Source organism: Camarhynchus parvulus, chromosome 3 (assembly GCF_901933205.1).
Source record: "Camarhynchus parvulus chromosome 3, STF_HiC, whole genome shotgun sequence".
NCBI classification, from domain to species: domain Eukaryota; kingdom Metazoa; phylum Chordata; class Aves; order Passeriformes; family Thraupidae; genus Camarhynchus; species Camarhynchus parvulus.
Genome location: NC_044573.1, coordinates 16,715,081 through 16,992,779, shown reverse-complemented (window position 1 = coordinate 16,992,779; position 277,699 = coordinate 16,715,081). Strand labels below are relative to the sequence as shown.

General features: G+C 45.3%; 4 protein-coding genes across 10 annotated transcripts; 2 read left to right on the top strand and 2 right to left on the bottom strand.

Moving 5' to 3' along the window:
• Positions 1 to 23,615: 23,615 nt before the first annotated feature.
• On the bottom strand, positions 23,616 to 45,191 carry LOC115901560. The gene is made up of 7 exons (XM_030944265.1): positions 45,086 to 45,191; positions 44,333 to 44,477; positions 43,544 to 43,657; positions 42,805 to 42,949; positions 42,251 to 42,399; positions 41,628 to 41,767; positions 23,616 to 23,764 (listed from the first exon to the last, which is right to left on the bottom strand). The coding sequence occupies exons 1-7, from the start codon at positions 45,189 to 45,191 to the stop codon at positions 23,616 to 23,618; spliced, it is 948 nt and encodes a 315-aa protein (XP_030800125.1).
• Positions 45,192 to 73,256: 28,065 nt separating this feature from the next.
• LGALSL (galectin like) lies at positions 73,257 to 80,041 on the top strand. The gene is made up of 5 exons (XM_030946192.1): positions 73,257 to 73,830; positions 73,960 to 74,031; positions 74,194 to 74,282; positions 74,752 to 74,929; positions 77,665 to 80,041. Exons 1-5 carry the CDS (start codon positions 73,798 to 73,800, stop codon positions 77,806 to 77,808), a joined length of 516 nt encoding a protein of 171 aa, XP_030802052.1. The 5' UTR covers positions 73,257 to 73,797; the 3' UTR covers positions 77,809 to 80,041.
• A 23,148-nt stretch (positions 80,042 to 103,189) lies between these two features.
• On the top strand, positions 103,190 to 145,642 carry AFTPH (aftiphilin). 3 transcript variants are annotated; one of them, XM_030944999.1, is made up of 10 exons: positions 103,190 to 103,383; positions 112,256 to 114,038; positions 123,666 to 123,817; positions 124,324 to 124,450; positions 124,766 to 124,822; positions 126,380 to 126,502; positions 132,935 to 132,995; positions 134,636 to 134,719; positions 138,612 to 138,735; positions 144,427 to 145,642. In XM_030944999.1, exons 2-10 carry the CDS (start codon positions 112,266 to 112,268, stop codon positions 144,569 to 144,571), a joined length of 2,646 nt encoding a protein of 881 aa, XP_030800859.1. In that variant the 5' UTR covers positions 103,190 to 103,383; positions 112,256 to 112,265; the 3' UTR covers positions 144,572 to 145,642. The 3 variants fall into 3 exon arrangements, 2 of the variants coding, with proteins under 2 accessions (XP_030800859.1, XP_030800860.1); XM_030945000.1 differs by lacking the exon at positions 134,636 to 134,719; XR_004060587.1 differs by lacking the exons at positions 132,935 to 132,995; positions 134,636 to 134,719 and having other exon boundaries at positions 144,427 to 144,564.
• A 22,134-nt stretch (positions 145,643 to 167,776) lies between these two features.
• Positions 167,777 to 242,422, bottom strand: SERTAD2 (SERTA domain containing 2). 5 transcript variants are annotated; one of them, XM_030944917.1, is made up of 3 exons: positions 242,048 to 242,422; positions 185,884 to 186,041; positions 167,777 to 169,062 (listed from the first exon to the last, which is right to left on the bottom strand). In XM_030944917.1, exon 3 carries the CDS (start codon positions 169,056 to 169,058, stop codon positions 168,114 to 168,116), a length of 945 nt encoding a protein of 314 aa, XP_030800777.1. In that variant the 5' UTR covers positions 169,059 to 169,062; positions 185,884 to 186,041; positions 242,048 to 242,422; the 3' UTR covers positions 167,777 to 168,113. The 5 variants fall into 5 exon arrangements, with proteins under 5 accessions (XP_030800777.1, XP_030800778.1, XP_030800780.1 ...); XM_030944918.1 differs by lacking the exons at positions 185,884 to 186,041; positions 242,048 to 242,422 and adding exons at positions 173,912 to 174,086; positions 185,082 to 185,415; XM_030944920.1 differs by lacking the exon at positions 185,884 to 186,041.
• Between the last annotated feature and the right edge of the window lie 35,277 nt (positions 242,423 to 277,699).

The following is a 277,699-nucleotide window of genomic DNA, read 5'->3' as shown; positions in this document are numbered from 1 at the left end:
GTGTGTCTCTGTACAGGTGTGTGTGCCTGTGTGCAGGTGTGTGTGTGTACAGGTGTGTGTGTTTGTGTGCAGGTGTGTGTGTGTGTGTGGGTGTGGGTGTGGGTGTGGGTGTGGGGGTGTGTGTGTGTGTGTGTGCAGGTTTGTGTGTGTGTGTGTGTGTCTGTGTGCAGGTGTGTGTGTGTGTCTGTGCAGGTGTGTCCCCGTGTGCAGGTGTGTGTGTGTGTGTGTGTGTGTGTGTGTGTGTGTACAGGTGTGTGTGTCTCTGTACAGGTGTGTGTGTGTGTCCAGGTGTGTGTGTGTGTGTGTCCAGGTGTATGTGTGTGTGTACAGGTGTGTGTGTCTCTGTACAGGTGTGTGTGTGTGTCCAGGTGTATGTGTGTGTGTGCAGGTGTGTGTGTCCCTGTGCAGGTGTGTGTGTCCCTGTGCATCAGTGTGCATGTCCGCTTACCTGTGCTGCGCAGCACTGAAGTCCCACAGAGTCATTGGCAGAGTCCCCAGAGTGTGGCCAGCAGGTTCCCCCCATTCTGCTCCTGTGAGACCCCACCTGGAATACTGCCTATGGCTCTGGTGTCCCCAGTATAAGAAGGATGTGGAACTCTCAGAGCAAGTCCAGGGAAGGGCTATGAAGCTGATAAGAGGACTGGAGCGCCTCTCACATGAAGACAAGCTGAGAAAGTTGGGGCTGCTCAGCCCGGAGAAGATCGTGTGGAGGGCTCATAGCAACCTTCCAGTACCTGCACGGGAACCTTCAGAGGAGCCAGGGAAGCTGTAGCAGCAAGACAAGGAGTAATGGGTGCAAACTGAAAGAGAGGAAGTTTAGGTTGGATATTGATATCAGGAATAACTTTTTTAGTGTGAGAGTGGTGAGACACTGGATCAGGCTGCCCAGGGAGGCTGTGGATGCCCCAGCCCTGGCAGCGTTCAAAGCCAGGCTGGACAAGACCTTGAGCCGCCTGGTCTAATGGAAGGTGTCCCCGCCCAGGGCAGGATGTTGGAACTCGACGATCCTTTAGGTCCTTTCCAAATCCTTAACATTCTTTAATTCTACAATTCCACGTGTGCACGTGTGTGTATGTATACGTACATATGGATGTATAGAAAAATGTATGTATGCATATATGACCATATATGTATGTATATATATATTTCAACTGAAAGACCCTTCTAGCCACATAAAGAATGACTATACTAATTGATTTTGCTCAACATCTTCCATAGCTTACAAGAAATCACAGCCTTGATGTAGTCTTCAATTTTTTTCTTATACATGGTGAGAAACATATTTTTAAGGACATGGGAGTTTTTACCACCACATCATTCAGAAAACAACGTCGTCCTGCCCCAGCACAACACACAAAATCAATGGAGATGCTTTCATAGTCATCACATCATGAGCTGCTGAAGAATTATCCAGAGTCAGAAATATTTGTGGTGCCAGGGTGTGTAAACTCTACCAGTCATTAACCTGAGTTTCACTGGCCCTGGGGTTTCTAAGAAGAGATTAAGAGATGTAACTTGAAGCTCCTAGATTATAAGAACAAAAGGGGCCTGGATGATCATCCCTCATGATCTCTGGTGTAACCCTGCACATCCCAGAAATAGCTTTTTCCTCAAAGGCAGTATTCTTTTAAAACACCTGAGATAAAAATAGCTCTGATGGTAAATTCACCACACCCCAGCTTTTGGTGGCTGCTGTAAATAAAGCCTGGTGTTGAAACTGAGCTCCCCTCAGAGCATTTATTGGTTTGCCTTTGGATTTGCTGTAACTTTGTGCTCCGTGCTCAGCAGTTGGTTATACCCTGCCATATTTCCAAGCCAGGTATTTCCAGCCCTCTGATCAAGGTGCACTTTAGTCCCTCTTTGCTGAGCTCCTGGATCCCAGCATCCCCTCATCCTTCGCTACGGAGTTGTGGGATACACTCCCCTAACAAGGAGTGTATCCCACATGTCCCCACAGCTGCTGGAGGTTCCCACGGGTCTCAGGCATGAGGAAGGACGGAACACACGCGCAGGCACGTGGCAGATGGGTGGCAGGTGACAGCAGTGCAGAGGCACGGGTGGAGAAGCTCCAGGCTCCAGCTCTGACATGGAAATCCTGCCGAGTCCCGCCTGCCAGGAAGTCACGTCTCAAGGGCCAGGGACCAGGAGCTTCCTTTCCAGAGATGGTGGGCAAAGGCTGAAGGAAATGGGATGGGGAAGAAGGCAAGGGATAGGTGGAGAAGGGCTGCAGTCATGGCCAGGCATGGTGCTGGAATAAGGGGCCGCTGCCAGAGCCCTGAGTGCTGCCCGACGCGCTCGGAGCTCTGTGTGCAATGAATCACTCGCCACACGTGTGATGTAACACAGCAGTGGCAACAGATCTCATCATCATCCAATTTACATGGGGAAACTGGGCTGTGGAGAGGTGAATATTATGCCTGGGGCGTACTGAGACCAGATTACAGAGGGCCTCATGCTGCCATCCCATGCTCACTTTACTAAGCCGTATAGGAATTAGGCGCAGCTGGCAGAATGCTGAGGAAAGCCTGGGGGTAGAGGATGAGCTTGGTATTCACAGTGTAGAGCCTTGCCCCTAGCATTTGTGTCCTGCCACAACAAATAGTCCCTCTTGCTGTGTTGAATGGGGTCCCCTCCAACTCCCAAGAGCGGCTCCAGGTTGCTGTCACACACTGTGCTCTTCTGTAGCACCTGTTTATCATTTTGCCCCTTGGGAGGCTCTTTCCTGATTTTGCCTGGCCATACCACCCTTCTGCAGAAGATGAAATAACAGTGAGAGATTTCCAGCATCCCTGCATCCCTGCTGCAGCCTTGTCCCAGCTGCCTCCAGGATGAGTCCCGGGTGCCAGCAATGCCAGTGCTGAACCTGGCCCTGTCTTGGGAGAGCGCCTGCAGCCAGAGCAGGGCTTGTGTCCCATTGCTGAGGGACCATCCTTTATTTCACTCTAAATTAGCACCTCCACGATGGATTTCTGTTTCTTGAATTGGCCCAATCCCTTCTTATATCCATGCAAGCACTTGTCCTTTGCACAACCCCCCGGCTCAGCACTGCTCCCGGTTCCCTTTTCATGTCGATCCTGCCTCAGGGTTCATTTCTTTCTCAAAGACATTTCAGAGGAAGCTTAAGAGACAAATCAGCATTACAAAGCATTCCTCTTGTAGGAGAAAAAACTTCAAAAAGCTTTTCTCTCCTTACTATAAAAAAACCCAAAAAGGAAACAGCTGAGTTTGGTGACTCTTTTTGGTATTTCCTTATATTTAACACATGTTCCTTGCTATGGAAAAAGGGCAATCACCACTGATGACTTAAAGTCCTCCAGAGGTCTGGAGAAGCTGGTGCTAAAAACTGGGCTTCAGAACTCAGCTCCTTGCTGGCAGGAAGCCTGGGGGCTGCTTTTTCCTCTGATCTTGCCATGTACCCTTGTACCATAAGCTTGTACCACTACATGGAGAGACAGCAGGGAGCTAAAACATAAAATACTCAATATTTTGGGGAAGTCAAGCTGGACTGAGGTGACCCAGTACCATGGATAATTCGTTGGAGAAGGAATGGTAGGCAGGTAGAGCATCACCTTTGCTGTCCCATCTCATTTCACGCCGGTTTTCCCCTCCCAGCACTGAAACTCGGAGCTGCGACTCAGACAATTGGAGTTCTGAAATAATCTTTGATATTTAAGCAGCTATTTTCTGTTTTCTGACAGCCACACACTGTTCCACTGTTCGTGTGAACAGGCTCTCTGAGTCAGATGCAAAATAAAGTGACACATGGTCCCCTCTAATGTTCCCATCAGAGCACATCTCGTCCTCTGATCTCACTGCAGCAAGGAGGAAACAGTGAAGGCTCTTGCCCAGGTTTCTGTGCTGCTCTCAACTGCATATGGCCCCAACAGCAGCAGTTCATTCACACCTCACTGCCCCTATCTATATTATTAAATGAAATGATCCCCAGCCAGAGTGGCTGGGCTGGGCTCAGGGCCATGCTGCTAAACGCTCTATCCATGAGCTAAAGCACCATGACCAGGCCAGGACTCTTCAGGCATCTCCTGGCCATGCCCAGATCATTTTCCAGACATGGGCTGCCAGGTTCAACCAGCCAGGATACTTCACCAAGCACTCTCCAAAACCTTGGAGAGGCCCCTCATTCCTGGGGGTGTACCTGTGTCTCCAAGGGGTGCCCTTGCATTTCTAAACCAGCTGCCTCCCTGGGTAACAAAACTGAAGCTCACCTCACCTCACCTTTCTCATCCAGCCTGTAGGATTCCAAGGGATTCCAAGGGATTCAAACCCAAGCAAATTTCACTGGGGACAGATGCTGCTGGGACTGAGCATGATGACAGGGTGCTGGGCAGCTGCTGGTGCCACGACATGCTGCAATTCCTGCCTGCGTGGGTAATCAGCGTGGCTCAGTGCCACGAGCTGTGATTAAGTCATTAGTCAGTTGCGTGAAAATATTTGAGATTACAAGTCGATGCTGAATTCCTTCTTGGAAGGGTTGAGGAAATTAATATTTAGCTCTGGTGGACACGAGGTCAGAGCTTGTCAAACACAAGACATGATGCTGTCACCCTGAGCACAGACCTGATGATCAGGTGTTGGGCTTTTCCAAAGGAGCGTGCTAATTCCTTGTCACAAACTCAGCCTTGGATTCATCAAGGGCTAATCATCAAGTCATTGTAGAAAAATTGAAGCACCCTGAGCCTCCAGGTGATTCTTTCTTTTCCATGCCCAGTGGTGGGCACTGGCACCTGCACTGCACCCAGGCAGAGTAAGGGGGGGCCTGTGCAATCATCCACAATCAATCAGCCCGATCGTGTGCACCAATTAAATTATGTTCTTCCACCAGTTCTTAGAAATGTAATTTGCCTTAAGTTAATAAGCAAACATCTAACCTCTCAAAGTGTATTTACAGAGCTGTAAAATCAAGGGGCACTTCACAACGGCAGCGAGGAGGGAGGGAGGGAGGGAGGGAGGGATGGATGGAGCTGTGGTACCAGCACAGCATTTAGTCAGGATGCTGCTGGAGTGTCACAGGAGTCGGCCACCTGGATGGACATGTCTCAATCCCCCTGACATAAATGAACGAATTAATTATGTGGAATAAAAATTGTAGTCCTTTCAGAGGACCTCCCTTTGAATACAACTGCAAAAGAGGAGGTTTAAGCAGAACATGAAGCCTCCTGCTGTCCCTTCACTGAGGACAGGATTGTACCCCATGGGCTCTGGGATATATTTCATTGCTTGTCCTTGAATGTGGATCTAGAGGGAAAGTTTGTTCAGCATTAGCAGTGATTTCTCCACCAACCATGCCCTACTTGGTGCAGTAAGCATGACCTCCACCAGCAGCTCCCAGGTGCATCTCTTGGGTTGCTCAGGTGGGAGAAGGTGCTTGGCTGCTGCTCAGCATCACAGCTGTCCTCCCATGGACCATGTGAACACACATCCCAGCTTTCCCAGACATCCAGTCTCAAAATTTAAGTCTTTCCCCCCCACCTTCTTTTTCTTTTGTTGTTCTCTAAAACACGATCTCCGAAGCTGTCGTGTGGAAGGACACATGCATTTTCCCAGGGATGGGGACAAGGCAGCATCTCCCCCTCACCCAACCCACAGCACAGCCTGAAAAATGGAGGAGGCAGGTGTTACTTGAGCAAGGCACATTGAAATGCCTTTAATGAGGCACAATGAAAACACCACGCATCGCTCGCTACGGCTGCTGTATCAGTCTGGGGGGGGAAGTAGTAAGAAAATCAGTACATTATCAGCATGTGAGTGCTCCCAGCACCCACAGGATGTGTCCAGTTTATAGGTTGGTTGAAGAAACAAAGCAGATTTCAAGTCCTTGAAAGCACACAAAACCACAGATGTATTTAAGTTTTTACTTGCATTCAGTATATGCAGCCAATGCTTTTTTTTTTTTTTTTTTTTTTTTTTTTTTTTTTTTCTCCCCCTCTACATGTCATGGGAAAAATCCTCTGCTTTCTGCCTGAGAACTCATCTGCCAGAAGGCCTGCTTGTTGTAGCTATGATTTAAGCCACATGAGCTGGCTGCGTGGTAACAGAGTAATACTCTTCCTTCGGCTTTCTCACTCAAACAATATGATTAACACAGTGCTTTCTGGATGGCTTAAGTCTGTCAATCCAAGGAAGAAGTCAAAGGGAAGGAGGCCACCATGGGCTCTGTCAAAACAAGGCTTGTTTAATGATTGCTCCAGGGAGATTTGCAGCCAGGACCTGATTGGAAGTCCCCCCGAGGCGAGGCTGGCACAGCCACCCTCAACCCTTCATTCTGAGGGTTGTGAGATGCCTACACCAAGTCCCACAGTGGCCTGGCTGTGGCTGAGCTCACCTAGTCTTTCCTGGGCAGCTCCAGCAGCATCCAAAGGGAGGCTTGGACACCACTGGTGATATGGGTAACATTCCTGGGGGAGGAACTGAAAGGCTCCTACCAGCTGCAGAGGTGCTGGGCAATGAGCTTCCAGCGTTGTATTCTGAGCATTTCAAATCTCTCATTTTCCCCATTTAACTGGGAGTCCTATGGGACAGGGTTACAAGCAGCTCTTGATATTTCTTCTCTAGACCTGCCAGTGCTCACTGTGTTTGCTCCTCCTCTGGGGCCTGCATCTGGGTCCTACCAAATGGTTTGGGGTTTCTCTTTGCTTTTAAGGGTACTGCTGGATTTTGGAGTCAGTATTTGGCCATTCATAGCCATGTTTCCTGGACTAATATGACTGATATCAAATCCCCTTGCTCTCAGCTGAAGGATCAAAACGTTTCCTGGCGATGCTCTTTAATTTGTATTTACAGTCACTGAACTGCATTTGGCATGATCTTGTCCTTTCAGCTGGGAAAGCTTCCCCCCTTCAGCCCCTTGGTTTTACTTGGGCTCTCCTGAAGGAGATCTCTGGGGCGTTGTAGAGGAAAAAGCCCTGTTCTGAAGATGCCTGCAGGCTTGGAGTATGGCAGCCTGCTGCAACCCAGAATGAATCAGAGCTGTGAAAGCACAGGCTCGCTAGCAGGAGCCAGCATCCCACCTTCCTAGCAAGTGCTCAGCTCTGCCTGCCCACCAGCCACGACTCTGGGGGCTCCACTGTGTCCAGCATCATCCTGAGGAAGATGCAACAGCATTCAACCCACTCCTGGTGGTCTTTGCCAGAACCCCACCACCACCAAATGGCCTCCAATGTCTTGGGGAGGAATGGCCCCTAAATCATATTGGCCGTGTCTGTGACAATGAAATAACCCATTCCAGAGCCTCAGCACCACTTTGAGCAGGCTGGTGAACTCAAGCACTGACCAGACATGGGTAGGAAGTGGTATGAGCTGGAGACCACTCAGAGGCAGCACTTTGGATGGGGTCACCTCGTCTGGGGCTGCAGCAGGCTTTGACAGCAGTAGGACATTGCCAGCTGGACTCAGGACGGAGAAGCTGCCCACAACACACTTGATTTATTATTATTATGATTTTTTATTATTTATTATATGCGCTGTATTTGGGGCTTGATGATGGACCAAAAGCCACTGGTGTAACCCAAGCTCATTCTCTTCCCAAGTGCTGGCAACACTGATGCTCCTCGGGAGGAGTAACCAATGTGATGCCCACGAAGCCAAGGTTCACAGCCATCAGAAACAAGGCTTTACTAGAAAGAAAACTAGAAAGTGGAGGGGCAAACGGGTTTTTTTTTAAAACCTCATCCCCCAGATGAGCAAAAGGGGAAGAGAAATGGAGCAGTCATGGAATGCCTCGTGAGTCACTCAGACACTAAGGTGTGGTATCACAGAGCTTGACAGATCCACCCTTGCCTTGCTGCCTCCCCAGCTGGAACCAAGCAGTTTCTCAGGGCTGGGTGTTGACAATGTTCCTGGCTACAGCAGCCCAGCCATGCCAGGACCAGCTGCTGCCCACCCCTGGCCTTGGCACATCCCACCCCTTGTGCTGCTCTGGGATGGGGTACCCAGAGGCACCTGCTGATGTTGGCCTGTACTTTCCAACAAACCAAAGGGAATGACAAAAACTGCAGAAGCAACACAAGCAAAGCATCAGAGAGGCGAAAAGAAGGACTTTTTTTTGGATGCAGACTCATAGCAAAGCTGGGCTTTGACCCCTGCGAGGCCAGGAAATGTAGGTGCGGCATCCACGCCTGGTTCTGGTGGCAGCAATTTTCACTACTTAGCAACAGTTGTTATGTAGCAATAATACTTGGCAAATTTCAGGGCACTTGAGAAATATTAATTAATCTGCACATCAGCCTTGTCAGGTAGGCAGCTAAATATTTTCACCTGTGCTTTATAGCTTGGGAAGTGAGACCACAAGAAAAAAAAAGCAGCATTTTGTCTGTAGTCACAGCACAAGCAGCTGCCAACATGAGGGTAGTGCTCAGCAACAGCCTCAGAACGGGAGAGCTGATGCAAAGGAAAACCAAAGGAAAACCAGATAGTGCATCAGGGGATTCAAAGGAAGCACCAAGTTTTCAATCCAGTGAAGCAAACCTCAGAGGGACTCCTCTGCTGCTGGCACTGCCATTTCACAGCTCAGTTTAATTATACTAATCACTTTGATGATGGCTCCTGACATTCACCTTCATTAGCCACTGGCGGCCACGCTCAGCTGCTGCGACTTCAGAGCTATCAATGTCTGCTTTAAATAACCCATGAGTAAAATCAGCTGGGAGACAGTGTGTCTGGGCTCTCTTCTGGCATAGCCTGCATGGAGGTGGCTGGGAATGCAAGACTGAAGCCAAAACTGCAGTTTAACTCTGGCTGAGCATAGGCATGATCTTTCTCTTGATGTCTTGGGGTGTGGAGAGCTTTCCTCTTTGCCACTGAGAGTAATGGCAGAGTGGAAATGGAGAGTGGGGGTGATGTGCAAGGAAGGACTGAGTGAAGTCAAGAGGTCCAGACCCTGGCACCATCTTCCCAGTTGCCTTGGGAATGGTGTCAGTGCTACACCTTCTGTTGCATAAACAAATAGCTCATGCCATAGCCAGGCTTCAGCCCAAGGGGTTTTTTTGCCCCAGTGTCCATTGTCCCCAAACAAACAGCAATTCAGGTCACACTGAGGGTAGTCATATCCTAAAGGCAGGGAACAGGACAGTTGGAAGGACAAAGCAAAAGGCAGGAGGACATGTGGTGCCACAGCCATCCTTCAAAGCACGGGGCTGCACAGCCAGAGGGCAGCTGGACCCTGTCCCACAGCTCTGAGGCCCTTGTTGTGGCCACGCTGCCCTTGCTGGCAGTGTGTTTTGCTTGCCTTAAACCAGGATGAAATGTAGGAAAATCACAAAGTCCCAGGCAGATCACAAAGACAATTAGGTGTTGTGATGCAGCTGCTTCGGTTTTCCTTCCTTATGGTTCGTTGTGCTGTTTCCAGCTCGTGATTATCATTTTACCAGGAATACTGCTCAGGGAACACAGACAGACCTTTCAGTGACGCCATTTGTCAAAACAGAGGAATTTGAGCTCTGCAGAACAAAAACAGAGAGAGAGGTGAGATGCTATTGCTTTGTAGTTAAAGATGCTGCAGCAATGCTAAACGCCATTTGTCACTTTTATCTGAGAGATCTCAATTATCAGCCCCAAAAAGCTGAACAGGATGATGATTTCAACCTGCTAGCAAGCAATTTCCCCAATACTGACCCTGCAATATTTCTTTATGAAGGTATTATTTTGCAAACTAATGCCCACAATAAATCCACTTGTGCAGATTTTATTAGCAGGGACCCATTACACATTAACTGCTGCAGCATGCAATGTGTTCAAAACACAGGAAGGCACCTGTTTGTAATTCAGAGAAAATAAAATGCATAAAACTTTTATGTTGTAAAAGCAGCATCATTTTAGCATGAATAGAGCTGTTTGAGATATGAGACAGGAGTAATGCTCTCTGTGCCTGCATCCCTCCTGAAACCATTGCTGGGGTGCTGGATTTATGAACAATGCACTGGGTATGGCACTCTTGTCGTGGGGTAGTTGAACACTTAAATGCCATTAGGGCTTTGATGCTTTGTCATGAGAGGACTAATGCTTTTTAAAAAAGAGAATAAGGAAGATGTGAGACACTTCAAGGGATTTTAAGTGTTCCTTCATTCAGCATGTATAACTGGCATTTTCCTGAGTGTGAAAGTGCATCGAAGAAAAGGTAATATTAAGACCCTGTTCTTTGGAAGGAGATTGCCCATGGCATGTCCTAAGTGCTTCTCCTTTTCCCTGAAAGTCCTTGTTTTGCATCAAGCTAGGTTTCTCAGTGCTGGCTCTGTTTTGCTGTATATCTTGGCTGGTTTCTCTGCTGCACATCTTGGCTTTTGCTGTGACACACATCTCTGAGGAACACAATGGACTTTTGCACTCTCGGTCTGAAGGATGTTGTCACTGCAGGCCCTTCCCAGGCAGCCATGGCAGTGTTTCTGAATGCTCCTCTTGAGGAGCACACACCCTCCTTTCCAGAAAGGCCTTTTTCCCACTGCCAAACCGCATGAGCAAAGCTCCCTCTGCTTCAAAGGCAGCCTTGGGTTGCCAGAGCAGATGCTGGTGGGCAAAAGCCACCCTAGGAACGGACACGGGTGCCTGGGCCAGGCTGGCTGGGGAAGGAGGCACTTCTGCCCCAGCAGGGTCCTGCCCTGCAGAGCATCCAGCTTCCCGAGCTGCTTTTAATGCAGCTTCAAAGGCGGCAATAAACTTCCCCGAGTCCTAGATCCGATCGAGCTCACACCCAGCAGCAGGGATGGCAGGATCGCACCCTCTCTGCAGGCAGGGAGGGGGACGCGCTGTTTGCGTGTCCCTGGAGCTCTCTGGAGCTCTCGGCGCTGCCAGGGGGAAGCAGCAGCTCCGCTGGCTCCGGCTGCGGCAGAGGCGGCGGCAGAGCGGGGAACACGCAGGCATTGCCTGCAACCAGGCAACCGTGAGGACAGAGCAGAGGCGGGAGGAGGAGGAGGAGGAATCTCCTCAAGCCCCGGTTGATGGGTCTGTTGTGTCAGGGTGGGGAGAGGACACGGCATCCTGGCGGCTTGGCACTGCCTGGGAAGGGCTGGCACAGGATTGCCGGCATCGGGCACACCCCTCCCTCCCCGCGTTCTGCTCTCAACCCGGCAGCCTCCTTCCAGCGCCTTCAGAAACGGGGGAGGAAATAAGGGGAAAATGAAAAAAACAATGGAGGCTCACATACTCCTAGTTTCTGTATGTCTTTCCGAATATGTATACAGATTTTGATCCAACAGACACACTATTTTTAGTGTCCTTTGGGGTATGTTTGGGAGCAAGCCCTTAAATGTTGCTGCGCTGCTATAGAAACCGTATCCATGTACACTGACATGTTTACAATTGTTTCAAACGCCATAAACTTTCAAGGGCAAAATCAAGCGGCTTATTTCCATTAAAGTAACTGCCCTGGTGTGGGTTTCTTCTACTTTTACATTTATTAATTTAGGACCCTTCTCATCTTCACCCAGCCCCACGGAGCTTTTGTTTTGAGAAAGGTTTGCCAGCTCTTGCTGCCATGGTGCTTGGCAAACCTGGAGCAGAGCAGTTGCAAATCTGGATTGAGGAACAGAAAATTTTTTTTTGCTGGCTCTGCTCGACCTCAGCCATAGGAGGGGTGCTTGGCAGATACCAGGGTGTCCATGCAAAGCAGAGCCTCCTGCCTGCCCAGGCTCCATCCTGGTGCTGGGGAGTTGCTGGGGGAGGTTGTTCAGCCCTTGCGGCCAGCTCATGTCTATCTGGGACCGAGCAGCTGCCTAACTTAAAAAAATAAAAAACCAAACAAACACAAAAATGACCCCACTCACCTCCCCCCCGACCCCTGCCAAAAAAAAACCCCAAAAATCCCCAAAAACAAAAACAACAAAAAAGTCAGCAAAGCATTTTAGTTCAGGCTTTGGGAAGAGAAAACACTTTAACACTTTTTTCTTTAAATTTATTTTTAAATATTTTCTAAAGGTTAGACTTCCCCATCCCTTTTTTTTTCTTTTGGAAGTCACAATTTTTCTCCTATGACAAAGATTAGATTCTCCTATGACAAAGATTAGAAAACAGCAGAGAGAAAGAGTGGAGTTTTTCCCAGCATCCCAGGTGGGCAGCAGATGTGTGGGAGAAGAATTCCCCCCTGAATGTGACATGGATGTATCATTTGAGCTGGATGAGGAGCACAGAGTCCATCCCATCCTCCCAGCGCCAACCTCCATCTGCAAGGTGGGTTTAAGTGCACCTTCCCTTGAAGTAACCAGTCCCAAGACAGCCATGCCAGGGCAAGGCAGCTCCACCCATGGCCAGGCAGGGATGGATGGCTGGGGACACCTCAGAGTGGCCATCACCCACATGCCCCCTGCCCCCTGTCTGAACCCCATCACTTCGCCGTGTTCAGCTGGGCGCTCTGGCAGGGACACTCACAGACCCAACCACACCAAACTGGTTTTCCCTGTCCAGGAGCAAAGTCCAAAGAAGGATTTGGCCTCCAGGGTCCATGTGTGCAATGAGCACTCGTGGTTCTGGAGGTGTGAGCTTTGAAATTTGTCCTGCAAAGATCTGTGAGTGCTTTGCTAAGGTTAAGCTGGGTTTCCCTGAATTACCTGAGACCAGTGGAAATCAGGTCCACGTGGAAGTAAAGGAAATAAGTGGGGATTTCTGCTGAGTTTGTTCCTAAACTGATTTAATGCCTCCAACCTTGGCACCACCTACTTTGTCTCTTTCTTGTGCAAATATGCCTGTGCTTACCTGATTATTATTTGTCATTCAAGGCTGCAACAGTCAATTATTTGTGTTTGCTGGGTCATGCAATGCACAACAAAAAGACAACCAAATAAGTAGCATCTGCAGTAACACCCAAACAGCTGAATAGAGGCAATGGTTGGCTGTGGGTGGCCATTTGCCTGAGCCAGCAGTTTCACCCTCTCTCTGTGTGCCTGCAGAGAATGAGAAAGTGGCCATCTGACCCAGCCCCTGCCTTGGTGGAGGATCCTGTGCTGTGTTGGGCTGTGCAGAAAGTCCCAGGTGGAATCCCCAACCCCCATAAGATGCTTGGGCAGCAGAGGCAGTCACAGTCATGATGCTCTGGCCCCTGTGAGGTAGAAACCACAGTATCTGAAACTCAGATCTTAGCCCAGTGGCCAGTTTCTGAGTGGCTGGGTGGTGACAGGTTACCCCCTATTGATGTGCTCACTGCAAAGCAATTAAAAGTCAGCAGTCAAAAAAACCCCACAGTTTTTGTCTAAAGAACATATTATTTGCAGCTGGAGTTTCTACTTCCCCAGAAGTCCAGGCAGAGGAGGCTGGCAAAGCCTTTCAGACCACATAATGTGCCACAAAACTCATCCTGGGAGCTGCTTAGAGGGGTAAAAAAAAGTGCATAGAAGGGGATGCTCTCAAAGATCCTGTCCCCAGCTGTGGGGCTGTAGGAGTCCCTTTACACAGCCCATCAGGCAATGATCTCAGCATCACCAGCAGGACAAAACCTGCCCTTGCCTCCCTCCTTCCTGCTCCCTCCCATGGCCCAGAGACAGGTCCTGTGTGACCCTGCTGCCGTGTGATCCAGAACTCAGCAGCACTGCAGGTGAAACAGTCCCAGCCTGGGGAGTTCTGCCTCCATTTCTGTCAGTACCAGGGAACACAACCTTCTCCTCACCCTTTCCTGAGCTGTTTGGGTGCTCAGGCATGAACCGGTTGGATGACAATGCATAAATGAACTTGGTGCTGCTCCAAGGATTACCTGGGTGCCCATGTGTGAGCAAGCCAGGCGCTGCTGCGTGACTCATATGGGTGCTCATGCATGGACAGAAGGGCTTCCCATGTGTGAGCTGGTCAGGCAGTCATGGGGCATGGAGGTGCTGCCCAGGGATGATCTGGGCAGGCATTGTTTGGGGACTCATGCATGAATTAATAGGGTGCTCGTGCAGGCACTCAGCAGCTGCTCAGGCAGGAACCTGTTGGGTGCTCCTGTGTGAGCTCACTAGAACCCACGGGTGTTCCAGTGAGCAAGTTACCAGTGCAGTAACCCCTGCAGTTCATGCCCAGCTCACTCCTCTCCTTGAAGGTCATCCTTAAAAGCCATTTGAACACAAATCCATTATCAAATTTCCTTTCAACATCATCACAATCCTAATACATAATGACTCCGAGCTCCTCTCTTGCTTCCTGCACACCAGACAGAGGTGTTAATACTGAAACAATGTGTGCATATGCACTAAAATATCACTCCTTGCCCCTAGGGACCAGAGAGCCTGGGAGTTATCAACATTACAACCCCAATTTTCTGTATGTTAGGAACTCCACCCCTTTCACCACAGTCTAGAATACCAGGGTCAACATTATCAAAGCCCAAATATACGTGCTTGTGACTTCACCCATTGTCCCTGAGGACAAGGATGGAGGAATTAATGTTGTAAAAACCTGGATGCAATACTTATTGCAAGCACTCATACCTACAAAACACTTAGCCAGGAAGGTCACAGCAGTCTGAAAAACAACAAACCCCAGCCCTTGCACCTATTACAAATGTCAGGCCTTGTAACTGCAAGAAAAGAACATCAGGGCAGTTTAAATGCAACACTTCTCCCATCTGTGTCCTCAGAGCTCTGCTCTCCCAAGTTACCAACTTTGTTTTTCCTGTTCCAGCTCTCCAGCTCAGTGCTAGGAAGGGATGGTTGCCCACCTTCTGTGGAGAACACTTGTTAATGACTCCTCATGCTCACGTGTGGGTTGTTCAGCTGCTCATGTGTAAGTGAATCGAGCAATCAGGTGTAAATTGCTTTGGATGTGAAAGCAGGGGCTCACTAGATGCTCATGCACGAGAGAATAGGATGCTCTTGCATGGGGGCAGGAGAGCTCTCTGTTTGCACACAGCTGAGCAGGGGCTGCACAGCACAGCCTGGCACAGCCCATCAGTGGTGGGTGAGCTCTGACTTTGGGCTGTTTGGCTTCTCCTTCCCCCTCCCCACAGCACTGTGCCCGCAAACACAGCCCCAGCATCCCACAGCCTGTGCTTTAGGTCATTCTCCTGGGGTTTCATCAGCCACTTGAGTCCCACAGCTCCTGAAATCCTCACAGGCTGGTGAGGGAGGGGCAAGAAGGGATTGAAGTATCTGATTGTGGGTGATATTTTCCATGGGCACATGACACTGGTGAAAAACATTACATGTTTCTAGTCAAAGGCAGAGATTTGGCAATCCCAGGGCCAGCTGTGAATTCCTTTAGTCATGTTAGTTAGCACCTTGCTTGGCAGCTGTCATTGCAAATGCTTGCAGAGTCACAACATGGAAATCCAGGGGTGCTAATGCAGCTCCAAGAAGCTGGAAGGGGGCAGGAGCTGGAATGATCCAAGTCACACCACTCACGTACAGCTTCTTTCTGGAGCCTGTCCTCCAGCCTGGAGCACAGCCACCACACCCTCTGAGGGGTTTGACACATGAGCCTCTGTCAGTGTGACATGGGGACACGGATCTTTGGTGGCTCTCCCCCTGCCAGCTCTCCAAGGGTAGAAGTGTTGGGGTTGAGGCACCTGGTGCTCATGGACTTCAAAGGTGAGGAATTGTCTTTCTTACCCAGAGATATCTCTGGTGCAGATCTGCCTGGCTGGGGAGGTTTGAGGGTCCTGGAGGCTTAATCTGTTAGCAAAAGGCCGGTGTCCTCTCAGCAGGACAAGTGAGCCAAATTGTAGCAGGTAGCTGCTGATGCCAAGCAAAGTTGGGGCTGCAGAGTGGAGCCCCAGCTCCTCAAGGCTTGGTCTGCATCTTCTCATGAGCTGTGCAAGGTGCCCAACACACTGTTCTGTGTGAGCAATGCACCACAACACTGATACCCTTAATCCCACTGAGCTGAGTGTGAGCTAGGACCTTACTCAAGGGGCAGCACTCAGGTGGCATCACAGCTGGGCACAGAGCACAGCTTCCAAATTCATCCCTCAGGTGACAGCACCACCAGGAGACACTCAACCCACCCCATCACAGACAGAAACACAGGGAGCCTCTGTCTGGAAACTGGGATAATTTCAAAGGCAGGATCACTGAGCACAGCAGGAATGTGAAATTATCACCATGGAGAAGCAGACTTCAGCTTGAAGCATCCCAAAATGATTTCTTCTATGGCTCTAAAAATGGTTGGCAGAAGCCATAAATACACCACGTTCCTAAGGACACCTCGTGGCAGGGTAACTGTGTGAATGCCCAGGGATGAATTCCTGCACTTGGGAATTGCTCAACAGGCTGCCTGTGCTTATCCACACCTACAAAAACACCTGCAGCCAGAGCATCCAGGTGTGCTCCTGCCTGATACCACCAGCACCTTGTCCCCAAACCCCACAGATTTCTTTGGGCAGTTTCTCAAAGCCCTGTGACAGCACTGAGGGAAGTCACTGAGCAGCCTCAGACAAGCCTTGAGGAGCACCTGGTGCACCATGGCAGGACACAGCATGTCCCTTGTCCCCAGCCACCATGCCCCGCATGGAGCAGTCTCTGACTCCCTGGGAATGAGCATTTGGGGAAAACTGACCATGGGGGATGGGTGAGCCAAACACAAAGGCTTTTTTCACTGTGTTTAAAGAAAACAGCTTTAATGGGATGAGAGGAGTTATGGTAATAGAGGGAAGTCTGAGGGCAGGCAGGGATCTGCCTCCCATTGCTAAAGGCAGCTGGAGGGAGTTGCTTTGCCTGAAGACAGGATTAGCTGGCATTTCAAGAGGAGGTGGCTGAAGAAAGTATTTGGTAGGAAAAATCACATGCTTCAAGCGTGCACTGATGTTTCAGGAACAATTTTCATATGCTTCTGAAATATTTCCTGCTTGACAAAGCCACAGAGGATCCTGACAAGGACCAGAAGAAGAGTCTGGTGCTGCCTCGTGTGGCATCTCCTCAAACAGCTCCTCAGGAAGGGCTCAGAGGCTGCCAGAACAGGTATTTCTTGCTGCACTTTCTTCTCTGAGTAAGGAGACATCTTCATACACATTAATATACACAAGCATCTGGAGGCCAGGCAGGCCCAGTAATGCTGCATGCACAAGAAAGCCTGATGTGTGGAAAGAGCATGAAAGAACTTGCAAAGCAGCAGTGGTGGCTTCTTACTCAGAGGCCACCAAACTCTAGAAGGTAATAGGGCTGTGGGTGCCAAAATAATTCATCAGTGGGAGGAGGAAAACTTGAGTACTCTGAGGCAAACATGTCCTCTGAGGAAGGATTGAAGAGTTGTGTAATAACAGATGAGACTTAAAAAATTGTCTGTGGCCCCAGGAAGATGGTCCCTGCACAGGTTGGTGGGTCCTGAGAGGGCCTTGCTGCTGCTCCAGAGCTGTATTTAAAGCTCAAGCCGTTGCTCAAGCCATTATCTTAGCTGTAATAAAAGGAGAGATGCCTCAAATGACTTTCACAAGAAAAGCTATGACAAACACTATCCATCATTTCACCATGGATGGGGTGTGATTGATTTTCATCCTTCCCTTTAGGGAGAGACAGGATCAAGATGAGCTTTGTTCTTGCTCTTAGATCTTAATAAATAGATCTTTAAATAGATCTGTCCAGCCATGAGATGTCCACATGTGCAACTCTCCCATTCCTCCTGCCTTTGCTGAAGACTGAAACCATTCCAAAAGAGCATTTCCAGAGAAAGGCTGCCATTCCTTATGGATTTAAGAGGGCTCATGAGCATGTGTTTCCCCTTGCCACAACTGCTGAACCACTCAGCTGGGGATCTGCTCAGCAGGATAGCCTTCAAAACATTTTTACAAGAGCTCTGGCAACAAAAGATGCATGTCAGGACAGCAGATAAAACATTTAAAAGGTGATTGGAGTTGAGTTGAGTTTGCAGCCGCTGGAGTTTATTGCACTGGAAAGCAACCCCCTGTGGCTGGGTGAAAACTCCCTGTCTGCAGAGAAACTCAGGGTGCTCAGAGCCTCTTCTCCCTCATCTTCCTCTGGTACTGCAGGAAGAGAACCTACAATTCCCATCTTAAGCTTAGTTTAGTTTTTAGGATGCAATCCTTTTCCCCTCTTTTTTTTTTTTGTTTCAGCTCAGGCAGTTGTGTGCCTGACAACTTGAAGCAAAGTTGTTTCACTCTGCTTCCAAGTCATTTAACTCCTGAAAATAAACTTATTCATCATTTTCAATTAGGCCTGAAGTAATTTTTAAAAGCAAAGATAATTTCAAAAGCAAAGTTATTTAGAAATATTTTTAATGCTTCAACTGTTTAAAAATGTTTTTATTTTGATAATTTGGAGTGGCTTTTTTACAAAATTGTTTTATTATGGAAATTATCAGTATTAGTTGTGCAGCACTGGAAAGAAGGCTGCTGTGCCTGTGTAGCACAAATGACAGGAGGAGGAGTATGGAGGTTTGGGGAGTCCTGTGCAAGAAGGGCCTGCTCAGTGTGGGGTTTGTGGGGTTTCCTCTTCTCCTCCAGCGGGGTTTCCTCTTCTCCTCCAGCCCTCCGAGCCCAGATGGCTTTTTTCTCTCCCACAGCGGGTATGTGCCCATGTGGATGTGGTACATCACTTCGCTGCTTTCTCATGGTGAGAAAGATTTATTTGTAGACAGCGTTTCTGAAATTTAGGACTGAGTCCTATGACCTGACCCTGGTGTCCTTTTAGCTGGGAGCGGGGGGGTCTCAGCATTCAGTGGGAATTCACAGGTAAAGATGCCTGTTAAAGGAGCCCCACCTGTATGAAAATACACCTTTGCCATAGGGGCAGCTTTGCATCTCCTCAAACACAGCCCAAAAAGATGAATTTTGTTGCTCTGGTGCAGGTGCGAGTCCTGCACAGAGGGAGCATTGGGAAATAAGGCAAGATTTTGACTCATGCAATACAGTTCTGGCTATGAAAAGATCCCCAGTGCAGGCTTCCTTGTGCTTTCTTTGTCCTTAGAGACCAACCCAACCCAGCTAATACAGAAGGGAATTCAAATGGGCCGTGTGCCCAGTGCCCCAGGAAATCTCCACGGTTGCCTGGCTGCTCCCACCAGCCCATGGCAATCCCATAAAGGCTGGGTAATACAATAACACCATTTCCTCAGGCCCCAGCTCAGGAACACACTCAGGCACTTGTAAAACCTTAGGCCTATACTTAAATCCCTGAGCTTTTATTCCCTTAAGCCACGTACGCTTTCTCCACATGCTGAGCCAGGATGCTCGTGCACAGAGTAGGAAAATGTTGCTTCAGCCTCCTGATAGCTCTGATACAGGATCAATACCTGAACAGAGCACCTCTCCCAGAGGACCCTGGAATAGATCTCCCACAGGGAAGAGAGCAGAGCAAGTTTGGCTCAGCCCTTCCATTGACACCATCCATCAGATCAGATCACAAACTGCCCCTACAGATGTTACATTATTTATTAGGGCAGGCTGCTGGTCTGAGGCCTGAGGCCAAGAAGGAGAGGGAGAAGACAACAGAGAAGATGAAAACACAATATTTCTTAACCTCCAGAATAAAGAGGCTTGAGAAAGAGGGAGCACAAAGCATCTGTACAATTTATGCTTACATCAGACATATGTTTTTTAATGAGTGTTTTCCTATTCCTTAGTGAAGGAAGGAGACAGACCCCTTAGTACATGGGATTATGCAGATTTCCCCACTCACAGGTTCTGGGACTCCTCAAGAGACAAGCAGCAACCAGTGCTCAAATTTGCCAAGCACTGAGTCACAAGCACTGGGGGGCAACTACAGCTATTTTAGCTGAGTTTTCGGACTCAGCGGCAGGATGGGAGGTGGAAGGCACCCAGAGGCAAATCCAAAGCCAGTGGAGAAGCTTTCTTCTGGATGCCTTGCTGATGCTGTGGTCACTGGAGCATCTTCAAGCCCAGCCCAAGCATGCACACATCACCCCGTGGGGACCCTGGAGGCAGCAGCTTGTCCTCCACAGCAGCAAGCCCTGCTCATGGCGCTGCCAGCTCTCAGCTTAGACACCCCAAAACCAGCTCCCAGGATCTGGTTTTGATCCCAGAGCACTGCTAGCTCTCAGCTTAGACACCCCAAACCAGCTCCCAGGATCTGGTTTTGATCCCAGAGCACTGCTAGCTCTCAGCTTAGACACCCCAAACCAGCTCCCAGGATCTGGTTATGATCCCAGAGCACTGCCAGCTCTCAGCTTACACACCCCAAACCAGCTCCCAGGATCCACCAGCTGCGGCAAAGGTGGTTCACATGGGAGGGTGCCTGCAACACCAAGGGATGCTGTGAAGGGAGAGGTAGTGAGGCAAGAGTGAAGTGACATCATTCTTGGACTTAATAGTAATAATAAATATTGATAATATGTTGTTATTATTATAGCTGACACAAGCATTCAAACAGGAAGAACTAATTCTCCATTTCAGCAGAGAATTTGCTGATTTTTCTTGAAGGTACAGCAGCAGCTGCTGCTGCCTCCCTGCTGCCACTGCTGCTACAGGGCCTGACTTGCAGTGCTGCAGCCGGGCTGAGAAGGTGCTGAGTGGGAATTCGGGGCTGCAGTGCTTGCTGCCCCCTCCCAGCAGCTCTGGGTGTGTGGCTGGGTGCTGGAGAAACCTCAGCCACCGAGGTGGAGGCAAGGACAAAAGAATAGGAGCACTTAGGGAGAAAGCAGCACTGGGAGGTCTTGGTGTAGGGTTTCAAACAGTTCTGGAGCAGCTGGAAATAACCGGAGGGGCCCGTTTCTGAGCAACTTTGTGCAACTTTTTTCTTGCATCAGTGCAAACCAGACTGGGTTGGAGCAGGAAAAGCTGGAGGAGGTGATGTGGAGCTGAGCTCTGCTTGCTGCCACTGATGCGGGCGCAGGCAGGGGAGGAGCTTGGAAGGCTGATGAATGAATTACCCACCTGGGGCTCATGAATTGACCTCTGGGGGCTGGAAACTGGGGCAATGCTGCAGGCACAAGGAGCAGCAGGAAAGAGAGGTGTCCATGGAACTTGCTTGTTCTGTTGACCCAGGCAGCTCTCTGCACACCAGGAGCCTCAGCACAGCCAGTCAGGGCAAGTCCTGGTGCAATGCGATTTTGTAGAGGGCTAAGCCAAATTCTTGCTCCCCCCATGCTGTCTTTAGCTGTGATGGGCTCTCTGCCTCGTCCCTCCGCCCTCGAAGTTCCTTCAGACAATGTGTCTGGTGACTTCTTCAGGTCATATTTCATTTATCCCCATTCATTTCTTTTCATGCAACAATTATTTTTACTCTCCTCCTTCCTCTACATGCTCCTCTTTTCCCCAGTAAAGCCTCCTGTCCAAAACACCCTGGTGTCATGGTCTAACCGTGCTGAAGGCTGTCTGAAGGATGGTGTTTATGACATCAACGCAAACACAGGCCTGTGTTCACCTGCAGCATCAATCACCCAGGTCCCTAAAACCTGTCACTGCCACCGTCCCTCTTCCTTGCTCCAATTACATCCACATCTCCTCCTCCTGCATATGGTTATGAGCTGTGCCTGAGGTTCCACAGATCCCGTATCCCCTTGGGCATGCACAACTCACATTCTTTGTGGCCAAAGGAATTATCCCTTCAGCTGAGACAGATCTGCTTCAGTCTCCTACCCTGCTGGGTAGAAACCTGAGTGCTCTCAGCATACAGGTACAGATGGCACTGCTACACACGCTGAACCCTTTTCTCAAGGGTGTCACCCCCAAAAATCACATGTAGAGAGACAGGAGGAATGTTTGAGAGGAGAAATTGCAGGAATCATGCACAGAATGGCGTGGTAGGAAGTGAAGGGGAATACGGATGGTGCAGCCTTGGACTGGTGGCATTCCAGCTGGGATCACCTGTTCCTCCATCCACCAAAGCAGAACCTTCCCCCGGCTCCCTTTTGTCCACCTAGGGCTGGTCACCACCAACCAGCCATGCAGGAATTGCACCCACCACACCCTTTAACCAAGGTGGGATCCCTTTCATGTGCCAGAGGTTCTCTCCCTCCCTGGGTGCCTGGAGTGGCTCCAGGGCAGCAGGAGCAGGTGCAGTCATGTCCAGGCATGATCAAAGTGCTACAGCAGAGTTATCTCTGGGCTCACTGAGGACCAGACAGCCCCACTGCACAAAGGCAGATTCTGGGGCTGTAATTAGCCAAGCAGGGAAACACTGCTCTGTCTTTAAAGCAATCTATGTCTGTTTAAAGGGAAAAACAAAGGCTTTGAAATCAGAGATTTAGAAGGAGGGAGAAAAAACTGAGCTCAAAATTATTCCATTGCTTAGTGGCATCACTTTGAACCAGAAGCTTTTTTTTGGAAAAAAAATTTCCATCCCTCTTGTCCCTCTTCTGAAAATCAGTCCTTAGGGGTGTCAGGGCTCCCTTTCGTTGGAGGGTCCAGCTTCCCAAGGCATTGGGAACTGCAGAGAGCATAGGAAGGAGTGAAGCAACATGCCTCAAAGGAAAAATTCTTGGGTGCTGCTGGACCACTGCCTCCATCACCTCTCAAGCTCTCTGGCACCCAGATGTCTTGCACCAAAGCCATGACCAGCAAGCTTTTTCTTTTTTTCATCAAGCTTATAAGATAATAACTACATTAAGAAATGCACCCAACAAGACACACATCTAAAACTGAAAGCTGCACAGCAGAGGGGCTCAGGAGATCAAACGTTTTTCTTCCTTCCTTGAAGTTGTGCTTGAAACAAACAACTATTGTTTTCAAATCCTGCATTTTATTCAAAGCTCAGTTGGAGCTGATGCCTTGCCTGTTTATTTTCAGTTGCTAGTGGTTTGTCTGCAACCAAAATAAGTCTTTTCTTAATCCTTTCTTTGCAACATCACTCAAGGAATGAGAGCCATACGTGTCCCCATGCCAGACCCTCAGGGTGCCACAGGCTCATCCTGCCCAGGACAGCCCTGAAGTCTTTCATGCACAGTCCCACACGGCATTTTGGAGATGTGCTTTGAGGTTTTACTGCTGCAGTGTCTCAGTGCTGTCGCCAAGTGCTCACCACAGAATTTCCTCTGTTCAGAGGGCTCTGCCAGCAGTAGCCTGACACTGGCTGTGACCTTGTACAGTTTGGATTTTAGCACCAAGTCCCATTTTAGGCAGAACTACTTAAAATCATTAGGTGTTACCATAGAAATCTCCATCTGCCACGTCACAAGGTGAGTGACATTTCCTGACACCATGTTTCATCATCACAGGACCTATTTTCAAAGCACTGATTTAAAGTTGTAATGAATATCAGGGATTAGCATGCTGCTGAAACCACTTCTGCCCAAAAGCCCTAAAGTTTTGGACTCTTTTATTCTACTTTTCCTAGGAGGGACTGTGACACTTTTAAGATTTGTTTATTGGCGTGTACTGGCTGGCACAGTCCTGCAGTCTCCATTGAGTAGGGACACTTCTTGCCTAATTTCAGCAAGACATTTCAGAGGGTAGAACCCTCCAAGATTGTTATTAAGACTCCATAGTTTTTTCACAAAGAACGGTGAGTGGTTATAAAATTAAAAAATAACCCTGCTGATGGCTCTGGTTGTGGGTTACCCCTTCCCATATCAGACATCAGAGAAGCCACATGAGAGAGCCACATCAGAGAAGCACATGAAAACCAGGCTTTTGGGCAGGTCACTCCTGTAAAGCATCTCAAATTCAGATTCACAGTTATCCTCTGTTTTCTTTCCAAGATCAATAATAGAAATGACGGAGGATAAATTGAGAGGGGCTAAAACACAGCTTCACCCAAGTGCGCTGCATTCCTTCACTGTTTCACTCCAGGTCCTTCTCATGTGTTCTTCTCCTTCTCATTGTTGTTGCTGTTCTTCTCCTCCTCCTTTTTCTTCTTCTTCATTGTTACTCCTACAACTGATTTCTCTTTCAGATGCAGACCAAACTCCAGCCACTCTGGTACCACAGCGTGGCCTTCAGGTGCCCCTATGGAGCAGAGATGTGGTGGAGATGCAACAGGGGGAAAAAACCAGAAAAAGGGAGCTTGCAGGATGCCCCACACAGCATATCCCCTGAAACAGGGATTTGCTGCATTCCTGGAGGACTCCTTTTACATGAAGATATCACAGAGGGAAGCAATAAGGAAAGTTCCCTCCTCGTGCAAGGGAGCAAGGTGAGTCATGGACACTCACAACTTTCATCCAGACAGTTAAAAATGAGGGAGAGCTCTCTGTGTGGGTCCCAGCCCTGTTTAGATTCCATAGATGTTCACAAAAGGAGGATAACAGGCAAAAAGAAGTGAATGGGCTGGCTTCTCTCCCTGAAGCATCCCAGTAACTGAGCAGAGACTTTGCTAAGCCGGGGTGCTCTGGCACCTCCAGGCTGCACCAGCGCCTTGCACTGACCTGCCCGTGTGGGAAGCAGCACTCCTCTGGCATAACCCAGCCTGCCTTTGCCTCCAATCTCCACAGGACACAGCCAGAGGAGTCTCTTGGTGGTGTGTCAAAATGAGATGACACAAAACAGCACCACTGGTGCGGCCCAAGGTGCTGTGCAGGAGGCAGCCACCCAGGGACGCATCGAGGTCCCCCAGTTTGAGGGCAAGTGCTCGCATGGCCAGCTCTCTGCAGCAAGCTCAGCCCACAGCAGCTTCAGGCACCACAGCAAAAAGAACTAAAACTGATTCACGAGGGGTGGGTAAAATAAATGAGTCAGGCTAAAGAGTCCTAAACTCTTCTTTGACCATCACACTCAAGCATGAAAGGCTTGCACAGGAGTCCTGTCTGCCACAGGAGGTTCTGGGGGATGAGACCTAGGAATGGGGTGAAACCTGATGCCTTTCCAATTCTGCCTAAAATCAAGGAAAATGTTGAGAGCAGCCTATTTAATGTGGTGGAAAGACTGACCAAGACAGAGGCTGGGGCAAGGGTGCCGTAGTAGCACCTCACAAACCTGTCCCAGGCAGGGGGGGGACAGCTTGGGTTAAGGAGGAGAGGTAAGGTCATACATCCAGTACATATCAAAGTTTTGTCAACTAGGAAAATTAGAAAATTATACTTCCTAATTTCCTCAAAATGCACTTATTGCTGTCTCAGCAGATTCCTGTCACCCTCTGGGATGCAGAATTAGTCCAGTCTGAAAGAAAAATCAAGTGCATCTTTTGCTGTTTTGTAACATGACAGACATTTCTGCAGTTACTTGGCTTCAAATAGGCATCTCCATGAGCAGAAAATGCCCAGCCTAAAGGGATGAGCAGCCTTTGCCTTCAGTCATCTCTGACTGGTGAGATTCATCCTGCCCTTAACAACTTCAGGGCAGGCTCAACTGCTAACGCAAGACTCCTGATGTAATTTAAGTATCAATCATTTTTCCTAGAAAAAACCAGTTGAGTCTGCATGGCAAGGCTGTATATCTATGCTGCCACAAGACTTCCTCTGCGTAAAACAGGGAGACCTTTTGACCCAAGGGACTTTGCTTCCTGCAGAGGAAATGAAGAGGGACCAAAGTTCACTGTGATCAAAATTAGTCTTGACATAAGAGCAGATTTCCACAGACTTGCCTGTATGCCAGAAGTGGGTGCATAGCCCCAGCAGCCCAGAAAACATCTGATCCAGAATGATATTTTCACCATGACTTCAGATTCACTCTGCCTCAAGGTTGTCTCCAAGCAGAAGAAAAGCCACCATGGCACTCCATTTCAGTGTGGATCACTAACAAATCCCCAATCCCAACGTAGCTGTGGTGCCTTTGAGTGCCAGCAGCTAATGGGATTGCTGAGGGTTCTTGTGGTTGGTTGGTTTTGGGATATTTTGGGAAAACTGCCTTGGTCCCTGCTGTCCTCAGCCAGCTCCAAGGCTTTGCTGTCAGCAGGAGTTTCTACCATGCTGGAGTTTGGTGCCTGGGTCAGCATCTCTGTGTCATCCCTGTATCCATAACTGGCCAGTTGGGTGTCAAAGGGAAAAAGTCCTGGGAAGAAAGAGGTTTGGGGAGGGTACAACCAGGATGTGCTCCTGTCTCTTTCCCACCCTGCCACCAACAGAGCAGAAAGAGAAAAGGCCAAAGGGCGGTGGGAAAGGAAGTAAATTTGAGGGTACTTGTTGCATTCCCTCTGCATTCCCGTGATGGCTGGAAGTGGGTGAGCAGCAGAACATCATCACCTCTGGGGAGAGGAACATGCACTCAGCCCCCCAAAATGAGGGCAGTTACCCAGAATTTTGGGAAGTAACATGCAGGGTATCTGGCATTGGCAAGTGACTGCAATTTGTGCCCGAGTGAGAACAGAGCCCTGAGCAAAATGGGGGGGAGAGCAGCCCCTTTTATCAGCACTAGGTGCTACATTTCTCACTTTTGGAGTAGAAAGTTGAGCAGCTGCTCCTGCTGGGACTGCAGAAAAGCATCCCTGGGCCACTTGGCATGGAGGGAGGGGAGCAGGTCCGTCCCTGGAGAGTCCTGGAAGGAGTCTGGCTCTTCTTGTCGACCGTTTTTATTTCGCTTCCTTTAAAGGCTGGGAGGAAAGAGGGAGGGAGGACCTGAGCAATGTGGTCTGAAAGAAAAAAAAAAAAGAAATAAAAAAAGGCAAGTTAAAGATGTGAAGTGCCTGGCAGAGACCCAAAGCACAAGAGCACAGAGACCGTGAGAAAAATGTAAGTTTGCTGTCCAACTGGATGGAAATCAGATGTCGCTTGGGACTTCACAGGACTTCTAAATGAATAAAGGAATGGGCAGGAAAGGGAGGAAGATCTTGCCAGGCTGGAGAAGGCAAACCAGCAGGGCCTTGATCCCAAAATGGTTAATATCTGTGAGACTTATTCCTACAGGCAGCAGTGACTGTCCTGTCACAGCATAAATCCTTCACTAACTGCTAAGCCAGATCTCCCGAGAATGGAGGGGTGGAGACTTCAGGGCTCTCATGCTGCACGTAGCTGAGGAGGAGGAGGGGGGGGAGTCATGAGGATGGGGAAGAGAGCTATTGCAACCCTTGCTGGAACACAAGGGAACACAGCTGCTCCAGTGGCACCAGGCAGCTTCCATTGCTGTTCCCAACTCACCTCGGACACCTGGCCTAGGAGTGCCAGGGTATCTGCTGGGCATGGATGACCCAGAGGAGCAGAGTGGCAGAAGGAGGGCAGAGGGATGGCAGAAGAGGTGGGATACTCCCTTGGGAAGATCTGCAGCAGGATGGACACAGCTAGCTTTGGAGATCAAGTGACTTTTGCTGCTCCATGTGCAACTAGACCACGGGATACACTTGGAGACTAATGGAAGGAGCTGCCCATGCCCATTCCTGTGCCTTTATTATACACATGCACACACAAATCCTTGAGATACCACCTGATCTAGTATCTCTTGCAGGACCTCCTGTTTGTACCCACCTGCTAAAAGGGGAAACCCATGCAAGAACCAGCAGGGACAGCTAAAGAAGCCTTTGTGAGTTCTGTATCACCCATGCCAAGTAGGGGAAGGCTTAGAGACTACTCAGAGCTGCTCTTGGCTGAACACCTGGGTGGGACCTGCCTCTCCTGCACAGAGGCTGAAGGGGCCCACGATGAGCCATTGTGGGACTGAGTGAGCAGGTCCAGGGCAGGCTCTGGTTGGCAGCACAGTGTTCCTGGTGTCCCTTTCCCTGCACCAGGCTCAGCCTGCCAGGCAGGCACAAAAAACCTGTCCTTGCCATTTCCCAGCAACTCGCTGTGGGAAGCTCATTCCTGCTCGCCCTGGGCTGGGAATGGACACACCACGGAGACCCACAGGGCCCTTTCTGTAAGGAAACAAAGTCGTGCTCCTTGCACAGGAGCCTGGGGACTCCCCAGCAGCAGCCATGGCCCAGGGCACTGCTCTGTGAAGGGCTGTAAATGCCAATAGAGATGGCTGCTGCCCCAAAATGCTCCCACCAGAGCTGGCCTTGGGGCCAGGGCAGTGCAGTGCCCACTCTGTTAGTGCAGTGTCCTTGGAGGCATCATGAGAGGAGATTTCAACCCTCTTCAGGGAGCTTTAGGAGGGACAGATGCTGGAGGTGTGTGGGGAGGCACCTGGGGAGATGGGAACACACAGAAATATTCGCAGAGGCCAAGCGAGCCCACAGCTGCAACCTATGACGCCATTAAAGCAAGTGAGGAGCCTTAAAGAAAAAAACCCAAGGAACCACAACCCCCCCCAAACCTCCATCTGAACACGCTCGGGCGCCTTTGTGACCTGGTGGGACCTCGCCTGGGCATGCCTGGGCTCGGGGCTCCCTCTAGAGGGTTTTGCACAGCCGGCAAATGGCAGCAGCACGGCCTTGGGAAGGCGGCTCCAGGGCTCCGGGGTTCAGCCCTTCCTTCCCTTGGGATCCTGCTGTGCCCGGGGGGGCCTTGAGAGCAGCCCCGACCTGCCCTGAGCCCGCCGGAGCGCCTCCAGCCTGCCGAGGGCCCTGGCAGGGACAGACACTCCGTGCGCTTGCAAGGGAGGGTTTACACGGCTTGTTTCAGCCGAGCAGGATTTGGAGAGAGGGACACTGGAAGTGACTTTGTGCTGTAGGGGCAGGCAGAGCAGAATCCAGCCTTGGAGATCCTGTAGAGGGGTTGGAATGGTTCGGGGCCAAATGCCATATCCTGAGGTGAGAGCAGGCCTGTAAGCAGGAGCTGCATAAAGGCAACTGGCCCTCAGCTCTGGGCAACAGAGCTTGGAGCAGGGGCTGCCTCAGGAGACACATCCCACCAGGAAGATCCCAGACACCATGTTATAAATAAGAAGTTTGACTAGGCCAATATTCAAGCAGCAATCAATTTATTAATTAATATGGTAAAGTATGAGCAATACAGCGCTGGGTACAGTGGGGGAAGTTTTCCCTCCAACTGCACACCGATAGTTGAGGGTTACAGGTATTTATAGGGGTACTCATAAGCTTTCTCAGCAGTTTCTATTCCAATTTTTACTCATCAGCAGTTTCTATTCCCAATTTTTACATCACAATTCTATACACTATTGTGATTTAGTTTTTCTCAGGATGTATCCCAAAAGGAGTATCCCCAGATGGTGGTGGTCCAGTTTCTGAAAGAAGGAAGACGAATCCCATCTGGTGGAGTCCAGCTCCCCAGATGTGGGTCCTCCTTTTAATTACAAGGACTATAAATCTCATAACAGTGATGCCCAGCTTCCCTTGGTCGAAGCTATAAATCCTTGAGTTGATGTTCATCTTCCTTTCTCAAGCTGTTTTTCTCTGTTTTGTTAAGGCATGAGATAAGCATATTTCCTTTATATATATTCCAAAGCTATCGTTTCAAGGATACAAGCAATATTCTAAAATTATACTTCAAAAGGTTATTATTGCAAAACTCTTTAAGCAAAGAGCAACATTTTTAATGCTTTAATTCAAATTATCCTAAATCAACTAAGGTTAATTGCAAACAAAAGATAGGTTCAAAGGCTTTCTTCCATGCTTTACTTTCCTCAGTTATTATTAGAATTCGCAACTGTCCCATTGTCGGTCTCCACACATATCGCAATCACAAATGCACACATTGTCTGTATGTACCTGACACAAAACACAGCTTTGTATTTCACAACCAGGATGAGCTCCTCATCAGAGCAGTGCTGCTGTGAAGGAGCAGCCTTGGGAGAAGACCCAGCCAGTAACCCATGGGGCAGGTCATCACAGGACAGGCTGCTCCTGGCTGGGGGTGCTGGCAGGGATTTGCTGTCACAGACTTGTCCTCGGACATCTGAGACTGCTCTGGCACCAAAAGCCATTGTCACTTTCTAAAACACCTGCTTGACAGCCCTCTGAGGTATTTTGTCATAAAGGGTGATTGTAAAGCTTAAAGTTTTCTTGCTAATAACTTAATTACAGCCCAGACTCCCCAAAGCAATGAGGCACTTCAAACACACCCAAAAAAGGAGATGTTAGCCATGTTAGCTCATCCCTGAGGTTTTAACTGGGGCAGCTGCAGGGGCAGGTTGGCAGGTGGGCAGCATCTCACAGCCTTTGGGAGGGGCTCTTGGCTCTCCGCCTCTCAGGCCAAAGTCACAGACAGAAAGAGGTCACACAACAAAAAAGAACAACAGGAAGGAGGGTTTGGGTGCTTTTAAGGTTTCCTAGGGCAAAACAATTTGAGGTCTAAACACATGGAGCTGCAGGGGACCTGAAATTCTCCCCAGACCCTTTGACAAAGGGCTCTGCTCAGCTATGGCAGCAATGCCCAGCTCAGCTCTGCTCAGCTGTGAGCAGCACGACTTCTGATTTTTGTCTGTATAGAAATTCCAGCTGCCCTGTCCCCTCCAGAAGGAACAGGACAAAGCTGGAAAAAGAAGCACCATGAGAAGTTGCACTCCCTTCTAATCAGCACTTTTTCTGCTGGTGAGACAAATATACTTTGTGCAAACCCTGGGAGAAGACAAGCCAGATCCTGCTCAGTGCCTACCTAAGGGTGCAAGCTTAAAGCCAGAAAGGGCTCTTGAAGGGGAAGTCATGTCTTGCTAACTTAATATTCCCCATTGAAAGGGTGGTCAGACACTGGAACAGGCTGCTCAGGGATCTGGTAGAATCACTATCCTTGGAAGATGTGGCGCTTAGGGACACGGGTTAGTGGTGGCTTGGCAGTGCTGGGTTAATGCTTGGACTCGATGATCTCATGGGTCTTTTCGCGCTCAAACAATTCTTTGATTCTGCGATTCCAGGACACAGCTGGTGTCAGCTGGTCCCCAGGCTGGCTGATGGGCCCCTCGCTAGACTTCACTAGATGGTGCTCTACGCCCTCCCAAAAAATCCCTTTTGCCGCCAGAGCCCGTTTGTCTTGTGCTGCATTTCCAGCTGCAGCCTCAGGTGGGAGGAGAAGCGATATTTTCCTGTCCGGGGGATGTTTTCCGCATCGGCAAAGCGGGATGGGCAATGGGGGTTGAAGAGCCCCAGGCTGTGCTGAAATGAGTGGGAAATGCATCGAGGAAGAGGAGGCTGAGCAGATGGAGCAAAAGGCACGATCCTTTCCCCCCTGCCTGGAAGGTCCTTGTTTGCACTGATTTGCCCCCACAGAGGAATCGCATCCTGGCAGAGGATGTCCACACTTTCCCTGGCCAGGCCTTAGCTGAAGGAGGACACTTTTCCCCTCTCCAGCTGTGTGGGCACACGGTTGGTGGGCTTCCAAAAGCGTCCGGGGAGCTTCAGCACCCGCGGGCACAGCAAGAGAGACCTCAGCGCTTGTGGCTCCTCCTTGAGCCCTTGGCGAGCCAAGTGCCACTCCAGGCAGCCCTGCCCTGCCTGCCATGGGCTCAGGCAGCTTGTGCTGCCAAACCAAATGCACCCAGGGCGTGTGGGGCTGCCGAGAGCTCTGGGTGGCCTGAGGGACAGGTCTGCCCTGGGGAGAGAGCAGCAGACACACTCCAGCACCCTGCTGGCAGCGGGAGGGAGGATGCCTCTTTAGGACTCAGCAAACGAAGCTCTTAAGCGGCGCTTGTCAGCCAACAGATAAACACACTTCGAGTTAAAAGTGTGTTTATCACCCTCTGATGGGGAATACGGCATGTGCATACGTACAGCTTGCAAGTGGAGAGGCTTGCTAACCCTGCAAGAGAGCTACCCAGGGACAGAGATGGGTTGCTTTGGCTGGAAAAGGGATTTTCAAGGTTTTCTTGCCTGAATATCCTGTATTTTCTTTGCAAAGTGTGTGGGGGGGTCTCATCTTGAAGCCTCTGACCCATCAGCCAGCCAATGGGTTTTTGCATTTGTTGCTCTCTTTGAAGCCTGTTCAACCCCCCGTGGTGAGTACAGAAACCACTGCCCAACAGCAAACCTTTCCTGTAATCCAGTTTTGCAGGACAAACACCCCAGAGAGGTTTGTACTCTGTGTCATGGGTGCCTTCAGTGCACACAGCCTCCCCTTTGACAAGCTGTCAAGAGGCTTCAAGAGGATCTTCTTTGCTTTACACACCTGGTTGGGAAAGCTTGAGCAGAGGGATTGGCTTTGCAGGAGTCAGAAGCCAGGCCTCTTCTCAGACGTGGCATTTTGGGCACTGCCACCCTCCCAAGCTTCATTAGAATAATTTCAGTGTGACAAAATAATCAGGAAAAAAAATAATAACAAAAACAATAACAAAATAATCAGAAAAAAACCTTCATGTCCAGCCTTAAAAACATCTCAAGCCAGACCACTGCTGCCCATGGGGGAATTGCTTTCACAGGATTTCAGGGAGATGTTTCTTCCAGAGCAACAGGCCCCCAATATTTCCTGGGTTTGCCACGTTCTGCACTCCCTTAAAGCTGTGGCACCGTCCAGACCTTTTAAAAACTAATTTCCTGGACATGCAGAGGAGAAACAAACAAAGGTTGGGAACCACAATCAGGATTTCAGGCTCTGATGTCACTTAGCCTTGCCCAGCCACCAGGTTCAGCCCAGATCAGATCCTGGATCTGGTGCAGAGATGGATAATGTCTGCTGGAGATGCTGCTCACAACAAGCTCTGTTCCAGAAGGTGAAGACCCTGCACTGCTTTGATTGCTGATCCACCAGTGTTGAAAGACAGGAGATCCCATCATGGCTGAGGAAAAGAGCTGCCTGTCTATCAGAAGAGGGAAAGGGAAAAAAGATTCTTGTTTCAGCAGCTGAGTTGTAGTCATTTCCCTGACCATCTCCATCCCAGTGCTGTGAAAGGCAGCGTGCTGACAGCTGCTCCAGTCCTGCCTCACACCAAGTGTTTTTGCCTTTTGGGAGGCGTTTGAAGATCAAGAGGCTTCCAGAGGGGTGTGAGGAGATGAGTAATGAGGAAACAGCCTTTAGGAGGCTTCCAGTGAGGAAGCCCAACCCTTTATGCCAAGCCTTGCATCTTTTGAGAGGCTCAACCACTTCTGCATCTGGACAGCATCAGTGGAAGAGGGCGAGAAATGGAAGCTCCTTTGACACATCAAAGGCAACACCATGGGAAACCCCACAAGTGGGTCTCATCCTAGAGATGCCCTAGGGCCTTCCTAGTGTGGACTCTCTTTATGGCAGCCCCAAGTCCCAGTCCTGCTGTGAGCTGTTTTCCTGCCCTCAGGCACTGGATAGCCCCATGGGCTGGCTGAGCTGCTGAAGCTCTTGTCTGCCCATTCAGCCACACATCTGCAATCCCTGAGAGGGTGGGAGCAAAGCATTTTTAAACTTACCACTAGAGCTTTTTGGTAGGGCTAAAGTTCATCTCTCAAGAGCTTGAGTTTCATGTGGCATGAGGCTGGTGTGAGCCAGCCCCAGGACACCTCATGCTGCTCACTTCCTCCATTTAACAGAATGAAACATATAAGGGTTCATTAATATTGAAAAAACCCATCTCACTGCACCCTCATGCCAGTGGAAATCATCTCAGCTGACTGCAGCAAGCTCTCTGCATCCACCACTGGATGCCTACGTGCAGGTTGCCCTCAGTATCCAGAGAGCAGATTAAAACTTGGCCAGGTTTTAGCTCAGGCTTTGTGGAGTGGTGCTTTGGGCACACACCCCAGGGCCTGGGCTGCAATTCCTGACTGCTTAAGGAGAACATTTGTAACTCATCAACATCTCTGCCAGGTTTATACCCTCGGGGGAAGCCCAGGGACAGGTTTTCAGGCAGAGAATGGGGTGGTGAGCAGGGCTGGCATCCCACACAGGGGCATGGGCACAACATCTGAGTGAGGTCACCAGGGCAGCTCAGCAGCACAAGGGCAGGATCATGGGCATTTTGGGGATGGCTTTTTGCTTTGTTTCAGCTTCTCCCTGCCCAAGCGGATAACGTGCAGCTGATACTGCACTCAAAAACCTGCTGCAGAGAGCAAAGAAATCCACAAGCAGCCATTGCTGGCTCTACTGGGTCTGGATTTGCTACAGGATCAGGCAGGACACTGCCTGACATCAGTGTCCCCACTGCCACTGTAGGCTGGAGCAGCTCCAGCACTGGGGACACCTCAGTCTGGTAGCAGCTGTGGGACCAAATTTCCCAAAGGGCAGCAGGAATCCTCCCTGCCCTCAGCCTGGAATATGGGCAGGAGCACCAGGCTCCCCTCCCCCACACGGTGCCAGTGCTGGAAGAAAAGGAAAAAGGATCAGATGCTGCAGAAGTCCTGACCTCATTCCTGCCCTGCCTGCATATGTTTTGTGGTAATGCTGTGATAATTCTCAAATGCTTCCTTTACATTTTCCCAGCCAGGCACCAACATCACTGCCATCACCCCGTCTCCTTGTCTCTGCAGGAGTGTCCTCAAGGAACACCTTTGCATTTGGCTGAACAAGATGTTCTTGTCTGAGGAGCCACAACAGTGTTTTTCCTGGTTTTCCATCCGCCCCACTAAACCACCAGCTTTTCTTCCTACTATTTTGAGTAGAATTCATTCCTCTGGCTAGTGTTATGTGGACAGTATGTCTGTCGTTTCCTGTCATCTTTTGGTCAGGTGAGCTCCAGGTAGGAGAGATAGTGTTCCTGATGGAGTGATAATGCAGAGAGACACATAAATACAGAGTCCCAAAGCTTCTCCTTGGGCGGTGTCTTCCCAAGAAGATGTCAGAAGCATCCAAACAGTGGTTTGCTGCATCAGGGTGGGAATGTGCCTGGCATGCCTGGTGTGTAGGGTCTGTCCTGGGTATCAAGGAGCCACCAGACAAAAACGCCTCATGGAACACTTCCCCCTGCTCCAGCAGTGAAGGAGGACATGTGCAGCCCCAAGCCATGACTTTGCCCTTGCTGCTGGTATCAGGCACACAGTGGGTGTCTCTTCATGATTTCTGGTCCTCTCAAAGTGCATCTGTGATGAGCTTCTGTCTGATGGGACTTTTCTTACCAAACACTTTGCCACTCCTGGAGGGAACTTTCTTATGCCAAGGGTAGTAGGATTGGGCAGAAACATATTTGCAGGGTGAAAGGCACCCCATAAACAAGGGGAAACACAGTGGGTCTCCCAGGAGGCTGCATTTTTGACCCAGACCACAGCCCAAAACAACAACAGCATGCAGGTGTTTTGTCCATGCCATTTTTAACAGGGTTAAGGAGAAGCATTAGGACAAGGAAACCCAGACTCTGGCTCCCAGGCTGGTCTGCCACAGCTCTCAGATGTCTTTGCTCAGTTCCTGTGCTACTCTCTCAGCCCTGAGACCATTTCACAGCAAAATATTCCTCTATTCTGTTCCTGCAAAATAGGTGACAAAATACGCATTGCCACGAGGGTAAGCAGGGGCAACCACAGGCCCAAACACAATTTGTTTTTTTCTCTCTTGGATAAAAATATGTTATGGACCACTTACTCAAGGTAAATACTTTTCAGTAATGCCCATTTTTTTAAGCTCATGTTTTAACTAGATCAATGTTGAGGCCCCCCAAGTTTACCAGCTAATGTCACTGTCACTTCCAGCACTCCCTAATCGGTCCCACCCTGAGCAGGGGTGGGACAATCATTCTCTTCTTCATTGATTAAACATCACATTTTACCAGCTTCTTGCACAAAGACCTTCAAGACCCTTGCTTCCCAAAGAGGAGGGAGAAAACACAGCATCCTTGTGTGTGGCTATTCAAGTTCTTTGAGTCAAATTTTCCAGCAGGGAAGGCCCATGGTGCAGTCACACAGCCAATGCATGTTCTGAGCAGTGCCCCAGCTCTGCTGGGAGCAGGGTCAGGCTCTGGGGCTGCTCCAGCGTTTTTTCCCACAAGTCCAGCCTGTGCAGGAGTCCTGCCCCAGCCCAAAAACCTTTGCTGAGATGCCTTTGACAGAGGGAGTGAGCTGATCTGCTGACACGGGGCTGTCCCAGCAGATAAAATAAATATTTAGCTGGAGAACATCTAACAGTTTTCAAAGAGCCCAGGATGGCCCAGCATGTTTAGACTGTGTGCATAGCAAAGGGTGCTGCTGTCTTTAATCATCCTCATATTATTCCACACTTTTATCTGGAGTTCTTCACAGTCCTCCACAGGGAGGTTTGTCCTGTTCATCTCTGCATCAGAGATAAGGAAATGGGGGTGCAGCCAGCGAGGGCTGGGCTTGGGGTGCTGGGGGTGCCACGTTTGGAGCTGCCCTTCTTTGTGTTCCCTCTCCGAGGCTGGAGCTCCTCCAACAAGATGACATGGGAAGTGTTTTCCATGTTTTCCTGCTCGTGGTGGCCCTTGTGGCTGGTGCCACTTGTGCCCCTGTCTCAGCAGCAGTCCCTGTATCCCACTGTGCCCGGTGCCCCTGCATGCAGTCAGGAGATGGGTTTGCAAAGTGGCTCTGAATTGCAGATGAAAAGCAATGTTGCTTTCTGTTCTGGTGCTTTGCATCGTGGAGTAACATCTCTTCTCTCTCAGCTTTATTTATTTATTACTTCATTTCACAGATGTTTTAATATAGAGTAATTAGTCCTGAGGGTAGCATTAAGCCAAGAACAAATTAGGCTGTAACACAATGTCTCCCCTGCCTGGGTGCTCTGTTTTTTGGGAGCCCAGCAGGCAAGGCTCCAGCCTGGACTCTGCCTGAGCTCTGTAACCAGGAGCATCATGAGGGGGTGCAGTGTTCTGGGGTTGTGGGCAGGATGGGGCCCGGGGAGTTCTGCTTGGAGCAAGCTGCTGCTGGTGGGAGGTGTCAAAGGAAACCTGCCCTCATCCCAGCCTCCCATCAGCTCTCACCATGGCTGAAGAGGAGCCAGCTGAGTCCTAAGGCAAGAAATGAAGCATGGTTTTCTCTGGAAGATGTGTGGGCTTTAATGACAGCCTGACCCAGGGTCTTATAAACTCTTTTTTTGAAAATAATTCCTTTTGAATTAACACATTTGCTTTCTCAGCTCAAATGCATATTTCCCTTGCCTCACAATTTCTCCCATACGACATTCTTTTGAATCAGATTTTCACAGAAACTTTTACTGAAAACAACAGCCTAGCAACCTCAGAAATGTCCAGCCCAGCCAATACATCCCTATAGAAAAACTGTGATAAACTGATGGGTCATTCTCAGATGGGGCTGCCTGCGCAGGAGCTGCCCCCAGACTGGGGAAGGAACATCCCCAGACATAGCGCTGAATTTACATCCCTATGTAACTGTATAAAACACCCAGTGGTGTTTTATAGATCCCCCTGCTTTTCCCTATTTCCCTGTGTAGCCACAGAGGGAATCTCTGCAGAGGATGGGAAGTGTAAACCCAGATTTTAGATCAGAAAGCAAAGTAAACCTTTGTGTCCTGGGAATCTCATCATGCCTGGCTTTGCCAGCCCCCTCCATCTTCCAGCCCCATGGATCTAGGGAACTTGGGTCACATCCCAGGCTGGGCTAAAAGGCACTTGAACATTTTCAGAACCACCTTTGCACAAACTAAACTAATTTTTCAGGCCTTGCCTTCTTACAGCCACCAGCTTTCCAAGAAATTTTAAATCCTATAAAATTCACCCAAATCCCATAATCCCTCATGGAAACAAAGGCTGGACTGATTATTTTTTGCTAAAAGGTTGGCAAGCTTCCAGCTTTCTGAAATGCAGCTCTGCCGAAAGAAATATCTTTTGTGGGCAAAATCATGTACTGGTGGTTTTGGAAAGACAAGTTAAAATAAAGCATTTCAGGAAAAACAAAAAGCCTTTAAAAATAGTCTTGAAGCTGTCTTTATCCCCAGGTCTGGAAGAGGAAGGGTCACACTTATTTTTTATCTGCTTTCCCCCCTGCCCACTGAAAGAGAAAGGGGCAAGTGGTTTATTTTTAGGCTCCTGTTCCTGCTGCAGATGCAAGAAAAGCCATTTTTCCCAGAGCTGGCTGGAGCTTTGTGTGCTGGGACAGCTGTGGGAACCTCTGTCTGCCCCAGCTATGAGAAAATAGGGCTTTGAGGGGGTTTTAGAGAACAGGAAATTATTTGTGGGTGGCCAAATGAGGGTTGGGGTAGCTCAGCATTATCATTGCAGGGCAGTCATCAGGGGCTTTCTCTCAGGGAGGTCTGCAAAGATTAAATGGGTGCTGCTGCAGCACCTCATCAGAAAAGGGCCTTTGAGTCTCTCCTCACAGCTGATTTTGGAGTGGTGAGAGCAGGGGGAAGAGCAGCACCACCCTGTGCCACCACATCAAGGTGCCCGTGGGGAAGGGGCTCACATTCCTGAGCTGCTCCTCAGCTGTGGGGAGCATGGATGGGCAGGGGGGCATCTCACTCCCTGATGTTGTTGCTCTTCCCAAACCCATAATAATCTCCTGGGAGTGCAAGGACCAGTGCTGCACAAAGCCCTCAGGATGTGGGTGCACAGTAGCTTTAGAGAGGCAGAGGGGTGTTGTAAGTTTGACTCCTTTCCTGCCATTCCTGATACATTATTTACCTCTGCTGCTGCCAGATGTGGAAATGTCTGGGTGAGAATGGCTGCCAACACCCCAAACCCAAGTGGCAGGGGCCAGGTAAGAGGGTGTCACTGGCAAGGTGAAGCACAGCATCATTTGGGACACCCCTGCAAGGACTTCTGTCCTCTCTCAGTTCATAACAGCTTTTTGCAATTCCCCAATCTAGCTTCTCTTTTACCATCCTAAATAACTGTCCATCCTGAAGCAATCTCTTAATTTTTTAGTGACCACCTCATCCAGCCCATGACACATGGCTCCAGCAAACTCCCTTCCTAGAGAAACACTCCCTCTGCTTCCCCACTCTCATCTCTAGTGGGAGGACTTGGATTTTCTTGGCAGCTTTTGTGCCTCTGTTGAGTCCAGTGGCAATACGGGACAGTTCAACCTTGCCTGTGCTTTTTGAGCCCTTCAGGTTTGTGAGACAGGACTTCGCTTTGCAAAAGCCCTGTCAACTCTCCCCAGACAATTAATTGCATTCCTTGATACAGCTTCTGATCATGTGGCCAGCACAGAAATGAGGTACAGACACCAGGAAACCTCCTGAAGGCATTTTTCAATGTCCTGTGGAAAAACAGTGCAGCTGCCCCAGTCCAGGAGCTGTTTGCAGTGCTCTTGCTGGGAGGGTGCAAAACCCTCCCATGCATTAACTGCTGCACAGCCTCACAGCAGCTTCTCACCTTGCCTGGACCCCTTAATCCCCATGCCAGTGGATTTAATACCCCTGTATTAAAGAAGGCAGCTTATGGAGAGGCTGCTGGGAATTTATTAGCTGGGCTCTTGGGAGACAGAGCCAATAAAATAGAAACTTAATGAACAGCATGCTGGTCAAAGGAGTTTAAATCATACCTAGCAATCTACATCCTCCAATTCTTCACCTCCAAGGCTGATCATCAGTGGAAGCAGCTACATCCATGAGATCTCAGCAAGGGACCAGAGTCACTCTGGAACCCTGGGCATGAGTGAGGTGGGAGCCAGGACAGTTGCTTTAGATGATTTACAGAGTTATAGGCAGAGTGGTAGAATTAACTGATTTATTTGAAAATTAAAAAAAAAAACACACCAGAATGATGAGAGGAATTGCATTACACTGCTTTTGGTTTTTGCTAAATGTAAACAACAACTCATGTTATTTTAGAATTTAGCTTTGTTAATAATACTGCAAGATGCACTGAAAGCACCTCCTGGTGCAAAGACTTTCCAGACACCTGTGAGGTACCACCAGCTCTCGATTAGGCACAGGAAGGAAAGGCAGTAGTCCAAAAATTCAGTCAATCCAGTTTTAGGCTTCCTAATCCCAACTCCGAAGTGGTGAAGCCACATGAGAAGGCACTGATACAGGATAAACTCGCTCTACCGGTTCAATTTTTCTTTTTTTTAAAAAACAGGCTTCCTTTGAAGCATCAGGCTTCACCCCAGATCAGGTACCAGCTCATCTGTGCATCTAACCTCCTTCCAGAGTGCCCACAAACAGTCCCCCTGTGAGAGACATCCAGCCAGCCCAAGCTGTGCACAGCTCAGGGAAAGCCAACACATTTGTGTCAGAAATCTTCAGTCACTCCTCCTGTCCCCTTGAATATCAAACAGCAGAGCTGGCATTGCAAAGGCAGATATCAAATTGTAGTATCTGTTCCTGTCATGCTGAAGAGAAGCAGGAAAAGGAGCAGTGGCTGCCTGCAGGAGATCTGCTGACAGCACCAGGGCTTGAGGATGCTCATCACCAATGGCCAAGGGAATGACAGACATCCCACTGCTCCCCTGGAACCCCAGGGACAGTTCACTTGGATCTGCACTTCAAAGAAAGCGAGCTACCAAGGAAAAAACAAGAACAACTGTGTGTGCAAGTCTGCTGGATGCCTCTTGGCAGCCCTCCTTGCACTGGCAGGAGAAGAGAGCCACAGCCCAGGCATCACAAAGGTGCAGAGGGCTGCTCAGGACCTTTTCCTGAACTTTTCCAGGGTAAAATCAAAGGAATTCAAGACAGGGTTGTGAGTAGCTGATCCGAGGGAATGTGGGAGCAAGACACATTTGCAGACACAAGACATCTGCATTTGGATTGGAGAATAGGAGAGAAATGCACAAGGAAATGGATACAGAAAGGAAGGACCAGCACATGCCCAATTCTTTTTCCTCCCTTTTAAGTATCAGCCACAAAGTGCCAGAGGTCTCAGGCCACTGTGCCTGATGGACCTTGGGATTCTGATGCTTCCAGTGGTCTCTTCCAGTGTCTCCATGCGACTAATCCCAGCCGAACAGCAAAGATCAAACACGTCAGTGCCAGCAGAACAACTGGGGAAAAAACACAGGGGCATGTTAGAGCATAAAAAAGACAGTGCCTCTTGTCATACTTTAGCTCTCAGAACAGGGGTATTCAGGGAAAGACAAAAAACCCACAATCGCCTGTACAGGATCCATACCCCCAGAGTTGTATCTCTCAGAGTTTCACTGCTATACAGTGAAACTTGCCCAGTGCTTCCAGGTCAAGGAATGTCTAAAAAGGGGGAGACTTCCTGGACACAGGAGTTAAAATACATTACATTAACAAAATACTCCAAGAATAGTTGAACTATATAAAGAAACATGTACTAGTTTGGGAAAAGCACATTCTTGTCCTACCAGCCAAACCAGCTGAACCACTAAGAATGAAGTTTTGCTGGTAAGAAATACCTACTGCAGGAGCAGAGCTGCCTGCTAGAGACCATGCACACCTCCACATTCCTGGTGGCCACAACCATCAGGAGACCTCCAACCTCCAGTGCTCCCATGGCTGGGGCAGACAAGCTCTGCCAAGTCCTGCTGGGTGCTTTCAGACATGGCCGGGCTCCAGCTGCACTTAGAGCAAAGGGAACTATTCTGGAGCAGCTCCAATGGTGATTCCAGTCCAGAATTTAGCTTTGGCCACTGGTATGTGGCAGTGGGAAGGCTGAAGGGTGGGAACATGCTCCCTTCTGCTGACCCCGTGGTGGGAATAGGCATCTCAAACCATTTCAGCAGGATGCAGAGTTCACACAGCTGAGTGCCTTTCATGCCAGCACAAAACTGCTCATAATGGTACAGCTTCTGCCAGACTGTGATTGTACAGAATTTGGACAGCTTAAGCCCATTTACTACGGATGACTACACTCAACTCTGCTACAGTGGCTGGCAGCAACCAGATAATCCCAGGAAAACTTGTTAAGGCTAGCCTGGGCTCTGCACAGGAGAGGAGCATGTGAAGCCCTCTGTGGGTCAGAAGCTCATGCGCTGCTCCAATATGCCCAACAATACAGGGCAAATGGAAGTCCACAGCCTTCATCCCAGCCCTGCTTTTCCTTTCCTGCCCTATGTCAGATGGAGCTGCTGGAGGAGCCAAGGGGATGATGGAGGATTGCAGGACAAACATATTGCACTGGGAAGTGAATATGAGACAACACAATCTTTGGGTTCAGCCCCGAGGCTCATGGGCAACGATTTCTGCTCTGCTCTTTCCTTAGCAAAACAAATACCTTCAAATAGGTCCCTAGTTCTGCTTTGAACAAATAATGCTTTTCAAGTGGCAAGTCTCTCTGCTCTCAATACAGAGGAAGATGTGTTTACAGGCCTTCTTTTACAGGGGTTGGGAAGATTCACCTATAAAAACGTCGTTGGTCAGTGTGGATGAAAACGAGCCGCTCCTGCACGCACTGCCAGTCAGAGCTGCTATCACCACTGGGTAGACTGTGAGGTTATAGCGGACATACTTGTCAAGAAAGTAGTTTTCTACATAAAACCTGCGAAGAAAAAGAGTGATCAGAATAAGAATTTTCTCTGTATTTTGTTTTCCATTCCCTAGGAAAAGAATTAGACAGAGAATGAGGGGTTTTGTGGGCCAGCTGGGACAAGAGTCCAAAATTTTTCATTTACTAATATTCAAAAAGTTCATAAATAATTTATTTAAGGTAACTTTAGGGGGAAATAAAGCCATGTTTCATATGGTTTCTGTATCACACCTTCAGCTGTAAACCTAAGGCAGGCTGGGCTCATGCAAGTCACAAAAACACGTTCCTGGCCCACAACACTTATTGGCATTGCTGAGGTCAGGGGATAAAAGCTCTGCCCAGACTCCCAGTTCATCGGCCATGAATTATAACAGAGGCCTTTGTACTCGGTGTTGGGAGAGGGACAAGTGAGGAGGGAATTGGAACAGCTGGTCACCCCTGGTGAGAGGTGGAAGGGATTTCTGAGGCTCTGTGGGGACCCTTGGGGTTGCTTACCATATCACCAGGCTGAGAGTCAGGATGCTCAGGGAAGCAGTGGTTGCTTTCTCATTGGGCACGTTCCACTTGTAGATCAGCACAATGGCAAAGTTCAGCAGCGTGGCAATGCTGGTCCATGTCAGGTACAGGGCCAGCCCGTTCTGCACCTGCCGCGCAGCACAGCAAGAGGACAAGAGTGACACACTCTGTCTTTGGTGACCTCTAGGCCCCAGTGCAGTTAAGCCAGACCCCTGGACCTAGCTGCAGGAAAAGTCCCTCAACACAGAGAAAAGGTGAAGCCTTGGAGTCCTGAGGGGCTCCAGAGATCCAGCCCAGTTATGTGTCACACTGGTGTTTCAGGAAGTGCCAAGAATAGAGCCCACTCCCAGTTTGTGCCAAGAGATGTAGATGCCTTTCCAGAAGGTTTGCTAGGAACTTTTCTGTGCAGGGCAGAAATCTTTCCTTAGCTATGTTCTCCCACTGGATCTTTTACTCTTGATACCTCCAGCACTGCACACAGGCTGTTTTTATTTACCATTTACCCACAGCACAGCTTCTCAAAAGCCACCTACCAGAATGCGGATGAGCCAGAGCTCAGCTTTGTGAGCCTTCACAAACCATGAGGAATGGATGCTCAAGGCTCGGTGGGAAACAAAAAGGGAGGCACATGTGGTAAGAGAGAGGACTGCCAGGAACACCAGGGCTGGAAGTAGGTATCTAGGACAAAGAACATGTACACACACAGTAGACATCACATTTTTCTCAGTGGTGTCACAATGCCCTAATTTGTAGCTTTAATGTTTGGCCCTTACTGGCTCTAAGTCGATCAGCCTTTAATAAAGGTAATCACTACACATAGCCCTCATTTTGACATATTGCTGTTGCTCTTTTACTCTCTTAATCATGAAGTTGTTTTCCTGACTCCAAGTGATTTCTTCACCTCTTGACAGTGGTGCTCTCATAAGCCCTTAATGTGACCATCATTATGGAAACCATCCAAGGCAAGGAGCTTAACTGTGCTCATAAAGAGAGGCATGGCTCCTGTCTTACCTGTGGATGTAAAAATGTAGAACAACAGCTTTGAGGAGATCTTAGGCTTCAATGACCAATCTGTTTCATGGGCAAGATGACAACATAATGCAACCCCCCCAAGCTTTTATGAAGGCTACATTTTGGCAAAGCTTGGCATAGAGTTTTGCTGGCGTGATTAAGTGCTCACACACAAAGTTAAAAAAAACATAGAGGAAGAAACAGTACTGGGGTGATCCCATCAAGAGTGTTAAAAAGTATTTGTAACAAAAGACAACTTACTCTCGGTCCCACAGAAAGAGCCATCCAACATTGAGGCAATTATTCAGACACCATGCCACATAAAAAGGTGTTGGCAGCAAGTCTGGCTTTATGAAGACATATCCAAGTTCATTCCTGCCAGGAAAAAGTGGGTATGGAGAGAGGAAAACAATGCCTACATTGACCAAACAAACCTTTCTGGCCTCATTTTCCTTATATTAAGAGGGACTTTAAATTGGAATTAAACATTTTGGCTTAAATCAGACTATTTCTCCTCTATGTCCTTCTCTGATACAATACAGAAATACCTGTGGCTTTCCCTGTCAGGCAGTTATTGATCTCATAGCCCCAGGAAAAGTTTCTAATCCAGTTCAACAAACCAAGAGACTCCCCAGTGCTGGTTGTTTGATCTTTAACAGAAAGTAAACTCAAAGCATTAGCTCTGTAATCTATTAATTTTGCCCCTGTGGATTCTCAGCCTCTAGCAATGGGTAAGTGCAGGTACTGGGTAAATCTGTCAGATTCCCTGAACCACTGGAAATGAAGCCTCATAGAGGAGTTTGCACACTTTGATGCCTGTCCACTCTTTAGAGGAGTTCATGTACACCTGCAAACTGCTTCCCAGCTTTGGATGCTGGACATAAGAGATGCTCCAGCCACAAAGCTCCAACATGCCAAGTCAAGATAGATGGCAATGGGTTTGCTCTTCCTAGAAACTCCTGAAAGGAAGGTAAGAGACTGAGCTACTCCAAAAGGGAAGAGTCACTGTCCCTTCTCATTTATGCTGTAAAGAATAAATAGGGAAAATACCTTCGACAGATCCCTGACAAGGCGTAGAGGAGCCAGGCGAGCTGCCAGGCGTAGATGATGTTCCAGATGAGGAAAGTCCAGCCAGCTGGTGTGAAATCAGTGCTGTACTTGGCAGAGATGTTGCCAGGGGTTGTCCTGAACAGACCTGTGGAATGTTATTGCGGGCAAAAGTGTTATTGCATCCAGGGGAAAGACTGCTGATTTTCCTTATCCTTCAATATTCTTCCCTGCCTCAGTGGGTTCAAGGATGACGAGAGCACACCCTTGGTGCAAACCAGCCACGTGCTGCAGTTGCTTTAGACATCCATTATGGGATCACTGTCCCTTATTGTAAACACCATGCACCTGCCCTCTTAGAACCAGAAAAAACAGCTGTCTGTGTAATCCAGAGGATGGCATGATGGCATTTCCTGGCAGATTCAGCCAGGTAGTGTTCAAATGCAGTACCACTGTTGCCTACAAATCCACAGCAGCATCCTGAACATCTTCCACCAAGGATATAAGGGTATGCGAAGACTGCTTTTCAATCACCATTAGATCCAGGTTCAGCAGGGACATTATTTGGATTTCAAGGGACTGGTTTGGCTGTAAACCTGGAGGATGCACCAGCTACTTCCACCTTTCACAGAACAAGGTGTATTTGGAGAGTTGATGAGGCAGCAAACACAGCTATCCTATCTAAGCCACCTTGTATCATTGCATGATATAAAGCATGAAACCCACCTCTGAATGAAGAAAATTTGCTTTTATTACCTTTGAAAGTCCCAGTGGCATTTCCAGCATTCATTACCACCATGACTGTGAAAGTAGCCAGAGACAGAAACATCACCAAAATCTTCAACTTATGTAGAGCATCCATCTTACTCTGAAACACATTAGAGATACTGTTGGCTTATCCTAAAGGAAGCCTGGATTTGTTCCACATCCCAGAGACTGTTTTAGAAATAATGATGTAAATTCACAAATTTTAACTGCCAACTTTTATGTGTGGAGTTTTCATTAGAACTAAAAAGGCCTTTGTATGGGCTAGGAGCATTTCCCTTTGACGAGATCTTGTGAGGTTGCAGAACAAAAATGGGAAGGTCTGAGAGAGCCACCTGCTCTGCCACCCTCCATTGCAAGAGCCATAACTTAGGTTTGCCTAAGGTTTTCACAAAGGCCTAAATAATTAGCTCACAAAATTAGCTTATCTGGCATCACTGTTTTACTGAAGCAAACAGGCTTATCAATTTTGCCCACCCTAGGAAGCAAATATGAAAATGTTGAAGTCTTCACTTAGCAGCCAGGTGCCTTTTAGTTCAACATAACTTCTCACATTTACCTCTCTAATCCTATAACTCTGACAAATTAACTTCCTTTCATGGTGGTATTACCTCCTCATCTACTGGCTGCAAATAAGCTTTAACTGCTTTAGCACGTCTCAAGCACTTTATAGACTATAAAATCCACATTCTACAATTTTTCAAAGTTAGTAAGTAGTGACTTGAGCTTTCCCAAGAGATTTCCATTAGTCCAGCATTTATTCTATGCCAGAAAAGTTTAGTGCCACCTCTAAGAGTAAGCACATACACACCCAACTATAGGCAACAGCTTTATTTCTCCTCACAGCTCAGCACTTGAGCTGCTTTCTCTCTACAATGGCACTTCAATGCTTTCCAGGGTTGGCAGGAGTAACAACTGAGTTGTTTCACATTACTCAGTCTTGAACAATAAATTCCAGTTCCCACTTCAGTGAATTGTTTTATAGTTCCAGGCTTTGTTCACAGAATGGGCTGCATCCAGACACATCACAAGGAAGTGGGAAGGGAGGTTCTGTTTTCTGTGAATCTACACAAGTTTTTTTCCTTTTCAGTCCTATCTTAAGAGAAAAAACACCCATTTAAAATATAAAAATTAAAATCCTATGTGGAAGAATACAAGATATGACATAATCCCAACTAGATTTATGTCAATCAAATTGCAGAACAACGTGCTGTCTTCAACAGATACACTGGATTAGCAAATTTTGAAAAGAAAAATCCACCATTGTACTATTGTGTTGTACTGTTGTATTGTACTATTAGAGATATTGTTTCTGGCTCAGGAAATAACTGACATGCAGATTTCTGAAAGCCATGAAAATGTAGAAGAAAAATATCACTGTACACTTGTCAATGATGAAGGAAAGAATATAAGAACGGGACATTTTCCTGCTCCAGTACACGGGACTAGCTCGTCCTGTGACTTCCCTGTCAGGCCAAAACTCTGACCTCCCACAGTCCTGTAGTTGACTTCAGCATCACATTACTTTTTCATTAGCATATTTGGAAGAACCTTGTTTGCACATCTTCAGAGAAACCTGTGTTTGCTTACAGAAGTCTAGGAGGAAAGCCTTATTAAACAGGGCAATAGTTTCACTAGTGTCTCTCACCTCCTGCCTCCCTCTAACTTACTGCTTGCAATAAATGTCTGCAACATTTCCTGCCTGCAGTCTCCAGTCACAAACACCCATTAAAAGAATCAGAAATATTACTCACAGGAATCCACGCAGGCTTTATGGCAGCGTTTTACAGCTGTGGTTCAGCTACAGGCAGCGCTGGGGAGTCTCCGCCTCCTAACCCTATCTAAAGATATTTCATACAACTCTCAGCAGATTAATAATCACTTATTATTATTAAAAGAAAAATAAAAACTCACACAAGTTAGACATACTTTCTGTCTGTGTGCTGCTGCAGCCTCCAATTGGCTAAAGCCTCCCAAAAACAAGCACTTATGCAAGAGAAATGTGATTACTTAACCAAAGCCTTTTATAACAGCCAGACATTTCATATAACATTGCACTTTCCCAACTTGTTGGCAGACAGTAGCTAATGAGTGCATGCTCTGGGCTCTTGCCTGCTTTGTCCTTCCTCATCCCTGCCAGGGGGAGGGAAACTGAGCACTTAATGTAAAATACTGCACCTCAAAATCTTAATGCTCCTGAGTGGGAAATGCTGGCAGAGGGTGCTAGAGAAACAGACTGGATGTGGGGTTTGGGCAAGATGGAGATAAAAATGGTTTGAATTGGAAGGGAGCTGAAAGATCATGTGGCTCCAACAACCCCCCTGCCACGGGCAGGGACACACCCCACTAGACCAGGTTACTCAAAACCCTGTCCAGCCTGGCTTAAACATTTCCAGAGATGAACACACAGATATAACACACAGAACCACAGGAAAGTTTAGGTTGGAAAGGAGCTCTAAGATCCAGTCTGACCATAAACAACACAGATCCATAGCCTGGATCGTGTGAGCATCTTCAGATCTTCCTACAGCCCCAGATGGAGATTGGGTCATGAGTAAATTTTTGTTCTTTGATATAGAAAAGGCTCCTGCCCTGCAGTGCAAGCCCACTCCACAGAAGCAGTGCAAGCCATGCAAGCTGATCAGTCTCCACCTGCACCTTTGTCTGCTACAGAACCACAATCTCACCATACCCACTCCTTTCATTTTATATTTCTGCTTGTTTCCTCTCAAATTTAAACTTTTATAGCCAATTTTAAATATTGTTCAGCATCAAAATGTTATTTACCTTGTGCAGCCACAGTGCTTACCAAGCAGACAGTCTGGCTGGCAACTGGCACATGTCAAATATAAAGGCAGCGAATTAACTAGCAACTATCTTCACCCTTTGGAAACAACATCATGGGACTGGGAATTAACCCAGCTGGAGTTCCTTGGCCATTGAGATGGGGTGGAAAGCCCATGTGAACATGGATTTGCCAGCTGTGGGAAGCGGTGGGCAGCCAGCCAGCACTGTTGCTGTCTGTTTGTCTGTGTAGGTGTGAGGTCCACCCTTTGGAGGCATTCTGAGGTCCACCCTTTGGAGGTATTCTGATGTGGAAACCAGTGGTTTAAGTATGATTATTTCTTATTAGCCAGACAACATGTTGTGCTCTATGCATGGATCAAAATCAAGAGCTGCTTGTGCATAGCATATTCCTTGAAAAAGACAGAGGCCTGAGCTCACAGCATGGTGGCATTGGCATTTTTCTCTGCTTTTTTCACTTTGTGAACCCCCCAGATATGTACACAGTGTCTCTGCCCATGTCCTAGAAACTGCCTTCAAGTCACAAGTTTATAAGCACTTGTTGCAGCAAGCATGGGCTGAAGTACAAGCGGAACCATTACAAACACTGTACGGTCTTTCCCTCCAGCAGATTAGAATCTTTTTCCACACTGGAGCATGTCTTATTTATGGCCCTCTATACATATCTAGTGTGTACAGGCATATATATGTCTTTACTCATCAGATGGTCCAAATGACTTCAGCACGATGTCAGACAGTACATTTTCATCCAACAAATGGGTGGCCTAAAATTCCTCACTGAACACAGGCCACTCTATCAAACATGTGCCTGTTAGGCACAGCTGCTCAGCCAGGTCCATGCTGACCTAAATCTAGGGAAAGTTCTCCATGCAGGACACACTGGACAAGTGGAAGAACCAAAATTCACCCACCTCCTCCCCCCCACACACCTTGCTGTCCCATGTTCTTGCTGGTTATTCCAGAATGCATCTCTTGTTGCAGTGAGACAAGTGGAAGCAATGCCACCACAGTGGTGGCCTTGTCCTCTGGCCACACTCTGTAATCCAGGCAGAAACTTAAAGCCCACATTCTGGGTTTCAGAAGATTTTGTGGGGTTTTTTTCAGAATAAATCACAACACAGGCCTTCAATAAAATAGTCAAAATTATTTTATCATGCAGCTCTACAAAAATCCCCTCAGGTACATTCGTAAAATACAGAGCAATGTACTTAGTGCTTATAAAGTTATTAAAATTGAATGTCTCTTGCTTCACTAGGCTGTGCAGCATTCCCAAAAGTGGGAATGCTCAGGACATCTATAGCTTTAAGATACCAGAGTTAAACTCAAAGGAAGCTTTTATGGAAAGGCCCTACCTTTCTATAGTGTATCTTCTCTGAGAGAACTTTCAAGCTTATTTCTTCCACATGGGTTTGAATATCTTTGCTGGCCTGTTGAGGAAACAAAATTATATTGTCACAGGAGTGGCAAATGCAGTTATATTAATTTCAGACAAGAAATGGCTGCTAATGTTTGGATGCACAAAAAGAAGCATGATAAAATCCACATTTACAAGAGGATGTGTCGTGAAATCCAGCTAATGCTGCTGAATGGAATCACTGGAACCAGTTCCATGACACAGACAGTGGTTGGTACTTCTCAAGATAAATTGTTTTGACTCAAATATAAGTTTGTATTCATCTGGCTCGTGCTAGAGAAAAACAGTTTCCAACTAACAGGTATTTTACCATCAGGGCAGTTTTCCGCTGATAAACAGAGGAAAATTCAGGCTCTTCCTGTATTACAAAAAATCTTTAAAGGGTCTATCTTTAGACTCTTTAGAACCCTCATATATTTTAAGAGAAGAAGAAAATAAATCAGAAAAAAAGCTGCTTTTCAAGAAGGAGAGATCTACCACGCCCACCCCTCCCATGCACACTCTCTGCAGCACCAAGAGGAGCTCCACCAGCACTCAGACTCCAGCACACACACCAGAGCAGGACTGCTTGCAATGGGACCAGAGCTCCACTGCCACTCCCCCATGCACTGGAAAGCCATGTAAGCATTTACAAGGTGATGAGCTAGCATGAGCAGACTTTGTGGTGGTATTAATGCCCTGCTGACAAGAGGAAGATCCTATATTTTAAAAATCCCTCAACATGAATCCTCCTGCTAGTAGCTGAAATAAAACATTATGAGCACAGACAGTTTGAGTCCCTGAACAGAAAGTGGAAGCCAATTGCTTTCTACCTAGAAATGCCCCTGTGGAGGCCCTGTCCTCAAAATAAACTCATTTTGCACAGTGCAGGAGCTGAGAAAAGTTCATCTGTGGGCAGCTCACCCACCTTATGGCACACACTGCCATCAGCAGCAAACTCCAGAAAGCAAAACCCCAGAAACACCTCCCCAGCAAGGCAGGAGCTCAGATATTATGATCAGTCTGCCAGAGCCTTCTGTCCCCAACACCAGCAATGACAAGTTAAAATCCTAAAGATATTCTGCACATTCAGTACTCCAGTTTAATCCTTACAGCCACTGCTTTAACTGCAGGGCCTTCCCAATGTGCTGGGCAAACTGGCACCCATGAGTCAGTGACCTCTTTGGAAATCATTTTCAGGCCAAGTTCAGCAAGTGTTGACAACCAAATATACTAATCTTCTAACAACAGCTCAAGCATCCTAATCCTGCAGTGGGTTAATCTGGGTGCCCTCAATGCCAGGGATTTGCTTTTCCTTGCTGCTAGAAGGGATGGGATTTGGCTCTGCACATGAGGATGGGCACAGACAGAAGAGGATCTGTGTTAGCAATCCCCTTTGGGTATTTTAAGAAGGAAAATCATCTGCTTTTTATTGTTGGAGAGCAGAACAGATCCACCCTTTGGCAGCAGGGAAATATCCCTACGTTTGAGGGAGCAAGAAGCGTAAGGAACTCACTACTCTCATTTTTTCAACTTCACTTCAAGCTGCCATGTTAAAAATCATTGACTCATCTCCAAATCTTTTCACTGAACTCTAGATTAAGGACATTATTGCAAACATTGATGTAATTCAAACTAAGCCCTGCTAACTCTTGTGAGAGAAAGAGGGTAAAAGACAATGCACTTTTTTCTCTAAACTGAACTTCTAAGAAGTAATGAAAAATATTATCCCCAGATGTTCTCACTTACTGGTTAAGGACTGGTGAGTTTGTCTTCTTCAAAGACACAGCCTGCAGCAGTGTCCAGTGTCTGCCAGACAGCATCCACAGCATCAGCCCAGGAGCATGGCAGCAGGAAGGCACAGGGAACCAGAAACTCAGCTGCACAACCCACCCTTCAAACAGGATGGCTGTGAAGAGATGAGGAAAACAGCAGAACTGAGCAGCAATGAAAAAAGACACATTTATATGGCTGGAAATCTTCAATTTATAAACTTCTTAACTGCATAAAGGTTATTCTATCAGTCCCATGGCATTGCTGTTGCTCACAGGACACTCCCATGTCCTCCTGCACCACTGAAGGAATGACAAAACCAAGAGCATTCATTCAGCAACCTGTTTGCTCAGTGTCACTTCTCTATCCTAATTGATTTTAAGAACACAGACTTATTATTCTCCTGGATACCTCATCCCTATCACCTGGGAATACTTCACAAGCATTTAATTGCTTCTCTCCCCACAATTCCATGAGGAAAGCAAAAGCCAGCCCCTTCCACTGTCTCTAAGCCCTCACTGGGTATAGGTGGCTGTTTTGCAGAACTCACATGGCCACCAGCATGGCCAGGAACAGAGACAGATAGGAAGGGAGGAAAGGCACCTGGACCGCAGTCAGAGCACAAGTTTTTCTCACTTCTGTGGGAGCAGAGAGAGAGACCTGCCTTCATTTATAGCTGCAGCATCCAGGTCAGCCAGAACCTCTCATGCAGAAAGCCTGCTTGAGAGGTAACTCGGGTGGCCTGATTTTCTTTATGGTGCTTTTTTGTGGCACTTTATATGCCTCAGAGCAGTAGTGTCACCTATAATTGGCAGCATTCCATGCACCTCTCAAGCTGAGCATTTAGAAAATGAGAAATATTTGGATGGCAGCAGCTTTCCTACAAGAGGGCAGCATGAAGATTAAACAGATGACTTCAATTCACAGCAGCTGAGTGCCTCACTTAGGAATACACCTTTAACGTAGCAACTTTGCAATCTAATTATCTAGGTAATTTTTAAAGGCAACTAGAGTTTATATTAAATGTATATGGATACATATCACCTCCTACATGAACTATTAGCAGAACTAGAACATTTAGTCTCATTGCTGTGGGAAATTTGTGGAACAAAACTCATTGCAAGACCTTAGAGGTAGGGGAAGTGATTTTTTATTAAAAAGATTCCAGTAAGTTGGTCTGACCCACTCCCATTCTCCCACCAACATACTCACATGCACAGGACTGTATGCATCAATCTCTCAGGATCAGCCAAGTACAGCAGGAAGCACGTAGAGCAACACCACCAGTCCAGTGCATCTCTGGGATAGGCTCTTCTTCATTTTTGTATGCACCTTTTATACCTTTCAGCCGTGGATATGATGATCTTGCGTCTCACCCTTCAAGAGTTTCAGGCAAAACTGAGTCTTTTGTTACTCTTATCTAGGCATTTCACTGTTTTTCTGCTGTGGGTCATCCTCTTGTCACCTTATCTCAAAGGCTCCAGTTTGGGTTTTGTCCTCTGGTTATTTATTTGCATGAAACACATGGTGTGGTTCTGCAGCAATTAATACATGACACTCCTTTAACCCTCATCTGCTGTTTTTCTGGTGTCTTCAGGCAGGCATTTCCATTCACATCAGTATTGGTATTTCTGCTACAAAACCTCCACATCAAGCATGTCTTACCCACATGAGATCCTGGCACAATTTGGAAGCTGTTAACTTCCTGTGAACCAGGGCAGGGAACAACTTTGGCAACAATTACACAGCTTCTGGCTGGCCATACAGAAATGCAGAGGTTGAAAATGTCTGTGTGTTGTGGCAAATTTTAGGCAGAAGTCCCTTTAAGTGATTCACTTGTTTGTATGTTACCACACAAACTTCATTCACCCCCCTTCCCACATCCTTATCCTTGCTTCTCCATCTGCTCATCTGTCTCATTCTCAGTATTCCATACAATTGCTCCCATCCCCTTTCCCTTAGAGGAAATACCACTTCCAAAGGCTGGTTTCTGCCAATGTCTACTCTCTCCTCTCCCACAAGGATGTGCAAAAGTATTTTCAGACCTATAACTCAGCAGAATAATTTGGCTACTTCTTGAAGGCAAAAAAGCACACCCTTTACTCCATGTTCATCTTCCAGACAAATTTCCAGGCTGCCTTTCAGAACATGGAAGTGTTCAAAAAATGAAAATAATTATTTCAGACAGAAATTTAAGACAAAACATCAGTTCCCTTCTAAACTTAGTCAAAACCATGGAGACCTCTTGTACTGTAACTTCGAAGAAACAAACCAAGCCTAAGGCAAGAAAAAAACAATGGAAAATTGCAGCAACAAGGGAAAACTGCAGCCAAAGTGGGAATTATGGAGAAATTGAAAAGAAAAAAGGGAGGTCTAGCAGGAAGAATAAGGAAGCCATAACTGCAAAAAGTGGTGTAATTTTTGCCTACAGTAAATGCACATGTTACTGAAGACGTGCATGCACATCCATATATCCAGATCCTTGCTTTGCAGCCTCCCCAATCAGGCAGTAGGTGTTTTTATTCCTTCAAGCTGGAGACCAGGTATGTCCATGGAAAGCCAGCTGAACACAAGGGCTTTACATCTCAAGAAGGTGAAATGCAGTTTCTCACAGAAGCCTTTTTCAACACCCTAAAGCTCCCAAGCCCCACCACCCACCACTGGAGGCCTGCCTGCTCCTACAGATACAGATGAGGACTCAGTGCACCCCCAGTGCAGCTGGTAATTTGGGCTACCTGTGTTTTGGACCTGAGATGCCCTATCTTGTCCTTTGGCTTGTTCTTTGGAGGGACTAGAATCCTTTCCTTGGGCAATGTAGAATATTAGAATTGTTTAGGCTGGAAAAGACTTCTAAGATCATTGAGTCCAAATGTTAAGCCAGCACTAAACATGTTCCTAAGTGCCACATCTACACATCTTTTAAATACATCCAGGGATGGTGACTCCACCACTTCTCTGGGCAGGCTATGCCAGGGCTGGGCAATACTTTCAGTGAAGAAATGTTTCCTAATATCCAATCTAAACCTCAGAATACCAGAAGCATCCAGAAAGGTCAGAAGCATGATCAGCCCCCTCTTTCAAAAATGATTAGCAGCAGATTGATGAGGACTGAGCTCCCACGGGTGTCAGAAAAAGCCAGTAAGAGTCCAGACCCTGTGCACATTGGAGAGGTGCCTCTTAACATATTTTCCACGTATTTCCACACCTTATGTTGTCCTAGCCCAAACACCCTTCAGAGTTATCATGGTGCTACTTTTTGCAATTCAATCATCAAAGCAGTGTCCGCCCTTCCCCCTTTTCCTCCTTCCTACTAATTAATTTTTAAGCAAAACTTATGGTGTTAGCAGTTTTGATCTGGTTATTCTGTCGAGGCTTGCCTGCAGTCAGAATCCACAAAGCCTCAGTAGTGCCATCACTGTGAGCTTGTTGTCATGCCCAGGAAGCCAGCTGAACTATCAGCTCTCTGGATAACAGGACAACAGCCTTTTCTCCTGCATTACAGCTTTCAAATGTGTGGAAGTGCCATCAGCACAGGGCTTTGGCAGACTCACAGACTAAGGCACTTCACTGGCACGTAAAGTGGGCCATGCAAGACACAGAAGACTGGCCAGTCAGTCCCCACCCCCTTCTCATCAGCTTTAGAAGCTCAGACACAAGTTGAGGCATATCATGACTCATTTTGTTTAAAAATTTGTAGAAGTGACAGAGTCAGGTCCTACAGATGAACACAGGATCATTTTCACCAAGTGTATTTTTTTAAAAAGACCTGGTTGTTACTGCAAAAGAGGTTATGTATAGGCTACATAATCTGCCTGTGTGCCACACGGCCCTGCAAAGCTCCTGTGCTAAAACACCAGCAGACCTAAAACCCACTTTGAAAAACTCACCTGCTGCAAGTCAAGGAGAATCAGGGCTGGTGCCAATTGCTTAGACTTGCTCTGACCACAGATACTTCCACACAGAACTCACTAACAATGTGAGAAGCAGAACTCAGGAATTTCTCTTTCAAAAACCAGGAGACACACACTGAAAAGAGCAAACTCAAACAGCAAAAGGTTTGGGGTTTTTCTTCTGTCTTTCTTCCACCATCAAAAAACCATCCACACCTTACATGCAGGGCAGTTTTTCTTGAGTGGGTTTGAACCACAACAACTCCAGTGTTATCCTTCCTAACTTATTCATTCTTTGTGGCAAGTGTAGATCAAATCCACCTGTTACAGTGTTAAATCAGATTAATAACAACAAGATCCATCACTCATTATGATGAAAGGACTGTCATGGCTGGATCACATTATATCAGTGAAGGCCATAAATCTCCTCGTGTTTTACTCCCCACAAAAAGAGCACTTTCCCAATCAGAGAAAGCTGCCGAGCCAGAGATGTGCTCTCAAGGCATGTGAGTGTTCTGCAGGAACACATCTGTCACTTGGCAGTGCTCACCCAAAAGGAGAGCCCCGGGTGACATGGTGCACAAGTGAAAGCTTTTTTCTGCAACATGCCATACTACACAAAGTGAAAGTGTCTGAAAGAAGAGAATTTCAGCTTTACTGGGGGAAGAGGCACAGTGATCACTTCATAAAACTCCAAATATTAAAGACCAATTATGCTGTACTCACACCCTAAGTACATCATACTGAAGAAGCTCCACTTCAAAAGGCTGCTCCACATGCCAAATAAATCTTTTATGCATCAACTTCTGCATGCAACATATGAGGAAATAAGTATGTAAAGCCAAACAAAACCCCTCAAAGTCCCAGTAGCCTCCCCTACCTGACCATGAGCAGGAGGCTTTTCAGAGATGCCAGCAGGATCTCTGCAGGTATGGATGGATTACTCAGACCACCGGACACACACCAGCAGAACAAACAGTCCTGTTCAGTTACATTTCTGCCCTTCCAGCCACCAGTGAGAATCAGATTTATGCCCAGAAGGTCTCTTAAAAGAAAAGCTTGGAAAAGAGCTCAGACCATTCCAGAAGGATGAGTGCAAAGCCAAGGTCTCCCAACTAGACTATCTAGGGATCTTTGTGTCTTGGATAAGGCTAGAGGTTGATTGCTCAAAACTGCTCATTCATAGCTGTCACAGACAGCAGGACTTCACCATCATTCAACACAGTGATTTTCAGAGAAACCATTTCGTTCACAGCACTTACTAAAAGAAAACTTGTGAGACCATCCTGAGAACAAAAGAGGACTATAGAAATAGGGAAAAAAAATATATATCAGGGACCAGCATTGTCCCATGAAGGGGGACAAGGAGAGCCAGCACAGGCTGTGCTCTCACCCACAGCACAGTCTCTGAGGAGAGCTGGGTGCTGGTAGCAGCTTCCAGACACAGCAAAGGGGTGGCCCAAGCCCAGGGGTCACCTGGGGGTGCAGTCATTGAAGGGGGCTGCAGAGAAGCTACAAGACATCCCCTCAAGGGCCCATCCTGACAGCAAAACCAGAGACCAACCCACCTAGGAGGCAGCCCAGGGCTGGCCTCAAATAAAGCTGCTGGATAGAGGGTTGGGTGGAGGTCCCAACTGAGGCTGCTCAGAGCACTTGGGACCTTCTGGGTGCTTTGGGAGTTTGTTTGGGGTTTTTCACTGGAACCTCAAAGCTGCAGCAGGTCCCAGCCAGGAAGCTGGAGGAGCAGCAGGATGGTGTCTCCATGAGGAGAATGGCAGCTGGGAGGTTTATTCCCATTGCATACAGCAGCAGCATGTAGAGCTCTGCTGCTGTGTGAACGAGGGTGACTGACCACTACGGGCCTTTGTTCTTTGCTTTGGTCTGGCTGTCGGGACTGTCAGGGTTTATAAACATCAGCACTGCAGATTTTGGTGTTGGTGCCAAAAAGCAGAGGAGCCAGAAGCTGTGCCTCCTCTTCCTTTCCAATTTAAAGTGTTTCAGCTAAAAACTAAAAAGATGTTGGGGTTTTTTTAATCGCTGCCATATAAACTTTGATGGAAAAAGCAAAATCACAGACTTAAAAGCTCCTTTTCGAGGGCCATCTAAACTGGTGCTTGATGGAAGACCTCATTTATCCCTCACTAGTCGTGAAGAATTTTTTCTCTCATTTTACTTTTTTCCTTGTTTCTTTCACCCAGATCCATTCGCATCGCTTCTTTTGGCACCGGCATCCCCTTTCCCGGTCCCACATAACAAGTCCCCCCCTTACATAATTGGACTTTTCACAGGGCCTCAGGGCAACCTCTCTCCAAGAAAATAAGAAGGACATTCACTGAAAAGGACTGAAAAGGTCAACTTTGTCTCTTTGCTTCCAGGCTTGGGATGTGACCACACAACAGTTCATCTCTAGGGTAGTTAACAGGAAAAATGCCAGCAGGTGGCATTCCAGAATAGCTTCTGGAATCAGCGATGACAGCAAAATCTAAGCTACATCCTGGGCTCCTCTTACAGCTGTTGACATCTGCACAGTGGAAGGGGATGCAGGAGAGCTGCAGCAGCATCTGTACCCACAGCACCTTCAGTGATGGCTGCTGCTGCTCCTCTCTCCCTCCCTCCTCCTTGCCTTCAGTCTTCAGGTTGTTTCTCACAAATAAGCACTTCAATGACATCTGTTTTGAAATTTCTCCTTGGAAGAAAGTATCTGGGTGTGATGGTGATCACAAGGGTTTTCAGGGTGAGGGAAGAGGCGAGAATGTTGACTCCATGATCAGAAGGCTTGATTTATTACTTTAAGATATATGCATACACTGTAACTATACTAAAAAGAAAAAAGAGGAAGAGCTTTCCAGAAACTGCTAAACTAAGAAAGGAAAGTAAAGAATGATAACAAAGCAGCTCTCTTGGACTCTGTCCAAGAGATCTCAGTTCTGGATTGGTCGTTACTTACAAACATCTAAGATGGGTTAATCTAGACGAACTTGTTGCATTCCACAGCAGCAGATAACCTATTGTTTACGTCTGTCTCTGAGGCCACAGCTTCTCAGAAGGAAAAATCCTGAAGAAAGGATTTTTCACAAAGAGATGTCTGCGACATCTGGGTGATGGATCAGGCTGCCACCCAAACACTGAGTCAGAGTCTCCACTTCTCTCTTCAAGCACTTGAGTGTCTTTAAGTGCCATCTGACCTGAAAGCCCTGAATATAAAGTCACACTGGAGAACCTTCAATAGACGATACATATATGTACATGCATGCATTTGAAGGTAGCATCCAGTGGTCACTTTGACTCAACATAGTGAAGACAGCAAGTTTTCAGAGGTTTCTTTGCTTGCCCTTAAGCTTTAGTGGGATAAAAATAACATTGTCCTGCAGGAAGCTGAGCAAATGCTAAATAGGTCTTCTGATTGTGGCTGGAAGTAAAAGCTATGATTCCCATTTACAGGTTTCCCTCTGCCATCAAAGTCACCCCTTGCCACAGTTGTAGCTACTTCAATTCTCAGCAAAAGCTGATATTGCCCAGGCTGTGAGAAGCAAGACACCTGCTGGCTGTGCTAATGCCTGTTATTTAAGCCTGGAGTAGAAATACCTTCTTTCTTAAAAGCCTCACTGCTGCAACGTAGTAAGTCATGAGTAAAAGCCAGAAAAAAACTTGTTCTGAGCATTTTAACTTGATTTGCCTCCTGGAGTTGGGTAAATGGCTGTAGACACACACTAGTGTGCTCAGGAAGCCACAGTGAGTGGAATCTGAAAGCTTCAGGTTACATTTGACCCAAACAGGAAAGAGATCTCAGTTGGGTAGCAATGAATTCTCCTCATTTGCTGAGACAACTTCTATCACAACCATAGGAAAAGAAAACCCTGAGACAAACAGGTGGATAAACCTTCAGAGAGCCTGTGGAGATGCCGTGAGCACCTTGACTTCCAGAGCTGTTATGACAGCTGGCAGTGCCTAAGGAAGACACAGCATCCAGGCTGTGCAGCCACTGAGGAAAAAGAGTTTGAATATTCCTGCCCCAAAGCCAGCAAGAGGGGTGAAAAGAGATCCCTTGCTCTTCTTTGGCACTGTTTATTCAGAACAGAACACTTTAAAGCTATCCTTCTCCTTCATCGGCCTTTTGGGAAAACAAAGGCTAAATGCTGGCTTTGAGGAATCAGTGCCTGGCTTATCTCTGCACCTCCTAGTACAGCCTCTTCTTCCAGGCATGTGGCTCAGTTCTGTGGAACAAGGAGTCTCCCAGTGCATGGCTCAGTGGCCACAGGTCCTGTCTGAGCCTGCATGAACATTCCTGCCATTGGAACGAAAGCAACAGAGGTTGGATACCAAGAACCCTCAGTGGATGGTGTAGGGTGTGTACCACTGTGGCTGCATCCCAAACCACTGACATGGATAAAGCCAGGAGTCCCTGGGTAGCACAGCTGGAGTGGTGGAGCAGCAGAGAGCAGCCAGGTGGGTCGTGCCTCAGTAGGTAACTCTTTCCCACAAGTAAACTTCAGGATTGTTGGGAGGACAACACTATGACAATCAAACTGTTCTCTCACACACACAAGATGCAGGTCCCTCATGCCAGGCTGTGCTCACCAAATGCCAGATCACAGGCAATAGGTGCATCCAGAGACACTTCAGCTGGGCTTGGGACTGTCTGTGGTCTCAGCTTTTTCCCAGTGGTATCTTGCCTGGCCTATCTCACGGTGGTGTGTACCTGACAGAGGTGGCACTCGGATTCAAGTGCCAGAGGAAGTCAGGAAAACTGGTTTCTGTTCCCATCTCTGCTACTCATTTGCTGTATATCCACAAGTAGTTAATTAAGCCTCATCTTTCCTCACTTTAGAACTGTGATAATTACATTTATCTCTCTTTGAAAAGAGCAAGGGCTTAGAGGCATTTGAATAAATGCCCTCAAAGAGCCGAGAGTTGTTGTAGTTATTTATAATAATCTTGGTCCTCCCTGATTTTAAAAGCTCTCCTATTCCAATGACTCTGCTTCATAGACAAGGCAGAAAAAACTGGAGTATAATTACAGAGTGACTTTGTATTCTACTGTGGGCTCCTTTTTTATTTGGCTGAATCCAGCTCACCTCGAGCCTTCTTGTTACCTTGCACAGGTCCCAAGGGAGCTGTCAGTATTGCAATGATATAACCATCACTGCAAAGTAAGTAGGATTTTTGTCTTGCTGTGATGGTGATTAAAAAGCAGCATCATAGCTTTTTACTTCTGAAATAATATTGGAAAGTAGTAAGCTACAGAAATTCTGGCATTGCATAAATGACCTTTTTTCAGAACAAGGGAAAAAATGAGATTTTACTCTTCAAAGGAGTTTAGCAACTTGGGTTTTTTTCTTTAGGTGCCTAAATTTCAAATGAAATTATGAGCTCTAATAAGCAAATAGTTCAAGTATGGCTGATGTTTACAGTGAGGAGCCACTCCAGGTTTCATGAGAGACTTCATTTATGGTGCCAATGGGAAAATCCTACCCCTTATGCTCTGTATGAGCTTGTTTTCCAGACTTGCAAGGTCCAGTCTTAATTTATTGCCTAAGAATACTCCTGAGGGCTTACAAAGTCTGAGGTAGAACTCACTCCTTTTGCTGCTAATAGATAGTAAAATGAGAGTAAGCTATAACCTTTATATCAACAGCAATATTTGATAAACTAAACAACACTGAGGAACAATTCTGGGCACTGAGAGATGATCAGTGCTGTTTAATTCCTTAGAAAAATGCCTGGTTTGACCCAGGCCAAGCAGCAGCCTCCCAGATGGAGCCTGAAATTACCACTCCTGCAGGAGTTAACATGGGGCACAGACCTTCCTTGCTGTTTGCATGTGCCTGCTCAATGCAGGAAGCTCAGGAAGTTTAAGGCGTGGACAAAAAACTACAGGATGAGCCCCACCAACCTCAAAAGCTCTGTCTTGCTTTTAGACATAAATAAAGGAGATACATAGCAGAAAGTGTTAATTGTACAGGTCAGATGTGCTGCTCCAGAACTTGAAAGCTCCAGAAGAAGAGGGAAGTGTCTGCATTTGCAAATGTGTGTGAGTCTGTGTGGGTGTGAGTGTAAACATGCACATTTAGAGGGAAAATCTTTCAAGAAAATCACAGAATATCCACCACCTTTTTTTACAAGGAAAAGAGATGCCAAGATCTTTGAATTAATTATTCTCTGTGAATCACTCTTGCAGTTAAAAGTCATACCAGCATTTCCAGAAAAACTTTCAGTTCAGTATATGTAAACAAATTTAAAGAAAACAAACAAACAGACAAGAAAATGTGAAGATAAAAGGTTTGAGATAATAAGATTAAAGATGTTAATTGGACACTGTGGCTTCTACAGACTCTGACAGTGGAAGCTGAGTTCCTACAAAAGACTCCAGCTCTGCCCTGCTGGTCCCAGTCATTGTGAGCCTGTATCCCAGCCATGCTCTCACCAAACCCACCTCACTGTGCAGGCTTTGACTCAGAAAAACACACAGGCACATGTTGAGGTGACAGGTTTAGAGTTTTAGCTTTGTGCATGTATTTAAGATCTTCAGGTCTATGTTTAAATACATCATTACAGGCAAGTGTCTGCATAAGTGCTTTGAACTTGGGCAGGGATCCCCAAAGCACACATGCCCCCCAGCCTACCACTCTCTGGCTCACTTCATTCCTCACCAAGGATGCCAACATTTCCCACCCCTGCCTCAAATCAAGACCTCAGTGTCCTCTGCCTGCATATCATCCTTGCTCCCCATGTAGAGCCCATGATTTTAAAGTCTTGAACTAATAAGCTTTCCAAAAGAGATGAATCGTCCAAAGAACAGGTGGGGAAAAAAACAGGGCAGAAATTTTATTATGTGTTTGTTTTACTTTACACCCTGGATTTACAGCTGATGAACTCATGGGGAGTCATCTATTGTTCTTACTCTGGCTGAATGGTTTTACTTGAAAAGGAAACAGATTAATTAAAGCATTTCACTTTAATTATCCCACAGTTTTAAATGTTGTTAGAAAATGCCTATCAGTTTTAAGCCTCTGTTTTCCAGCAAACTACTGGGTGAGTGTGTCTACAAGGAGAGCACATTCATGGCATAGGCAATGACCACATCAGGAGTTGAAGGCATGTCAGTATGATTCTTCCCCCTTCAAACAATTGTGTTTACATGCACCAAGCCATCCTAAGTGTATTGCTGCACTACTGCTGTTGTAATACTGTGTCTGCAAGAGATGGTGTCAGCCAGAACGACAAGCCAAGAAACACACTGAGGCTTTCCAATTAAGCTTTTTTTACCTAACAAGTGTTTATTCATGTTCACTCCAAATGCTGAAAAATATTAAAGATTCCCTGAGAAAGGTTCATACCTCCTGATACAGCCAGAGCAGATGAGGGAGAAAAGAAAAGCTTGTGCAATAATAGAGATGGGCTAAATGCATTGCAACAAAAACATTTCAGCCCGAGAAGCTGCTACTGCGATTGTGGGCTGCCAGCAGGGCAACGTGCCAAAAAGCTTCTGAAATGCGACTGCGGTTGTAGAGAGCAATAAGAAGATGTCTCACATGCCAGTGCAAACCTCTGCTATCCCAACAGAAAGCACAGAGGAAATGGGAATAGAAACAGAAGCCTGGTAGTGAGCTGCAGGACCAGCTCTCACTCCCTGACATTCTTGTCACCCAGAGAGGTGCGAGACAGGAGGCGAGAGAACTGCTCTCACCCCCCTGCTCATAAGTAGCAACAAATCCTGTCTGTAGTTTCTGTAGTTCTTCTGAAACTGTTGCTCCAAAAGTGAAAATCTGGCCTGGTTACGTAAAGGCTTCTGCTGTGTCAGGCCAACTCTGCTTCAGATGAAGCAGGACATGACCATGCCTCCAGCCAGAATGCCAGGGGTTTAATTACTGCCTCTGCCACCAACGTCCCCACCAACCTCACACCAGTCATGACGTCAGCTGCTGAAATCTGCTCCCAGCCTGTAAAATTAAGCTGGGTACGTGCTGTCTCCCACTCCTTCTCCTGCCTGCGTGGATGCTGCATCTCCCTGGGCAGAGCTGCTCTCCCACGAGGTGTATATCTACAGTGCTAAGCAGAGAGGGAGAGCGACGGGCTGAAATAAAACCCTCACTGGAGAATACTAATTGCTTGGGTCTTCTTCCCTTGTTTGGTTTCATGTTTTTTCCCTTGCAGGTTTTCCATGCTGCCTTAGCCTTGAAGAACTCCTCTGTAACTGGCGCCCACACCAGCCAGCAATGCCTGAAAGGGAACCTTCTGGGGCAGAGCATTTCTGGCATATTTTCTGCTTGCCATCTGTCTGCAGGGAACCATCCTCATGGCAGGAGCCTTCTGTGTCACAGGTTATATTCTGTGGGTCCCTATCAGATAATAAAGCTGTTATTAATTAAGACAGGCTGAGCAGGGACTGGTGCTCTATATATACAGTGTGCACTGCACCCAGGTGAGTGGGAGGTAAGACTGGGAGTCTGGAGACCTACTGAGAACCTCAGGGGTAAAACACAGGATTTATCTAGGCTGATACTGGGTATTTACACTATAAGTGGCAGTTCTGGGCTCCCTTAAAACCCTCTGGATAGAAACAGACAATTGTAGACCTCATGTTTCCACAGGAACCATGATGGTTCATTCCATCCCGAATTCCTTCATACAGACAGTCGCAATGTCAAGTTGATGATGCTGAAGTTGGACACCTGAAGATGGTGAGATGAGTCTGACTCCAATGCACTTGACTTCTCACAGTTGTCCTCATTGATATAGTGAAAACATTTCTCAACTGGGTGGCCCATGAGTTAAAAACAATACCCAGCTTATTTTGTTTAGAGTTAAATTCAATGGCAGCACTGGCTTTCCCAACATATGAACAAAACCCATGTTCTAGCTAACATAATTTCCACTGATTCCCAGAACCCTGCACACACATGCATTTTTGTGCTAGAAAAAACATATGTACCTTTGCTAAGAAAAGACTCCAATATTTGAACATCATAAAACTGTAATTAATTTTTTTTCCAAGTAAAACCCTTCTAGAAAAAAAAACCCACAACATTTCTAAAGGACATGTACTCTCAGCGAAGACGACCAGATACATATCCCTGTCAGAACACATGGAAGAAACTAGAACTAATATCACACAGACACTTCCATGCTGTAAATTCTGCCAGGTTAGGAAGTGGATTTACAGAGAGAAAAGCTTCCTAGTTATTCTCTGGCACAAATCAATGTCACAGAGCTGCTCTGATGGAATGGAAGCTTCATACAGCACCACTGTTATTACATATTGATTCAGAGTGTCCTCAGGGTCTGTTCATTTCACTGGTGCACTACTTTCAGAATGGGTTTTGGTGTGTCCCATCATGCTGCATTCCTGCTTTTGGAAAGACTGGATGGAATGATGGAATTGTTTTCCATAAGGATGCTGAAAACATGGCAGGTTCTGTAACAGGTGGCAGCAAACGTGCGCACCTTAGGGCCAGCCACCCTAAGAGGACACCAACTTGCTGTATAGGTCACGGGTTCTGGGAAAATATGGCAACTTTGGCTTTGAAGGACAAATGGAAAGGTCAATTCTTCTGCAGATGGTTTGATCATTGAATGTCCTTGCCCTCCAGCTCTGCTTGTTTAAAAGGCATAGCACTTCTTTAGGGATAGGAGTGGCTGCTGACCTCAATATTTAACTAATAATTAAATGTGATCATTGCATAAAGGCAAAACCATCACTTTTTCACACAGATGATTTTGGGAAGGGGGTGTATGGGGACATTTGGGACATTCAGGTTGCCCTTGGAAAGCCCTCTGTCACCCTGGGAATTGCCCGCCAGAGCTGAAACAGCAGAAGAAAGTCACAGAAAAGATGGGAAGATTAGGAAAAGGGAATGATGTGGGGAAGTTGGAAGGAGCTGGGAGAGACTTGGAGGAGGAAACAGCTGGAAAATATGCTTTATTTATTCAGTGGACAAACAATGCAGCTCCTCCATCATTAACAATTAATCACTCTGGGCGCTCTGGCCCAAGACTGACAAAGGGTTTAGGTGTGGTGACAGAAACTCCCACACCTCCCTTCTGTGTGCTTGGATACAGCAGGGAAATACCTAAACCCCAGCTACTCACTTCCAGTATGAGGTGCCATAATTGCTGGGTAATTGTAATTAACACCTGAAGTGGCCAACACAAAATACTACAAAAATGCACCTCCTTCCTCCTCCAGCTGGATTTTGAATCCCACTGGTACATGGGAACAAAGGAGGATTGTTCCTTGCTTTGCCTATCATGTTGTCATGCCCAGATTCGGTGCATCAACCAAGGACACTGTGACACGAACCAAAGGCAAGGCAGACACAGAAATGTCACCTTCAGTCTGAGATCAGTCCAGCACATCCTGTCAAAGCACCCACATTGGCTGGAGGGAAGGAAAGATGTCTTGGCTCATCTTGACATCAGACCACGGGGCCACCAGTGAGGAATGTCAGGTTGATGACACAGAAGAGATGGAGAACCAAGACCACCTAGCCCAGTAAAAAGAATATTCTTCTGGTAAGGTGTGAAGGAGAGGAATCTTCAGGTATCCCTCCTTGATCACCATTTATGTATGCTGTCCAAATAATTGTTTTTGAATAACAGCCAGTAAAGCCTTATTAGTCCAAGGAACATATTGATGAATATGGGAAACAACAATCAGGGGAGCTCATTAGAGCAAGTGCCTTCAGTTTTTGGCCAGCAGACCTGTGGCATCCATGGCTTACCTTTAACAGGTCTTTTAAAGTTAAAACCAACCTCTCATCAGCAGGTTTCAATTTACCATAAAGGAGGCTGAACAGCCCCCCCAGAGTATTTCCAGAGTTTACAAATGAAGACAGCTTCCAACTTGCTATGTTAGATCTTCCCATCAAAATTCCCACTGAACCTCTCCCTCTCTGGGTAACAAGATGTGAGAGGACCATGACCCAAGGGGGCATAGCTGCAGGCATGAAGAAGCCTTCTCACTCAAGTTATTCATCAAATGAATAACATGAATGTGTCTTACTTTGCTGTGAGCCCCCCAGGTCTCAAAGAAGTTGAAGCTACAGAGCTGAAAGTCCAATTTTGCCTCTCCCCTTGGGAAACATTTTCCCATAAGTGGTTACTGAACTAACATTGTGAACATCCTTGCTGTGCCACTCTTTACCCACTTCCAGAACTCTGTTACAGAATAGAAAATGTTCAAAGCCTCAGACCTGCAGCATTTAAGTGCTGACTGATTGAGTAGTTCCATAGGATAAGGCAACCCCCAACTGCAATGCTGAGACAAACATGCCTGTGTGTACATGCAAGGATTTGTGACTCCACTGCCTCAGTGATCACAGACAACAGGAAGGCTCAAAAATTCTCAAGTACTCCAAAATTTTGGGAAAACGGACAACAAAGCTGAGAAGCCAGACTCCCCCAGTACCCTTGGTGGGAGAAAGACAAGTGGAACCCCATTATCATGACATCAAAGGCCAACAGCAGACAACCCTGAACTACTGGACTAGACACAAAACTGGAAGAAACCAGGCTTTGCTGGCTCTATGGCTTGTGTCATGATTTGGTGCTCTCCCTGCAGTGTGACTTTGCCTTCACTGCATTTGGGACTCAGCTGTCCTGATTAGGTGAGGACAGGTTTGTTCTCCTCTGCTCCCTCACCTCTGCCTGCAGTACAGGCTCAGGGGACTCTTGTTCTGCTTTGTCACTGACCTGCTAAGCCACTTTCTCTCTCAGCACCTCTGTTTCCTCATCTTTGAAATGAGGATTACGACCTCTATGAGATACTTTGATGCCCACAGATGAAGTGTGCTGCAGCACATATGAGCATTCTTTCTATTTTAAATACTAGGTAATATATTGCTGTGGGGCTTTTTTCCTTTGTTTATTCACTTTTATTATTAAAAATGGAAATCAATGAACCACCCTAAAATATATATATATATATAAAAGGGAAACATTTTGGATCAGCTTTCTCCTTTGAAGATAATTATGGGAGAGAAAGCAATTTTGAAACAAAAGTGGCAAAGTGCAATGCTCAGAAACTGAGAGGCAGAATGTATTTGTCCACCCCGCAGTTTGCTGTTGCAATATTCCTCTTCTCTTCCATCTTCTAAGTCATGTAGAAAACATTCTTCCTAGATAAATTATTTAGCTCTGAACTGCTGCAATGCTCAGCAGGATGCCTGTAAGAGCAAAGTGCTGCTCACGGAGGGTACCTCACATGACCCAGACGGGAAGAGGAGCTCAGACTGCAACAAGTGCTGGGTGGGAATGCAGCACCTGAAACCCATGTGCACAGGCTGGGAAACCTGGCTGGATCAGCCACTCAGTGCAGTTCCCAGCTCTCCTTTTCCTCACAGGAATGGCCTGGTTCCCAGCCTGGGCAGATGCGCTGACTGAATGGGGTCTTCTGAAGGCACTGCTGGATGATAAAGAGGGGTTGTGCATCTCACACTGTACCTGTAGATGTTCGGGACTCAGTCAGATGCTGGCTCTGCTCCTAATGCACCAAAACCAGCAAACCACTTTGGACAAACCAGTGGTATCCAGGAAATCCAGCAGGGACTGCAATGCCCACACATGACTAAGTGTAGAATTTGCTCTGCATATAACTATGACTGCTGGGGCCACCATGAGATTCCCATGTTCCACATTTCATTTGCAGAAAGTACTTTAAAAGCAAGAATATTAAGGCAGGTTTTTTAAATTACAGGTGAAGAATATTCCCTGCAGAGGTTTTCAAAATAGTGAACAGCCCCCACCCTGTCCTGCAGACAGTGAAAAGCTACAGGAAGCTTCTTCTGGACTGAGCAATGCCATGGTATGTTTGGATACCTCATCTCCACAGTACAAGGTACTTCGTAAATTCAACTGTATTTCGTGAGCTCATTAGGAAAGCAAACAGAAAACCCTGGCAAATAAGGGCTCAATCCCCTTTGTGCTTAGGAATCTAACATGTCATTTCACTCATTCACCACTTAATTTATTAGGTTTCCAACACCCAGGTTCTCTAATCCATAACAGCCTTTCCTGGCACCATGCCCTGTCTATGCCCCCCTCTCAATCTGACCACATGTTCTCTAAGGAGATCCCCTAAACTCACCAGGACATGGTCCTGACCATCCTGCTCTAGGGAATCCTGTTGGGGCAGATGTTGGACCAGAAGACTTCCACAGATCCCTCACCCTCCACACTTGGATGGGATACTCTGTTTTGGTTTGTCTCCTAAAGCACCTCAACTCAGACCAGCTGCCTGTTAGGAAGGGTGCTGGGACAAGGAATGATCCCAAACTCATTCCTCCCTCAGGATTCAGCCCCAAACATCAGCTCCCCGCTCCAGATCATCCTGTGGCAACACAGTCAGAAGAGAGAAAAGACCATTTTATTGTGGGCATCAGCTGGGGGGGCCAGGAGTCACAGTCCTTCAGCTGATGAACACAAATCAGCACCTGCAGCGACAGTCACAGAACTCTGAGAAAACCAGAAGGCAGAAGGAGGCAGGATTTTGCTTCCTTTGGGAGAGCAGCCCCTCAGCAGGAATGGCACTGGTGAGTTGTCACCTGGCACCAGCAGACTGAGCACGGCAGAGCCAGGACTCTCTGTGCTCCCAGGCTCCCTGTCCTTCCTGCATGACAGGTTTTCTCCCAGTATTGCCAGCGAGCACATACCAGTGCTGCTGGTGGCTCCCCACACCTCTCCATCTCCCTGACTGGCACCATGGGACTCCCCTTCCCTCCCTCTCTCCCACACAAGCTCGCTCTATTGGCTGCACATCCCTGCACCACAGCACAGCCAGAGGCAGCTCAAAGTCTCTCACTGTCATCTCTGCTGGCCTCCACCAGTTCCTCCAGACTCCCAGCACTGGCTGGACCCCACTGGGAAAGAGAGGAGCAGGAGAAGGTGTGCAGTGATGCCTCTACTGCTTGGAGCACCAACACTCAGTGACTGAGCCCAGAGCAGAGAGACTCTCAATGATGTGGAGGCAGCTCAGCTCCAGGTGGGTCACCCAAGCTCTCTTGGCTCCTTGTGGTGTCCTGTGCAGCAGGAATGGACATGGAGTGAGCTGAGCTCCAAGCCATCTCTTCTCTCTTGTCAGGCAGCTCCTGCTGAAGCCATGGGGACACCTCTCCCCAGCTGGGGAGCTGTGTTCCTCTACCCAGCTGTGTCTGGAGCATCCCCCAGCTTACCCCAGCAGTGTGTCCACCCACAGCTCTTTCTGCTGTAGAAACAGAGCAGAAACAGCCTCAGGCCCTGCTGACCCCAGAAGGAGATAGGGATGGGTCTTTGCACTCATGGGGAAGGGCACAGTGGCAGAACAGAGGTGCTGTCCAAGCTCTGCCCCCTGCCTCTGCCCTCTGTGGCATGGCCACAGTTGGGAACCTCTCCTGCCTGCCTCCTGGATGTGGGAACCAGGACCCACCTGAAACTGGCAATGCAGGAGCCAGTGGGAAAGAGGCAGGTAACAAATGTTGTGTCTTCAGGGTGACCTCCTTGCTCTTCTTCCCCAGCCAGCTCGCTCCTCCCACCCGGCACCCACAGCTGGTCCCGGGGACAGAGGGTGCAGTTCGGCGCTCTGATTGCTAAAAGGAGAGGCAAGCAGTGAGCTGGAGGTGGCTTCCACTGTATCTGACATGCATTAATGTACATGCCCTCAGATCCTGGGGCAAACTTCAGTAAACAGTCTTCAAGGCAGATATTTCTGATACACACATGTTCTGCACCTGATGTGCAGCAGTTCTGTGTGTGACCAACCAACTCAGCCACCAGGACCACCCCCTTAAACACCAGTTTACACAATCTGTTACTGGGAGCCCCAGAAAACCAGCTTCTTCAGGGGGTTCACACACAGCCAGAGCTCAAACCCTAAGGGCAAAACCCTTGCAAAAATTCAGCGGGCAACAAGAAGCAGTGAAGCCACATGAAATAAATGTCAAGAGGGGGTTGCTGCTCCTGGCCCTGGGTTTCCTCCTCCGTCCACGGGGATGTGACAGCACAAGCCTGTGAAAGCACACGGGCTGCTGAACACTCTCTCCATGCTGTCCGTACTGATAACTGTCACTTGTCTTTCCCACGGGTGAGTGTGGGAGGGCAGGCTCAGGGACATCCCCACCAGAACACAGCACCCCGTGGCTTGGCCTTGGTGCACAGTGCTGGAGGAACCTGTCCTCGGAACACTTTGAAGCCACACAGCAAGAGGGCATGTACATCTCCTGCTCTGCTCTCCAGCCCCCTGCCCCTTTCAAACCCCTGTAATTGTCAGTACCATCCTCTCCCAAGTCCTGCCTTGGACACCCTGTCCAGGGTAAATTTATGCCAGAAAAAAACCCTCTAACTGAAGATTTGCAGTGGCAAAGCTACAAAGGTAAAAAAAACCCCACTATACAACCCAAATGATTGTTTATCAGCACTGTCATTCAGGTGCAATCCTGAAAAGGAGAATTTCCTCTGAACTAATAAACACTTGGCTCCAAACACTGAATCACATTTATTCCCAGACATTCTCCTTTATTGTATTACTCAGCTTTTTCCGAGTCTTACAAAAACCAGGAATGGGGTGCCTTGCCACCCAGAAACCAAAGGAAGCTTCCATGAAACCAGCAAACACCTCCCATCCTCTCAACATTGTCATTAAAAAAGCAAAACAAACCAGAGAGGTTCTACAAGTCAGCCTATAAACCCAGGCATGAGGAGAGTAATGTCAGTGGTAATGGGGCCAGAAAGGCAGGGTAATTATACCACACCAAATTTGCAATCGTGCTGCATTCCTTGCTGGTGAAGGCCAGCTAAGAATTAGATACACCTTTTTAAATCATCAAAGGGAGTGGCTGCAAGATACAAGGTGCTGGGATTAAGATGAAGTTCTGGGTTTGCCAGTTCTCAGCAATGGCTTTGGTGGCTGGGCTGGGCATGTCATTAACTGCTCCCAAATGGTGTTCACGCCATGCCACTTCTTTTTAATCTTTATATGATTCTCGGCATTTCAAGAGTCCCAGGCTCCCACTGAGCTAAAGGGTGTACAAACCCAGAAATGGAAGACAACACCTATCCACAAGGTTTTGTGCACTTGGTCAACCAGACAAGTTTGGTACCTTGTACTTCAGCACCATTTCAGTAGTGCACAAATATTTATCATGTTGCTCCAGCTACTATGACAAGGCTGCAAGCTCAGGCCCTCAAGTATGATAACTCAAGAGCTTCCCTGCCAAGAAGGCTGTTAAAAATACTGAATGGGGGCTACTTTGTACACATGATTTAACAAGCACTACATAGGTGAAGGTACAGATTTGTCTCAGACTTCCTTTTTCAGAAGAACAAGTAGAGGAGCTTAGGTACAGCACTCACCCTGCAGCCCTTTGCAGAGGGGAACCTTCTGGGAAGGTGGGTCCCAAGGAAGCCTTGCCATGGCTGAGAGGCATAGTGCTGCTCAGACATGGAATCCTGCTCCATGGACTGCTGGGCAATGCAGGTAATCTGCTGGAGAACACCTCCCTCAGAGAAACTACAGGAGTGACCATCACTCAGGCAGGACAGGGGCACACCAAGGCAGAGCTCCTCTCTGGCTGCCTCACATTGTTCATGGTATACAGAGGATTTCAGTGTCCTCCTGGACTGTTACAGGCTAAGAGGATAACATGGCACAGAAACAGACAGGGACAGGCCACCAGAGCTTTAAAAACTCATGAACGTCTTTTTCCATCAAAATTTCATAGTGCAGGTTGTTCCAGCCAATCCATGGCCAACAAAACAAATGCTGCATTTGTTCTAGTTTTGGGAAAACAAGCCCAAAAGACAAGCACAAAGCAAAGCAGCTAGCCAAATGGACAAGTCTTGTTATTTAATTATTTTGAAATGAAAAAGTTCATTTAAAACCAGCTACAAAACAGATACATAACGATGGCCTCTCCCTTCATAAAACATCATGCTTTGGCACAAACAACTGGCTGGCCTGATTTTATGTCCAATGAATTTAATTTTATCCAACAAAGTGTCTCTGTACAGCAGAGAAGACAAAGGGTTCTGAAAAGAGCTCTTTGCACATACAACTAAATTAAAAAAAAAAAAGCTTAGGATGATTTCTGTTCTCTCTTAGGCCAACAGAAAAAGCAAACATAATGCAGTTGGCATCATCATCATGGTGAGGTGAGCAGCATACAGGAGGTGAAACACATCAAGCTAATTCCAGTTCCACTTTGTGGTAAACTTGTGAATGCACTCACCTGACCACTGTAAAGCCAGCTGTTTCTGATGTGTGATGGGTTCATGTTACTGCACTATTTACAAATTCAGTCTCCAGCAAGATGCTTTCCCATGTGGTGATGAGACTTTCAGTGTTTTGGCAAGAAGAAAACAGTCCAGTGGTTTTCCCATTCCAAGACTTGGGCCACAGGGATGCTCACCGCCTCTGTGTCTAGCTGTGCTGGTACACCCTGAAGAAGCCATGACTTCAGTACGTGACTTCCAAACATGAGCTTCTATGAGCCATCTCCAACTGGGCATCCAGAGAGGAAAACATGCCCAAATTAGTGGGCACTACTGAAAAAATAGCCAAGCGTCTAAACACTTGCACAATCTGTTCTTACACTCAGTACCTCTTGATTTCTCAAACGGCATCACCTACTGATTGCAGGTGTTTCCCAATGGACACCATCATACTGAAACCCTAAATATTGCAGTGACTTTGCTTCTCCCACTCCACTTTACTCAATGTAATTAATCCTCACAGTGCCTCGGAGGAGGAAGGACAGGGACATTCACCAACCCAGCCCAGTGTGTAAGCAAGAGGCATGAAAAGCCAAGGTCCCTGTGTGAGGTCCTGCAGAGCACAGGCCAAATCCAGTTGCTGTGTCACGTTCCTAAAGGGATGCTCATGCCATCAAATCCCAGTGGTGAAGAAGCGACAAGCAAGCCTTCCTCAATTCCCCACACCCAAGACCCTGAACTCATCAAAAGGGCCATGACAGCACGTTTGGCGGTTTGGGTCACTCCTGCTGTGGTACAGGCGAGGGTTTCTGGCGCGGCACGGGCAGGGCCGGTGGCCGGGGGTCGCCGTGCTCCCGCAGAGCGGGACACCGCAGACACCGCCGCGTTGCGTAACTGCGGCCAGTGCACGTCAATGGGAGCTCACGGGCACGGCCGGATTATGCAATTACCGCGCCTCGCCGGAGGCTGCAGGGACGGCGGGCCCGGGGCAGCTGAGCCGCCCTCGGCCGGGAGACCGCCCTCACCCTCGGAGCTCTGCCCACCGGCCGCGCTCGGGGTCTCAGGCCCCTGAGGGTGCTCTCTCCACGGGGCACGGAGGGGAGAGAGGTGGAGGTTCATTTCGGAAGGGCCGAGCAGTGTGCCCACCTCTGGAGGGAGGGAATCACCCAGGACGCCCGGCTCGGCACATTCCCTTCGCCGAGGTGTCCAAGCTCGGACATAAAGGTGATCCCTGACATGATGGGCGCGGGGCTGCTGCGGCCCCTCCCCAGGCACCCATCACCTGAAGGCGCCAGGTGAGGGGCCCGGGCCCACCGCCGTCCCTCCGCCCAGCGGAGCCGCGCTCTCCCCGCTCGCCGAAGGACGGCCCCGCCGCGGGGCTGCGGAGCGGAGCAAGCGGCAGCAGCCCGCGCCCCGCCCTGCCCGGCTCCCCCCAGGCCAAGGGCTGGGCTCCCCGCCGGGCGAGGCAGTGCCAGCCGGCCACCTCCCCTCCTCCTCTTCCTCCTCCGCCTCCTCCTCCTCGCCTTCCTACTTCTGCACCGGCTCCGCTCCGGCTCCGCCGCTACCCCTCCGCCGCCGGGCTGCCACAGACCCCCCTCCCTCCCTCCCTCCCTCCCTCTCCCCCGCCCTGTCCCCAGCGCCGCCGCCACCGCTTCCACAAGATGGCGGGGACCGTGGCCGAGCGGGACGCGCTGGTGAGTGCGGCTGTGGGCACCGGGACGGGCACCGGGACGGGCTTGGGGTCCGAGCAGGGCACCTGCGGAGCGGGGCGGGCTGGGGGGCTCCGCCTGGCCCTGCCTCAGCGCTCTCCCTTTTACCTGCAGAAAATAGAGGACGGGCATTTAAACAACTCCCTGGGATCTCCGGTGCAAGCTGATGTGTACTTCCCTCGCCTGGTAAATCACCTTTGTTTGGTTGATTTTTCTGGTGGGGGTGGTGGTGTATTTTATTTTGTTAACCCCTTTACCGTCCCCCGCCCCCGCTCAGCTCGTGCTGCACAAGGGCGGCCGCTGCTGATGCCGAGCTGACCCTCGCCACCTTCCCCCTGTCCTTTCCAGATCGTCCCCTTCTGTGGGCACATCAAAGGAGGAATGAGGCCGGGAAAGAAGATCTTAGTTATGGGCATAGTGGACCTCAACCCCGAGAGGTAACACCTGGACAGGGCTGCCCGTGCCGGGGGCGCCGGGCCCGGGGAGGGGGCGAAGGGGGGCGGCCACCCACACGTACACACACACACACATCCGCACGGATCCCTCCTTTCTGGAAAGGATTATTTTTATCATTTTAAATATAGCATGCTGATTTCTCCTTTGACCCATAGAGGGGGCATTTCTTCAAGGGATTCCGTTTTCACTTGGGAGTCAAGGAGCATATCAAGCATATATATCTGTGTATATGTACAGATATATGCCCAACGCCATGCACACACACACATATGTATTCCATAACCATGTTGTTGTCCCTGTTGAGCTGTCAGAGGGCTCTGAACGAGCTGAGCTGTCTTCCAGCCTGTGCCGCTATATGGCTTTAATAAGCTGAGAAATAAGACTGGTGGCATTTGGGGCTTATTTGCTTTTTTTTTTGGCTGAATGAGAGCTGTTCTGTTTGTGTTGCAGCTTTGGCATCAGTCTGACTTGTGGGGAGTCAGAAGATCCTCCTGCGGATGTAGCCATAGAACTGAAAGCTGTGTTTACAGAGAGACAGTTTGTCAGAAACTCTTGTGTAGCTGGAGAATGGGGGGAAGAGCAGTCATCTATTCCTTACTTTCCATTTATACCGGACCAGCCTTTTAGGGTGAGTACCAGGATGGCAGTGGCTTACACCATGTCTGATAAAGTGTCATTTGATACGAGTTGCAGCAGAACCTGACGTGCCTTTCATGAAATCACAGTGCAGCCCGCACTGCTTGAGTTGAGCCACCAGTTGCTGGTTTGTTTGTATCCATTGAGTTGCATGGAGATCCCGCTGCTACGTGCAGCTGCAGGCAGTTCGGATGGGGCTGTGAACACCTCACCTGGGCGCTATGACAAGTCAGAGGTTGTAATACTGTGTGATGAAGCACAACTTCCTGAGCTTAGTTTTATAACCATAAATTAAGAGTTACCTCTATGTTATTAGTGCATTATAAGTTATTACTGGAGAATGTTAATATTCAGTGGGGCTGCTGTATATATTGATGGTTTTTTTAATGGACACACTGTTTGCAATTTAGTGCAGCTAATAAGGATCACGTTCATCCTTTGTCCCCAGGGATGTTACGTTAAGGTTGACCGTAGCTCTTCGTGTTAGCAGATTAAACAGCTAAGCAATAGTGGTATTCTTTTCTGAACCCTGGGATTAAACCTTCCATCAAATTTAAATCTGTAGTCACTTGGCAACAGTGCACATGGAAGTGCTGTGGTGCTGTGGATGGACTGGGTTGACCTAGAAGCAGAGTCCCATCTGTAGTGTTTATGGTTATGTGAAGATGTCTTTGCAAATCAAGACTAACAAAGTATGCGGCTGCAGAGGGCTGCTTCCCTCTCACTACATTGAGGAAAAAAGGCTGCATGCCTTTTCCATGCAGCTGACCCAGAAAACCCCTCGGCCTCCCTGTCCCTCTTACAAAACCTCACTGGCCCCTCTGCTAAATGCCAGTGCTATGACCAGCTGCCAAACTCTCTTAATCCTTCTTGCCCCCAAGATAATCTCCCCCAACCCCAAAAGCTCACCATCTCCCCAGATGCTTGGTGTTAAGAGGGTGTTTATGTGACTGGTTTTGCTGCAAATTGGTTGCGCTCTACTTGTTTCTACAAACTCACCCTCCCATCAGAACTGGCAACACCCTTTGGTGGTGTGGGAAATGTACTTGAAAAGGCTTGGAGGCTGGGTCCTGCTCCATCTGAAAGGGTTCCACTGCCTTCTGCACTGGGTGGTGACTGGGCCCTCAGATGAGCCAGACAAATTACACAGAGCAAGTTTTGTGCTTGTCCCACTAATGAGAGATGATGTTACAGGACAGCAAAATTGCACATCTAGCATGGCAAACTGTACAAGGGGAGTTATTTTGCCTTTTTTTCCTCCTTTTTTCCCAAATGCCCAAACAGAATTGAGGTTCCCAATTGACTTTGTACCTTTGATGGTCTCCATCTCAGTGAATAAATTAAGACTATTAAGTGTTCTTGCCAATTACTAGTGATCCAGTCCAATTAGCGCTGTGGCGTGGCCGCAGGTGATGTGGAAAACGGACTGTGAGCAGTGTTAACCATATCTTTTACATAACAAGGCCTCAGGCAGGCACTGCTGCAGTGACACAGGAGCTCCATGGCAGCACAGCCGCCTCCTTGGTACCTGGTGCACTACCAGGGATCCAGGAGTTCCAGCTCTCCTGGACTGCCTGCTGCAACTTCTCCTGGTGCAACGTGCTCTAAGTCACTTGGGCTTTGGCACAGTCAGTCTGTCATGGGCCCTGTTCCCATTTTTATACACTGTAATAGCAGCAGAGTCAAGTGTTTGGTAGCAGCACTTCACTCCGGACTTCCAGCTTCTGGAAATTACCCAGGGTTTACATGTGGCTTCCCTGAAGATTTTCTCCTTAGTGTGTCCAGACTTGGAGGTCTCCAAGAGCCTGTAAAAGTGCATGTTTTGTGCCCTCATGTCCCAGCTTCGTGCTGGGGCAGTTCCAAGCAAAGCTTATCAACAGGGCACCCTCTCAAGCCACCCCAAACATCAGGAATCTCCCAACGTGTCCAAGCTTGTTCAGCTCCAGGTTTGTTGCTTTTCCAGAGCATTTCTGCAGGTCTTTCAGGAAGAGGGATGAGCTGTGTCCCTCCCTGATCCTGTTTGTGCCTCCTGAGAACTGTCTAGCTGAATTGCCAGCAATCCTGCACTGCATTTCCTTCACTGCAGCCCCAGGATGGAGTCTAGTCTGACAGGGACTGTCTGCAGCCACAGGAGTGAAATGGTTTTAGTTCTGCAGCAGCTGTGTATGTGTGGGAGGGGAGAAGAAAGTTATATCCCCTTTCCTTGTTTACTCTCTTCCAGTAAATTAAAAGTAGTGTGGAAAGCATTGCAGAGGGAGCTGCCTCCTTATGCAGGAAAAAAAAAACCCAACAAACCACCACCAAAACCAACAACTCTGTAGTCTTTTCTGCCCAGTTTGAACTGAAACCATCACACAAGGAATGCAAGGTTTGGGTTGGAGGTTAAATTTCCTCCTGTGTGATTAGCAGTTTGAGTCTGTTTCTGGCATTATTCCAAGACACAAAACCTCCCAGTAGCCAATGGACTGGGTTGCAGCATGCTTACTGCTAGAACAACGTGAGACTTGAAATTGGATTAATGTCCTTGTGCAGTAAGAGCAAATCCATCATAGCGTAACTGGTGTCTAGGGGGCACACTGGTCTCACCTTTGTCTCTTGCGTGGCACATAAGTAGCACAATGTCAATGTACAGCTGCACCAAGGCTCTTTGAAGTGCTCTTTGTATGTTGTGAAACAACTTCCCAGTTACACTGTGAACAACATGCTTCAACATTTTATCTTTTGCAGGTTGAGATACTTTGCGAGCATCCCCGTTTTAGAATATTTGTGGATGGACATCAGCTCTTTGATTTTTACCACCGTATTGAAACACTGTCAGCAATTGACACAATAAAGATAAATGGAGATCTTCAGCTTACAAAACTGGGCTGAGCTTGTTAGGACTGCAGATTCCAAACCAGCTCAGGTGCCATCGTCCGTTGGGAGCAGTGACAGCCAGCTCTGGACACAGCTATGGTAGGAAGGCTGCCCTCTTCCTTTTCCGCATGCGGTTCTTCACTCCTGTGCCGATGAACCGGGCTGTGTTTTATCCTAACGAAGAGCACTGTTGGTTTATAGACATTGAGCTGTTTTTCTTGGATCAAAATAGCCCACCTGTGCTGGATAATCAAATTGGAATGGATTCAGAAAGACTTGCAGTCTCGTTTCAAATCTCACAGAAAAGGCAATCTCTGAAATGCAGCGCTAAAACCGGTTATTGAACAGTAGTGACGACAAAACCAAGTTTTTCTTTTGCAAATATTGTTTCTGCACTGAAGTGGAGTAGTGTAGCACAACATAGGGCCATGTGCTGACGTCCTTACCCAGGGCCTGAGCCTGGTTCCATGGAAATCAATAGCAAAACTCCCACTCACTTTAATGGGGTACAATCAAACTGTCTAGTCCTTAGTCAAGCACAATTCCCACTGATTTCTATGGCATTTTTGCACAAACCTTGGGGCCTGCCCTTCTGCTGGTGTAAATCAACATTACTTCCATAGCTTGTAATGGAATTTTGCTGATTGCCCTCAGCCACTGGTTTGGCCCATGGACTGTGCAAAAACTGACTGAGGGTGTGTGGACACAGGCTGTGTATTTTAGTCAGGGTATTTGCATAGAATGTAGATTGTAATGAGTTTTTGCACAATGTGTTGTTAATACAATTTTTAAAACTTATCTGTAGTTTATTTATTTATACTCATTGTATGTATTATTAGTAAAAAAGAACAATCTTAAGATTAAGAACAGCAAAGTGTAAACATTTTGAATGTACAAAATGTCTTAGGTTCTTCGGGTAAACTTTACATATCGTTCTTGAAAAACCATGTTTCCTATCACACATTTAGTTACATTTTAATGGAGCCCTTTAGGCCCTGGGAAAATGTGGGCATGGTAGTTGGTGGGGGGGAACTCTGCATATTCACTAGGATCTGTTTTTCAGGGCTTACTAACTTTGCTGCACGGGATAGGTTTGAGTTAAAGTCGATCCATTTTAAAAACTTAAACAGTAAATTTATGGGTTTTACTGTGCTTTCATAACCTGAGAAAAAGTTAAATTTGGCAATCTCTTCATTCAGAAAGAGAACCAGCCTCTTTCCAAGGGAGATGGGAGATTCTTTACACTTGTTTGAGAACATATTTGGCCTTTGATATGACAATTAAAGCTTGTCTAGACAGCCAAGTTATTAATGCTTGAAAATCAGCTACGGCACATGAATAATAACTTTTCAAGTAGCTTTTTAAATAGTAGGTATAGCTGTATAAACACAGTCATTGTGCTACACTATAAATGAACACAGCCACTTTTCTTGACTTCTTTAGAACTAAATACACTTTTTTCCTTGGCTGCTCACAGTGGACTTTAGTGGGTCTTTCTGAGTAGTTGTAATCATTATATAAACATACATTTAGGCAATTTTGAAAACACGTAATATAGGGACTAAAAAACAGACTATAAAAACATCCTCTGTAGCACAGTATTTAAGAAAAAACAAAAAAAGTATCTCGCAAACAGAACTATGTTAAACCTGCAATAAAAGAGTGGTTTAAAGCAACCAGAACTGGAATATTTAAAGTTAAGGGTAGAATGCCAATGCAAAACCTCATTTTGTGCTAATTTGGCCTGCAGTTAAGAAGCCTTAGACTTGCAAGCTGAAATTCCAACTGTGGCTCTAGTCCAAAGCCTGTTGAGGTCAATCAGAGTCCTCCAAGCAAAGAAGCCTGATTCTTATTTCTTGCAAGTGCAAATCTCTTTGTAAAGTAGGGGGGGTTGTTGCTGCTACTGCAGATGAATTACGAATCAGGCTACCACCTGTAAAATGCATGTTAAAATTTTAATTTTTAGCCTTAACATTTGACGTTCCCTGGCTTTTCTTCCTACTTCCAAGATAAAAGAACCTGTTGTTTTCCAGATGAACTTTTTATCTGGTGTGTGGCTTTTAAGCTGTACATCAGATTCTATTTGTACTCCAGAATGAACTGAAATGTTCTTGTCTTGCTCTGTTTTTACTCTTTTACATGATACATAATGACTGTGTCATTTTCCATTGTATAAAGAATGCTGACAGTGTTTCGGTACAAAATATATTCTTAAAAATTATTATAATAAAAATCCAAGGGAAAGGTGCTTCTACATGAGGTATTTCGGATTTTTCTCCAGCTTGGAAATTCCCTATGGTTCCAAAGCTGGTGCAGGCAGGAGATGAATTCTGTTTGGAGAGAAATTTAGCACCCTTTGTGCCTAGTGCTTTCTCCAGCAGGCCATCCAAAGCCAGGTTTGCTGATGCAGGGCTGGTGCCTGGGCCTGGCCCGCTGGGCCAGTGGGAAGTGTGAGTAGCACCATGACCCTACAGTAGCACAAACCCAAAGGGAATCTCCCTGACAGCCCACCAGTAGAGATTCCACCTCCATGCCTTTACTGTATCCTGTAAAAAGCATTTTGGCTGCCTTGGATGCCCCCACGCATTCGCTCTCCCACGGGGGCCTGGTGCAGCACAGTGCCTACACCAGGGATGCCAAGGTGAGCTCAGTGCACTGTCAGGGGCATCTCTGGTGGGAGCCAGGGCCTGGTGTTCCTGCCTTGCTCCAGTTCCCACCTGCCGTGCTAGGCACTCCCATTTGTTCCTGCTCCAGAAGTTTGCTCTCTGGGGAAAATGCTCTTTTGACCCTGATTCTGGTTTTGCCTTTGCATAACTCCACCACCTGATCCTGCCCTGTTGTGGTTTCTGAGCCAGGCTTCGAGGCAAGAATGACTGTGAATCCTCTTCTGATGGGTTATGGCTTGGCTGAGAGCTCAAGAAAGGGCAGAAAGTCACAGTTAAAGAAAGCTTACACATCCGTCTGTCTATCACCTGATTGGAAGCCTCTTTATTATTCTTTTGCTCTTGGCACTACCAGGCGATGGCAGGCGAAAAAAGGATATCTGTGTAACCAAGGGCTGTTCCACTCGTGCTTGACTTACACTGGCTGATCATGTTAAAATGCAACTGCAGAACACTTGCACATGCAGTGTAAGTCTGAGAAAACTGAGGCCTTAATTGTTTCTACTTAGTTGGACTTTGGGTCAAATCCAAATGTTTCAAATGGGAGACTGCGCTGCAAAATTTATGCCTGAATTTTTCACTCTGTACAATTTAGGGATTATTCATATCTTGGTTTTGGATGTAAGCCCTAGACATGAAATAACTACTGTTTCCAAATTAGGCCAGGTTTATAAAATGCTTTTCAGTAGGCAGAAGTAGTCTGTGAGCCTCTGAGAAGCTGCAATTCTTCAGGACTTCAGGAGTGAATGAACCAGCCTTTGAAATCTTTTGCTAAAATTTATTAGCTGAATATTTCTGTGGTTTCCTCTGCATGAGGAAGTTGATTCTGCAATGAAGGAAGTCTTGAATGGGTAAAACCCATGTGGAGTGGAAACACTCAGCATAGCTTTATTTTTCCAAAGAGGGAAAAAAAATACAACTAACCAAAAAAATCACAACCAAATTATTTAATTATGTTTGGGATTGGCTGTGATAAAGCTGATTTGATTAAAAAAAAACAAAACTAGGTTATTGCCTGCTCAGAAAGAGCCTTGAAATATTTCAGTGTCATGTGAGGTAGTCTGTCTAAACATATTTCACACAAACGCTTTTTCACAGGCAACTTGTTAAAACTGTTACAAAATACCTTCTTTTTGTGTCACAATTAGAAATGTTTGCCCCACCTTGAAAGAACATTTTGTACTAAATATTAATATGTTGTCTATGAGAACTTGCACTAGCATATTATACTGTCCCTCCCCTCCCTGGCTAGTTTGAGCAGAAATAGGCGTAATATTGCTAAACCAGTTGAATGTGACATGTGCTTGAGGCCTAGCATCTTTCTCAAGGGCTGTTTTGAGTAAACAGCCTGAAAACCAAAGGGAGAGCCTTAATCACCATTCTGCTGTGACAGCTTTCCACCCTTGTCACTCTCCTGCTGTGAGGCTGAGACTGAAGCCCGGAGATTTTCCACACAGGGAACAGCACTGAGATTTTTATCTTCGGCTTTGAAACTGTTCACTGTGGAGGAAACAAGGCCAGAGTGGCCACAGCGCCCATCAGCTTGGTAGTGAGGCTGGGGGAGCATGATGTGCTGTAGTCCTAAGGGAGCAGGAGTTTAGAGGGCACTTCAGGGCCAGACAAGGGCACAGGCGGTGGAGATGCAGGGCAGCTTCCCTTGGGAAGCTTCCCTTGTGGATTTTTCCTACATTTTTAGCTGCCACCTTCTGTAGCTCCCTACCAGGACTTGTGGCAAAAACCCCAGCATTGCTTACAAGCTTGGACAGCATGGATTGGTTCATGTTCCTACTCGCCTGATGTAAAAGAAGCTCCCAAATAAACAACAGGAGAATGTAGGAGTAGCCACACCACTAAGGTATTCTTTTCCCCACAGACACGCAAGCAGGATATCTGATGTGGGGCTTATTTGGCCTCCTATCCACAGGAAATGCTCCCCCCGGAGAACTCCAGCACTGTTTTCTACACTAAGGCTGCACAGAGACCTTTCCATGCAGAAAACTGCAGAACAATTCTGCTGAGCCAGTTAGCAACCTCCCAGCAGCCCTGGAGTTGACCTGACAATGTAAGGAACAAGAGTCAGGGGCTGAAGGTAGCCTCAAATGTCTGCTATGATAAGCACAGAAGCAAGGAAGAAAAGCTTACACCAGTGTAGGAACAGTAAGTGACCTGGTGAGGGGTTTTGTAATCGTAGTAATGTTCTGATTTTCTCTCATGGATCAGAAAGCACACAGGTGAAAGTCACTTTGCAATGAATGGTGTGCAGGGTTAGAACCACGGCCAACCCAAACAGGGAGGAAAAAAATGAGCTGCAGACGCCCTATCTGGCTTTGATACACCCTCCCAGCTCCTCCCAGCAATCACTGCTGCAATGAACATGGACAATTACTACAACAAGGAGATTCAGCAGCATGTGCAAGATCAAAATAATAAACTCCTATTTGCCACAGGTCCTCCCTAGCTCCTGTTGCTAGGCCTCTCAATCTGTCTGTCAACAAATAGCTATGTCCTTCTGCTTTTAAAATCCATGTCAAAAATCCCTTTGACTTTCATGGAAATAGGTCCCTAAGCAAAGAGTTATTTCTAGCTCTCACTCTCCAGTTATTTTCAGCTGGGGCATACTCTAAAACTGAGTTTATTTTTAAGTGTGAATAGAGGACTATTTCTGACTGCATTATACATTGGATAGAGTCAACAGGAAGCACAGCCTCTCTCTGCTGCAGGAACACTGGTGTCACAGTTTGCTGGTGAGATGTCTTGTATTCATTACCTTCTGATTTTAAAAAGTGAGAGTGTGCACAAAATGACCGGGCAATAACAGTAATATGTATCATTCACCACAGATCTATTTTTATGTGTTGTGCTGATTTCATAATGAACTTTTAATAACAATAAAACATGAAATCTTCACTAGTTTGTTCTGTCTTTTATCTGAACGATCAATGTTCATTACATACCCTCTTGACTTCTTTAACTTCTGGCTTTTTTATCTCCTGACTGTTTTTCAGACTCTTCTCCTCGTTAGACTGTAGTGTGGAACTTTAGAATGAGATGTGCAGCTTTGGTAGCAGCTTGTGCAAAACTGCTTTACAGTTTAAATGCACCATGCAGAACAATCAAATAACTTCATTAGAGGGAAAAACAACTTGCTGACTCTTGCAAGACTCCTGGTGACATCACTGGGCAGTGTAAGCCTCAGGAGTTCACAGCCACAACTCAGAGCCAGAGGCACAGGGAACTGATCACTTCTGCACAGGGTGAAACAGCAGTGTAATTCACACACGTGTTTCATCTCACCCTGGTGGGGCTGGATTCATGGGTGAGTGTTACAGGGTGATTAAAACACCAGATCAGCTCCAGAGCCACATTATTATGAGATCCAGTGTTTCACTTTTTGGCGTCACCTTAAGTAATGTTCACATTGGCCTGACTGAGTGCAAGAGGAAACTTTTAGGTTTCAGTTTCTCTCAGTTAAAGTTATTGGAAAAATTCTGCATGACCCAAGTGGGTAAAGGGTTATGCCCTACAACCTCTTGTGGCTGTAAAACACAGGGGAGTTTTTCTGAGGGAAACCTCACAATTAAAACAGTACTAAAGCAGCAGATGAACAGGATTTGAATACAGCCAGTTCTGTGGGTTTTCTGCCAATAAAACAACTGATTCAGATGCTGCACAGGAAGTTCATCCTAGCTCTAAGCCATAAGTATTAATCTGTGGCCATCCCTGCTCAAAGCCAGACAGAGACTGGCCCTTTGCTTACTGCACACAACCCTAAGAAGGAATTTGTTGACATCTGGAGATTCTGAGATAAAGCACAGTATTTGGTAACCTCAATGCAAACCAGAAATGGCTGTGAATGGTACAAAAGCATCATCTAGTCCCCACCAGAGAGCAGAAGCACAGCACCTGCAGAGGTGCCTAGGGGGATATACATTAAATTTCACCACTTGCATGGGCTAACTCCTACAGAGACCCTTGGAAAGCTCTGGTTTGACCTCTAATACCAAGTGAACTACAGGCATGTTTTGGGGGGAAGAGAAGGGGCAAGGAGGACACCTGATGTGGCAAGAGCCATGTGTACTTCTCTCCTGTTCAGATCAGTACTACAGACACCTCACAGCTGGGCCTTATTTTGATGGAGTATTGCTGAGCTTCAAGTGAAGCCAATTCATGTTGAGGGATTTACACACAGGAATACCACCAATATGACTCTTTGCTAGCACTGCACTTGATTTTATTTTTAAATTATGACTTTCACCATTTTTCTAAGAATAGAGGCTGGCTCTGAAACATCATGTTGGCTCCAGCATGTTTGAGAAGTTACACATTTCCCATCCTGTTGAAGTTTTGAGGCTTCAGTTTCCTCAATGGTACCTTGCTAGACCAGGGCTGTGGTGCCAGGAGGGGTCATTCTGTGAAAAACCCCAAGAAGGAGGTGTCCTTGAGCAGCTCTCTTCCCAGCAGGCAGAAGGCTGCTCTCTCTCTCTCAGGGGTAAGAAATGACAGCAAACCAGAGCTATGCTGACTCCTGGTTGGCAGAGCAGGGCTTCCTTGTGGCTCTGAAAGGCAGGAACAAAAGCTTGGTTAATCAGAAAAACTCCACTGAAGCTGAACAGTAGATCTAAGCAGCTGAGAAAAGCAGGATTTCAGGACTAAGCAATCTGATACTAACAGCAGGGCCATGGGCAGGAGTTGTTTCAATGGAGCAGAGAAGTAAAGCTCCATTCTTGTAGAGCAGCCTCTTGCCAAGCATGGATGGAGATGCTGGAGGTTTCTGACAGTGCTCAGTGGCTCTGCCTTCGCCTGGCTCCAAAAACCCCTTTGATGGGCAGAAAGCCAGTGCTGACAGTGTTGTAATGTATGACCAGCTCCAGTAGCAGCTCCAGCACTGCATGCTCCAAGAGGCAGAGAGGATTCTTTCCTGGCTGCTCTCTAAGAAGTTTTCTGTTCAGTGGGAAAGATAATGGCTGTCTAAGAGAGATCTAAGAGAGACCAGAACTAAGGACAGAATATGGCTCTAGGTAGAAAAAAACACCCTTGGGAACGTAACAGATTACAACCGGACTACAACCTCCAGGGAAAAACAAAGTATTTTAATTTAAAGTAAAAAACCTGTAGCAGGGATAGAGGGGTTCCTTTTACACACAGTTTTTGGAAGAAAGATACAATGAGCTACAGTGATTATTAAACAGACTCTGAGGGGCAAAACTGGGAGCAGCTTTGGAATATTGTGTGAATTCAGAACACAGGTTCCACATGCATTCCCCTCTATTTCCATTGCCTTTTCTCAAGGATGGCCACTCCTCTCCCTGCAGGAGAACCATGGCTGGAAACCCCACTGCCAGAAGAATTCTTCTGTGGCTTCAGACCTTTATGTGTCTTCTAGCAGACACTGACCAAGGTGTACTTTATGTAGCACAGTTGTTCACTGAGCTACACTTTACGTAGGTCACTGAAAAACTTCAAAGCACTGACAAAATCTAAAATTAGCATTAATGCAAGAATGCCCCTTGCCATTTCTAACATTATTACTCTTATTCTATGGGCAGGGAGAGGGAAAAACAGAGATGCAGCAGCCCTACTCAGCAGTCAGTGCTGTAATTTGGAATACATTGATTTCCATACAGTGTCTCATCACCATGACTTTTGGCTACAACATTGAAGTTCAGGCTCCCAAGCCCCCTCCTTTGCTCACCAGGCAGACATTATTTGGACAAAATACACAATGGTAAGGTTGAGTAAGGCTATACACTGAGTAGCTCCTCTGGAATCAGAGGCACTATTTGTAATGCAAAATCCTTCCAAAATACAGCTTTTTATAATAGTAAAATGAATGGCATTCCGACAATTTTTTTTTGCAGGCTCCACTGACTCACAGTGCTTTCAACTGCCATTTAAATAATGCAGAAAAGGAGATAGAACAAGATCAGGGAGTTTTCTGCACCTTAAATTTAAAAGATGGTGTGCACACGTTTCCCTAGACAAAATACGGCCATCACAACCTGAGTGATGCAAAATCTCTCTCAATTTTGGTGGAAGTACACTAATAGCAACAGACTACCTGCTGGAGTAGGAGCTGGTTTAAGGTTCCCATAATAAACTTTACCACTTTGAGCTACTCCAAAGATGCTCTCAAGCAGAATAACAGGATTTTATCTAGCAAAAGGGAGCCCATTATTGTTTTAATGCATTGTAAAGCTGAAGCTGTGATAATGCAGGCTAAAATATTATGTTTTTAAGTGAAAGGGAAATTAGTTCTAATTACAATTTTTGTAGTCTTTCTGTATTGCCAGCTGTATTGATTTCCTTCTTCCTGTGTGTGACTGGCAACTGGGGAACATGATCCATTACCTCATGCTTGTGTTGGAGAGCAGCAGAGATTGGTGTATTTTTAGAAACAAGATTCCCACAGTGTAATTGTAGCAACTAGGTGATCATACACATGCATATTAAAATACCAACAGATGAATTCCTGGACAGTACCAACAAACATTTCACTGCTTGGGGTAGGAGGAAAGGGCGAGAATGCACAGCTCAGAAATTCAACAACTGCAAGCATAGGGGTCTTACTTCTGAGAGTGTCCTCTGAGGGAAGCTGTGAAAAGGCTGAGTCTTTTCCCTTTCCTTTCTAGGATGAAAGGATTTGAGGTCAGAGGGCCTATATGTCTCCTGTCTTACCTGATCCCATCATACATTAAATTATCTCCGTACCAGAGGAGAGAACTGATGGCCATTCCTAGGCATCCTTCAAGGGCTCAATCCTGGGTCTCAGCTACCAATGGGCAGTGTTCAGGGTGCCCATGCTGCACAGCCAAGCATGGTGCAGAGCTCCCTGGCTCTCTAAACCTCACCAGGACTGCAAAAGGCTTATTCCTAGGAAGAAAACTGTACAGATGTGGGCAGACAGCTGGGAGGGCCAAGTTGACTGCAAGAAAAGCTGGTTGTGAGGCAAGCAGGAGCTGCCTGTGCAGGGCCAAAGTGTAGCAGCATCTGCCAGCAACTTCCAGGTCTCATAAACCATTTATATATCTCATGTCAGAGAAGCTGTTCCAGACTCTCTGGGAATTATATCAGCCAGGTTAACAGTCCTGCCATTGTGCTGGTTTAGACAGGATTTGTAGAGGACCAGAAGAGGTCTGAAACTTTCCACTAAGAGCCAACAAAAGCATCTAAGTAGAGCAGAATATGAGTTCACTTGTGGAGGAAATAACTGAAGTACACTTAAAGCATTCAGCAGTCACTCAGGTAGTGTCAGAATGCCAGAATCCCAGCAGACTGTTATTGTATCCAGTATAAATAAAGTGATGGTCACAGACCATCCCAGGAACATGGTGAATATTACACTTGATAAAATGGGCAGAGCAAATAGCTCCCAGGCTTTGAGTGTGTTAACTGGAATGGGTTTTGGAGGACAGTACATGCAATGCTGTGACAGACAGCTACAGCATAGCTGACCTGAGAAGCCCATTCAATAATCTTGAAATTTATATTTTTATTACTGCTATTGCAATTGGTGTTGGAGGCTATTTAATGCCTGACCTTTTGCAGGATCCTGTTACATTTATGCATATGGATATTGTTCAGGAGTGGCAACATACCACATGCAAAGAAAATCCCCGTCTGCCTTCAATGTATCACTCTTCTGTCTCATTATATGCCCTTTCATCCTCTAATAGGTAGATGAATAAAGAGAAGACCATAACCTAACTTCTTAGTATCACTGAGCTTTCTTTACACTTTCATCATGTTTATTATCACCTTTTTAAAGACACGCAGACCTTTTCAACTTAATGACCAAATAACAAACTGGAAACTTTTCTAAAAGAAGTCTTCAATCCACACTGTAAGAATTAACAGTCACCAGAGTCAAAGTAAATTGCAAGTGGTGGTGAATTGCCTAACATCCTGATGTAAAGGTAAGATAAAGGCCAAATCTGGGGGTGTAGCGCAACACGAAATCCAAATGTACAGACTTTGCATATCAAGTTTTATCTTCATGTCAGAAAAGCCTCTAATTATGCTGAAATGTGTGCTTTAAAGCTTTCCTACGCCTGGCTTTGGGAAAACTCCCTCCACCCCAAACTGACTGCAGCCAATGACTCCTTCCATGTCTTTCTCTCCCCACAAGGGATTTTAGACACTGAATCTACATAGCCATGTCACCAGACCAAACAGACCTCCACCTTCTCAGCCTGTTCCCACCTGCCTCTGGCCAGCCTCCAGATAATTTTTGTGTCTTCCTTTGTGTAAAAGCCATCTTCTTCTACCTGCAGTGCTGGAAGGGAGCAGCCAGACCTGGCCTTTCAGAGCATACTGCCCCACAGAGAACATCTTGTTCTGGAGAGGGCATGGCAGGAAGAACCATCCTTCACAACATTTGGGGTGATGTGAGCCAGGTTTCAAACAGGAGGTCACAGCTTTCACTGCCACCCATCTCGGGCATGGAGCAGCTCCATTTGCCATCTTCTAAGCTGCTTAGTTTAGACCTCAAAGAGATTCAGAGGGAGATCCTGGTTACCTTCACAGGTGAAATGCCATATAGGGCCATGAAGCCACCTGCTGTGCTGGTTGGCTTGCAGGTCTAGATCAGCATGCCAACACCTCCACAGCAACGTGTAACCAAACAAATACAATTACAGACGCATTTCTTGGGAGAAGGTGGTAGAGTGACTCCAACATGTGTCAACAGCTTCCTGGGGAGAGGATTTAAAAGTGCTGGTTGGTGCAATAAAGACTGGTGCTTAATACACAATTTTCTGCAAAGATGCACTTTTATAAATTTTTTTGCTTAGGTGAGCAGAGTGACTACATTAATGGGAAAACTGGGAGCTTTTCAAGCCTTTCAGTGGGTGAATAGTAGCTCAAACTGCAGGGGTATTTATGCCACCTTCTGCAGCATCTTATTTCAGCTGTGGTAATTCAGTCTGGTCTCTGTGGATTCCCTACACAGGCAGTGAAAAGAGAAATGCTTCTCCAGAGGATGATTTAGCAGGGATGATTTTGATGTCCTGAATGTTTTCTAGAGGCCTTAGCTCCAGTGTTTATAAAAGAACCTGGAAGACACTCACTTCCTACCAAACACAGATGCCTGATCTCCTTTTCACACACATACACATCCTGTGTTTGAAGTTAAAAAAATAAATAAACCAGATATAGAAACAGTAGACCAGAGATAGGTGACTCCAGGTGTTTCCTTAAGTACCTATTAAGAAAGAAACCACAACCCTAAGAAAGTGAAAACAGCAAAAGCTTTCAGTGCTGAAGGCAGAGGGAAGGTTATGCATAACTAACAAAATAAAGAAGATGCAATTTTGCTTCCACAGAGTTTCACCTATCCTGCCAGTCTTGGAAAAAGGTCTGAATAAAAGGTTCTTGAAGAAGCCAAGGCACTTAGGGAGTGCCTGCACAACATTCCACAGGCAGTGCAAGCATCGTCTGCACGCAGGAGTAAGAAAAAATACACTCTATCAACTAGAAATGCTAATGACATGGGAAGTGCTCTGTAAATATGTGACCTTTATTTACTTTCAATTCTTTTCCATATTGCTGAGAGCAGAGTTTCTTATTAGGGAGATCCAAAGGAATTATTGGTTAAGGGAACTTTGGGTGGCTTACAAGCAGGGCCTGCATTGCCAGAAACAGGTGGCAACAGGAAAGCACTGTGTGTCTCCCCTCCCACTGAAAGTAAAGCCAGATAAAGCAGAACTGTGTTTCAAGAGAATAGATTTATCACTTTTCTTAGATGAACAGGGTAATTTTTTTTCACTGTCCTTTCTGAACTGTTCAGCACTGGCACGTGTAGGAAGACACAGAACATTGCCTTCTTGGAATTCAAAATATGCAATAGCTCTTGGCTGAGGAGTTTATTTACAAACAGCACCAGAAATTAAAAATGTCTCAGTATTGAGCCTTCATTCCTTGGTGGTCTCCTACACTTGAATGTAGAGGCAACAATGCTGGGACTCCACAAATACTGAGCAGGTTACAGCAGCAAACAAATCTGATCTGAGCTGCTTTGGGTTGCCAGTTTTGTGTGCCGCTTACCATTTTTTCATAGAACCATAGAATCATAGAATATGCTGAGTTGGAGGGGACACATCTGGATCATCAAGTCCAACTCCTGGCCCTGGACAGGTCATCCCAAGAGTCACATCCTGTGCTTGAGAGCATTGTACAAATACTTACTGAACTCTGTCAGGCTTGGTGCTGTGACCACTGCCCTGGGGAACCTGTTCAGTGCCCAGCCACTCCCTGGAAGAAGAACCTTTTCCTGATATCCAACCTATACCTCTCCAAACCCAGCTGCATGCCATTTCCTCAAGTCCTATCACTGGTCATGAGAGTGAAGAGATTAGTGCTTGCCCTTCCACTTCCCCTTGTGAGGACGTGGAAGACCCCAGTAGGGTGTCCTCTCAGTCTCCTCTTCTCTAGGCTGAACAGACCAAATGACCTCAGCCATTCCTCACATGGAGGCCCTCCAGGCCCTTCATCACCTTCACAGCCCTCCTTTGGACACACTGTAATAGATTAATGTCTTTTTTATATTGCGGTGCCCCAAATTGCGCACAGGGCTTGAGGTGAGGCCCCACCAGTGCAGAGCAGAGCTGGGCAATCCCCTCCCTTGATTCCAAAAGAGCTGAATGCCAGGGATGGGTGAATGATCACTACCCACACAAAGCCTGATTCAGCCTGATGGGTGCTTTGCCAGAATATACATGTGTCAGAGATTAAGTGACCAGCTCTGGGGGAGTGGGACAGAGAGCACTTGTTGGGCTCAGTTTCACGTCACACCAATGTTGTGTGTGAGCGTGCTCACCCCTCTGTAAGGCTGGAGTCTTTACAAAGGACAGGGAATGGGCAGAGTGCCCGCAAACAGAAAGGGACAGGCCAGTGGCTCTGCAGAGACAACACCCCTCCAGCTGTTTGCTTAGCCATAGTCAGAATGCATCCTATTTTGTGAACCTGCCAGCACACAGAAAAAAAACATGGGATTGAAACCCCTTGCTCAGCAGATGCAGGACACAGACTTTTTACTTTCTAAGACAATATTATTTTTACATGCAGTCTTAGCTAGACTCAGGAGTCCTGATGTGTTCTAACCCACTCTAAGTTCCTTGTCCACTTCATCCAGCTAAAGACTGAGCAAAGATTTGGGACTATGGACTCTCAACAAAGGGACAATGACATTTTGTTAAACCTGAAGACTTCAGACATACAACATTTTACCTCTTCAAACATTTTTAATTGCTAGTGGAACTCTGGATGGTGAGGTCTTTGGCACACAAAGAATGAGTGCTTGAATTTATTTTATTTATTTTTTTAACCTATTTTATAGTCTCCATATCAGGATAATTTGTTTCAATGCTCCCTAGTGAAATGAGGAGAAAACCCTCAGATTTCTAATCAGGTTAGGGCTGTAGTAAACCATGGGCAAGAGTGATCCTACTCTGAGAGAGTGGCAGCACTAAAGATGCAATTTAAAGATAATGGAAGTCAAAGAATTGGAAGTCAAAGGACTTGGACACTGTCTTCTCAGTTTTAATTGCAGCTGGCTGCTCTGCAGTATCCTCTGGAAGAATCTTACAGGGGAGCAGCCCAGTAGCTGCAAAAGACCATGTATCAAAGCCTCAGAGTAAACAATCTTCATGTAAACAAACAATATTACTCATTTAAAAAAAATTAGGCATCTCTTTCCTTTTTGTCCTTTGCAAGAAAAGTGTAAATACATACAGGCAATCACACACAGTGTTATTCCTGATCTTCAGAATTGTTTTAACACCAGAGTCCAAAGCCTATATGTGTGTTAGGTAGATATCAACACAGATTGTTGCTTTCTACCAATAGAGCAACTTGCCACCTACAATCCCTTGGGAGACCCCTCTCATCTAGCAACCATTTTCTTGTTAAAAACAGTGATTCTGGTTTTTCATAGCTGAGCAATACCAGTGCAATGGGAAGCACTATGAGCATCTTTGTGCACCAGTGAAAGTCCTGTGGTGGTCATGCTTGCTTCCTGGGAGGTGAGATGGTTGAATTCAACCTAGATCAGCCTAAAAGAATTCACAGGAATACAAGTGGTACTCAATAGTTCACACAAATGCTTCATGTTTCCCACAGGCTACCTGCCACAACTGCAGAGATTATTTCCTGTTCTACATGAAACTCACTCATTCAATATTATAATTTTTGACTTCCAAGAGAAACTTGGAGACTGCTGCAGAGGCTCACCCAGGCCCAGCATTAGACTGGGGTCCAACACAGCTCTGACCTACTCCTATCTGCTCCCTCTTCCCAGTTGTAGTGCAGAAAAAGAAACGGCAAGATGCAGCTCAGGATGCAACAGTCCACCCCATCCCACAAGGAACCTGACACTTTTCACACATGAAGCTTTCCCATAGGCCAGAATCAGCTTTGAAAACTATAGAGATGAGTTTATAATGCAGTGATGACTCCTTCCATACAACCAAGAGAGCAAAACACACACAGACACTTAACTGCACCAGGCCCTGGGGCATGCTTGCAGCTGTGAGATGCAACCAGAACACTTTAGAAAGCAAAGAAATAACAAAGTAATAATTGTGAAAGGGGAAGAAACCTATCTTTTCCATTCTTAAAATGAATTAAAGGCACTACAATAGTGTGCATATAACAGGATCTGACTCAGAAGAATCTGGTCTGGCTCTGTAAAAGCAAACCAACTCCAAGGCAAACCCGAGCATGCAGTCACTCTGTCATATTTTGTAGGGGTTATCACCCTGGTTTTCTTCTATATAGCGCAGAGTTGTAGCTCTGTCTGCCTGCATCTCTGTCAGATCAAGAAACGGGGACTCTCCAGAGAAGTGGCCTAGCTAGGGAGGGTGTATGAATTGTCAGTCAAAACCAGAGATGTGTAACCAACCCAGGCCTCTCTGAAGGCATGGCCTCTAGGATAATTTAAGCATGTCTTGATAGTGTAGAACTACAGAGTGGAAAAAATCTTCTGAGTGCAACCTGCTGTCAAATTGCATCTGAAGACATTTATACAGAAAAAAGATCAAAGACTCATGGCTCAGCAGCCACGAAGTGGATACACCAACCATCCCTGACTGGCTGGCCACAACATGAGAAGAATAGGCCAGTTTGTGACAGCTACCCCAGCATGTTCAGTCCACATCTCCCTCACCCCTGAAGCAACCCTGCAAAGGACCATCTGATTGCAATTGGGTTCCATCAGCACAATTCAGACAAAATAATCCCAGAAGGTCCCAAGAGGACATGTTGGGGGCAGTCACGTGCTAAAATGTTGACGTTGTTTTTGAACAAAAGCTGGCTCATATTCAGAGAGGTGGTGACCTCTTTGAGTAAGAGGAACAAGCATTTGACTGGTGGGAAATCTCTGCAGTGCTCCTGAAACTCCTTCCTGCTCCACATGAGGATGTGCACAGGAGCCTTTGCTGCTCAAAAAACCCTAGTACAGATTTTGTACCAAGATTAAATTGCTGCTCAAAGATCTGTGAGTGATCCCATAAAGAGCAGCATTAGAGACAGGCTGCCAAGGAGCCAGAGGCCTGATTCTGGGACACAGCTGCATGCCTGGCAAGGGTCATGAGTCTTGGCCTCTCCATAGAGGAGAGCTTGTTGGAAACTCCACCCAGCATGGAACATGGTATATACCCAGTATAAGAACAGTGAGTTACTAAGGATATGTTCTATGCCCACGGGATATCTTGCCAAAGAAGACAAGGCCATTTGCAGCAAAATATGGATAAATATGGATATAATATGGATTGTAGCCAAATTTGGAAATAATTATATCTCCTTTGCTCCTACAACATTCCACAACTGGGCAACTGGCCCAATGCCATTTCCATGGAAACCGACTGGAGGTTGCAATCAGTCATTCATTTGAACCCACTGAACTGCTGACCTACATCAGACCAAACAGACAGAAAAGACCCTGTGGCCTACATTATAAACAATTCGATAAATGCAGGGAAACTGAGACAAAAGAGTCTCCTTCAGAACATCAGCTTGGTGATCAGCCTGTGCTGGGAATCAAGGCTCCTTGCAAGAAGCACCAAACCCTACAAATGAAAAGATTTATTATGTGTATTACACTTTTTTTCAGGTCAGTAGTTAAAAACTGAAAACTGTGAGCCAAATTCACTGCTGATGAACATCCCTTGAGTTCAGTAACTTTAGAGATGGGGTGACTGCAGCTCACTGCTCCCTTGAAGTGCCACAAGCTGCCCTTGGATTGCATGTTTGGTGCAGAGATGCAGAGAATGGTGAGCAGCCACATCCTGGCAAGGGCTCCTGCAGACCACATCAGTGACTCCATGTAAGCTTGATGAGATTACATTTGCTTCCCAGAACCAAGAAGCTGACTCAGAGACAGCATCCTTTTCCCACTGCTGAAACCCAGTTAGCCATGATTTAGAAAGAGGAGCCTAATGACCTTAAACAGATTGCTCAGGTACTTGGATTTACCTAATCTCATCTTTCCTAGCTCTTTTCATGGAAACAGAGCTGGTTCAGCTGCTCTCCAGAGATCTCTGACTGATCCTAGATATAGAAGGGGTGAAGGTTGGACTTTTCATCTCATTTGCCCCACTGTCTGTGCTTGTCTTTGCCACTCTGCTGTTTCCCTCCCTGTTCTCCACACCCCTCTGCCTGCTTCTTCCACTCAGCCTGTTCTTGATACAAATGTCAGGTGTTCACTTTCTCTTCTTTCTGCTTGTGAGACAACAATGGGATGACACAGAGACCAACAGATTCCTCTATCTGAAGGTCTCACCCTGACTGCAGCCAAAGGTTGTTGCATGCAGGACTCTGGCAGATGGGGCTGACATTCTGTTAGCATTCAAACACATTTTATCTACTTGGAGCATGGCATTTCCTCTCCTGATTCTGTCTTCATGTTTATGACAACAGCCTTGTCAGGTAACTTAGGGTCAGGTACAGCCAATCTCACACATTCCTTGTGTAAGAGCTTTCAAGGAAGAAATGCTCTTTTTTTCTGAAATCTAGCCTTCTCCTGTGCCTACATCCCAAATGCTTTGCATCTCAATGAATGTAGATCAAGAAAGCAAACCTATTACAGAAAAATATGAGAGAGGATAAAATTGGAACATATGGCTCTGAAACAAGGCATCAGATATGAGCCTGAAAGACAATGAGAAGGATTTTGACAAATAAACAAGGCAACAGATATGACTCTGAAAGACAATGAGAAGGATTTTGACAAATAACTATGAAAGAAAGCACTTTCCTTGCACAGCAGTTGCATTTGAGACATAAGTTGTCATTAACCCAGAAAAACCTCTGCCATTTCCATTTTTAAACCTGGAACTGAATGCTACTATGTGTTTAATGGACATTTTGTCATTCACTGTAGAAAAGAAAGGACATGACCTTTCCAAAAAAAAAAAAAAAAACCTCAAATTATTTTTATTGATAAGAATCACTGCCAGTCATACAAAGTCATACATAGGAAAACTTAATCAAAACATCTGAACCTGACACCTGAATTTCAGTGATTGTGTTGACATACAGAAGTGAAATGAACTTGTGTGGTTAAAACAGGATATTGCAGGTCTTCTTAAATATATGGGGGAAAAAAAATTGGTAGAGGTAAGTTTCAGTGATCCTAAACATCTAAAAGACCCAACCAAACAAAATATCCCCAAACTCCAAAATGTCTTAGAAATGAAAATGTCTGCAAATGGACATTAATGGAGAATACAGGAATGTATACTACTACACTGCACAGGTTGGTATGCAAGGGACTGCTGTCATAGTGCCTATTACACACATATTTATTACACACAGAGTGAATAGTTTGTACCTTGGAATTTCCTATCAGCTGATCTTCAGGGGTGTTGGAGGCTCTTGACTCCTCCCTCACAGAAAGGAACTGATGCAGCAGGGAGGAGTGTGACTTTGGAAATCAGCTCAATAAATGAATGAGACCATTAAAACAGAATAATGGTCTTAACCTCTTGGAAGCACTTTTCATCTTACGTGTAAAAAGCTCACAAGCCATACCTCTTAAAGGTAAGGGACTGTCATTAAATGAATAATTTTGATTTCTTTTTTATGGGCTTTCTGCATTTAGAGCCTGCACTAAAAAAAACCCCAAAACAAAAACCAACAAGAACCAAACCAAAACAATTAGTTGCACTGGAAAGTTTTGCTGCTGTGGACATGACAAATCTTGCTTTCCTGCTGACAGCTGAGGTACTCAGTACCATCTTCTAGGAGAAGGAAGTATTGTCAGACCTGGGTTTGGTTACAGACTCTGCTGACAAGCCTCATCACCATTAATATGTACATACACTAAAATACACTTTGCACACCTTGCTGATGAGTTATGTATGCAAATATGTTGAGGCCAGGTGCACACATAGCATTGCCACACTGAAGTCATTAACTTGTGCCACTTGGAGGATGTGGTCCAGGCCACAGCAGGTAAAATGGGGCTGTTTAGACATTCATGATCTGGTTAATCCACTGGGTAAGCCCTCATATGGCAAGAATGTGAGCCTTCATCTTCATTAGATGCTCCAAATCAGCTGCAAACGTGGTCAAGACTCAGAAAGAACCTCTTTAAAAGAAACATACCACCAAACCAAGCCAAACCAAAGAGCCAATTGAAAACAAAACACACACACACACACCCCCCACACACACACAGAAAAAAGCACCACCTCACAAACCCCCCCACCACAAAAACCTCAACCCTCCCAACAAACACTGTTGAATATCAAAAATTGTATTCTTGCCCAAATAAGCCTGAGCCAAACCCCAAAGAACCTACATTCAGATGTAAGAGACTTCTAAAATAACTGTTATTTCTGTTCTCTGTAACTACACTGGGTTCTTTGTAGTTAATACATTCAGGCCTGTTTAGGGACAATTCTGAAAATTTTAATGGCTTGTTAATCACAAGAGAATGAGATGCTGACATAGCAATGCCTTCTCACTTCTGTATTAGGACTCCAGCAAAGATATCCAGGGAGCCTTGTGAAAGGTTATAACAAACTTGCACTGCATCAAAGAGAATACTTACATGTTGCATCTGAAACATATGTTACAATGTTTTATATTTTATGCCATTGCAACTGGAACAGAATGGGAACAATCCCTTGCTTGGGGAACTGGGAAAAGCTAAAGCATCTTTGCTGGGTCCCCAAAACCAGAGAAACCAGTGCCTGGTCATTCTGCATGCCCAGAGGTCAGTGCTAAAGGGAGTAGCAGTGATGCAGAAGATGTGGGGAAGTTTGCAGACCCGGATGGGCTCTTCACAAGGGGTCTCTGATGTGGCTGGGTGATGCCCCAGGACCAAGAGAGGCACTCTTGGCTCCCTCAGCTCTAACACAGATGAGAGCCCAGGGCTGCCCTGGGGAGGAGCCAGGCAGTGTGCACGGATTCGGGGTGGAGCTCAAAGCCCCAGCCACTCCCCAAAGAAACAGGTATCCACTGCTCATAAATCTGTCTTATCACCTTTCCATGCCAAAGGACAGTGGGGTTCAGCAACAGGCTGCTTTAGCAACAGTTCATTCTCTGCTCAGCTGCAGCTTTGTTTAACTCAGCTAGCAGTGACTGCAGAGTTTTTCTTTTATTGACTGATGCCCATTTAGAAGCCAACAGAAAGCACATATTACTCATTCAGCTAGCTTTCATAATGCCCACCTCATGAAACCACAGCCACAAAAAAGCTTTTGAGGCTGATTGGTGAATTCAGTCAGAAAAGACCTTTCTGCTTGATAATGCAGTTGTAGGGTTATTTCAGCTATAAGGGTCTAAAATAAATGCAGTTTTACTGAATTTAAAACATTTCAGAGAAATGTGCCAATTCAGTTTCATGTCAGAATGAGAAAAAGTCAAAACACTCTGGAAAGATAAATTCCAATGATTTTATGGAATATTAGAATCATAGAATATGCTGACTTGGAAGGGACATGTCAGGATTGTTGAGTTCCAGCTCCTGGCCCTGCACATGACATCCCAACAATCACATAATGTGCCTGAGAGTCTTGTTCAAATCTTTCTTGAACTCTGCCAGGCTTGGTGCTGTGACCACTTTCCTGGGGAGCTGTTCCATTGCCCAACCATCCTCTGGGTGAAGAACCTTTTCCTAATATCCAACCTAAACCTCCCCCAGTTCAGCTTCAGGCTGTTTCCTCACCTCCTATCACTGGTCACCAGCACAGATTCGTGCTGTCCCTTTGCTGCCCCCAGTGATGATGCTGAAAACCCCGCTGAGGTTTCCCCTCAGTCTCCTCCAGGCTGGACAGACCAAGTGATCCCAGCCACTCCTCATATGGCTTCCCCTCCAGACCCTTCACCATCCTTATGGCCTCCCTTGGACACTCTCTAACACCTTAATGTCTTTTGATATCATGGCACCCAAAGCTGCCCCCAGCACTCGAGGTGAGGTTGCCCCAGTGCAGAGCAGAGTGGGACAATCCCCTCCCTTGCCCGGCTGGGGATGCTGTCCCTGATGTCCCCAGGACACGGGTGGCCCTCCTGGCTGCCAGGGCACTGCTGGCTCATGCTCAACTTGCCATGGACAGGATCCCCAGGTCCCTTTCCACGACACTGCTCTCCAGCCTCTCATTCCGCAGTCTGCACATCCAGGGCTGCACCATCCCAGGTGCAGAATCCAGCATTTGCCCTTGTTAAACTTCATATGGTTGGTGACTGTCCAGCTTTCTAATTCCTCAAGGTCTCTCTGCAGGGCCTCTCTGGCCTTAAGGGAGTCAACACTTCATCCCAATTTAGTGACAGCAGCAAACTTAGTATTCCTTTGAGTCCTGCACCCAAGGTGTAAAAAGAGATGTTGGAGACTACTTGGCCAAGGATGGAGCCAATAGCAGAAATGAAAGCTAAGGCATTAATGAAATGAAACTATTTGGTATCTTAAAATACCATTTAAAATTCATTCTATGGATAATATAAAATCTTTAAATGTCTGATTGGATTATGAATTTAAAAAAATAATAAGGAAAACCAAGGATGATCATTTCTCAGGACACTGACTATCTAGTTTCTGATCAGCAGCATTGCCAGACACAGCAGAGAGGGAAGCACACTGCCTGAATTTTGGAGACTTATCTAGCCTTGGATTATAGCAAATTTCTTCCTCACTCAGTGGGGAAGCCAAAAAAATTTGCACTGGCATGAGCCATGTTGCACTGCATGTAATTTTGAAATGAAAGAGAAAAAAAGAAAAGAACTGCACTATCCACTACCAGCAGTACAACATCTTTCACACTACACAATATATGGTACAGCTTATATGAAACTAAAATTTACTAAAATAAAATTCAGGAGCCATGTTGTAGTCTTCAAAATGAGAAATAAACCCTACACTTCTTCTCTGTAAACACTACATACTCAATTTTTTTGAGAATTATGAATGACTAAGTTTTATGAAGGACATGGATGCAGACCATAGCAGGTTCTTTCTGCTGTCCTCAATTCCCAAACCAGGAGGAGTGTCTGTGTCTCCCAGACCACACAGGGTTTTGGGAGAACCTTTCTGAATCATTCTGACACAACAGAGTACCTTTTTCCATCTGAGACTTCTGGGAAGGCTGCGCCCTCTCCTGACAGTTCAGGACTCGGTAGCAGTGACTGATAAAGCCACTTTGCTGCAGTCAACAAGTCAAGGCTCAGCCTCAGACCTACCAAGATCAGACCAGCTCGACTTAAAACCTCTATTGCAGAAGGGCTTCACGTTGAGATGGATATCAAAATTATACATTTTATCACCATGCTTTAGGAAAACAAATGGCTTCAAAATATTTGCTTTAAAAACACCTCGCCATTTATTTGAAAATGGATAGAGCACCGTGCAAGAATCATCTCCAAATAAGATACAGTGTTTACAATCCATGCAATTGTGTAAAGGAAACTTTCATATGTTAAAAATATAACCTTGAAATTACTGTTGTAACCCATGAATTCCATTTCACAGAGCTAATACATGATATGGCTAATGCTATTATAAAGAGTCAGTCTGCCTTCACAAGCAAATGTAATCTCCTTCAACAGCAAAGCTTATGCAGAAACGACTGAAGAAATCCCACACATCTTGTCAATCATTCACACTATGCCTAAGTGAATATCAACTTCATTTTTTTGTGTGACATGCTTACCTCCCATCTGATCTTGCATTCAAGTTAAGTGAATTTTATGGACTCACAACTGCACACTGATTAACACTTCTGGTCCTGGAAACTTCTGAACGCCACCAAGAAAGAAAAGGAAATTTTCACCACATCAGACTGGCAGGGACTATTTGGAGGAATTTTTTGCCTTTCTTTATAGCTTAGGAGATGAGTCACTTCTTCAAAGCATCTGAAGTTTTACTTAACAAATTTCCTTCTAATCTAGAACCTGATTCCGGACACCATTTATCTTCCTGGATTTTCTTCTGAGATACATGATTGTTCTGCAGCTGTGGGCTTTTGCACAAGAAGGGCTTTACTATTGTGTTTTTCTTTAGGGTACCAGTATTGCAAAATGTGTAACATGTAAAATTTTCTAAAGAAAGGATGTTCTTTAATGTTTGGTCTTTATATACTTTCAAGCCAAATCAACAAGAAGGGAGATTTAAACAGAGAGCAGCTAACAAGCTCTGACATACAGGTGTTAGAAAAACAAATTACTTGCGAGTAGAATTGCCTTCTTAAGGTTTAGGGCTGGACTTGCTTCAATGATCTCAGACCCAGGGGGAGGTTAACCAGGCTTGGGAAGAAGGATGTACCACTGATAGTGGACACAAAGAATGCAGAACTTATGGGCCCCAAGGACATTTAGCAGAACTCCCAAGATAAGGAAGAAACCAATAAAGACAACTCAGTGACCATGCTGAATCAGCTCTGCCTTGGTAAAAGGGAATTCCAGCAGGGACAGATCACAATCACCAGCTGAGAGACCATCTCAGAGCAAGAGAAAGCCTGAGCATGCAGACTAATCAGCATAAGAAATGAGTCATTAAACAATAGAGGAGAGAATACCAATTAGTAAGAGAACTCTGTAACTTGTAGCCAATGAACACTAATTCCTTTGCTTGCTAAAATGTATAAATAGTAAAAAGTTTTTATAGTTGGTGTGCTTGATTTGTGGAATACCACAGAGAATCCAAGCTTGTGCAACTCTAAAATAAATAACCAATGTCTCTCTTGAGTGTGTAATTATTGGCTTGTTGCACTGGGTAAAATATCTGATTCTTTTGGACAACATTGGGGCTTATGTTGCTGTCTGGGGAGTTTACAGGCAGCATGTCTATTTCATGTATCATTGCAATGATTGGTAAGGCAGATGTAAAAGAGAAGGTAATTCTTATTTTGCCTTCTCCAATTCTATTATTCACAACAGGAAGATTAACACAGCCAATGGCCACCAATTAAACACAGCTGGAATGGAAAATGAATCTTCACGAAGTAGCACCCCACAGTAAGGGATGCTTCGGGCCCCTGGAACTTCATGGCTACTGCCAGATATTAGGGGAAGTGGGGGCGGGGAAGATCTCGTTTCTCTGTTGCTTCACAGCAAAGTATTTCACTGTTTTTACACGATACTCTTACGATTTGTAAATCACATTGTTGTACACTGGGTGAAGGTCGCTGAGCGCTAAATTACCCTATTTCCTGTTCCCTCAGGCTTCTCCTTCTGTCCTGCCGGGTCAGCACTGCACTTCTGACACTAAGCTGTAAAAAGAGAGCAGCCACCAGGAGGCGAAGTAATAGAGCCTCATTAATAGTCACACAGACTCGTTAATAGTCATCCATTATTATCTTCAGCTATTTTAACAGGATTCAGAACGTCACAGAAACGTTGCATTAACAATATCATTCCCCCCTGCTTCACAGAAGCCTTCTATTGCTGATTAATTAGCAGATTAATTATAATTACCCTTAAATGCATTTGAGGTATTTTTATTCCACTAACCTATCTGAAACATGAAATGTTCCATGTTTTAAGCCTTTCTCATCCAAACCACTGCGTGTTTCAACATGGTGTGTATGTATCTAGAGCCTCTGGGGGAGCACAGGCTCTGGGGTGCCCTCATTGCTCCTACAGGTGGGGTCGGCCTCTCCTCCCAGGCCACCGGTGAGAGGGCAAGAGGCCATAGTTGTAGGCGAGAGAAGGTTTAGATTCGACACTGGGAGGAATTTCTACACAGAAAAGATGATTAAGCCTCGCAATGGGCTGCCCGGGAGGCGGTGGAGTCACGGCCCCTGGAGGAGGCTCTCGGTGCCGTGTCTGGCTGACACCGCGGCGCTGGGTCACAGGCTGGGCCCGGTGACCTCAGAGGTCTTTCCCAACCGAATTCATTCCGTGATTCCGTAACAAAGCTCCAATGTTACACTTCGCTCTCTATTTTATTAATTCGCGCCGCGTTGTGACCGCTACACGGAGCTCAGTTAACCGCGGCCCCAGGACGAATGGCAGGCTTTGCCCGCTACTTAAACGCTACTCTTTTAAACGTTATTCTTTACAATTTTAACACACGCTCCCTAGGGCTTGGAACCAGCTGACGTTTAGGGTCCCTTCCAGCCCCAAGCGGCTCTGGGGCCCTGAGCCCCGCCGGCACGGCACAGCAGAACACCCAGCAGCGCTGAGCCCGCTCCCTCAGCCCTTTCTCCGCAGCGCTGCTTGCGGCGGGGCGCGGGCCGGGCCGGACGTGACGCGGGCGGGGGCGGCGGCGCGGTGCGTGCCGGGAGCGCGGTGGGCGGTGGCGGGCGGGAGGCGGCGGCCGGAGGGGCCGGGCCGCAGCGACGCGGTTCCTGTCGCCCACAGGGGCTCCCCTCCATGGCGGTTGCCGCGGGAGGCCGCAGATAACCGGCCGCGGCCCCTCCCCTTCCTCCCTCCTTCCCTCCCCTCCCCGCCCGCCGCCATGCCCGCCCGGGCCCCGCCGCCCCCGCGCAGCCCGCAGGTAAGAGATGGCGGGGGGCGGCTCGTTCCCGCCGGGCCCGGCCGCGGAAGGGCGCCGGGGACCCCTGGGCGCTGCCCCCCGGGGCGCGGCGGCGGCGGCCGGGGCCTGTCGGGGGCAGCGCCGTCCTTGCCGTGGGCCCGCGGGGGAGGGCGGCGGGGCCCGGGCGGGGCAGGGCAGGGCAGGGCGAGCCCCGCGGCTCCCCGGGCTCGTCCCGCCGCAGCCGGAGCGGGGGGCTCGGCTTTGTCCTGCGGCGGGGCCCGCGGTTTCCTGGGGATCAGCGGCGCCGCGGCTGGGAGAGGGCGCAGGGATGTGGTGCAAGAAGTTCAGCTGTCCTGTGTGTTTGGCTTTTCCGGACAAGCTGTCTCTTTCGAGGGGCGTAGAGCGTGTCTGTTGCTAAATGCGTCTGGACATGACAGGCTGAACAGAGTTACGATAACTTAAGTGTGGCATTTTTCTTTGGTAGAGGAGGTAATGTCATTCTGAAATGAGGCGAAACTGCTCAAGTGCTATTAGGTCCTGACACTTCCGTTTGCTATGAGAAGTGTCTATTTGGTCAACGAAAATATAATTTTTTCTTTAGGGAAGACAGTGCCTTAAAAACAACGATTAAACATTGGGATTCCTTCAAAGTGTCAGTAAATTGGCCTCTTAATAGTGACAGCCCTTCCTTCCATCTTCAGCACCGAAATGGAAACCGGCAGTTTAATGCTCCTTAAGCAAACATCTGTTCATAAATGACTGGAGTGAGTAGAGAAACATTGCTGACAGGAGCTGTGCTGGGTTGGTTTTATAAGTTTTGTTTCCATGCATGGTTTAGAGCCCAACATGCTTCGTTAGAACTCATTTTTCAGCTGTTGAGCCCATGGTAAAGTGAGTTTGATGGATGCTGCTTTTTAGCTGGATTGGTCCTTGGAGATTGAACAAAATTAAAAGTATTTCCTCCTTGTTTTATTCTCTGGACATATGAACTAGACTTGGAAAGGCAATTAGCCTACTTTAAAAATAAAAATGGTCTGTTGTATTGTCAGCACAAGCAGAGGTTTGCTCATGCAATGCACAGGTAGCAGTTTCTCCTCCTGAAGTTGGAGCTGTACCAGGAGGAATGTGACATTAATTGTGGGAGCCTAGGGAAGAGTTGGAGTACCTGTGGCTACTGAGGGCTTGTTTTGTTTATTTTAAACCGTCATGTCAGTAAGAATAAATAGCATGGATGTGAGAATGAGACTTAAAAATATGTAGAAAAGCTAATGGAGCTCTGGTGTTTTCATTCTGCACTGATAGTTGCATAAAGTACACATTGTATGACCTTTTAAGGTCATGTGAAAGTATGACCTCTTGTTTTTATTTCCTTAATTTGTTTATAAGTAAGCAGTTGAAGGATCTCGGCCTCATTTGTTTTTTAATGTACTTTGTTTTTGCTCAGATCGTGTTTTTGTTTAGGAAAGGATTTAATAGACTATAAAATCTGGAGTTCACACAGTGAATCATACTTGTATTACATATTGCTGGTGATGAGGGCTCTGTGTGATTTCTACATTTCTACTTAAAAACTCCACCAGTAGCTTACTAAGCTAACACAACCCTTTTAACACCTTAATTACCCAAAGTAATATTCTGAAGCTTTCCGTACTTTCAAAAGACTTGTCTTTCACAGTGGAAATAATAGAGCACCTTAGATGGATCTCAGTCAACTCTGCCTTTGCCTCTTGAAATATTCATTGAGGTGTCCTTGCAGGGCTCTCAAGGTGGTATCAGTTGGAAAAGAAACTGATAAAGAAACTGATGCTCGATCAAGTTGTTTTCACTACACTCAGCAGCATAATTTTCTTGCAGATACCATTATCTATCTCGACAGAATGTTCATTCCTCTCCGAGCTATTGTGCTGTTTGACAACTTAAACTGCTTCTTTGTGAACATTTCAGCGCAATGACATGCTCACCCTTTCATGGGGATTCAAAATACTTATAATTTTTCTGGATAGTCAGAGAAGTGCCTTAGATCCTACTCATTCCTAGGTGTTAGAAATTTTGTCTGTTAGATTTTCTCCTTTGTGCAAAAAAACCACACTGAGTAAGCTGCTGCTATTGCACACACACATAGAGAGAAAAAAAGCCTTGAAATATGCCTTGTTTGAAAACTGACATTCTCATTTTCTGTAGACTTTCTTTCATGCTAATGTCTTTGGCAATTAAAGTTTTCAGTTGCAAGGAATATTTCCGTATTGGTGCCACTTGCAAGGTGATCTAAGAAATCTGCTGTAAAGCTAGTAATTTGGGTTTTTCAAATCAAAGAGTCCCGTGTTGGGAGAACCACAGGAAGGGCAAATCCTCTCTTCACTTTAGTGTGCTTGGAAGTAGGGTGAAGGAAACGTGACACCTCAAGTTCATATGTCTGTTGATAAGCGATGGAAAATAGATTTTATTCTTTGGAGTATTAGGTGTCCCTCCTGTATTGTGTTTTTAATATGAGGTAATGTCTGTAGGTGGGATAAATGGTGAATAAGTAAGCCTGCTCACTGGAAAACAAGCAGTAAGTACATTTGCAGTAATGGGAAGAAGACCCATGGCTGTTTTCCTTGTGCAGCTGCATTTCCTCTGCCGGGCTGTGGGAGAAGCTGTCACAGCAGAGTGCAGCCCTGGGCAGTTCTGATCCACTCTGTGCTGCAGTCTGTGTGAAGTTTGAAGGGTTTATATGTGATGGAGATCATACTGCTCTGTGAGGAAGTCTCTGAGAACACTTGACCCTAGATAATCTAGTTCTAATACTTTCTAATCTAGCATCTTTTTATCCTAATTTAGAACACATTCCCAGCTAGTATGTTTGAGGGTAACATCCAGAAATAGATTTCTCGCTGAGTTAAGCACTGTTTTTAACGAAAGTTAAGAAATCATAAGAATGAAAACATCTGAGTTCTGTGTTACTTGTAACATCCATCTTTACACATTATGTGGCTGTGTGCTTGTATGTTGGACACAAATACTGCATTCCACAGAGCCAGACTGTAACTTGATTGACTGTCCCAGCCACTTGTGTTTGCCCATATGAATTTAAGGTGTGCTGGTTCTTACAACATTTTCCCCACTTTCTGTTTACAGATTTATGTACAGGCAGCATCTTCATCTGCAACTGTTAAAGCACATCAGTAGACTTTGAGTTGAAACATTTTTTTGCTTATAGTAACTTTGAGGACAACCTGGTCTTTTAGGTTTGGGGAGTAATGCTGTCCTTGGTTAAAAAAGGAGTTTAATGAACCAACAGAACATTTAGATTCATATTTTCCAACAGCTCCTTTGATTCTGCAGCTAAGCCAAAATGAAACAGGGAGAAGTGAAGCAGCACAACTACTGAAAATACATGTTTGCTTCTTTATATAGTTTAACAACATTTAAAATGAAAGTGCTTATATCCAAGATCTGTTTAAATTTCACTTTTGTGCCACCTAACTTGGTCTTCCTGCATTGTCAGTGATGAGAGGAAGAGCAGCACTGTCAAAGAGGTTTGAATATGGAATAGGCTGGATTGTCTAGGGGTGCCTAGTGTTAATGCCAGCATGGGGAGCACAGAACAGGAAGAATGAGCTGCCTGAGATTAGTGCCAGATTCTTGGTGAAGCTGTCCTGAGTTCTGTTACTTTAATGTTCATTATACATACAACACTTTGTAATAGAAAGCGTCCAGCAAGTTTAGTGTTTGAAACCACAGTAATGCATGGTGGAATTGATTAATTCCAAATGTTTGGTAGTGAGAAATAAGGCTTAGATATGTTTGCCTTACTGGAACTGGAGAATATTGTTTTCCTCAATTCATACATGTCCAAGAAAAGGTGCTCTGAAACTCCTGCTTTGGGTAATGGACCTTCTGGCTGTAACAGCATTAAGTTCAAAATCGAAAATATTGATTTCTTGGAGGCTTTATGAAGTAAACATTTTCTTGCTGTATTTTGTTTGCTGGTAACTATTTCCAAAAATAAAAGTAAGCTTATTAAACCAATTTAAGAACATATTGGCTTCAGCCTGGACAGACTCTCTCTAGAGTGGATTTGGGTTGCAGAAATGCTGTACTAAGACAGGCTCTCCTCATTTACAACTACCATTCTAGAAATAGGTTCTCAGGTGCAGAAAGACTGGAAATCTGGTTTCCATTGTCCATAAACCAAAGAAGAAGCATAGAGATAATGGAAGAGGACAGCTTTTCCTACTGGAAGCCAACACTGTGCTGTAACAAGAAGTCTAAATCTGGTTCTTACTGTGATATTTTTGGCATTTGCTAGAGGATTTCCCTTGCAGTAAGAGTTAAATGTTCTTGGAAAGATCAGATGCTAGCAGCTAATGACATGAATCCATCTCCTTGCCATTGCAAGGCTTTTACTGTAAGGTATTTCAGTAATGTTGTAATTTCTGTCATGGAGATCTTGATTGTGCCATTTCTGATTATTGTGTTTCCTGTATGCTTTAAGGAGGTGGTTTGCTTAACTCAGCTTTTCTTCAGAATAAGCCACAGCTGAGAGGTTATTCATTGCTTTACTTCCTCTCAACTTAAAGGAAACATTCTGGTTTATAAGGGGGTTCTTTTGAATTTCCATGCCTCGGGTATTTCGTTAGAGATACTCTGAGACCTCCTGATTTTTTAGGTGTTATGTAAGAGCCAAACACGCTGTTTCAAGTCTTGCCTTAGAAGATACACAGAGAAGGAACTATTTATACCTGCTTTTGTGTAGTGTAATTGCATTGTTCTCTATGCTGCCTAGTCTTTGTTAAGCTGTTGCTATTACTCTACAAAAAGGTAGTGAACAAGGATGTGATCTGTGTGTGAGGAAAGCACATATTGTTCCCTGTTTACTGCAAACAAATAAGCAAATAGCCTGGTTTTGTTGTAAATGTTTTGAAAACCTAGTTAGCGATCAGAAAAGGAGGATTTGCATTTTCTCTTTCCAGTTCCTTGCCTATCAGAATTTTTCTAGCATTATTGATTTCTCTTTTCTCTCTTCTTTTGATGTTTCAAATTAACTTGAATTGCATTCTTAAATGCATGTGACTTGAGAAAAAAGGTTTGAACCTTGAATCTTAATTAATTAATCAGCTTTTTTTTTTCTTTAGGGTACAATGTCAATATGTTTTGTGAGTGTATTGGTGAATTGCATTTATAGTATGACTTACACAGCGGTCTCCTGTTTGTGGTACTGAAATTTTTTGAGAAATTCCTTGATGGTGAACATTAGAATGTGAAAATAAAGAAGCCTATGGAAGCAAGAACTAGCATTTCCAGTTAATAAAGACCCAACAAGCAAACAGGTAAAAGAAAGAAATACAGAAAATGGCATCTGAGAGAGAATACAATTCTTTGTTTCCTAGAAAACCTTGGTACAACCACATGCCATGAGCAATTGATAGAAATCTGTCTTCAGTCTAATCTTAAACTGTTCAGATCTGCAGAGGTTACTGGCATTTGTCAGCATAAATCTGTGTTTGTGACTAAAGCAATCCACTAAACATGAACACTTTAACTGTGTCAGATTCCTCACCTCGGGGTGTAAGGTCTGATGCCAGAAACCTGGGTTGTTACTTATTACAAATCACGGAAGTTAGGCACGTTATGCTCTGTTACACAAGTAAAGACTGTTATAATTGCCTTCAAATCAAAATCCTTGTTATATAGTGTACTGAAAAATTGGTGGTTTCTTTTAAGAAATGCATGTTTAAAGAATCTATAAGTGAACAGAGAGTGTTAACTTTATACTTGACTTTTAGATTTGGTCACCAATTGGCTCAAAAACAAGATGATGAATAATCCATATTATTGGTCATAGAACTTGTTCAAATTCTACTTCGGGTTAAATCACATTGTAAACATCACTTAAATACCAGGTTTACAAAATAATGTAGCAGAATGTCTTGATAAAGAATATGTCTGAGCTGGGTAAAAGGACTACAAAAGATGAAGTCACAGTTCCAGCTGTATTTGAAATGCCAGACAAAGCAGGGATTAACTAAATGAAATAAGGAACAAAGTAGTTGTTCTGTCAGACCTGTGGGTTTTCACCAAAGGTTTCAATGGACAATAACTAATTTAGTTTCTAGCTGGCAGATAGAATACTTTTGGAAGTCATGAAAGAGGACCATAATGAAATTCTTTCTGAAGAAAACTACATTAAGACTATAAAATACCCATGCTGTTTTATATTGTGAGGAGAATTGAGATTATGCCCAGTTTAAAAATTTATCACTGATTAGTCAAGAGGAGGGGGAATACTATTATGACTTTTTTCCTTTTCTTACAGTTTGAGTTCTGTCAACAACAATTAAATTGTGTCAGTTGTAACCTTACACTCATTTATAATGCAGATTCATACATTTTGGAGCTCTCAGTGTTTGGCTTTTAAAATGCAGCAGTAGCATAACTGGAAATACCTGACATTTAGAAAATAATTATACAGAAGTCCATACAGTTGGTTATGCAGTGGGTTCTTGTGGATTAAACACAGAGTAGACTATCAAACCTGTGATCACATTTTTAAATATACAGTTAATGTTCCTTGCAGATCCTGTTTTGGCAACTGTTATTGAAATGTAGCTGAAGTATTGTGCTGCTGGACTGCTGCTTTGTAAATGGTCCCTGTGCTGTTTTAAAAGTTCTTTGAAATGAAAAATTGAAGGAAGTTTCTTCTGCTCTATGTCAGAAGTTGCAGGAGAGAAAATTTTTAAATGGTCAGCCATCTTCCTACATGTTCAATTGGGTTTTGGCTGTTTGCTTTAGCTCCCATGCAGTTATCTTTGTCCTGTGCTTATCCTTATTATTCTTGTTCCTTGTCTCCCCTTTTTAATGTTAACTGGAAAGAAAAGGAGTCTTGTGGGTAAATTCCCTGTGATTGTGATGCTTGCTCCTCTCACATTATCCAGTTTGTTTTCTGAAACTGTGTATTTGGGCTATTTTAGATCATCCTTGCCTCCAAGGATGTTCTCAACTCTACTGGGATTTATTTTTGGCTGAGCTTAAAATAGTCATTCAGTAAATGGTCAACCAAAAAATGGGTAGAGTTGTTCTGATGGATAGTATAGGAATTTTTCTTGGCGTGTCTTGCCAAAATGAAATTCACTAATGTAAGGTGATGTAGTTAGTAATACAGACCTGAATGTTATATTTCAAATTTCTCAGGTGAAAACCAACCTATAAATCTGAAAAGAATTAAGACACATGGGTTTTGATGAACTATACAGACAAATTTTTCTTTTAATGGGAAAGTTCAGAAGCTTAGAGCAAGTGAAGCTCTTCTCTCAAATACCTTGTTAAGCAGCTGGTGCTGAGTAAGCCTATGTGGGAGCTTGTTGACAACTTAGGCTTTATTCTAAACAAAATTCCTTTGCAGTTCTCTTCAGTTTGCATGTTATGTTACAAATTACTTCATGTTTTCATCTGATAAGCATGATGTACTTTTGTAACTGCAAACTACCCTTTCAAAAAGAAATTTTATGTTAGTCACCTCAAGGATGCCAGATGCCTGGCAAATATCAAGTGCTTGGTATGTTGTGCTTGAGAAGAACTGCAGAGCTCCATTTGTTGGTTTTTTACCCTTTGTGTGCTGCTCTTAAGGTGCTTTTACAAAGTTGTTTGCTAAAGGCACTGGATATAAGGATCGTGTTTTATCTGTGTTGCATAACTAGTTTTGTAAAGTCTGCACTTATTCTGGTGGTTAGAAGTTCAAATATTTGCCAGCATGTATAGGTTGTTTCCACTCTTTTTCTGTAGATGAGGCTTAGTTTATTGCGGTTCTTTCATGTCAAGTGTCATTTGAAATGGAGAGAGATTGGGGTGAGCTCTTCTTTGAAGGGTTTTAACGTATGGACTAGTTCAGTGCTGTGTACAACTGTGAATTTATACATACTAGTAGTTATTGTTTCATTAATTGCACACAGCATTGAAAAAGTCAAGATCATTCTTTAGGAAAGAAAAATTTCCATCCGTACCTGGCTTGTTCCTGCAATGGTTTGCAATGTTAAGACAGAGAAAGTCCTTAATCTGTTTCTATCTAGGCCATGGGAATACTTTCTTCTTTTTTCTTTTCCTCCTGTGGTTTAGTGATTTGTGGTTAAATATTTTATGAATAATTGTGCTCAGCTCTCTTTTTGAGAATAAGTTTTGATAACGTGTGTTTGGCTCTAGGCTTTACTGGTGGCATCATGATGGCATTTCTCAGCTGGTTCTTAAGACAGAAGCAGGCTGGTGACAGAAGAGGTGGAGACAGTGTGTTGGTTTGTGGGTAGGAAATCCAGAGAACAGGGCAACCAAACTGAAACCCATGGACTGGTAGAAAGAGACTTAAACAGTAGGGTAGCAGATCATAGCTAGTGGTTCCAACAGCAGTTCCTTCCTCCACTCCTTCACAATTTCAGAGCTTATGGAAGCACTTTTTGAAGTCTTTGACTGTGATGAAGGTCCCTTATGTGTATGGCTGTTGTGGCATTGCCCATGGAGTGGCTTAATGCCTGTCACACACCTGAGCACGCAAGGAGTGTGGCAAAACATGGACCAGGGTCACTGGCACTTTTGTGAACTGCTGGTGATGAGAGGTAGAGAACTGATGGGTTGAAACTGAATTTAGTTGTGCCAGTGTGTTGCACAACAGCTCAAGATAACTTCAGCGCTGTCTGCTGTCAATTTGATCATGTAGTAGTTTAGAAGAGACTTGAACTGTTCCAATAGATTCTTTGTGGCTTGTGAAACACATGGGTTTGGGGAGTGTTTCTTTCTGGTATCTAATACAGATATTGACCTATATACACACTCTAAAAATGAGGCATGAAACTGTAAAAATGAAATATGTAAGAACATGAAAGCTAGCCAAGTTCTAACATAGCTCTGTTTTCCCCTCATACAGAAATACATTAATGTTGAAGCAGAACCAAACAATGGAACCAGACATTATTCGAATGTATTCCTCATCCCCTCCACCACTTGACAATGGAGCTGATGATGACGATGAAGATGAGTTTGGAGGATTTTCTGGTGTGAGCACTGCTGGTGTAGCTTTTGCTGATTTTGATACAGCGGACTACAGTCATCCAAAGGAAGAGTTTATACCCACAAATCATTTCATCCCACTCCATGATTATTCTGACAATGTAGCTAGCATTGCAACTTTCACATCTGTTAAAAATGGTAAAGATAAAGACTGCATTGCAGAGCTTCCTACTCATCCTAAGGAGCTTTCTGATATGTCAGCTACTAGTACTATCAAAGAAAAATCTAAGTTTAGAACTTCAGGTACTGCTTTAGAAGATGTAAACAGAAGGGGGGAACAAAGAGATAACACTGGAAAATCAGAGGGTTTTTCTTCTCGTGTGGTTAGAACTGGTGTAACAGTTGAGAGGCAGGATGAGCAAATAGATGCTTGTAATGGTGAGAAACTTCCGTGTCTAGAGATTCTAACAAATGGATTTGCAGCATCAGACCCTGTAAATCCTCAGGGAACAGAAGATCTAGACAGTATTGGTGACTCAAAGGGACTGAAAACTGTTAGCACCCATAGTACTGAGCAAAATTTGAACTCAATGCCTAGCTCAGGTGAAGATGTTGCAGATTTTGCTACCTTCTCAAACAAAACCCCAATCCATTTAGAGGGAACAGAGCCTACAATATGCAATGTTCTTAATGAAAGAGACTCAGTGAGCATTCAGGAGAACAACAGAATAAACAGAGTAACTCATAGTGAAGAAGAGGTTTGCATTTCAGAAATTAGTTGTGAACAGGGTCCCTCAGCACTGGAATTTGCAATTTCTAGTACGTCTCAAGCAACTGGAAGTTCAATATGCACTACAGAGAACGGAGAGCACAGTGGGAGGAGAAGACAACATCACATAGAGAATGGTGGCAAAGATTTTAGTAGGTCTGAGGATTCTTCAAAAGCAGCAGACATCGAGGCTGATAAGATCCAAAGCCTCAGCCGTGATCCTGCAGGGGACAAACTGGGTGGTGATGAAGATCTCAAGAATGGTGGAAGTAGCACTGAAGTTTTAGTTTGCAGTGACAAACATGATGATGTGTTTGGTGACTTTGGTTCAGTCAGCAGTGCACCTCCCACCTTCAGGAATGCTGAAGACTCAGTAAACGCTCTTGATTCAGAAAGAACTTCTGAGCAGCCCGCACACGTTAGCGAACCTAATGAGGAATTTGGTGAATTCAGGGACACGAGTACTGTTTGCCAGCAGCCAGCAAGTTTGGACCAAGCTGAACTAAATCAGGCTGCTGACACTTTAGAATGTGCTACTACCAGTAAAACTTCTGGGGTAGATTTCCAGCATACTACTGAGGTAGAAAATGGTGATGATACTGAATTTGGAGACTTCGATTCAGTGCCAAAACCTCAAGATGAGAGTGTTGCTTTCCAGGACTCGGATGACTTTGCGGACTTCAGTTCAGCAGGTTGTAACCAGGCTACAGACTGGAATGCTTTTGAAGATGAACAAAAAGACAGCTGTTCTTGGGCTGCCTTTGGAGACGAGCAGGCTGGTGAATCTCATCACAGAAAAGAGACGTGGCAGTCACATAGGACAGATGTGTCTGCCAGGAGCGATGGGCCAGTGTTACACAAGACTGACAGTGTTGCTCTAGCACCTTTCCAAGGGACTATCAGTAAGCAAGAGCTATCACCTTCAGTTCAGGTAAGAGTTTGCTTTGTTTTCCTCAGTCTTGTTCTGCTCTTACACATACAGTTCTTCCTGGTTCCTGCTTCTGCATACAACAAATATTTGCATAGTCCTTGTTTGCCTTTCAGGAGAGATTTAATGTTCTCTGTGAGACGGGATGGTATGAAACATTATGCTGTGTTTGAATCTTGCAGATGTTTGCAGCAGTGTTACTTCCCACAGACAAATGAGCAGGGTGTGCTGGAACTTGTAGGAATGTGTTTTGATGATTACATGTGATCATTTACATAAATTGATCAAAGGAATAAGCCAACAAGAACATTTCAGATCCTGTGATAGTTTTTCCTTTTGCTTCATTGTTTACTGCCTTTTGGGGGGCATTCTGTTGCCTTTTTGTAAAATAGTGGTGTGACCAGAAGCTGGGGTTACTGGTTCCCAAAATTTTCCATCATCATTCTCTACCAATGTTTTCAAAACCTGATTAAAAATGATTATTTGATTTGTAAATAGCTGCACTAATTCACTTAGAGCAGACAGCATGATAAAACACAAGTTGTGGAATTCTGTCTTGGGTATTCAAACTCCTGGGAAGTTAACTCTTTAAAAATAAGTCTCTGTTAGGTATTAATTGTGGGAAACTGCACATTCTAGCAACATCACAGAGGACTGGTGATTTGTTAAAGCTGCTGCTATTTATAATTAGAAGTTTCCAGGAGAGGGAAGTAAATAGGTTTATTTCTTACCGTCTCTCCCATGTTTTCTGCTTTTGTCGCTAAATATTCATTAATTCCTAATTAGTTACTTCCTAAGCCTTTTTAACAGTCAATTTGAGATCTGTGGCTATTCATACAAAGACTTTTTTTGTTAAGCATTTAATAATACTTTTACAAAATTCAGAACAAGAATTTCAGTTTAGAATTTTCTTCAAAGCTTCTTTTTATTCATGTCATTCCATGTGAGTAGTTTAGAGTATGCCCTGTCTTTTTGAAGCATGCAGCAGCACCAGCAGTAAAGGATGTTAGTGGTAATATGTGTCTGAAAGGTTTGGATCTTCTCTGGCAATAAAAGGAAATGAGGTAAGTCCTTTCTTTCAGGACCTTGCTTGGTGACAGCCCTGCCTCTTCCCATTTCCTGCCAGTGACAGGTGAAATGGCTTTTCAGAAGGTTGTGCCAGCTGGAGCTCTGCCAGCATCAGCAAATGGAATGGAGCTTTTGGGACTTAGCACTGATTTCTTGTCACGTTAAAAGCTGTGAGCCTCAGGTCCTTACTCTTCCTGCTTGCTGTTCCGTGCAGTGACTAACATTCCAAACCTCTAAGAGATTTCACAAGCCAAAAAAAAAGGCTCCTGAGTAAACCTGCAGGCAGATTTTTGTGTCTGTGTAAGACCTTGCTTTATCACCTGAATGTGTTGGCCCATTTCTTAAGCTGAAAGCACAAATCTATTCACCCATAAAATTGGAGAATACTAAGATTATTGTAATTAATCTCAATTGTTTCTCTTGCCACTTGAAAGACTGACCAGAATCTGAGAAAGAAATGGGGTGGGGAGATGATTCTAGTAAATCATCCCTTTTTTCTTTTAATTAATTAATATTTAGGGATAGCGTGAAGGTTTCAAATATTTATTTTCACTTAAAGTTTTCTGTAATTTTATGATAGGTTTTCAATAGAAAACACTTCTGAATGTAGATATTTATAAAAACAGAACCTTCAGAGGCTCTGTAATTAAGTTTTCCCTCCCCAAGCCTGCCTTAACAAAAGTCAAGTAAATTGGAAGTTCCTTACTTAAAGTCTGCCATGAAGTCTAATAGTAAAGCAAATTTTAAGACTTCCAAGTTTTTTTATTCCTTCTCTTTATGCTACAGTCAGTTGTGACTGTTTGAATCTAAAGTGATGTTCTCCCTCCTCTGCCAGTGAGGAAGTACAGCTAAGAGAATGTTTTACACAAATAAACTGGAGAGGAAGTTGAGCTGGACATGTTTTCTCTGTTGCAATAGTTTCCTTAGCCTTGCAGTGTCAATTGCTACATTTTTTTTTTCAGTTAACTCTTAAAAGCAGTAGTTATTTTATAAGTGCTTGAAGTTTCGGAGGGATCTACCAAAACTTTTTTTATATTAAAAAATCCTTGTTTTAAGATTAAATAGTAATTCTGTTTATAATCCATTGAGCCACAGTTTGCTAAATTGCTGTTAGAAACAGAGGTTAACTAATGAGTCAGCAGGAGCCAGCAGACAGCCCTGGTACTCTTAGTGTAGAATCTTAGTAAAATTAAACTCAGATTTTGATCAGCTTCCTTGCTGTCATTTAAGAGGTTGTCACTAAGGTCAAAACACAAAATATGACATTTTAAAGTAGTTGCCAATCTTCTGTTTGGCAGGTATTAAACTTGGTTCTGCAGCTGTTTGATGCAAGAGCAGAAATACTGGCAGGCAAGATAAATCTGGTGAGAGGGAAGAGAACAAAGTTTTTTATTACCCAGCCTAAAGAAGGATAGGGAGGAGGGGATAACTTGCATCAATGTATTGCTGGCAGATCTAAAAAGCATTTGCTGTAGCAACCCAAAGGGAGCAGGCTGTGTACAAATAGTGCATGTATTAGACACTTGAGATAGATGGGGAAATTGAGATCTCAGCTTAGGCTAAAGGTGAGCTGGGATCGTTTACAAGATACTGAATACACCTGGTCAGTGATGGTGAGGCTGGGAGCGTCACTGTAATGTGGTGATGAAAGAATCCTGAATGGTTTATAAACAGAATGATCCTAATGGAATTCTTTGCAAAAGCAGAAAATTGAAAAGGATACTTAGCCAGCAGCACTGCTGTTTGAATGTGGAAATAATGTATACAGCAATTTTCATCCATCCAGAATGCAGCATGAAAGCAAAGTTATTTATCAGTAGCTCAAGTTTCCATTGAAAAGGTCTCTGTATTTTCCTTTGTTTCTTAGTTTGTAGATTCTGAATGTGGAGATGGCAGTAAAATATTGCGCTTTCTGAGTGCAGTCTTGATTGCACGATGTATGTATGATGGGCAAACTGTTTAAAGACTCTGGATTTGGTATAATCTTTAATTAAAAATGGGCTTTGCTTCAATTCAACTACTTAATCCAGTTTTTATTAGAAAATATACAATATAAAGGATGAAACTAAGAGGCAGGAAGTTCACAAAAATTACCTTATATAGTCATATGTAGAGGCAAAAAGATCATGGTCTTTTCTTCCTTGCCTCTGGTCTCAGGCTCTCTGAATTCTGCTCACAATTTGCAGTGCAGGATTTGTAACATGCTGACCTCTTCTGTTCAGTAGTTCTGTGTGGAGGGGAGAGGAGGAAGGGCATGGTGTGCACACAGACTACCATCTGAACCCGTATTAATGCTACATATACCTTAATCCATTTAGTTTCTGTCTGCAGCTGAAAAGACCTAATGCCTGGTTTCAGTGTGGCTGCACTTTGCATTGGAGATGTGCCTTTGTGTTCAGTAACAGATTTAGGATGTAGTTGTGGGTGAAATGGTTGATCCAACAAGTCTTGAGCAAATCTGCACAAGCATTAGTCCCTTCTATGAAATCTAATTGCACACTACCAAGTTTTGTTTATGATGAATATAAGGCTTGTAGTGCAGCTTTTTCCATGAGATAATGCTGAACATTAGTCAGCTGAGGGGGTTATCTGCTGCATTAAGAATATATATATATATATATATACATATATATATATAGGATTCAGCAGTGAGGCACAAGAGCAGTAATAATCCATGGTAATCGTGTGGGTGGGGAATATGGCTGTGCCTGCCTGTGTGCAAGGAGCATGGGCATCTCCAGAGCAATAGGAGCTAAAGAAGGGCTTGGTTGGAAGGCCAGATCTTACCTGAAACTTAACAAATCCTGGCAAGGGATGAAGGAAAAGGTGAAGAGTCCTCCAAGTGGGTTTTAAGGTTCTCCACTTATTAGAGAGCCTGTGCAGGCTCTGCCTCTTCAGATTAATCAGTGTGGGCGAGGCACAGTTACTGAGCCATGAATAGGCACCCAGACAAAGAAAACCCTGGATCACTGTCATTTGGAGTGTGCTTTGTCTTGGGCAATGAGCATCCTTTTGGAGAAAAGTAATTGTGACCATAAAGACTTCAGCCCCTCAATTCAGCAAGGTAAATTAAAATAGTACTGGCTACTTATGTAAATATACCCTTTTGGAAAGGTTTGGGTGTTTTAAGTCCATAGCACAGTTCTGAAGTATTTGCAACTGTATAACAGTAAAAATCATACTATTAAAAGTAGCCAGTAATTGCTGGTTTTCAGAACAGAGTGGCTGAGGGGAATCTTGCAAAAGAAAATAGTTTGAGAGGGGGTTGTTTTAGCATTACTATTTATGGACAAAATTATTTTCCATTTTGTACACGTAAGTGTCATCTGCTGTACTTCCTCTTGGAGTCTGACTTAAAAGTTAGTATAACACCAGTAGATAACAACAACGTGACAAACTGAAATGGTCAGTGAGTTTTATGTAGTCACAATAAATAACTGTTAAACTATACTTTGCTTGCATGGAAGATGCAATATTTGATGCATTCTTCAGCTGAAGGAGAATAAATGGTGAAACTCCCAGCACGAAGGAGAGAGGCAGCTTCGTATTTCTAGCCTGAGCTTCCCTGCAGTTTCTAACTCTCTCAGATCAAGCAGTAAAAAGAGAAGTCTTAACCTTTTTTTTCCCCTTAAGCCACTACATTTTCAGGTTTGCTTTGCAGCTGAGCTCAAAACTTTTATAGTTACTCTTTTAAAATGGGTTTGGGATATTTAGGACTAACATTGCCTTCTTTAATTCCTTAAGTTATTGGTAAAAAAAAATCTGATACCTCATTTTATGTTGACGAAGGTTTTTTTAGCTCTTGTGGCATCCTCTTTCTGATTTGCAAATCTCAGTTTAGGATGAGTGTTTCCATTATAAATTTCCCGTGTAAATAAAAACAGCTATTTCAATTCAGTTTTTTACATTTAAGAAATATATGGTACTACCTTGTATTAACCCGCTTTTAAAGTGGGGATGGAGGCAAGCCATCACATTTGAAACAAGAGAAGTTAAACTAGTTTTCTTTGTAAGCTTTGCTTGTCTTCTTTACTCAGGAGTTTTTCTTGCAGCTGTTCTCCCATTGCTTCTGAGGTGTTGCCTGTGCATCAGACAAAGAAACAAATTGTTGCTATGTGAAAAGGAAATGGATTCATATTTTAAACAATCCATAAGCTGTTTCAAAGAAAAAAACTGTCCCCATTCAATTGAGAACTTAGGGATTTGTTCGTTTGCTTATGGGGTTTTAGTTGACCATTTAGCTTTGTTTAATGCTTGAGTCCAGAAAATTTTGAGGGTGTTGGTTGGTGTGTTCCCCATGGTGAGTTGCATCTATTGAAATTGGTTCTTCAGCTCCCTTGTGTTAGCTATATGGTCATGAAGTTTAGCGCTTAAAAAATCCCCAAACCCACCCCCCCCAAAATACTCCAAGAACATCAATAAAACCAACCAAACAAAAACCCCAAATACACCCATCCCATGCACACACATGGTGAAGGTCGAAGAGTAAATGGCTACTTGGCTTCTCACAGGCAAATGTGTTGCTGGAAAATGTGATTTGGTTGTTAAAAAACCCAGCAAAGGGAGCTTCTCATTTAACCTTTATTTTATTAAAATAGTCATAAAAAGCTGTGCTAGGCACTCTGCAGAACAGTGAGTTCATGATTTAAGTTAAATAAAATCTCAGTGGTTAATAATTTTCTTTTCTTGGCCCCTGAGCTTTGTTCTGTCATTTTTTGAGAGCTTTTATTCAGCTTTTGAGTTCCAACCAGAAACCAGTCATGTCCATATGGACTTCATTCCTTTCCTACTTTATATGTTTAGCATTTTAGATCTTTCATAGGCTCATTTCCATCTCCTTTAATATGTTTTTTCTTCTATTACTTTTCACATAAGCTTGAATATCTAAACATGCTCAACAATTTAACTATTACACTGGTTTTATTTATTCTTAGATCTTCCAGTTTTGTGTTTGGTAGAGGCAAAGAGCCCAGAGTTTGTGTTGCTTCCTCTGTGGCCTCTTTTCTTGGCAGCAGGATGAGGAGGGTTGAAGGCATGCTCTGTTTTTGACTCTCCCATTCTTAAAGCACCTCTGGAGGCTGCCAGAGATGCTGTGGGATATGAGAGATTTCCTAAGAGACAATAAGGGCTTGTGTTAAAAAATGGGGCTGTGCCCTCCAGTGGAAAGGGGAGAGGGTGGAAGGACAAAGTGCCACTCCACTCTTTGAAGGGGAATTCACCTGGATGAGTTTTTGTGTCTGCTCCACAACTTATATGGGACCAGAACTGTGGTGAGAATCAAGACTGGGTTTTTTCCTCTCTTGCACACAGAGTTCCCCAAAACTTTACCCACAGAAGCATTACAGCAGTTACATGGTGAAAAGTGCCATTTGTGTCCACTGTTTCTGTAGTGGGGCTCAAGTGTGTTGTTTTTATGGCAAATTTTATTATCTCCTCTTTTCTTAGCTCTGAAGAAAGGCAGTGACCTGTCACTGTTGGGTTCATGTGGGGGCAGCTGGGGAGGATTTGGTGTGCTGGGTGGTCAGTGAAGAATTGCTGTGTTGAAGGAGTTCTTGGATTCTATGACCTTGTGGTGAAGAAGAAGAAAAAACAAATTGTGTAAACCAAGTACTTAGGGCTTTCAGCTCTGAGGGATGGATCTTAACTCCTGTTTAATTGCCACAGAGATAAATTCTAATCCTGTGGTTATGCTTATTTAAAAAAAAAGCATCTCTGATACTTTGTTTGGTTCTGGTGGTGATTACCACATGTCTTAAGCACCTACTAAAATGCATTTACAGAAACTATGAGTCTTTAAATTTATTCATAAATAAATTTGCTTATCTATTTATCAACTGTTTGGAGAATCACAGCTAATGTTAATGGCAGCTGTAGCCTTTTCACATCTTCTGTAAGTGCCTTCAAGAATTATTCTTCTTGAATGGCCATGGAGAACAATTATGTATCAAATACTTTTAGTGACATGAGAAGTGGATAAAAATTATTGGTTTCTGCCTTTTTCTTTTTTTTCCAGAAAGACAGACATGACATTACTTCTGGTCATGCACAGTATTTTCCTGCAGTCTGATTTATGCAACAATAGATTAGAGTTTGTAGGAGGTGGACATTTACACCAGCTTTAAAATCTTGGTGATGCCCCTAGCACCTGGAAGCTGTGACCACAGGATTTCATCACCAAAACAAGTTCAGTTGCTTTGTAATTTCATTACAAAAACAAGTTCAGCTGCTTCCATTGCCACTGTGTGGAGATGTGTGTTTGTGCACTCATCCCTTTGTCCATTTGCACATACAGAATTAATTATTCTGGTTTGCTATGGAAACCATTCTTTGTCATATAGAAATAAGGGCTAAGCATCGCTGGGAATTTAGAAAAGATGACAGGAAGTGTAAAGAATGCTATAGTTAAACTGTTCCTGAAATTTTGGCAAAATTCTTAAACTCAAATTTGAAATGTGACACTGACTGAGATTCTGCTTGGTTCTTGGAGATGTTCTGTTAGTTCTTTCATTACCCAAGCAAGCATATTTTTAGTCACTAGCATGTTCTCAAATGTTGATCCTTTTCAAGAAATGTGATGCCTTGCTGTTTCTGTGATCCAATGCCATTCATCTGCCTCTTGCTTTTCCCTGGGGATTTTTACTCTTGCTGTATTACGGAAATGAAGTAAGCATCACCTGCTAATATAAGATAAGGGGAAGTGATATATTGTAGGCAGAGTTAAGGTTTAAAATGGAAGCAGAGTATGCTTTAGTGTGTTAAAGCATTAGACTAGAATCTGGAATACTGTTTAGTTTTACTTCCTAAAAATGTAAGGTAGTGTCTTAGTTCTGGTCAACAAACAGGAAACAGCCTACATGTATTGCAACTTAGTGTGTGGCCAGAATGACTGAGCATTGAGAGATGATTAGAAGGAAAATTATTTACTGTAGAACATGGCTCATTATCGTCAGAATTTACCAGAGAGGTAATGAAGAAGAAAAGGAAAAAAAAAAAGGGGGGGGGTGAGTCAGGTATGCTCTATGCTCTGAATTCAGATCTTTGCACATTTTTACATTATGGTTTGCAAGTGATTGTACCTGGTGGCTCTCCCTCTCAGGCATTTCTTTCACAGGCAGTAAAACTAAAGAGCTGATGCTTTAAGCCAATTCATTTTCCTGTTTTTTGCAGTTAGTGGCTGAACAGAAAGAATAGTCTGGACAGACTCCATCCCAGTTCCTGACTCATCATCCCAACTCCAATACAGAATCCAGATATTCTGATAACATGTTTACCTCTGTTACATTTGCTGATGTACATGGTCAATGAGTTGCTTAGCTGAGATGAGAGACAAGGCAAATTTTCAGCTAAAAGTTCAAATAAGAAATGTTGCAGATAATTCTTGGAATTGTGAAGCAGATATTTTGCTGCATGAAGGTTTGTCCCAGTTGTATCAATTGGCCTAACTAAAAGAGGTAACTTCCTCCTACAGCCTTCCTTTTTTGAACTTTAAATCATCTCAATTGTAACAAAAACCCTCTGTTTTGAGGCTTATGTGTGTAAACTCAGCATTGTTGCTGGAATATGCAGCATCTCCACAGGAGGGCTCTGCTGGCACAGCTAAAACAGCACATGCTGTGGGATGCTCCTGGGATTTCTGCCTACTCTGTTTCTTTTCCATTTCCCCAGTAGAAGAGCAGGTGCTGGAGCTGCTGGATGCTGCCCTGTGTGTGTTGCAGCAGAGCACTGGGAAAGTGGTTGTTGAGGAACACTAAACTAGAAAGATGGAAACACTCCACTGAATGCCAGGCTTGTGCCTCCTTTCCTTAGCAAGAAAAGAGATTCAGGTGTTTCTGGCAAAAATGAGTACATTTAAAAAGGCTTTAATGTAATTTTTACAAGCATGCCTTTCAAAAAATACCATTGAAATTGGTCTTGTAATAAATAATAAAAGCTTGATGTTTACCTGTTTTTAATGGGTTGAAAAAAAATTCCATATCATTAGTACATCTGATGTCCAAGACCAGTTAACAGAGGTACAAGAAGTTGAAATCCTGCCTATATGGAAATACTAAAGAGAAAAGAGAAATGTAAGGGAAGAACTTGAAAAGAGGAAAGCATACTATGCTTGTCAGAAAAAATGGGGGGCATTTTTTTATTCTTGTGAGGGCAGGAGGTTGTTTGACTTTTGTTTTGTTTTTCATGTTACATCCATCTGTCAAGGCCTAGTGCATGCTTTGGAATTAAAATGTCTGGAAACCATTAGTTCCAATATATGCTGTTTATATTGCTGAGACATTATCCTTATATAGCATAAATCTTCTTGTGTGCATTTTCTGCTAATTTCTAACAGAGTGACTTTGGACACTTCTGTTAGAACTCACTTTGCAGAGGGCAAACAGTAAGTGTACAGGATCCTAGCCTATATTTGATGTTTAAAGAGTCTTGTGGTCCTCTGGCAGTTAATATTTTGTGGTAAGTGAAATCTTGTGTTAGCTATAAGTTGTTTTCCATCTTGCTGTAGTATTGGACTTATCTTTGTAGCAGTTTGCAAAACTTGACATAAATATTTTCTCTTTGGTATAGACAACATTGCTAAGTCGTCTGGAACGAATATTTGAAGTCTGTTTTCCTTCCATTCCTGTTGCTGAAATTGAAGAAGAAATAAGTTCCTTGAATCATTTGCTGGAAGCAGGTGAAAAGCAGATAACAACTGAGGAGACCTTAGGAAGTACTGGGTAAGAAACCAAAATGGAACAAATGTAAGATGAACTTGAAACACGTATGGCAGCAATTTAAAATGAGATGTTTGCTTCAAGTATTTTGAGAAGCCATCGAGTGAAAATCAGCTATCTATCAGAATTCTTGTTTTCAGTGATGACATACTCCAGGAGTACTTCACTTAGCAACTCAGCAGCCTATCATCTTCTTTTCAATTATGTCTCTGAATTAACCAAATATGTCTTATTAGTTACACTTGCTATAAATTACTGTATTTATTCATGTGATGATGAAGGCTAAGCAGGCTTTGTCCTGTCTGCCGTGGACATCATTTTCCAGTAAGAAGTCTGAACTATAATTGTTCTGAGAACACTGTGCAGTTTTAGTTCCCCTGGGTATTGTGCTTGGGCATAAATTTAATTGGAATGTATAGTAAGTCACTTGCATTAAAAAACAGAATAAATATTCAAGGCTGCTAAGCTGTATTTCTGAATAATAACTTGATTTATGATGGGTTGTGCAGGGAACTAATGGACGTGTGGACAGAGCTGCAGGACATCCACGATGCGTATGGACTGAGATACCAGTGGGGTGGCTCCCACAGCAACAAAAAGCTTCTGTGCTCCCTGGGAATTGACACAAGAAATATTGTGAGTCTGCTAGTAAAACTGCCTTTCTAAATAAGGAAGCTGCTTTATATGTAGAATCAGGTGGAGGTGTTCTGTGTGAATGCCTTCTCCTAATTGCATAGCTGCACACAACATGGTTGTTCATGACAGACCACCTGGCAACCTTTTCCAAGCCCTATTAATGTAAAAAGTTGCATTAGTTTTTAACCATTGTGTTGTAATTAACATAGCATTTATTCTGTGATACTAACCTTACTCAAGTTATGTAGCATTGAAAAACATTTCCATCACTGACATAGAAGAAACTCTTAAGTAAATTCTTTGTTGTTTTATCAGCTCTTTACAGGCAACAAGAAGCAGCCTGTTATAGTACCCATGTATGCAGCAGGACTGGTAAGCTTTTTTTAGTGTTCTTTTTTTTGTTATAGTTCCAGCAACATCATATAATGAAATATATTAAGTGACATTAAACACCAAGTGTGCTGAAAGATATTTTTGTGAGTATAGTTATGGTTTAGGTATCAGTAGAAATGCTAGAAAAGAATTATCAATAAATAATTTTCATTACGTGTGCAAGCAGATACTTGATTTTAAGTGAAAGAAGTATTTGTTAAAAACAGGGAGAAGATAAGGTTTGTGATTTTTGCTGGTCTAAGCAGAATAAATGTTCTTTTTTTCTCAAAAAAACAGTGCATGTATATGTATACACACAGACAAACACACCTGTGTTTTCATATGATCATCTACAAATGGAAGAGTAAAAAAATAGTTTTCTTTGGTTTATATTAGACTGATTTAATTACATAGGTTAATTTTATAGAGTGACTTCTACAGTTTTCTGGTGCATCAAGGTCAGCTTGTGTACTTCTTTGGATGTTAACATGGTATTCTGATACAGATAGTTAAAACAACTCTGAGATACTGCTTTTTTCTTCCTGTTTGTGAGCAGGACTATGTTTGCAACACATGCAGTTATTTTTTGCAGCAGATTGTTGTTGCTGATTAATTGTCTCCTAAATTTTTTATATACTTTTGCATGCAATAAGCTGGATAGCAGTAGGAGTAAAGTGGCTCGTTGCTTTCTGTTTCCACATTGCTTTCTGTGTTTCCCTGCTGTCCAAAAGAAATTATTTAACTGGTGGGTAAACTCAAAGCTCCCATAATAAGGTGTAGAAACATTTGTGAGACAGTTGGTCTTGGCAAGTGACTTCCTGAGAATGGTTTAAAATGCTGTAGTTGCAAATCCCATGCTTTTATTTGGGGGTTTCTCATTTTTCTCAGGTTGTTGGCATGTCTCAGTGCAAACTTTAGGCTTTCTGTAGTTCTTCTCACCCTCAATTTTTTTCAAGATCAGATTTCAGACATCTTTCATAATTCTATGTATATTTGAAATGTTTGCTTAAAATTAAAACTGTGAGTTTATTTTCTTAATGCTTCTTAATGCATTTATTGCCATCTCAGTAATTATTGGTTTTGGTATCATTCTGAAAACTGATAATTTGGTTTGTTTCTTTTGGATTACTTAATTGTTGAAATTGAATGAATGCAGTTGTACTTTTGTGATGGGTCATTTGATATTTCTGGAATAGTCTACACACAATTGGGAGGAGAAGACATCACCTTATCAAGTAACTGTTTTCTTCAGCTTAAATTACCTTACTGAAAGTCGAAAGCAAGCTCCAGCTCAACGTTTGGGTTTTTGTTACTAGCTCTAAAATGTTTCTTAGTCCTAAGGACCCACAATGATTTTCCCCTGCTCCATCTCAATACAGTGAAAGTGTCCCAGAGATACATGGTTACCCCCAAGCCCATAGTTGAGGGTAGTACTACCTAGTAGTGTGTTCTAGTTTTTGGCATCTGCAGTTCTTGAAATGTCTGTAAATGTGTGTGTCTGTGTGTGCAAGTTATTTTTAAAAATCAGATTGTTTATTTATTTGCTTGTTTATTCAGGGTATGTTAGAACCTACCAAGGAACCTTTGAAACCAATATCTGCAGCAGAAAAAATAGCTTCAATAGGACAGACACCTCCTGTATCACCAGAGATGAACACATGTGCGTCTGATCAGTTCCAGGTAAAAAAACAGGGAGAGAAGGGTGAGGAGAGGCAAAGAAAGAATGAGGGAAATAACGGGATGCATTGTCTCTTTCTTTATGTTTAAAATATCTGGATGGTGAATTCAAAGACACCTATATGTAAAAGGCAGGTGTTGGTTGTGTCAGATTGAGGTCCTGCTCTTGGATCTGCTTTTCATATGTGACTGGGAGTCCCTGTGATGAGGCTGTAGCAGTTGGTGGCCACCATTTCAGAGTCCTGATGATCCTTACTGTTACACAGCAGTTTGCTCTCAAAGGCAGTGGGCAGGTAGACAGATTTTATATGTAATGTTAGACTCATCTGACCTTTGGCTAAGGTTCTTCATCTTTGCTTATCCTGGAGCTTATTGTTGGAGGTTGTTCTACATGTTGGTTAGCACTCAGTTTTCTGAATGATCCTATTTACATTTATACTGTTCATGTTTATTTCCTTTTTGCCCTTTCTTACTTCTTCAGAGTGTCATGCAAAGCAGCCCAGCTGCCTCAAGAGAGATTTTTGGTGTGGTCATTACAAGCATACATGTCTGACTTTTTGATTGTATGAAGCCTCTTGGTCCTTTGTGCCAGATTTTATTGAATTATCTGTTACACACAGTTGCTTTGCTGGCTTCTCTATCTTTAAAGTCTGATACAAAATTAATTCAGAGGAGTTTCGGAGTGAGCTTTTGAATTTCATGAGTTCTTTGTTGCTGTTGTTTTGATATAAGGATATTAGAAGAGCACTTGAATGCCATGCACATTGCAATGTGTGTGGTTGTCAACAAGCTAATGGGATATGCAGAGATACTTCATTTTCAGTGTCATTACAGTGATGCTCAGTACATATTCAGAGACTCAGCTGTGTCCCTCCTTAGTGCAGGTCTTGTTTATTCCACCCAACATCTTCAGTTAGCTGCTATGCTCGTGACTTGTGATTGAAGGCATTCCAGAAAGGATTATTCTTGGGCTACACTTAACCTTAACACTAGGTACTTGTGACTATAGTGATGTTCTTGCAGTCCTTGCTCTGCCACACTGCAGAGTCCAAGTATGATGTGCTTGTAGCAGAGGAGAATTCTTTTTCATTGTTGAGCAGCAGTTTGTCAGTGGGCTCAGAGCTCACATTGTTTTGTACAGCAATACACATTTGGTGCTTCCTGTGCTGCTCCTCATATGTAGTGGAACTGAGCAGCTGAAATGGATATAAGAAAAGGTAGCAACAGTGATTACTGCAAGCATTCTGACCTGAAGAAGTCTACTGTGTGGTAAGAAAGTAGGAACATTTCACAGTCTTTTTGCAGCATTCAAAATACTCTTTTTTACAGAAGAGGAAACATAAATTAAGCCATACGCTAAACAGTAGAGAGCTGCGAGAACCTGAAGTAACAACATCTCTGACAAGTGCCATTTTCTCAGTTGCTTGACAGTCATAGTGCTGAAAATAAGAACCTCTCCTTACCTGAGTCTCTCTTTTGCTGTAATTATGAATTCCAGAATTCCCCATTACTTGTCACAGTGTGATAATCTTGACCTACAGTTTGTTCTGATAAGGCCATCTGTGTTCAATAGTTGTGATCCATGAACGCATCTGAGAAGCTTCTGTGCTGTCTGTCTGGACTGTTGCCATTAGGTTAGCTTTTCCAAAAAGACAAACACTAAAATAAGCTTTTGGGGAAGAGATGGGTTAGAGATAGAAACCATTCAGAATTCTAGGAGACTACAGTTAGATGACATTCTGAAAGTTTCAGGGCATGAACAATCAATTCTCCACCTCAGAGACCTCCTTTCTTTCTTGGTCTCATCTTCTGTCAATGATTGATGGCTTCTGTTTGCTTTGGGGAAAATCCAGTTTCACATCACATTGTACAAATAGCTCTTTCAGAATATTCCAGATTGTTGTGGTAATAAGATGATGTGCCCAAACATTTCGTTAGGAGCTATGCTACAAACATTGTTAAAATAATCAGTAGAAATACAGGCAGATTTAGTGGACTCTGAAACTTCTTATTCTAAAATTATTCTGAAACTTCTTATTCTAAGTGCAAGTTATTTAGGTGCAGCCATTCAAGTATCTCTTTAGTGTACCTGGCTAATGTGTAATTAGCCAGGTACACTAAATTCCTCCATTTTCAGAATGAAGATTTATCCATATTTTCAGAAACTTCAGAATATTGCCGTTCTCTTTGGAAGGAGAGGCTCTGGTTGACAGATTCATGTTCTTTGCTCAGGGAAAAGTTCTTCTCTGAGGGCTGGCATTTATGGCACTTGTATACAGATCAGTGTCTGTGCATCTATGTGTATGACTTCCTGCTAAGGGAATAAGACTTTGGAAGATGGATGAGGCGAAAGTAATACTGGAAAGAACATTTGTAGAAACACAGGAATGCCTCCTAAATGGTTTTGTTGTAGGCAAACAGACAAAAGCATGCAGAGATTTAAAACGGAGAACTTTGGAACTAATAGAATGAGGTAAAAACCAGCAAATCAGCTGCAATGTTTCTTCCTAGTTATGACATAAACTCTGAATGAATGTTTTGCCTTCGTTCCCTCCAGTGGGTCTCACTGAGTTAGGCTGGGGAAATAGAGTGAACAAATTTCCATCTGAGCCATTTAAGCTGTAAGGACAAGGGTTTTGAAATTGAGTTCTCAAGCAAGTCACTGACTGGATTGTTGCATTAGTTTATTGTATAAAGATAGTTTTTGTAGAGTCATTCTCTTTTATATTTGAAGGTAGAATCTAAATTCTTCTTTGATGTGTTGTTTATCTTGACCATTGAGGGGTTTATTTCTCGGTTCCTCTGTGCTCATAACTGTAAGGCAGTAAACAGAATATGAAATAATCCCCTGATTACTGTTGCCTTGATCTAAGCATGGTGTCTCAAAGACTTCACAGGGCTGAAGTAAAAGGCTTTGTCAAGGCACATCAGGTGTAAGGAGTGGCTGGTGAAATAGGCACGCTTTGATTGTGACACCCAAGACAGGTGCCTTTCTCTTCTTCTTTGTACAGCTCTAGTGGGCTTCTAAATCACAGCCAAGTCTTCAGGCAGTGCATGCAAATTACATTCCAGTGTTTGTCTAAAGGGTGGCTGTCTGGACTTAATGATGGCTGCTTTCTCTTGGTTTGATACTGTTTTCTGGTTAATGTTGTTTTAAAGTTTATTTATCTGCTTCTCTTTGGATTTTTTGAGGAAAGTTGTTTAGATATTTCTACTCTTCTGCTATTGCTTCAAAGCATTCTCTTCTCTCCGTTTCTTTTGTAGGGTTATCTGCCAAGTTTTACTTAGTAAGTTTTATATTGGAATAAAAATCTGCAGTGACCCAGACCTTTGTAGAAGAAAATTACCAGTGCTTCTTTTCTGCAGGTGCCCATTGCAGCACATCTCCTTGCATGAAAGCCACTGAATTAGGGATCAGGTTATAATAGAAATATACATCTTACACTTGGTGGCTATTAGGGACTGAACCTTAATTAAACCCTGTGGGGTGACAGTCTCTAAAAACACTTTTAATTACATAAGAGACCATCAGGACTTCTAACAATGACAGATGCAAACTACCATATTATTGGCCACCAGCCAAAGGCTCCATCAGGAACTGCTCTCCAGTTATATGTGTGAGAAAGATCCAAGAGTGTGAGAGTGTGTGTGGCTTTGTTGACAGAGTAAGGAAGAAAGATTTGCAGGTAAGAGATGCTACAGAACTTGCTGTTCTCTCAGATGTGACAGCTGTGTAAAGGGATTGTCTGAAAAGAGCAGTTTTCAGAACTGATAAAATTTTGCCAATGAATACACACAATGAAATGTATGAATTACTTGCATGTAAAGCTTTTTCTGGAATGTGTATGATGCTCATTTTTGGGATCCATCTGAATATTGACATTATATTTGTATTACAAGTCCTTTATTCTTTTTGCCCAGCTTTAAGACAGCAAAATGCTTCCTTTTTTTTTATTTTGTTTAATTTTCCTTGAGTAATTATTGGCATAGACACAAACATTTACATTTTACTCTTTTGGATTATGAGAGCTCTTACATAATACATTCTAAAATTACTGTGTGAAAACATCTCTCACTTGTATCAAAGTGAAATATGATGCAGTAAAACAGGCAGGCATTTTAATTTCCTCTTTCTTACTTCTTTAACATTCAGAGTAGTATTCTGACAACTGAGTATACTTTTTCATTTCTGCACTGTGTCCTGTAATCGAAGATGAAGGCCTTGAGGAGTGAAAGCAATGTGCTCCATTCTCAGTATTCTCCTAGACTGGGCACTTTTCCTTAAAGCATGTTACTAAAATAATAATTGCAGTAACCTAACAACCTCACAGTTTCAGAAAGGCTGAACATTATATTCCCATTTGCTGGGTATGTTCCCACTGGCTGAGGTTTCAGTGCCTGTGTTCAGGTGTTTCTTAGGGCTGAGGTAGCAAGAAACAGAAAACTTTCTGTTTAATTTTGCTTTTTCCTCTGCCTTTTCCTTTCACTCAGTTTGTTACTGTATAGACTGGGACTTGCCAGCATCTGTATAGGTGAGGGCTGCTTTGCTTACCCTCTCTTTTCCAAAGTACTTGAAGTCAGCAGGGTGGCCTCATCCCACAGAGCAGACTAATATATTTGGTGTATTCTTATTGATTTGGAGTCAGACTTGTTTTTTCCCGTTTTAGGAAGTATTCATCACATCCTTTGTCCTTTCCTTGTCAAATCTGAGAGTCAGACCATCATTAAAGGCAAACACTTGGCAAACCATTCCTGCCACTTTTCCCCTGCAGCTCTGTCAGTCATCAGTCCTGACTCAGGCCTTTGACAGAAAATCTACTGGGTATTTTCCTCAGTAAAAGTTGGTAGGAAGCCACTTTACTTCAATTTGAGTTCATTTTGCTCAGGGAAGAAAGCTACTAAATTGTTATACTCACTACCCTTTTCTTTTCCTACAAACTCCTTTTAATGTTAATATATTTTACATGTAACAAAGTTTAAACAAGCTACTGATAATGGTGATCATTACTTCATCAGGTGGAACTTCCACACTGCTGACATTATATCTACATGCAAATCATTTCAATGCCAGTAATACCATTCCCAAAGCAAAGCAAAAAGTGAAGAATCAGTTTATTAACCTCCATGGAGAGAATACTGTTCAAGCTGTGCTAAGTACTGAAAGTATTTTTGAGACATTAGATAGTAAATGTCTTGCTTAGAAAAATCTTTCCTATAAATAAATACAGAAGTCTCCAGCTCCCTTTGTTTTGCTTCCTGCAAACATCTAGCACTGAGGAAATTTACAGTGAGCTTAATTGTGCTACAGAGCTACCTCAGGTTGCTGCAGTCTCAATTAGTGAATCTGCATTTTTCTTCAGTGTCAGATGGTTGGAAGTTTTAAAATTAAAAATGAAGGCTGATTTTCTACAAAAGCAAAGTGAAGGTATGGCTCAGCCACTGGAAGCTTAACAAGTACTGATGTGTTTTAAAGAATGTTGCTGAGAGCATCCATTGTTTTTCTTTGATTGTTTCTTTAGAAGTTGAGGGCACATCCTTTCCCAGTGCCTCACGACAGTTGACTTCATTGGGGAGAGAGCAGAGTGTAATGTACAGAAGTAAAAAGGTTCAGCTTCTTTCAGACATTTCTGCTACTGTCCCATCAGTTTGTGTCCTGAGAGTACAGTGCTTGCAGGAAGTCACACTGCCCCTGAGCATACCTTCCCTGTAGAGCATGGTCCCTGCTGCTTGCTTGTGTCCAAAAGGCTTAACAAGAGGAAATCAAAAGGCAAGGATGGGCTCCCAGGAGGAGTCAGTGTTTTCATACTCCTCTTGTTCAAGCATTGCTGCCAATGGTTTGTATATAGATCAGGATGAATTAACTGTGGAAGGATAATAACTCGCAGGATTTTTATTTTTAAAGGGGGTGGAGTGGAGAGGGTCGTGATAGTTTGTTGCTCATATGTGAGGATTGTGTTTCTTAAGAGCAAAACAAACCAGAAGAATGATTGGTTGTTTGATGATAAATAATATATATGATCAAGACAAAGAAGGGATGCACAGACAGCTTTCACTGTTCTGAATTTGCCCTGTAATTGTGTATACATAACTATTTATGCTAAGTGCCTCATCTTCCATGAAAGTAATAGTTTAATTTTCAATGATGCCTTAAGGTTTGTTATTAATTTCATGTTTTAATTAATTTGCAAATCCTGTTTGAGTTAGAAGTTACCTAATCTGTGCTGATCAGTATTTAATGGACTTCCTGTAGTAGAAGAAATCTACTTTTCATCTCTAGTGCATATTATGAAAAGACACACCTCCCAAAAGTTGGGGCTTGATCATTTAGTTGTCGTTTTTAGTGTTTAGACGCTAAAGAATCTGTTGTTTGAACTGCTTTGCATTGTTGTAACCTGAACTGACTATAAAATCTGATTTCTGACTTTTCAACTCTAGGAATCTCTACCACCTGTCCAGTTTGACTGGAGTAGCAGTGGCCTTACTAACCCTTTAGATGGTACGTCTCTCCGTAGAGCCTCTAGCACCAGAGCTAGAGATAAGAACGCTACAAAGTTCAGACAAACATCTATCTGCTGATTATTTTTTTAAGATATATACACACACACATATAAAAAATATATATAATACTTATTTCTTACTCCTAACTTTGGAAATTCAGGCTTTCTTTCTGATTAACAGTTCCCCTATGTGAAGTATTACATAGTTTGAAAAATACAAGTTAAGTATTCTTCCTGCCATATGCTAGTGACACAGTGGCAATATTAACACTTCATTACGTATAACTGCAGATTATAATGAAACTCTGAACAAATGAGCATTTTAGGTTGATGAGTTTTACTTCCTAAAAGTATTTTTCACCAGTCAGCTATCTCTTTAGACATCCTCTGAATGACACACTTCTGTAAAGAGGCTACTTCAAAGCACAATATTTTAACCACAAACTGTTTGCAAAATATACAGTTCCTGAGCTGAAAGTTTTCAGATTTAAAGGTAATTTTATATTTCAAAAATGTGACTTCATTCATTATCACTTTTGCTTACTCTAAAGAGCTAATTATAGCTATTATATTAAAGAGGTAGCTATGAACTTATTTATATCTGTAAATGTATATAGTTATCACCTCAAAGACCCTTCACCTAATGTCTATTTTAATAGCAAAGTGAGTTGTGCCACTGCCTCTAGTGTCAGAAATGTAAGTGCATGCAAAGGAAATAAAACAAGTTCTGGAAACTTGTTTGACTGACAGACTAGAAACCTATTACGAAACTCCTTTACAAGGAGCCTTCTGAGAGCAACTGATTGATAACACACAAGTTCAAAGGCAGGCTCAGATAAAGTGTATCTCTTACTGCACTGATGCTGCCACACTGTGTTGTTGCAGAATGTGTGGGGTGTAAGAGTTTGGATAGCAATATCATGGTGCTGAAGGAAAGCCTGGATGGACCCTTTTGCTGTTGTCTGGTGTCTTACTACTTCAGTCAATCATCATGCTTTCTTTTAACAAACAACTTTAAAATGTATCTTGGTTTGATTTCTGTTTTAGTGATAAAGGGGAACAGTATAATTTGCCAGTGAGGAACTGGACATAAGAGTGGCCTTTGTTACCCAGTGGTCACACTGCTTTAAGATAATGATAATTAATAGCTTAAAGCCGCTAAATAAAATTTTGAATTTTGTTTTTTTCTTTTTGTTCTTTGCTATTTGAGGATCTGCTAAGTTTTCCTGATGAAAGAATGGCTTTCAATTTCAGTGAGGGGAGAAAAAGCCCATTATATTTTAACTGTCAATTGACCTATATATTGTTTCCCTTTAACTGGTCACATCTCTCTCTCTGGGTCGTGCTGGTTCTCTTTCATTTTTAGATTGAAATAAATATTTCTATTTTGAAGTTACTAGTGTTGATTTCCTTGCTGCATTGTACATGAGGAAATGTGCATTGAATTAAGTTGTTAACATTTTAGAAGGTACAAACTAATACTGTAAGCATTGTTTTCATGTCGATTTTTAAATTGCGTACTGAGTACTAATTATAACTTGCATGTTCAAGTGTGTGTCTTACCCCTTTTTACACATAAACCCCTCCCTTGGCTTACCTTCTATATGGCTGCCTACCAACACGGTCACTGAATTTCAAGCTAGTGGAGGTTCCACTCTTCTGAACCTTGATTTCTTTGGGCCCGTGGATGACAGTAGCTCTAGCAGCACCACCACAATCCCAGGTCAGCAGAGTGTTCAAACCACAACTGTAAGAATATAACCACTTACTAAAAGCATGAGCACATCACTTGACTTTCCTACAAACAAGGAGAAGTTTTACATTGCATTTCTCTAAAATGTCTCTCTACTGCGTTTTTCCTTTAATCTGTGTTCTGTTTTCTGATGTTTTGTATCGAGTACGAAGTATTTAAAAGGTACTGTCAGCTCTGTATTTGTCACCTGCTGAAGGAATGAATGGCTTTTATGCTCTTGCAAATAAGATGTTAAAACACTTGTTTCAATGAGAAATTCCAGAAGTTAACTCTTCTAAGCACTTAAGGAGATTTGAAAAATGGTGTAGATGTGGCTATTCCTAAAATATGAGGCTTGCTCTCTTCTCTGAGTGCCTCCAAATTACAGGATTATGTTTGGAAGCCATGTGTGAATATAAATATATCAACCTTGATACATGACAGCTCAGGAGGTCATGGACTACTACTACCAATAATACAGTGAAAAAGGTGTTTTAACAGCCTTTATAATAGAAAAGAAGGATAGTTGCATGTTTGTGGGGTATTAGAACTTCATGAATGTTAATTTTGAACCCAGAGCATTTTGTCTGCAGCTTACTCCCTTAAAAAGGAGATGAAAACACCAGTCTCTCCCTAAATAATGTGTGAAAGTAATTTAATTCCTTTTTCACGTGGTTTTTGCGTGCTCTGAGTATTTTGCACGAGCTTGTGAAAACCTACATTTTGAATAAATTCCTGCAGGAATTTCAGGGAACACTTTGGGGATTTGTTCCAGTGCATAGGTTAAATTGATAATGCAAGTACTCCTTCAATACAATGCCTGAAGCCATGATAATCAATTTCTTCACAGGAAAGATATTTTTCCTCTTAGTGATTTTAATTTTTAAAACCCATACATAAGATGTTTGGGGTCCTCCCACATTTCAAAGAAATTATAATTATTATGGTATTTTTTCTTTTTAGAAACACGCTTTTTTAGTTTTAAAATCTAATCACTGAAAGCAATTTTATGGCATGGCAATCTAAATGACTTTTTATTCCACCCTTGAGAAATACCATTATCAGATGAAAGAGGGCAGATTTGTCATGGAAGTGACAGCTAGCAAAGTCAGGGCACTTGAGTCCTACAGATTCTTTTGTAAGTGTGTGCCAAGTCCACTGACACAAGTCACCAGTGCCCATTACACCTGTTACTGCTTGTGTAGTTGGGTACATGCGTTATTGCTTGTGCAGAAGGAGTGCACACTGGAAGGTGTTACTGGAGGAATACTCTGTTAGTCTTTTATTGCATTTTATTTTTTATGTTGTTGTTTCATCAAGTTACAGGTATCACCTCCTATGGTATGCCCTATAGTGCTTTCTTTTTTTTTCCTTCATTTCTTTTGGTTTGGCTTTGGGTTTTTTTTCTTACTGACTTGTTTCTGGGAAAGTCATTTGTTTCATGGCTTGCAGCTCGTGTGTTTGTGTGTGTGTTTAGGAGCTTTGTGTGGGGTTTGGTTGGCTAACTTTCCTTCAATATCTCATTAAGGTTTTGCAGTGGTTTCCTTAAATACTCTCTCATCATCTGAATAAAATGGAGAATATGCAACTCTTAAAAAAATACATAAAATAATTGAAAGACAAATTGCTAGATTTTTTTTTTTTGCTTAAAGAAGGTACTTTTATCAGTAGAAGTTTATTCTTTCTTTGGAGATTTAGTTTTACTTGCTATAGATTGACATGGAATTCTTCTCAGTCTGATTTCATCAGTACTCAAAATAACTTCTTAATAAAAATTTTCATTCCACATTATGAATAGGGAGTTACTAATTTCTAGTATTTTCCCACAGATTTAGTGTATTGTTTTATTTTTCATGTTAATAGTTTAACATAAATGCAGCTGATTAAGAGGTGCCTAAAGAACAGTAAATTGAGCAGTGACATCCCAAGACAGGACTGTAAATGGGAGTATCTAAATGATGTAACTTACATGGTTGCATTTAATGTTTGTTGCAGAGTTGCATGTCAAAGGGTTCCTTCCTTCAATTAGCTTTCCAATTTGTACCTTAATGGGATCTCGCAGGCTTCTGCAAGTCAAAGTGTATTTCTTCAAGGCTTCCTCTCCCTGATTGAAAGTGGATATTTTATGGAATATTCAGGCTTTTTCCTATTTCTAAGTTCTGTAAACATCTGACATTTCTAGAAGTCTTGGTATACTGGTCTCAGGACAGTACATATTTTGATATTTTGCATGGAACTGGATCAAATCAACTGTGAAAATCCAGATGTAAAAAAACATGTATGTTAAAAGGACAGCTGATTAATTTGTAATCAACTCATACTATGTGGAACAAATCTTCCACGTCCTGCTACTTAACCAGATGATTTTCTTTATTTCACATTTTGGTCAGCTAAGTTTCCTCACAATAAAAGAAGAATTAACTTGTCCCAAAAGGATAAATGGTCAAGACACTGCTTGTAGAGAGCTCATGCAAAGCAGGTTTGAGGATGATTAGCATCATCTGTTAGCACACACAGTGCTGCAGTTATGGTGGTAAAGGCAGGACACTAGGCACTGGCATTTATTTTTAGTAATCTTTTGGTGTTTCAGGAATACTTCTAAAAGCATCTTGATCCTGAGAAGTAAACTGGATACAGTCATCAGCAAACATTAATAAATGCTGGTTTTGTATCGGGGAGCTGCACAGGACCACCAGGTCCCAGTATTTGCAGTGTTTGTTCTGCACTGGGATGAAAGGCTTTTGTGTTGTCCACACCAGCAGGCAGAAGTGTGACACCTGTTTAGCACAGAGGTGTCTCTGAATAAACACAGTGCTTATGAACAAAAATTCTGTGCTGTCTTTGAAAAACACCTTGTGAATGGCACATATGCATGCTTCATGAAACCTGTGAAGTATAAAATATCTGAAACTGTAACTACGGAAGTATCAGCAATTTCAAATGCAACAAAACTTGCTGTAACAGTCTTTCATCTTGATTTATTTTGGTATTCTAATTCCTAGAAGTTTTTTTAAAAAATACTATGTAATATTTAAAAATCCTAGAGCTGCTTCCTACTGAGATGTGATGCTTGATACTAAACAGATAGAATTTAGCGCATACATATATAATTTTTTGCATACAGATTTCCATTGTTTGCAGTGTTTTCAGAATGACCTCTGCTGCTAAAATTTGAAATCCATTTGCAACAAAAGTGATATCAAAATTCAGCATCTGACCTCAGATAACTGAAGCTAGAAATTCAAGGCTGAAACATTCAGATTCTTAATGTGTTAGAAATACTTGAAAGTTGAAAAGGGAGCACAGACTAAAAGTTTTGGTGGTCCTGTGCATATTAGTATGTAACTTTTTTTAATGCCATTCCACTTCTGTGTTTCATAAAAGCTTCTTTTCCTCACTTAAAATTTTAACACAACCCCTAGGGAAAAGCCAGATACTAAATGCACTCTGTTGCATGCCAGTGTTGTTTGTAATCTCTAGGTGAAGAGTTGGTCCCTGTTAACATGCAGTGTTCTTTTAATACAGGCAGTTGAGTTGAAATAATTGAAACAGTCCATTTTTGACACAGCTGACATTTTTATAGAGGTTTCACTCTGAAAAGTCAATCAGACTGGTTTGTTTTACTCTCAGTCTGAGACCTTGTATGCCAGACTTGATCCAAGGCATGTATTTTCTACTACAGCTGAAAAAGCTGCTGAAAAAGGATGGGGAGAGAGGATGATGCTTCAGAAACACAAACATGTTCTGTCATGTTCTTTTCATGTATCTTGAAATTATAAATGATTCAGATGTTTACAGAAAGCAGTCTCTAGCAAGTTGGTCTGTGACTAATTATGACTTTACTTGCCTCCAACCATCACTGATTATTGTTTTATACTATAAGGTGTGGATCCTGAGTTGTATGAATTGACAACCTCAAAACTGGAAACTTCCAATGCAAGCAGCAGAGTGACTGATGCTTTTGCAAGGCTGATGTCCACAGTGGAGAAGGCAAGCACGTCCACAAGGTAAATGCCTTTCATTGCACATTATTTTCCTCTTTCTAAGGGTGGTGTGAAATGTGAGGTGTGAATGTGTGTGCACTTTTAGGGCAGAAGTTCCTGAATGATCAAAAGGCTTTAGATTTTAAATCTGAAGTTCATTGTACTGTAGTTCTTATTTCTAATTATCTCAGAAGTCTAAAATGAGATGGGTGAGAGTTTATGAGCTGAAGGAAAAAGATCACCAGGACCTATGCTGAAAAGGTAGAGCCAAAGACTGAACTGGAGGAAGCAACTTTCTGAACATCAGAGCTGAGGGTTGCTCCTGAGAGTGGCAGGGTAAACTGAATCAGCTCAGTGACCTAGGGCTGAGACAGGAGACTCTCCTTGGTCTCTGTGTAATTTATAAATACAGAATGTTGCACAAGTAAAATGATAACAGACTAATAATTATGACTATATTTGTCCCTTCACAAATATTTCTAATACCTGTCAGAACTTCAGTGAGCAAACATCAGTTTAATTTTGCTTTTGCAGGTTAAGAATTGAATGTGTAGTTGGTTTAGGATGTCACTTCTGCCTCAGTGGAGCACACATAAAGTAGTTTTGTGCTTTTTTTATAGGTAGTATCTGTAAAAAGGCTTTAGACATCAAATGGCTTGCTTGAAGTCTGGGCTTTGATTGGGTCCAGAATCATCTCTCCCTTTATAACATGTATTCTTTGGGTTTATTTTTTATGTGTGTCTTAGCAGTAGGATCCTAGACTGTCTTAACATATCATTAATGTCTGTGCCCTTTAAAAGAAATGCTGAGGAACCTTTACCAAGTAAAACATTGGTTTTCTGGAAGTGTGTGCCTCAACATGCAACAAGTACATGATAACATATCTTCACTCCCAAGTGAACCTTAGGGTTTATTCAGCACTCTTAAACTAGATGTGTTTTCATGCAACAGCCCTTAAGAGGAGGCACAGTAATGGTGGGGTGGAGCTGGCTTTCTTAAAATGACTAATTTGTAATTTTCAAGAGTTCTTTCCAAACATGCTCTATCTTCCCAGTTTTCCTGCAGTGATAATTTTGAAAGTGAGCATGGTATCTACAAGCCATGAAATTTCAAGGGAGAACCAGTAGAGGGAACTCCCCACTTCGATGCTGATTTTTGGGTCTTTTGGATTGCCTCTTTTTCTATCCATGCAGTGCACATACTTTTCCTAGAGATACTGTAGTGGAAGTTTGGCTTTCAGGAGTTAGAAAACATAGTTACAGTTGAAATACTTTTGTATTATATTCTAAGCTTAATTTAAAAGTAACCACAGCAGGACATGCAAACTCTAAATGTGTCTTTGTTGTATCTGCACTCTTAGATTTGTACCTTGCTTTAAGATGTCTTAGCTTTTTGTTTACAAAGGAACTTTGCTTAAATGAGTGTTGACCCTCATTTTTCTGTACTGTTTTTTTGATATGAGGGGTTTGGTTTTTTCCCCAGTGCTTCCACAATGCACTTGAAAGTTCTTAGTTGTACTCTTAAAGCTCTTTATCCAGATGTCAGAGCTCTTCCCTTGTTCTGGGGAGCATTCCATACCAGCAGGAACTGGTTCTAGATCTGTGATGTAGCATTATACCAGGCTGGGACCTCAGACTTGGAGGCTAAGTTCAGACACATACAAGGATTAGCTGGTTTCACAGTTTAATACATTTTGTATATTCTTATCAACTCTGAATTAAAAAAAAAAATCATGTGCTTTTTCTTCTTGATTTCATGCTCCCCAAAAGAAAAGCAATCTGTTTTTTCAGGCTAGAAGCCTTCTGAAAAATAAGAAGGTATAGCCTCAACAGTATGCCAACTAGTGTGGTACAATGTTAGCTTTTTGTAATAAATTTGTTTTTCTTTTCAGTTTCATAAATTCTTTTGTAATGAACTGGAGACTTTAAAATAGAAGTGACCGTGTACAGCCAGGTCAATGAGAATGAGGTTCATGCACCAGCCTGGAAATGTTAACTGTTAGACATCAATGATAACTGGCTGAGGAAGACAAAACCAGTGGATTAGGATCACTTTGATGGCAACTTCAGTTGTGTTGAGGCTATCCCCTGTGTGTTGGCTGAACTCAGGATCTTTAGGGTAAAGTTTAGAGTGAAAATACCACTGCTCAGCTGTGGGATGCCAAGTGAAGGGTTGTCTTTGTCTAAAGTAGCCCTGTCTTTAGTTGCAAAGCCAGCTCTTGAACCAGAAAGTCAGTTTCTCAGCAGGAAAGTATTGGGAGAGGAGGGAAACTTCCCCCTCAGCTTGAGCCCAAAACTTTGACAGCAGCAGTAAGTGTTGAAGGTCAGGGATCCAGAGCAGCATTCCACAGGATCTCCAACCTTGCCTAGTTCTGTAGAATTGGCAGAGATAAAAAGTTTATCTACTGTCTTTTTGAAGGAAAGCAGAGCGACTGATACCTTTCCAAGAAATGGCCAAAACCCTCATTTAAACTGGAAATACTCCTTGGGGATGATGTTGGATGGAGCAGGCTAACGCTTAATTACAGAGTGTTTTTAAAGTGCATTTCCCTAATCAGCTCATTGTTGCTGATAAAGCCTGGCCTTGCTGGTGCTGTCCTAAAAACCCTTTGCGAACATGAGAGGTGACTGCAGCCCTGAGAGACTTGAATGCTGCAGGAAGGGGTTGGAATGCAGAACAGAACAGTGACATGCAAGTGATGGATGGACAAAGCATTCCCTCTTTCTTGCCTAATTTTCTTCCAAGAACCTTCCTGCCCGTAAGTCTGGTTCATTTCTTGTGGTTTAGTGTTAACATGCCTTTGAAAAGGAAATTTCGTGCCTACAGACAGAGGGGCTGGTACAAATGCTTGGGTAGGAGTATCCCTCCTGTCCTTCTTGGGAGGGAATGTAACCTAGTGTAAGAAAAGAGATGGATAGGGGCAAAGTGTGCTGTAGAGGATTATTTTGAAACCTCAGTGAGGCAGAGACTTTGGTTTGATCCAGGGATGGGTCCTTTCGTGGTTTTGTAATCAAAAGTTCTGATCCCAAAGCAGACAGAAATAGGACAGCTGCCACTGGCAGTCCACTCCCTCAGCTGTCTGTTCGTTAAGCCATGGCACCTAGAAATGAGGAGTGCTTGAGCAGGAGAAGCTCTGTAAGACTCCTCTCCACTGATCAGGGCTCAGCAAAGCTCTTGGCAATGGGAAATCTTCAGCAAAAGTGGTGCCTGAAGTTAATGCACAGTTACTTCTTTTGCCTCTATTAATGGACATAACAGTTAGTGGGCAGTTTGCTACCTTTAAAAGGTAAAACCTGTCTGCAGTGATGATGCTACTTTGTCTTTTAAATTAGAGTTAATGAGTAACTCTTTAGGGTTGTCCTGGTGATATTTGCTGCCAGAAGTGTTGATTGTTACCCAGAAAGGGTACTTGCAGTGTCCAGTTTTGTTGTATTGCAGAGGAACCTGCCTCTCTCCATTGAGGAATGGAGAATTTTGGCCATCTCATCCCTTTCTGCACTGAGATGGTTTCAGAAAAGGGTTTGAGTCTCATTACCAAGTGATTGTATCTATAGTTCTGTCTTGGTCACAGTTAAGCAGTGGTTGCTGTGTTAGTATTTTAGCTTCTCCTGCTTTAGAGATGCTTTTTACATTGCATTGGAGGAGATAAATTATTTCAAAGGGGAATATTCCAGCCAGAAGGGGAGCAGTGGGTGACTGGGTGAGATTGACCCCTCAGTGGTGTGCCTGTTCTGCAGAGAGCAGCTGGCACAGCAGGAGTGGTGGCACTGTCCTATGACAAAGGTGCTGCATGTGACCATGGAGTGAAAGGCAGTGCTGCCTCTGGGACCCAGCAGTGCCATTTCTTAGCGTGCTGCAGTTGAGCAGAGGAGGAAGAGGAATATAAATAGCAAGGAGTGTGTGAGCTCCATCTAGCCTGATGAACAATTACAGGAACATCTCCAAGGCAGCCCTCTTTCCTTGGCTTCCTCTGCCAAACACTCCTTTGTTAGCTCTAAGTCCTTGATCATCAGGAGTTGGTACCTTTAAGGGGCTTGTGGTAAGTGATTATTAATAGTGGCACCAGATACTGATAACACAGTGGTGGGTGAGAACCACTTTTCAACAGCTCAGAGATAGTCCTTTGAGTGCAAACAGAGCTGACTGTGAAGTTGTTAGAGGAGGCACATATTGGCTCTCTGCTTCTTCCTTCAGTGAAACCAGCACACAGCTTTGTTTATCCTCCAGAATTTGGTAATCTGCCTAGTCAGTAGCTCGTGAAATTCCACTGCAGCAGAAAAAAAAAATATTGCTGTTCTCTGAAGGTAAGTCAGATTTAGTGTTTAGGCTGCCTCATCTAGAGAACTTTGATCGAGTGAGGATTTCAGTGGCAAACAGAAGTGATAGTTCAGTGTCAGCACAATGATCAGTGGTGATGGTCACCACAATCATCAGATGTCAAGGATGCATTTGACTCCAGCTTTTTTTTTCCTCTAGCTAAGGAATTCTGAACTTCTGTGGAAGCAAACATGTGGCCCCTTGCTTTCCACTGGTCTCTGCTCAGCTGAGGAAACAATCCTCATGGGGGTTGACAAAAAGTACATGCTGCTTCATGATTGGAGTGGACATTGCCCTCTCATGGGCTTGGTTTAAAGCTTATAAATAAGACCAGATACAGAAAGGAGATCCCTGAAGTGCTCTGGGGAAAGCAGTTTCTTTGGTTCAAGCATTTTGTTTCAGCTTTTTTCCCCACAAAGGTGGGGGAGCTTATTCAGTTGCAATTTGTTACATCATTACAGGATTTAGCAGGTGCCTTTTTGAAACTGGAATAATGTTTGATGGAAAACTGAGTATTTCTAGTAGTAGTCAGTGTTCTTCAAAGATAAGCCAGGTGTGCATAAAGTATGGATGTTTGGGCAAAGGAGAGGGGTCTGTAGCAGTCTGAGCCAGGCTTCATTTTACTTGGGAAGTGTGAATTTTTTGCATAATAGTGAGAACCAAGTGACGTGGGATTCAGACTTCTTTATTCATTTGTGCTCAGTAATTCTTGTGAATAATGCAAAAGGCAAAGTAAACCCTAGTGATTCCCAAACTGCTGTATGCATCATGGCTGCTCATACCCCTGCACTTCAAAGCAAGTAGATAGACTTATTTGTGAGGCACCTTCTGCTGCTGCTGAATCCTGAGGGGAAAAAAGGTTTGGGGATCACAGTGTAGAGTGGCATGATGGGCAGTGTGAGAACAGTCATTTTGAAAACACAGCATAAGTGCTTTTTTATTTTAAAATTACTGAGAAGTAATTTAGGTGTTTCTTAATGTCCTTTTAAGATCGTTTCCATTTTATTTTTGAAGAATTGTACCAGATTTAGGTAGTTTAGAACTAATGCTCCAACTGTTTTATCTCTAGAATATGGGCATGATTATCTCTTCAAGTGAGTCTCTTGACTCTTGAAGCTGCTAAAAAAAAAAAAAAAATCTGTAAAAATTATCATTTGAATAGGACATTTTTTCCTTATTGCAACAGTATACACAGGAACATTTTGCTGACTCTCCCTGTTAACACATTATTGGTAGGCAGGTAGGTATTATAACATTAGACTACCTTCAAGTAGCTTGCAGAAGTGCCTGTCAGTGGGAGACAAGCTGACAGAACATTGCTTCAATCAGTGATTGTTTCAGTGATCCCAGGGTTATTAGGTACTGGATTAATGCACTTTGTTCTCTTCTTCCCAACAGGAAGCCTAAAAAGGAAGAACATCTTAGTGAAGAGGCTGCCAAGGTGATTTCTAGCCTTCCTGACTTAACTTTCATGCATGCCAAGGTGTTGATGTTCCCAGCCACATTAACACCTTCAACAAGCTGCCAAGAAAAGGTAGACTAAAGTGATGTGAATTGGACGTTTTCTATTGATTTTTTTCTTCCCTCTGCGGGTCGTAAAAAGCAATCTTGCTTTAATTAAAAAAATATCAAGTTCAGATGATTTGTTGGTAAGCAGCACTAGAAAGGTATACATAGTAATGTATATTTATTTACATACTGGAGTCCTAAATTTATATTAGAGAAAAATGTAAATAATTGGGGGTAAATCTTTTTGAAGATCTATTCTTTTTGTTGTGCTGGGCTGTATACATTTATGTCTTTGTGAAATACACTGGTGGTGTCCTTCTTAAAAAACTTTTAAAAGTTTAAAAAAAATCCTATAAACACATAATGAAAACTTCAGTCTTCACAATCGGTGAAGTTGCCCCTTAAGACTTTCAGATTGCATTGAGCAACTTTTTCTTTCCTGCATATATTAAAATACTTCTTGCTGGAAAAAAAATCAAAAGGTAATGTTGTCCCTTTTGTGGGTTTTTCAGTTATTGTTTCTTTAAAACCCAGTAATTTCTTTTGTGTTTTAACAAGCTTAAAATGTGTTCTTCCTTTTCTTTTCCCCCATCCCCTCCCCCTGTTTGATTGGTTGGCTGATCAGTTTTTATGTTCTTGAATTTCAGTAGTATGGCTCTGTCACTATATAGCCTTTTGAAAGGTATGCTGTCAGTAATTTCTTGTTCCAGTTATGGATTACTGTCTAAACACTTGATTTTTTTTTTTTTTTTGGTCATTAGAAGGTTGTCTGCTCTTAATCAGTTTGATTTGGAAAAGAAGGACCAAAACAATATGAATGTCTTACAATGAAATTTACCTGTTAAAAATTTTTATGTTCTATTGTACCACTATTCCTGTTTGATTTTGCACAGTGTAAAATGACATAATCATAGATTGCTATGGTTTTAGGCTGTATATACAGTAAAAAACTATGGGTTGTAAATGTCTGGGGAAATTCCTATGGAAAAAAGAGAGCTATGTCAAAGAACCTCTAAAAAGGTCAATATGCATGCCCAAGGTCTTTTGAGATTTAAGTGTGTACATTTCCTTTTAGCTTACACAAAATAAAATAATTTAAAAGATACATATGTATACAGCTTGCTGTCTTTTTTTTTACAGAATGTGTGCATTGCTCACTCTTCTGTTAGTGGTAAAATTGGTGTGCTGTAGGAGCTTCTGATTTGTGCTGCTCAGTCCCACAAACCACCCTGGCAGGGTCCTGCAGATTTTCCTTCAGTTCTTCTGTCTCTTTATCGTGTTTGGAGTCAGTCTTTTACTTCTGTCTCTAATTTCCCTTCTGGCTTGTAGGGCAATGTGGCTCATGATATTTAGGGTTAGAGACTTCTTAAGCAATTGGCAAGATTCAGCTGTAAGAAACACCAGCTATGGTGAGGTGAGGAAGGACAACTGGATTTGCTGATTTCTTAGCTACAGAAAACACAGCAGTCACAGAATTCTCCTCTCATGTTAGCTTGCACTGTGGCTCTGTGAGCAACATCTCATCAGAGTGTCTCAGTGGAGGTAAGGCATGGAGCTCTCAGGGTCTGTACTGCTGCAGGTAAGGCATGTTCTGGGTGCTGCTGTTTCTTGATGGTGCATGGACCTAGACTCTGCCATGTCTTTATTATGTGCACAGCTCTTTAAGTGCTCAGTAGTCACCACCAGTTCATCACCTAACATCTTGTTCTGAGAAATCTCTAGTGTATTTTTTTATCTGTTATTTGAATTCTTTATTGTCTGACAGCACTTGGGTCAGAAAAGCCTGAGTTTGATGGCATCAGCTGGGTAAGCTGGAAGGTTGTCCTTGCAAAAGGAAGCTGTTTTACTCTCCTTGAGAGACCAGTGCTGGGGTTCCATCTTTGTGAGTGCAGGAGATGCAGTGAGTGGTGGCTGCTCAGAACTGAGAGAGCAGCTCCTATGGTTATAGTAAAGTTAATTTGTAAAGGCTAAATTGTCTCCTTTGCCCTCTAATTAGTGCTGCAGTGTACAATGATGTGGTATCAAACTGCACCCTGTTGTAGCAGAAAAGGTTTAAGCAAAAGCCATCTGCTTTACCATGTAGCCCCAAACCCACTTCTGCTTGCTGTTTCTGCAGATTTTCATTACAGCACTGACTTCATGCCCGTTACATGTCAAAATGAGCTTTGCTAATCTCGCAGGTTTAGCACAGTATTCTTTAGTGCATGCTTTTTATATCCTTCAGTTCTGGTCTTGGGCTGCCCTAGGTTAAAATTGGTGCCTTTGTTTCCGTGACTGTGGCGTGTCCCTGGGAGCTGGAGCAGTGGGATAGCTGCAGCACAGAGCTATAGCTATTGTTTCAAGGAGAATATGTTTAGGAGCTGACTCATGATCCTTGTCTGGCAGCGAGCGGACTGAAGTATTAAGGAGAGGTGGGGGTGGAAGTGCCAGCTGCAAGTTGATCTTTAGTCTCCTCACAATTGCCTCCAGAGGCAGCTGCCCATTTGTCTTCCAGTCTCTGAGTGCATTTCTGGTGGCCTGCCGTGGATGGGGGAGGGGAAAAAGGAGATTTCTATTGTGACTGATGTACCAGTCTGAAACTTTGTGAAACCTGGTACTATCCAGAATGTGTTTATGGGGTTTTTATGTTCTTTCTGCATCCCACAGACCTTCATGCTGCTGAAAGATGTAAAGCTTATATCCAAATTCAGCCTTTTGCGGTAGATGCTACCTGCCTTAAAATGTAGGACTGCTTTTTGTTCTCCTAGCTTAAGCCTCCTATTTTGTTGTTGATTGTGAGATGGACAGAGAGGATCCTCTCGCTTCTCTCCTCTGTCTTGTACAGGCAGCTTTGTTTGTATGCAGAAAGTTTTGGCTAACAGATTCAGCTGCATCGGGGTTGTCCTTCCGTGCTGTTCCCATTGACATAACATGCAGTGTCTGGTTTAATCTGGCCAGCAGCCTCATGGGCAGGATGGCAGGGGATGCTTTGTGCACATTTGTGCTGCTGTGCATTGTCACCAGACATGTCAGGGTGCATCACTTTCAGCCCAGAACTGGTGTCACTGAGGAGCAGGTGCCTGTGTGCCCGTCCAAGCAGCGGAGGACACCTGGTTCAGATGCAATTCCCTGAGTTGGCACATGGCCAGGAAGCAAAGTCCAAAGATCCCACTGTGAAGTGAGCTGCAGGCTCCTGAACGACTGCTAAGAAGGGCTGGGCTCTGCTCAGTGTTATCTGAAAGACTGTGCTGTGACACCTGGGGGTTCAGCTCTGCCTCACCCAGAGCACCACCACCTGCTGCAGGTGCTGGCACTGCTGGACTGCCCACAGCACCTGGAACGTTGACACCTTCTCAGAATATCATGAGTTCAGCAAATTCATTTTGAGATGCCAAAAGTAAAGCTGAAAATAAATTTGTATACATGTCCTCAAATGCAGTGAGTGTGTACTGAAGTTAACTCTTCATCACATTGAGTTGTTGTACAGAATTTTACCTGGTAATGAAATCGTCACGTAGAAAGTTTGGTTGTTGGGCTGCTGCACTTGAGCTGAATATCTGGTGGCCTTTTATGATGTGAGAGAGATGTATCTCAGTGCATGTAAGATGAATCACCCTTGGTCCAACCATTTACGTTTTGTGCCAGTTCTGTAACTCTGCATATTTATCTTGTAAATTTCAGAGCGTTTTGAAAATACAGGATGGTTGCAAAATACGCTTGAATATAATTTATAAAAAGCATAGGTCATCTAATAATTGCATAGTACCTTCTAGGAGTGTCTGCTACAAAATCAGAGAAGTTTTTTGTCTTCTAACCTCTACCAAAGAGCATAGCCATTAGAGGCAGCAAGCAGCCTGGTCTGGTCCCTCCAGACAGCCTGGAATGTGAAAGGAGATGGGAAGAAACACATTTAAATTCAGAGGCCTAAAAACAAATGGAGGAGGAGCTGGAAGAAAAGACAAAGCAAGAGCTCAGTAGAAGAAGAAATAGGAAGGTGAAGCAGTACTAGAGTATAGGCAGCTGGGATAGCTGTAGGAAGAGCAGATGGTGGAGAAAGTGGGATACAAGCATGAGGAGCAGGAGCATTTGGAGAGAAGGGAAAGCCTGGGCTGGATTACAGGTGCACACACTGTGCCCACTGGCTGCTTTCCTCCAAAATCTGGAAGTGAGCCTTGGAGCTGCAAGGGTCTGAGTTCCTGTTCTGCAGAAGAAATGTGCCACAGCCATGGGGTGCGTGGGAGCTGCATTGCTACAGCCCCCCCACTGCTGTCAGTTATTGTTGGTAGAGAGCTGGACTGCAGACTGAGGGTGTAAATGCAGCTGCTGGTGCCTGTTGTAGCATTGATACAAGCCCAGATGTTAGAAGACCTTTTTCAAAAATTATTTTTAGATAAGGAGGTACATTATAGTTCCTCACTGTAGGTATAAAATTAAATCCTCCAAAGCAAAGCTCTGCTGTGGATTTGGAGCTGCAGCTTCAGTCCTGTCATGTGTCTGCAGTGTTGTTGCTTACATATCCTCCTGTCCTCACCTGATCCTTGCCTCGTGCCCTGTGCAGATTGGTTCTCTGAATCAGCAGAGTGCAGTGAAACTTTTCTGAAGGACCCCTGCCTCCTGTGGCTGCAGGGAAGGGGTGGCCTGGGTAGAAATTGCAGAGAAGGCACAGTGGAGTGTGATGCTCTCCTGGCTGGCAGCAGCTGCCCATGCCAGCTTTTTTTGCAGGAGGTCACTTGTGCACTTCTGTCACTTGGTACCCAGCATGGGTTACCTGGTTGGAATGTGCAGAAATGCTGATTTCTCTGGGATGTACTTAAGCAGTTGGGAGCTTTGCTTGTTTGATACCCAGTCGTGGCTCTGGGAATCGGGTTCACATGTGATGCATCCAAAACTGATGGAGCTCTTGTTTTCACCTTGTCAACCTGTACTTTAAAATGTAATATATGTTGTTAACCCTGTGTTATAGACAGGTTGCAAAGATCAACTCTGTCAGCAATATCTGAGAAGGACTCAGCTGGCACAGGTCTCACTCACATCTCAGAGGCAGAGGGGGATTCTGACTGTCTCATGTCTGGATTCACTATATGCTCACCAAAGAAAAGCATTTTTCCTAGTTTAGGGTCTCTGAGTCTTCCTCTGCAGGTCCATCGATTCTGTCAGGAGCCTGCTGACCTGGCACATATCTGCAGAGGTTCCTTGTGCTGTGCCCCATACAGTGATTGGATTGTGGGCCTCAGGTAAGGCTTGGGACTACTTCTAGAATATGAAGGGGCAAAAAAATATTTCTCCTTGAACTAAAACACTGGGGTCCTGTGGGAAACAAAATAATTCAAAGGAAAGTCAAACTAGGGTATTGTACATATTTTTAATGTTTGCCTAAACATCCCTAATGATTCTTCTGGCTTGGTTTTCCATATGCTTAATGATCCTTTTGGCATAGTTTTGTATGTTTAGAATGTGTACCCTGTGTGTGCAATATACTGTTCTGAGGTATCAGACTGGGCTGTGTTCCCTGAGGGATTCTGCTGGGCTGTCACCTGTGCCCTCACTGGTTGTGTGCCCAGGTGGCATTTGCTCCACCTACTGTCATGGAGCTGCTGTGAGTGATCTTTGCTCACTTTGCTCATCAGGATTTGTTAGTGCTGGAGCACAGGCAGGTCCTGGTGTTTGCATGGTTCACACCAGGTCCAGCAAGCAAACCCCCAAAACAGGAGAAAGTTACCTGGTGGGATTGCTGCCATGGTGTGAGCCTCACCTTCCATGTTTAAAGCAATGAAGTTATGTGGAGAGGGAGGAGAAGCCAAGGGGCAGGTTCAGCTCAGCAGCCACGTGCGTGCTTTTGGTTTTGCTTTTCCAGTGAAATGTGTCTCAGTTGGTTTTAGACTCTTTAAGTGATTAAACACTCAGTGTTCATTCCCCTCAGCACAGAATTGCAGTGCGGGCAGTTTACTGAGGCCAGGTGTAGTTTTCAAGACTCTTTATCTTACAAACAGCAGAAAGTGTTGCCTTGCCTGAGCTGGCCTTCAGGAGGCATTGCACAAGGGGAGAAAAGCAAGTTCTTTGCATCAGACCTCACAGTGTTGCCTGGCCTCCAGCTGCTCAGCAGGACACCTTGCAGGAAAAGCAGCTGTCAGGGGCACCTCAGGGAGCTGGGGTCCCGTGCCATGGTCTGTGGGCACCCCAAACCTTGCTGCAGTACCAACCCCAAAGACCTCAGTGGTGTTCAGCTCCATCCTCGGGAGCCACGCTGGGCTGGCCTGGCTCTGCACAGGGCTGAACCCTCTGGACTTGTCCCTTGGGGGAAGAGCCCATCCCACCCCAAACACTTTTGGTGGCATGGATGCAGCACCTTGTGCCACACCGGGGAGTTTGTCTGTTACAGACTCCAGCTCCAGTGATAAAAGGAGCAGACAAATTGGCCTCTCCCATGCTAGATCCACATTGCTAAATGTCAGCTGCTGCCTGTTGGGGTAAGTAGCCCAAAGAACCCCTAGCAAGGGTCTCCCCTATTGCTTGAGGGAGCAGGCAGTCTTGGCCACAGCAACACAGGGGAAAGGAGGGCAGTCCTGCTGCTCATGCCACACAACTTTATCACAACATGTCTTTCCAAAGCCAGTGGACAGCTCTGTGATCAGAGGAGCAGATTGAGGTACAGTGGGATGTGCAGAAGACACGTGTGTGGTCATGGCAGAACTGTCTCCTTCTAATGCTCTAGTTCTGTGTTCTATGTCTGTATTCTCTATCTAATGTTTAATGTTCTGGTGTTCTCTGGGCTGTCACTCAGGTCTGCAGAGGTGTGAAACTGTCTGAATTGTAATTTTTGCTGTGGTTGGAGCTGGTTTTTCAGGTCTTCTTCAGTTGAGGAAAAGAAGTGTGTGAGGAGACTGACTGGAAAGAACAAGTGAACACTGGCAGCTGTGTGCAGACACTCTGTGAGTAGCTGGACCACTGGTTTGGGGTTTTTTTTACTCCAGTCCAAGGAGTTTACAGAAGACAAGGCAATAAGATTTGCTGTATCTCTCCCTAAAGCACTTCAGTTACTCACAGCAGTCTTGGAGAAGGATGTGGGAGCACCTTCCACAGGAATTCAGAGCAGAAATTACCTAACAGGCACTTTCAAAAATGCAAAGGCTTGCTCAGGACCCATAAGGCATTTTTGGATCACATTTTGCCTTTTAAACTACAGGGAGCATTAGCACAAGTAGAAAACATGGATATTTTGGAAACAAATCAAAAGCAGTCATGAAGTGTCCCCCTAACACTTTCAAATCCTCCCTTTCCTCTCTGTCTCCAGCCCCAAATATCATCAAACATTTTGTCCCAATCTCAGCAACTTGGACCTGAAACCTGTTTGCACGAGAATTCTACTACCAAAAAGGGCTTTTTTTTCAAGGCTGTGTGATTTTACTGGTGCAGGGACTGTGTTTTCATTAGGAGCACTAAAGCCTTTTGTCACTGAGTTGATGGTGAGGCGAGTGAAGAATCAAAGTGCAGCTGGTGGGGTGTTCTGCAGCTGTTCAGACTCCTGCAGGTTACTCCACTCTCCCTTGGACTGAGCTGCCTCTCTCTGACAATGGCAAAAGGAGCAGTTGTGTGGCTGCTTTGTGCTCCTACAGGAACATTTTCTCCCCTTTTCCATTTTGAAGGGGTGTCCTATCCCTTTCTCTCTATCCATGGCCACCTAGATGAAGTCTCTCCTGGCAACTTTCCCCTCCTTTGGCTGGGGAGGAGGAAGCAGGGTGGAAAGGGAGGAACAAACAGCTGTCCTTCCTTTAGGTTTCCAGTCAGTGCAGCTCCTTAGCAGGCTGGCAGTGTAAGCTCAGTCCTTAGGAAAGCTGTTCTTTCATTCAGGAGGCAGCCTGAGCCCATTCTCCCCAGGGCAGGGCTGAGGAAGTGGGGAGTTTGGTCCTTCCCAGCTTGTGGGACCATTGCAGCTGGCACAGGCTCCTGTTCATTCCCTGTGTTGGGTTTGTGCAGTGCACTGGAGGACCATGCTGGCACTGTGGAGGTGAAGCTGTCTCAGGACACTGCTGGAATGTTGCAGTGTGTGTGTTTCAATTTCCATCTCTTCCTGAAAGCCACTTTCCCCTGAGGCTGGGAGTGGGTGTAGGGAGATCCCTGGTGAGGTGCAGCACTGCCCAGGCCAGCCTGGCACCACAGCATGAGGGGAGAGGGTCCAGGACTTGCTGACAACAAATTCCTGAGTGTACTGATCCCTGGAGTTTGCTTTGAGCTGGGAGGATCACAGCTGAAATCCTGTTCGCAAATAACAGGCCTGGTGTGCAGAAATCTGCCTCCATGACATCTTGGCCTTACTCTGCCACTTCTGGCCAGCAGGGCTGAAAATTCCCCCTCGTGTTGGCAAGTGTGAGCACAATGTGGCTGCCCTGGTTTGCACGTGGTGGTGAGAATAGCCATGGTGTGTGGTGGCAAGGGGGACTTCAGTGTGTTTGCAGGAGGAATTTTACAGTTCTGCTGCTGTTGCTGGAGAAATTCCCTTTCTGATGGACACAAAGATTGCTGTCTGCAACTGGGAGTCCAAGGGTAGATGTGCCTGTAATAAGGCATCAGGCCTCATTTAGCTGCAGAAAGGTTGATCAGTGAAAAACGTACTTTTCTCTGGTGCTCTCTGGTTTTCCCCATGAATTTGGGTGTCTGAATACCATCTGTCACCTGGCACACTGCTGAGTGGTCCCTAAATCAGAAATGGTCCTCAAATCTGAGAGCTTGCAGGGGCAGAACATCACCAATAGCAACAGATAAAAATGAAAAAAAAATATTTAATGCAATGGTGTGCTATACTGCCCCAAATTAAATGTTTCCACCTTCAAAAGCAGAGTCCTACTCTCCAAATGTTAAAGAAACCTTGCAAAATGCAGCTGAGCTGCAGGCAGGGACAGATCTGCAGGAAGGGAAGCTGCGTTGCTTCACCTTAGATGTGGGCATGGGACTTTCTGGCCTTGCAGGCCTCCTGTCCTCTACCCTGGCAAAAGGTCACCAGCTCTCCACAAATTTTTGAAAAAGAAAAAAGGATAGAAGAAAGGGGTGGGTGGGGGAAGCCTGGTTTTTCCCCCCTGTAAGGGCTGAGTTGGTTCTGCAGTGATGCCTGTGACAGGCAGAATGCAGCAAAGGTGCACTCAGGGTTTCTGTCAGCAGCTGGCCTGCAGCACTGGAGCAGGAGCATTTGGGCAAAGCTGAAGTATCAGAAGGTGGAGGAAGGCTGTGATTTATGCATTAGCAGGGTCTAGTCAATCCTTGGTCTAACTCGTTTTCCTGTTTTCTCTCTGCATTACTTATTTTTGCCTCCCTGGGGGCTTCTCCCAAGACTTCTCAGCTCGTTCACGTTTAATCTCCGTGATTTGTCCTCAGCCCCGCTGGCTCTAATCTCTGCAGGGCACCGTGCAGGGCAGTTCGGTTCTCTGTGGCTGTTTGCTGCCATCAGCACATCTGATCGTGGCTGAATTTACATCAAAGCAGCACCTGACAAAGCAGCCGGCCTGATAACAGGCTCTGGTTTCTTCTCAGCAACCCAAACAGGTGGAGGCAGGTAGGGAACACTGGCAGGACCACAAGGGAGATCCTGCTCCACTTCCAACAGGGCTTGCCTCTCCCTCCTGCTGGCTGAGCACCGCAGACCCCACTGCTGCTCTGAGCTCCCCAAAAACAGAGCTGCCCCTGGAAAAGAGGAAAGCAAGACAGAGGGAGGCCTCGCTCTTCTCCTGCAAAACAAACTGGCATGTGGGAAAGGAAGTAACTCACAAAAGTTTATTTTCAGGCTGCAGTTGCTGTTGTAGCTGCAGAAGTGCAGCCCCGGAGTTCGAGGTGACTTTTCCCTGCAGAGGGAGATGCCAGGGTCAGGAAAGAAGCTGCAGTCTCAGTGAGATGTTTGCTGCTTGTTTGGAGCTGCTCACAGGAGGGGCTGATGAACCCAAGGCTGCACTCTCTAGCCAAACACTTCAACTCAAATGTCAAATGGTAGGGATTTACATTTATATTTGCTTTTTTGTGTCATTTATGCAGCCCAGACTATTTTCCCTGTCTAGAGTTTGCTGTGATGAGCTGATTTTGGATAATTATCATACACAGTTATATATGATTATACACAGACACACACGATTGGTACAGGGAGATCTTTCCTGCAGTTGGGATTATCCTGAGAGGCACTGGATGCTGTTTGGGCTGATCCAGCTGTGTCTCATGAGCACAGTGCACATGGGAGCCCCTCATCTTCAGTGCTGCAGCAGGGATCAGGGTGCTTACAGAACCCCAGCTACTGTTCTCTGCTGGAAGTGGCACCACATCCCATCTCCTGTAGGCTTCACCTGGTAGTACTGCATCCCTGCTGCTCTGAGGGCCTGCAGTGTTCCAAGGAATGAGTGAGTCTCTGGGCTCTGCTCCATCCTGGCAGGCTGCATGTGCTCTCCTTGGGCTGGAGACCTCTGACAAGGGAAAAGCTCTGCTCCCAAAAGGCTCTGAGGGGAGGTTTGGAGCGAATCTGGTTCATCCCTCTGTTCACCTGGCACACCACGGGAGATGTGGAACCAGGAGTAAGTGCAAGGGACAGGAATGGGTGTGCTGGGAGTTCCCTGCAGCTTGTCTCTTCCAGAGGTGTGGCCAAGGACTGCAGACGTCCTGGCTGCAGGAACTCCAGATTTCCATGCTCTGCTGCACAGAACCAACCTTGTTTATTCTTTAAGCCAGGCTGGGAAGCCCCTGTGCAAAGCCTGCATGTTTTGTGGGGTGCTGTGCCCTGGAGGGGGAAGGGATGAGGAGCTGCTGTCCTTGGCTGAAGGACAGAAATGGGGACTGGAGCTGTGCAGTCGGTGCTGGAACTCCCTGGGCTCCCGCTCCCAGTGTGCAGGGCTAAAACCCACCCCCACCCAGGAGGGTTTTCAGCTCCCTTTTGCTCTGAGCAGGGTTGGAGGTGTCTGGTTCCTCTCAGGTGTGAGTACTGTGTCCTGGGAGAGCTGAGGCTGGGAAGGCAGGACAGCCCTTCCCACCTCACCTGAGGGACCAGAGGTGCTGTGCTGCCCAGCTGCTCACCCCTAGCCCTGCTGTGCTCATAGCCAGCTGTTTGGGGATTAAAGGGGCTGTTTAAACAAAACAATAATAATAACACTGCAGGCAGGTTTGATTTATTATGTAGGGACTCTGGTATTCAAATGAGCTCATGATAAATGGAAGTATTGGCTCATTAAATATTGCTTTGGAGTTTGCCCTCAGGAAGGCTATGGTTTCATGGTGTAGTGGTGATTTGAGATGGTCCAAATTCTTCTTTGGGTGTTTTTTATTTTACCTTCCAAGGATTTCTGTGGGTTTAAAGCCACTTTCAGTTGTGATCTGTTAAAACAACATCCAGCAAACTGTCACTGCCTGTCTTTGTCTCTTTATGATGTATGAAAACCAGTTTTATTTTTTTCCTACTGTTTAAAACCCAGGCTTGAGTGAGGCACTTGGAATATCTGCTCTTTGCTTTCTTTCCACTGAGGAGTGTGGTGGGATGTCTGGAAGCTGTGAATTACGAAGGCGAGCTGTGCTATGGCCTGGCTTAATTTAAAAGTACAGCACTTAGAAAAACAAAGTGCCTCACTCCCACTTCTTCCCTGGCACATGAAGCAATTGAATCCTGAATGAAAGCATGAATAAATCTGGATAAATCCCATCTCTGGTCCCACAGTGTTCCTGTCCCAGCTGGCCAACCTCTGTCCCCCAAGGCATCAGAGCCATCCAGCAAACTCCAATATTAAACTCCCAATGAAAAAGACCAAACGGGAGAGGGGTGAGGTCATCCCACTTGTACTCTCTGGAAGTCCATATGGATGGGTGCCTTTCCTCCTCTATCCCAAGGGTTTAACTCCTGCTTTCCCTGGATCTTAAATGTTTGCAGCTGTGGGGTAAGATGCACCTACAGAGCACAGACAAGCAGAGGCTCCAAATGAAACAAGGCAGGAAGTGAAATGGGAATCTCACTGTGGCGTGGCATTAAATCCTGGATTTGCATTAGGCTGAGGGGAGAGTCAGGAACCTGCAGCCCGAGATTAAAACCACCATGGAGCTAATTGTGGGTTTGCAGGAGAAAGGCAGGGACACGCTGAAAAGTTGGCTCACAATGCCACTTGCTGCATCCTAATCTCCTGGTTCCTTTCTTGCCATGCTAATAATAAGTAAGACTAATTTAATTTTCACAACATCCCAAATCTGTGGCTCTATGATTCAGAGACTTAATAAGATTCTCTAGCCGAGCCAAGAAAAGCTTAGTGGTTTTGAGCTTACTTTCTGTTGGGTTTCAGTTTCAGGACATTTGTACAGTGTTGTTTTTTGTTTTGTTTCTTTAAAAACAAACCAAAACAAACTTGTATTCCATCAGGATTAGTAGTGTCACTCTTTAAATTATTGCATGTGTAAATTGGTTGTGCTGGAGCTGGGTAAAATCTTGAGCAAAAAAGACAAATTTTGGCAAAATGAAAATTAGTTGTTTTGATTTGCCACATATTTTTTTCCTGCCTAGAAGAGAAACAAACCTATTTTGTTTCAGCCTTTTCTGAATAAAAGGCGTTGAGATTTTCCTATTTGAAGCAACTTTTCATTTGGAATGATCTTTGGAGCTAACTTTTGTTAAAGAGGCTGAAAAGTCAAAGCGAAACATTTGTTTCAGTCGACCCCAAATGAATTTTTTTTTTCTTTTGAAACTTTTTTCAGGGCTGCCAGTGAACCGAAAAATCAGTTATTCATCCAGCTTTGTATCCCATATCCTGACAGAAACTTCAGAGCCCCACCGTGACTGTTTATGTGGTGCAGCTGCCCCAAAGCCCTCTGTTTATATGTTGGTAAATTATTCTGCTGCTCGGGGTGCTGTGGGACACTAAATCAGGAGTGGGTGCCTGGGTTTGCTCCCTTGGGCTAACAAGGAGGCAGAGTTTTACAAAGTGTTTCTAACTCTTCTTCTCCATGGCAGGTGTTGCCTTTGCTGGCCCAAAGGTACAGCTGCAGGACCTGTTTCATGCTAAAGGCTGTGTGAGGCGCTGGGTTTGAAGCAGCAGAGTTGAGCTTGGCTTTGGGAGGTAGCTGAGCTTCAAAAAGAGGAGTGCAGTAATCAAGAAAAGAAAGTCCCTAATTTCAGGGTTAACCACAGTCAAACCCCACATTTAAAATGTGCTTTTCTTATGGTTACTCTGGGTGATAAATTACATATTGCACGAAGCTATTGGGTTGTTTAACTCTGTTTGTCAGGGCACATTCTCTCTGTGTAAAGAATCATCTGCAGATGGCACAGGGTGTTCTGGAACAGCAGAGCCAAATTTGCCTGTTTCACTGAGGTTTAGATCAGTTGCTTTGGAACAGACACCATAACCAGAAATGGTTGGGTCCTGCTCACCTGGTACAGACTGCAAGTCTGCTGGAGAGGAAGGAGCTGGGCCAAATGGGTTTGTTCCTGCTGTTTATCTTAAATCTTGATTTAGGCTTAAATCTTGATGCCTCTCCCTTGAAGCAGTGAAGCATTTAGAGCAGCACCAGAGAGCAGGCTCGGGGTGTGTGTGTGTGTGTTCCTGAGGCTGCAGTTTTCCCTCGGTGCCGCTGTCCCAGGGAGCCCTTCCCAGCCAGCTGGGCACGTTCTGGCACCCAGAGCTGGTGCCAAAGCCGGATTTCCCTGGGCAGGGGTGCTGGGCAGGCTGGAGCCACCGTGCCTGCTCTGAGCCTGGCGAGCACCAGCCAGGCTAGGATGTCTTGGAGAGGATTACTCTTTATTTTTGAATTACATCTTTTTCCTCCATAACTTTGGAGAGCGCTTCCCCTGCCCCAGGTCCAGGTGTGAAATGAAGTCAGAGCCATGTGGATTTGCTGTCCCCCAGGAGCAGCCCATCAGCTGTGGGAAGGCTGGTTTTCCTCCCATCCCTTCTAAAGGATGCTTCTGTTTGGCAGGTCCCAGGGAGCCCTTGGAGCCCTTCTCCTTCCCCAGCCTCGCTCGCCTCATCCCCTGCCCCTCTGCTCCCCACGGGGAGCTGCCTGGGAGCGGCTGCGTGGTGCTGAGCTGGGAGGAAGGTCACATCAGGAGCACAGGGCGTGGGAGGGCAGGCAGGAATAGGAGTTTCTGGCACGAGGGAGCAAGCTGGGACTTGCCACCTTTCCAAGCTCATCCCCAGGGCCACATGGAAGAGTCGTCCCTCCTGCCCAGCATGTTCCTCTCCCTTTTTCCCCCACTGCTTTGCCTGGCATGACACAGTCCTGGGTTGTCCTTGCTTTCGTGTGTGGGACTCCAGACTGGTTGAACCAATTCCTAGTGGATGGGTCACCAGGCACTTTGGGCCCTTGCTTTGCTGCTGCAGTGTCTGATTTTGGGGCTGTGCTGTGGCTGCTGTTCTGCATCCCTCCCATCCCCAGAGTCCCTGTGACACACCATGGGTGTACAAATCATGGTTGTGCTCCTCTCTGCAAGGGATTCTGGGTGTGCTGGTGATCCCTAACCCACTAAGTCGAGGCTTTTTAATAACCCAAATTGAGTGGCAGAGGTGAGGAGGTGATTTAATGTTGTTGTTGTTGTTGTTGTTGTTGTTGCATTGGAGTTCTTCACTTGGGCTGGATAAAGGAAACCATCCAGAATTCAGCTTGTAGTAAGTAATAAGCCATGAGACCGGTGAGGCCACACCGTGTTTGGGGTCATCTGTAGCAGGAGAGGGATGGAGGGGATGTTTTGAACTCTGCTTAGAAATTCTGCTCTGTTTGTTGCTGTTGCTCTGTGTCTTTGGGGTGTCATCCAAATGGGGGTGGCTTTGCTGATCTGGCAGAGCTGCACCCGAGAGGGCAAAACCAGCAAACTGCAAGCTCAGCTCTTCCCCAGCCCCCCTGCCCTGTTGTTTCCCTGAATCCTTTTCCTTTCCAAGGTGGGAGCAGCCTGGCTCCCAGAGCAGCACAGTGCAGTTCTCCCTCCCTGTCTGAGTGCCCCGAGGTTCCTCGGTGGGAGGGGCTGCTCCAAGGAATGTGAGGTGACACTGTTGGAGCACAGCCAGCTCGGGGCCGTGCCCATGGTGTCCCTTTGTCACAGCATCCAAGGGTTGGAGACAGAGCAGCTGCTGTGTGCAGAGGCCACGTGGATCCACAGGTAACCCTGAAAGGCTTTTCCTGCTCTGGAGCTGAGCTGCTCCTCTCCTGACCTCCAGCCTTTCCTTGGATGGAAGCTCCACAGCTGGGACCAAGTCCTGCTGCTGGAGCTGGATTCCCTCTGGGCTGCACTGGCCAGCCCCTGTGTGGTTTTTGAGCATCACTGCTGCTTCCAATTGTACACATTTCCTCCTGGGGAATATGATCTGGGCCCAGACCCTGCTCTTGCTTTCATCCAGTGAAAGCCAAAGCCTGTCAGCTCAGCTCACCAGACCCTCCTCAAACCCTGGTGTAGCCTGAAGCTGTGTCCCCACAGCCACCAAAGGGATGCAGGATGCTCTGGTGCTTTGAAAATGGAGTTACATTCAAGAGAGATGTTCTCCAAACTGAGAATAGGTGTTCCTCATCCCTGGAACTGGAGTGTTAGCTTGAGGCTAGAGAAGACAGTGGCTGAGGTGACCCTCAGTCCCATTCAGGGTGGCAGAAGCAGCTTCTTTGCACTTCTGGCTGGAGAAAGAGGTGCAGGAGCAGAGGGCTGGGCTTTAAACTGGCTGGAAATGGAGCCCCCCTTCCGTTCGTGTCCTGATCCAGCTGCCAGGCCTGCCATGGAAATGCTGCTGCTAAACCAGCCAGCACCCAAAGCCCCCCTCATCCACAGCCCCTGGGTGTGTGGTGCCTCTGGATTTTCCCAGTGGGGTCTCCTCCTTTCTCCCTCACATCCCTTAATTAAGGTTATACTAGGCACATCTGCTTCACCAAGTTTTCCCACCAAATAGCAGGGAGGGCAAGAAATGCAGAGCACTTCGCGTGACCCTTTTGAAGGATTTGGATGGAAACCTTTGGTTGAACCAAGGTGCCACTTTGGCTGCCAAGATATTAACCCCTGGCAGGCAGGGAAAGGGTGGTGGCAGCTGCTTTTTTCTGCCATCAGGGCAGGGGCAAGGGGGGTTTATCCCTCTGTGCCTCCCCCCCCACCCCAGGAAGGAGCAGGCTGGCCAGATTAGCTCTGCCAAAGGGTTAGGGCTAGGGTTTACTGCCAGCTAGGCAGCAAAGTCCCTTTGGAGCAGCCCAAACAATCCTTTCTCCATGCAAACGGTAAGGCAGAGTGCAAGGAAAGCAAGAGCACGGTTACCCTACCTGAGTATTGTCTTCTAGCAAGCTTCCAGGGGTTTGAGGCATTTTCTTTTCTCTTTTCCCTCCCCGTCTCTAATAAATGCAGAGCTTGGCACAAGCACACAATCCATGACATCCCTGCTCACACCAGGAAAGGGGCAAGTGCTGAAGGCCAAACTGTGAAGGAGAGAAAGCAATGGGAGGAACAGGGCGAGGGGAAGGAAGCCCAGTGAACAGGGGGAAAAGGAGAGGGAACAGGAGAGGAAGCAGTCCAGGGAGAGTAGCATGAGGTGGGGAAGGCAGGGCCAAAAGAATGGAAGGAAATCCTGGCAGAAATGGGCTACTTGGAAGCTGCTCCTTCTGTGCCTTCCCCTGGCAGATCTCTAGATCTGGAGATGGTTGGGGAGGAATCAGCTGTTTTCTGGGGACATGTTGGTTGAAAAAGGAAGAGAGACAGAGGACTAAAAGGAACCCTCCCTGCTCCTGACCCCAGAGCACCTGGCACGCCTGGAGTGCCGGAGGACGAGATGTGAGTGTGCCCAGCCCCCTGCCACACACAGAACCCCTGTGGCTGCTGCACATGAGGCCTTATGGCTCCTTCCCCCTCCCTGGCCACCTTGTTCTTTGGAGGAGAAGGAAGGGTGGGAGGGAAAACCCATGATCCTGCTGGCCTGCTGCCAGTTGCTAAGGCAGTTTCTTCAAAAGGGAGGGGAGCTGTGGAAGGAGGGAGCTGCCTGGAGAGGAGGCAGATGATGTATGCAAGGGCCAGGCAGAGAGAGGAGCCTGCAGCCACCGGTGATGGAGACAAATGGGAGCTGGGGGCAAGGAGCCCAGAGGAGAGGGGTGAGGTGGAAAGGGGCAGGGGGAGCCAGGAGAAGCAGCTCCTTGCACAGCTCAGCCGTGGAGCCAGCATCCCAGCAGACCTGTCTCAGCTGATGGGTTTGCTGTGGTTCACAGCAGCTCTGTGGAGCACTGCCTGTGGCAGGAGGGGATTTCATTCTCCAGCGATTTTTCCTGCTGTGTTTCCTCTGGTGAGTACGAGATGCGTGTGGTCCAGGGAAGCTGGCTGTGCTGTGTGAGCAGGGCTGGCTGCTAATGCCAGTGCTGGAGGAACACGTGTCCCACATGGATGTGCAGGTTGGAGGCAGGGAGCGTTGTCTCTCCTGGGTGAGGCCACCAGCCGCGTGGTGCACAAGGGCGCTTTTGTGTCCCCTCCTTGCCTCAGTGTTTGGGTGTCTTTCTGCCCACACACCATATACTTGAGCAAGGTCCCTGAAAGCTGGTGGCCTCAGCTCCCTGATCTTCCACTTACTCAGGCCCAGAGAGGAGCTTGGTGTGGCTCTTGATAGCCACGGAGCCACTGCCCTGACTCGTGGTACCGAGCATCTGCAGAGTTGAATGCAGACCTGGGCCAATGCTGCTGAAACGAGCCACTGCCCAGTGCTGTGGAAATGCCACTCCTGGGGCACAGTGGCACCTCCCGAGGGAGGGAGGGAGTGTCCTTCGGTCCCCAGGGTACCCCAGAGCCCTGTCACCTCGAGAAACAAGGCAAGTGCCTCACTGCTCCGCTGTGGTGTTGGTGTGAGATACCTCCGACCTGAGCCCCATCCAGCCTGTGCCGAACTCCAGCCTGATTCCCCCTTCCTCCTGCCGCCCGCACGGCGGCTCGGAGCACGGGCTGCCTGTGGGCAAATGCCCGGAGCTGCCCTCGGGTCGGGGCAGACGCTGCGGGGAGATGCAGATTAGAAGCCCAGAGCAATGGTCTGCCCTCGCTGAGGTGGGAAGTTGGAGGGCTGGAGTGGGTGGGAAGCTGCTCACCTCAGGAGCGGGAAGAAGGGCTCTGTGCGCAGCCCGGGCGTTCTGCGCTGGAGGCAGCTCTCACTGACAAGTCACAAATGAGGGAAAAAACTCTTAAAACGTAGGTGGCAACAGAACCGGGCCAGCTTCGGGAGTGCAGCAGCGGCATCTCCGCCGGCCCTGCCCCGGATCAGCGCACCAGGCCCCGGCCGTGTCCGTACGGGAGCCGAGCCCCCGGGGAAGGGTTCCCGCCGTAGCCCCGGCTGCGCTTCACCCCTGCGAGCGCAGCGCTTGCTGAGCAGACAGAAATCCAATCCCGGGGCCGGCTGTAATTCTCCCACTTCTCCTTTCTTTGCGCCCGTGTCCCCGCAGCCATTTGTCCCCGGGCGGCAGCTGCGCCGGGCCCGGGGCGCTGCGCCGTAACCCGAGCCAGCTCCCGCAGCCGGGATGCTGCGGGCGGGACGGGCACAACCCGCTGCTCCTCCCGCTGGCTCTCGGTTCTCTGGAAATCCAAAATGGAGCAGGCGTGCTCCCGCGGGTGTGGGAGGCCGGCGAGGCGTGCGCAGGGGGTGACTCATGAGCTGAGCCCGCAGCCGGGGCCAGCCCAGGGCGCTCCGCGCCCGCAAGAGGCTGGAGGGAGCCAAAGGCAGGGGCGAGATCTCCCTCCCGGCTGGCCCCGAAAGCAAACACCAGGCACCTGGAGGAGCGGGGAGGGGAGGAGGGCACTGATAAACGAAGCGGTGGATGAAGGTATCAGATGTTTCCTGCTGGGATTTGATGGCCTGAAGGACGGTGCATTCCGTGTATTGGCAGCGGGCAGGTCCCGCTCCCGGGGAAGCCGCTCCAGCCCCGAGCATCCCTCGGCACACGCAGTCCAGGAACGGCCACCACGAGCACCTCTCTGTGCCGGGGAGGACAAAAGCCTCGCAGCAGGAGCAGGCCCCGCACAGGGCGATGTTTCCCTTGTTCTGTCAGGTGGAGCGGGGTCAGACCGGGCTGTCCCGCCCCTGTCCCTTGCCGCCTCCCGCGGGCGAACACCTCCCACCCCTCCTCCTGCAGCCCTCATGGGGTCTTGTCTTCCCCTGACTGCCCTCCCCCGTGGAGGGAAAGAACAAAGCCAGAATTTATTTTAATTGTTTATTGTATAATATAAAACTACAAAAGTAAGACTGCTCATTTCCATGTACATTTGTCCAATTGTTTTTTTGATTACAGCCCATACCTACATGTGAATACAGTAATCTGGTTTCAGATGTCTGTAATATTGCATAGAAAAGGCACAGCTCTAAGGTCTGTGGGAGGGGAAGGGGAAATACAGCCTTTTTTCTTTTTTTTTTTTTTTTTTTTTTTTTTTTTTTTTTTTTTTGACAATAACAAGCCCTGTTCAAACAACCATGCACTGAACATGTCACACTATTTACACCTTTTCCAGAATCTTGGCCTTTGCAGGCACTAGTATGGAATATGCTCAGAACTAGACAGGAGTTGAGGTTGGGATTTTATCTGCAATTTGTGTTTTTAAAGAGGTTCCAGAACTTGCATTAGGCTTATTTTCAGAAAAAGAAAAAAAGTGCTTAAAAATAACTAATTTATTTTAAAATGTTCAGTCTCGTTAATTAATAGAATATTGAAAGCAACTGGCACAGAAGCAGGATACTGAAGCCTGATTGGGGGGTTGGGGGAGGAAAAAAAAGAACAAAACCAAACCAAAAGAAACCCTGTAACAAGAACAAAAAGTTCAAAACATGCCAGAATGAATTAAACCATTTGTCAGACAGGACCCATTGCTATATACTCAATTGAATAGTAATAAAGTGTAAACTTTGGATTCAAAATTATCAGTTTTAAATAACCCAGGCTCTTACCACACGGCGTTGAGGAAAATCCGAATTTCTCCTGACAGTGAGTGATTGCCCGGGGTGCCCCGCGGCGCTGCTCCCCGCGGGGCCGGAGCGGCGCCCGCACAGACGGCGCTGCCAGGCCGCTCTCTCCAGCAGGGACGCTCCCTTCCCTCGCTCCCGGGGCGCTGGGGACGCGCCGGGCCCGGCTGGCCGGACACAGAGCCGGGCTGTGGGCTGGACGGGACGGGACCGCCCGCCCGGCCCCAGCTCTGGCACAACTCCTGGGGCCGGAGGGAACATCCCTCCCCTTCTAGGGCGTCCGGCCCCAGGGAATTCTGCTGGGCCTCCCATGCGTGTTTGAAAAATAAGGGAAAAAACATCTTTTCTAAACCTTTCCCAGGCCAGCACGATGGAGATGACTGCATTTGCTCCTGCCTTCAGTGGCAGATTCCAGTAGCGTGCCAAGGGAGGCCCCTCTCGAGCAGCCAGTGGGGGGTAGGAGCCTGATTGGAACTAATTTTGAACACAACCCTGTCCCTCCTCCATACCTTTTTTTGCATATTTCAAACAACCAGACCCATATTAGAAAAAGAGTGTAGGGAATAAAAAAAATCCTGTGATCCATGCATATCCTGACTGGAACTCAATTAATTCTTTCTGAATCTGGCTCTCATACCCTTTTTCATACAGATTTACATTCCTACAAGAGGATACATTCCTACCATACATTCTGTACATGTTACAATCCAGATGTTGTTAGCTTCACAATAAAATAAATATATTTACAGAAGAAAAAAAAAGAATAAATAATTTAAGAAAAAAAAATCACTTCAAATCCAAAGCCCTCTTATTCTGCTCCCATCTTGTCACTTCATTGCACGTTAATGTCAATCTCCATCCCTGGTGTAGGTCTCAGAGAAATTCCATGCTTGGCTGCTGTTGGGACCACAGCACAGGCCCAGCTGGAGACAAGTCAGTGACTGGGCAGGGGGAAAGCCACAGCTCAGCCCTTCTGACCCAGGCCTGCACCAGCCTTCCCCTCTGCTGAGTCCCACAAATCAAGTAGGTTTCTGTCCTGTGGGATTCCTGCAGGGATTCTGCCCCAGGACACAGGCTTCAGCACCAAGGAGCCACAGACACTGCCCAAGTGGCAGGCTGGATTTAGAGCTCGGCTCCTGCTCTCTGGGTACAAAAACTTCGCTTCAGCTGACTCCCCTGAACAGCACAGGTCTCTGAGAAGGGCACTGATGGGAGCTTTTGCCTAGCAGGTGATATTTATGCAGGTGTAAATACTTAAGTAATCCCAAAAAACAGGTGGCTCCAGCATCCTGCAAATCAGTTTTTAACCACGGTAAGGCAAGTGCCTACCAAGCCACCGAGTGAGCCTGGTGCTGTTCCAGGCTTGTGCAGGATTGTGTTCCCAGGTACTCGAGGGGCAGGGACAGAAAGGCCGTGGGTTCTCCTGCAAGAGCCGAGGACTGCTGTGGAACAAGGGCTGGGGGGAGCTGGAGCTGTCCCCCCTCCCTTCCCCTGGTCCCTAAAGCTACACTTGCTCAATGGTTCTCCGTTTGAAGCATAACCTCCTTTCTCGTTAGTCTGTGTAGTGACTGCAAATCCATCAGCACCCCAGTGCTTCACGGAGTTCAGCTTGGGAAAAAGAAGAAAGCAAACCCACCCCCCTGGGCCAGTGCCCCCCTCCTCCCCCAGCCCTGTCTCTCGCTGACAGATGAGCTGGGAGCCAGAAGCGCCTTTTGCAGCTGTACATGATGCATTTCATTTCCATTAGGAGTTCCTTCATTGCAAAAATGTATCTGCTCTCATCCTGTGTCTGTGTGCATATCTATGTTACATCTATCTATAGACTAATAAATATATATGGCCTGCTTTAAAGTGCCAATTTACAAAAAGCCGCCTCCTCAAAAGGCAGGCAAGACCCAATTTCATCCATGACAAGAAGGGAGCAGAATCAACTGAATATTGCCAAATGACATAAAACATAATTTAAAATTTCTTAAATAAATATAAAAGTTATTCCTAAAGAAGCCATAGGCATGTCAACAATACAGGTTGTAACCGGCACTCAACAACTAAAGTACCATTGGAAAACTAAAATGCCATAGCAACTTCAGCAATAGGCATGATACATTGCAAACATTTTTTTCTTTTTAAATTAAATGTACACCACAACAAACTCAGGAAAAAAAAAATAGCAATTGGTGCAGTAAGAAGACTTCTCAGGTGTTACAGGGAGGGGACCATGCATAGAAAGCTGTGTCTGTATATTCCTTGTAAAACGGGTCTATAAAGTGTAAAGCAGGTAACGCAGTTGATACAAGAACCCAACTCTATACGAGATGCCAAGTGATGTCACACAACTGGCTCCAGTTTCGACAGCAATGGATATTGAAGTAAGTCCATCCAGTGCAGGTACGAGATGAGCTTCACTGCAGTAATACTGAAGCTGCCTTTTTCAGCACTTAGCACAGTGAGGTGGGAGAGGGGAGGAGAAATGCTCCAAGAAAGGGCGAGCGGACGCTCCCAGCCCCGCTCTCTGCCCGCGCCCGTCAGTCAGGAGGTGCCACGGGAGGCTGGCTGGCTCTCGGGGGCTCCGGGCACGGTGCTCCCCTCACACCATTCCCAGTAGCTCCGGGTCAGGAGGTGCCGATCTCCGCCGGGTTAAGGCTCCACGTGGGGCGGGATGGGGGCCCGGTCGCGGGGCGGGAGCGCGGCCACGGCAGTGCTCAGGACCTCCAGGGTGAAGTTCCACAACTGTTTCCTGCCAACTGCTTCACATACGTGTTGGAAAGGACATGGCTCTAAGTTTCAGGAATCACAGTAGTGCGCAGTGGGTACAGCAGGGAGCAAACACTTGTGAAACTCCGGCAGAAGCAGCTCCCAGCCCTTTCTTAAAGCACTTTTTTTTTTTTTTGTTTGCATTCAGGGAAACCGACTGCAGGCTTATTTGATCCAATTTTCTCTTTGCACCATACACATATAAAACATTACAACTCTGTATAAAAGTACAAGTGGTTCTTGTACATCTGAATTATGCAGGAACTATGTGAGCAAATCCTATCAAAATAGCTATTTTTTTGTGTGTATAAACAGCATTTGTTTTTAGAAAAAACAATACCATAAACTGCAGAATCTGTACAAAAATATAAAATAAATTTGGGCAGCAGTTTCTAAACAGCCATGTAAATGCAACACTTAAAGAGGAGCAGGTTAATGCCTCCAAAAGGCTGAATTGCTAAAGTCAACCTATACAGGGCTAAAATGGTATTGAGATTATCTAAATAATAAAATTTTTTACCTCTTGCAATAAAACTTATAGAAAAAATAGACAAGTATGCACATGCAATTTACAGCTTTCCCCAACATAATCCTTGTGCTTAGCTTTTACCTTTTTTTTTTTTTTTTTTTTTTTTTTTTTGTAATAACATAGCATTGTCTACAATACGTATTCTTTCCTATACCAGGATATTCGGTCTTCCTTGAGGAACCACTTTAAAAAAAATACATTAGAAGTGGTCATACATGGATGAAGGCACTCCAACTCTGCTCGAAGCAAAAACTAGTGTGATCCTTTTCTTTTCAAAAAAGGCAAGCAAGGATGCATGCACAGTGCTGTGAATCGGGGCTGGGAGGGACTATGGAAATACTACCAAGTGTATATACTGGTACTTAAAATTAAAAAAAAAAAAAAAAAGAAAGAAAAAAGACAAAAAAAAAGTTGCTATATTTCTAATATTTTTAAGACCCAACAAGCACCTCCATGATGTGATCCAGTTCTGTGAGATCCATTTTGAAAGGCTGATTTGGAGTTACTGGTTGACTGCTGTACGGAGCGAGAGTTTTTAGGAGCTCATCTGCTGAGACGGGAGCCATTTTTGAGGCAGCCCCCGTGGCAGACGTACAGGGGTCAAAATCATACATGGACGTATCAATGTCAGCGAACAGAATGTCGTCCAGGGTCAAGTCTGTGAGGAAACCTGTGGAAGCTGTTATCTCAAAGTTGCCAGGCAGGGGGTCCATGAGTTTGGATTCAGCCGTTCTGCTCTCCGGGAGGCCCTCAGGCTTGTGGATGTTGGACTCGCTGGGCTGGGCTTTTGAGTCGTCGGCTGCCGGCTCAGCTGCTACTGCCTCTGCGGAGGTAGGTGCTGGACAAAGCTCCTCGATTTCGTCCAAGGCTGAGGAGAAGCTGTCCTTTACTGGCTGGAGAGCAGGAGGTGGTGGCTTGGTCGGACCATCGTGCTGGACAGCCGGGGAAGTGCAAAAAGTGTCGTCCTCGAGCAAAGAGGCCGGGGTGAGGCAGGACTCCAGGGGCATAGTGCTTACCAGGTCGGTGGGGAGCAGGGGCGGCGAGGCCAGGTGGCTGAACGCCGGCTGCGCCTCGCGGAAGTTGTCGCTGAGAGGGTCGGCAGGCTGCGAAGCGGCCACAAACATGGGCCTCAAGCTGCCTTCTTGTTTGAGTTCTTCCTGGATTCGCCTCAACATGTTGTTAATTAAAACTGTCTTTTGCAAGCTTGGCTCAGTTAATGGCCTGTGGTTATAAAGTTTCATAAGGGAAATGTTGAAGATAGTCTGACGCTGTAAGGTGTAAGACACCTTAGAGGGACCGTCAGTGGGAGACACCACTTTGCCTTCCAACCCATCTTCATGCTCGTCAAACTTCCGCTTTCCTCCTTTCCCCAACATATATCTGCAAGGGAAGAGAGGAGACTGATGAAGGCAGCAAAGCAGGTGCACGTCTGTCCCCATCTCTAAGTTGGCCTTGGCCCACAGCAGTGTGACAGGCAAGCAGCAGCCACCCTAACACAGGGCTCTGGTCCATCCATGTTTAGGTATGGCTGTGCCGGCAAATTCCAAGCAGGAATTCAGACAGCATCTATAATAGTCAAGATCTGCCATGCCTGGTAGCAAATTTCCTCTTCCTTACATTAAGCAAATACCTGTCCATAGGAACACAAGCCACAGGCACTGTATTGAACATTTCCTTACATTCCCTGACTGAGGCAGTGCTATTCCTAGGAATACAAATGTAAAGCAATGAAGTTCTCACAATGAATTTCCTCTTTTTATTGAAAAGTGTGTTCACAGGGGAAGGGAAGTGAGGCTCAAGCAATTGTGTGTTGGGAGAAACTTCCCCAGTGAGGTTGGGAGATCAGCCCTTTGGTGCACCAGGATATACACATATGGGTTTATTTAGCTGATCGCCTTAGGACTAAAGTACCAGAGCAGGAAATGCAGTTATTATACTCAGAATTAGATAAATTACAGATGAAGAAGAAGATCTGTCAAGTCTTTTAGTCTAATCCCCAAGACTACTCTCTGCACTACACTCTGCTGCTGGTCAGATGGCAGATTTTGAAGGAAACAAAGGGGATTTTACCAAACTTGCCCCACATTATAAATAATTTCTGAGCTAAGATGAAGTAGGGCAGTTCAGTCCCCAGTGCCATCTCCTCCAGGATGTTTCAGAGCCTGGAAATGCTCCTCTACACAGCACAGTCTCAACCTCATTTTGTCACCATTATTTTTGTGACACCAAGATCCCCCCAAACGCAGAGGAATGAAGGAGTTGCTGTGCTGTGACAGTAGCACGACCTAGCATTATGCTCCCTCATTTTCTCAGGTAGAGTGGTGAGGTGCTGGAGCTCTAATCCGCTCACTCTTTTAATATGATCACAAGGAGCTCCCTGTTCATTCCTGTATCCTCCCCTCTGTTTAACGAATTCTTCTGGCATGAAGAAGTCTGCCTTTTTTAAAGAGAAAAAAAACCAAAACCCAAAAAAACCTAAAAAAAAGTGGAAGAGGCTTTCTAGCCACAGGTATCCAGAAAGAAGTTGCAATGGCCATACAGATTTTTACCCCAGACCTGACCCTTCTCACATTATGCAGCTACCATCTGGGAGACAAAATTTGCCTTCCTTATTTGAGTACAATTCCCAATCCACCCAGTGCAATTAGTGCCTGCAAAACAACTGCACCAGGCAGGTCTAACACTGTTTGATAGTCACACACCAGTGCAGCAGACAGACAACATAGTTTAACATCACCAAAAATGACTGAGCAAAGAGACCCTTGGAAAGCAGAAGAGGAGGCTAAAGAAGTCAGGGTTTCAGTGCTACAAGAGCTTCAGAGAGCATTCGCTGGGTGGTAAATCGAGAACCAGATCGGGTGAAGCGAGCCTCTTCTGGTTAAAAATAAGTCCCAAATCCAGATAATTTTCTAGCATATTATGCAATTAAAAAAAGAAAGGCAGGGGGAGGGAGCAGGCTGAGCAGAGCTGAGGAACAGGTAGGCTGCCATCCAAGCTGCTTGGCCAGCTACCAGCAATTCCTGCGCCTGGAATCTCGGGTGAACAAAACCTCTGAAATTTAGCACTACTGCCGAAGTCTGGCTTTTCTCTGCTCCCTAGTGTCACTTCCATGGACTACTCTGGAGCTGTTCACATGGGTCTGGGGGGCGAGCGGGGGGCTTTGCTATTCCAGTGTTCACAGCAGACATGCTTCCTTTCACTTCAGACAGATAAGAGCAAGAAAGGGAGGATGGGGTTAGCAAGAATTAAAAACCCTGGCCAGTTCCAGCACGTTTTTAAAGCAGAAAGGGGTTAGGAGGAGATGAGCAGCTTTCCATCCCTTCCTGCTATCTCCTCCCCCTGAAAAAAGACAGACTCTGACCTAAAGACATAGCAGTGCTCCTTCCACAATGCTCTATTTAAAGAAGACATTTTTTAATGGCTTGGGGACTAGAAGAGTTTGAAGTTCGTCAGCCTCTGCCAGGAATGTATAAAAACATTCCCTGTACAAAGCAAACCTTTTCCCTCATGATAAAGAAAACAGCCCAGGCTCCATTCCCTGTGCTCGGTTATTCATCATTGCCAGGTGACGCTGCCAAGCATTTCCAACAAACCCAACCGAGCCCATTTCCACCCAAGACTGAGGTGCTGGTAGTGAACACTTTTTTAAAGCTGATCAGGAAGAACTGTGGGATCATCACTGAGTAAATACTACGATAACCGCACTACATCATTTTCCAGGAAGCTCAGAGATAATTCAAGATTTCCTGTATGTGTGACTGTCAAACTTTCACATCTCACTCCATCTTCATGTAGCTTGATTCAGAGTTTGCCCTTTTAAAAGATAAAATAGATCAGGCAACTCCCAGGCTCACCTACTAGGTTTTCAGCACAGCTTTCAGTTTCCTTTTCCACCACTAATACTCTCTGAAGAGGGTTTAACCCCTAAAGCACCAAACAGGATGTCAGCCTAAGCATGGAGGCTTTATTCCACCAAGGAGAGGGTTCAAATAAGCACTGCTAGACTCTTGGCTTTATGAAGTTTTATTTTATCCCCTTCTCCTCTGGCACGCCAATGGGAATTGTAAAGAATGTCTTCCTCCAGTTTCCATAAATCAGTTCATTCATGCCATGCGAAGCAAGGAGGCGCTATCTTTTTAGACCAACTGATAGAGTTGGTAAAATCATACATGCTTGGGGGCTTGCAAGTCTTTCTCTGGCTCTTTAGAAAGGAATTTCATAGTGTCTGACCATCAAAGCTTAAGACAATGTTGTCTGCTTGTTCTTTACAGTTCAAACCACCTCTTCCCTCCTTCAACCAATCACTTTCATGCCTGCATTAAAGGGATCAGTGTTGTATGTCTTAAGATAACGAATAACATTTAAAGAAAAAAAAAAGGATGCTGTGCAATACCAGCATTTGATCTCAATCAATTCTGTTCATCTCAAAAACTTTGCTTCTAGCCTTTCCAGCCAAACCTCCTGCTGGGAAAATGAAAATGCCAAACTTAAAAGATCAGTTTGACCAAAGATCAGTACAAAAAGAGACAAACCTGCACCATCCCCAGTGTCAAAAGAGAGCTGCCCAACCAAGCCATACAGCTGTGACAAGGGCAGCCAGACAACACCAGCCCATCCAAATGTGGCACTGCACAGGCAGAAATAAGGGGTAATGCCCACGGAAGGTTTTTCATGCATCTATTTTGGCTGAGCAGCAACCTCAGCCAGATGTATTTCTGCTGCACTTTCACCCATTTGCTAAACATAATTTTGAGTCTGGGTGTTAAGAGTTGAGACTGGACATCACTTTGTTGTTGTTGTTGCTGTTGTAATAAAGGGGGTTGCAGGGTTTTGGTCTGCAAGTGAGTTTTCAATGTTTCTTAGGTATGTGGAAGCAGAAAGCTGAAGAAAGACAATGGAAAAGCTGCATCTTTCTGGGGATTGGGGCGGGGGGACTTACTTGGAGATCTTCTCCAATATTATCTACCAGTTACTCCAGCTCTGGAAGACCCAGAACCAAAAGCTAGACCACTGTTACTGACAAAGATACTACTTGCTTTTTTGCCCATTTAGGGCGATTGCACGCACCTCAGCGCCAGAGAAACCCTAGCATTGTTTGGGAGCTGTCTTTTCTTAATTGAAAAACAAAAGTAGTATATTTTTTTTTAACTCATTTGTGTGTCATTTAGCTTCCTTTTATTGGCTCTGCATGCTCTTCAGACAGAGCTGAAAAAAAAGCAGTTGTGGCTCAGAAGAGATAATCAGCCTGGAGTAGATGGTTCTCTGGAGTCACCGATGAAAGACAGAAGAGCTCGTGCAATGCCTGTGTCTCTGAGCCCACCCAGTGATGAATCCTTCACTCTCCGGAGGACAGAGGTATGTGTAGACTGTGAGAGGAGCACTGTGTTTATTGATTGTGCTTCAGACATTTCAACACTGCCAGATTATTTCTCAAGTCTTTAATAATCAGCACTTTGGCATAGAAAAGCATCAGATACATAAAAATTGAGAGGAAAAGTGATTTTGCTCAACAAAAAATAACCTGTAATTTTAATTCTCAAAGACTTTTAACAATTAAGTTTAAAATACCTCCCAAGACCGAAAGCTCATCTTGGAAATCAATTCTACAATCCACTAAGCCCTCCCTGCTCATCGAGACAGACAGGAAGGAGAAAAAAGAAAAAAAGGAGGAGGAACTGAACGTCAAGAGGAACAGTGGAAAAGGGTTTTTAAGAAGTCACATTTCCACTCACAGATTTAATGCCACCCCCTCTGTCAGTGTAGAGGATGAACAGCTTATTATAAATTATAAATAATTAGCTTATTAATGTTGAGGTTGCTTTAGGAACAAACATCATGTTGCTCAAAAAGGTAAAAGCATCAAAATCCCCGAGTCCACAGGCAACCATTCCCCTCCAGGCAGCCACACACCGAAACACAGGTGTGAACCACAGGGGTTGTGTGAGAAGAGGAGTTTAAAGCAGGACCAGTTACTTTCTGAAGTCTTAGGCAATTCAAACCACAGGGGGTTAAAAAAAGAGAGAGAAAGAAAAAGGCGACTCAGGGGAATTAAAATAAAATGCTACTTCACACATGTGCATGGAAAAACCCAACAAAACCCCACAACACAAAAGCTCCCCATAAGAACCCCCAAAGTGCAATGAGAGCACTGGATTTGCACACTTCATTCCCCTAAGTTCACAAACCTCAGATGTAAGCGATCCTCACCAGGTTTTCTCAAAGAACCTACCCAGTGAATTATGGAAGTGCTTTCTCTGTCACTTCTGGCACATGAAATACAATTTTCCTCTCCTCCATCCTTCACTCCTCATCCTTGAGGGGTCCATTGGTTGTATCCTGGCTCAACGGTAGTCAATGGGTGTTTTGCTATGGACTTCAGCAGAATGAGGATTTGGCACAGATAGCTGCAGGACCAAAATAAAAAGGCCTTTTATGCCAACTGGGTTCAACCGGCAAGACAAGGGCAAGATCCTCTGAGTTAACAGAGGCAGGTTGAGCTCCTGTGAGGTATTTCAGTGCTGCTGGACCCAGCCTGAGGGACCACCTGAACTTGTAACCAGTCTCCACAACTTCAAAGTATCTGTCCCCCAGAGCCAGGGAGGCAAACCAGCAAACCTCTCTCTCCCTGTCCCTGTTTCCACATCCCCAAGGCCACAGCAGAGAGGGAGAATGGGCACATCTGTAGAAGACCCCTTGGGGCAGGACCATGGGCTCACCCACTACAGAAGGATGCTCCTTGGCCAGTGGGATCCTGGCAAGCACAGCAAAGCTGCCCCAGCAGGTGGAAGCGCAGACATCTGAGAGCGCTGGCACCCTCCTCCCATTCAGAGTTACAAAGGAAAAGCAGAGGGCAAGGCCAGTATAAACCTGGCAGGTTCTCCCAGCCTCGCTCAAAACAAGGGGGAAAGCTGAGCAGCCCAGGTGTCGAGGTTTAACTCCAGGGCTGGAGCGAATGAGCAACATGGACTTTCACAGGCAGCAGCCAGAGCTGGGTGGAAATGGCCCCTCCTTGGGGATTTCATCTGCTGACACCGGAGTGTTTAAAGCCTGGCACGGCAGCATCCCCGAGCTGGGACAGCCTGTTCCATGCAGAGCTGCACGGCCACGCTGCCTGTGCTGTGCTGCAGCTGGTCTGCAGGGTGTGAACCGACCAGCCTGGATGGGGGCTGGGGAGAGGGGGGGGAGTGTTCTTTAATTTTTTTTTCCCCCCCACAAGGCTGCTTTCTCAGGATCTGATGCACTTTTTACATGTTGGAGTCTACTGCATCCATGTTGCCTGGCTAAAGAGGACTCCTGACAACACTGCCTTATAAGAATTGCGTCTCGTGTCACATGTGAGTTAGGAAACAAATCCCACAACCCCCAAAAAGAGGTAGAGGGAATGGAGCTGTGCAGGGGTTTCTGTCCTCTCCAGAGCCAGTGCTCAGACATTCTGTATTTACAAGGTTTGTTTTCCCTGACACATTTTACATTAATTCTGGCTGCCCATTTTATTTTTTTTTAACTGAGTGAGGTTTAATAAGCACTTACAAAACTCTCCTTTAGAGTATATAAAAAAATTGGCCTCCTGGGCAGCTCTCTGCTTCCAGAGAGTACAGGGGATTGTTTTTATGTTTGCAAGCCTTCACTGCAAGGCTGTCAGTGCCAGCAGTAATTCTAAGTGGCAGGTATTTCTCACACATATTTTACAGGGACCTAACTCTTCCCCATCTCCTGCGGTGGATGGGTAAACCTCAGCTCTTCCAGAAGAAACAGAGAAGCAAGTAAAGCTCCTCAGCACCCCATTCCTGCATTTAGCAAGAAAGGCAGCTTCTCTCTCCCTACAGGGACACAGCCTTAGCCCCCTGCTTTAGGCACTTCTCACAGAGTGAAGACTGAGCAAGGAGCAGCTACCAAGCTGAGTGACAGGGGTCTTTTCTCCTCTCCAGTTAAAATTGAAATAAGAAGGAAAACCATACTGGGTGACTGCTAGAGACTATTCTAAGTAGAACTTCAATAGGGGCTGTGTAAGGAAACCTCTGGCAAACAGGAGACAACAGAGGAAGCTCAGAGTCTCATTTGAGAAGCATCTAAAGCCGTGCAGGTCTCACGGGGCTTGCCTTTGATACTCAGAGCCTGGAGTCCCCAGGTCCCTGAAGGAGTGTCCATGTTAATCAGAAAGTAAGGTGAAGCCTTCCCTAGCAAATAAGCAATGCAATTATAAAGCCAGTCAATAGTGTAACGCCAGCCAACGTGTTCCAGCGATATTTTGAAACTGTAATCTGATCCTACTGTTTCCATCCTCGTGCCTTGCCTGCTCTCCCTTGTTGCATACTGTACTATTTGAGGCCCAGAGGGCAAAGCAAGCTCTTGCTGTTTGTTCATGATCAGAAACTGCATTTGGAGCGAGAGCTCTGTGTGCACCGCCCACACCACTTTCTTGAGAGTTTCTTAAACTTGCAGCCTGCCGAAGCCCTGCTAGAAGGATCTCTGCAAAACAACCAAAAACACAAACTCCACTTCTGCCTTCAGTTTGCAGCTCCTTTTCACCACGCTAAAAAAAGGCAAAGCCGCAGTCGAAGGCAATCTCTGACTCTGCAGCGTGTTAAGCCTTGCAGGAAACATATGCCTCTATTAAATTGGAAACAGTTTCTAATGCTGTCAGTTTGCTAAATGTAACATGTTCTCCTGGAAGAAGTGGAGCAGTTTTAATGTTTTTGACTAACTGCACACATCCAACCAGAGTATGTCTGATAAAGTTGGAATGGGCTCCAATAAATATAGCTTAGAATAAATTACTGCCTCATTAAGTAATTGTTTGGAAAAAGGACAGCAGGTTTTCTAGATTATAGCCATGTTATTAAGGGTGTTTATAATATTAGGAATTCTATCAGGGTAGCAGAAGTTAATGCAAGTTTAAATCAGAGGAGCACCTGTTAGCTTGTTAAAGCATTAAAGGCTGCCCTGGGAGAACCAGAAGGTGGACAAGACTGCACAGGTTCTGAGCATGGAAAGCCAGCAAGGCACAGTGCAAACCACTGTGAGGCTGAAGGCAAGAGCAAAAGCCCTGTGCAACTCTGACAACTCCTTTTCAGTGCAAAGCAACAGGGAGAATATACCAGGGTAACACACCAGGGTTAGAAAACATTTATTTAATATTCACATACAGGCAGGCAGTGGTCTTTACTGGAAAAAAGCAGAACAGGTTTGGATTGCCCAGCAGAAACTAATTTCTGACTCAAATATCTCAAAGCCAAAATGTCAGTCCTCACATGTTCTGCTTCAGACAGGACTTCCCGTGTGCTTCCTTATAAAACAGTGCCCAGAAGATGCAAACAAGCCCCCAGTCTGCCCTTTTTTGGTCTCGTCCTTAACCGAAAGCTTTAGGAATCACACTGTCCATGACTACAAACCCTGCCACAGCCCCTCACAGGCCTGGCCCTGCTGACCACCACCCACCAGCTCTGAGCCAGATCAGGGTGGTGCTGGCCCCCCTTCCCACTACCAGGAGATGCTTTGTTAGGGCTGCCTACTGAGGGGAGAGAGATTTTCCAGGAGATGGCAATGCTGCCCTTATCTCAGGTCCATGCCAAATCTCCTCTACATCCTTTCCCAGGATGGCTGCACACACGGTCTACTCACAACAGTGTCCGAGCCACCACCAGGAGCTTCCTCCCTGGGGTCAGCTTACCTGGGCTCTGTGCTTCAGAGAGACACCAAAAAGAGCCAGGCTGAGGCTGTTTTGAAATTTGGGTCTCCATGTGGCAGTGCTAAAGAAGCAGCCAGGCCTGCCAAGTGTGAATTGAGTTCTCTTGTGCTGTGAACACATGGGCTCAGCAATCTGCTGAAGGACCAGGAGCTGCTTTACACACCTGGGCATCAGCAGCAGGAAATCAGAGCTGCAGTAAAGCAAACCAGGCACAGCACTGGGCCAGATGCCCTGACTTTACCACATGATTAGCTGATTATTCAGCAGACTCTGCTTGTTGGCATCCAAAAAATATAGGTGCATTGGCAATGGCAACCCAATGCAAGGGCTTCTACACACAAGCCTCCCTGGGATCAGCCCAGAAGCTCTTCCTGCTCCACACCACTGTTTCTTCCCCCAAGTGCAGCACTCTGGGCCTCCTTGCATGGAAGCAGGAGGTGCTGGTCCCACAGGCAGGACCACGACACCATGAATTCCCATGTCAGTGGGCAAGGAGCCACGCTGGAGCCAGTGCACACAATTCCAAGCTGGGAGAACCAGAGCCGTCTCCTCAAGAGGTGGAACAGCAGCAATTAAGATAGCTGTGTACTGCTCCAGGGCCCAGTTCAGCCAAGACTGCCTTCCACTCCTTCCCACTGCAGAGCCAGCAGGCACCGGCACAGCTCAAGTGCTGTCTAAAAAGAGACACCTCGCTTGTAAATGAAATTCAAAACAATCATCTGAAAGACCTAGAACAGCTACCAGAAAGTGACACAGGCTGGGAAACACAAACACACACTCCTTTTTCACTGCTAAAATTACATGCCTGTAATGACAAGATGCTACTGGTCAGGCTGTAAGGGAGAATGATGAAATAGCCAGCCTGGCTGTGCACCCCTCCTCCCCTGCATGGCGCACAGAACAATGGATGACAGCGACGTTGTGTTGTGTTGTACATGACATCTCTATTGGCATGCACGTGGCACGGGCTGCCTTTTATTTTTAGTGTGCGCAGGGACTGAGCTCTGCACACCCATCTCCACTGGACCTGTGCAATTCCTGAAAAGGTTAATGAGAACTGTGTGTGCACCCATGAGAGACGAGACCCCTGCGTGGATAATAAGGGAGTTTTTCTCACCTATGTATAATTACTTTGTTTGAATCCTACCGTAGCATCTTCTCCCCAAAGATACCTTGTTTTTCCCCCGTGTCATAGACCCCTTAATAAACACATGGGGGGGGGGACCCCTACACTACTGAAAGAACTGAATGGTTTGCCAAAAAGTAGGTTATTGCTCTGAAAACAGTGTTGAATAAATTATCACAGTCAAACTGAAAAGCAGCAAATGGCAGAAGAGAAGAAGAGGAGAAAGGAAAAAAAAAATCCTCTGAAGAAATATATACTGCAAATGCACCATACAAATCCCAGCAATGACAAGTCATATTAGTTTCTGGCCTGCAAATTTTATTTGCTAACCAGTTTTGCACTACTGAGAGTTAGGAGAAAAGAAAGGTGTTTCCCTGGCATTTTTTGAAGTAGCTTAAACAGCACATGAGTTGTCTTCAACATTTTTGCTCAAATGAAAGGAACACAACCCTGCAAACAAATACATTCTATGAAAAAGAACCCACTCACCCTGCAAGCTTCTCTTAAAGAAGTGAAAAAGCTGTTGGACATTTCTTCCCCACCAGTGAAAACAAAACAAATTTTTAAAACATAGTTAAGATTTGACAGGAAAGTTTGCTCAGATGGTGTTAAATGATGCTGGATAAGATGCTAACTGCTGCCCTTTCAGTCCAGTGCACTAAAGCTCATGCATTTGTTGAAATACAACATGTGTTTCAGAGGAGCCTTCTGAAAACTGACTAAAGGGAACTTTGCCAACCTTGAGCTATTCTCAATCTGTAATAGCTATGAGTTAGAGACAAAAGAGATTCCATTTTTCGTTGTACCTGCTTGATTTCACAATAAAAAGTACTACACCAAAGAGATGTTCTTCAAAACAGCCACCATGGGACCCACGTCTCTTCTATGTGGAGTAATTTAGAAATTTTCAAGTAAATAATTTAAACTTATATGGAAGCACCCTTGTAACAGCATATTTTGACAACATGTGTCTGTATTAAGTTTGTACTTTGAAGCATGTTTAGGACAGCTTAATTAACACATAAGAAACAAACTTAACCACAAACTAAAATTTTAGTTTAGAAAATTTGGAAATCAGGAGCAGAAAATACAAAAGGAGAACAGCTCAGGAAACTACATGTCTGAAACTTTATTTCATATTCAGTCAGGCACAACCCACTCACCTCACCCATGATAGTATTATACTGATTTTCCCCACAATTAAAGTCCTCATCCAAACACACACACACACATCACGTGTGTGCCCCTGCCAGCAAGGGGAAGCAGAGCAGCGACAGGAAGCTTGACACTGTGTGTCACTCACAGAGAAAATATTCTCTCTCTTCTATTCATTCACAAGCTATTTGTGGAACACTTTAGTTAGGGAAGGAAAGTGGAAGGGTTGTTCAGAAGAGCCAATTTCGCCAAGTAGATGGAACAGGAGGGGGAAAGGGAGACCCAGGTCCCAGCAGGGTAACCCAAGCAGGTTACTGGACCCCTGGAACAGCCAACATAGAAGTACCCTGGCCAAAATCCCTGTGACCACAGCACAGGCTCCTGAAGCCCAAAGCACTGCTCCGACACAGGGCCAGGAGCAGGCATGAGACCCGACCCACAGCAAATGAGGCTGTGCCAAAGGTGCTGAAATAGAGTGGCTTGTCTCACACAAGGCTCACAGAGCAGTGAGAAAGCAAAATGTAACCACCACTGTTCAAAAAAACCACTGTGGTTTGCACACAAACGTTAGTCTCCTATCTTGATGAAACGTATATTTGAAAAATATGCAAATGATATGCATGCACGTGGATGTGTACCTACTAAAGGCTTTTCTCCAAGGGAGAAAGAGTGCCTGTAAAAACACATGAAAAGTAAAGTTTGTGGAGGCACCGGAAGATGATGATGATGTATTTCTGAATTAGGACTTAAAATTTCATTTTGCAGCTACCTGAAGTTAAGACAAAGCTGCCTTTAGGCATCTCAAACTAGTCAGACCTGCTATAGCAGTTGCACAGTCTGCTTCAAATATGCCCTCCACGCTCCTTTCAACCTCCACCCCAACATATATCCGCATAGTTTACCTCCAATCATGGGTGGTTCTTGCTATAGCACAGTTCACTCAACCTTATTGCCTGCCTGGCACGACAGGAGGGTTTTTCAAGACTAATGTTGCAGGCTACTATAAGAAACTGTATGAAAACAGCTGATACTTGTCACATTTCCATTAAAGGTGAGTGTGGTTCAAACAGTACAAGGGTTTCCAGGGTGGAAAATCTGGGATCAACAAAAACAGTTTTAATTGTTACATCTGAGGAAGTATTAGGGCAAGTTTAGATCTTTCCACCAATTCAGGACTCCTTGAAAAAGGGAACTTCTTTTTTCTGCTACTTCCATATACTACCCAGTTTTCAAAATGACATTAAAAGAAAACAACCCATGTTTGAACTCTTCTCTGTATTCTATATCAAGAATTCAGTTTTCATTCTAACTTCACTGAAAACAAACTGTTTACTTTCCTTTCACACCATACTGGTGTGAAAGCAAAGTAAACAGGTTTTGGCTCCTAATAATTACACAGACTGAGAGCCACGTCACTCAATGCCACTTAAAATTCAATTCCAGGGTGATATTAAGGTGAAATTTGTGATATTAAGGAGAAATTTAAAACCAATGGTACTCAAAACACTGATCATGTTGGGAACTTCACACATTCTACGGCAACACCTCTGATTTGATGTACCAAGCTGAGGAGGGTACCAAACGTGGCCCCTCACTTGAAGAGCAGTGGTCTGACCTCGCCTAGTGCAGGGCTCTGAGCATGGTGTTAATTTCACTACAGCAGCCTGAATCCAGTGTCACTCTGATGTGGTGGCGGTTGCTGTCTCACCTGAGCTAGATGAGCCTCCACCCTCAAAGAAGGGACACATGAAAACCAAAAACTTGCTCTCTGGTGACTTGATAGTTTCTTTGGTCCTTTCAAGCCTTCCCACCCCTAGTCACAGCTTAAAGCCCTATCTGAAGGCTGTGAGGCTGCACCCATCACCCCTGGAGACTGCCCCAACTCTCCCTTGGAAATGCCCGTCAAATCAGGCCTTCCCCACCCCGAAAATCCCCTTTGTGCTGGAGGAATGTCCCAGCCAGCACATCTTCACAGCTCCTCCTGGCTGCTCAGCAATGACAACCAGCATCTGACAGCTCACCAGGAGCCATCGGGGAGGCAGATGTGGTGGCAGTGCAGTTTCTACTCTGCACAGTGACACAGAGCTTAATACCCACACAGCCAAGAGACAGGGCAGGGACCCTGCTGTGACACACACGAGCCTGTTTCTCCCACTAAACCTCTGCTGTCTCCCAGCCACACGTTTGCCTTGGACCTCAGTTTGGGCTACACTTCAGCACACCCAGGAGCAACGTTAGCACAGCATTTACAGGCCTTGCCCTCCCCACTTGTGTTGAACAGCCGAGCATTGTTATCTTATTTTTGTTATTGTGTTTGCATTGGTAATGCTGAACAAACCTGAAGCCTCCACTACAGCAAACACAAAAATTGACTCTGTTTATAAAAGAATTAAAGAACTAACGCATGTTGAGAGTCTCCCTCCATTTACAGAAAACAGGCACCTCTTCATGACAGCAGTTTCTCTGACTGATGAAAGTTTAGAAATCAAAAGAAGTGGCAGAAAACATGCAATTATACACCCCTGAAGAAAATGAGTGCTGTGCTCAGATTGGCAAATTTCATCTTCCACAAACCACTAATTAGCAAAAGATTCATCAAGACTAAAGATCTCTGCTTAGCGCCAACCTGCTTACATTGAAGCTGGACCTTGCTCTCTCCTTTGAAACAATCTTGATCTTTGGACTTGGTAACTGAAAGCTGCTATTTCTGGCACTGATTCGTGCGCATGTTTAGGAACCACTGCAACTGGAGCTGTCTCCTTGTGAGCCAGTTACACTACAGAGCTGAGTTAAAAGGAGGTGTCTGTCTTGCTACCTGGCCCTTATAAGAAGTAGATCACCAGAAGACTACTCACACTTTCAAAGTACTGCCTTCTCCTTGTTTGACAGATTACACTTTTAAGACGTTACATAAAAGCAAAAATAGTCACAAATACTTTGGATCATCTGTCTAGTGTTAGCACTGCCAGAGATGAACTGTGCCAGGAGTGCTTTACATCAGTGTGAAAAAAGTCAGAGTTCCTAAAAAAATGTTTTCCCAATGAAATATTTATTGAAAAACAAAAAGCAGCTTGTGTGAATGATGGCAAAATCCTTCAAACTAGATACTGCATAAAATCTGCTGTACTTCATGGAAACTAAAAAAAAAAAATTTTGAATATGAAGTTTGAGTGTTTCCTTGCTATTAGGACATTATCTCAAAGTCCTTGATGCCTCTCAGGCAGACAATTTGAGCACTTGGTATATTTATGTTATTATTTCCCCTGTGAAACTCTTTATTTCATCTTTCCCATTAAAAAAGAGCAGGTGTATAAAGGAACACAATTACAACTCTTAATAAATCAGCACCTACAGATGTATTTAATGCTCTTTAAGACAAAACCTGAGGGACCTATGGCTATCAAGTTTCTTATTGTTTGTTTCCAATCAGCTTCAGAGAAAAAGAAATCAGCTTGACACAAAAATCAAAGCAGCATTTTAATATGCACAAAGTCTAGCTTCGTTTGTTCAGCAGTCCAATCCAGTTCCTGCAGAAAAGGAGTGGGTGGTTGCTGCTACCAACTTAAATGGAAGCAGGATCAGTCACGAGAGGAGGAATATCTAGAGCTGTTACATTGGATGCTGCAATACTTGCCTGAACAATGGAGGTATTCCGAAGGACACGCTCTTGGATACCTGTCCAGCAGCACAAACTCCTAATCCTCCTCCTCTCTCTACCACCACCCGGCTCATTATGTTAAATCAGAGCCCAAAGATGCCATCCTATTATGCCAAAGGCATGCATTTTAACTTCAGCCAGAAAGGGCTACTTTCAATTTCCCCTTCTAAATCAGTTGGCTAATTTCTATAGCAATCATTTGAAAACACAATTCATTTTTATAGTTTGTTTTACCATGTGAAAGCTTCCTATGCCCTTAGATGCAAACTGAAGTGCCTCTGTCAATTTTGTACCCTGTGAGAAGTCCGTAAGACACAGGAACCTTCACTTGTGCAGATGCACGCCTAAAACGATCAGATTTTAAAAAGCTAGAAAGCGTTGTTTGAACTCACACACATTGCAAGTGCTCACTCATTTGAGAGACACAAATATAAAACTGGTGTTTGGGGCAATCAAGCCCTCTCCCACCGTTGTTTGAGCAATTGTGCATTCTAGAGTGGCAAAATCCAGCACTCACTGACGGCAGCGAGAGTCACCCTGATGACTGCACCAGGCACCAGATGAAAAAGCCTGGATTTCCCTGCTCCCGAGAGCCTTGGATGTGTCTGAGCATACGCTGCCACACGCAACAGCTCTGGCGTGCTGCACTGAAGTTCGGCTGAAGAAGCTGACAGCCCCCCCGGGATGGAGATAAAATGGGCAGAATCGCTTTATTTTACACCAGCAACTGACCCACAGCTGTAAATCAGCCACCGAGGGGCCCACTGGACAGCACACAAGCCTCTCCATAGATTTCCAACTAAAGTGGCCCTGGCTTTTCCAGCTGTGTTTCACAAAATGCGAGAAATGACAGCAGGTAACTGTACTTCTATTTTCATGCTTAGGAATAACTTATTTTTCCAGATCCTGATGTGAGTAAAGCAGCCAACGCTCTAAATCAAAGTGGCACCGCAAAAGGATTTTTCTTCAAGTGCTCATCCACCCCGAAGAAAATCCTAATAAATATACATTTCTGCCGTCGCTTCCAAAAGATGAACCACCTTACTCACAAAATCCCCCCCAGACGCCTCTGTCTCTCTGCGCTGGCGGTGCTCCCAAGGAAGACCCATGCGCACTATTGCTCAGGGAAAAGACAGGCTAATCCCCAGCCCTAACACCAACCCCTGAAAAGGGCCGGGCAGCGGGGCCAGCCGGGTCCTGCCCAGCCATATGTCAGCTTTGCTACAGCGGAGTGAAAGTCTCCCCCAGGCCCTTTTAGCTCCCCCGGCACTACAGCACGCACTTTTCGGGGTTCCCTGAACCCCCCGCTCTCGCTGGGAGAACGGAGCCAGGCTGCAGCCCCCGGCTCCAGGGGCTCCCCGGCGCACACGCGAACTTACCGGGGTGGCGCGGCTGTCCTGGCGTCGGAGGGAGCCCGGCTCCGGAGAGCACAACCGGCCGCGCTACCGGGGCCGGCACAGCCAGCTCGATAGAAAAGTACATTCCAGCTACCCGCACCTGCTTCGGCTCGGGATCCCCCCGCACCGGCGGGGGAGGGGGCGTATTTTAAGGTCAACTTCGCCGCTCTCCCTCCTCTGCTCATCTCAGCACGAACCCCCCCACCCCGGAGGAGAGGGGGAGGATCCCCGCCCCGGGCGCCTCTGCCCGGGCACCAATTTAAAGGTAGAGATAAAACAAGCCCCGATGACTCGCAAAGCCAGAGGGGGTGCAGGAGTGTCGCCGCCCCTGCCCCCCCCCACCCCGACGCCCCGCAGCCCCCCAGCCCCACTCACCACATGCAGCTCCACCTGAGAACTAAAGCATGGAGAGGGGGAGGTCGGAAACTCTCGCCCTAGAGCAGCTCCATATGTCGCTCCTCGCCGCGCCGCTCCGGGGAGGGGCCGGGTGGGATGCGGAGGAGGAGGAAAGGAGAAGGAGGAGGAAAAGAGGAGGAGGAGGCAGGAGCAGGCGGCGTGAGGATTTAAGCCTCCGCTCTGCCCCGGCGGCTGCGATCACGCAGCATTATACAATGGAGGAGGAGGAGAGGAAGGAGGAGAAGGAGGAGGCACCACCAACCCCGGCTCCCAGCACTTGCCGCCAGCACTGACGACAGGGGCGGCTCCGGCGAGCTCCTCACCCTCCGGCCCGCGTCAAAGCTCCGCCTCGGCCCCGGCCTTCCTCCCCCCCCCCCCCAACCCCCGCGGCTGCTGCCGCTGCTCCTGCTCCTCCTCCCCCTTCTCCTCCTCCTCCTCCCCCGCTCCGGCTCCCCGCGCTGCCCACGCGTGCCCCGGCCCCCGCCGCCGCCGCGGCTTCCCCGGGGAGCGCCGGGCCGGCACAAAGGCGGGTGCCAGAGCGCCCCGACCGCAAATATGACAAGTATCCCTGCTATCCGGTGGCAGGGACCCGGCCGGGGCACGGGGCTCTGCCAGCTCTGCTCCCCGCGCGGGGCTGGCCCCGGATTGTCCCGGTACAACCCAAAATTCTCCCCCCGGCACCTCCGGTCAGCCCCCGGCCCGGCCAAGCGTAGCAGGGGCGAGGGGGGGATGCGGAGAAAGCCCGGAGCGCTGCCGGCCGCCCCCCGCCCCGGGACCTCACCTGGGAGCCGAGGGAGGCGGCGGCCCCCGTCCGTGGAATCCTCGCTGCTAATTTGGGCTGTGCAGATACCACCGAAGCACAAAAATGAGGCCAAACGGAGATGTTCAAGCGCGCGAAGACTTGGGGGAAGGAGGGAAGCGCTCGGCACCAGGCGCTATCTGGAAAGAAGATGATTATTTTAAGTCACCTCAATGACTGAGTTTTGAAAGGGGCGGTAATCCCAGCCGACGCTGTTAAAGGCGATTCAAACACCTTACAGTTTTGGCTGTAGCCCCAGCAGGCATCTCGGATCGTTCCGGCCTTTCATGTTCCACTAAACCGGTTGTACTTCGGGACAATAAAGCTTTAAGACCTAATATAAAGGCGATTATTAGTCATTAATACCACGACTCATTTAGGTATTATGCTCAAAACGGTCTGTAATGATTTGTGATCAATCAAGATGATAGTCTTACTAGAAATTAAGTTCCATTTGCAGTTAGAAAACCGAAAAGGAAAAGGATACCTTTAGAAGAAAGGTTTCTTTACCCTGGAAACTGTATCTGACAAAAATCCACAAAGGAAAAACAACACCAAACCATTAAAACAGCGAATCTGCCAAAATAAAAGGAGACTAAGTGCTGATTTTATGGATTCTTAAAATTAGAATTGAAAAGGCCCCATCACGTTGATGTTAAAACACCAGGACTGGCACTTGAGCACTCTGCTGAACTCACTAAAAATAAAAGAAAGGACATCAGATCTAAACACTGACGTTTTATTTTGCAGGTTTGGAGGCCTCAGTATACCTTTCCCTTTCCACCCGTGCTATTCCTTTGAGGAGATCCAAGCTCTCTCATCCCTTATCTGTGGCACAGAGTTAGCCCTAAACCAATCTGCAAAGCAATTCACGAGCCATTTACTAGATTTTGACGAGTGATTTGCGAATTGCCCAGGAGCTGGCAAACATTAAAACCAGAATCTCCCTGGCTGGATACTTTCCAGCAGCAAGGCACTGAAATTTGGTCCTTCTCCCTGGGGAAACAAATCTCTCCCTGAAATTACCAGCTTTACAACAAAATCACTAAATAAAAGGAAAAGGTTCATCTTCTTTAGGGCCTGAGTGATACCTGTTCAGTGGGCTTCTACCTACTCGAAAGCCACACAGAATATTTGTAATACTTGCACATTGTTGGCTGGGTTGTTTGGATTTTTGGGGGTTGTTTTGCATGCCAGATTCACTGATGAATTTCGGGGCCCCATTCCACCCTCCTTTACACCAGATTTGTAACTCAGCGGGATCTGGCCTTGCGCAATTGCGCCGTGGATGCGCCCAGCCGAGCAGCGCCTGCCTTCCGGAGCTCAAAGTCCGCAGCAGCTTTACAGTGCCCGTGCCTGGGTGTGTGCACGCTATCACCGGCACCAGAGGCAGAACCACAAACATTTGCTAAATAAGCAGCTGGGCTCCAGCCCGATGTGCACAGCCCTTGCCATGTTACAGTCGGCAGTAAAACGCCTGAGCCTGTGTCATTCGAGTTTTAAACGCTTCTGACTTCGCTCGGTTGCTCCAATTTTACACCAGCATAAGAAAAAGCTCACCGCCCCTTCTGTTTCCTACTGTAACTCTCCCGAGTCTTTCTTGGCAGGAGTTTACAGTCACGCTGTAACTCAGATTGTGCCTCTGAACACAACTAGTACAACCTGCATGCACACTCAGAAGCACTCCCAGCTGAGCATAGGTCACGATACGAATCGATATGAATAGAGCTCCTTCCTGTGCTTCGTGCACAGCCCAGGCTCCAGCGCGGCGGGACGAGGTTGGGCTACGCAAGGAGAATCATCCCGCGGCTGCCTGCTCCTCACATGGCCTCGCACCTGATGGAGGGAGACCTTTCTGGCCAAGAAACTCTGCTCTGCAGCTCTGGAGAAGCCTGACCAGAGGGTGTCTGCAAGACCCAAATGCAGTTTGCCTGAGCACTTCAGTAAGCAGGAGAAGCAGGCTGCAATGGAGCCACAAAATGCTGTGCTAGGAAGTGTGTCGGGAGAGGTTTCCAGAGCCTGCGGGAGGGGGGAACAGTTTGAGTGTCTGCAAGGAGGAGCCACCCAAAATGCATCCCATTTCAGAACCATGCATGTATGGGCTTCCCAGGGAGTAGTAGCACAGGTTTAGCTGTGCAGTCGTAGCCTTGACAGAGGCCCTTGAGCTGCTCACATGTGAAGATGACACAGTAAAAGAGAAGGAGCTGAGCTGTGTCTCTCTGCAGCAGCACCGACCTGATGTGGGCTACAGGCATAGCCTGAGTGCAGCCCTGTCTTTGAGCAAGGATGGTCAAAGCCTGTCTGACTGAGACCAGGTCTCATGAGAATCATTCAAAAACCACCCCTGCACTGAAGATAAATAAATGAACAAGGTAATAAATGAACAAACAGAAATCAAAGATTGGGAAGGGGGAAACAGACACTGGACTTCAAAAATCAACTCATCACAAATACTACAGACTGCCAGGTAATCCGCCCATCAACACCGATGCTAATTAGGAAAGAGTGGCAAAGTTTGTGCTGGAATGTTGGCATCCCTTGCATTCTTCAAAAATAGAGGGAGTGAACTGCTTCCTATGCTTCTAATTGCATCCTTGGCCTTTTCCTTTCTGATTGCAATACGTATGAATACTATGAGATTTCATCAGGTAATTGTTCAACACAACTTCATTTTCTCTCTGGATGTCTTTGCTTTGGTGCATGCAGAAGCTGGCACGCAAACAGCTAATACTGCCCCCCCAGAGCAGACACCTTTTTGCAAATGAAGACCCCCTCAGCAGTGGTACCTTGGGAGAAGCTAGACAAAGGGCCTGCCTACAGCACAGCTGCTCCTTCCACCCGAGCAGCGAGGCTCTCCTGGGTAAGGAGAAAGCATGCCGCAAGCAAAGGCACGGTGGAACACTGCTCACACTTCGTGCAGGCTCTCTTCAGGCTCAGCACTGACCTCCAGGAGTAGGGCCCTTCTCATGTGAGGCTCAGCCACAAATAAAAACAAGATCCTCAGTAAAAAACTGGGGTGCTGCATTACTGCAGTCTGCACCTGTACACAAGCAGGGAGGGAGCTGCACCTTGGGATTTCAATGGCTTTTTCTCCTTTGTCTGCTGGTGCAACTCTAACATGGCTGTCCCATGTGTCCTAAAGCACAGGAGTCAGTAAAACCCAAACAAAGCAACGTTCCACCCCTTCTCACTCCAATTTTAGCTCTTTCCCCCCCTTCATTTGCTCCTTTATTTCATATTTTTCTCCTTTAATGTGTTTGTGGCAGTAGAAGAAACACCGTTCCCTAGAATGCATAATATGCTTAATTATAATTCTTGGTTAGTTCTCTAGGAAAAAAAAAAACCCTACAGGAGAAATCAGTTTAATTAATGAGTATGACCAAATGCAGCCTTAGTTCTAATGCAGTATCATATATTATATGTCCAGTTGGGCAGTTGATCTTCTTTGGGTAAAATGAACAGCGATGCAAAAAACGAGGGAGCTCATGAATCAATATTCTGAGTGCAACTAACCCCTTTTGTATAGTTGTTCTAAGCTTCCTACAGATTTTGATGAAAATGTCGGCTCCCAAATACTGCTTTTGGCTTTGGTAATGCAGGATCAGGCCTGTGCAGTCTAGTAATAGGAAGCTACTGCTTGGCAGTACCAAGGGTTGTGCCACATGGTAAATTCGTTAAGTAATTAAGGGAAAAAAACCCAACTCTTAACTCAAGGATAGCTCTCAAACAGCCATACCAAATAAAAACCCTGAGTGTGTGCGAACGACAGGGACAGTAAGGTTTCATTTGAATGTAAGATTTGGTGATTTAGATGTTTTTCAGGAGGGCTACTCTTCACATACTAAATTATTAAGGAAATGTTATGGAACAGGATTATCAGGAAAGAAAAAAAAAAGCAGTGTGCATTAGCTGGCTTAGTCAGAGGAGGTTTTGCTGCATTCCTCATGCAGGGAGATGACTCCCTCCCTCTGTAATTCCCTGTGCACTCCCAGTCCTCTGGAGACTGTTGGTGTGCATCATCCTTGCTCCAGCTGAAAGACTGTCCTCTGACAGAGGTTCTGGCTGCCTACCATCGCTGTGTATCTCCTCACATCTTTCTGCCTTGTAATAAAACTCTGTGTTCCTTTCCAAATCCCATTCAGGCTGCATCCCTTGCAAGATGTGCTTCATTCCTGGCCCAGGCCAGACTGTTCACACTGGCACTGCCTGTAAGGCACACAGGCTCCTAAAACAGTCTCCCCTTTCCAATCCTGCTTCTTGTAACTCAGTGAATTGTACTCTGCACTGAGCTGAGTTTTAAACAATTTCAGGCTGCTTTTCTTTCCCTTTCAGTGCTCACTCTGCAGTCTCTATCAAAAGCACAAGTCATTCTTTTCTGGAACACTTGGTTACTTTTTTGAAGAGAGGCTACACTGATGTCCTGATATTCATCTCATACTAGGGCCAGTGGATCAAGGGGAAAAAAATCTGCAGATAAAACCAAAGCTTCTGTTTTAGAGCTGAGGAGGGAATAGTTCTAATCAAGAAAATACACAGAAACGGTGGGGAAAAATAGAGAGATGGCCAGTCTTCAGGCCTAATTAACCACTGGTGTAAACAGATGTCTCTGCAATCAAGCCAGAAGACTTTGGGCCACCCACCAGCCTTGAGCACAAACCCAACACGAGCCTGAAAATCTTAACAACGTGCGGCTGTCAAACATGCAAGCCACACACACTTCAGCACAAAGGTCCCACCACAGCGCCAGTGCTGAGGGACCACCTGCTCCTTGTTCACCAGGGAGCAGCTGTACTGCTCTGCCTTACCCTGAGTGCTGCACACACTACAGCCCTCTCCTGAAGCAAACCTACTCCTACAAAGCTCTCCATGGAGCCATACATTTCTGGAGCACAGATGCCCTCCACACTTTTCCTAAACACTCTTGAAACCTGAAAGAGGCCTGAGTGCATAGGCAGGTTGGAAAGAGACCTGGGGGCATAGGCAGCTGCTCAACCCTGCTCAGACACCAAAGGCTTGATAGACCATCAGTGGGGTGACCAGAAGCTTCTAGAAGTGGATGTTCCTGCTCAGATTTGCTGCATTAAAGTATTATACAACAGTTACGAGGAGTTTGAGGCGGGAGGACACAATGGAAATGGTGTTGTGGCTACAGTGCTGATGTAGGATGTTGCACAGCATTTCAATGTTAAGCAGGACTTAAACCATGTCACTGGAGTTAAACGTGTTTATGCTCAGATGCATTACCAGAAAAAAAACCAGACCAAAACAAAAACCAAACCAACAACAAGCTATCTCAATCCTTATTTATATGAAAACATGAGTTAATACATGGACATCCAAATGAATGCATTCACCTATAGCTGCTTTTGCTGGCTGGAATACAACCTGTAAAGCACATTAATGCTCCTATGCAGATTTGGGGGCTTGGGCCTATTGTCTAAAACTAGTTTCTGCAGCTCCTTAGAGCCTCTAGATTCAAAGAATGCTTACCAAGATAGAGGCATTTTCAAAGTAATTCAAATTTGGAATGATAAATTCTTTCTCTGACTGTCCCAGGTGCAAAACTCTTTACAGACGATGTTTATCTGCGCTCCTTTCAGACAGAGGTTTCTGAGGGTCTAATTTTAAATAAACGGTGAGTGACCTACACCACTACGTAAAAAAAAAAGCAAAAAGCCAAAACCAACAAACCCCAATAAAACAGAAGTTGAATCTGTAGGGCCAAATTCAGAAGAGGAAGAAAAAAAAAAGGAGCTGGCAGAAAACCTAGCACAAGAACATCAAATGTAGCAGCATTAACTCCCACTGCCATTCTGTTCCTCTACAAATTATTGAAGTTCATACAGAACTGAACTCATTGAGTCAATGCAGTGAATGCACAAATCTTTCTGTTTTAACCCTTCACAAAATGTGTAACTCCTTAGATTATGTGCAAAGAAGAGTTAAAAAGAAAGAAAAAAAGACTGAATGAGTACATCAGATGCTTTTAGTGACTATGCCTGTGGTAATGATTCATTTTGTCTTTCTACATTCCCCAGTGCTAGCACGGCTAAGAGTCAGCAGAAGCTCATACTGCATATGCAGGTAAACAGACCGTGGGTGATGTCTGCATTTCTTTACCTAAAACCACCCTGTAACCATCAGAAATGCATTTTATCTTTCTGAAGAAAAAGGGAACTGCACAAATTAATTTAGGGTCTCCTCTAACCTTTTTTTATGTTCTTTCACTTTAAAGGAAGCTGTTCATTTATAGTGACCATTAGCCAAAGGCTAAAAGAGGTTTACACCTAATTAGTATTCCCAAGCAAGGATGAAACACTAAATCATTGCAAACCCACCCAGCATTTAGGTCCTACCAACAGGACAAAGGAAAAAAAGCTGAAAATCCACCATTTATCATCAGAGTCCCCTTCCTTTCACACTTCTTAATGGTCTCTTTCTTCCTTCCACAGTAACTCTGGGGTGCTAATGTCCTTGAAATGTGGCAAGGGTCTGGAAGAGGAGCGAGGCAGCTCTCCTATCTGGTCACATCCATAGGACAAAGCATGTGCGGGCATTTGCAGGGGTGAAAACGAAAATAGTAGGGGAAAAAAAAAGGAAGAAAGAAAGAAAAGAGATGGCCTGAGCAGGGATGGCATGGAGGTAAGGGAGAAGGTGCTGCATGTCGCATAAACTATGGTGGTTTTCTGTGACAGCCATAAGCAGGTTGCTCAAACAGTAATAATTTACTCCTTTTATTTTTATTTGAGCCTTGGCGAGGGGGCAAAACAGAGGCACAACTAGAGTACAGAGGGAAACAAGTCAAGGGAAAAGAGTGGACCCAAGAAACAAGGAGGAAGAGCTGCATTCCTGTTGATGGTGCTGCTACCGAGTCCAGGGTCTTCCCTTGTTTGACCACTGGACAGCAGCAGGAGAGGAAAATAACACCAGGTGTATCACTGAGGTTTTCTCTGCTTCTACTCCCAGCCACAAATTTTCCCAGCACACGTGGGATGGGGAGAAGGCTCCCAAACCCTCTCTTTCACAGAGATCCACTTTCTTACAGAGGTTCAACTTTGGAAACTAGTTTCTATAGGATTCATCTGTAAAAAGGAAGGTGCCAACGACTGAGCCATAACTCCAGCCTGCCGAGTGAAGTCCCCGCCCAGCCAGAGCAGCCAGCCCCAGCTACTGCAGAGAGAGGCACCAGACCCTTTGCAAGAGCTGGCAGAAAGAGGCACCCTCTGCCAGAGGCTCACAGCAAGGGGCCAGCCAAGCCAAGGAGGGATGGTTGTGCATCTGCTATCACTCATGCCCCAGTGCATTTTCTAATCATCCACACTCAGGGGACATTCCTAGTATGTTCCCTGCTAAGTAAAAATTTCATAATAAACCCCAGCTACTTTACTTGCTTACCTATTACCTACAGTAGAGTTAACCTTCATGTTAAATCTTTTTCTTTTTTCTTTTTCCCTCTGAATCTGCTCTTCTGCGAATTTTACTGTACTCTTGCTGGATGTTCAGACCTTGCCACAAGAGCAAAAGAAGTTAGGCAGCTGTCAAAGTGCTGATAATTTGACTCCACATAGATACCCAAATACTACTGCCAAGCAGGTCAGCATACAGAAACTTCTTTTCGCTGGCAGTGCTCTTCAAACAAACTCTTCCTTCTCTGAGCAGCTGGGAAAGTGCAAGTGCCCACTCCTTACTCAAGCTGTGAGGTTCATAGAAAGAGCTGCCCCCAAGAACATCAGTGCATTACTCCTGCCAGCAATAAGGGAGGCCTGGCATTTGATGGGTTTGTTTCTGTTTTAAAACCAGAACAACCTAAACCTAATAATCTCTGTTAGACAAACACTGTCTTCAATGAGATGTTCAAGTGAAAGACCTCAGGCTCCCAAGGTCTTTTTGCTAGCTGCCAGAGCTGATGTGGGCACAATAATGAGAAGGAAATACATTTGTTGTTTTGAACTTCACTTTCTTTCATTTAGCAAAGATTCCCCTTAAATAAATGGAAGTAGGGAGATCTTGGAATAAGCCTTAGCAAGTTTTAATCACACTTTTTCTTCTTGCAAGCGAGCCGTCATTCAGTAGCTAGGTGGTTCTAAATAAAGAACTCTAGTCAACAACAGGAAATAACTCCCACAGAAAAAAAAGGGCAGAATACAAACTCGCAGCAACTCTTGTACAGAGCTCACAACGGCCTTTTGTTCCATGCACATTAAGTACAAAATCTTTACTTTTCAGAACATGTTCTTACTCTAAGTAATTAAAAATTATTTTTAACTTGTCACAACTACGGATCCCTTCCTTACCTTCCTCCCAGAAAAGTCCCGTTAAGAGTCAGAAAATCACAAGCTATCCCTATTTTCCCTCCTTCATTTAGTAAGTATGGACATTCTAGGAATGCCACATGATGACCAGGATTTAAGAAAGCTACTGATGGTGGTTTTGGTTTTTTTTTTTTTGGCCAGGGGAGGTGCACTGTTGTGTTCTCAGCTGCAGTTTACATCCTTCACAACGTTCAAAAACCACTGCATGTTCAGAAAGTACAAAGCACCTGATCTGTGGGAGGGGGATAGAGGAGAAACTACACATCTCTAGCCACTTATTAAAAACTCTGGCTAGTGCCTACAATCATCAGCCTTTAAATTATACAACACATCACACATAACAAGCCAGTGATTGAGCACAGGCACCAAGCACAACATTCAAAAATGCACAACCAAAATCCCTTAAAGAATACACTGGTTGATTCCATCTGGCTTAGAAAAAGTGTGGTTTTAGTGTGCCAAGGGGGGAGTTTTAAGATGGCTGCTGCTTGTTGGCTGCTATGGATAGGTCTCTGCAGGAGATAGGAGAGCTTCTTTAGGAATGTTGCTATCACTTGTGGCAAATATCTTCTGGAACACACACAGAGATATAGCAGGTTTTAGTGGCCAGCTGATTCCAGCATCTCTCATCAAATCACCTGATGTGGCTGTGTCACACTGCAACTGAACTGCAAACCAATTTCCATTCTAGAAATAGAATGTTTGAATTATACAGCTGCAAGAACCAGGGTTACAGTTCCAGGTTGGATTTTTGTCTCTGGAATATGTGAACTGGCTCAGTGCAAACATGTGTGTACTGTGTTTTACTGTGCACATGCAACCATCAAAAGTTTACACAAAGAGCAAATCACATTTGCTTCCTAATGCACAATGAACACACAGGCTGAAGCAACTCCACATTCAAACCTAGCCCCAAATGGGTGGTTGTATTTTAAAGTCCTCAGCAGTGGGTTCAAACCTGAGCTTGCAATTATAGCCTTTTCTTGTTTAGAAAATAGATGTCACTGCTGGCAAATCCAGACTCCTTCTGAACCTTCAGAAAGGAATAAAAATTGACAAGGTGAAGTATCCTAGAGCAACTGTCCCACTGTTTCCCAGCTCTCACCCATTAGGTTAAATACTACAGTGATTTCAGTGGGACCAGCACACTTTAAAAGATGTAGTCTCTCTGTCTTTTTCTCTCTCTCGCTGAATGATATTTCTGCCCACATGCACTGACACATACCGTGTCTAACAAGGCTGTGATTCATTTTCAGTTCTAGTCATGCTCACAAGTGATGCAGTGCACTAGCTGTGCCTTCAGGATCTGCGTAATTTAGCTTCATTTTCTCTGCCCCCACCCTGCATTAAGTGAAGTTCCAACAAAGCCAAGTCATCACCCACCAACTCCCCCTCCCACCTGCTTGGGGGATGTATACAGCAGGAATCTGAATAATAATAATAATAAAATTAAATTAGTTTTTTTAGAAAGAGAGAGGAGGGGATGAGAGCTTGAGAAATATCATGAATTGTTAGAAAGCTTTCTAACGGTGAATAATGTGAGTGAATAATGATAATGGGATGTATACTACCAGATCACTGAAGCAGCTGTATCAGTCCTGAATCATCTCCCCATACACGTTAAAAGCAGCACTGTGTCTTGCATCATGAACATCCTGCAAGTTCATGCTAAAGAGTGATTGACATTAAACCTGAATCCCTGACTGATGAAGGCAAACACCTCCTCAGCCTCTCCCGCGGAGGCCTCGTGGTGACCATTCGCTGGTCCCCTGCCCCCTGCAGCCACTTTGGCCAGGCGCAAATGTCAGCAGGAGCTGTCAGCACGGCCCGCTGCAAACCTCCCCTTGCAGCCCAGTGGCCACCATCCATCACCAATTACACACGGTGGTTTTGTGATACAAATTACAAGCTGCTTCTGAGCTAAACTCCATGTATTTGAGGCATGAGGCCAAACTTGAACAAAGTGAAAGACAGGCTTTTTATTTGATAAATCTCATTATCTTGCTGGCATTCAAAATTCATCTCAGACAGAGAAATGCATCACAAAGTAGTTCTCTAGTTACTTGGAAGAGCCAAGATGCTTTAACATATTAGTTAAAAGGTGTTTACACATCCACCACACTAACACTTCTAGCTCTCCTCCACCTTCAACCTGGAACTATGTTTTGATGGAACAGAAAACTTGATTTTCTAAAGAAAAACAAGTAAATCACATTCCTTCAGCAAAGATCCCTAGACAAAAGCAAGTCACTGAAGACTCCTTCAAGCAGATCTTAGTGAACTGCATGATTTCCTTAATCCCTAACCAATGACACAGGGTAAAAGGAATTAGCAGCAAAAGCTAGAAGGTACTTCAACATTACAGGTGTAATACTGCGAGGGTCATGGTCACCACAGAGTTACAGTGAGCTAAATGAATACATATCACCTTTCTTCCTTTATGTGAAACATCTACATGGTGGGAGCTTTGTATAAGTCAGGTACAGCACACCAGAATTTTGAGCTACCCAAGGCTTGTCCAAGCCTAATGGTTGGGGGAGGTGGAGTTTGTCTCTCTGCCTTCCCATCAACATCCACTTTTCTGCCAGGACAAGCCTGGGCTGATCAGGAGCAGAAGAAATACATTTCCTCATGGTCATTTGTTCCCAATCCATTCTCCTCCTCAGAAGCTCCCAACTATAGCAAAGGAATGAAGGAGTGACCACAGCCAGGGAAGGGCTGATCTACATTTCTGATGTGTAACACACATGCGTGTGAAGGGACCAGATCATCCCATGAGGCTGCTATCATGAAGGGCTCTGGGAACTCTGAAACATTTGGAGGATGGTAATTCCTGGGGCTGGATGCTCATTGGGAGTAACGGGTCAGACAAGGAAAGCAGCGGACCGTCATTTCAGCATTTCAGCACAAGGGCCACTGCCTCATTCTGCAAATTGAAGAAATTAAGCACAGGGAAACTACGGGTTGGCTGATTGTGGAAATGAAAGTCAACGCTGTGTGTTTTGATTTCCTGAGCTCTCCACACAAGTCCAGCCTTCCTCATCCACGAAGTCATGCTGTAAACATCCTCAGGGCAGGGCCTACACCTCTCATTTGCTTTATGTCTGTGGTTTCCAATCTTCCACAGTTTGCAGATCCCTTCACGCTTTCCAATAGGGCTGTGCATTTAAACCTGCTGACAACAGGCTTGCTTTCCCTGGCTTTCCTGCACATCTTGCACGTAGCTTGTGGATCCTCATGAGTCTATTCTTTGTGGCCCTCTGCAGATTGCTATGTGCCCCTCTCTTCCTGCCAATCCCTATACACCAGAAGAGCCAGCAGCAGGCATTTTCAAAGTGGCCCTAACTCCGTCTAGCTGCCCTAATTCAAGACAAAAGCACAGAGCTTCCCTGTCATTTCAGCATTTCCCATCTCAAGGTATGGGAGCTGTTGATCTCCCACATGAAAATGCATTATGCTGTCAGCCCAGCCTAAGGGCTGTTATTTAATTTACTTGAGGAGGTAAGTGAAAGCCCCTTCATGCAAATGCTTACAATGTGATCTGGAAAACAGCAGGCGTAATTAGATAAAATGGCAGCAAAGCCCACCAGGGAAATAATGCTAATTCATGAGGATTTTCCTCTCCACCTCCCTCTCAGCAAGGTTTAAAGACAAGGAGGGGAGGAAAAAAAATTAAAGAAAAAAATGGAATGCACTTCAATGATCTATCAAGTAGGAAAACAGGACAGCAACCAGTGGGCTCATCTAGAAGATGCCTCTGCACATCACCCCTAGCAGGACTGGCAGCTCATGTGAGTGATGCAGCACTGAAAGCAAAAATTGCTCTGTCACTGTCATAAGTTGATCTGAGTAGAGACATAACAAGCCATCACCCCTAAACTTCACATAATCTCCTGACCAAGGCCTAGCCAGGCCATGGAGACGTGTCACATCACTGCAGACCCCCGCCCCCACTAACAATAACAACACCAGAACTCTTTTGCAAGTCTTGAAAGAAGATCTGGCATTTCCAACCCACTCATGAATTCTTTCCCTCAAAAATATCCAGGAAAGGGTTCTGACCAAACTGTCACAGCATTGGTGGTAAAGGGGATCACGAGGACACTCCAATGCCAGCACATGTGACACTGATCCAACAGAGAGAAGCTCTCCCAGTGACCTGAGGAAACCACAGCTCTGTGTTTCTGCTGCTGCTACCTTCTCCCTCCCACCTCGAAGCCAGCCATGAAAGCCACCTCCTGATTGCTGACCTGCCACTACCAAAATGGATTCCAATTAGCCAACTCACTCACAGCTATTAGGAAAGAGAGACATTTTTTGTTGTTGAGTAATTACTCCTCATGAAATGGCTTACATCCCTAGTTGATTAGGTCACAACACACTGTGAACAAATTGATGTAACAGAGATATCTTTAACCTGATAAATTAAGGCATACTTTCTCAATATAGAAAGCTTAATTGAAGCCATGCATGGAGTATTTACCAAAGGCATCTAGAAACAGAATTGTAACATGCAGAAATGTTACAAACAACAGTTGAGATCCAAAGACAGCAGCCTATACACATCCAACTTGCATATTTACTGCAGGGAAAAAAAAAAAGACTAGTTTGTCTGTTTACTGTGAGGATAGCAAATGACTCAAAGTGAACAGAGTAGTTAGACATCAGCAGTTAAATATGTAAAGGCAAAATTCAGGTGGCACATGTGAAAGAAAGATCTTGTTTGTTTGCTTCCCTACATATTTTCCCCCATCTATCAGAGGAGAAAAAGGAGAAAACCTTTTTTTTTCCTAGTCAAGGATTTACTTGCTGAAGCAATTAGAGATACACAAAAAATACAGAAACTCTGAATAACCACACAGTAAACGTGCCACAGTGAGGGTTCCCAAAATACAGCCCATTAAGCCCCCTAGAAGGATCTTGAAGTCAACTGGGTTGTATTGCAAATAAGTTCAATTACATTTTCCCTCCCTCCACCAAGTCCTAATCTTTAGTGTTCCTCCACAAATAAAACTTCATCTTCCTGGAGAACAGCAGCTCCTCCATCATTTCTATCAAGTCATCCATTGTAGTACACTGGTTTATTTAAAACCAAACCCAATTGCCCAAGCCCGTAAATACCAACTGTTTCCTGATTTTGGGACTTGCCCATCTATTAAAAGGAAGCCGTTCACTTTACAGACCGTGGCCCTAATCTTTCAAACAGTTTTGCCTGCGCTTAGCAGGAGCACACGAGCACTTCGGTCCAATGTAAGCATTTGCTGAAGTGAGGCCAATGTTTCCTGTTGTAGTTAAAAGCACATTATACAGTGAGGATGGAAAAATATGTCTGCAACACAAAATCAACCCTTCTCTTCCCATTTCAGGGTGAGGGGCTCGGGAAAGCACTCTCAATGTAAATGTATGTGACAAGGGCCGGGGCAGAGTGAGTGCCATGAACAGCTTTATACTGTGCTGGCTTTCTAAGTCGGGAAACCAACTGGGTGTCATTTAATCTCCCAGATTAAAATCACTTAGCGAATATTGTATTGTTTCAGTGCTCTTGCTGTCAGCGCAGCGTTGGGGGCCTCACCGGCGCTCTGCTGCTCACTAACTCACCACTAATGAAACCTCGCGCAGGAGCAGCTGCCGGAATCTGTGTCAAACTGCATCTGGCACCCATCTATCTTCCAGCCATCTAAATTCACCTCTGAAATCATACAAAAGCAGCCGCAGAGCTCCCTGCAGCCACTCCAACACACCAGGCTTTGTCTCATCAAGCCTGTTAAGCAATTTAAAGCAATTTATTTTTTTAATTTGCCTTGTGTTTTACAGCGGCAGCTTTCACAAAAGCAGCGAAGAAGTTAAGAAAAAAAATTGAGGGGGGGAGGGAAAAAAGTGCCCCCTTTTCTTTTTTATTTTTAAATGAAAAAAAAAAAAGCCTGTCAAGCTCTCAGTAGACTATCATTAAGCCAGTTTTGGCTGAAACTGTATGTTTAGGGGTTTTCCAATGGAGACACTCTGGTGCCTGCCACACTCAGACAGGGAGGGGAAGCTTCTATACAATTGTTGAATTGTTGTCATGGCTATTAAATATGCTGTAGCACAAATACCCAACAGGGCTGAAGGTTTGTCATGTATTGGCTCTGGAGAGGTATCAAAAATACTGGTATTAACTAGCAGATAACTGAGTTATACAAACACTGAATAAAAGATTCAGTCAAAAGTTTTAAAAGGTTTATTAATTTCACTCCAAACCCTCCCCCGCCCCACCTCCCAATTGGGGCCTAAAGTACTCTGTAAATTGAAATATTTTACATTTACTGTAGCATTAATTTGACTGAGTCTCCTCTAATGATAACTGTCTCTTCTCTCTTTGCATTTTCTGCAGAGGAGAGGAGTTTTGCTCCACTGTCTCGTTAGGCTCATGAGTGGCAGTTTGAGAGAGTGGCACAGTAAAGCCATGACTTGCTGACTAAAACAGGTCAATGAAAAACAGGCTAGTGACTGAAATTGAAACTTCTCATTTCTCTCAAGAAAAGGGTGTATTGTCAAGATAGAGTCAAGCATTGTCTGTTAAGCAACTTTCAGAGCAGCAGTGCTCAGCACGGCAGCACCGCAAGCTCCCCGGTGCGGGAGGAGGGGACAGGGCCCCTGGCACAGCCCCAGCGCCCGGCCAGGCCCCGCCGGGACAGAGCCCGGCCAGCTGCTGGCAAGAAGCATTAAAGAACACGGGGTGCAGAGGGCAGGGGATGTGCTGGGCTCCCCTCCCAGGCTGAAGCTGTCCATCCAGCCAAACAGGTCATGATCCAGGTCTCAGTGACATCCAGCCATACGGCACGGAGGACTCCAGGTGAGTGTGCCAGGCCTTCCGTGAGAGCAGTGGTGGGCAAGTTCGGAGGCGTTTCCTGGACTGAATGCTGCAAACTGCGGAAGGAGCAGGAGAAACAGAATCTGTCGAGCCATCTAATTAAGGAGCATTTTCCCCACACAGATTCATACACATCTCTCCAGGCTACAGGGCCTTCATTTCTTGCCTCAGCCCAACACAGACCGACTGTATTTTCCATTTCTATGACAATTTGTTCCCAGCATTTCTCAGGAATAAGCACGACGTACGTGTCACACAAAAATGGTCACATTCTCGTAGATACCTCTGCCTCTGCTGCTAATTCCATTGTGCCCATCCACTGTGCAGCTAACCTTTTGCAGCAACTGAAATCTGAAGAAAAATGGAAGTGTGCTTCTTTCCTGTGAGCTTCCCAAAGTAACCACTGCAACAAGAAATCACATTTTTGAGCACAAGCAGTCCAACTGCTGGCACTGCTGCTCCTCTACCCACTCACTAAAAAGGAGATTTGGATATGCCCTGCATAGGGTCACTTTATAGGGATGTCCAAAATGAAATCACCATTGCTAAGAAGCTGAGCGAGTATCCTGGACAGTCCCCTCCAGCCCCCAGTTGAGCTCAACAGCAGGACTGACAACAGCCCCAGGATTGTGGCCATCAGGAAAAGCCACAGACATCGACAATTCATTTTTTACAGGCCAACGGGCTGACCTCTGGCCAGCAGTGGAACAAGTCAGCTTAAAGGCGACAAAGCTCTGTATACCACTATAAATCATCCAAACCAACCAGCAGAAAATCTGTGCGCTGATCATGTTAGCTTATACCTCCTCCTTATTTTCTCCCTGTGTAAACAGAGTCCTCTCCCCCATCACCTCCCAAGGCCCATCTGGAGGAATCACAAAGGGTGTTCTCACATCCTGCTCCCTGAAGAAGCCGGTCCTGCTTGCTGAGTGCTCGCCAACGTCACGCCAAGTGATGACGCAAGCCATGACTGTTGTCCAGGTGGTGGGGTGTGACCTATTTCTGGGCTACAGGGGTTTGGTTTGGGACGGATGTCCAATGTCTAGTGATGGAGATGAGAAGAAGAGAAAATCGGTATAAGAAAGTCAGGAATTGATCATTATTATACGTAGTTACTCTGTGTTTTTAGAGGGAAGTAAGAGGCCAAAACAAAAGCAGTGCCACAGCCTCAGGATCTTAACATCAATCTGGAGTGGAAGTAAGAAGGAGAAAGGGTCCCCACTGTAGGAAGCAGAAACTTTTGCTGCTTACAGAACTAACATGTCCCCAGAATACGATTTCCTTAACAGTATATGGCATCAAAAGGAGAAATACTTTAAAGACACAAAGGTATTTCACTCCTCCCCTGCCTTCCAACAAGCACATTCATTCAAAAACAACCTGTCCAGCACCACTACCAGGTGTCTCAGGTTTTATGCATGAATAAGCTGTCCTGTAACTGGCACAAATATTCATTTACCAATTGGAGTATTTCTTCAGTCATTCAACTCTGACGTGATATATGCAACCAAATGAGCTCCGTAGCAACAGGGTAAATTTTCACAGCTAATTCTCTCTTGCAGGGTTTTCTTTGGCATTGGGCTGAAGCATCATCGGTTTGCTTGTCACTTGATGATTTTTCCATATTTTAGAGCAGCTATGCTAACCCAAAAGGACACCAGCACCATCCTACACAAACAAATAGTATTTCAAAATTTACAGCATTTCCCTCAATTTACAGCATTGCAGTCCAGAGGGCATCCCACCGAGGTTGTGGAAAAAGGGAAGCAAATGCACTTGAATTGCTCAATGCACAGCACTCCTTTAATTAAAGGAGACTCTCAGTTGGTCTCTACCTACTCTCCTGACATCTTTGGGGCTTTCCAACCCTCCCAACACCTTCATCCATAGGGAATTCTCTGCAGATACCTCTGCTAGTATTTCGTCTGGTATACACAAGCCTGATAGAAATGTGGTGGGTTTGTATTATGTGGCATGTGCACACTGCCTATCCTGAAAACAAAGAAAACCTCTCCGAAATACCCCATTCCCTCTATTGATTAGGAAAAACTCCCCAGTTCCAATTTCCAGGAACTCCTAGAAGAGCAGGCAAGCCTTGGTGCCTACATCTCTTAAATATAATTTGAGGGGAATTATTGTTTCAATAATAAAGGGAAGCTTTTTTTTTCATGGGGGAAACCAGAAAACCAAACAGAGCTTCTTTATATCAGGTGCTGTGTTCATGTAATGAGTTTTTCTGTGGTGTAATAGTTTTCAAAACAGGGCAGCCAAGAATTGCTTTTTCCAGTTACCTATAAATCAGGGTTGGGAAGAAAAGAAACAGTTCCAGAGTGTGGTATGCATCAGTCTGAGCAATCACTCCAGCATCATGCAGGTAAACAGCTACACAGCATCAATTAGCAACACAAAAAAAAAGGGCCATCTACAAATCAGAGTACAGGAAAAAAAAAGCTTACAACTTTGCCAACCGACCACTTATCTGTTTGAAGACAGGGGAAACAGAGCTACCTCAAATAGTAGGGGTCACTGGAAGAAGGCACAGAGATCAGAGCATGGAGCAGTGCAGACAGTGCAAGGGGGGAAGCCTCCTGAATGGAGAGGAAAATAGGAGCTAGAAACTGGGCAGAGGGCTTGCAGGCAAATATGAAATAAAACAGTTATATAGCTACACACAGCTGCAAACTGGCACAGAAAGAGCTCCAAAGCAAGGAGGTGGGGAGGGAAAGGCAATGGCAAGAGGGAGATCTAGACATGATTATGGCAGAAAACAGTTCGGGTGCTTTTTTTTTTCTTTCCCCACATTCATCGGGATAAAAATAATAAGGACTGAAGTGTGAGTCCAAGAGGCCAAGGATGGGAAAATGTATCACACTAGAAGCAAAAGATGACCCAGTTTGGACAAGAGGTTTAAGCAGAAGAAAATCAAGAGGAGAGAAGGAAGCCTGGAAACTTGCGTAGAGAAGATAGCAGCAGGATTTAGCAACCATGAGGAATAGGAAGGGGGGATGGGTAAGGAGAGGGGAGTTAAAAACAACAGAGTTGCAGCTATGTTTCATGGCACTAATTCAGCAAAGAACTAGCCTCAAATGGATGTAAACAATGGACTATTCATTAGGGGTTTCATTCCCTGCAACCCAGCAAACTATTGTCTGCAAGTTTTAAATACTCCCTTCAAACACACACAAACTAAATTACAGAAAATGTGAAACATCAGATAATCTCAACAACGTGTCTCAAAATCACTGCCCTCAAGCATGCACTATGCTTGGCAGACTCTTCTTCCAACCATCTGCCAGCACGTGGAGGAAAATAAATAATTAACACACATCTGGGGTCAGACTGTGAGCTACAGCACCCAGCCTGAAACTCATGCCTGAGTAAAGGACAGACAGTGACTAACAGCACATGTGGATTGAGCTCTGGGGAGCCTTTCCAATCTGTCCCACCCTCAGCATCCTGTCCACCTTGCTATGGGAGCCTCCCCTACTGACAGAAGATGATGTGTGCTTCTATCCCACACCATCTATCTGACACAGCAGCTGAACAAGCAATTAAAAGTCTGGGGCTAAATTTTCACTTGCAGAAGGTTTAAAGTTTCTCCTGCTGCCACTATTACAGTAAGGGACAGCTTGGATAAGTAGAAAATATGTTTGACATCTGGTTTTGCTCATCTGAGCTTCATCTGTTACAGCTCTCCAGTAATACTCTTTCCTGAGCACCAGGGTACACAGCAGGGCATGCAGGTGTGATCCAAATAGCCTTGTCTTATTCTCAAAGGTGATTTGTCTCTTTGGAGTGCCCCAGAGCAAGCCTCCAGTCCACAGCCCCTCAGAGGGAAGAGGGTTGTGCTTCCCAGAGAAGGGCTAGCAACCATGGGAGGCATTTGTAAGGGCAAGATGGAAGAAGGGCTTTCTTTTTCCTCATCTATTGAAGGCATCGGCATAAAGGACCTTTCATAGTGTGTCCTTCCTGTATTCATAGGCAAAGGCTCAAAGGACCTATCCAGTCTGCAGACCTGCAGAGCACAAGCTGTACATCCTCACTCAGCATCTCTCATGCCTGGTAGGATGTGACATGTCTTTCAGGAATCTGGACTGCAGGGAGAAGCTCCTGACAAGAGGCTGTCTCACAGCTTTTTTTCCTCTTGCCCAGGTCCAAAGGTACATTAGCACAGTGACTACTCAGTGTTACATCACACTGCTCCCACCAGGAATTACACAAATGTAAGGAGACCTTGGACTCCCTTCAGGTTTTCAGCCAACTTCTTCAAACTCCTACTGCTTGCACTGAAGGTCTGTGATGAGGGACAGAATCACAGAATCTGTTGAGCTGGAAGGGACTCACAAGGATTGCCAAGCCCAGCTCCTGGCCCTGCACAGAACCACCCCCAAGAGTCACACCATGAGAAGGGACAAGTCTTTTCTTATCCTTAGTTTTGGGCATATGGGCAACAACAAAGCACCTAATTTTGTTTTGTCTGTTCTCCAGAAGTGCTGTGTGTTTCACTGAGCAGCAGCGGAAGCAGGCAAACAACACACAGCCCACACAGGAAAAAACCAGCCTGGAAAAGTGGCAGGAGGGGAAGAACCTGACAGTTTTAATTCAATTTGTGTCTTTCATATTGCATGGGCTCTCTTTGTTCATGCAACACGGTACACAAGCAGCACACACAACAAATCAGTGTCCACCAAACTGGGAAAAATAAAGACAGAAAATACAGATTCATTTATGGTTCCCCTCTGATCTCAGCATGCTTCACATTTAAGGTTCATAGAATATCTCAGTATAGCAAACACACACTGACAACTACTACAGTTTAGGGACACCTTCAAAACTGCCACATGGGCAGCAAGAAGCAAAATCCTTGTGTACAACACTGAAATTCCCCCTTTCCAGCTCTCTGAAAAGCCCCCAGGGCTGCCCCCAAAGGCAGCCTTTGGGTTACAGAAGATGAGTCCCACAGCTTCTGCAGCTGTGTATGTGATTTAATTTCAACCCAAACTTTCAGTGTGAAAGAAGACAATTTCTACTTCTTTTTACTGCAAGGGTAGCCAACAATATGTGAGCTGAAGGTTGGGCAGAAAAACTGAGGAAACATAGAGTGGGTGCTGTAAGTCATGTGTGGGCTCCAGCATATGGATAACAGTCACACTTAAATAAGGAAATCAAATGTCAGTCCACTACTATCCTGCCCAAAATTAATCTCTCTACTGATTCCCAAGAATATGCAACTTCAAAAGCTGAGTGCCTGCTTGCAGGAACAGGCAGACAGTAGAAAACATACACAGGGAAATAACTGGAGTTTGTTCTGCTCCTCTTTCACCCAAAGTTCTTTTTATTACTCTTTTCACTTAGTACAAGCAAAGGAAGCAGGAGAGGAAGGGGGCAGAGGGAGAAGGGAAGGGGGAAATACAGCATTTCCCATCAGCTCTAGCAAAGGAAAGGCATGGTGGGGAAACATAAGAGCTGGCTGCAGATCATTCCCAGCCAGACAAGTGCAAATGAGCAACAAAAAGGACTAACACATGGAGATCAGCAAAAGGAAAACCAGCACACAGGGGAAAGACCAAGAGAATACATAGGAAAGGAAAAGAGGATGTGAGAAGGCTCTTCTGGTGGGACAAACTACTGAGGAAACAGCCAAACACACACCACCACTCTTAAGAATCAAAGAGAAGCAGCTGAAGGTTTAAAGAAAGCATCCTAACACAGAGAACAGGTTCCGTCTGAGGAAAAAAACAATGGTCTTGAAAACCCCAAGAAGAAAAGAAATGCTAGATGGTAGGTGATAGCAAGAAGGTAAAAAAAAATTTTAAAAAGGAATACAGGGGTTTGGCTTTCTTTTACACACTGCAATCTTCACTCAAGTTTATGTCTAACCTGGAGAGTATCAAATCTCAATTTCAGCAAAAACGATCCAAGCTTGAATTAGTCAGCCCATAAAGGATATTTAGTCACCACCTCTAATCAGCCTCCTATCACAACCAAGGACATGCCAAATATCTGAAGTAGACTATGTTTAAAAACTAAAACAGTACCAGAAATAGTAACAATTCCTGGCTGAGTCACATTTTAAGCTACACACATTACCCATTCAAAGGATTTTTTTAATTTGAACATTGTTATTGTTGAAACTTGTTGGTTTGCCTTATTTTGGTAGTTCAGAGGAGTAGGAACAACATTTCCTGTACTATGGACGAGATGCTTTTTGATCATTACAGGGTTTTTCCTTCCTCAGATTTCCAGCCTTCAAACTCCTCTATTGAAGGGAACTTTCCTTGCAGACAGTGTCCTTCCCAAGGACAGACCTAGAGAAAAGATGACTTTCCTTAGAGTTTTAACAGAGACATGGGGGCTGATGAAAATGTTTGCTTGGGTGTATGCACTGTGTGAGCCAATGAAGCTGCAACCAAATGTCTTCACTCTTTCTCCTGTAACTTGATACCTGGCTTTAGCAATCCCTCCAGCTCTTGAATTAGGAATGGAAAATATGAGAGCTCTGTTTCACAGCAAAGGTTTAGAGACAGGGGAAGAAAAAAAAATAGGACATATTAGGGCTACTTGCAAATGGTATTTGCTTTATACTAGACTTAGACACCTGACAACACCACATGCAGGCTCTGTGCACCCACCTGTACCTATGGGCACCCACGCTGCAAAGCACTGCCCAGCCATGTCAGAGCTGGTGGTTTGAAGACTGACCCCGAACCAAGCCTAAAGCCTGATTTCTAAAGCAATTCCCTTTACTTTGCACCTCTGTGCTCCAACGGCTCTGGGTGCAAATAATGGCATTTGAAAGCAAACAGCTACTGCTGAAGGAGCAAGATATTAAAAACTCCAGTAGCTGTTTTTGTGCATAACTGCAGTTTGTCATGAAAGTAAAACAGGATGCTGGGCTGAAAGCTTTATGAAAATGGTGTCCGTAATTGTCACACTCATTTCCAAGTCCTTTGAAAAATATTTTTAAAGCATCTGTCTAGTTATATCTCTTGTTACGTGCTCTCAGCCACAAATTGGCACATTTCAAATCTGAAACAGAGCACAGGAACCCTTCCCCAAACACAAGCTCTCTCAGCACTCTGTGGTATCCCTGGCCTTCCCAGACTGCTCTCATGCACCAGGGAAGGGTACAGTGCGCTCGCAGGCTCACCAGGAAAAACCTTTCCCTGAGCATTGTGGCTCAGCCATTTCAGTGACACAATTACAGCACTTGCCAAGGAGCTTGCATCATGTAACACGCTGCGAGGCTTTTCACGGCACCGCGGCTGCGAGCTTCCCTTCGGGGGCCCATCCCCGAACGCCCTGCTGCAAAATGCTGCAGCTCCCAGCCCCCGCCAGCTTCTCCCACCTCCACAGGAACGGCACAGGGATCCTGCCCCTCCTTTTGCTCCTTCAGCCCTGCGGAGCTCGGTTTAACGCTGCCTTCCAGGGTTTCCAGGGAAGGATGACTGTCACCTTTCAGAATATCACCAGTCATCCTTGCAGGAAGGTTTTGATGTAAATCAGGAGGGGAAGTGACAGAGAACCAGCAAAAAACACTTTTGCTGTGTTCTCAGGACTATGAATTTGTGGTACTGCTGCCTGTTTGACAGAGGTCAAATTTTACTAATGCAGGATTAAATACTGTCCGTGGAACCATATGATGCTAATGGCAGGTAGTGCTGAAGATCCAAGTGGAAACAAAGCTTAACTTTGCCTTCTTCTTCTGATTCACAGATTGGTGACAATATTTCTAAAACAACAGGCTATAGCCATGCCATGACATGTATCAATAAAGCTGGAACTTTGCTGGGATCATGAGGAATGAGTGGTGTGCGCTGCGAACTAAAAGAGTACAAAAACGCAGCAAATTAAGCAGTTTGTTCCTGAGCTGCGGTTTGTAGAGATCTGATGAGCTGCAGGATATTGGCTCTCCATCTTGCTTCCAGCTGCTTCTACAGATGTCCAGGCTCCTCACTGCCAAGAAGAGCTAGGAGGCTAGTGAAAGCAGCTGGAAGAGAAGGAGGTGGAGGAGGAGTCAGGCTTGCACCCTCTGGGGAGGGCCCAAAGAGGAGGAGGAGGGGGGAAGCAGGCACTGCCCACACATGCTCTACAACTCTGGCTGAAGGTGCTGACTGCTAGGAAAAGGCATAATGTCCATGGAGAAGGGAATGAGCAACTTCAGAGTATTTTTTCTTTCTTTTTTTTTTCCTTTTTAATTTTTTTAAGGAAGCTAGGGAAGAAAATTAGGTCATTGAGTAGCATCTCTGCAAGAATGTGAGAGCAAGGAGGGCAGAGATTCAAGAAAGAACCAACAAGGACAGGGAGGGAGTCAGAGAATCAGAGAGAAATAGAAGTGATCAAATATTAGTGGTGTATGCAAGAGCAAGAGAATCACTAAGCAGATGGGAGGAGGGAAGAAGAAATGATTAATAGGGAGTGTGAGGCCCTTCCCCCTCCCTCAAGCAGGGCTAATCACATGGAAGACAGCTAAAATCTTACTTCCTAATATTGCTTTGCTGCGGTAGCTGCTACATGATGGAGGAGAGCAAGCCCATCCCCAAGACAGAAATCTCCCTAAAAGATGAGAACAAACCCCTCAGGACAACACAACCACGATGTTTTGGCTGCTGGTGCTAAAGGGACATCTGTCAGGATGGATCTGTCCTATCCTGAGAGCTGATAGCTGGTGCTCCTGCAGACCACCCAGTCCCGCAGTGAGTCTAAAGCCACATTCCTGCTTTCACCCTGGTCACCTCTCCTGCCTCCAGCCTTACAGAGGAAAATGACTGGCCTTTCCATGTAAGCCAAATGCATATGTTCAAGTTCCCTACACCAAAAAATCTCATTGCCTGACATCAGAGCACACCTCTGACCAAGCACTTGTGGGGTCCCACCTGGACACAAAGGCACTGCCTCCTCAGCACGGAGAGACAGGGTGAGCTTTGCCATGACAGCATCGATCAGAGGTGCAGGACAGCTCTGCACTGCCCTGCTCTCTTCCACTCACTGGGCCAGAGCCAGCTCTCCTGCAATGGGAAGCACAGGCTCCCTTCCCACCATGTGTTTCTCAGGCTTGGCCATCACAAAGCAGGAGAGAAGGAAGGGCCATTGCCACAGAAACAGTTCCAGATAAATACATTTGCTAAAAAGAGGCTCCCGTGGATTTCTGGTGACAGCCTGTCACCGGGACTGCTCTACACAAAGCTCCCACAAGACTCAAATACACAGTCCTCTTCCTGAAATATATGCTAAACAGCTTATTCCTTCCCACATTTTACAGGTGCAAACATGTTCATCCATCCCCTCACTTTTTTCTCCCATGGACTGAGCAACCTTAATACTTACATCTCTGTATAGGTCATGTCTGCTAAATCATCCATTCATGCTATTTTCCTTTTTTTTTTTTTTGACCCACTTTTGAGTTGTTTTGCTGTTTTTAAAGGCTGTGAGCAGAAAACTGGTTCAAGACTCCAGCTGAGACCTCACCAAGCTGAGCTGAGTGGAAGGATTGCTGTACCCCTTTGGTTATAAACCTCAGCTTGCCTTTTTCTCAACTGTATGAGGCCGGTGACTCACAGTCAGCCTGGAATCCAGCATCAATTCCACCCCCCTCTGCAGAGCTGCTGCTCAGCCAGCCATCTCCCATTCTGGGGCTGGGCAGCCCATTATTCCCACCTAAGTTAACAACTTTGTGCTTGTCCTTTTCTGAATAACCTCTTATTTTTTCCAAGTGATTTTTCCACTTGGTCAAGATTTTAAATTCTAACCCTGTTCTCAAGTAAACTCAGAGCTCCTCCCACATCAGTATAATTTGCAAGTGTAATCAGCACCCACAGCAGAAAAAACCCCACTGTGTGTCACTTCTGGGGAGGACACACAGGAATTGGCCACTGTAGACACGAACTGGTCCTAGAGTGTTTGTGACATGGCACTCCACAATGTCCAGTCCCTGGAATTTCCCCAGGAGTAACCTGAGAGTCACAATAAAGTATGGAAGACAAAGTTGCTGGGGATGTCATGCAAATATGCTCTGCTCATGATGGACCACTGTGCTCTGCCACAGGACTTAATAAAAATAATTCAGATCAAGTGCCATGCTGCTATTTAACCCAATGTAAAGGAGATCACTGCAGCTGATTAAAAAAAAAAAAAAGTGCAAAAGCCTCAGCAAGGCAAAAGTGAAAAGGAGCATTTGCCTGATCATGATGGTGGAGCATCCAGCAGAACTGTGATGTCTCCTGCAAGAAACAGACAGGTTCCCCCAAAAACTTTCACCAGCAAGCATCACTCTTTCTACAGTATTCATTAAAGTGATTTCAGTTCACACAAGACATCATTTCCACCAGACATTGTTTCTCTCCAGGGCTTTTACACTACACTATGATGGCAAATATCTTTAGACTGATACAAAGTGAGCAAAAATTCAACTGTGGCTAAAGGCGAGGAGGCAGAGATAGGCAGAAGGGGTGGCTGTGTTTGCCTCAGGCAACTGACCTGGAAAAAAGGACTTGAAGACATTTCACACCCAAGTTCTGGTCACCATATATAGCTCATGGGCAATATGGCAGAAGGGCATTTTGATCCCAAGCAGTGTTTTAGGGCAGCAAATCGCAGCTGTCCTGCAGACACCACTTATTAATCCTGCAGCAAAACATACTGGGCTATAAATTCCATCAATTGCCCACTGTTTAAAGAAATTAGTTTTCTTTAGAAGAGGAGCACATTGTTATGAACACACCTCAGATGGACTCAAGTCCATCTGATCCCTCCCCCTTTTATGCAGGTGGAAAGACTTTTGACTTTACACTGGGAAAAGCAATGCTCAAAATTTGACATGTCGATTTACTCACAGTGCTGACACAAAAGACAAAAAAGTACAAAACCTAGTCTGTGTTTGCTGTTTGAGGTTTGAATCAGTAGCAAATGGGACAAGCCCAAATGCCAGGAATTTGAGGAAATCCTGGATCCTAGGGACCTTCAGCAGAAAAATATCTAGTCATAATGCCAGTGGGGGCTCCAACACTTTCCTCATTAATAAAAAGCTTTTTTTAGTAAGGTATATGGCAGCAAAATTGCCAAGAGGTTATTCATAATCACAGCACTGCAAACCTTTGCTTTGGTCAGTTTTAGCCCCAGAATGACCAACTCCAACCTCTGAGGCCAGATGGTGTAAGCACTGGTAAATGAAACAGTATCCATGGTGTTCTGAAAGATGATGATAGTGATAGTCTAGAAAGGCACCCCAAAGAGGCCACTGAAGGAAATGAGGATGTATTTTATTTATTCCTTTATGCCAGATAATTTCAAAATTGCTGCAGGAAACTGCAGTAGAGACAAATTTTATGTTTGTTTATTTATTTTTGTTTAGGGTAGAGCAAACTCACCAAATGAAGGCAACACAGTACGGGGCAAGGGGAGAGAAGAAAGAAAAAAAAAAAGGAGTTCAATATTCTCCCTCATTTTTTGAGGATTTCTTTCCTAAGCCTGACAAAGCTTTGTGGCTTTTCATGCTCCACACAGTGTATGACTCTCCCAGCCAGAAAGATTTACTGCATTCGGAAGTCCAGGGTGGAGTGCTCCAGCAGAACCGGACCAGTGCTAGAGCCGGATCTAAAGTGATGTCAGGAAATGGGTGGGGGCAGGGAAGGGGAGCATAGCGAATGACACAGCCCACAATCAGGAAATTCACTTGGCAAGATTTGTGGAAAACCGGAGGTATACAGGAGTAAAGGCCCATAAAGCAGCGCTCCGGCTGCTCCCAGCGCTGATCTGCTCCCGCTATCGGAGCTCGAAGAAAAGAGGATAGATGCCAGCTCCGGAGAGCCGGGAGCGCTGCCAGCTGAGCCGCGCTGCGATCGGCAGCAGCCTGGCTCTGGGTGAGGTCTGCTAGCATGTGAGGGGCGCTTGGTCGCGAGGGAACGGCAGAAAGCACCCACTCCAGAGAACACCTACGTTAGCTACCCGGTAAAGGTAAGAAGGATGCAGGAGGAAGGGAATTAAAAAAAGCATCCTGTAGCTGTAAGGCAGCTACAGCAGATAACTATGACAGAGGTAGTTCGCCCAGAGATGGCGAGGGCCAGGAGACCTCACAGCAGCACTCAGGCAACACCAGCCCAAGCCAGAGGCAGCTGCAGTGTTACTCCACTTTCAGGGGAAAATGTAGCAAGACAGAGGTGAAATAGCGAAGTCTTTAACACCTGCAGACAGGCCAGCAAATCCCCAAAAGCCCTCCAGAGAAGGAGACACAGAGGAATCACCCAGTGGGTCTGGTTCCTGGAGTTTGGGGCTCTCAGGTAACCAGTACTACTCCCCCAGATGGTGTGTGGGTAACGGGGGCTGAAGGGATCAGGGAGCCCCGGGAAGGAGAGGGCTGGATGCGGCACAATGCTCCTAGGATGTGCTGCAGCAACTTGCAGAGGAGTGTGACTTTCTTGTTCCTACACTGAGGAGTTATCTAGAGACAAGCAGCCTCAAGTACAGGAGCTCCCAGGATGGGAATACAACCACTGCAGCTCCAGGATGGCAGCGCTGTCACTGCTGTTCTCCTCCTCTTGAACCCGGAGATTCATGGGGGTTCGGCTCTGCACACACATCCACATCTGGACACACAGCCCTGTGCCAGGCATCTTACAAGCTTAACAGGTATGTCAGAGGGATGGGAAAAGGAAATGCAATCCTCAGTAATTAAACAGCTAATGCAAGAGAGCAAAGGGAATGTTTAAAAGCTGGGCACTCAGCTCAGGTCTCCTGATTTGTCTTCCCATCCCACACACCCCCTGCTCTCCTTCTCCTGTATTCCAGTCCACTGGAAGATACCTGTTTTGGGGTAATTTATAAAAAATATTATTCTGCAAAGCACCTATGCTATTGAGTAGGTTAAGTACTAATCAAAAAGTTTTTCTCTCTGAAAAAAACAGTAAATGCAAAAGCAACACAAGGCAGCTTCAGAAGCCAAATAAAGGTGTTAGCATAGCACAATAATGACAAATTCGGAGCAGCAGAGATAAGATGGACGTTGATATAACACAGACAAGAAATAAAGCAAACACATCCAAACCCAAGCTAATTCAAAGGAAGGAAAGTCTCGAAAGTTATCAATATTCTCTCAACCGTTTGTGGTCATAAAACTCTAGGTACCAACAACCAAAATTGGGTCTTCTATTTAAGAGCACCTTGGCCTGGAAAGACACCTCTCTGGGCATCAGATGGCTTTTGGTGAGCAAACAGGAGTGTGAGATGCATAAACAGCTCTGCACCACACACAGAGACTCAAAGGGACAAGTTAGCACATCTGACAGCTCAAAAAGGTTAGAAGCAAGAGGATCACAAATGGAAATTTTACCTATAGCAGGTCTGACTTTTCACCAAGGCCCATATGTAAAAGGAACAAAAAAAGCCTCAAAGACTACACATGCCTTGGAGCATCCTACTCAGTATGCAAAAATGTTCTATTTCACATGCACAGTATCCCCAAAAACTGGATGTTTTTTCATTACTTCATTTCACTACCAAGTACTTATTCACTGAAAACACAGGGCTGAACCTTCTTACATTATTCTACTTAGCAAAATAAATTTAAAAAATATAATAATAATTTTTAAAGCTTCCTTCCTCCATTATACCCACACAGAGAACCAGATTACTTTCCATAGCTGATTTTTCTCATACACTTACACAGATACACACATCTAAGAAATGAAGGCCCAATTAACATTTAAGTGCAGGTACTTTTTGACAGAAATTTCCCCTTCCAAACCAGCCATCCAGCATGCTCACAGGACAACCCAGTCCTGCACATTCATGACAGATATCACTGATGGTTTGGCAATCTAATGGCAGGCAAGTGATTTAAAACCATGTATCTGACTCTCCAAGAGATAGAAAATACTTGGATATGCTTAGTGAAAACACAACTAATGCTGAGATTGTATTCTTTTTGAGACTGTTTCATTAGGCTATGAGTCACACATACTGCAACAGCTCACAATGAAGTTTGGAGAGAACCAAGCTCTATTTACAACTGCAAGATGGTGGGGTATGGTCCCCTTGGCTTAGAGGAATCTGTTTTTCCCACTGATGAAAAGAAGTCAAAATTAGAGGCACAAAATCAATCAATTGTGGCTGTCTGAGTGGTATTTGGAAAGCTACTGTGGGCACTATAACCTAACACTCCCTGTATACACTGTCTCTGCCAGGCAAAACCAGTACAGTCACTACCTGAAACTAGAATCACCAGTTTGGTTTAATTTTGTATGTCTAGTTATTGGAAATTCTCTCCCTCTTTAGGTGTCTGTGCTCCTGCTTAATTACCCCACGTCTCTGCCTCTGGGCAGTGGCAACTCCTGTAGTCACACACCCATATCTTCTGTTATGGGAAGGAAAACACCTTCCCCCCCCCTTTAGACACCATGCCTAAACCCTTTTTAAAAAAGGGTCAGCAGGTGACACTGACTCCATCACAGTCAGCAGCAGCTGACTTTTCAGGGCCCAGGTTTCATGCCAACTGTTCAGCTGACACTCCAAAAACATTATCATCTCCATGGGGTAATTAGCATGTTTTAGTAGCTGGTGGCTTCAAAAACTGCATGAACTTCAGCAGCATTATAAGTACCAGACTTTCTTTTTGCCTTGCTTTGCAGTTTGAGTTGTCTTCAAATCTGAAAGCAAATCTGAAAGCAAATCTCAGTTTTTCATGGTTTAGATTTGAAATCATGCACAGATACTGAATTTTGTGACATTTATGCCTAACTTCTATGTCAGGCTCATTTCAAATCACTGCTGAAATCTGTCCACTAAAAATTTTATTAAAAAGAAAACCTGAAATCAAACAGATCTTTGACCAGTTTCTGGAAGAGAAAGAGGAAAACAGAAGACAAAGTGGTTTTGGTATATACAACCAAGCAAGGCCAAAGCTTTGAGAAGAGCATTTGCTTCTAGAAGGAACACATGTCACTAAAAGTATTTCTGTGCTCATGTATACCTAAACACAAAAAGTCACTTTACACTTGGAGTTTCACCCCAAAATCAGCCCTCCTAAACCCATCAGCACTTTCTGGTCATAAGTAAGTAAAAAATTCGACCTGTTAGGCAACATCAAATCAATTTAAAAAAAAGCTGAAATGTGAATTCACTGTCAGAGAGTGGCAGCTCAAAGGACCAGACAAACTGCACACCAAAGCTCAAGCTGAAATAACAAAAATGCAAAGACATCCTCTTCTCTTTGGAACCTCCACACACACAGCTTTCCTTCACTGAATTCATCAGTAATTTTTGCCACTGCAAGCTTTTTGGTATATCACCCACCAGAAGTCTTACTAACAGTATAAAAATCATCAGTAACCATGGCAAGAAAAAAATTCAAGGCTTGAGCTCCTTGGATCCCCCCAGAATGAGGTCACTTCAATTTAAGGCTGAATGACCCAGTCAGAAACCTGTAAGGATATTCTGCCCATATTTATGTCCACACAGATTAAGAAGAATGCTTTGTTAATGGTTTAGTTAAGGGGTTTTGGCCTTTCTTTTTCATCACACAGTTTTCAAAAAACTATTAAACATGCTGTACTGGTAACAGATGAAAAAAGAAATACATGAATATTGTGGCTTCAGCATTCATTAAGAACACATAGAGCAATGTAAGGCTTCCTGCTCATTGATACCATCAGTGTCAGACCTTACACTTCCATGCCTACAGCCATACCCCCTTTAGCTGTGAGCTAGGCAGTTCCTGCAAGGCAAGCAGGGTCAGGTTGGGTTAATAGGCAAAGGAGAGGCCCCCGGGGAAAGATCCAAGTGCTGCAGATACTCCAGCTAGTAGTGCTGTAGCAGCACTGCTCTGCTCTCTCATGGACTGCCTATCCCCAGGGAAGCTGCTGTGCAGAACTGCAGCATGGCACCTCACAGCTCTGAGCAGATACTGGAGGAGACATGCATGCCCTTACACAGCACACACAGCTCCGCTTTCAAAGCTGCTACCACATTATCCATGGAGGAGAGCATAAAGCAGAGCACCCTGTACCTCACCCTGCACACCCCATGCCTTAGCTCACTGCCTCCCCTATAACCAAGCCCGGAGTAAGGAAAGTTGAAGCAAAGAATGAGCAAGTTTTTGTAACTCAGGAGAGAAGAAAACAGCCAACAACCAACAGTCTTCACTCTGCAGAGAAATGAAACTTCCCAGCAGCCAACTGTCTCATGTCTTTATCAGCTCCTGTTTCAGGTTAAGTTCTTAACCATTTCTACAGGACATAGTGAAATTCTCTCACTTTTCATCCCAATGCCTCGTGTGCTGCCACACTGACACAGCTGCCACGAGAGAGGAACAGCTCCCCTCTACAAGTATCCATAGGGCAAAGTGTGTTAGGGTCTCTGTCACTGAGTCTATTAGAAATATGCACTCTTTGAGTTATTTTTGTTAGTGCTATTAATGTCACATGGGGGGAAAGGTGCCTGGAAAGCACCAAAACTCCTCTTCAGTGTTTGCTTGTGAAAAAGCCCCAAAATCCTTTGGGAGAAGTTTACAGCAACCCCTAGTCTCAGTTAATAATAACATGATTTGGTTTATACACCTAGTGTCCATGGGGTAATTCTGGCCACCCCTGTCAATCTGGCTTGACTGGAGATGATACAAACTCTGAGAGGGATACGTTTCACAAAAAACCTTTTTAATCCTTACAACAAAAGGGAACTCTGAGAGTCAGATGAGGAAAATCCCCAGAACTCAACTGTCGCCCCCGCAGAGTCAAGGTGATTTCAGAGTCACGCAGCTTTAATAATGGGACTTCCTCAGGGACACAGTATTAAACATTTAGAGAAAGCATTTGAAAAGAAACTGTATCATCAACCTGATTTTGAATCTTTTCACTTTCAGCTACTTAGAAGTACTACAAAGTTACTTCTAAATGATGCCAGAGTGATGATGCTTGGCATTTTGCAGGAGGCAGGGCTGAGGGGGAGACATACTCAGCTTCTCTCTCATTATTATCTCCTACTGATAAAGTTCAGATTTTCATTTTTATTAATTGACCTCTTTAATTTTTCCATCCACCGGGTTGTTTGTAATATTAAAGAGCAGTGCCTTTGATAGAACACTATATGAAAACCAAAAGAACAAAACAAGCCCCAAAACACAGTTTCACTTTCCCCTGGTCTTGCACTAGGTAGTCTATCAGAAACTCAGCCTTCTCAAAAACATATATGAAAATGGAGGGGACAGGAAGAGAAAGCAAAACCAAACCACGGAAGTCCTTTTCTGTTGCAGCTGCCTGCAGGCTCCAGGATCATTGCCACACACACTCTTTGTGTACTCAGAAGGAAGAAACAACTGGATTATTCTATAAGGCTGATTGAAGTGTAGGATAGTGTAACTTCAGGCTGCCTTTCAAAGTTGTTAGAAGAAAATATCCAGATAAATCATTACTAGAGTCTTCAAAAATTCTCATATCAGGAAACAGCACATAAAATAGTCTCAGGAACTCCCCGTCCATCCCCCAAAAAACAGATCTGAAGCACAGCGTCACATTACTGCCAACCTAAGAGCAAGTAGCAAGATTACGACTTGTTAGGAGCTGACAAATCTGAGATAAATTTTACTCTTAGATGCACATAATTTTCCCCATTGACCTCACATGTGACATGAAATAGACCAAATTTCCACATATTCCTTTAATTCTTTTTTTTTTAATTTGATGAAAAAAATTAAAAGTATTCAACCAACCAGTCTTAGGAAGATAAACCCTATGCCTCACTTTAACAAAGCAAAACCCAAATACTTTTTGTCCATTTTATCCAAAGGGAAAGCTACCGAACTCTGAAGCAAATAATTACAAAATAAAGCAGGGTCTGTATCTGCCTTTACATATTCTATGTCCCTGTGAAATTATGTACACGTATACTTTCCCTTCAGGTTGCTCTGGAAAATACTGCCACCACCAAGGAAATCTGAGAGTAAAGGGAAAAAAAACACTAAAAACCCCACTGCCTAGTGAACCACAGAACACTGTTGAAAGGCAGAAACAAGTTAAAGAATAAATTGTGAAAGAAAAGCATTCTCTGTAATGTCTAACTTATAGTAACTTTCTAAGTCAAAGCTGATAGAAGATGTGATCAGATTCACATGTTGATCTGTTTATCCCCCTTGGCTATTTTACTTAAAATAACATTCATTATCCACAAGGAGCAAAAGCCAGCAAGCCTTCCACCAGCGAGAGCTGGGGCTGGAGAAGGCAGGAGGGGCCGGGCAGACCCTGCCAGGTGCACGGAGCCCGTGCCCGGCGAGTGCAGGCACAGCTCCGCGGCTGCGTTCAGCGCTGGCTCGGCAAACCACGCTCCGTGCTTGGCACAGGCTCCTGGCTCCTCTGCACGGCCCTGCCAGAGCCCGGCACAGCAGGAGGAAGTGAGCTCGGGCCAGCAGATGTTACTAACACTTACGCCTGTCACGAACAGAAAGGACAAGAAAAGTCTTGAAGAGGCAGCGACTTGTTTTCTTTGTCAGGAGTTGGGAGATGGGGCTGGGGGGGAGGGAGCAGGACAGCACCTCTCAGCATTGCTGCTCCTTCAAAGCTGTCTTTGTCGGCATGCCATTGCTTGGCTATTATTGCTACCAAAAAGGAAAATAAAATCAGTATTATAATTAAAGCCATTCAGCCATTTCAAATCAACACGTTATTGTAGTAATGAGAAAACTGAGTTTTTAGCGGTAGAAACAGACATTACAGTTGCAAGAATTATTTTTTAATGTGTGTTGGGGCATGGTTTTTGGGGTTTTTTAATGGGGTTTTTTGTGGTTTTTTCCCCCCAAATAATGCTATTTTATTTCAGGTGACAAAAAATCCACAAGGAATTTGCACAGGCAAAAGTAGGGGGCCTCAACTGGGAACAGCAGTACCATGGAGCTGAACAGAGGGCTGTGCATTTTACCCAACTATCCAAATAGCACACAAATTCCTGTTCTGCTCAGTGTAGATCCATAAAAGTCCAAATTCTCCTGCTCATCAGCCTACCCCACCCTCCACTCTGGTTTTCTTGATTTCTTCCTCCATGATGGGCTGGCATGGCACTGCCAACAAGAAGAAATCAGTAAATTTCCTGTGCTTTACACCATCCTTAAAATGACCAAACAAGGAGGAGAACCTTTCCAGTCTGATGAAATGTCTGTGGGGAACTCGGGGATCCCTCTGGGTGGGACGGGTCTCACGTTCAATGAGACACGAACAAGGGAGGATGTGAAGCCATCACATGCTCCAAAGGACTCCCTGCCCACTAGGGAGAAATAATTAGAGAGGATAAAAGAAGGAAGGAGCAAGCTATGGTGGCCATCTCTAAGCTGTTAAACAGGATCACTGTGCCTCCCTCCTTTCTGCTCTTGCTGGTCTCTTCAGCTGGACATCCATGTATTATACCACGAAGATGTGAGGAGGTGGCCAAGGTAGGAAACCATGCCTGGAAAATGTTCTTGGTTTTTTTGAGTTTAGATAAAGTCAATGAGAGTTGCAAAGTTATTTTGCTCCTTCACTTTGTACAAGTGTCTTAAACAAGAAAACCCCAAATCCCCAAAATTTACTGGGGACTGCCCTCTGCCTCATTAAACTCACTAATGTGTGTGCTGTAGCAGACACAGAACAGGTTTGGGAGCAGCTCTTGCAAGGCTCCAGTGGCTGAGGCTGGTAAGAATCCTCCCTCCCTCAGTCTTGCCCAGAGCTACTTGCGCATTGCATCTCACATTGTGATCAAGCATGGGGAAGAGCCATCTTTATGATGATTCCTTACTATTCAGAAAAGTTGTAACATTTGAGGAGCACAGAAGGAGCAAAGGCAGGAGCATGTAACATTTCCAAGTACTGAGAAGCCACTAAAAAAGAACTTCAGCTTTACTACTTTTTTTTCGATTTTTTAGCCCTTTACGTTGAACAAAAATCTTGAAACTTGCAAGGATCCAAAATCATCTAAGAGCAAAAGGATGCCCTCAGCATCATTTCTTTAGAAGCCTTGACACGTTACTTTGAAGGGGCTAACCACAAGGTATTTCTGAATCTTTGGGGAACGATAATTCCTTTCAAGATGCATGACAAAGCCATTCCAAAATCACACCTTGATAGCAAACCAGCCTATTTGGGTGCCTTCTTACAGTCTTTTCCATAAAACCAAAAGGAAATTCAAGATCTTTTTAAACTGATTATAAATCTGTATTATTGGATACCTAGCCACTCTAAAGCCAAATGTAACTTTTCTCAATACACAGTGAACCATAACCTCAGCAGCCATCCAGCAGACTTTGTTACCTGCAGAGACAAGCAGGGCTGAGAATCCCAAAGGCCATTCTGCAGGTTTCCAGCAAGAGGAAACATGCTACAACATGTCTCTGGCTTCTGGGTTAGGTCAAGGCTAGTGTGAGCAGTTCTGGCTAACTCTTACCTCGGGCAGCAAATGCAACTGTTACCCACTTGGAGGCAGACAGAAGTGTACAGACCTTTCCCAGCACTTCATCCCCCTATCTAGAGCACTAGCAGGCTGGTTAAATGAGATGAGAGACAGTAAAAGAAGGCAAGGAGAAAAAAACCCAAAACAACGACATAAAGGACCTTTCCTACTGCACGTCTCCTCCCAGTTATGGTCTAATATCATCTTCAGGGAGGCTGCAGCTGAGAGATTAACTACCCTTATGAGCTGCTGGTTTGGTTTTCGGAAGGGGAAGTTCTGCTCAGCGTTGTGACAAGTACTCAGTACTGCTGAAGTGACCCAGGATGAGACCCCTGCTCAGCTACAGCCACCATAAAAATTTCACAGGGCTACAAGTCCCAGTTTTCCCTTTGCAGGCACAAGCCCAGAAAAGGAGGCAGGCTGCAGGGAAGACATTGTCTCAGAGCCTACCACCACAGAGTAGGAAAGAGGTCATAAATAGACCCAAGGCAACCTGTACCCAAGTTTGTATACAGGTCACGGTGCCCAGCCTGAGTCACACCTGCCTAGGAAGGACAGCTGAAGAGGTCTGCCCTTCTCCTACATGCTGGCAAGTTCACGTTTGCACAGGGCCAAAGCTATGATACTGGAGTTGCATGTTGGCCCTGAAGTGTAGGAAGTCTGAGAGCTTTGCTCCAGCCAACTTCTCTTGAACAAATTCCTTACCTGAGCTGTCAACTATTCTGCTACTGCAAGCTCTCAAGCACAAGCTTTCTGACAGCTTGGCTTTTGGTCTAAAATTGTCCCGGGCTTTTCTCATAAATCAAGCGCAGTCAGGCCCTGCCACATGCCAGCCCCTCTGGGGACAGGATGTCAAGTAGCCACACAAGTCTCCAAGGACAGTCAGACTCACAGAAATTCAGGACTTCCCTGGTTTTTAAAGACCCATTGCTCACCCGTTCCTTCCCCTCTGCAAGATCAGCAATCCCAGTTGTATTGTTATGAGATATTCAGTGACTATGAATTCACCAAGAAGTGTAGGCTCAGATAGGTCCTTGCTTTCTCGCCCACCTTCATAGAAGCTGTGAACTTTTGAGACTTGTGCATCCTCATCAAATTTAGTCAAAAAGCTCAAAAACTGCTAATAGTACAGACATAGTCCTAGAAAGAGTCCAATTTTTCTTTCCCTCTTGCATTCTTGTCCCTCCCTGCTAAGACAGACTTTATGATTAACCTAGTCTGAATGTACCCTAAAAGCAGATGTAAAAATGTGTACATTAGAAAATGTTAATATTGGCAGATATTCACATTCCTTTCCAGGGTTTCACAAAACTCTTAAATCCCTGGTGACAGGACCTAAATGGAACATGAACTTTTTGCTATCTTTGCAGCTATAAAAGAAACAAAGCAGAAGTTGATGCACTGTTATTTATGTCCTTGAAATACTTGCTTGGAAGTGTCTTTGATTCAAGAACAGCCCATCAGATAGTTATTCTTGTAGGTTTATCAACTTCTTTTACTTTAACATTCTGATTTTCTGTCACACAACACAATGATTTTCATGTTTGTTTTTCCTGTTACCAGAGCAAACCATTCATTTTTAACTGTTGATTTTGGCATAGGAGGACTCTAAGTTCATAATGGAAATGTGTTTTCAGCAGCAGTACTGAACAATAGAAAAGTCTCTTTCAACTGTCGGGTTATGAGGAGAACCAGCTGTAATTAAATTTAAGTCATAGTGGCTCTGTTTCAGAAATGCAACAGTCTTCACTAACTTTGCAGTCAAGGAGCTTGCAGCATTTCAGGAAAACAGGTACTTTTCTGAAGGCCTTATCTGAAACCAGTACCACAAAATGCTCCCTTTATTCTAGCTCAATTTGACAATGATGAATAACCAAGTATCTTTCAGTAAAACTTTTCTGGGTGTTGTGGCCACAATGTGGGGCCTCAATGACTTCTATCCTACTAATAGAAATGGAATATACAGAAACCAGCAGAAATCTTAGCATTGCCAGGCTCAGGTTCTTTGAACTCATCTACAACTGAATAAAGCAAACATCAGGAATTGCAATCATAATAAAAGTGCTTAATTCAACACATTAGAAAAGTCAAATTTCATCATCTGCTTGATTGACTATTCCACAGCACTTTAATTGTTCTCCAACTTCCAACAGGGTACGAATGTGAATTCTACAGAGCAGCCAGGATTTCAGAACCTGGAGAGAATGACTGCAGCTGATGAGCTGAGAATCAAGATACCTCTGGTGTAAGACTTAAAAATCACCTCTCCACCCCGTATGAAGTTATCAGGAATTGCTCTATTATTTCTGTCATTAACCAACCATTTCTCCCCCCACCTTTGCACCAAATCCTCTCAAGTGCAGCCAGAGATTATCAAACCCAGCGATAGCCTTTCAACAGCTAGGCCAGCTGAAAAATCTCTCAAGTTCTGCTGCTATCACCGCTGCGAGAGCTGACGTCAGGCTGTTGTTTACTGGAGATGGGACGGTGCCAATTTCCACTGAGCTGAAGACAGCCGGGTCCAGCCTCTTTTGGCTGCGCACAAGCGAGAATTCCTTGTGTGTGCTTGCGTGCATGTGAAGAGTGTGCGCGCGTGTCTGCTTCTGGGCACACACAAACGTGGGGAAAAGACACTGGCTTTTATTTTCCACTCAGATAACAGAAATAAAAACAATGACAGAAAAAAAAATACAGCACTTCATCTTCTCTGAGAAATAGAGAAGCACAGAGAGGGAGACGCTGCCAGTTTTCTTGTGAGAACTATCACAGTATGGATGAAAACATAATTAAAAGCTTAGGATACCCCTAAAATCCCTGCAAAGAAGTTTACACAGTCAAATAATTTTAAAAACCCTAATGCCTGTCCATTCTTAAAAGGATTGAGGTGAAAATTTAAATACTTGACAGAACAGAAGAAATAGCCAAGTTTTACAAGGACTATATAAACTTTCAGAGAAACTTCATTGCCTTCCTATTCTAAGACTATGAAAGCCCTGGCTCAAGTATAAGTAGAATTACTTAACTGAATTTTCTGTATCAAAATATTCAAAATCATTAATAGTCCAGAGGGAAAAAAATCCAACCCTCTGTGATTTTTTCATAACTTTTTATTAATTTATGTTATTCTCTGTAAAGGAACATAATACACAATGGCATCAAATCCTGTTTTCAAGCACAACTTTTATATGGCATAAATATAATTATCTCAATGGCTGTAAGATTCCGTTTTAAGTATTACACTGTCATTTTTGCCTGGGAAAACACTCCAGCATATTTGAATTTGAGGAATACAAAAAGCAATTATCGGCACCTCAGGTGAAGTTTCCAGTATTTGCATCAAAGCGTAGACTGCCACTGTCATCTGGGTGAAAGAATTAACTGTACTGAAGATTTTTGGTTCCACTTAATGGCTTCTTCCCCTTAGCACCTATATACACACTCCTCTGCCTTCTTACTTCCCATGAATGTATTACAAAAGGATCTTCACCTACACACCAACTCACCCTCCTGATGATTTTAACTCCATCTTGTCCTCTCTTCCCATGGAACTTTTCTTTCAAGTTTAAATAATTTTTCAAAAGTTTCTATTGAGTCAATTATCTGAAGAGGTTTTACAGACCATTAATACTGCTCTGTAGGTTAACCACAAACAACATAAATAATTATTTTCCTCTTCGTTTAGGGAAGTACTGAGTTTGAGATACCCCCCCTCAACATCAGAAGTACAGTGCACATACAAAATATGCAAAAGTGGGGAAACTTAATTTGAACTATCAGAAACAGTGAACTTTACTCTGTAGGTCCAATGTTCTATATTTTACTTACATTTCTTAAGTTAACTATAAAAACACCAAGCTGAGAATTGGCATAACCATTCCAACCCCTAAGACAGCTAAAACATGAAAGAAACCAAAATATTTAACCTTTAACATAAAAATTTATGAAAAAGGCACACTGATTACAGCATGAAAGTTAGTCAAGACTTTTCAGACAGCCTTCACAAGAACACTTTCCATCACTGTTGGCCAGTGGTATTAAATTGATACTCTATCAGACAATAAAATACATGCTGCCTTTCTTGTGTGACAATTTTCAATATAAAAGTTTAGGATCTTTTAGTCTGAAATGATACAAAGCACCTCCTTACATGTCACTGACTGTTTCCTCTCAATTATTTCTCCTCAAAGATACCAGACAGGATATCACCACCTAAAACAAAACTGAGAACTGGCATTTTGAAGTCTAGACATGATTTCCTCTTTTGGAAGCCTCCTCATCTCTGTACCTTCCCCATGTAACCACACTCTCAAGGTGGCCTCATAGAGACCTTCTATATACAGACAACTTCAAAATAACATTTATTTCTGTACACCAGAACCATATGCTAATAACTTGCTTGATAACTACATTGAATTGTCAACGCTTACTTTTACCCCTTCACCTTTTCCTTCATATCTCAGGGAAGAGTGGGATGCAGCATGGATCATACACACTGCTGGAATGCCAGGACCTGTATCAGTATCTCACACAACTTCTTTAATCCACTATTCCTTGATATGCTGCTTTTGTTCTTGAAAAAAAATGCTCTGTTTCTGTGGTGACCTTGGTAATATGCTCTGCAGCTACACATTTTTTAACTCCTGTGTGGATTCTGTGCTTTGCAATCTATTCTCACTACAGGCTTTCAAGAAGTATGATTGCATGTATTACCTACACATATATGTATTATCTATGCATGGTAACAGTCCTTGGGCTGGTTACCTACATTTCATACTGCTCTCTGTATGTATTGCAAATAGGTTTAGCCTCTGTCTCCGTTCAGACTGCAGTTTGACCTTTGTTTAGCTGTGCTCTTCAGCAATTTTACTGCTTTTTCATTAGGGAATCATTTTCACTTGCCTTCTACATGCACACTGCTCTTTGGAAAGAAAAAAAAAAGCTCTGTTTGTCACTGTGACAGACTTTCAGTTTTGTCTGTCTGTTATCAATGCTGGGAAGCTTTTTGGTCTGAAGGACTATCACAGAGATGTGTGCAGCACTGCTTTGAAAAAGGGAGCTGAACAGTTGTGATTTCATTCTCATGATACAGGAGAGACTCTGGGGGAACTGCAGCTCCATTTCCCTCTCCCAGGTTATATTCAGCAAAATGTGGATTCAAGTGGAACGAAATCAATTTGAATTCAGTGAATAACCATGAAGATTCTTGTTTCCTTGAAATTAGAAAACTGTTTTCAATCACTCTTTAAGCTAAAGGACTTTAGACAATCCAAAATACTTGGGTTTAAGATTAGCCAAAATCTTCATTTTAGCAAATCTTAATGTTAGCATAAGAAACTTTTCATGTTTCAGGTCAAAACAATCCAGTTTTGATTCAGCCACAAGATCAAAAGCAACACAGTTAATCATGGCTCTAATAACTTCCATTGCTACTCCTCAACTTGCTTACTAGTCAAAACCAAAATTCCCATGAATTCTTTTTACACTGCTACGTAAGGCCAGAGAAAATGGTCTCAGCTGATCTCTTGTTCTCTCTAAAGAAGCAAGAATACCCCTTTCTCAGGTGGTATTCCTCACAGAGCATTCAAACAACTTTCTGGGAGTTTGCAATCTGCTTTCATTTCTCCCACTAGAGCCTACAGTAAATCTTGGGGTTTGGGATTCACAGGTTTGATTTTATTTTGTCTGGCAAAACGTATTTGAGAGTGGCTTCTAGCAATATCAAGGGAAAAAAAGAAACACTTTCAGTAGGCAAACATCCCAACTGTATCCACTGATACACAGGCAGCATACCAAAGCACGGAGTGATGTGTGAGAATACAGAACATCAAAATCTCTACTACTACCCCATGCAGAGCCATTTAAAAATGGATCGTGAAGTGAGCCTGACCAGAAGGCAGCCCCCAGATCTCAGCTGCAGACCTCTGAATTCAACCAGATCCCATGGAAGGTTATGGTCTACTTTAACACCAAAAAAAAAATCTCTTTCCAAAGATGCAAGGCACCAGGGAAAGACCACTGGCTGCATTCTCCATCCTGCACACAGCCTTGGCATCATAGCAGATCCAGAAAGCTGACTTTTTTTTTTTTTTTGTCACAGTCAGCAACAAAAGCCAGAAAATTAGTTCTACTGCCAACTATTCTTTCCACAGGCATCAAAACACCAAAGGAACTCTGTGGACTTGTTGACTGCTTAGCCAGAAGCTTGTCTGGACTTCCTGGAACAGAGAGGACACTGAGGGGCTTTGCACCTTCAGTGGTTCTTGGTGAAGTCAGAAACACACGTCATGAGCATGCTACACTGGAGTTACACAATCAAATGAAATGCTGTACTGAGTACCCAGCCTCCTTCTCCATACCATTCCCCCTCACACACACACTGGGAAAACCTACTTCAACTGGTCCCTAAGATCCCTCAGCAACCCAAGTTTTGGTTCTCCATTAAAAAGGAAAGGCTTCTTCATGGTATTCCCTTCTTCAGGGACAAGAGGCTCAAGGTCATCACAGGCCTGAAGGCCTCAAGTCAGAAAAGTGGCACAACTTGTCTTCCCAGGGGCCAGCCGGCTTTGTACAGGTGCCTGTGCTGGAAGGAAGCACAGGCAGAGCAGTGCTCAGCACAGAAGTGACACTGGCCCCACACACAGCTTCTGCTGCCTGTGCCTGTAAAGGTGCCAGGGCTGGACACAGTCAAATATCCCAGGGTGAGGGGAAAGTCTCAGGGATTTTCAAGCCACAGCTGCTACACCATTTGTGCAGTGGAGAAAGGCCTTAGCAGGTAGAAAGATGAAGAAGGAGCTGGCAAAGGATTGAAAGTTTTTCCTTGCTGTCCTTTTCTAGGCAGTGGCAGATGATCTTGCTGTTTCAGGTGTCCTGAACAATAGCTATGGAGCCAGGCCCTATTTTGGTGGTAAAAAACGAACTGGCATTCGGGGGACAGCCAGAGACAAGCCAAGCCGGTTTCAGACTGTCATTTTTCCTACTGGCTTATTCTGCTCAAATCACAAGCTAGAAAAACTGGAAAGGTAAGCAGTCCAAATTAATGGGAACATCAAGTGAACTGGTTTGTTTACACATTGGTTTAACTGGAATAGGGAGCACAATTCCAGCTTTGGGCACTAGCTTTGCAGATATTCCCTTAACTCACCTTTCTACCAGAGAAAGCCATATGCAGGCCTGAATTATTCCTGGTCTGTTCCCCAAAACTCATCATAGTCTCTTGAAGCTTCATGCTTGCATGGCATCCATGACCACAACTCTTATTATTGGATGGCAACATTCATATCCTACCAGCTCACTCTTCCAACTCCATATAATTAGGGGAAAAAAAATCAGGACCATCACAGAGCAGGAAGTTGCCTTTTTCCTCACACTGCTCTTCACGCATTATTGTTGTTATATCTTACCTGTAGCATTGCATTTGCCCACCAAATAGATATTTTTTCTTAAGGACGAAAAAGCAGTTCTTTGGAGTCCTACAATTGGTAGGAAATAATCAATTTAAGACTAATGATTAAAAAATCCCCAGGTATATATTTATAATTAATTGCTACCATAGAGCAGACTTCACCAGATGCTCAACTGCATTTCATCTTTAAGAGCAAACAAGGGCTCCTGCAGATGAGACCTTTCCAGAAGAGCTGCTGCAGATGGGTAGATCGTGGTGTCCTGCTTAACTGTGCCTGAGACCACTGTGGTACAGTGATTCTGCTTGCTAAAAGCAGTAAGTTAAAGTAAGCACCACAAAGGGAAGAAAAGTGACATGGATCTTGCACATCATTCCTCTTAAAATTTTTTATTTAAAATATTTTATAAACTACAGGGTGGGGCCACATTCTGCAGGCAAGGAAATTTGAGCATAGAGGCTTTGCTGCAAAGCTCAAGAGGGAGTGCCTGATATCCCTGTACACACCAAGGGCTGGCCATCCTCACCGTATTCCATATCATCAGCAATCCCAGAGAGCAGCTGCTTCTGTGTGCACATTAGAAACCTGAATGAGAACATAAATGAGCCAAAGTGCCTCGCACACTTTAAAACTACACCATGACATAACTGCAAGTCATTGCCATTAAAAGTTTAAGGGGAAAAAAAGTCCTCACCTGCCAAATTCAGCTCCATGGTCTACTGTTGAGTTTTAATGACTGCTGCATCCTGGAAAGCTGTTCAATAATAAGGGTGTACATTTTCCCTCCAGGACCAAAAATCAGGTACTGTCACTTATCTACACAAAAGGCATACATAGGAAAATATCCCAAAGCCATGTGTCTCATGCAGCAATCAAAATCTTGGACACCCTCTGGACACATAAACTTGCTCTTATTACAATATATTTCAGTTGGTCGGCATGCTAAAAATCTCCACTCAAGATCCCTGGCTTTTCCAACTAAGCTTATAGACAAAAAGTCCTTTTTCTTTTTTTTTTCTTTTAATGACATTGCCATTTATTGCAAAGCTATGATGAGCTTATCTCATTGTGGTGCCCTGTGGTAACTCATTATTCACTGAACTTCACTTTTTGATGTATGATGAACAGCAACATATACTTCAATAGTTCTATTTAAACTGGCCCCATAGTTGAAACAAATTCCAAGAACAGCAGTGCATTACACTCAGAAGGGCTCAAAAGCTTAGGATACGATATTCTACAGTACTCATAGAGCTCAGTATCCTTAAGTAGAAGTTACTCAAGCTGATGGATCTCTCATTAAGTCAAAGCTCCTCCAAATGAGAAGAGGATGACTGATAGTCAGAGATTACCAGGGCCATCACAGTGAGAGATCACACTCTTTGTGGCCACAAGCAAGCCTGACAGGGCTCAGTCTCCCACAGCCCAGCACACTCGGAAGGCTGCAAAGCAACCTCAGCATCCCTGTCCCAGAGTCCAAAATTCCCCCTCATTCATCACCAGGTCTGTCTGGTGCTGATGGGTAACAGAGCATTGACTGCTCCTTCTAGGCCACAGCTGCAACACGAGCTTTCAGATTTTGTGTAAAATGGAAAAACAAGAGCACAACAACAAAAATCCCCAGAGGCAGAAAACAACACATGTACTAACACAGCTCCAGGCCTCTCCCCCACCCCTCCAGTACTCTCCAGAGGGTAAAGTGAGATGTCAGGACCTTTCCAGTAATCAGCAGTGCTGCTTGGATCAGGTTCTTTGCTCTGCCTAACACTGAAGGGATTGGCTTGAGAATTCAAATTGGTTAAAGGTGCAAAGTCTAGTTTGGGATGTTTAGAAATACTTTGGAAAGTGAAATACGGTCACTGGCCTGGCCTGTTCCTAGCAGCTTCCTACATGAGATGCTTCTGGCACACTGGTATTTCAGGAGAGGAGGAGCCAGATTCACATGTCCTAAATTGCACCTAAGTCACTGTATCTTTTATTTCCTTCCATCTGACTCCTGGCCTTCAAGCACAGAGCCTTAGGCACAATTTAGATCATGGGAACCTGGTCTTCAGCCTCTCAACAAGTGGAAATACCCACAGCTGACCTGGGCTAGAAAATACTGAACAGTACAGGACAAACGACACCTGCTGAGTGTACTCATACACACATGGCAGAGCAATTCTTCTGCCTCGGGGGTCCCCAGACTGTAAACTCTGACCCATGACACACAGAAAAGCAAAACTGCATTTATACACATGGAGCATGTCCCAGCTGGACACTGCAGGTGAAGTGTGCAATGTGAACATCCTCCACCTGCTGACCGTGCTCTGCAGGACCCAGAAGCCAGTTTTCAAAGCAAGAGATTGAACATAACACCCCTCATCCCTGATACCAATGTACTGCATACTGAAGTCAAGCTACTGAAATGTTTCTGAAAGTATAGGGAGTGTTACTTCCTTTCCAAAGCTGTTATGTATCAGGAAAGATCATAATCAGATCATATCTCAGGCACAGGTAAGAAAGATGGCAGAGTTAACATATCCAATCCTTTTCACATGCAAGCACACACCCTGAAATAAGCCAAAAATGCTAATTGTGTTTATTGCACTATACTATAAACAGCAATTATGAAGCCAAAGAAAGTAACAAAGCATCTCTGCCTGAAGGGTCTTCTCCGGGCTATCATGTATCTGAAAAATGATAAACACAGAAGCTTGAGATATAGTCAAAGAAAAGCTCTCTCCAGATACTAAGTCCAACAGTGTGCCTTAATATGCAAGAGTATTTCACTCTCCAAGGCAGAATGGCTTTCTAAGACATTTTACATCCTAGACCTAGAGCAGCCCCCTAAAACCACTTTGGGAGGCAGCAGACAGGGATACACAGTGTTCAGCTTCAGTGGCACGGGAGGGTTTCACAGTCCCTGCCTGCAGTCACAACAGCTCCAAAGGAAAGGGGCATGGCTGCTCTCACCTCAGAAGAGGAGCCCTGCTGCAGAAAGCCTACAGACCCACCAGCCATCTCACTCTACCCCAAACCCAAAGCTTAACAAGGCAGAGGACAATACTTTGAACTCCTGAGGTCAGCATATCACTGTTTAGAGTCAGCTCATAAGAGATGCCAAGAACAGGGCTGCATCTTGAACCCACCCTTTGCAAAGAAGCAGAAAGGAAGTTTATCCATCCATACACTAAGGCAAGAACCTGTCCTTCAAAAAGCTGAAGTGCTTCATACACAAGGCACTAAGCAGCCTGCATTCTCCATGCAGCAGAGCAGGTCTTGGTGCTCTCCAGTAAGACAGGCTGGCGATTTCCTCCCTGCCATTCCCACTGTGATCCAAGTCAGCTCAGGTCATGCAGGAGCAGTGCCCTAAACCTCCAGACCATCCTGCGTGAGGTGGAGAAATCCTCTCAGCTCCTGCAGCAAAAATGAGCCTGCCTTGCTGAACAGACACTGGTTAAAAAGCAGAGCAGGAACGGGGGGCAGAAAGGCTTTTCCTGTCTGCAGAGGCACTCCCCAGGGAGGAAAGGCCACTGGTCCCGGCTCTGAGAACAACTGGTCCAAAACACAAGCTCATTACTGCATCAAAGACCCTGAGGTCAGGCAATGAATCCTGGATCCTCCTACCTCATCTCCAACCCCCCTTCAAAAGAAGGAAGCAGCAAAGACATGTCCAATCCCACGGACATGCATTTGTTGACTTTCAAGAGTGTCCCAAGGAGCTTCAGCAGAAGAACACCCAGTTTCTACATTTGAACTACATACAGAGCTGGCCACTGCTTGCAAGACAAAGACATTCTCAGTCATGGTCACGAAAAGAGAAAGGTAAGAATAGAGTTGTTAAAACAGGGCACTGAGATTTAGGGGCCCTTCTTTCTACTGCCTGTTCTGACACCACATAAACACTTCTCTACCCAAAAAAAGCACAGTAAAACACTTTCTTGACATCACAGGAACACTTAAGACTAAATTAATTGATTCAGGGCCTTGGCCTTCTTGCAAATAAAGTGGAAGACAAAATACATACAAGATAGCTTACATGAACAACAGATGACATTTTTAAAAATCAGACCTTTTTTCCTTGTGCACCCAATATTACTATATTTTTCCTTGTTCTGTGCAAAGTATACAAGGTTGGAAGCAAAACAAAGTCTCCTCCCACACGATGTTACACTAGCAGTGCTAGATGCCTTGCTGCCCATCTTCCCACACCTGGGGACGTTCCATGAGTACCCCACTGTTCCTATCCAATCCACATCATGCTTAAATCAAGGAAAACAGTTTATCAGTGTTATTTCCTCTTCTCAGTTTTTGGGCTGCTGAGGAGGTGCCACAAACAAAAGTGAACAACATGCAACTTTTCCGTTTGCATGTCCCAAGGACTGGCTCTGCACACTGGTGCCTGAAGAACAAGCACATTGCAAAAGCATTATGTTTCCAGTGGCAAGATGGATGGGAAAAGTGCCAGCCACTTGCTATAACCCTTTTGTCATGCCAATTGCTGGCTGCTATGAGGATGTACTTTAGATACCTCCTTAGAAAAGAGCTCTGCATCTCATCCTTCCAGATGGAGGAGGAATGATTCATACACACATAAGCATGCTAGAATGATGGCTGAAGAGAAAACATTTTCTTTATGTTTTCTATTTTGCATTACAGGCATGCTCAGGGCCTTAATCACAGCAAAAAAAAATGAACTGAAGATGATGACACTTCGTGCCCCAAAGAATGCTTGTGCAAACCCCAATGCTCCTTCTCCCTGCCATGTCAAGCCTCATATTGCATGCACACACCTTATGTGCCTTGGTTCCCTGCTCTCCCATTTTCACAGCATTTCTCTGCACAGAACATGACAGAACACCTCCACTTACAAAGTCACCACATCACACAATCACAAATACAGGGGAAAGGATCCAAGAGAGAGATCAGGAGTTGGGAGCCCTAAACTGACCACAGACTGACTTGCAATGCAGAAGAAAAGCAAAAGGATCTCTCTTTTTTCTGCACATGCCAAGTGCCTGTTTCTTTCCTGGAGGCCACTGCAGGCATCCTCCTCCCCATCTTACCTGCACAACACCTCTGCCACACAATTGCACTGCTCTCAAGGGCCCTGCATCTGTGAATCTCGCTCTGCTTCTCAGCACTCAATTCCCACCCATTTACTTTCCTCTGGCCTCTCTGATTTGTGAAGTCCTTGGAGCAGAAATTATCTGTAAGCACCTGGAAAGTACCTGAAATATCCCAAGTCTGACTGCAAATACATAAACAAACAAACAGCAATGTACAGTATGTATATTAAGCCAACCATATAACAGTCATTTCTGACATCAAATTTAGGACTGTAGCTTCTTCCTACAGATAGTGGCAGTAAATCCACACTTTGGGGTACATCTGTGGACCAGGAAAACCTCCAGATTTGCTCTCTCTGCTACTCACCTCCCTCTTTCCCCCATCACATTATCCATTTCTGGAATCCATGCCTCACTTTTTATTACAAATTATTCTAATCAGGGTTTGTGGCATTGCAGAAATCCAGCATAACCTTCAGAAATATACATACACACTGGCTATATAGCTTATTTATTTCATAGGAGCCTTTCAAAGGGCCTGGTACAGAGTCTGGGAGGATTTGGCATCCTTTTTCAGTGGCATCCCTGTGGTGGTGACCCTTTCCTAAAGGGTGCTAGATGCATTCACCAATTCACCAATTCACCAATTCACACTATTTCCTCTCTTTGTAAAAATCTGTCATTAAAGCCAGGAAAAAGTGTTCAAGCAGGAATTTTTCCTCTGCTGTTTTTCAGGTTGAAGTAGTGTGACTTAGCGGTGGCAAAGGGGCTAGAGAGAATATCTGAGGTCCAATGCAGACCTTCTTTCCCACTCCATCCTCTTCTGAATGGGAAGATGTAAGATAGGCTGGGTAATCGCTATAGCTCCTTCAGAATCAGGGTTCAAGTGGGAAAGAAAATCAAAGGAAAAATAAAAAATAAAACAAAAACCACACAAAAGCCCCAGCGATTATAAGGACTCTTAACTTTCTTTGGGCAAAGAGCACAGGCTACTTTAGTAGCTCTTGAAAAAATCCCTACACTTTGTTCCCTCACGTTGCAATAGTTCCAGAAGGAATCTGGATCTGTGGCTTTCCCATAAAACTAATAAGGAGGTTCTGAACCCCACACTGGGGAGGGGCAATAAAAAACCCCCACAACAACAAGCAATTTAAACACAGAGCACTACCATCTTGTTAAATAATATGTTAAGAACTCATCTGCAAGTCTGTCTTGGCCAATGAGGGACATCAATCATGAAGATACAGTAATACTCTCTAGCATGCAATTAGTCTCTGCTGTAAGCACTTTAACTCTGGATTTCTTGGATTATATTATTGTTTGTAACAACTATTACTGTTGCTTTGTAGGAGTGATATGATAGCTATCCAAGCACCACAATCAAATTATGCTACCAGGACATTTGGGCAAGGGATTATCACAGCAAAGGAAATGGATTATCACAGCTTTTATTTTGAACAAGGATAAGAACAAGATGAGATATCATTTTGAACATGGCAGGAGGGACAGAAGAAAACTGTAGCTGAGATTTACTTTTTTACCTCCTCCCTCTTTTGGATTTTTCAAGATAGGCATGCTACAAAAATCTGCCAATCTGAAAAGAGAGAAACTGCCTTTTCTAGAATTTGCGCTGAAATATCTGAAAACAGAATAAATTAAAAATATTCCAAATCAAAGGACAGTTAATACAGCCTCCTTGGATTGGCTGAATGCCTGTTCCTGGGCATTTTCCCACTGCATATCTGCCACTACTTCCTTCACTTGACATCAGGCAACAGCCATCACCTCCACCAGGCCTAAAGACCTCAGCTCTGTTTACAAAGTTTCCTATCAGATTTGTTCCCTCTCACAGGAAGGAGGATGGCTCACCTTCCTTCAGTTGAGTGGATTCAGCAAAGAACTGACGTGTTCCTTTAAAAAGTTTTAATAGTTTAAAGGTTCTCTGAAAAAGGCTGCATCTTTGCCTTTATTCATTGTATCATTTTATACCTTAGTTCTCACACTGCATCTCATAACAAGTATTAGCTTTTTTAACTTAACAAATCTTGTTTGATATTTTTGTTTAACTGTATTTTGGTATCTTCAACACACATACATACACTTTTGGTGCATGGTACTCAGAGACCCTGATTCTGATCTCAATTGCTTTGGCAACAGCCAAATATTCCAGACAGGATGAGGGAAAACACACGAGCCTTAACACTCCTGTGATGCAGTTTGAGAGGTCATTAGTAGCTATTACATATTACAGAGGAGGAAAGACAAAACTAGAAGACAGCCAAATCAAGAGAAGCAGAAAAACAAACTAAAAAAAAAAAAAGAAAGTGAGCTCTGCGAAGGATAGAAGAAGAAAAAAACCTGCTTTGCTACAGCACAGGGCACATGCCTGGAAGCTGATGACACCTGGGTATAATTTCTGGCTGTGGCCCTGGCTCCTCCCAGATGACTGCACCGATTCGAGTCACACCTCCAACAGGCTCTCCCTTCACAGGACAGCAGTGGCAAACCTTTTCCTTGCTGAGGACAGAGGACACTAAATACTATTGGCATGACACACCTCAGCATGGACCTTGTGATTCTATAGGAAAGCAGCAACATTGGTAGTTGATTAAGGCTAGAATGAACAATAACAAATTGGAAAAAAAATTATCCAGAAAGAAGTGGAAGGAGTCAAAGCAACAATGAAAAACGAATCCAGTAGGACAGAAAGCAGGAAAGCAGATGATGAAAAGGTTCTTAGAAGGAAACAAACAAACAAAAAAAGATAAAAGAGAAAAAGGCATCCACAGGAATATCTGACTTCATTTGACAGGTGGAAATCAGGGTGCATTTCTTTTTTCTAATAACAATATTGAAATTTGGTAATCCAACAAGCAGTATTTTATTTTGCTCCACAGAAAAGACATGAATATAGATTTGTACATTTTAAAGAAAAATACTCCAAAGGCCTCAATGCACTTGTTTTCAGAACTAACGCCTTAACCATACTAGCAAGGTTATGACAAGACCATAGAGTAACTACAATTCCTTCTCTATCCAGAACTTGCTTTTTCAGAGTCACAATCACTACAGTAATTTTGCAGTTGTGAGAGAATTTACCCTCGTTATTTCTTGGGATTCCTCCCTATTTCAAATGGTAGGAGCTAAAGAGGTTTTGTTCAGGTTCAGCTAAGATCTCTTTATCTTTTTTCTTCCCCGTATTTCTGTGCTTTTTAACAGTCCTTAACTGGACACACATGGCCAATGTCAGATATGAAGTACTGTGGATCACTACAGCTATGGGTAAATATTTTAGAGAATCAGGAATTTAATTGCAGATCACGTTACTCCAACGTCTCTGCCCTTCCTGTCACTTCACCTGCTTGTAACCATTAGAAAGCAGAGTGTCATTTCTAAGCTGTAGTTGAGCACTAAAAGCACCATGCTGGCCTTCCCTAGATCTACTTAATTAGAGATTAGCAGAAACAAAGCATAGGGAGACTATAAACATAATTTTGCCAGCTTATCTGCAAACAGGTTTGGGTTACCAGAGAGATAAGAGTAAGGCTGCTATTTCATCTGTGCTGCTGGACCCCTGGGTTTACCTTTGCTGGGACCACGCCTCCATCAGAATTCCCTTTGAAACGTCAACATGAACCACAGTATTAATTTTCCAGGTTGCTGATCTTTAGTGTTCCCTGCATCATACACCCAGCATTTTGGACTGCACCTCTTCATACAAGAACGTGCTCCACATGCCTCGTGATACCTGAACTCTGTCACATAGGCTGCTCACATGTCACAGAACAGATGCTTGCCATAGCATCCTTGAAGAAGCCACAGGGTTGGACCTTCTTAGCTCCAGAAAGTCCACCAAATCCACCACAAAGGCAGAGGGGTCCCCCAAACTGTACCTCAGCATAAATAAACCATTTCATCAGGAGTCATAGCATACAGGTACATTAAAACAGAATAATTTGATGGTGAACTTAAGTTTCATTTCAATCAGGAAGAAGAGAAGAAAAAGCAAAGCCCTTTAGGATTAGAAGACGGCCGTTCCCATTTACAGCTCCTCCCAATTAAAATGTTTTATATAGATCATCAGAACCTAATGCACTGTACATGTTCCACAGCGTGCAACATAAGGCTGTTGGTCTGTCATGTCTCTGTAAGAGCTCAGTGTGATGAATGATCTGGGTACTTGTCTCTCTGGTATAAAAGCAGGAGAAGCTTTGAGACAAAGAAATAAAGGCCAATGCACATCATACATCTTACAGTGCTTAATATCATTCCTCCTGATGCACACCTCTGAAAACAGTTAAGGTCACTCTCTCTTTTATTTTGAATGTGGATTGCAGCATTAGTATCCTCCAAATCCTTGGGAGAACTTAATTTAAAGCAGAAACAGGAATATCAGGAACATAGAGCATTTGGGTTACAACAGACAATGCCACACGAGCATGTCATAAGAAAAATAAGTGACCTTCCTTTTTGCCTCTCCTGACAAACACGTGAAGCCACTTGCAGGCCAGGATGTTAGTGTGATTTCTGGAAGACAATCTAATAAATAAAGATTTAAAAGTGTTTAAAAAAAGCAAAACAAAACAAGCCTGACTACTGATGGCCGGAGCTGAAAAACCTGCCTTTCCATATCAACTAATGGTTTGGCAAGCCTGCATGAAAGGCAGACAAACAAATAGCATATTTTCCTTTTAACATGGAATCTGCAATAAGGAAAAGAAATCAGCATTTTATTTATTTCCATAATGCCATCTCTACAACTTAACAAACTCACTCAGCTGCTAATGCTAATTCACTGATGCTATGAAGCCTTCCCATATAATTATACACCCTCCACTTCGCTGAGCCCCAGGGCGCTGTTTCTAACTTTCCAGAGGACCACTGCACCAAAATCTGAAACAAAAAAAAAGTCTCTTTTATTACCCAAAGCAAACTGCAAACCAAATTTTGCTTATTAAATGAGAAGTTAGAGAGACTTGATTTTTAAGACAGGGAATAATCTGCCAGTCTGCCTATATTTTCAGATGAGATATCATGACAACCAATTCCCATTTAAACTTTCCCCGCCTCTATTATTTTTCTTCCTAAGAGTACACAAGAATACAACATGCGAATATTGCAACAATTTTGACTTCTAGGGAGAAATTCTAAAATCCTTCTCAGCTCAGAAGGGTTTCAAGAGGATGATTCGGAATCAGACATGGAGACTTTTGTGGATGTCACTACAATTAGCATTGTGAAAAAATTATAAAATGTTACCGTTGCTACAGGGATGTATATTTCAAAGATATTTTTATTAAGCTTTTATTTTAAAAAGACAACCCTGGAACACCTCCTAAACCAAATTCTCCAAGTCTAAAATCAAAAACGTCCTAAATAATTAAGGAATTAAACTCTGCCGTTTTTCTCCATTTCTCAAAAAAATTCAAGCAGGCAGCTTCAGTATATTTTAGTGAGAGTTTAATTCAATTAGGGACGGCAGAATATGGCCCAATTGATCCTAGTACTGCCTATCGGGAAAAAATGTAATGGAACTCTGCAGTGTAAACACCCTCCCCTAATGACTGTACCTAGAGTCCTCCTTCCTGCTCCCCCTGTTTGCCCTGCCTTGATAGTTCAGATCCAGCCATACTCGGTTCACCACATCCATCAAGATTCAATGTGCCATTTGAGCTAATATAACTTGATTTTGCTATGGTTTCCCATGCATATATTAACTTGGAATTGGTTAATCTGTTTCCTCTGAGAATGGTGAAATGCGTGGATTCTTGTTCAACAAACAAACAAGTTGACAGTATCAATACAGAGTTGGAGAGCCTCTAAAAACAATCTAGTTTGCATAATTAATGTTAATTACAATAACATCTCAATCAGTGACACAAAGGCTTAGCAATGAACACAGTCATAGGAGGAAGTGAAAACATGAAACAAACATGCAGGGATCTTGTCTTGTTCTGGAAGAGTATCAAACAAACTTTCAAGAGATTTATAAATAAGTACAGAAAGGCAGAAGACAATTCTGCTTTGTTAGACATTTTCTTTACAGGCTGCTTAGCACAGAGCTTTCTTCTGAGATTGTAGTAACACAGTGGATCTGAGCTATGGACACACCAGATAATATTATCTTTCTACAACATCACATCCAAGTCATTATCAACTGCTTTAAAGAAAACCAGCCGAGGGCCTGATCCTTCTGCCAGTGATTTCAACAGCACACACTTTAAAAATGCAATGTGAATGTTTGGGGGGCGGGGGCGGTTCTAGAGACAGAGGGGAATTAGGAAACAACTCCAACTTGAACACCGCATATAGGTGTGGAATCCCACAGGCGCAGAGGAATTTCAGGACAAGATAATTTTTCACCAATCTTTTTCCTACTTGCTGTAGAAACAAAGGAAAGCTAAACACACAGAAAACTTACCTGCCCGTTTCACTTGGCAGCACAGAAGTCTCAAACAGGGGGGTTTTGGTACGATCACTTAACAAAGCAGATTTACATTTAATCCTCAGAAGTTTTCTTCGTGGCCCAAGAAAAAATAGTTATCCAACACGTTGTCATTTCAAGGCAAGGGAATAAAATAGTTATGAGAAAAACAAGCGCCACTCCACCTCACCCAGATGGGCACTGTAGTACACAAGTAGTCACAGAAGCATCGCAGGGAGCACTTGCGCAGTGAAGTGCCACTCAGAGTGAGTAAGGGTGGTGTAATTGGGTCTGATGAGGGGAGGAATCACGACTTGGCACGTCATTACACAGGGGCCTTCCTCAAAACGTGAGTTTCTGGATTGCTCCTCACATTAATGCAAATCTGCCCTGCTAATGAAGTTACACTGCTGCCAAGCCAGTTCCAGAGGAGAAACAAGCCCACTTCATATTGATTCAACAGACTGTAGTTGAAGGACCCCTCCCCATAAAGGCAAAATTTCGGAAGTTTTCAGGTTATGTTGAGCAAGTTACCCCTTGGGAAAAGGATTGATTTTCTATTTCATGTTAATCTCACAGCTGATTCATTTTTGTTTCCCTCCCTCTATTTATAGATAAAAGCAAGACAAGATTTAGTAAAGATTTAATTTCCTCTAGAAATTCACTGACCTTCTGCATACACTTGAGTGCTCACTGAGTAAAGCCATTCTTTACTAGGACTTATTTACAAGAGTGCTTGCCTTTAGATAGAGAAACTTCATGTGGAGGATTCCCAGAATGATGCTGGCCTTTCCTCTTAACAAAAAATCAGTAGATTTATTTTTCAGATGCCTGAGATAGACGATTTTGGAGCCCTGTGAGGTTTGGTAAACCTTCAATTCAGCAATTAGTTTCCATATGATATAAATTACAAAGATCGAGCAATTAATATTAATAAATAAACCTGGCAGAGTACTGAGGCTTTGGATGCCCTGTGCATGGAAGCACTGCTGTATTTGCTGGGGTTTTCCATGCCTCTGCTTTATTTTAGCTGCTCTGTACGTACAGCACACGACAACATACACCACATTCATGTTCTAAAAATACATTGAGGGGGGGAAAAAAAAAGAAAAGAAAAATCAATAGCAGTGAAACAGAGACATAACCAGTTCACATCAAGCGCTCCCAATACCAAGCCAAAACACCAAAACTCCCCGCTGCGGAGCACGGCTTCCCCCTTCCAAACACGCATGTTCCTGCCACGGCAAGTGAAGCCCAGGTAATAGCGAAACACCCAGCACTGACAGGGCGGGGAGAGGATGGAGCACCTGGAAATACAAAAGGTGCCTTTCCCCGCTTTTCCAGCACGGACAGTGGCCAGAGCCCGGCATGGAGGGGCTGTTCGACCCGGGCGGCTTTCGGGATACCCGCACGCCAACCATCACCACAGCCTCAACCAGGGCGGGGAAAATAACCAAAATAAAATCAAAATTACATTCGCCGGCAGCACGACACGCACTAGAAGTTGGCAACGACGCCGGGGGGTTATACCAATTTTTTTCCCCCTTCTTTAGCAGTCCGAGCGGGCAGCGCCAGGCTGCGCCGGGAGGGAAATGCCCCAACTTTGGAACAGTTGTCGGGGGCCGCCCCGCACGGCCCGGGGCTGCCCCGGCCCGCACCCCCCCACCCCCAGCCCCCTCAGCGAGCCCGGGAGGGCCGTGCCCGGCACTCACCCGCTCCGGGGGCTCCGCGGCGAGGACCGGCGAGGGAGGCGCCCGGGGGAGCGGGGGCTCGGTGGAGAGAGGGGCGGCGGGGGAGGCGAGGAGACAGCGGGGGGGACACGCGAGGGAGGATTTAAACCGCGGGGAGGTCAACGTGAAACCAGCGGCGGGGGCGGCTGTGCCCGGCTCTATCCCATGCCGCCGCGGCGGCCCCGGGCGGCGGCCGAGCTGGGGAGGGTGAGCCGGGTCGGCAGGCGGCGGGGAGGATGTGACACGGTGACAAGTGCGGCCCGCCAGCCCTGTGCCGGGGGAGGGGGGCCGGGGCAGCCCAGGCAGCGCCGCCCGCCCGCACACGGCATTGACGGCGCTGCCGTGACTCACACACGGGAGTTGGTCACAGGGCGGCACCGCGCGGGCGGGGGGAGCGCCCCGCCCCCCGCCCGCCCGGCAGCCAACGGCGCGCCGCGGCCCGGCGGATTGGCAGGGTGGGCGACCAATGGGAGTGCGGGCCGGCCGGCGGCGGCGGAGCGGCCCCTCCGGCCCTGCGAGTCTTCTGAGGACACTCCGCCGCCAAGTGCCGGGGAGGGCCGGGGGAGCCCCGCGGGGCGGGACCCGCGCGCCGGCCCGGCCGGTGGCCAATCGGCAGCGAGGGCCGGCTTGATTGGCGGCGCGGGCGGCCAATGGGAAGCGCGCGGGGGCGCGGCGGGGAGATGGTCACGCAGGGAGCGGGGGCGGCGGCCGCGGGCGGCGGAACCACGGCGGGGCCAGGCGGGGCCGGCGCCTCCGAGACCCCGGGGAGGGGAAGGGCTCGGCCCGGAGCCGCCTGCCGAGCGGGAGGCGGCCGGGGCGGAGCGGGGCTGGCCCCGGCGCCGCCAAGGTCGTTTCCCGCGGGAGGAAGGAGAGCGGGGCCGGGGCCTGGTCTGGGGGAAGCCGGGGAGGCCCCGCCGGCGGCGGTGAAAAGCCTGGGGAGGGGGCTTGGGAGAGCCTCGGCTTCCCTCGGGACACCGGGGTCTGCAAGTGGGGAGCTGCCTGTGTTTGACAGGTGTCACGGCTCGAGGTCTCGGCTGTTTTTTGATTGTGACAGGTTTTTAGAGAACAAAGCACATCCCGGGATCCCGTACGGTGCCAGAATTTGACCAGGTGAATGAAAAAAAATGAGAGCAATAGCAATTCCTCTCTCCTGCTGCTGGGGGGGAACTGACAGGTAGGAGCAGCGTCAGTGGTGTAAAAAAGCAACGCTGTTATCACAAATGATTAATATTTGAGGAATTTATCTTGGGCACGAGGAGGAAGTAATGCCCAGTAGGAGTTTCCAACAAATACTGGAACCTTACCAACATTTTAATCCCCGTGAAGGAAATGTGTTTCACCTCTTCATCTCTACGTACTAACTCTTATACTAAGACCTGCTTTTTGCAGTAAAAGCGCAAAACATCTGATAGATTTCTATAAGCTAGTGTGATAACAGAATAAGGGACTACATTGGTGTTTTCACAGGCTGAAAAAATACAATTTTGTTTCCTTTAAAAACTTGTTCCATCAACAGACTGCTATAAATACAGATTTTTTTTCTTATTTTGACATCCACAGTAATTGAAGAGCTGAAAAATGCTAACCTGCAATAATTTGTTCATGTTTTTCACTTCAGAAATGGTGGGACTAATTACAGTATTTTCCTGCTTGCTTTTATTGCAATCCAAGGGAGTTGGAAGGGAGAATTCACAGTTCCTCATTTGAAGCAGGAATTGTTAAACCATACACAAAAAAAAGCTCTCAGATTTGTGTCTAAGGCCCCATTCTGCCATCCTTGCCATAGTGTCTTGCAAGAAATCCAGGATGGACAGTACACAAATTGCTCTAATTTGAAAGGGGAAGAAAATGAGACCATTAAAGCTATCCTGTCAGAATAAAAAAAGGAAGAAAAAAAGACGGTGGGGTAAGATTTTCTTTTCGAGTAATCATTGGGAATAATGAAAGACGTTTATGAGTGACCCCCATCTTTGACTTTATAGCAAAAGCAGAGAATTTAGCATCTGTCATCTTTCCCCTTCCCTTGCCATTAGCAAGAGGCTGAAGTACTTGCAGGGTTCTGCAGCCTTCAGCAGGGCTCACACTGACTCATGCTTGGAGACTTCTGAGCGCTGCACTAAGGAGGGCTTTGCATCAGGTCCTGTGCAATTTGGCAAACAGAATGAACAGAGCATTCACCATTCAATGATAGATGAAAAAACCCCATATATATATACATGCCCCTCTTCAAAGAACTGAAAAGGGTGGGAGTCTCAGGGCAGACAGTTGTCTTTTGGTAGCTGTACCTTCTTGAGCAGCAATAATCAGACAGAGCTGACACAGAAATTGAGCTGGTGAGTTTGGGCACGATTGCTTGTGGCTGGTGGAAGTCTAGAAGCACTCATCCTGTGCTGCTGTACAGCCTTGCACGGGGGCTCTGCACACCCTTCAGAGACAGCAGCTGAGGGAATATTTCACATCATCACGGCGCTGCAGCTTTCCCAATATGCAGCAGGGGTTTTTCAGGGCCAGTGCTGGCAGGGAAGCAGCAGTTGTATGAAGGCTTTTATTTTAAAGTCTCAATTTCACAGCTACAGAGAAAAGTTTGGAAATGCGGCCTGCCTGCCAAAGGTGATTTCTGTCTGAGGTGGTTTGGGTTGGGTTTTGCACGTTTGGTTGTTTAGGATTGCGCTTGCTCCAGCTGAACAGAGCTAAGCTGCTCCTCAGTGAGACTGGGCTTAGCAGCTGCAGCATTTCTGCCAAACTGTGAGTGCTCACAGGTAAACTGGGGCCTCGTACACAAGGATCAGCTCTGCAGGGATAGTTGGGTGTCCTTGCTCGGAGATCCAGCAGCTCTCCCCCTGTAATTTGGGTGTGGGGTAAAACTGCAGGAAGTGTGTCATGGGTTTGGCTCTGGCTTCACCTGAGAGAACCAAACCACAAAACACAGAGCAGAGGGAGCTCGGGCAAGCAGGTCTGCTTGAGGTGTGCAGTGTGCCTGAAGCTGGGCTAGGTCCCAGGGGCTTGATGCAGCTCTTCCACCCTTGTGAGCAGGGAGTAATTCCCCTGGAGCTCCTGGGTTTGAAGCTTCAAAGCCTGAATCAATTCAGGGTCTGGCAAGATGGCCTGATCCCTCCTTGCTCACATCCATGCACATCCCAAGCAGTCAGAAATCTTTGATCCCATGCAGGTGCCCTGCTGACATAAACTTCACTTTCAACTGCGTCTTCTAGGGAGCATCAGAAGGCGTCTATCATGTTGAGGGGAACAATTGCTAAAAAGATTTGTTCTTCTGAGCATAATTGAGATTATTTTGTTGATAGTTTCACACAAAGACCTTTGGAGCCTGGCTTTTTTACTGCACCACAGCTGTTTACAAAATAAGATTGTTTAGTTAGTTATTGACCTTAGGGAATACCTTTAAAAACCTGCAAATACTCACTTTTAAGTGAATAAAAGCAGTGGATTTCCTTCATCTATGTTTACTTTTTGAACACATTCCCATCAATTAGATTAGTGGATAGAAATGTTGATGGAAAGATTTTTAAGCCCATTTTAGAGGGTATTCATGGAAAGCAAAATTTTATCTCAAAAACACAGTCATCTTACCAGGTGTTAATTTATATTCTGGGAATGCAAACCAGTATTACGTGTCTGATTTGTTCAGGATTTGTAGCTCTGCTGTTTATCCAGTCTTGTCTCCTTTTCTGCCATCCTGATCCCTAGTCCTCTGTTGTGCCAGGCATGGAGAACTGAACATTTTAGTTGTTCACTTCACACCTTCTGCATTTCCCTCTTGAACAGAGGGCTTCTTTCTTGAGCAACAGTGAAACTAAACCGCTATCACAAAGCAAACTTGGGGCCCTGGAATATAAAACCACTCCCTGCAATATTTAAATTCCTTTGGAAACCATCCTCTGCCATAGGCCTATAAACATTGTCCAGCTGCAATGAGTTTATCGATTCTTGGAAACCAGCTGTATTTAGCAAAGAAATAACAACACTGTGTGCTGAAACAGAGATAATTGCCATTTTATAAATTTCATTTAGATGTTGGGTGCTTCTGATCTACTACTCTATGAAGTAGAACTGGGAACGAAGGTATACCAGTGCAATATGCCTGCTTTTTTTAAATGACATTTGTCTTTCTAAATAGTTGTGTGAAAAGTAATTGGTTTATTATAGGACAAACAATTTGTCTTGTTTGACAGATTGAGATTTAAGTTTAATGTCATTACTACCATCACATAATCATGCTCATGTGCATTCTCCAAAAGTTTAGCATCACATTCCCAATCCCTTTGCTTTGCAAATGACCAGGAGAGAAGATCCAGAGCTGTTGTTGCAAGAAAACAGACCTTCCTTTATGTAAAAGCAAAAAAATCTGTAATGTTTTATCCCTAAATCATGCCATTTACACACGATTGTAAGCTGCTCTTCACCTTGGACTGTGTTCTTCTATTGGTTGTAATGTTTTCTATAATGTTTTCAGCTGTCCAGTGTCTGTCTCCCCACACAGCACTGCCAAACACCAACTTCTCCCATAATTTTAAAACTCAAATTACTTTACTATTATCTTTAAAATGCTTCTGCTCATGCAGCTTTATTGCCTGGTTTACAAACATTTACAACCTAATCCATGAATGCATAACACATGGAGTTGCTTGTATTATTCCACTACCAGAAGCCACATGACATTTAGTATATTGAAATACAATAGTGTTAAGTCCAAAGTCTGAACTGCAATTTAAATATGGAGTTTGTCCCCCACGCATTTATTGTAGAAATTAGCAGAACTTTTATGTAGGGGTCTGAAATGCCTAATGAATGCTTCTGTGCAAACTTGCCCAGCCATGTGTGCCACCTGCAGCATCTCAGCATTACCAGTTGTCATCTGACTGCAGCCCATCCAAGGCAGAGCCTGTGTGGTTTTTCCTGCTTAGGAGTGGAGTGGCACAACTGCAGCACTGACAAAATACCATAAATGATAGCAAGTGAATCGAGCACATTGCTCTGTCGAATGCCAAGGGTCAGGTACTTGTAGCAGGATTGCTTTTGTGTGATCCATGAGAACAAGATTTACCACTAAGAAACCCCTGGTGAGAAAATTTCACACACAAAAATCAGAGGAAACAAAGCTGTATGTGGAGCAGGATGCTGAATTCAAGAGTAAGTTACATCTTATGAGGTTTTTGTCCAGCTCAAGTTGGAAGTTCCTCAAAATCAGCATTTTATTGTAAGAGAGCTACCAGACATTTATTGTGAGTCATGACCACCTTACACATTGGTGCTGGCAGAAAATGAGGTGTAAATGAAAGGAACAATACTAGTCATATGGCAAAAATGCTTTTGCATTTTAATTGTGCTGCAGAAAGGTCAAGGTTGGGTCTTTGTCGGTGGAGGGATAACTTGCTTTTATGGTTTATGAATGTGCCTCTCTAAAACTGAAGAAGTAGGAACTAAGGAATAAATCAGTTTTCCTGTGCAGGCTGTTGCTTCTGGTCTGCTTTTAAAACAGCCTTCCAGAGGCCTCCTGAAATTTTACTGGCTTATCCCACATTTCCAGGGTGAGCATGCAGTTCTCAGGGCTAGAGCATCTCCAAGTTGAGAAGGATGCAACAATGAAGAGTCCCAGCTGTTGTTTGTGGCAAGGGGAATCCATGTGTACAGATTTGCCTCTGAAAAAGGTTCTGTGGGCTTTCAGCTCTGCAGAGAACTAGTGTGAGGAGAGGGGTCAACGGGGTACATGGCTCTTCAGTACCACACCATGCACCTTCCAGCATGGTCAGATGAGAAGGGGTGCTTTCCCTTTGCCAGGACACTTCCCATCCCCTCCCCATCCCCTTGTTTTTGACCATTGGCAGCCTGCTCACCTTGGCAGACACAGCAAATGCAGTTCTGTGAAGCTTCTAAAGAAGCTGCATAGAAGGAGTAAGAATTTCCTGTTTCTTACCCAGTTTTCAGTCCCACACATCCCAGATGACCTGGTCATGGCACAGCTGTAAGACACCTATAGCAAGAGTCTCGTTCACATCAGGGTTTAGAAATGGGATCAGAAAGTTACAAAGGGACAAGTTTGTCAAGAAAATGTTATTTTTGTCAAGAATGCTCTTGGTTCTGTGCCCAAATGTTAAGCACCATCCCCAGGTTCAAGTGAATTTCCTGTGTCTTCATTTCAATGAGCTACAGAATCACAGAATGGGTCAGGTTGGAGAGGACCACAGGGATCAGATCCAAACTCCCTGCTCAGGCAGGGTTGTCCTAGAGCACATGGCATAGGAGTATGTCCAGATGCTTCTGGAATATCTCCAATGAGGGAGACTCCACAACCTCTCGGCAATCTGCCCATGCTCGGGCACTGCAGAGGGAACTTCTTCCTCATGTTCAGGTGGAACTTCCTGAGCCTCAGTTCCTGCCCCATTGTCCCACTGCCTCTGGACAGAGCCTGGTCCATGCTCTGGCCCCTCCCTGCAGGCACTGACAGACATGGATGAGGTTCCTCTCAGTGTCTCTTCTCCAGGCTGAGCAGCCCCAGCTCCCCCAGCCTCTCCTCAGAACTGAGGTGCTCCAGTCCCTTGATCAGCTTTGTTTCTGCTGGACCAGGAGCTCAATGCCTCTTATACTGAGGAGCCCAGGACTGGACATGGTAAATACTACAAATAATATTAAATTTGAAAAGCATAATGCATTAATTTTGGGACCAGCTGTTTGCAGCTGGGTGTGCCATTCCTCTCCTAAGAGAAAGACCCTGGGCCTGTTATTTGTCTGCCAGCATTTCTGCGAGCCTCAGCCCCCTGGGGATGTGCCTGGAGTTGGTGCTGGACATTCTGCCCTGGAGTGGGAGAGAGCCCTGGAGCCTGCAAGTCTGCAGAGATAAGCGTGGAGCAGGGTGCCATACAAAAACTGAGATAAAGCGATTTACTCAAGGATAAGACTGAGAAGACACCCCACCCCCTGATTGCTTTAGCCCTGAGGTGCTGATGGAGCTGCAAGGAATGGAGCCTCTCAGGTGGGGCAATGGTTAATTCACTGACAAAGCAGAAGAATAGCTTGCTCCAGATTTAATTCCCACAGTCGTCCTCTCTTACCTCTGTTGTAAACCTGAGGGCCTGCATGCAGACAGGAGTGTTTCTGTTAGAAATGCTTCTGACAATAAATATTGTGAAAATCAGCATTGTTTTGGTAAAAAAAGAATGGATGTGCACCTCCAGTGACCTCTATTTTTCACTTCACTGAAGTGATTATAGATGGCTTCACTTCTCCATCAGTGTCTTTGCTGTGGACACTAGGCATTGTTTTTACCTCACTGCCTGTATCCAGGTGTACTGAACTTTTAACTCACATTTCCAAATGCCGCCTCTGCCCCAGACTGGAGCAGACTGTGCTTTTGCAACAACAGCACTTTAAAGCTTACTGCTGTGGTTATCCATGCTGAAGGAGCACCCAGGGTCGATGTGTAGGTACAATTTCCATCCACAGCTCTGCTTAGTCCTCACTGACTCACCCACCAGCACGGGAACAGGGCAGGGGCTGGAGAGATGTGTGGGTGACAAGGGTGGGGACCATGGGCTTGTCCTTCAGAGGGTGAACGTGGGAGCTGAAGCCTGGCCCTGCAGTCAGGAGAGCATCAGATGTCCCGGGTCAAAATAAGGGTCAGGGCTCAGCCTGGGTGTTTGAGAGAGACACACAGGGAAGCTCCTGGCAGGAACCGGGGAAATCTGCCAAGCTTAACAGAGAGGTCTCCCCGTCTCTGGTGTGTATCCAGCCCTGCTGAGGAACAGCCAAGCCAATGCCAGGAACTGGAAAGTGAAACTGTGCAGAGAGGCAAAAAAAAAAAAAAAAAAAAAGCAGCGAAGCAGGAAAGAAATCCCTGAAAAGGAGGAAAGAACACCAGAGTGAAAGGCCGGCATGCTGGAAATAATTTGTTCAGACTGAATCCACTAGCGGAGGGGCAGAAATTTTGCTGTGCTTGGGAATGTCGCGCTTGGACTCGCTGGTTTACTGACAGCATTTCTTTGCTCCCCCTCCTGTGCTGAGCTAAAGCCAGTGAGCGAGAGGGAGGGAGAAAAAGCGAGGCCAAGAGCTTTCTGCGGTCGGTGGGGGCCTATAAATAGCCAGTGAAGTCTTCTAATACCGATCGGGTGCGTCACCAGGGCCCTCCCGGCCCCGCTGCGCTGCAGCCGTGCCAGCGGAGCGGGAGCTGCGGCGGGGCCCGAGCCCGGCAGCCGCGCTTGGCGGGGATGGAGCCGGGAGCGGCAGAGGGGCTCAGCGCTGTCTGCCGCAGGCAGGCTCGGGGAGTAACGGGGGGCAATGATCCACGGGTCCCTGCGAGCTGCCTCGCCTCCCCCGAGTGTTGCAAAGCGAGTTCTGGTTCTCTTGTGACTGCCTGGTTGGCACCGAAAAATGCTCCTTGCTGGGATAAATGGGTGTTCAAGGTCTGCGTCGCTCCTGACTTGGACGTTGGGAGGATTTCTGAAGCCCTGCTGTGCTGTTTGCTTCCCCACCCCACTCCTCCTCTCCCCGTAGTAAAAGGTCAGAGGAGGAAGATGAGGAGCTAAAGGTGGGCAAGATGCACAGGCTGGTTCAGTGCCACCCCTGCTTAGTGATCCTTCCTCTGCAGGTTTAAATGCTGCTCTCAAAGCTGACTAAAGGCAAAAGTCTCAGGGATGCCTGTGAGCACTTCTAGCCCAAATTTCCCATTGCTGTCACCATCACTTCACACCACTGGAGACAGCCCCCATAAATAAAGCTGCTGCTCCTACCTGGTCCTTTTAAACCATTGCTGTCTAAACCAGTTTCAGGACTGGAGTGATAGAGGACCTGGCCCTTGCTTTCCTGAGCTCCTGCTCAGCTCCGTAGCAGCAAGCTATAGTAAAACACTTCTTCCACAGAACTTGTATCTAAGACAGTAAAAAGTGCTTGCATAATCACGGAGATGAATTTTTATACTAATGAAAATATCACTCCACTTATTCCCCCCCCTTTTTTTTTGTTTGTTTTTATTTGTATGTTCGTTTTTGGTTTTTGCAACAATGCTATATTTTCTGAGCATCTGACCTGCTTCTTATCAGTCATTTCTCCATCTCTTTTGTATTCCTTAATTCCTCCTTGGAAGGTTTGGCAAACTTGCAGGCAATTTGATATATATTTGAAGGAACCCAGTTAATGGAGTTCTCCTTACCTTTTCTTAAATTCCTAAATTTCAGAGACCCACAATGTCACTGATAAAATTATGAGGATGGACTAGCCAAATCTCCCTGCTTTCCATCCATTTCCAAAATAAATTCTTAATGATGGGACATTCTTGAAGGGTCTCACGTCAATCCAATGGAAAGAAGCAGAGCAACCTGCTGACAAATTCTTATATGGGTCTATTTGCTAAAAATCAACCTGTTAAGCAAAAGATGCCAGGTCACAGGCAGGCAGGCAGGCACAGGTCTTTCTGATCAGCCAATGCATTGATATGTGCTCCATTCCAAGGAAGGTGGTGATTTCTCCCAGATTTGGGGGTCTCTATGGGGCCCAAAAATGCCACATCAATGCCCAGTGGAGGAGCCATCCCTCTGTGACATCACTCTGCACCCAGCAACTTGGGACCTCTTCAGGCATCCTAATTTCCTAAATTCCTTGAAGATGGTGAAGCTCTGGAGCAGTGTGGAGTTGGCTAAGAGCAGCCTCTGCAGGAGGAGGAGCAGTTTTCTCTGGATATTTCAATAGCCAGTAGGTTTACCAGTGTCCTTGGGTGACTTTATGATGCTTGTATCCCCATTCATCTCCTTAGCCCAAAAATAAGTTTTGCACCTTTAAGACTGGTTCTGAGAGTGAAGGAGGGGAGAGAAGCAGCTTGGAATTTGTTATCAGGAGCTGCACTTGCTCCCCCGCATCCTGCTCCTGGACTGTGTTGTCTGTGGATGGACAGACAGTGAAACAGAGCTCTCCTTTGCTTTTAGTTAGTTTAACTAGCTAAGGCAAAGAAGTTCCCTGGACTGTGGTTTTTCTTCTTCTTGGACCTGTTCAAACCTGCTCTGGACTGAACACCAGCAGAGCACCAGCAGCTCCACCTGTGGCCCTCGGGCCAGGCCTGGGCCGCGGCATTTCCAGCACCGGAGGGACTCATCAGAGACTGAGTGAGCTGAGCTGCAACCCATGGAAAGGACTTCCTGAGTTTGTCATTTCTTTTGGAGCTGCAAGAGGTTTTATCGTTTAATATTGTTGAATTTTTTGTGCTGGTGAATGCTTTGCCTGTTAAAGAAACAGGTTTTTTCCACTTTTCTCCATGGCAATCTTTTTGTGAACCAGCTGGGGGAGGGGCCACTTGAATCTGCTTTCTAGAGGAACCCCTTTGGAAGTTTTCTCCCAAATTTGCCCTAAACCAGGACCAATACATTTTTTGGCACCTAGCGCGTGGCTTGAGAAAGTGGAAAAAACCTGTACTGACTGTATTTTGGTTGTACTTACTCTGTATTGGGACAGAAAAGCAGTCAGTAGCCATGTTGCTTGAATTCATAATGTCTTTCTGGGTGGAGGCCTTCATGTGTTTCTGGTCCCTAGGTGTTTTTGAGGTTTTAATACCATTCTGGTCTCTAGGTTTATTTTCTTATCCAGAAATAGCTCCAGTATTGTCCCTAATAGGTAGCTTTTACAGTAGAGGAGTATGGATTAAAACAGCTATTGTGCTGGGCTTGGTGATAATGGTTTATAGGGAGTTTATAAAGGTACTGGAGTCTGTTCAAGATCTGTGTGGTTTATGGTTTCTTCGTCCTACCCTGCGTCCCAGTTCCAGTAGCATGTTTTGGGGATTTATTAGTAATTGCACCCAGTTTGTTAGAGGCGGAACAGGAGATGAAGCTTTCCAGCCTTTCCTTTCCTTCTTCTCCTTTGAATCTGTTACGTCACTTTTTGAGAATGTTCAGTTTACCTTCCTGATATTTAGTCTGGTAGGCTTCCTCCATTTGATTTGCAGGTTTTCTAGAGTGAGGGCTGAGATGTCTAGAGGAGCTGATGAGACCCCTGACCCAGGAGTAGACCCAGGTGTGGAAAATCCTGAATGGTGTGGTGAATGGGAGGATATGGGCCAAACCCTGAAGGCGTTTTCTGACCCTATAGTCTGGGACTTTCCATGTGAACAAATTCAGAACCCAGCTGAGCTGGGAGATACCTGAAAGAGAAGTGCCATGGTGACTCTAAAGAGAAAAGGCTCATTGCAATAAGCTGGGCCCTGGCCTATGCTTATCGCACACTGCTAGATACTGTAGGGCAGCAGACAGAGGGAGAGGGGCAGGGAGATAAAGCAGCAGCTACCACAGTCACTCAGACTGCAGCCAACACCCCAGCTACTCAAGCTGTAGCTAAACCAGACAGTGAGCCTAAGCCCCTGGCGGTCACAGTGGGAAGGAAGCACCCAAGCCAAACCCATCAGGCAGTGATTGATGATGATGATCTGGGGGAAGGACCCTCAAAGCCAGCACCTGACACAAAATCAGAAGTCAAAGCAACTGGCACAAAATCAGAAGTCAGAGCAACTGACACAACATCAGAAGCCTCTACTGAGTCCTTTTCCCTGAAGGACCTTCATCACCTAAGGAAGGATTACACTCGAAGACCTGATGAATCCATAATTAGTTGGCTAGTCTGTCTTTGGGATGCTGCAAGCGATGCTATAATTCTGGATGGCACCGAAGCGAGGCATTTGGGATCCCTGTCACATGATCCTGTCATCGACCAAGAAATGATGAGGGAGGCAAACCCTCGCAGCCTCTGGGCATGGGTCCTGAGAAGTGTGGCACAAAGATACCTGTGTGCAGATGATCTTTATATGCAGCAAACACAGTGGAAGACCATAAAACAAGGGATCCAACGCCTGAGAGAAATGGCAGTGGCAGAGATTGTCTTCTCTGATGATGACCTAGACTCTGTAAATCCACACTTGGTACCATGCACATCCACGATGTGGCGAAAACTTGTACAACTTGGGCCACAAAAATACGCTTCTGCTTTAGCCATAATGAAGAGAGATGACAGGGATGAGACTGTGCTTGATATGGCAAAGAAGCTCCGAGCATATGCAGGTGCTGTACGTGGCCCAAGACATGCCAGAATCGCAGTGGTGGAAACATGTCTGCAGAAATTAGAAGGTAAGACAGAGGAGAATCACAAGAAACTCCGGGAGGAGATGAAAGAGAAGATAAAAGAGGACATTGTCCAAATCTCAGCAGTACAGATCAGAGGTTCTGATACTGTTGGAACCCAGGGCAGAGGGAATATTTCTCTGCCTGTCCTGAGGAGTCCTGATCCCCAGGAGAACACTGCTTTTAACCTTTGCCCATAGAGAAAGCTTCCAAGACTTTGGGATGAATTGGAATCTATGAGTGTGTGAAACAGCTGGTAGTATAGTTTATCACAGGGTGAAAAGCTTAGAGTTTTGGGTTTTTAGTATGCAGGTAGATAGAAGACAAGAATGGAGGATTTTGGGCGTTGTCTGATCTCCTTTTTGTTCTTCATCTCTTCCATTTTCTGCAGTATTGGTAGCACAGAGTGATTAGTTAGAAAGAGACGCAATGCAGATGTTGCATGAACAGACAAAGAGTTATTGGTAGAAAGGTAGAAATAAAATACATTCTAAGAGTTAATTGGACAAAATAGTTTTAAAAGACCATGAACCTGTGTGTCTTGTGACTTTTTTTGTGCCTTTCTCTTTGTATGCTAAGTCTGGTATGTAGACGGCATGCTGAACTGTTGATAAGAGAAAAAATAAGCAACAACTTCAAGACCGAAAAAATCCAGAAGTCCCTTTAGACTCTCAGTTCTGGCACAGAACTTTTTAGGGTTGTCCCCATTAGGGGAACCTTGGAGGGGATGGTTTTCACATGGTACCAAATGCAGACATTCACCAGATGGGGAGAGAAGGTACACCCCACAAGCTGAACTGTTGTTCTTCCTGTGTGATTGTGGAGAAAACATGAGGAGATGGGATGGAAAATCTACTGCTGCTCTGGCACAACAGGTGCATGAATTGAAGGACAGCAAGACTCAGAGAGGAAGTTCCACCAAAAAGGAAGCAGCTCCAGTTGCCCATAGCCAAACTGCCAGGCATGATGATGATGATGACATGTCCGATCCCCTTGAAGGAACCTCCAAGATATATGCCCAGGGAAAGAGGAATAACCAGGCTTCGAGGGGCCTGGTCTCTAGCCAGGTAGAGGCTAGAGAAAACTGGTTTTTTGGACTGTGTGGATTCATGGGCCTGGCACATCAGAACAACAAAAACTATGAAGTCTTAGTCAACACTGGTGTGCAATGCACATTAATCCCATGTGGGGACAGAATCTGTCTCTATCGTTGGTGTGGCAGAGCCATCACAGGATTTTACTTTGGTGGAAGCTGAGGTGGCCTGACTGGAAGTGAGTGGAAGAAACACCCTATTGTGACTGGCTCAGAGGCCCTATGTATTTTGGGCATTGATTACCTCCAAAGTGGATATTTCAAAGACACAAAGGGTGTTTGGGATAGCAGCTGTGGTGACAGAGGGCATCCAGCAATTGAACACCTTGCCTGGACTGTCAGAAAACCCATCTGCCATAGGACTCCTGAGGGTAGAAGAGCAATGAGCGCCAATTGCCGCCTCAATGGTGCACTGCCGGCAGTACTGAGCGAATTGGGACACCGTGATCCCCATCCACAGAATAATCCATGAGTTAGAGAGCCAAGGGGTGGTCAGCAAAACCCACTCACCCTTTAACAGCTCCATCTGGCCTGTGCACAAGTCTGACAGAGAATGGAGATTGACTGTGGACTACCGTGGCTTGAATGAAGTGACTCCACCGCTGAGCGCTGCTGTGCTGGACATACTGGAGCTCCAGTACGAGCTGGAGTCCAAGGCAGCAAAGTGGTATGCCACTATAGACATTGCTAACGCATTTTTCTCCATTCCTTTGGCAGCAGAATGCAGGCCTCAGTTTGCTTTCACCTGGAGGGGCGTGCAGTACACCTGGAACCGACTGCCCCAGGGGTGGAAGCACAGTCCCACCATCTGCCATGGACTGATCCAGGCTGCACTGGAAAAGGGTGAGGCTCCAGAGCACCTGCAGTACATCGATGACATCATTGTGTGGGGGAACATGGCAGCAGAGGTGTTTGAGAAAGGAGAGAAAATCATCCAGATTCTCCTGATAGCTGATTTTGCTGTCAAGAAGAGCAAAGTTAAAGGACCTGCTTGAGAGATCCAGTTCCTGGGAGTAAAGTGGCAAGATGGACAGCCTCAGATTCCCACCTATCTCATCAACAAGATCACAGCAATGTCTCCACTGTCCAGCAAGAAGGAGACACAAGCTTTCCTAGGCGCCATAGGTTTTTGGAGGATGCACATTCCTGAGTACAGTCAGATTGTGAGCCCTCTCTACCTGGTCACCTTCAAGAACAAGTTCCACTGGGTCCCTGAACAGCAACAAGCATTTGCCCAGATCAAGCAGGAGATTGCTCATGCAGTAGCCCTTGGCCCAGTCAGTATATGAAGAACATGCTCTACTCTGCCGCCAGGAACAATGGCTTGTCCTGGAGCCTTTGGCAGAAGGTGCCTGGGAAGACTCAAAGCCAACCACTGGGATTTTGGAGCTGAAGTTACAGAGGGTCAGAAGCCAGCTACACTCCCACAGAGAAGGAAATCTTGGCTGCCTATGAAGCAGTCCAGACTACCTCAGAGGAAATAGGCACTGAAGCACAACTCCTCCTGGCACCCCGACTGTCGGTCCTGGGGTGGATGTTTAAAGTGAAGGTTCCCACCACCCACCACGCCACTGACGCTACATGGAGCAAATGGATTGCTGTTATCACACAGCGCGCCCATATTGGAAACCTGAATCGCCCTGGGATTCTAGAAATAATTACAAACTGGCCGGAAGGTGAGAACTTTGGTCTCATGGATGAAGAGGAACAAGAGCAAGTGACATGTGCTGAAGATGCTCCACCATAAAGCCATCTACCAGCCGAGGAAATGCGCTACACTCTTTTCACTGACGGTTCCTGTCACATTGTAGGGATGAATTGGAAGTGGAAAGCAGCCACATATAGCCCCACACAACAGGTCACAGAGGCCACTGAAGGAGAAGATGGATCAAGCCAACTTGCTGAATTCAAAGCTGTTCAACTGGCCCTGGACATTGCTGAAAGAGAGAAATGGCCAAAGCTCTACCTTTATACTGATTCATGGATGGTAACCAACGCTCTGTGGGGATGGCTGGAAAGGTGGAAAAAGGCCAACTGGCAGCATAGGGGAAAACCAATCTGGGCTGCTGATGAGTGGAAAGACATTGCTACCAGGGTAGGGAGACTACCTGTGAAGGTCTGTCACATAGATGCCCATGTCCCCGAGAATAGAGCCAATGAGGAGCACCAGAACAATGAACAGGTAGAACAGGCTGCAAAGATAGGGGTGTCCAAGATAGACTTAGATTGGGAACACAGGGGGGAGTTGTTCCTAGCTCGATGGGCCCATGATGCCTCAGGCCATCAGGGCAGAGATCCCTATAAGTGGGCACGAGACCGAGGGGTGGATCTAACCATGGACAGTATTTCTCAGGTTATCCATGACTGTGAGACATGCGCTGCCATCAAACAGGCCAAGCGAGTGAAGCCCCTCTGGTATGGTGGGCGGTGGTCCAAGTACAAGTATGGGGAGGCCTGGCAGATTGACTACATCCCACTGCCCCAGACATGCCAGGGCAAGCGCTACGTGCTGACCATGGTGGAAGCCACCACTGGATGGTTGGAAACCTACCCTGTGCCTCATGCCACTGCCAGGAACACCATCCTGGGCCTGGAAAAGCAGGTCCTTTGGAGACATGGCACCCCTGAGAGGATTGAGTCAGACAATGGGACTCATTTCAAGAACAGCCTTATCAACACCTGGGCTAAGGAACATGGCGTTGAGTGGGTGTACCATATCCCCTACCATGCACCAGCTGCAGGCAAAGTGGAGAGGTACAATAGACTACTAAAAACCCAGTTGAAAGCATTGAGTGGGGGAATCTTTCAAGAATTGGGAGCAGCATCTAACAAAGGCCACCTGGTTAGTTAACACCCAAGGCTCCACCAACCGAGCAGGCCCTGCCCAATCTGAGCCTTTGCATACAGTAGATGCAGACAAAGTCCCAGTGGTACGTGTCAGAGGTTTGTTAGGGAAAACTGTTTGGATCAATTCTGCCTCAAGTACAGACAAATGCATTGGTGGGATTGTCTTTGCCCAGGGGCCAGGTTGCACATGGTGGATAATGCAGAGAGATGGAACAACATGATGTGTAACTCAGGGAGATCTGATTGTTTGGCTGAGAACCATGTGTAAATATCACTGTTTGCTGAATATCACTGCCATTGTCTGCATATAGCTATATACTCTGTGTATATATATATATATATGTATGTATATGTATAATGTATGTGTTTGTAAAGTTAGAATATGTATTCATTTTGGTAGTAAGCTGAAGCTATGGGGATAAGCGGAGGAATGTCCTGAGGTGACTTTATGATGCTTGTATTCCCATTTGTGTGTTTAGCCCATAAATAAGTTTTGCACCTTTAAGACTGGTTCTGAGAGCGAAGGGGAGGAAGAAGAAGTATGCAGTTTGTTTTCAGGAGCTGCCCTCACTCCTCCACATTCCTGCTCCTGGACGGTGCTGTCTGCAGATGGACAGACAGCGAGACAGAGCTCTCCTTTGCTTTTAGTTAGTTTAACTAGCTAAGGCAAAGAAGTTCCCTGGACTGTGGTTTTTCTTCTTCTTGGACCTGTTCAAACCTGCTCTGGACTGAACACCAGCAGAGCACCAGCAGCTCCACCTGTGGCCCCTGGGCCGGGCCTGGGCCGCGGCATTTCCAGCACCGGAGGGACTCATCAGAGACTGAGTGAGCTGAGCTGCAACCCATGGAAAGGACTTTCTGAGTTTGTCATCTCTTTTGGAGCTGCAAGGTGCTTTATTGTCTAATATTGTTGAAATTTTTTGTGCTGGTGAATGCTTTGCCTGTTAAAGAAACAGGTTTTTTCCACTTTTCTCCAAGGCAATCTTTTTGTGAACCAGCTGGGGGAGGGGCCACTTGAATCTGCTTTCTAGAGGAACCCCTTTGGAAGTTTTCTCCCAAATTTGCCCTAAACCAGGACAACCAGTAGAAAGCCCAGCACAAAAAGGGGATGATGAGGTTGTGGTTAATGTTTTTGGTATCAGTGGAGATCAGTAGCACATAAGGAACACCCCGTGGTGGGCTTTGCTGTCTCAGGGAACACTGCAATGCTTGCAGCAAGTGCTAAAATGTCACTGAGAGAGAGCAGGACCATCTCCACGTAGGAACAGGTCGCTTGAAGCTGGGTCGCTCCAAGCATCACTGTGTCTGAAAGCTTCAAAATACTTATTGTTGAGAGCATTTTAAAAGGATGGATGCAGAAAGAACTAGCAATCCTGCCTTCTCCTCCAAAAGAAACCACCCTAAAATCCAGTGAATAAAATACTTTATATCAAGCTACTGTCTAGTCTGACTTTTAAGAGGAGACAGTGGAGTTGGAAACAAGCAATAAATAACTATGATAATATTATCTCATCTAAAATGTAAATATAATAAATTGTGCACTGAATGTTCAAGCTGGGCTCACCCTTAGGATGTGCTCTTCTGTTCCCTTTTCCCCCCAAGCCATGCTCTGTACAGGTTGCAACACCTGGGGTGCACACAGCAGTGACCTGCCCTGTTTTCTCTACACCAGACAAGTCCCACTTCTGAGGATGCGATGTCTTGGGTGCCCATGTCCTGCTGCTCACTCCATCATGCCAGAAGTGACTCCATCATTCTGCTTTTCCAGCTCTGCCTGCTCTCAGCAAAACCCAACCGGAGCAGGAGCAGCCTCCCCAGGCAGACCTGCCTCAGCCCACAGGAAACCTCAAACCCTGTTTCCCTGTCTCACAACAGCCACCTCCAAGTCTTTATTAATCTGAATCGATTTGGGTATGTATATTTTTTTCACAGGGAAAATAAAATGTGACTTAAAAGAGGTTTAAAACATTTTTTTTCTAACAGTGAGGTCCATGCTGACAACAGGATAATACCAGCTGGGATCTACCTTTCTGATCTGAAATCATGAGCATTACTTGCATGTCTAAAAATAAGCCCATGCTGAAATTCCCTTGTTGGATTAAGATCTAAATCCTGCAATTGTCACTTTTCCCACCAGTGTCAATGGCTTAACTAAATATACTGTCCACATTGCTGCCTGACATTCCCAGATTGTTTCTCTTTCCCCTTTCACTGGAACTTCTCTATGGTTCTGTAAGTTTATTTTACTTTTTGGTTGCTTGCTTGTTCTTTTCACCAATTCATCACCTTTCCTGCTACATTCCTTTCCCCAGCCATATATGATCTCCCATTCTGGCCTTTCCATTTCTTCTCCAAGGTTTGCCACCCTCTGCTTCAAACTTAGGAAAGATATCCAAACTACAAATTCCTGCAAGTGGTGGAAAAAGTGTATACAAATTTACCCTGGATTTGTGTCTCCTCCATGCAAGAGAGGGTAGAAGTGTTCCCAGGGTTGGGCCAATTTGCTGGTAGGGACACTGTGATGTCTAATGAGAGTTGTGCTGACACAAAGCCATTTCCAGGTGGCACACAGTCTTTTGGATCACTCTGATGAAAAAAGTGGACTCATGGTTTAGTCACATATAGAGAAGCAACCAAGAACAGATGTGGGGAAAAGGCAAGGACTTCATGCGAGTCCAGCATTTTATTCTGTGCTTTGAAGTAAAAAAGTTCACAAACAAGTTTTTAAGCTCTTAAAGTTGCATGGAGTTTGACAGCACCCATGTGTGAGGAGAACATTAGATGCTCTTGAAGAGCAATTACCTGTACAGCTGCTTTACCTGGGTGCAAACCTTCTCACATAGAAGAAGTGAGGTCACAAACATCATTTCTCATGATGCAGTGTAAACTCCCCATCCTTGCTTACAATAAATAGCCCTCTCTGTCCAGAATGAAGTAATTTTCCCTCTCTGAGCTGTTTTTTTTCCTCTTGGCCTTCCTCATCGCTGCATTGATCAGTGTCTCAAAGAGGTCTTAATTTGAGAATTTTCCTAATGCACAATGTGTGTAAGATTAAGCTTTTTTCAAGGATTTGCTGGTACAAAAGAAATATATTTCACAATAAGAAGAACAATTGCCATTCTAAATATCAAAGCACAGTGATACACACTTTGTAGTTCTGTTCCAAAGAACACTTTTGTTTCAAATTCCCTCTTTTCAGGAGCTGCTCCTTCTGAAATTTCTCCCTGTTGTTAAGTAGCCCAAAGGGGGATTTTGTGCGTGTGCGTGTGTGCATGGGAAGTTTGGCATAATTCATTCAGGATATTGAAGTAATGGGGTTATTCTAAGCATGAAACAAGCTAATTTTCATGCCTTTTGGAAGCTGTTCTCCTGTTTGCCTAATCTCAAACTGTTTCCCTTGTGAAGGGTTGCTCCTGTACGTTGCAGCTGATGTGGCTGGTCTGCCCAGGGCAGCCAAGCTCACCAGCTCAGACTGGTCCTGGCATGGGCACCAGGCTCTTGCCCATCACCTGGGGTAAATTCAGTCACTGTGAGCACAGGCCACGGGTAGGGCCAAGGGAAGCCACAGCCTGCAGTCTCCTCACTCGCTCCTCCCAGCAAGACCACTCCATCACCTGGAAGTCTCATGGCAACCCCCAAAACAGATAGGAGTGTCATTCAAATTTGGGAGGGGCTGGAAGCAATCTTTCCAGGCTCATTGCCTCACTGGGCTGAGTGAACTGTGGTTTTTACCTTGCTGCACTCAGACCCTCATCTCCTCACCAAAAAGAGGAGACAAGCAGCAGCACCTGCTCTTTCAAGGGACACATCCTCCAGTCCATCTCACCTCTCTCATGTTAGTCCCATTAACCCCAGGTTAGATGCTTTGATTGTGTTTAGAGGTCTAGAAGTGAATGATGTCTAAAATCGCACTGACAGCACAGGAGGCTGGGTGCTGAATTAGTTTAGATGCTTTCAGACCTTCCCATCCCACAGCAAACTTCTGCCAAGCTCCTACTTGTATCTTCAGGGATAAAATTGGGAGGCTGATCCGTGAGCATGCACACTGAGCTTATCTGCCTTTGCTGAAAGCCTTTGAAATCCTTTCCCTCAATTTGATAAGACAACAATTTACAGCTGATTTATGCCATATCCCAGTCCTTCTCACTGTTATCCTGACAGTACATGCAGTATGCATGATTCTGATGATGATTTATAACACCCATAAACACTGCTACTACCTCAGCCAAGCCCTGCATCCGCCCCATAGCCCATATGATGCTGTTATCATGGATATGTAAAACATATATGACCAGAGCACTCAGGGATTTGGGAGGCCAGACCCCCAGATTCCAGCGTGATGGGAGCTGCATGTTGTGCCAGGCAGGGAGGGATGAAGGTTTGCCAAGGGAGGTTTCATTTCACCTCAGAGCTGTCCCCATGCTGCAGCTGGCAGGGGACAGTGCAGCTCCTGGTGTCCTTTCTCACCATCTCAGGGTGGCTCTGATTTATGCCTGGCTCCAGTGGCCCTCCAAGGGCTGTCCCATCCAGTGACATCCCCTATCTTCTGGCCATCTCCGATGATTTCCACCCAAGCCTGGTTTTGGGCAGAGAATTAAGGACTACTCTGCTTACGCTTGGCATATCTCGAAATCCCAGTTATACAGGAGGCTGTAAGTTTTATGGCAGACAAAATATTTGTGTGACGTGAATTAATCAATAAAACAGCTATTGGTAGTGGTAACTGAGCATGTGTGTCCCTGGCAGCTGAGAAGGTGCATTCCCAACCCCCGAAGCTTAGGAAACAAAAGAGATTACTACTGAAAATTTAATTCCAAACTGTGAAATGACAACCAAAAGAAAGGCTTTTGTTTTCCATCTCCTTTTTTTCTTGAACTGAACAGTACCTAACTGTTTAACATGCAGAGAAGGATTATTTATGTAGGGCTCTTGTGTAGGTAAAGTGCCCCGTCCTTGGCCCTCTGCCCATGTAGCTCAGCGCGGGATCTCTTGTTACAAATTGCAGCTGTGTAACATAACAGGAAACGTGAGGCTTTAAGTTATTCCACTGGAAAGATTAATTATTTGGAAAATAGTTATGCAGCAGTTTTGTGTATTTTTGGAGAAAAAGTGACCAGCACCATTTTAAATTTAAAGAAAGAAAGTTGCTGGGAAAAGAAAAAGAGGAGCTTTGAGGAGTGAGAGAGTTTTGGGACAATTTAAATTTAATTTTATTAAGGTAGTGCTTGAAATGTCAGCTGTCATGGAAGGAGCAAAGCTGAGCTCCACAAAGGACAGGGTGAGGGTGAAGGAGGAAGGGGATCTGTTGGATTCAGCTGGACTTTGACTCTTCCCATCCAAAATCTTATCCATCTACTTGGGAGGAATTATGGGAATCCTGCAGTCAGGGGAGACAGATGAGAAGCAAGTTTGGAGGTACAGGGCCAGTGTGGCAGGTCATGGTGTCCCCAAAATATGCTGGAGCAGCCCATGGTAAGACACCATACTCTGGGGAGCCTCTTCCCTCCAGGCAAGCACTCTTGAAAAGTCAAACACGGCATCTGGAGGGGAATTTTTTCCATGGGGCAGGGGATGGGGTGACAAGCAACACCTCCTGCTCACCAAAGTAGCGTGGCCAGCGGGACCAGAGCAGTGATTGTCCCCCTTATGCAGCACAAGTAAGGCTGCACCTCAAACACTGTCTGTCTTCAGTTTTGGAGCCCTCACTACGAGAAAGACATTGAGGTGCTAGAGCATGTCCAGAGAGGGTCAATAAAGCTGGGAAAGGGTCTGGAGAAGCTTATAGAGAAGCACTGGAACAGGCTGCCTTGGGCAGTGGTGGAGTCACTGTCCCTGGAGGTGTTTAAAAGATGTGTGGATGTGGCACCTGGGGACACCGTTTAGTGGTGGCCTTGGCTGTGCTGCCTTAATGATTGGATGCCATGACCTTAAAGTCCTGTTACAGCCTAAAGAAGCCCACAGTTCTGTGTCAGTCCCTCAGCCTTCCCTGGGCAGCTGTGAGCTTCTCTACAGAGCCAAGCTCCCCGGATTTTACTTTGCTCCTCTGCACTTGAGCGATCGATCGCCCCAATTAAAGGAAACCACTCCAAGAGCCAGCTCACTGCTGCAGTGCCTGGGCGTGGGTGACAGCCAAGTCCTCCCAGAGCCTCTGCAGATGCTTCCCAGTGACTTCAGAGAGATCTGTGGCCAGGGCAAAACATCTCCCTGATTAGGATTCCTCTTTGATCCAAATATGCTTAAATACTGGAGCCCTCTGGAGGCATGTGGTTTGGACAAAGACGTGGTGGTTATTTTTAGGCAGCACAATGCACCTTTTAGTAAAGTTTTTCCACTCAGACACTTACTGCATGGCCATTTTGCAAGAGCAGTTATTCCAGAGCTAGCTTTGAGCTAACCTGGTCTCCTGGGGCTGTTGCCCACTGCAGTGACAGGGACCTGGTGGTCCCTCTCTGTTTGGTCAGCTAGAGCTGCTGAAATTAAAGCCTGGAGGGAGAAACCCTTCTGCATGAACATCTCAATGGGTTTGGGGATGAAACTCATGAAAACTGTGACTTTTGGCCTGGCAGTTGTGTCCTTGGACCCCTCTCCTCTCTTGCAGGCAGAAGGAGAAGGCAAGAGGTGCCCCAAGAGCAACAAGATGTAGAATCCACACCATGTCCATCATCCCTCCTTCCATCAGCAGGCTGGGGAAGACTGTTTTCAAAGCAGTCCATTTTTCACAACCCCTTCTGGGAAAAGGACAATTAATAATAGAAAGAAGATGCATTCAAGGTGTAAATGTCTCATAATTTATGCAGGACAGTCCATTATTTTTAATTTTTATGTTTCAGATCCTGGCAAAGTAGAGCATCAGTTTAAGAAGGGGTGTAAAGAAAGTTTTCTATAAAATCAAGAATGTTTCCTATGTAAGTAGCAAACCAAACAGAGAGAGCAGTCTCTTAACTTTCCAAGTTTTTTATTTCTGCCTCATTTGCTGCTACCTCAGACTAACCAAAATCTCCATGTTTGTCTAATATAAAACCCCATATTTTGCAAAAGTCTTCAAGCCACAGTAGTTTAGCTCTACCACAATAATTTGACATTCTACTATAGCAAATGTTACTATATGAAACAAAGTAGTGTATATTTAAGGGGCAAAAAAGAGGAGGAAATTATTTCATTTAGTGTAGTAATTCCAATGCATTTGATAGAAGACAGGAGGCATATTTTTCACCAGCCAAAAACTAACACCAGTCAAAGGCTACTTTCTTCACTGCATTTGCACCTCATGTGGCTGTTGGCTCTTCTATACCCATAAATGCACTCCCAAAGCAGACTCCACAAAATTCTTCTGGCCTGGGACCTGAAGAATCCCGCCCTGCCCCATAGCCCCATCACCTGAGTGATGCCTGGACAAATCATCTCTGGCATCCCCACAGCACAAGTGAATTACAAGTCAGCTCTAAGCTGCCTTGCCTATCATTGCATACCACTAAGCTGAGATGTCCATGGTCATTCAAATGGAAAGAAAGACCTGGAGAACACCATCATGCCAAGCTGTAACTCCTGCTGGGAGAAATATCTCTTCTGTCTTCTGGGGCATGACTACAGGGACAACCCAGGGTGACAAAACTCCTTATTTGGGGTTTTCAGAGAACTGCTTGAAGCTGGGTGAGACAAACAGAAGGCAAAGGTGAGGTGTGTGGGGAAAAGGTCAGTGCATGAACCTTTTCAGAGGAAAAAAGAAGCCACTGTGCCTGGCAGAAATGTGGTTGGGTCTGAGGCTAGCAAAGGGTTCAGCTGAGAAACAAGGACAGCATAGATAAGCTGAGAAGTTTTCAAGAAAACAGGTCTTTTGGGCAAAGCAATGAGTCTTCTACATTCAAAAGTCACCTGTAGACAGGAGGTGCCTGGAAGAGCAAGCTTTTAGTGCCAGCTCCTGTACAAGCTGGTTGCATGACCAGAATGGACGCCAGAGAAGTTGGTTGACACAATGGTCTTTGGAGTTTGCCAAAGAGCCAGATATTCCTTGCCATGGGGGAATTGTCTTCCTCACCCTGGCATCTGGTTCCTGTAGCTGCCCGTAAAATACAGGGACAGGCACATTGTGCAGAGAGGCAGTGGCACATTGCAATGGCTTTTTCAAATAATTACCAAGAAGAAGTATTACAACAATTTTTGGCTGAAACAATACAGATAAACAGTGTAAACAAGTTCTGTGAGGGTGGCTTAGGGAATCACTGAAATTGGTATTTATCTCTTGATATTTCAGAGTGCTGGGGTAGATGGTTTCAGGAATGAGGGATTGTTTGGCAGTATAGCCCTGCTTCTGGTGCTGTGCTCCTTAAGTGAGCAGGCAGGCGGGCTATGAGTTATCCTGTGCCCACTCACGCTGATTCATACCCTAAGGGTAGAACACCAAGCTCTTGCTAACCTTCCTGCAGGGCTGGGCATTTCAGAAACTACAAAAGAACAAGTGAAGGGCTTCAAAAATAAGACAGAAAAATAGTGATTCTCTCCACATGCCATTCAAGAAATAAACAAAATGTTTGTAGTAGAGGCTGTTGCAAATCTGGCATCTCAATGATGTGCTGGGGTCAGACTGCTGCCTTCATAAAGCTCTGTGGGGTCCTTCTCTTGAGCAGGACATTTTCCAGGTGAGAAAAGCAGTGTGAGCACAGGAGCCAAGGCTCCAGGTGCAAATCCCTTCCTCGTGGGGGAGGGTATTCTGTTGCAGGGCCCCAGGGCTATCTGTCTGCAGGGGCAGAAGTTACACCAGCCCCAGTGCTCCCCAGCCTGGGTCCGAGGGGTTCCAGCCAGTCCTTCCTACCTTTCCTTGCTGCTGCTCCCCCACCATCCCTTTTTGGCCTTGCTGATCTCCCTGGAGCTCAGAAGAGGCAATGGGAAGGTCTTAAGGAGAGAAGTCTGGAAAAATCAGGAATGCTCCCTAAAACCCTGGCTTGTGTGACATCCATCTACTCAGAGCACACATTAGTGGGTTGTTTCTTCTGAATTGAGAGCTGTGATAAACTCAGCTGCTGTCGGCTCCATCACCATCTTTATCCTTTGGAGTTAATTGGCTGGGGTGAAAGGGGCTATTCCCACTTCCCAGATAACTCCTGGCCTGCATGCTGGGGCAGACCTCTGCATCCCTCTGTAACAGGCCCTGGGCCTTTTTTATTTTCCCAGAGCTGCCAAGGGAGCAGGGAGGGGGTGCGAGTGGCTCTGGGCATCCTCAGGATGCAGCTTGGACCACATGCGGTGGCCCCTCCTGGGCACTGCTGGCAGGATCCTGGTGGAGCCTGGGAGATGTCTGAGCCACCACCAACAGCAATTAAGTGTAATTATCTAAGGGGAGTGTGTGTTACATGGAAACACAGTCCTGCCATGAGTGCTGATGTTCAGAGGTAAACACAGAGCTGAGTGGGGATATAAAAGTCAACTCTCTTTGAATTTTTTTTTTCTATTTTCATGCTCACTGTTACAGAGCTGAGCCTTAGGGGGTTGATTTCTTTACAGAGGCAGCATGCAGGTGTTTAAGGTTCACCCCACTGCCCACCACATGCACTAGTGATGATGGCCTGGTCATGTCCTCTGTGCAGAATGACCTCAGGCAAATCCTGCCCGTGGGGGGATTGGAGAGACACCGCCGTGAGGAAGTGACAGATCTCAGGAGCTCTCAGTGTGGTAGAAATTAGGGTGGAGGAGGTGAGGTGAGCATCCAAACAATGGGTGAAGATGGGCCCTGAAAACTGGGAGTTCCCCATTTTATGGTTTCTATGTGGTTTCAGCCACCTTGAGTGGGACTGAGCAGGAAAGGTAAAACAATGACCTAGATAACATTGCCGGGCAAAACAAAGGACAAGGTGTTTATTGGGGAGTAGCTCCTGGCTGGCTCCACTCAGGCTGCAAAGCATTTACTCTTCTCAAGACTAAATCTGAGATCAAAAGGAAGAACTCAAACATTAAAGGACCCCAGGGCCCAGCCAGGGCTTGGGAAGGAGGGGAGTGGAGAGGCTGTGGAGCCATGCCCACTGAGGGGGGCAGCCACATCTTTGGAATAATTAAAAATGGCTTTATTGGATGAGACTGGTTTGATGTTAATCCACCAACTGGCAAGGCTCTCATGCCTTCAGACTGAAGAGGCCACGGGGCACAAAATCCCAGACAGGTGTGTCAGAGCCACCTGGGAGAGCTGTTCTTCTGCTTGGAGGGGCCACTGTGCCACCTCCTGTTGGATCTCACGTGTTGGACAGCATCAAAAGAGATGCCAACACCTTCTCAGCCTAAAAAAGGAGCGCCTGGGGAAAAAAAATAGCCTTGCAAGGGAAGAAAAATTGAAAAAAAAATCTCTTTGGGTTGAGGAAATTTTGGTGGTATCAGGCAACATTTTCAAAAGTGGTTTGTAATTATAAAAAAAAAGCCATGGGTTTGTGCCAGTCTCCTGAAGTTACCAGGGAAATGACCTTGGATCTGTCCTGATCAGGACTGAAGGGGATGGTGCATTATATAACCTCAACTTTATATTACAAATGCCTCAGGACACTGGGGTTTTTACATATCAGGCAGAGTACTTGGTGAGAGGCTTTGAGGTGGGAATTGCAGCCCTCTATTTTTCTGAGCATCACAGAAATGTATCAAGGCCCTAGGGAACATTAATATATTTTATTGGACAAGCCACTAGAGCTGGAAACAGCTTGTCAGCTGTTGGGCACACAAAAGCTTCCAGAATAAAAGCAAAAAAACTTAAAAGCTTTTATAAAGTTCCCAGAAATCTCCCACTTGTGCCAACAACACCTTAAATAAACCATCAAAAGTAGCCAGACAAAAACTAAAAATATTCACAGAAGCCAAAGAAGTTCTGTAAGTGTGGATCAACTTTGGACAAATTATAGCTGCTTCGCTTGAAAAGCAATTTTTGTTTCCTACACAATAACAAATCCTCCTTTTTTTTTCTAATTTTCTATCAAGACATGAAAATTTAATGAAGAGATTGATTGAAAACCAGCCAGGCTCGACACAGATGGAACTCTGACCTAAGCAGTTTTTATTGATTCCAAACTGTGAACTTTCTCTAAAAATAGACCTATAGGAAATCCCTGTGGATTGGCAGGGTGTTCTTGTGGTTGGTGGGAGGCCTGAGCTATACAGGTGTCTTGAATGAACAAGACCTGATGGTGAGAGAAATATTAATATTATGAATGAATCTGAACTGGAGCATTCCAGCTCTGGAGCCTCTGGAGCCATTTTGTGTTTGGTCCTCTTCAGTGTCCAGGACCAGACAGCTCATAAGGCTGAAGCTCCTCCAATCCCTGGACTTTGATTTCTGGGAAATTCAGTTGAAAAGACAAGTTAATTCAAGGCAAAAGAGAATATTTCTCATTTTCTGTATCCTGCTTCCCTTGTTTTGTGAGTTGTAAGGAAGATTAGACAATTTCCTGTGAACCTGTACAGCTGAAGAGATACTTGATCACTTATTACCCAGGCACTTGCTGCCTGCTTTGTCTATCTAGAAGGCATTAAAAAAATTAAAGTTTTTGCCCAAGTAAGAGGTTGGATATTACTTTGACATTTCTTATCCATATTCAAAATCTGCCATGTTGGATCAAGCTGTAGGGTTTATTCCTGCATCTCCTCTCATTCCAGACACTTCTCCATCAGAAGAAAAGGAGGCTATTAAAAGCAAAGTCCACAGGTTGTGCTTCTTGTTTGCTCTGCAAAAGGAATTTCAAGTGGGGCTGACATCACAGAACGACCATAGGCACAAAGGAAGGATTCCATGATCCATAGGCCAGGATTGAAATGAGGACTGCAGAGCAGCATCTCTTTCTCTTTGGGCTCCTTATTGAGCTGAGGTTTTTGTCAAAGGCACAAACCCTCAGCCCCTTGCAATGTCGGATATTTGTTTAAGTCATGGTGGCTGCCAGAAGAGAATAGCTGTCAGTGTAAAATTACAAAGCATTCTGCATAATGCCGTGCCTATTACCATGAAAGCAATGGCAGGACTGGAATTTTACTCCTTTTTTATTATTATTATTTTTTACCTTTGTTGCTCAAGGAGGTAGCCTCACCAAGGCAGCATTTTTGTGCTCAGGTGAGCGTGGCTGACCTGACACCACTTCTGCATCTCTCTTTTGCCATTTGACAAAAAGGTTCAGCAGGTACCTCATGGCAGGGGGATGATCCTACAGCAAAGCATCCTTATGGAAAGGGCTCCTGCTTGGATTCCCTTCAGCAACAGCACAGGGGAAGCAATTTTCACCTTCCTGTTCTTGGAGAGCCCAGAGAAGGGAAGCACAAAAGCCCAAAGACACCTGGCCTTGCCTGCATTCACAACACAAGTGACAAAAAGGGGACTTTGCACTTGGATGTCTGGAGCCATGGGGACTGACATACCCAGCCACTCACCTGGGGATCCCTCAAGTGCCTCTAGCATCCAACAGAGCTCAGCTAACATCCACCACTTTAAGTGTTTATTGCTCTGTAGTCGTGGCTACCCTTCCCACAAAACCTGATTTAGATTGTTCAAGATGAGCTCAGGTTAAACCATGACATCAGTGTCATCGTGTTTTTGCAGTAGGAAGGTCCTGGAAATTTTGACCAGGGGGATAATTAATGAGGGCAGGTGCTTGGGAAGATGCTATTTTGTAATGAGCATTTATCCAAAGGGAATCCTCTGCCCAGAGAGAATGTTTTGTAGTCATGACAAAAGCTGGCACTAAATTCTAGTGATGTGAAGAAAAAAAAGATCATTGTCAACATTTGTTTCTCTCTGCGAGAGAATAAGACACTGCTTGACTCGGGACTTTGCTGTGGGGAGTCATCTGGATTAAAAAATAATTAAGAGTGATGTAGAAATGAAGTATGACAGGGGGTATAGTTATGAAACAAGAAGAAGAAGATGAGCTGGTCTTTTCACCTTAGCCATCAGTAAACCCAGCTAATCCAACCACAAACAAAATGTGTTTCATTGTCTCTCTGTGCCTGGACAGCTGCAATCCCCCCTCCTGCAAAAAGCAAGAGAGTCCCTGGGGCATCAGCACAGTGCTTGTCCCTGGGGCATCAGCCAGTTGTGCCTGCTGGCTCCACAGTGAGCCCTGCCTTGGGCAGAAAGGTTCTCTCAGAACATTGTGGAGTGGGAGGGGTTGTGCTTGCCCCATTTCATGCAGCTGGACTCTAACCCAAATTTGTTATATATGTGCTTCACTCAGTAAACATATACATGTCTTATAGATGTCTCCTTCCTTCTGTCCTGTAGCAATTTAGGTGATGAAACTGCAAGTCATGTGTGTTGATAAAATTCTGTCTTGGCTGCACACAGTGCTGCTGATGCGAGGCTGGGTCCGAAGGGGAACTGTAGATGGGGTTTAGGGTGGTGCTCAGGTGCTTTGCTGATCCCCAGTCCCAAAAATTCTTCTCAAAGAAGTCTGAAGGGCCCTTGTGAAGAGCCTGAAGATGAGATTTTTGGACTCTGGGGGGGGCTATGGGTCACAAGAGCATATGGAAAATGTGACAAAAATGGGGTCCTGGAATAAATAATAATAAAAAATTAAAAGGCATCAGGCCCTCAGAAGAGCTGACAGGTCACCCTCCCACGCAGGGTTCTGTTCTGTGAAAAGTGGAATCCACCACTGGTTCACCTTTGGGCTTCCCAAAGACTTAGAATACTCTGTAAATGAAGCTTTCAGCCTTTTAACCCACCCATGGAAGTGCTGTCTTCCCTCTTCCTGGCACCACAGAGTTGCCAGCAGCACCATTTCAGAGAGCAGAGAAGAGATGTTAATCTTCTTCTGTGACACCCTCAGTTTTTGCTTAGGTCAAGATGTGCTCATCTACCATTTTCTGGTGAATCACAAGCCAGAAAAAGATTCTGGATGCTTCAGAGAAGGGCTGCACGAAGCCCTCAGTCACCGTGAGTCACTCCTCTACCAAATGCTAATTTTGCATCAGAAGCGTGTTTTACTTTTGAGAGGACTTTTTTCTTTTTTTTTTTCTTCTCATTTCAGTCATTTGAGGACACATCCTGCCTGGGAGGTGGTGAGCACCCAAAAATCCTGTGAAATTTGTGGGTGCCAGAGCTTCTTATGTGGGATTTGGGACTAGAGCTTCTTTGGCTGTTACTTAGTGTAGACATCCTCATTTCAGAGGAGAAACTTAATTTTGTAATCAGTACAGTGGTCCAAGCAGGATGTTAAAAACTAATCAGAAAAGGTGAAGCTTCACATAGCAAGGTGGAGGATTTCTTATGGGAGTCCTTGAAATCACATCTTTCAACCGTTTTCTGCCATTGTGCTTGAAAAAAATCTTATTCCCAATGGCTGCAATAAGGATGCCTGGCAGGTTTTATGGCATTTTCAGGACTTTTCCTCTCTCCCAGTCCATATGCTTGCATCCTTCTCCCTTTCTCTTTCTTCATTTCATCAAGCTAAAACACGTGAGGATTAGCTGCCATGGTTAATACATGTCAATGAGTTCAGAGGAAATAGAGCAGTGGTACCATCACAAGCCTCCATTTTCCTTGTGCATAGAACTTGGTAGGTCTTGTTGGATCCACATATGCTGTCGTGTTTAAATGCTTCAACATCGGCCCTCAGTGGGCAAAGCCTCTGGAAGCCATTGCACAGGAAGATGAAGCTTGCAGAGAACAACACTCCTCAGAAATGGAGTCAGTGAGGATGCCAGAGATATGACCCTGTTCCCCAACAAGCAGCATAGATGCTGCACCACAAGCAGCCACATGGAAGTTTCTCTTCTTCCATCCTTTCCCATCCAGTTGGAGGTTAGAGGTTTCCACCTAATTGAGTGTTGGGATGAAGGCTGCAGATGGAGAACAACCTGCAGAGCCAAGCTGTGCTTGCTTGGTAGGGCAATGTGGAGCAACTCCACCGGGGAACAGAAAGCCAAGGTGGAGACGGAGGCAGACAAAAAAAAAGGACAAAGAGGAAGCAGAATCCAGAAAATTCTTTGATCCCCCTCTCCCACCATGAGCATAATCATCGTGCACTCACATGAACAGTTAAATACCTGCTAAAAAGCCTGAAGCACCAGAGAAAACACAGGCTGTAGCCCCAGAGGCAGTAGGAAGAATGCAAAGAGATATCCACCTTCCTCCAGGAGGTGTGGGGCAAAACCTGGCACAGGGAAACATGCTCTTCTTCTTGCTTGAAACATGCCCAAATAATGTCTTCAGTGCTGAGACCCTGAGTGAGGGCTTCTAATGACTTATTTACATCTGGGGTTGTCTCCCCTTGGTGCTCACATATCTGTGTGCAGGGCTGGAGCTCACTAGTGAGAGGTGGGAAAGCTCTATTAAATCATTAAGTCTCTCCCCTGAAGCATGGGGCCTGTGCTCTCCATCTGATAGAGACTGATACTGCAATTTATCTCTGTCAGAAGTCTTTGAACACTTAGCATCTGTCTCTTAATCTAGTTGTTTTCTTAAAATACCACATCCTTGGGCTCTGCTGTTATTTCAGCAGAAAAAGGGAAAGGCCAGGGGGAAATTGTGCTTAGCCAACCCGAAGGAGGTGACGGGGTAGACACGGTGGGAATGGTGGACATTCTTTACCTCAGCTTCAGAGGGGCTTTCACACTGTCTCCTGTGACATCCCCCTGGACAAAGTGCAGGTTAGGGGAGGGGATGGCAGTGTGGGTTAAAAAGCAGCTGAATGTCTGGGTCCAGAGGGTTGTGGTTGGTGGCACAGAGCCCACGGAGGGGGGGAAAATGGTGCAGGCAGGGATTGAGGTGGAGCCCCCCAGTGCTGCCCCACATCTCTGTTAAGGACCTCAAGGAGAGAATAGGGATGCATCCACAGGGAATTCACAGATGATACAGGACCACCTCAACCCTCAATTTCCTTTCTGACTTTTTTCCCAATGTGGAAGCCTTGTCTGCCTCAGGTTGCCTGTATTCTTCTAGGAATCATCATCCAAGATATGTGGCATCATCAGCCAAAGATTTCCAGCATGGGGAAACTGAGTCTTATTCCCAAGGTTTCAAAGGCAGATATTCAGCAAACAGTACTGGCTTTGGTCAGGTATTTCACTGCTCTTTCCCAAAGAGATGATATATTAATCATAATCTTTGGAGGGTTTCAACAGCTATGGGATTTTTTAATCCAGTGAACCAGAGCTGTGTTACAGTTCTGTGATATTAGCAGAGTCTTTCTGCATTACACCTTGCCTATTTCAATAGGAGAAACCATTTGTTCCCTGCCACCTCCTGAGTTGGTCAGACATTCACAAGTCTATTGCTAACCTGCTTTCTCTAATGAAAGCATCAATTCCCAGCAGCGATAGTTGTCATTAAATCAATAAGACACGTAACCCATTCTTCTGGTGCCTCACAAAAATGCTCAAGCAAATTGTTAACAAGATTTGCTAATGCTGGGGTCCCACAGTCCGGAAGTGTCTGCTAAAAAATAATGGTATTTGGCTCACAGAAGAACTTTCCTGGTTTGCTTTGTTCTCTGAAATATTTTAACCCTGTTTTCCCTACAATTTCTCAGTGTTTGAAACCTGTGGAACAACTTTGCTTGGGTGGAGGCCGTTCTGGCTGGAACAAAGCACTGACAGCAAATATCAAGGATAGTTTTCTGCAGGTAGTCAAACACTGCCTCAGGGACTGTCAGTTCTTGGTTTGCCCAGCAATTTATTTTTCCCCCAGGAAAGCACTAAACTGGCTCCTAGTAATCCCAAAGGGGTTTCCTTCTCTCCCTGGGATCTATTCCTGATATTTTTCCTAAATCACTTGAATGTAAAAGTATGGCCTCTTGTCATCTCCCAACACTCTTCTGGGTGGTAAAAAACCTGTTCCTGGAAATCTGGAGGCTGACTAATGTTTTAAGGATGAAGAGATGACCCAAAGGTTGGCAGGTTGGCAGTTTTGCCTCCTGAATATTTCTGACATTAAAAGTGCAGCTGACGTGGCTTTTCTCTCGAGCGCTGGGCACAGCACATGCTGACAAAGGAGTCTATGATAAGAATCAGACTTTTTTACTGGTTTTATGGGGTTTTACAGGGCCCAGGTGTCTGGGCCTGACCATCTCCCTGAAAGACCTTCATCCATGTTTGTATGTGCATTGACATAGTGAGATTGAGGGCTGCAAAAATAAGGATCACACTGGTGACATTCTGGCTTGCAGACCATAATTAGTTTATGTCTGAAAAGCATGGCAACAGCAAAACATATCATGTGTGTCTGTTCAGAGAGGCAAGCAGGGAAGCAAGGAGGGTGATGATACTCGAGGAAGAAGAGAAATATCAAAGGAGTGAACAAGCTGGCAAAGGGGCCAGGAGTGCTCAAGAACGAAGGCACAGGGAATGAAGCTGATTATGAAGAAGCAGAGGCTGTGCTTCAGAGCATAAAGGGGAGCAGCACAGAGGAAGAAGCAAGACTGACAGGAGATGGATCGGATGGGCAAGCTGTGGATTGAAGGCAAAGGCACGAAAGGGCAAGGACAGATATACACAGCTTTGCAATTAGCAGCTGTGATTTATGGCGGCTTCTTTGTCTTATCATGCTCCCTTGGCAGATGTCCTGCCAGCAGGGGCAGTCGAGGGGTGTCTAGGGAGGAGACAGAGGGGGTTTGAAATAGTCAGACTAACACAGAGGTGTGGAAGGGACTTTCTAGTAATCTGTACAGCCTACCCAGGCAATTCTCACTAGCAATATCTAAATTAAATAGTAGCTGAACTTTTTGCAGCAATGTTAGGAAATTCTCAATTTATCCCAACATCTGGGCTTCTCACAGCAGATTTCTGTTCCCTCAGACAGAGCCTGAACACTGAAAGCTGGTTTTGGGCTTCAGCTGATGGCTGGTGAGGGGCTGGGGGGAGTTAAACAGGAATGAAAGTGACAGAGAGGAAAAACATCCCTTGTTGGCACAAATCTGCTGCACTGCTCCGTGATCCTTTCTCCTCATCCTGATCATCCCCTTTTCTCTGTAGACACACACACAAATTTCTGTCCTATCCCTGTGCTAAAGCTCGAAGCATTGTGATGGCATGGCCATCAGGCAAGGTAAGACCGTGAGGCTGATGGAGAAGCTCCAGACCAGGAAGGAGGCTCAGATATTTAACTTTGATTTACTTTCAGTGAGTTGTTTACACCTCTGGAAGATGAACACCATCAGCAGGGAGCAACGGGCTAACCTGGGGCTGCCCCAAAGGGAACTCCATCACCTCCATCACTGCCAGTGCCTGCCACAGAGGAAGGGGCATCTGAAGGAGGAACTGGGGCTGCACAGAAGGAGGAACAGAAGACAAACAGTGAATTTGGGAAAGGAGGGGTGCACTCCCTTGGGAGCAGAGGTCAGAGAGGCTCCAACATTCAGAGGGAACCAGCTGCAGCCGCAGCAAAGGCTAGTGGTGGGGCAGGAGGGATGCATGGCTGACCACAAGCTCCTCTGCTGGGTGTCCCTCAGGGAGTGAGTCAGGACATGTGGGCTCACTCTTTCCTATAATAGTTAGAGCCGAGGGTGTTTACCCTGTCTGCTTGGGCAGCTCGAGCACAGGCACCCTTTGTAGTCCTGCAGGAACCCACCTGCAGCTCCAGGCTTAAGGGCTTCATGCCCAGGGCACCTCGGGACTCGTGTCCCACTCAGGGGAATCAAGAAATAAAGCTCCTGGTATTGACTGTGTTAATAATGACACCATAGACATTTATATAAAGGCAACTCCATGAGCATATTAACTTTGCTTCACTGCTCAATGGCTCCAGGAAAGCTGATGTTTGGACACTTCAGTAAATCACTCCCAAACACCTGGGAGTGAAATGAGATTAATGCACTTTTTTTCTCCCTTAATCTGCTTTTGAAATTTCTGTTGCTGTTTTTCTCTTATCTGCAGGTCCTTTAGATGAGCTGCAGATACCTGCTTGTCCAGCTTGACTGCTTTTTCTTGATATCCCACACTCTTCCTAGTATTCCTTGGAGGCTGAAGCAGCTCCCATGCCCATAGAGGAGCTCAGGAGGAGCTTTGCCTGGGAAATGGGGATTTGCTGCCTCTTAGGCTGAACAACAGCACACGCTGTGATAGTAAAGCATTACATCTCCTCTGGCACTTTGTGTAAGAGATACAACCCTGAGGGTTTCTGTCTGGTCTGGGGAATGGACATCCCTGTTTCTCCTCTAAGGGAATGTATGTGTGGTGATTTCAAAATGCAAGTCAGGTGAAAGTGATTGCCTGAAGTCAGGTAATCCCCATTTTGAGTGGCAGCTTTTAAAAGAGTCAGAATACCCAAAAAAGGTGCAAACATCTGTAGGGGACAGTGTCCCAGGCTTGATTCTGACAAGATCTCATCCCTGTGCTTGGAGGTAACTTCTCCTCCCAGCTGAGTCCTGCGTCCCCCTGGAGCCAGGAGCCTGCAGCAGACTCTTGAGAAGATGCCTTGTTAGAGGTGCCTCAGTCAAGTATCGCTGGATCTCAAATTAAGAAGGAAAAGTAAAGTGAATCAATTTTTATCCTGGAAAGCAGAGGTTACTGGCCCTGCCTGGCTCAGTGGGGTGCTTCCAGCTCTCCAGAGGAGAGCTGGCATTTGCCCTTGGCCTGCTTGGAGCAGTTTCAACAAGTTCAGGAGAGAGGGAAGCAGTGGGAAAAAGAATGGGA

Bases quoted from the DNA above. Each gene is read 5' to 3' on its own strand.
- LOC115901560 (XM_030944265.1), bottom strand. From the start codon at position 45,191: ATGGATGCTCTACATAAGTTGAAGATTTTGGTGATGTTTCTGTCTCTG. The intron at 42,950-43,543 runs GTAAGTTGTCTT...TCTTTGTCCTAG, and splicing joins CTCTTTCTGTGGGACCGAGA to ATACCTACTTCCAGCCCTGG. The intron at 41,768-42,250 runs GTAAGCAACCCC...TTTTCTTCGCAG, and splicing joins ACTCTCAGCCTGGTGATATG to GTTTTATGTAGAAAACTACT.
- LGALSL (XM_030946192.1), top strand. From the start codon at position 73,798: ATGGCGGGGACCGTGGCCGAGCGGGACGCGCTG. The intron at 74,032-74,193 runs GTAAATCACCTT...TGTCCTTTCCAG, and splicing joins ATGTGTACTTCCCTCGCCTG to ATCGTCCCCTTCTGTGGGCA. The intron at 74,283-74,751 runs GTAACACCTGGA...TTTGTGTTGCAG, and splicing joins GTGGACCTCAACCCCGAGAG to CTTTGGCATCAGTCTGACTT.
- AFTPH (XM_030944999.1), top strand. From the start codon at position 112,266: ATGTTGAAGCAGAACCAAACAATGGAACCAGACATTATTCGAATGTAT. The intron at 132,996-134,635 runs GTACGTCTCTCC...CTGAATTTCAAG, and splicing joins CCTTACTAACCCTTTAGATG to CTAGTGGAGGTTCCACTCTT. The intron at 134,720-138,611 runs GTCAGCAGAGTG...TTATACTATAAG, and splicing joins CAGCACCACCACAATCCCAG to GTGTGGATCCTGAGTTGTAT.
- SERTAD2 (XM_030944917.1), bottom strand. From the start codon at position 169,058: ATGTTGGGGAAAGGAGGAAAGCGGAAGTTTGACGAGCATGAAGATGGG.